A 247146-nucleotide genomic window follows, 5' to 3' on the forward strand; every position below is an offset into this window, starting at 1 on the left:
AGACCAGCCTGGTCTCAAAGCGAGTTGTAGGACAGCCAAGACTACACAAAGAAACCCTGTCTTGAACAACAAAAAAGAACTAATTCAGTTGTTTGTGGTTTGTGATGTGCCCAACTACAATTCAGGTACACTGGGGAGAAGGTGGTCAAATCTCTCTGATATTTTACAAGATCCTAGTCTGTACAGTGAGTTCTGGAACAGCCAGAGATTGATAATGAGGCTATTTGTTAGGATAACAAAAATAGAAAAGAAAAAAAGAAGAAATTATTAATAAAAGTCACAAACATTTTTTTTTTGGAGCTGATCTTATATCCTGCCACATACTAAAGATGTTTATCAGCTGTATGAGTTCTTTGGTAGAGTTTCTGGGGTTGCTTATGTACACTATCATATCATCGGCAAATAATGAAAGTTTAACTTCATCCTTTCCAATGCGAATCCCCTTAATCCCCTTATGTTGTCTTATTGCTATTGCTAGAACTTCAAGCACTATATTGAAGAGGTATGGAGAGAATGGACAGCCTTGTCTTGCTCCTGATTTTAGTGGGATGGCTTTGAGTTTCTCTCCATTTAATTTAATGTTAGCTGTCCGCTTGCTGTGTATTGCCTTTTTTTACATTTAGGAATGAACCTTGAATCCTTAATCTCTCCAAGAACTTTATGATAAAGGGGTGTTGAATTTTGTCAAATGCTTTTTCAGCATCTAATGAAATGATCATATGGTTTTTTTCTTTCAGTTTATTTATATGATGGATTACGTTGATAGATTTTCGAATGTTGAACCTGCCCTGACTCTCTGGGATGAAGCCTACTTGATCATAATGGATAATTTTTCTAATGTGTTCTTGGATTCGGTTTGCCAGTATTTTATTGAGACTTTTTGCGTCGATGTTCATGAGTGAGATTGTCCTGTAATTCTCTTTTTTGGTTGTGTCTTTGTGTGGTTTTGGTATCAGGGTAACTGTAGCTTCATAAAAAGAGTTTGGTCATGACTCTTCTGTTTCTATATTGTAAAATACATTAAGGAGTATGGGTATTGACTCTTCGTGGAAGTTCTGGTAGAATTCTGCATTGAAACCATCTGGTCCTGGGATTTTTTTTTTTTTTTGGAGGGAGGTTTTTGAGAACAGCTTCTGTTTCTTCATGACTAACAGGTCTATTTAGATTGTTCACCTGGTCTTGGTTCAACTTTAGTATATGGTACTTATCTAAAAACAAGTCTATTTCTTGTAAATTTTCCAATTTTGTGGCATACAGACTTTTGTAGTAAGATCTAATGATTCGCTGAATTTCCTCTGTGTCTGTGGTTATGTCGCCCTTTTCATATCTGATCTTATTAATTTGTGTGTTCTCTTTCTGCTGTTTGATTAGTTTGGCTAGGGGTTTGTCAATCTTGTTGATTTTCTCCAAGAACCAGCTTTTAGTTTCATTGATTCTTTGGATTGTTTTCTGTGTTTCTATTTTGTTGATTTCAGCCCTCAGTTTGATTATTTCCAGTCTTCTACTCCTCCTGGGTGAGTCTGCTTCTTTTTTTTCCAGAGCTTTCAGGTGTGCTGTTAAGTCTCCAATGTGTGCTTTCTCCATTTTCTTTAATTGGGCACTTAGTGCTATGAACTTTCCTCTTAGCACTGCTTTCATTGTGTCCCATAGGTTTGAGTATGTTGTGTCTTTATTTTCACTAAATTCAAGGAAGACTTTAATTTCTTCCTTTATTTCTTCCTTGACCCAGGAGTGATTCAGTAGTTGACTGTTCAGTTTCCATGAATTTGTAGGCTTTCTGGGGTTAGAATTGTTGTTGAATTCTAACTTTATTCCATGGTGATCCGGCAAGACACAGGTGGTTACTAATATTTGTTTGTATCTGTGGAAGTTTGCTTTGATACCAAGTATGTGGTCAATTTTCGAGAAGGTTCCATGAGCTTCAGAGAAGAAGGTATATTCTTTCCTATTTGGGTGGAATATTCTATAGATGTCTGTTAAGTTCATTTGATTAATTACCTCTACCAATTCTCTTATTTCTCTGTTAGGTTTCTGTCTGATTGACCTGTCCATTGGTGAGAGAGGTGTGTTGAAGTCTCCTACTATTAGTGTGTGTGGTCTGATGACTGCCTTGAGTTCTAGAAGTGTTTCTTTTACATAAGTGGGTGCCTTTATATTAGGGCATAGATATTCAGGATTGAGACTTCCTCCTGATGAATTGTTCCTGTTATGAGTAAAAAATGTCCATCTCCATCTCTTCTGATTGATATTAGTTTGAAGTCAATTTTGTTAGAAATTAGAATGGCCACACCTGCTTGTTTCTTAGGTCCGTTTGCTTGGAAAACTGGTGCGGGAGAATTATCTGTATTCTGTCAATCATATTTTAATAAAACACTGATTGGCCAGGCAGGCAGTATAGGCGGGAAAGCCAGACAGGAAGTAGGGGTGGAGCAAAGAGACTGGGAGTATTCAGGAAGCAGAAGCTCTCTCAGCAACTCCTACGCAGATCACTGAAGAGGCAGCATGTAACTGGCCCAGCTGAGAAAGGTACGGAGCCATGTGCTAAAGTAGATAAGGATAATGGGGTAACATAAGTTATAAGAGTTAACAAGAAGCCTGACCTAATGAGCCAATCAGTTTATAACCTTATGGAGTCTTGTGTGTGATTTTCTTTGTTGCTTGCTGGCTGTTGGGGTACTGGGAGGGACAGAAACCCCAACAAGCCAGCCCTCATACTACAGAAAACCTTTTCCCAACCCTTTACTCTGAGTAGATGTCTGTCTTTTTGGTTGAGGTATATTTCTTGTAAACAGCAGAATGTTGGATCCTGTTTTCGTATCCAATTTCTTAGTCTATTCCTTTTTATAGGTGAATTGAGTCCATTGATATTAAGTGATATTAATGATCAGTGCTTGTTGACTCTGGTTATTTTTAGGGGGGAGGGTAGTAGAATTTGTGTGTTTCCCTTCTTTGAGTTGTGCTTGTGAAGGGTTGCTAGAAGTCTGCATTAATGCAGGTAGTGTTGGCAATGTTAGATTCCTTGGGTTGTTATTTTCCTTCTATTACTTTCTGTAAGGCTGGATTTGTGGCTAAGTATTGTTTAAATTTGTTTTTGTCCTGGAATATTTTGTTTTCTCCATTGATACTGAATGATAGCTTGGCTAGGTATAATAGTCTGGGCTTGCATTCATGGTCTCTTAGTTTCTGCAGTACCTCTATCCAGGACCTTCTGACTTTCATGGTTTCCACAGAGAAGTTCGGTGTAAGTGTGATAGGTTTTCCTTTATAAGTTACTTGACCTTTTTCCTTTGCAGCTCTTAATATTCTTTCTTTAATCTGTATGCTTTGTGTTTTGATTATTATATGGTGAGGGGATTTTTTTTGATGCAGTCTATTCTGTGTTCTGTATGCTTGAACCTTCTTAGGAATATCGTTCTTAGGGTTGGGAAAGTTTTCTTCTATAATTTTGTTGAATATATTTTCTGGGCCTTTGATCCACAATTCTTCTCCTTCTTCTACTCCTATTATTCTTAAGTTTGGTCTTTTTATTGTGTCCCAGATTTCTTGAATGTTTTGTGATGAGAATTTGTTGGATTTGCTGTTTTCTTTGATCAGAGCATTTATTTTCTCAATGGTGTCTTCAGAATCTGCAATTCATTCTTCTATCTCTTGTATTCTATTGGTTATGCTTGTTTCTGTAGGCTCTGTTCATTTACCTAGATTTTCCATATCTAGCCAGCCCTCGGTTTGTGTTTTCTTCATTGCCTCCATTTCAGTTTTCAATTCTTGAACTGTTTCCATTACCTGTTTGATTGTTTTTTCTTGGTTTCCCAGGGTATCATTTACAGATTTACTCATTTCTTCAAACTTTTTGTTATACTTCTCATCCAATTCTTTGAGGGAGTTATTCATATCCTGTTTAAGGGACTCTATCACTTTCATAATGGCACTTTTTTCCACTTCTTCTAGATTAGGGTGTTCACGTCCTTCTGTTGTAGGGTCGCTGGGATCTGGTGTTTTCATGTTGTTTTTCAGATTGTTGGAGGAATTCTTGCCTTGGTGCCTGCCCATCTCTTCCTTCAAATGCTCTCTAATGGAACTTCTGGTACAGGGTCAGGTTCCCTTGTTGGCCAGGGACCTTGCTGACAAAAGGCCTACCTTGCTGCAGGCAGGCTACTGAAACACAGGAACTCCCTCCTGCCGGGTTGCACTTACCACCCTGTTCCAGTGCCCAAACAGGTTGAGCTGGGAGATTTTATGGCCCTGAGGAAGGGAGGAATAAGGGAAGGGGTTCCCGGGTTAAAGCTGGGATGGGATAAGAGGCGAGAGGGCATAGCAGGTTGGAACAACCCCTGCAGAATGACCAGGGAGTGAAGGGGGTCATGGAATATCTATGCTCCTCCGTTGATGGGCTTCTGCCGTGGGTCAGGAGCACACTCACCCCTCTGATGGATCTTCTGCTACAGGATCAGTGCCCCTTGCTGGCCAAGATTCTCACTCCAGGGTTCTGTTCTTATCTCTGCAGGAAAACACTCATCTTCAAAAAATTCAAGGGATCCTGGATGTTTGAATAATGACAGATAGAAACAATTTACAACTCTATAAGGACCAACAAGAAAATTAAATAGGTTCTGTAAGTGAAATCATGCTAAACATATTTGTAGATATCTGTGAATGTATTTATATTTATAAATATATAGAGCTGGTTTTGGAGTTGGACTCTGGCTCAGTTCCTCTCCAATTCCAAGCTTGTTGTTAAGAGAAAACCCAGTACTCGCGGTGCTTGCCGGACCCATTTGGACTTTGGACTTTCTACTCTGGTAGCGTGAGTTTCCCCATTTTTCAATTATTAAATTATATCTGTTGTTTTGAGCTGGTCTGGTTATTTAATGTACCAATCGAATATGCCAACACTTACACTTACCTACCTGAAATTACCTGGTGTGAGTGAGAAGGAGACACAGAATGCCAACAAAACCGCTTAGGAGTTTATTAGAGGGGAGTGTGCACAGGCCTGGAGATCGAGGTGCAGAGAGAGAGTGAAAGATGGCATGTCCAGCTTTTAAAAGCTGCCTTGCACATGCACACAGGGGGTTGACATGACTAAGTCACACTGATGACGCAAATGATGCGTGACTCACGCATGCGCACAGGGTTTAGCTGAGTCATACGTGGATGTAACCACACATGCACACACATGGGTCACGTGGGGTCCTTTGTGCCCGAGAGCCTGTCCTCATGTGTCTGCCTTTAGAATCCGGAGGTGCAGCCTTATCTATGGATGAATAATTACACTACCTACCTTTATTTATTTATTTATTTATTTATTTATTTATCTATCTATTATGACTGCCTACTGCAGGGAATCCAATGTCTCTGGCCTCCCTACACAATTAAAAGCAATATAATTAATTGTCCTGAAATTCCTTCTGTAGGCCAGTTAGACCTTGAACTCAAAGACCTGCCTGCCTCTGCCTCCTGAATCAAGACTCCAGTGCTAAGATTAAAGGCATATACCCCAATGCCTACCTTTCTTTTATTTCTTTAACTATGGGAATGCTATTAAAAACATTCAGGAGTCCTAGTTTCAGATAGCTGTGTGTTTTAGGCAAGACCATTGTTTACACAGCAATCTCAAAAAGCTTAAGTAAGTAAATGAATAAATAATAAACAAGTAAATGAATAATTAAAAAAACAGATGGAAGCTTGCTGTCCTGGTTCACTTTTGTAGTCTTAGCAGAGAACAGCATATTTCTGTGAACTGGAGAACAATCTGGCCTAGGTAGTGATTTCTAGTACTATATATAGAAAGAGAGATCCTGAATCAAATACATGAATAGATAAATAAATCATAAAAGTGAAATAAATAAATAAAGTCATGGATATAGGAGCTGGAGAGATGACTCAAGGGCTAAGAGCACTGGCTGAAAAGGGAACCTGGGCTTGGGATGGGATGAAGCTTCAGGTGTATTGGAGAGCTGAGCTTATTGTGATTTAGTAAAGATTGGCATGAGAGAGAAAGACACGATGAAACAGAGCTCATGCAGAGAGGTTTTTTTATTAGGTCAAAGGGGAAATGGGAGGGAGAGACTGACCTCTGGGTACAGGAGCAGCAGAAAGAGAAGAGAGAAAAGATGCAAGGAGAGAGAGAAAGATGAAAAGTGGGAGAGGCCATTTTAAAAGGGAACATAGTGAATGTGCATAGGAGGTGCTCTTAGTGGCTGCAGCTGAAGATGTATCCTGTCAGAACCCCAAGGGCAGGCCAGTACAGATCCCTGAATACTAACATTCCATTCCTCCTTTTAATTTATTGTAAAAAAAAAAAGGTGAGGAGTTAAAAAGGGGTACCAGGCAAGGCAGAAATGAGGACATCATGGTCTCAAGACTACTTCCTGCTGACCTGGTGGGCATCACTCATCTTTGGGGAACTTCGGAAAACTGGGTGCTGGGCATGTCCTGGAGTAGCTGACTGTTTCACATCACTGTCCAGGTTCTGTGGAACATCAGGTGCCACCTAGACCTGGCAAAATGTTGTTTGAGGTGGATCTAAGTCCATTCCCTAGGGATTAAAGCACCTGATCTTTCCCCATCAACACAGCATAACCCCAACATGTTTGACAGCCTTGTGCCTCCAGCTCTGTGAGCAACAGCTGGTAGTTCTGCAACAGTAGCTGATTAAGAATAGTCAGTGAATCTCCAAAAAGTATCCTAATGGGAGCAAGGAGGTAGAAACAATGACACAGTCCCCATGAGTGAGGCAGAGAAGACCCAAGGATCTACAATTCCTAGCATTTCAGAAATTCACAGAGGTTGATTTTGAGATGATATAGGCTGCTCAGTGATTCTTCAAACAGAGCAGGGGCCAAAGGCTCTGATCCCAAGAGAGGCACAGTCACCAGTATCAGGATTTCAAGAAAAGCCAGAAGCCAGGAGAGGACTGTGCTTGAGAAATAAGGCCTCACATCCAGGGAAATGGTCAGAGGCAGATAACCCTACCAGAGAACCAATAGACAACATTGAATGGAAGGCAAAGCCGCCAGTGAACAAGAAAGCAGTTCTATTCCAGGTGGAAGAGAACAGATCTGTTGAGGGCAGAGCAGGGGGGTAGGGTCCCAGCATGAAGTGATTACCTTTCAGTGGGCTCTGCCACTAAGCAATCATGCTGTATACAACAGAGTTCATGTAAGAAGTTTACTGGAGGAGGGGGAAAGAGGAAAGGTGAAAGGGTGATACCTCATTTCATCTATCAGAATCACTGGCCGAATGCTACAAATGTCTCATAAAATATCAAGATATAAAGTGTCAGGAAGCAGGATTTTGGTAGGCTTATTCTCTATGAGGGAGTTAGAATGAGATCCAATGGCTTTTATTAAGTGAGGATCAAGAAAGACAGGCACAGCTGCCAAATGATTTGTCAATCAAGGGGTAGAGTCAAAGGACCTGAGGGTCTTAGAAACCAGACAGGCACAGGCTGTCCAGTCATGCACAGGGTGGGGGCTAAGGACTCTGAACTCAAGAGAGTCTGTGGTTGCCTGGTACAACTTAATGAGTCAAACAGTGAGAAACCATTGCTTGAGAGACAAGTCCTCACCCATGGAAAATAGCCAGAGGTAGGGAAGGGAGAATGGCTCACCAATCATTCCGGTTTTGAATGGAGGGACAAGCAATCCAGAGAAGGTGGACTGTCCTATGTGGACTATGTTCCAGGATCCTGGTGTGCCTCAAACTGCCTGCAGACAAGAGGAAGCACCAGGAGAGCCTTTCTAGGACAGAGAACCAATGTTGTAATTTAAAAAGAAGTGTGAGAGAGAAAGGCATCATGCAACAGAGCTCATGTGAAGGGTTTTTTTTTTTAAATTAGGCAAAAAGAAATGGGAAAAGGGAAAGGGGAGGGGGAGACTGGCTTCTGGGAACAGGAGCATCAGAAGAGGAGAGGCAGGGGGAGGGGAGAGGGAAAGACAGAGACAGGTAGAGAAGCAGAAATGGAGAAAGGAACAGAGAAAGATGGGAGGTGAGAAGGGCCCCTTTAAAAGGAAAACAGCGAGTGTGCATAGAAGGTGTTCTTATTGGCTGCATCTGAGGACATAGTCTGTCAGAACCCCAAGGGCAGGCCAGTACAGATGCCTGAATACCAACAGAACTAGTCTAGGGTTCTGATCTCTGTAGTATGTGTGTACATTGGGATGCATACCTTTATTTCCACAGTACATAGAACAAAGCAAGTTCTGGTGGATGTTTGGACTTGGGGGAGTGTGAGAAGCCCAGAAACCCAGATGCAGATGCTGATTGCAAGGTGATTCTTTCTTCTATTTTCTTCCTTTTCCTTTTTAATAAATAAAAGGGACCTTAATGGCCCAGAGCTTCCACTGCCAGACCCACTAGCACACAGGATTTGTTTGCAACTTGTCCCCACCCCCGCCTCATACACAAATATACAGATGCCCACTCTCTCACCAATGCATACACCCTTGCAGGAAGAAATCGAGCTTGGAGAGAAGATTCAACCATTGAGAATACTGCCTGCTTTTTCCTCTGGACTTTCCAACAATCATGTAGTGGGATCTTTGCCTTCTTCTGGTGAAAAGAGCACTCATATACATAAAAAAATACATTCAGATAGAGCACCCATATACATAAAAATATATTTATAAATTAAGGAATCAAACAAATAAGAGTGCAGGGACCTGTTATTTGCATGTAAAGATGGGTGTTCTCTGCAATTCTCTGAGTTCTAAAAGAGTTCAGTGATCATGAAAGACAGATACAGGACCTTGAAGGCTCCTCATCTAAGAGCAGAGAATCACAATTTGCCAGGGTACGCTGCTAGAAAAGTCATTATTATGGAAGGTTGAATAAAGTAATCATTTCTGAAAGAAGAACAGATAGTCCTTTCTGTCTGTCTTTCTGTCTGTCCATCACCCCCACCCCCATGTGTGTGTGTGTGTGTGTTTGGGTATAAAACTATGAGTTTCTAAGTTGAGTTCAATGATCATGAATGACAAAGGCAGTACACTGAGCACACATGTAATGAGTAGAGAATCATATTTAATTACAGTTTGCACGAGCCTTTTATTAGCCCAAATGTTGCTGCAAAAATCAAGAAAAATTCCACTCCACAGGTGTGGGAGTGGGGCTGATTCTCTCCTAACAGCTTCTGAGTGCTAGGATTACAGGAATGGAGCAGCACACCGCAATTATGCAGCACTAAGAATGTAACCCAGGGCTTCCCCTTGAAAGACCTGGATAAATCCAGATCCCCCTAGCAGGAAAATAGAGCCAAAAATCTAGCAGGAAGAGAAGAATCAGAAATCGAGGATTAGCCAATTTCAGGGTTTCAGGAGCTAGCTGAAGATAAACGTAGATTGTAATCTTGAGAGTAATCTTGGGAAACAGGGAGATTCCCCCTTGTAATTATCACCCCCTAGTAATTATCATTGGTATTTTTAGAATAGGAACTAGCTGATTATGACCTTGAGAATGATCTTGAGAGGGAGGGAGTTGCCCCCTTGTAATCATCACTGGAATTTTCAGAATTTTCTGTGACACCCTCTCTGCCCCCCTTTCGGATTACTGGACTGCGTGGTTTCTTCCTATAAAAACTATTTCTCCCGGTCACTCAGGGTCGAACTCTTCCCCTGCATGGGTTATGAGTCTCGGCCCCAGTGCACTGGTTCATGTCTTGTTGTCTTGTCATTAAACCTCGTGTGATTTCAGCAAGGACGGTTTCTCGTGAGTGAGTTACTGGGGGGCTCGCGTCATCCCGAGGCTTGAGTGAGAGTCTTCCGATACCAGGGGTCTTTCACGCTCACCCTCATGAGTCAGATCTCCAGTACTGCTGTACCTTGCTTTTTTAAAATTTATTCCAAATTAATTATATATATATATATATATATATATGTTTAAATTCTGCTTCTCTTTCTTTCCCTTCCTTCTTTCTTTCCCTTCCTTCCTTCCTTCCTTCTTTCCTTCCTTCCTTCTTTCTTTCCCTTCCTTCCTTCCTTCCTTCCTTCTTTCCTTCCTTCCTTTCTTTCTTTCTTTCTCTTTTATGCCTGTCCACTCTAGAAAATCCAATGCCTCTGGCCTCTCTGGGCACCTGTACTTATGTGAGAGAAGCTACACACATACACACACAGAATTAAAAATAATAAATATTTAAACGATCAGTTAACGTGGCATTTAAAAAGTAAATAAAAGCAGAGGAAAACAGTACTGGGGGTGTTATGAGGTGTCCAGTGGTGTTGGGTCAGGGACTGAGTTTGTCTAGGGTGACCCAGGCACTGGTTTCTATCCTCAGCAGTGTATAAACTGTGGTGTTGCCACAGCAAACAGAAAAAAGACATTTCTGATGGTTGTTTGGGGTAGGGGTAGAATGAGAACAAGCCTAGGTGCTGAATGAAAATCTGCCTGTCTGTCTTTCTTCTTTTCTCAGGATTTCTCTATGTATCACTGGCTGTTCTAGAACTCACTCTGTAGCCTCAACCTCAGCCTCCAGAATGTGGAAAACACAGGTTTGAGTGATCACCAGTGGCTAAACTCGGGAATCAGTTGGTGTTCTGCCATAGGGTCTCCATGACCTCCTGTTTTTTTTGTTTTGTTTTGTTTTGCTTTGTTTTGTGTTCTGCTGGTTTTTTCCTGTCTGTAAATCCACATTTCTTGCCAGGTGGCAGTGGTGTGTGCCTTTAATCCCAGCACTTGGGACACAGAGGCAGGGGGATCTCTGTGAACTCCAGGCCAGTCTGGTGTAGAGTGAGTTCCAAAACAGCCAGGGTGACACAGAGAGATCCTGTCTTGAAAAACCAAAATACAAACAAAAACAAAACAATTAACTACATGTACAATAACGTAACAGAACAAGAAATTAAAAACAGAGTGGGAAATCTTCCTGGAGTTACAGAAATAAAAGGAAACCTGATGTGGTGGTACACACCTTGAATCCCATCAATCAGGAGTCAGAGGCAGGTGTCATCCCAGGTGTTGCCTCGGAAGTAGGCAGGGACACAGCAGTGGAAAATTAAAAAGCACGTGTGCGTTACCTTGTTCACCTGGCGGTGAAACCGGATGACAGCGCCATCTTGTAATGGAGAATGAGGTTGCGGTCCTCTACAGACCTCTGTGAATTGGAGGCTGGTCTGATCCAGCTAGTAATTTCCCAGGCCATGTAGATAGGTCCCGGTCCTAACAAATTCACTGAATAAAAAAAGAATCTATAAACATGGAATCAAACAAACAAAGGAAGGCAGTACTGGGGGCCTAGCTTATTGGGAAGGAGGGAGCCTTGGCCTAAGTGCCCAAAGTTCTTGGTTCTGTCATCTGCACTGCAAAAAACTTGGTGTACTGGCCAGTATCTGCAACCCCCAACACTCAGGCACTGGAAATGAGCAGATAGGGTGGGGAGAAGCTGCTTCCATGCTGCTTTCAAAAGTCAGTTCTTTTCAGCTTTCTGGGGGAACTCCATGCTCATGTGTCTTTTTAGCTTACTTGATTTTACTTCACTTTTTAATTAGATTTCATTTTATATAGTAGCCAGCAAGCCCTATGGATTGTTCTCCAGCTTCAGGGGACCTGACACCTTCACACAGACATACATGCAGTCAAAACAGCAATGCACATGAAAAGAAATAAATCTAAAAAAAAACATGAATTTAACTGACTTGGAATAAAAATAACAAATGAGAGACAGCAGTCCTATGAATCTGGCTTATAGCCAAGGCTGCCTGGAGCCCTGGATTCTATCTTCTCAGTACTGCAAAAACTGGATATGCTGGCCCATGCCTGTAATCCCAGCATTCAGGAGCTAGAAAATGGAGGACCAGCTCACCCACAGCCCTGTGAGTTGGAAGATGACCCCAACATTGAATATGTGCTCTACTGTACTGAGTTCAGTGTTTCTAATGCTCATTTCTCTGACACACCCCCCAAAAAAGGTTTATTCAGGTGTGGTATCCAAGAACCCACACAAGTCTAGGTACAAAAAATAAATAAGTAAATATCTCTCTGTAACACAAAAATAAGGTAGGCACCTTGAGAGAGGCCAACTTCAGAGTGGACAGGCATAGATAAATAAATAAAGATAAATAACACAGTTAAAATAAAATAGATAAGTACACACATGAATGTAATTAACTTGGAATCAAACAAACAAGAGACAGCAGTGCTGGGGAATCTCACTTATAAAGGGAGAGGATAAGCCCTGGTCTAGGGTACCCCTAAGCCCTGGGATCCAGGCAGCTTTATGCCATTCAAGTCTCTTTTTAATTTTATTTATTAAAAAAAGAGAAATACTCACTTTGCAATCAGCATCTAGGCTTCTTCTCGTGATGCCCCAAGTCCCAACAGCCTCCAGAACTTGCTTTGTTCTGTGTACTGGAAATAAAAGTGTGCACCCCAGTGTACGCACACTGCTGAGAACAGAAAACAGAAGTCTCTCTCAATCTCTCTCTCTCTCTCTCTCTCTCACTCTCTCTCTCTCTCTCTCTCTCTCTCTCTCTCTCTGTCTCTCTCTCTCTCCTATCATCTATCTATCCATCTATCATCTATCTATCTATTATATTTTAATGTTAGGTTATGTTTTTAATTGTGAAGGGAGGCCAGAGTTGGGAGGAAATAATACATGAATGACTAAATAAATAAGTAAAGATAGATAGATAAATATGATACAAGGATGGATAGATAGATAGACAGATAGATGATAAATAGATAGATGATAGATAAATAGACAGACAGACATGTGGATAGATAGATAGATAGATAGATAGATAGATAGATAGATAGATAGATACAGGCAGATAGATATAGAAAGACAGACAGACATACAAACAGATATATAAAATGATAGAGATAGGTGGATGGATAGATGGATGGAGGAATGGATAGATGGACAGACAGATGGACGCACATACAGACAGACAGACAGATAGATAGGAAAAGTAAATGTTGCTAGGTGATGGTGATATACACTTTTATTCCCAGAACATGGAAGGCAGAGGTGGGTGGATCTCTGTGTGTTAAAGGCCAACCTGGTCTACAGAGCAAGTTCCAAGACAACCAGGACTACATAGTGAAACCCTGTCACAAAAAAATAAAAATAAAATAGGAGAGGAAATGCCAAAGTAAAATTAAATAATTAGACATAAAAAATAATTAGACACACAAAAAAATGTCTTGGAATGAAACATATCCACTGCATTGCCAGCCTTGCTTTTTTTTCTTTAACCCCAGGAAGGTTTTGTGCGTATATGTATGTATGTATGTTAAATAACTTGTTCTGTTATTTATGTATGTTAAATAACTTGTTCTGTTACCTTTATTGTACATTGGCTTCACCAAGGTGGAAGGTGTCTTTTAAATGTAAATTGGTGATTCAACAGAGGTCATTGACATAATGACTGGGCCCCTGGACATTCACTGCTCTGGCCCTTTCTCCAAGGCTCTCCTCCTTCTTGTTTTCAGTTTTAGAAGACAGGTTTTCTCTTTGCAGCCCTGACTGTACTGGCACTCAATTTGAAGACCAGGCTGATCACCAACTCAGGATCTTCTTTTCTCCAGAGTACTGACATTAAAGGTGTGTGCCAAAACTCCCTGCTCCAAACTGTTCTAATGTTTACCCTTTATACAGTGATTCTGCTAGACTCCTACCACATTCCCTGCCCCATGGCTACCTCAATGTCCTCCAGTCTGCCTAGTGCCTCCCCCAGCTACTTCAGTTTGCCCCACCCCAGCTGTCTTGGTGCCCCCCAGCTCCCTCTTGTCTCTCCAGCTGCCTTAGCGTCCCTGAGACTACTTCAGTGCCTGCCATCTACCCTGGTATTCTCCCGGCTACCTCAGTGTCTCCCAGGTTGTCTTGGTGTTACACTCCACTACCTTGGTGTCTTCCCTAATTGCCATATTTTTCTCCAGGCAGCCTTAGTGTGCCCCAGTGACCCTCTTTAGCAGACCACAGACTACTTTGGCATTTCTCCCAAGTCCCCCAGTGTACTGCAGGATTCCTCAGTCCCTGATGCTGCTGCCTCAGTGCCTCCTGGGAACCTCCACGTCTCACCAGATGCCAGTGTTCCATACCAGATGCCTCAGTACCACCTACCCTACCCTTCAGTTGCCTTCATGTTTCCCCTTCTGTGATGGAGGAAGCCTTGTTAATCAATCATCTTTAAGAAGTGGAACCTAGTTAAGGCTACCTGGAGCCCAGGAAAAAAGCCTGGGACAGACCAGGTGCTCGCTCTCTCTGGGTGTTTCCTGTGGGACACAGTGGAACTTGGGCTTCCCATTCTTGTGGTGTGAGTTTCCCCTTATAATAAGCAAAAATATAATTGTTTATCTTTAAGCAGGCCTGGTTATTTCCAAAATTGAGTTAACTTCTACAGTTGGCGCCTGGTTTGTGGGGCCACTTGAGTCTCTGGTGGCTCTGGCCAGCCACAGGGCTGTGCTGATTTGGGCATAGAATTCCCGCACAGTGGCCCTGATTAGCCGCTACCGGTTGACTTAGGGGTCCAGTTTTTTTTTTCTGTGCTAGCAGGAGCTCAGGCAGTGCCGGCAGAGAGATGCGAGTGGCCAGGACAGAAAAAGCTGAGGAGCTCACACCCAGCCCATCTCTGCCAGTGCTTTGGACAATGTACCCTCTGTCCTGAGCAGGAGCACTGCCTCCCTCCGCCAACTGTCTCGTGGGGCTGTTGAACAGTCAAGGACCTTCACAGAGCACACACCTCGATGTCTCCCCGGAATTCCCCAGTGTCACCCCATGGTACTTCGGTGTACACTCACGCAGCTTTGGTGTCACCCCCCAGCTGCCTCGATATTGTACCCCCATCTTTCCCAGTGTGTTCCCACCCACAGCCATGCCCCCTGCAGGCTGTCTCAGCGTCACAAAGGCTGCCTCATTGCTCCCCCAACTGCTTCCTTCACAACTGCCTCAATGTTCCACTCATCTGACTAAGGTGTATCCCCAAGATGTCTCGGTGTCTTTTCTGACTGCCACAGTTTCTTGCAGGCTGCCTCAGTGTCCCCACCCCACCCTCACTTTGTGTCCCCCCAAATCAGTGGATCCAAGGCTGCCTTGCAGTTCCTCAGGCCTATCTCAGTGTCCCACCCCCAACGCCTTGCTGTCTCCCATGACAGCTGCCTTGGTGTTCACCAGTTGCTGAACTTTGATTTTACTCACGACTGTCCTTATTCCAGATGGGTGAGTCTCTGCTCACTTCCCCAGATGCCTACCAGATATTTTGCTGTGGTACCTCATGAACACCTATAAGGAGGCCTACATAGGAGCACTTAGGGTACCTAATGTTGACACTGCAGTCCTAAATTAAAGGTTGAAAACAATGTCTCCAAGTCCTGACATACTTTCCTGACTGGCCACAGCCTACAGGTTAACCTCTTGCTTATACTGGAATGTGTCTGAGTAATAGCCCCTAAAGTATACTGGGAGAAACACTCTACAGTTTGTGACATTGACCCCTTTATTATTTACCTAAGTTGGAAAAGCTTAGTATTAATTAAAATAAAACAAAACAGAGGAGAAAGTATATAGTACCTGAGCAACAACCAACTAGATGTAGGTTGTTTGGGGCATTATTTGTGAGTACTGCTTCTTCAGTGTAAACTTCAAAGTTACAAAATTAATAACTTGGTATAGAAATTTATCTACCATTTGAAAGGAATGCTCCCCTTCCTTTTTATTTTAATCTCTTTATATAATTTGGACTTTAAGATCCATTTATGATTTAGGGAAACTACCATAAAACAGAAACCGTGAATAAACTAAGGCTGTAGGTTCATAAATAAAATACCTATCATCACTATTCTTTTCTGACCCTGCTCTGCTTCTTTCTTTACATGGACTCTGTCATCATTTCTGTTTCTCTATGCCAATCCATTCACCTCTTCCATTATCTCTTTTTTCTTGTTATTGTGTTTCACACTGAATTGGGGAGCAAATGGAAAGTTAAGTGAACTTCAGTACCAACTTTAGCACCGTAGTTCTCAAAATATAATGGTGAATGAATTCTGTCATTTTCATTACTAAGAGTCTGAGAAAGTAAATTTGCTAAAGAACACTCTTGTTTACATATCACAAAAGTGAACAATGAGTATTGTATCACAATATCTTTTTTATTTTTTAAATTTTAAAATTTTTTAAATAATACTAATCAAATTTTTCACTTCTTCCCCTCCTCCCACTTCTCTCCCCCTCCCCCTCCCCCCAGTCCTAAGAGAGGGCAAGGTACCTGTCTTGTGGGAAGTCCAAGGCCCTCCCCCTTACATCCAGGCTTAGGAAGGTTCTAAAGAGACTAGGATCCCAAAAAACCAGTACATGCAGTAGAGACAAATCCCAGTGCCATTATCATTGGTCCCTCATTCTGCCCCAATTGTCAGCCACATTCAGAGGGTCCGGTTTGATCCCATGCTTGTTTAGTCCCAGTCCAGCTGGATTTGGTGAGCTCCCATTAGCTCAGGCACACTGTCTCAGTGGGTGAACCAACCCCTCGCGGTTCTGACTTCCTTGTTCATATTCTCCTTCCCTCTGCCCTTCAACTGGACCTTGGGAGCTCAGTTCAGTGCTCCAATGTGGGTCTCTGTCTCTATCTCCATCCGGTGCCAGATGAAGGTTCTATGGTGATATTCAAGATAGTCATCAGTCTGACTACAGGACAAGGCCAGTTCAGGCACCTCTCCCCTTCTCCCCCTCTCTCCCCCTCTCCCCTTCCCCCCCACCCCCACCCCCATGCTTCCAACTTTTGTCTGGCAATCTTGTCTACTTTCAATTTCCAGGAGAATCTATATATGTTTTTCTTTGGGTTCACCTTATTACTTAGCTTCTCTAGGATCACGAACTATAGGCTCAATGTCCTTTGTTTATGGCTAGAATCCACTAATGAGTGAGTTCTAATTTGTCTTAATAATAAAAACCCAAAGTCAGATATTAGGGGGTGAAAGCTGAAAGATCAGAGAAGCAGAGCAGCCAATCACTAGCATTCTTACCTCTACTAAATTGCCAGATTGAAAGGAGGCTGAGTCTGTTTCCTTCCATTCATCTCTCTGCCCAGCATACCACTTCTTGTCTGTACAAACCTCCAGAACTCTATGGTTAGCTAGTGGCTAGCTCTGCCCTCTGATTTTCAGGCAGGCTTTATTTGTTAGAGTACAAACAAAATATCACCACAGGGCATTGATCCATGCCTTGAGCCTCAAAGGAAGTTTATTAAAACAAAGTCATGCTTATTTGTTTACTTTTGCCCATGGTTGCCCTATATTAGTAATTTTGGATAGTTGTGACAGAACACATACCTCACAAATTATCTTTCCTCACATGACAAAACACTTGCTGACTCCTGAACCCTATGGAGGATAAGTATTTTTCTATTTAAATAGATGAATCTTTCAAGTTGAAAAATAATCTCAATATATCTTTAAGATATCAGGTGACACATCAAATACTGGTTATTTTTCTCTCTCACAAGGTCTTCAAAGATAACATCTATCTCTTGCTATTTATAGGCACTGATAACAGGCTGATTACATGTAAACTATAAACAAATGTACTCATAGAAGAAAATGGCAAAAGTAGAGAGTTTTGGTATGATGATTATGAGCAAGATTTTGTTAGATGAGGAGGGTCTTTGTACCCGAGAAAGGGTGAGTCAAAGTCCTCAGCATCTGAGGGGAGCTTATTTGGTATTATTTCATGAGTTCTTCATGCAGATCCATATCTAAATATACAGACTGACTTCTTGCTAATCTTAGTAAAATTACAACATCTCAACATTAAACAATGCAGTTCTTTTAAAGGAGATATGAGATAGTCTATTATGGGGTCAAATATGAGTGAGCATGACAAGGGAAAATGAATTGAGATTATCTGATGACTAAGCATTCAAATATGTAAGCCTATGGGGGCCATTCTCATTCAGACCATCACGCTGATCAATACTGAACAAGTGTTCAGTTTCCCTGAATCCCATTAATTTTTGCTGGTTGTTTTATTAATATTTGTCATTCTGTCTATGGTAAAATACAATCTGAAAGTTGTTCTGATTTTCATTTTCCTAAATCCTAAAGATAATAAATATTTTGTGAGGTATTGCTTAGCCATTATTTTTATTTTCTTTTGAGAGTTCTCTGTTTAGGTGCAAGGCCCATTAGAAAAGTAATGAATTATTTGTTCTTTTGCTTTTTTATATTTATTTATTATGGATATAGTACTCTGCCTGCATGTATACCTGCAGGCCAGAAGAGGGCAACAGATCCCACAATAGATGGTTGTGAGCCACCATGTGGTTGTTGGCGAAGTGAACTCAGGACGTCTGGAAGAGCAGCAGTGCCCTTAACCTCTAAGACATCTCTCCAGCCCTTTCTCTTTCTACTGCTTTTTTAAAGTTCTTTATATATTCTGGATATACATCCTGTGTCAGATATCTGGCTAGCAAAGATGGTTTCCAATTTTTTTGATTGATTCTTTTGCTGTGCAGAATGCTTTTTGTTTCACTAAGATCCACTTGTCAATTCTTGGCCTTAATTCTTGGCAAATGATGGTCTGTCCAGGATTCTCTTACATTTATATCATGTGGGGTACTGCCTATGCTTTCTTCTAGCAGCTTGAATGATTTGGGTTTCATGTGTAGTTCTTTGATTTATTGAACATCAGTTTTTGTGCAAGGTGAAAGATAAAGATCTAGTTTTACTTTTTTGCATGAGACTGTCCAGTTTTCTGAGCAACTTTTGTTTTAGACTGCTGTGGGTGCTCTTTCCGCTCTTTCAACCAATAGCCTTTAAGATACCAGCCCACTGGGGTGTGGTCTCTTATACTTTAAAAAGCAGTGGGAACCAGGCACGCTCTCTCTTGCTTCCAGCTCCCGTTCTGGTTGCTAGACTCTCTGTTTCCTGTCTGTGACAAGAGGATTGTTGTTTGGGATGGCGATCTGTAAGTTTTTCCCCTCAAATAAATATCTATAATTCTTAACAGGTGTGGGATTGTTTTGTGTCTTCAGTAAATATTTTCTTTTACCAGCTTATATTTTTTTGGCATTATCAAATAGTAAGTGTCTGACATTCCCTTTACCTAAGATTAGGTCATACATTTGTTCAATTGGACTACATGTATTTTTTTTTACCAGTACTGCATTGTTTTTATTACTATGGTTTTTCACATATTTAAAATCTGGAATTGAAGTTCCTCAGCATTATTCTGTTTGTTCAGTATTATTTTGGTTATCTAGGGTCTTTTTTGGTTTCATGTGAATTTTAGGACACTTTTTTATATATATTTAAAGAATGAGAAGAGGCACTTCATTGGGATTTCATGAAATCTGTACATAGCTTTTGACAAATGGTCATTTCCACAATATTAATTCTACCAATTCATAAGTCTAGAATGTCTTACTTTTATCTAATGTCTTTCTTTCTTCAGAAATGTAGAGTTTTCATCATCTAAGTATTTTATTCCCATAGTATGTTTATCCCTAATTATCTTATTTTCTCTGAGGTTATTGTGAATGGTTTTGTGCACATGATCTTCTGTGTATGTTTGTTGTCAGTGTATGGAAAGGCTACTGATTTTTGAAAGTTTATTCTGTATCCTGCTACATACTGTTTTTATCTCAAGGGTTTTCTGTAAGAATTTTGGGAACATCTAATGTATACTATCCATCTTGTCTGCAAGTAGGAATTGTTTGACTGCTTATTTCATTATTTGTATACCTTTAATTTCCTTCTCTTCTCTTATCTTTTGAGAAAATTATTGAAAACAGTGGAGATAGTTGATATTCCTGTCTCAGTCCTTACTTCAGTAATGTTGTTTTTAGCTTTTATCCATTTAGGGCGATGTTTACTGTGGGTTCTCACATGAGCTTTCATTATGTTGAGGAATGTCCCCTCTATCTTTACATTCTATAAGACATTCATCATGAAGAAATGTTGGTTGCTTTTTTAAATCAGTCTTTTTATTTATATATTGAAATGTTCATGTGCTTTTCAGTCTTCAAACACATTTATGTGATTCTTTATATTTATTAACTTGTGTATGTTGAACATTCATGCATTTCAAAGATAAAGCCAACTTTGTCATGGTGTATAGTCTTTTTGATGATTTTTTATTATTTGCAACTGTTTTATTGGGTATGTTTTAGTCTCTGTTCACCAGCAATATTGGTCCATAGAGTGAGTATGTGTGTATGTATGTGTTGTGTATTAGGTATTGGAGTAATATTAGCTTGAGTTCTTCTGTTTCTAATTTTTGAAAGTTTAAGACATTTTGCTACAGAACTTCTTTGAAAGTCACCTGTCCCTGTATTTATTTGAGCTGCAAAATTTCTTATGATATTTCAATATCTTCCTTTGTTCTAGGTCTGTTAGAAATGTTTATTTCTTCTTGGTTTGATTTTAGTGCTCTGGCTAAATCTATAAATTCATTTCTTTTAGGTTTCCTGCTTAACGGAGTATAAGATTTCTACTTAGTGTACTAATTCCTTTGGTATCTATTGGATATCCTGTTAATTTCTGATTCTGTTAATTTGGGTCCTCTATTTCTTTTGGTAGTTGGGTCAAGGGTCTGTCAATCTTGTCTATATTGTTAAAAAAAAAACAAAACCAGCCCACAACAAGCTTTAAAAATCATTGATTTTTCCTTATTGTTTGTTTTTGTTTCTGTTTCATTCATTAATGTTCTAGTTTTTATTATTTTTTGCTGTTGACTGAGTATGTATTTTGTTTGTGTTTGTTTTTCCAACTTTATAAATTCCATAATAAAGCCATTTATGTGGACTCTTTCTGACTTTTTAAACTTTATTGGGTTTTTTTTGAATATCACATCATACATTCAAATCCCACTTATCTCCTTGAATCTACCCTCTGTCCTTGCAACCTCCCCCTAAATCAAAACCAAATTTAAAAGAAAACCTCCAAACCAAAGAAAATTGAAAAAGAGAAGAAGAAGAAAAAGGAGGACAAGGGGGAGGAGGAGAAGGAGGAGGAGCAGGAGCAGGAGCAGGAGCAGGAGGAGGAGGAGGAGGAGAAGGAGAAGAAGAAGAAGAAGAAGAAGAAGAAGAAGAAGAAGAAGAGAAGAAGAAGGAGGAGGAGGAGGAGGAGGAGGAGGAGGAGGAGGAGGAGGAGGAGGAGGGGGAGGAGGAGGAGGAGGAAGAAGAAGAAGAAGAAGAAGAAGAAGAAGAAGAAGAAGAAGAAGAAGAAGAAGAAGAAGAAGAAGAAGAAGAAGAAGAAGAAGAAGAAGAAGAAGAAGAATCTTGTTGTAGAAGCTATAGTGTGTCCCATTGAGATACAGAGTTTAGCATACAGGTAAACCCATTCATCTTTACTTGCAACCCTCTTGGATATCCTATTGTCCTGTGTCATGGAGATCTTGCACTTTTGGATCTGTAGGTTCATCCCCTTCACATGCTCCAGTAGTTCATAGATATGGTGGATGTTAGAATGGGCCAACTCATAGTCCTGGTTCTGAACCTGGCTGATAGCTTGATTGGCCAGCTTGCTAGCTTTTCCTGATCATCACTACCTGCATGAGCTCTCCAGTCCTGCTTCAACTAGATCAGCCAATGCAGCCTACAGCAAGAAGCGGGCGCAGTTCTGCTCTTGGACCATTCAGATCTGGATTTCCCTGACTCATATCACTAGGGCCAGCCCTACTGTTTTGCCCAGGAAAGGTACAGGACCCTGTCTCCTGATTGCTGTAGGGGGCAGAAGAGGTGGGTTAGCTTCCTGCTATCATGCCCTCAGGGCTGTCTCAACTGTGACCCACACAACAGGGTCAGCTCTAGTGTGCTTCCTAGGTGAAGTGCACATCTATTGTGAGGGGTGGGTCATCTTTCCTGAGTGTGAGTGCAAGAATGAGTTCTCTCCCGAGGGGTAGGGCCAGCTAGTCTGCTGCAATAGCCATCAACGGAGGGACCAGTTATCGCAGGGCCAGTGAAGGGCAGGGCACAACATGATTCCAATGATCCCCATGATAACATGGGGCAAGGACATCGCCACAGACTCCAGCTGCAGTAGGATCATGGACCTAGACATGGCCCTTGACAGCAGTTCAGGGCCAGATACTACCACAGCCTGGTGACATCACAGGTCACTCACAGCACTGGTGGCAGCATGGCCTCTGTGCACCAACATAGTTCCAGGTTGCTCGCCAGACTCCGGGCATCTGTAGAACCCTTGATGGCCCCTGGAGCCAAAGACACCACACAAGACTCTGGCCTCTACAGGGCCAAAGTCCCGGTCATGGCTCTAGGCAGCAGCCTGTGTTTGTATCTGAATATCTCCATGGCACCAAAAGGCGGCACAGGCCACACAGATTAGCACAGTCTCAGGTGACCAACCAGACCCTGATCATCCACATGACTTTTGGTGAGAACAGACATCAAGTCAAATCCTGGTGGCTCTAGGGCCACGAACCCAGACATAGCCCTCTGTAGCAGCCCTGTCCTGGAAGACACCGTGGCCAGGAACTCACAGTCCCACCTGGGCCTGAATTGGTGGTGGACAGAGATAGAGTCCCACTCCCAGACTTTTGGGTCTTTCTGACTTTTTAATGAAGGCATTAGAAGCTGCAAATCTCCTTCGTAGTACTGCTTTCAATGTATCCCAGAGGTTTTGTTGTGTTTCCATTTTAATCTATTTTCAGGAATTTTTTACATTTCTTACTTGATTTCTGCTTTGGCCCATTCATTGATTAGTAATGAGTTGTTTAATCTCCATGAGTTTTTGTATTTAGACATTTGATTGCTGTAAGTTTTATTGCGTTGTGTTTAGATAGGTTACAAAAAGGGATTTCAATCTTATTTCAAATCTGTAAAAACTTGGTTTGTATCCCAGAATGTGGTCTATTTAAGAATAACTTTCATGTCCTTCTGAGTAGGATGTGTTCTTTACTGTTGGGATAGAATATTCTGTCAATATCTACTGTATCAGTTTGATGTATGATATCAATTAATTGTGATTCTCTATTTTTTGTTCAGGTAATCTGTCTATTGTAGAAAGTAGTATATCAAAATTACCTACTATTAATGGATTCATGTTAATCTGTCTTTAAATCCAGTGATAGATTTTTTTTTTTTTACTAAATTGGCACCTCAGTGTTGGATGCATATGTGTTAGAATAGTAATGTCCTCTTGGTTAGCTGTTCACTCAATTGGAATGAAGTGTCTCTCTTATCTTTTCTGATGGGTTTGATGTCTACATTGTCAGCTATTAGTACAATGACTCCTGTTCCCTTCATAGCTCATTTGAATACTTTAGTCCATCCTTTTATTTTAAGTCAGAGCCTATACTTAAAACTAAAATGTGTGTGTTGTATTTTTTTAGAAAATTGATCTGTATCTTAATCCATTCAGTCAACCTGTGTCATTTAATTTAAGAATTGAGGTAGCAGATACTCAAATTTATTATGAAAATGTATGTATTAGCTCTGCTTATCATGTTGTTGATTTTTGATGCTGATGTTTGTGTTCTCAGTGGTATTTTGTGTTTTAATAATTGTGGCTTCTCATTTCTTTCCACAGGCTCTCTGTTAAAACCATTTCCCCTTAAACCTGAAATAATGTTTCCTGTATTCTCTTTAGGTTTGGCTTGTTTGAGATATCTATCCATCCATCCACCCATCTACCCATCCATCCATCCACTTGTTCATCAATCCATCCATCTGTCTATCTATCTACCTATAGTTATTCTTTCTGATTGAATCATGGCAGATAGTTCTGTTGAATTTATTAGTCTAAGTTGGTCTTATGTTTTTGGTGTTCTGTGTGCTTCTCCTATTTGTATGAGTATGTCGTTCCATAGTTTGGGGGAAGTTGTCTCCTATGATCTTACTGAAGAACTTGTATACACCAAGAAAATCTGAATACTTCATATCTTCCAGGAAACTTTATACATTATTTCCATGTTGAATAACAAGCTAAGCATTCTCTAAGATTTGTGATATACTTACAGTGACTTTTCCTATGGGGTTGTGAATAAATGTCTGTAGTGATATTTCATTTATATTTTAATAAATAAAGCTTGCCTGAAGATCAGAGAGTAAAACAGCCCCACTGGTCAGCCTTATAGACCAGGCAGTGGTGACACACACCTTTAATTCTAGTAGCCACACTAGATAGAAACCAGGCAGTAGTGGTGCACGCCTTTAATCCCAGCCTTAGAGATGAATATAACATGGAAAGAGACAGCTCTCAGATAATGTCATTCTGAGGAATCCTGGAGGTAGAATTACTATTTTGGACTGAGGTAGTGGTAAGAGCCAGTGCCTGGCTGTTTTGTTTTTCTGACCTTCGGGTTGAACTCCAAAATCTGTCTCTGGGCCTTTATTCATTTACATCTTTTTAAAATTTCCCCCTTTTTGGCCATACATTAGATCACAGCACACTCAGTGTAAATGTTTTTTTTCCTTCTCTTTGAGACTTTGAAGTATATATTCATCAATCTTCAGTTAATAGTTTAAGTCAAATTTCCTATGATACTAATAAATACTAATAACCAGCAAAAATGAAAAGGCTATATACAAAAATAGCAGCAGTTATTAAAATGTGTACTGCCTCTGAAGATTTCTATTATCCTTCAGAGCTTTCTATAATTTCAACATACTATGGTACATGTATCAGAATTTATAAATTTCTGAGTTGAAATGTTACAGTTGTATGGGAAATGAAGCATTAGAACAAGGTATCTTAAACTTTTTTTTTGCCATAAGTAGGCTGGGGCTCAGGGATTTTACCTGAGACCTGGTGCTTGATGCGCTTCCATTACATTTTCTCTAGAATATTTTATTCAACCACAGAAATTGAAAATCACTGTTGCATTTCCAAATCACTATTTTAGCATGCTATGGACACTGCCACACAACATCCTGAATTCGTTAGGACTTCGTGCTAGCTCTAATGACCTGCTGTCACTGCCCTGAAACCTTGTTTTTTTCTTTTTCTTTTCCCCTGAAACTCTTAATATACCCCCCTCTTTTTGGTTTTTCAAGACAGGGTTTCTCTGTGTAGCTTTGGAGCCTGTCCTGGAACTCACTCAGTAGACCAGGCTGGCCTTGAACTCAAGAAATACTCCTGCCTCTGCCTCCCCAGTGCTGGGATTAAAGGCATGTAGCACCCACTGCCCAGAACTCTTAATCTTTGAACAAGAAATTCTACATTTTCCTTTCATACTTGCTTTCCCATGTTATATTGGCAGTACTGTTGTGGGATGTGAAACAGACTTCTGTCTTATAAGTCACTCCCAACTGACTTTTATACTAACAGAAGTGAGGTTATAAAAGTGTCCTTCTTGTATGCCCTACAAACGTGGCTACTTAAGAGAATTGAGTATTTTTGTTGCTACTTTTATTACAACACACTGTTATCATGGTTGATTTATTTTATTTTTATATTGTCTTCTACAATTCAGTTATATTACATATCATATTTACTTTTGATACTTAAACTTCTGCCAGAGAGATTTATCTTCTTCAACAGTTATATTGTGAATAAAATATTTGAGGTTCTGTTAGCCATTCAAGTATGACTGAATTAAGAAGAAATTCTATCAGAGGAATTCATGCACACAAGAAGGCAAATTATAATATGTTAGAGATCATAATATGTTAGAGATCTAGTATTTTGACTCACCAGGAAGGTATGATAAGAATAACTACTTGTTAACTTAAATTCTAGTGTCTGGTGATTATAAATATGGGACACGAGCGTCTATTAGTCCTGTAAGAAACGCTGGAGAGCACAGAGACAAAGGACCCATTTCTCAGATGATAATCACTGTAATGATAATCACTGTACATGTGTAGCACCAAATATTAAGAAAAGTGTATCCAAGTTCCAATTCATTCTGGACTTTCCTAAGCATTTTGGGATTCCAGGGATACTCCATCTTACAAGTTGTCTGAAAATGCAGAGGTTAAAAAAAAAAGACTTGTTTTTCTTGAGACATGGTCTTCCTGGCATTAAACTCACGAGCTGAGGTGATCTGCTCCTCCTGCCTCCACCTCTCCAATAACTGTGACAGGAATGTGTCAGTCTACCTAGACTAAAAGAGACTTTATTGTAGTTTACGGATGGTGGTCCAATTATTTACGTTTTAAGAATGTAACAAACTATTGTTGTTACTACATAAGAAAAGGCCAAGTATCAAATATACTTGTATGTTCAGCCTACGAAAACAAAAGCAAAAACAGTAGTTTTTAGAAGAGGAAGAGGTTTTTTAAAGACATTTTATTTTTATGTTTTCTTTTCAAAAAGTGAAGAGGAAACCTTACCTGGGTCCATAAATTTGATCAATTATATGAAGGATTTCATTTTTTTATCCATTAGCACCCTCACATAAACCCATGCTTGACTGTTTTTCCCCTGCACCACTGTAAACTGAAACAGAATCAAAACAGATGATTCCCAGAGCAGCTGGTTCACTATCATTTATATCATACCAAATAAAAGTGAACTCCCTCGAGTTTGATGACTGAACTCTTTCCTATGTAAAAGAAAAAAGGGTCACCTCCAAATAAAAAGCTTCATTCTCCTTTCATTAAAACAGTATTTCCTGAATCAAAACATTTCTATTGAATTCAGAAATGTGCATCTTTCTGCCAAAATACACCTTAAAAAAATATTATGAGTAGGAAAAGGGAAAAATAAAGTTGATGATACACATCATTTAACAGGAGTATGCAGAAATGTTAAGGCAAACCATTCCATTTTTAGCTTAAATAAGGTCTTATTGCAGATAAAAATATATATCATATAGAGGTTCCTATACTTTTTATTTATTGTAAACATAAGTAAAAATGGTATACAGAAAAATTCTAAACTAATAAAAATTCAGCAATGATGAAATGAACAAAAGATCATCAGTTTATTTACTGGAAAAAGTTTTGCATTACAATATGGTCAGTTGGTAAGATAAACCAAGATGATAATTTTAGTATCCTGTTATTTCTTAAGCAATGGAGTGCCTATCACAACTACCGAGTGCATGATCAGATCGTAGAAACAAGGATATGCCATACATATTCTCCCTTGTGAAATTCACTTGGGATTATCTACAATAAAAACGTAAAAAGCTCATCAAACAATAATTTCATAAGAACTTTCTAAACTTAAAAAAATGCATGTGTCTTTGATAATGTCTCTGATGTTTGGATTTTTAAATAATTAGCAAGAAAGGCATTTCTTAAATTAGTGTTTTTGTCATGTTTTCACAATGTATTATTATTACTAGATAGAAACACTTCACATCATTTATGCCCCCAAAGCATAATAATAAAGGTAGGAATAACTGAATCATTACAAAAATAATCATACAGTGTAGAAATTAGGTTTGACCACACACAGCACAAATTTAAAATGGCAAAGAAACACAGCATCAGAATCATGTCTTCGTATATGTATAGCCATGCAAATAAAAACATGGGTTATATTACAAAAATGTCATAAAATATTTTTTAAAAATTGTTTGATCGACTCTAACAGTCAAACCATTGAGCTTAAAAGTTCTGTGGCAATAACATTAAAAAGTATTTCCTCCAATTTACCACACCCAGTGATTCCTTCTGTAGACCAGGCTGGCCCCGAACTCAGAGATCTGTCTGCCTCTGCTTCCCAAGTGCTGGGATTAAAGATGTGTGCCACCAGTGCCCCAACAATTCCTTCTGTTTCTCCATTACAAGAAAAAGATTTATCAACACAGCGGTGTCATTTCCCTTAACTTAATAGCTTTCTGATATTTAAATGAAAAGCATATATTCACACTAAGAAGTATCAAATTTACTTCTCGGTGCTCTCAGAGTTATGAGCAGAGACTGATTATAAAATAAAGCTAAAATAAAATTAAATTCCCAGCAAATGTTGTAGAGCAACTAAATTCCAGTCTCAGAAATTATCTGGTTTAGTGGGTCATTTAAGCTTCAGTTCAGATGTGGCAGGTTCTTAAAACAACTCCAGCTGAGAGGTATAAAAATATACTTGAGGAATAAAGCCATGCATTTCAGTACGGAAAAGAGACCCAGTACATGTAACAGACTCCTTACATTCCTAATGAAGAGATCACAAGACAAGTAAGGTTTCTACGTAGGATACATGTTATGAATATGGGAAAGTTTACATGATGTGAAATATTTCATGCAAACATCTTACACTTTTGTCTTACAATAGCAGAGGTTAATTGCTTCTGCCTCCTATAAATAGTCATTTCTGAAAAAAATCCTAAATCAAGGAGCATATTTTAATACAAATTATCTCATTAATTTATACCTTGAGTAACAAGATGAAAGAGGTGTCTCAGTTGAAGTCTTTCAGGTGTTTAAATAAAAGAACCATGCTACAATGTATCAGGGACTGTGGTAGCTAAATTGCATTTACATAAAGATGAATTGAATTTCAGACAACTCATTTTGGGTTATTATTACAGAAAACAGAAATGGTCAATCAGGAGCTAGACACTGATTTTGAAGTACATACTTATTTCTCAGCACTTGCACTGGCCATACTGACTAGCAAGACTTCAGTTCAGCAGCTTTCTGCTTTATTTGAAAACATTATTTATGCAGCCTTTGTGCAAAGATTATTTTAAATCAATCTGATTTAATTTAAATCAACAAAACTTTTAAACACTGTGAACTTTACAAATTTAGTTATATGTACAGTATCAATTCGTTTGTGACATTCTTAAATTGAATGAACAGGATTCTATGTGGGGAAATATTTTGTAGTGCAGTGGATGTAACCCAGGGTCTCACACAGGTCCAGCAAACACCCCATTGCTGAGCCACACTCTATTCCTGTTCACTGATTTCTTCATAAGAAAGGTTAAATCTTTTGATTGACTAATATAATAAAACTTGACATTTATCATAGTAGAAAATATATTTTATTCATACCATGATTTGTAATCTGTGCTTGGTTATTGAGGACGATTTTATCAATATACTGTATAAGGAAATACCCATATCTTAGCTAGTTTAATAACCAATTGTTCATGCTTATTTAATAGAGAAGGAGTTATGTGTACAAGAACATGTTCTACAGCATAGACAAAGCAAACGTTAAAGACTGAAAGTCTTTTTAAGTAAATAAAATTTGAAAAGTATTTGTCTCCTCTAACTGATTGCATACCTTCTACTTAAGAAATTTTCTTGAGGATACTTGATTTTTAAGACTCTGACACTGAAGTTCTTTAAACTGAAGTTGTTATAGTCCACGCAATTTTGAAGAACTCCTTTAAAAAAGAAAAACCTTAAAAAATTAAGATTTCTATCCTAGTCCAAAAGTAAAAATATTTCATCACCAATCAATAAAAATTAAATATATTTTAGATTTTAAAACAAAAAATCATAGAATTGTGGGTTCCTATAATAGTATGTTATTGTAAATCATCTACGTTCAATACTACCAGTAACATCCCATTTTTAAAAACAAATCCTTATAATTCAATTATTAATTTTCTACTATTAAAAATCTTTTTCCTACCCTTCACATTTAGTCTTATGAGATCTTAGCTGCTCTCTGACACTTGCTAAGTTCTTTTTGTTGGACCTCATTATTATACCTCCTCTTCTTTAGGTATATATAAAGTATAACTTCCAAATAAATCTTTTTTCATTCCTTACTAAATTGATATTTTCTAGAAGTTTTCAAAATTCCCCTTTTCTCCTCCTCTCTCTTTTAAATCCAGAATTAGATATTTAAAAGATTTACGCATCTAAAGATTTTTATGCTCCTAAGCACTTAGGCCAAACACAATTTATTGCTTCTTTATTTTTTACTCTTATGTGTTAATGAAAAATCCTCAGTGGGAAACCATTTCTGCACTAATTCTTCTATTCAGTTTTGTAATTGTGCTTTCATGTAAAAAAAATGTGGAGACCAGTAAGATGGCTCAGCAGATAAAGATGCTTTCCACTAGGCCTGATAATCTGAGTTCAATCCTTGGGATCCACATAGGTGGGAGAGAAGCAACTTCTGCAGGTTTTCCTCTAACTTTCTCACCCATGCTGTGTACATGCATGTGTGTACATGCATGCTTGTGCAAACACACACACACACACGCAGAGTAAAAGGTAATGAAAATTTTTACAATAGTTGGCTACTTTGCTAACTAACCTTGATCTTGTTTGACATGTTTACAACAATTAGCATTTGTAGTGTTTCTAAAGTTTTTATTTTAATATCAAGTGCACCTTCAGTTCTTACTGAGACTCATGGTTTTTTTCTCACTCTCTTTTGATATCCTAATATCTTTACAGGTATTTGTTTTTATCAGTACTATGCATTTATTCATTGAAAAGGTCCGTAAATAAATAAATAAATATAAATATGGCTCAGTTTAAACTATAGTAAATGATGTTGTAAAACATAAATAAACGTTAGTCTCTTACTGCTTAGAGATTACCACCTACTTTTGTGCTGAAAATAATAAATTCCTTTCAAAGTTTCTATATCTTCTTGGCAAAGTTCTGCTAAAATTAATATTTTATAGAATTAATATTTCAAAACAAACATTTCCTACTTTATTAAAATAAACAACTAAAATAAACTAGTTCATAAAAGACTTATTGATAAATTTCATATTGGAAGAAATCAACTTTGTACACAAATACAGGGCAGCTAGATCAACAGTGGTTACACAGAGAAGAGATCCATTGTCGGGTTTCCAATTCAAAGACAGAACTTATTCTGGGGTATTTATTTAAAAGGTATGTTATCCCTCAGGTCAAACGTCACTTAGCAACTATGACACATCTTGGATTACAACTCATACTTAGGGAAAGGTAACAAGAAAAAGAAAAAAAAACAGAGGAAGTTGTCTTTAACTGAACTCTAATGAAAATCCATACTGTCTCACTAATATTGGCACCAGGCAGATTTAACACCAGTAAATGAGGAGACTGTGCTGGAACAACAAAGAAACATAGGCAGGAGCTACTATGTGGGGATTCTGACTGAGTAGGACTTCCATCAAAATCTTTTTTGTGTGTTGCTGTACTTTAACTTGCATCGTTATTTTTGCAACTTTTTCAACTATTACTCCAAGTTGCATAAGAAATGACATGAAAACATCATTTAGATAAGAAATATAAAATTGTTGGGTTACTTTGGTAACTATGACTGCTACTCAACAGGAATATAAGAAACACACTTTGTGGCTGACTGCTGAGCTCTGGAGCCCTTCCCAAATGTGCCACCCCTTCAGCTCCACAAGCTGGGCAGCTCCGGACCCTGCTGTCATCCAACAGTGCAAGTCATCATGTTGCTAACCGTGAGGACCGGTTGTGTTTTGAAGAGAAGTCAAAGATATTGTTACATGAAAAAGTAAAACCTTTATGGTTTTGTGTAAGTTAAGGCTCCCTGACAGGACAAGGAGTCAGGGTTAGGCGCAATTATGTGGGCAGCACTTGAAAACTGAGGAATCCAAGTTAGACCTTACCGATCAATTAGCTGTTGTCCTTGTTTTCTCAATAATGAAAAATTAAATTTTTCTATGAAATTCTATTGCATTAAATAAAGTCATAAAAGTTACTTAGCAGAATTTGTAAATTAAATAGGAACATGTCTTATCTCAATATAATATGACTGTAGGCACCTGAGTGTTTGTCAAAAGTAGACAATAAGCTAAGGTTCATTATCCTTTTTTTGGCAAGAAAAGATTCATTGTGAAAGAAACAAACAACAAAAACATACACTTTCTGCATAAATTAACAAGCAAAGGCTGCCTTACAGCTTTTTATGTATATATTTTTTCATTTATTGTGATCCCTGTTAGTGGGAAACCCATAGTAAGACCCTAAATTTGGAAAACGTTTAAAAATTTTGTGATTATTAAATAAACACACCATTTCCATCCTCCAAGTATTTTGCCCTTCCTTAACACGACCACACACACACACACACACACACACACACACACAGGAGCAGCACCAATATATCTAATCAACTGCAATTTTAAAATTAAAGATACCAACAAAACTTGATTAAGTCAATGAATCATATCTTTGCCTCTTCCTTAGATTTTGTTAATAAATGTCCAGTGAAGAACTCTAGTTTTAAAAAAGCCATTAATGGAGTATAAATTAGAAAATAACTACATGTTATTTTCTAATATTCATGTAGCAGCAAAACAGTTATTGTCAACATTCTAATGCACCTCATTTGTAATTCTCTGCAAGAAGGATCGTAATCTTGCCAGTTCCAGATTTTAAACTAAATTAAACCAAGCAAACTATGATTATTTAAAAACAAATGAATTCTGCTTATAAAAATTATCTTTATAAACAAAAACCATATAGCAAATAAAATATAAATTATCAATGAAAAATATTAAAATCAACTTCTATGGCTGACTCTGAAAGATAGGGAAAGATGATTTTTACAATATATTTATTTTACACTGTCTTGGATCTCTTTTATGCTATGGAGGTGAAGCCAGCTGTCTGAGATACATGTTTCTTACAAATTTCAAGAGAACGGTTGCCATTTGATTGCAGGTCTTCTATGACTCAGAGAAGTCACAAATTGTTTAATCACATGAGGTTCAATGCATCATTTTATTCTTCTGAACTCTCTCCTCTTCAAAAATGATGGATCGTAATACATATGTACATCTAATCTCCAAGAAGACACCTGCTAGATTGCGGGCAGTGTCCTCAGTGTGGCTATAAAACCTTCAGCCCAGATATCATCCGTGAGAGATGAAGACTAGGGATGAGGAGGCTTGGTGAGACAATGGAGAGGAGCACACTGTGAACTGGAATGTGGCTGCTCCTCAGGGAGGGCAATGTCCAGACTGAAAATGAGAAAGAAGGAAGTTAGCAAAAACATACTGGTAAACAACCACATATACTATGATGGTCAGACAAATTATTGCACTATATATTTAAACACATGAACAAAAATTTTGTAAAGCAAATTGTTTAAATTCAAAGCATGCCAAGAAAAATTTAGGTTTTAAAGCAAAGCATGAAACGAAAAAGAAAAGAGAGAAAAGTAAAAATGTAAAGAGAAACTTTAAGAACTGATACATGAACTTGTCCCCCAAAAGTCAAGCATTCAGTTTTTGCACAGTCTCCAACTACAAGATCTCTAGGTGGCAGTAAAGTGCCATTAGATCAGTCCCTTTCTAACTTTATTATAGGTACAAGTCACCCAAAGATCTTGGTAAAGTAGACACTGAGTTAGTAGGGCCAGGGCCAGTAACGGACTCTGGAGTCTGCATTTGCAATATGCTTTCTGTGGTTCAGATGGTGTTAGCCAATGGACAAAGATACTAATATTTATAAGTATCTAGAGTTAACTATAGAGACTCCAAAAGATAATCAATTTGATTGTGAAGTTCAAGTTGTTCTTAGGGTTCTTCAAATTCGGTTTGGTAGTCTGAAAAAAAAAATAACAAAAACAAACAAACAAACAAAAAACCTGAAGACTTTCATGACATTTTACATTTGTTAAGTGAATGATTTGGTCTTCTAACCAACAGGCCATCTCTGAGAGCCTCCAGCTGTAATGAACCTGATCTCAGACTCCTTAATGTTTTGTTGAATAATCTTGAAGAATAAAGTAGTAAAACCATTAGGTTTCCAAGGGTAAAACTACAAAATAAATTTGGGTTGATATTTTTTAAAATGTAACTATCAAAAGAGAAAGCGCACCATGGGGATTTTTTAAAATTGGAAAACAAGTTCTACTTCCCCATATATTATGAATTTTAGTATTATAACTCATTTCTATTGGGAGTGTTGGTCATAACTATTCAAAGTTTATTATTTATTTGATTAAATAATTTTAAAAACAATATTATTGATGGATTAACTAAAAATTGTACTAAACAAATATTTTGAAGCTTTGATATTGAAATTGTCAATCAGATGTATCTGTTGAACATTCATATAAAATCATAATTAGGAAATATTTAGTGAGAAGTTACTTCCTTCCTGAACTCTTTGAACCAATGTAAATTTAGTTTAAAAGGAAACTGATGTCCTATACTGATTATGATGACCAATGGTACGAATTAGTTTTTGTAGCACAAATAATAAAAATCCAGAGACTGAAATTGGGGCTCAACCCGAAAAACAGAAAAACAAAGCAGCCAACCACCAGAGTAATCATACCTCTACCAAGGCTGGGTGACCACAGATGAAAGAGACAAAGCCCCCCCCCCCGCTCTCTTCCTCTCATTTTATGTTCCTTTTAGCGCTGGGATTAAGGGTGTATGACTCCCTAATACTGGGATTAAAGGTGTAGGCCACCACCACCTGGATTTGTTTCTGTAGTGATCTTGTGTAGCACAGGGTGACCTTGAACTCACAGAGATCAATCTGACTGTCTCCCAAATCCTGGGATTAAAGGTGCATGTCACCATTGCCTGACCTCTAGTGGCTTTAGCTTTGCCTCTAGTCTTCAGGCAAGATTTATTTATCAAAAATACAAATAATATATCACTGCAATTTTTCCTATTTTTTTTCTTTTTGATGATGCTTGGAAAGGAACACAAAGACTTCATACAGTTTAGGAAAGCAGTCTGATTAAGCCACAGCTCTAGCCCATGTGTATCAAATGCAGCAAATACAAAATGGTGGAACAAGATCCAAGAAGGTAGTGTATGGTTTAATCAGTTAATGATATAAGGAAAAAAGTCAATGCTGGGTAAGGCTATCCTTAACCTTCCCAGTAGTCAATGGTTAAGGAAATAATGGATTAAAAATAAATCAGAGAGACTTTCCTCAGACCTTGTGGTCTTTTGTAAGTTAGAAATAATTTCTTTCTATCGAATTAAACTTGAAGTACAGCATAAGTTATAGCAAGTACTATTATGGTAATCATGTTATGTAGGAAGACCTTGTATGATACAGTACTCTTCTCCCTAGAATGTTTTTTACACGACTACCTAAGGATAACAAAGCCCAAGCATGGGTTATAGTTCCATTAGCCCAACATCTTGATGTGTCATTCATGGTGACTTTATTCATATTTCAAATTTGTTATAAAGTGAAAGCTAGTACCAGTATTTTAAGCTTGCATAAAATGTAGTAACACCATGTGTTACTAACATATATATGTGTATATATATATATACACACACACTAACCTATAGAAAACATTATTAACTGAAAAGATAATAAATTATTTTAACATAAACATTTGACATATTATTACTTAGGGAATAACATGAATTCAGTTTCCATTTTGATTGCTAAATATCTTTAGAAGACCACTTGTTATTCCACTTTTACTATAAATAACTTTTCACTGGAAGAACATGGTAACAGAAAGCTTAACAACCCATTACTAAGATTTTTAAGGTATTAAATTGGACATATCTTCAGGAAGTTTGGCATATCTTCAAAAAAGTTATTATTTTTCTTTGTCTTTTTTCCAGGTAAACACAACTTAGTAGATGTGAAGACATGATAAATATTGCACATTTTTATATATTTAAATATTATATCCAAGGCTATGACATCATTTCCCTTTACATCATTACACATAGCATTTTTAATAACTTAGAATAGTATCAGCCTACAAATAGTTCAAAAATTAAATTATATTTATTGAAATATGACATACTGTGTTCTTACCTTATATTTAAATATTATTTTTGAGGTGTTTTCCATTTTCATGATTTATATAGATTGTGGATGAGACTCCAAATAAAAACTTTAATTAATACCAAAAAACAAAGTATATAGATGTTGGGCATGGTGGTAATTAAAGATTTTTGGGAAGCTGGGACAAGAGGAACACTTGGAACCCAGGAGTTCATGGAATTCATGATAAATCTAGACAACATAGCAAGACTATTTCTCAAAACAAAACAAAGGAACTATATATGGAAAAGTTCGACATTTTCAGTGTATGAACACTTTATTAAGAAATCATAAAATGAAATCATATACCTTAAAAGTCATGTGAGTAGAACATGTGCCCAGCCCTGAATTTGACTCCCAGAACTTAAAAAAAGGTTACAGTTACATGAGTATATACAAATAAACTGGAGAGAAGTAAAAAATAAAATTTTGTTTTTCAAATTGAGAAACAAAGAGAATACCTGATTAGAAATCACTCAATATTCCTTAGAAATTTTTCCCATGTTTCACTGAATATCCACTTTTCAGTTCAAAGAAACTGAGCCAGCAAAGGTGACTTAAACAAGCTTTCTTTGTTCTGTCAACTATAGGAAATGTGACTGATTCCTTATCTGAGGTGCAGCTATGCTCCGTGGTGGACAGGGATGGATGTTAAATCACTTGGCTGTCTTTCTGCCTAGCCCTGATTTCCCCATTTAGAAGAGTATACTAACTGCTTAGCCTGTAGGGAATCAAATTAACTAACAAACATGAAGAACCCAGGACGAGTTCTTGTTGGTTGTGTGTCGCCTTTTCTGCCCAGAAGGAGTAAGATGGCAGTGCGGGACTGACTCATGTCCTCCTGTAGCAGAAGCCGCTCTGAAGGGGGGTTGGGTCCTTCCAATCTCTATATAGTAATCATTTCTCTGTGTGTACTATAGTGAGGAAGAGAAGTCTGTTCTAGACATGCTACATCTATTTGAATAGAAACTAGGAACATCTGCAATTCCCTACATTGTTTTTTTTTTCAGTAAATCACCTCCACAGACAAGAAGCACCAACATTCAGTAACCAGAAGAAAAGGAATACATTTGCATTCCTGTCTCATGGAAATTCTTAAAGCGGTAGTATTCCAACTCTTCTTAAGCTAACTGAATTGGGCACAAAACAAATAAGATTTTGGTCAGGGATGGTGGTGTACAGAAGTGTGAATTCTAACAGCAGACTGGACAGACATGCCAGGCCCTTTATCACTGAATTTTCCCAATGTCTGTTTTCATCCTTACCTCATAAGTAAAGAAAATATATAACAGCAGAAACAGCTTTTCAAAATTATACATGCAAGCGTGTAAGAGATAGGATTACAAGTCAAAAGTTTGACTCCAAAGCTCATCCACTCACTCATGTAGTCAACATTTATGGAGCATCTATACTGTGTTGACACTACCCTGGAGCCCCAAATAAAGGAGGTTGCTTTGAAGAGTGTACACGATAATAGGTTCAGACGCCATGTTCCCAATCACTATACTATAGAATCCCTCTCAGATCAACTTGAACATTTATACTAATATTTATACTAATATTCAGTTACTTACATAATTGAAATTATCCACAATTGGCTATTGTTATAAATGCCATCAATACATTAGTAAACTGTTGTTTATTATGAAGAGCTGCAGAGATGGTTCAATAATTAAGAGCATGTAATTCTTGCAGAGGACCTGGGCTCAATACCCAGCACCCACATAGTGATTCACAACAATCTGTAACTCTACTTCCAGGAGACCCAATGCCATCTTCTAAGCTCTCCAAACACCAAACGTGTATGTGGTGCACATACATACATGCAAGGAAAACATTCACACATAAAATAAACTAAATAAATCTAAAAAAATACAGAACATTTCTGAGATAAATGCATGATCAGTCTTCTCTAAGATCAATCAGAAGAAACTGTCTAGTTATTACTTAACAATGTACTTTGGGGGCTGGCAATGCAGCTCAGTAGTAGAGCCCTTAGCATAGCACATGTGAGGCCCTAGGTTCAATGCACAATACTGTTGGCAATGTTACACTTACCTAGGCAATAAACCATATCACTAGCTTTGGATGTACGGATTCTGTATTGGTCATTACCCAATTGCCCTAAGGTATGATCATGCATGTCTGCTACTGACAGCTACTTATGTCAGACACACACATGGACCTATGTTTGGGCTTGTCCTTGCTTGATACAAGCCTTCTTCTTGTAGGAGAACAAGAGATACATTATGTAAATTAAGAAGCAGGTTCTAAAATAAATAAATAGACTTCAGATTCAAAAGTTTAGTCCAACAGAAGTGAGGATGAAGGACACTATGGAGATGAGGTTCTGAGGAGATGCTGCTAGGCTGTGGGGAGTCTCTCAGGATGGAGGTAACTAGAAACTGAATTGAAGTACTTTAAACTGGAATATAAATTGTCAGTGAACTCTCCAGTTCAGTGTCTAAGGAGTCTACAAACATGACTTTAAAACACTTCATTTCAGATAAAGGAAAAATAATCACCGCATTTTTTTAGAATTCAGATTTGAATTTTTCTCTCCCCTTTGCCCTCCTTTTTTCCCTTCCTTTCTTTTACAGATTTTGGAGACAGTGTTATTCTGTATCACAAGCTGGCACTGAATTCAATATATAACTTATGCTGATCTCAAACTCAGCCTTTTAATACAGCCTACAAAGTCTTTGGGTTACAGATATGTACTATCACAAATAGCATTCTTTATCTTTTCAGTTCAGTTTTAACAATGGGACTAAGTACACAGAAAATGGAAATCCTTTTATAGTGCCCTAGAATGGACATTAGATATTTTTCATATATAATTGCATACATTTTCACTGTTTGTCTGAGATGTATATTTGAAGGACCAAAAGATAAAAGCTTAACAATTACAGGTTTGAGATTGGAGGCAATGAAGTACTGGAACAATCCACTTATTTGCTCACTAGGAGGAAATGAAGCCATAGCACTAAGTCCTGTGCATGCTCATAGGTAATATGGACTTCAAGTAACAAGGGTATCATCATGTAGCCAATTCATGAAAAAACATGCAATAACATATAAAGATGCATAGGTAGTTATGCCCATGGGAAGGGGAGCTGACATGCAGCTGGTGGGAAAAGGAAGGACCTGAGAATTTACCTGACAGTTGGGTAGTCTTGCCTCCCAGCTAGTTGTGAGCACTGTGGCGGTACGGAGGCAGCAGGCTGCTGACAATCTACAAGAAACTAATAAATTAGACATGTATACAAAGAGATGACATACAGGTGTTAGCAACAGTAACTAAAATAGCTGCCTGAGATTTAGTGAGGAATGTGCACTTAGAAACATCTAGATTAAGTATGTTTACTTTGGGTGTGGGTTTTCCTTGACTAATGTCAATAGAAAAGACAGATTTTTCTTAATTAAATAAAATATTAGAAAAGAACTAATGACATAAAATTAGTAGTAAGATTTTAAAAGTACTATGCCCTGTGTTCACTCATACTTGATGATTTGAGGCCTCTAAAGTCAAAGAGTCGAACAATATAAAAAAATCTTCAGCTTGTGAACTTGAACATGATGCTGATTACTTGATCAGCACATAGATCTGCTGTTCTAATATGGAATATATTCAGGTAACAGATTTTACTGTCAGGACATATAGAAATATTGTTAAACACACAGATATTTTGAGAAAGTCAAGCAATACTTTATTAACAGGATATTGAACAAAAAATTATCTTTACGGTTTTCTGAAACGATTGCATTGAAAATAATTGTTAGCAGAAATCTTAGGTGGTTCACTATATAAGAAAATTTTAGTAACATGGACTGATAAAGGAAAACAACCTTATTAATGGTACTCACTTTCTTTTGGTTTTGTTACTTTAATTCTATACTATAATACTATAATTTGTGCTAGATTAACTACATGTTATAAGTTGTTAATGTATTAATCATAACCCCACACCATCAGTCTGCTTTCTGGCACAGGGTTCACAATATTAGAAATAATGCAAAAGGCTAGTTGAAAATGTATGCATAATATTTTTGCAAAAAAAACTGGAGAAAAGGAAAAATGAGAGTTGGACTTCACAATAATTCTTGAAGCATTTTCTTTGGTGAACAGTTTAGACATGTAGAAAATATTAAAGCCAAGTCATCTCAAATTTTGGATTTACAGGGATTAGTTGAAACTCTACTGAGATTTATGTTTAAAAGCTCATATCTAAGTAGGGTGTGGTGGTGCATGCTTTTAATCCCAGCACTAAAGAGGCAGAGACAGCTGGATCTTTGTGAGTTTGAGGCCAGCCTGATATACAAGAACTAGTTCAAGGACAGCCAGAACTGTTACACAGAGAAATCCTGTCTGGAAAAAAAAGAAGCTCATATCTAAGTTACTGCTATTCTAAAACTACTATATTCTATGTTATAACAAGACATATCAGAATTTGGTAATTTAGAATATCAAAATTCATAAAAATGTTCTTATGTAAGACATTAGAAACACACAAATTTTCTAATGCAGTGTAGAAAGCAACACAAAGTAAGCTTGATTTGAGTTCTCTATAGCATCATTATTGAAGGGTTTCTTTTACACAATGATCTTTGTTACAGGTTAACTATTTATTATTAATAGGAATGAGGAAATCTGAATCTGTATTAACTGATATTTAGACTATCATACTTGGACTTTTCCCCATTCTCTCAGAACCAGAAGGGTCCTCTTTTTGTTGTTTTAGCCCTTTTCAGTTTGACCAGTTGCAATGGTTCTCTTTTATAAAAACTCAAGTCTTTAGAAATTAATTCCTTTTATATTGAAAATCTGTCTGCCTCTTTTTTATCTTCCAAAACTTTTTATTTGTATTATAATGTGGAAAAATTTAGATAACTAATTGAATTTTAATTGAGCCATCAGATATTCAATTTTTAAGTTAACTGGGTGTATGTTGCCCTCTGTTAAGTAAGTATGATGAATGGGAAAATGACCTGGACATATATTCTGTAATCTTTACACTTTATTTGTCAGCAAGGGATAAATAAAACACTTCTAAAACAGAGCCTTAGCCTTTGTTGAATGACAATCCTTAGAATGAACTAAAGTATGAAAATTCTTACTTTTTCAAATCTTCTGTATACCAGAAATATTTTTTTGCAATGCAGTTATGACTTCGCATGCATTGAAAATACCCTTTCTGGTAATATTTAGCAATCGAGGATCAAGACAACAGTGTACTCCCCTACTAAGCTGCCTGATTTGGTAACTCTTTACATTTATAATGAACACCATGTTCTCTTTCCTTTTAAAAGATTTTTTATTTTTATTTTATGTGAATGAGTGTTTGCCTACACGTGTGTATATGTATCATATTAGTGCTGGTAGCAACAGAAGGTCAGAAGAGGGTGCCAGATACCCTGGAACTGTAGTTACAGGTAATTACACCATGTGGTACAACTGAATTTAGGTCCTCTCCAAGAGCAGCAGATTAAGAAACAACTGAGCCATCTCTCCAGTCCTATAGTCTCTTTTAAAAATAAATCACTTTGCTGGGCATGGTGGTATATGTCTTTAATCCTAGCACTTGGGAGGTAGGGGAAAGCAGATCTCAGTGTTCAAGTTCAGCCTGTTCTACACAGTGAGTTCCAGGCCAGCCAATGTTATATAATGAAATTCTGTCTAAAACATAATAGTAAGTAAATAAAAATAAGTATAGACATCACCTCTGGTTATTGTTAATATTCCATGTTTTAAGAGCAAAAACAACAAATTCCAAATGTACAAACATAATGTAATGATGTGAATAAAACTTTAAAAGCTACATTTCTCTGACTCAACTGTCTCTAAAATCTCCCCTGTGAGTCCCCTGGGTCCACACCCCTCTAATTATGACAACTTCAAGTCAAACTGAACCACAGTATTTTAGCATACACTCTGCAAAGCAAAGCATGTATGCTGGGAGATAGAAAAAAAATCCTTCTCAGGCTCCAGTTCCTGATCTCCCAGCTCTGACTATGATCTAGCGCAGACAGACTCTTGAGGGAAGTATAGCTGAGTTTCATTATTTTGAAAGCATGAAAGATGACAATTATGTGGCTTGCAGAGCACCCACAGCTGATGTTGTCATTTATTGATCAAGATAGTCTCAATTATTCAATAATCAAATTACTAACTTTCTGATGGAGACTGTTGGACAATGGGGACAGAAACACAAAGAAGATAAAATCTCTGCTTGATTGAGAAAAATACATTCAGTGAGCACTTACAATAATGTGGTATGGAGATGGTGAGGAGGAGGAAGATGCTAGCTACAGCATCTGGAAATCACTCATTGCTTACAATGTGTCAGGCACTGTGTTCTTGACTACTCTTAAATTTCTATCAGCTACCTCAAGAAAGTATTAGCATTATATAGTGAAAGAATACCATCATACAGTTGAGATACTGATTTGAAGAGAATCAAATACATTGAAAACACAAAGGAAGATGAAGCATCCAAAAACAGGGATAATATTTTGTGTTCTTATTTTTTGTTAGATTTGGTTTGTTTGTTTGTTTTTGTTTTCATGGCTAAAAACTGATTTCTCTGGTAGAGAGGAAGAAGTTTTGCTTTACATCTTTCTCTCAAGGTTCTACTAGTTTTAACATTTTAAAATGCAATTTAGAAAATTCATCAATATACTAAAAAAAAAAAAAAAACAAAACAGTGCCTTAAGGAGTCCCAAAATCCAATGATGGCTGCATGGAATAGGTGAGGGTGCCCTGAGTGGAACAACTTGGGACACTAGGCTTTGACTCATCCCTTCGCCCACATGACAGCAGTAGATGTGATATGAGATTATAGAAGTAAAATCTGAGCTGTGAGTACACTGTCTGCCAGAATGAGGCTCTAGGAGAAGTTTCCTTGGTTACCACATACTCTGTGAAAAGTATAGAGCAGTTCTCAATGACACACAGTCTTCTATAGCATGTCTTGTTTTCAGCATAGAAGATCTAATGAATTCTTGGCTTCCAGTGAAAATATATCTTCAATATATCTCTTGCACCATGAAACAAACCCAGTGACACTCAAGTTTCTGTGAAAACTATCTATGTTCTCAATACCAAATATTTCAAGCTCTTCCTATGAGACATGGTGCCAACTTCTCTCACTCTCCTCTCATGTTAACTCCCTCACTCTCCTCTAGAGGACATGGTCTAGTATGGAAACATCTTTCTAACCCTGAGGTGTAAAAAATTAAATCATATATAGTCAAGTATGGCAAGAGAAAAATAGCACAGCATACCTGTCTCATCTTAATTATCAAAATTCTATGAAAATAACAAAATCTGTATGACATTTAGAGCAACCATAGCCACTGCTATTTCTTGTCAATCTTTCTTTTTTTACAGATGGTGCTAACAAGTCAGGACTATGAATATATGTTTAGAATGCCAATGAACATGGATGTATACATATTATTAATAAAATTAAGGATACATATGTTCATAATTCCAGTGAAATAGTTTATATAATTTATCTGTCGTTTGGGACTTGAACCCAGGGCCTTGTGCATGCTAGGCATGCATTCTACCACTGAGCTACAATTCCAACTCCTACTTTTTAATGTTTTACGTTTATCCCTAATGCATTTCACCTTTTCTTACTAAAAGCATCTTTTTGTGTTCTACTCTGTCACTTAATATACTAATCCCTCTCCTATTTTTATGTATCAAGTAAAAAATGTGATAATCTGACTTTGATATCTTTATTTCACATTGGCAGCAATAGAGCTAGGTAGAGACAGATTTCATAAATTTTGATGGGTGATTTTGATTCTTTTCAACCAATTATGAATACAAAAGATTGTATGGTTAATTCTCTATCTGCCTTAATTTTTTAAACAGCTGGTTGTTTGTCAAGATTCAGATATACCACTTACCCTAGTTTTATGCATGAGAATGAAGTTTAGTCAAGCAGAAGCCATTCTGAATGAACTAGCCTTTAGCAGTCACCATTGTATACTAAGCAGATGAACCCGTTCATTTCCTGAAATTTGCAAAGATCAGGCTCAAGCTTGTGGACTGAAATTAGAAGAGCTTCTTTCTTCTGTATAAAATCTGTATTTCCACAATCTCTCTGGCACATTTAAGTGTTTATCTTAATTATTTCGCATTCTCTTTTTCTTTGGGCACTTATTTATTTATGTTGTATATGCACATGACATTTAGTGTCTTTCCTTCAGCAATAAAATTTAAGCTGCACAAAGATAGGTACTCTTCTTTTCACTACTCTTCTCATTCCTTTCAAGACAGTAACTTATTCTGTGACCCAATAGGCCTCAACTCATGATCCATCTGTCTCAGTCTCCTAAATGCTGGGATTATAGATATTGCCTCTATCTCTGGCTTCTCTTTTCATGTTTTAAAAATAGCAATTCAAATTATCAAAAATAGGCATGATAGAAAAATAGGCAAGAGAAACCGGAGTTCATGGTTCAAAGAGCACGCATGCTTGTTGGTAAGACATTTGGCTATTGCCTTTCTTAAACTGGTATAATATTTTTAAGACCATTATAATAATAACTTAAATAAATACATCTGAACAATTTCTATCATAGAATGACACTGTTGCAATTTTCAAATAGATATCACTCTACTGAAATAATATGAATATTTCAGCAGATAGTCAATATTAAGTAACAGAGGATTAAATAGTAGTATAAAACAAGAATATATATAAGATATAGATATATGAGAGCTACTTGATAAAAGTTGATAGAGTTATTGATTATTTTTATACTCCAAGTCAATGATCAAAGCATAGAGACAACCTCTTTTTGTTTTCTTTTTTCTGCAAACCTGAACCTGATTTGTTGACAGAAAAGAAACAAACACACAAAATGAAAGTAAAAAAAACAAGCAATATGAGACATAATAGTGACTTGAAATGTTTAGAACGTGCTCTATATACATAAACATGAACTAAATATTTTGTACACAAAGATCTCTGATCCTTATAAAAAAAAGTCAAATAGATTTTAACTTTTGAAACAGGGTCCCATGATGGTCTTAAGCTGGCATTTTCCTGTCTCAGTCTCCCAAGTAATATGAATACATCCAGATAGATTTAATTTTACTTAGAATGAGGAAATAAGCGTGGAAAGGTAGAGACCTTATGCCTGGTCACTTTCTGTGTGACTTTTATAAAAAAACAAAAGGTTTTTGTTTGTTTGTTTGTTTTGGCTTAGGAGACTGAGTATGAAAAAGACAAGTGGTTTTCTTAGGTCCTGTCTCAATTAGTATTTTTATTGCTGTAATAAAAGACCATGACCAAATGAAAACTTGGGGAGGAAAGGGTTTATTTCATCTTACAGCATGTAATCCATCTTCCAAGGCAGTCGGGCCAGGAACCTGGACACAGGAGCCAATGCAGAAGTCATGAAATAGTGACTAACTGGCTTGCCCTGCATAACTTTCTTATTAACTCTACTTTTTAATACATCCCTGCGCCACCTTCCCAGGAGTGGGATAACACAGCATGGGATGAGCCTTCCCATCACTAATTAAGACAATGTCACCAAGGCTTGCCAATCTATCAGGAGCATTTTCTCAATGAAGTTTCCATCTTCTCAAATAACTGTAGCCTGTGTCAAGTTGACATAAAACTAGTCAGCACAGGGCCCAAGAAAATGGTAGAGTGAGAACTTAAGCCCAAAATTCTGAATGTCTAAACTTGTTCTTTCAGTGTAATGCCCCACAGAGTCTGCTATGGAATGAATTGTGTCTTTTCAAAGTTAAAGACTTAACCCAGCACCTCCAAATAAGGTTGCATTTGGAGATGACACCTTCAGAGGGATCATTCAGCCAAAATCATTGAGGTTTACTCTACTCCTATCTGATGCATATCCTTTTGCTGGGAAGATATCAGAAAAACACGAGACTATATATAACTCAGAGGAATGACCAAATGAAGATGTAGTAGATGCCTGTAGGGAGCTTGACCTTGAATTTGAGGGGTTTTGTGTCAAAAATTAAATAAATACAATTTGTTGTTTAAGTTAGTTGCTTGGCCTGTGGTATATTTGCAACCACAGTCCCCAAAAACGAAAACAGAGAATTTATTATATGTTCTAAAGCAGATGCTTTCTGCAAAGAGTACTTCTTCAGTTCAATAAAACCCCAAACAGACATACATATGTATATGTGTATGTATATGTGCATGATTAAACAACATGACATATATATGAAGCAAAATCTATTATTGGGAACAACTAAACTGATGACAAGATGTGAAGTATTTGTAAAAATATTACTAACTATAAATCTGGGTAATAATTACATTACACTGTGCATGGAGATAAGAACAGTGAATCATAGCTACTGCTTACAAACACAGGAGTTTGCTGTTTGTGGATAATAGCACAGAGGCACTCTCCGTGTAATCAGTACACACACTGTTCTGGACACACTCAGGTCCTTAGGGATGGTCATGCAGACCTACCATGACAGATGACCATTCCACAAGGCATGTTGGCCTCTGCCACCATTTCCTGGCAGTCTCTTTCTATTGCCTTCTCTCTCTTATGCTGTTTAAACCTCCTTTTCAGCCTGCTATTCAGGTCTATTAGAAAGAAGTAAACATTGTTGGGGTTTGGATGACAGCATATTCCATATGCTTATATATTTAAACCCTTGGTTCGACATTTGTGGTGTTCTTGGGGAATTATGAGAGGTTTTGGAAGCACATTGCTGTGGGCAGGCTTTGAAACTTTATAATTTAACTCTACTTCCTGTTGGTTCTCTCTGCTTCCTGGATTCTATTGAAAAATAATCAGCAGACTTCTTGATCCACATACCTCCTGCCATGCCTTCCTTGTTATTATGGATTCTCCCTAGAAATTGTAAACCAAAATAAACTCTTCTGTATGTCATTTATGGTCATGGAACTGTATCACAGCAACATAAAAGTAACTAATATAGTATACATTTATCTCTGGTGGGTCAAAGGTTATGCCTAGTTCTCAAACATGTTAAGCCTGGACTCCACCACAGAGCCACACACTTAAAGGAACATTGTGTTTGGCTTCATGCCCTGTGGGTCAGTAGTTAAGAAGCAAAAGAAGTAATTTGACTATCTGAGCATCAAATTTTAAGCCTTATTTACTCGCTAAGTGGAGACATTAAACAAAAGTCTTGCAGGATTCCTATGAAAATCAAGCAAAAAAATGTTTGTGAAAACATGCAACCCTGAACCCATTGATTAGACAACATGACAAAGGAAAGAAAGGTCTGGCCATGACTGAGGTTTTCCACTTCAAGAAATAAGTAAAGGAACTAACTATGGCGAAACAAGAAAGATACAAAAATAAATAATATAAAGAAGCTATTTTCAAAAGCCTTTGTTCCTATATATGTTCACCTGAAATGTTTCTTCTTTCTCAGACTGTTCAGAGCCATCCAGCTTGGGACAGCATTCTCAGCATCCTAGAAGGAAATACCTGACTTCTTTAAGCTCCATCAATGTTCACCCCAATCAGCCTTTGTTGGGAACTTTCCTTGCAGAAAGTCTAAACCCCTTCTAGTCAAAAGACACTGCCTTTAGTTACTTATTTTTCCACAACAGTTTACAGGGGGAATTTTCAATATGATGTAAAAGATTTACTAATGTACTGACTTCATTTCCCTTAAAGGATCTGTGAAAATTTTCCTTGTGTGTACTTTGTAAATATTTGACAGATTCATTTGAGAGTTTATGAATCACGCATTCCTGCCATCAAAATATGTTTCTAACAAAAGGAATAAGAAAGAGGGAATACTAGCTAATAAAGATCTTAAAGTAATGTAATATTAATTTTTCTTTCGTTAATTACCAAAGATATTTTAAATCAGGACAATAATTTTTAAATTATAATTTAAGATTTATCAATAACAGCAATTCTAAATTATTCCTCACTAAATCTACAAAGTCATTAATAGTATATTTGTGCACTAACAGAAAGAAACATCAAGTACACTACTTAAGTAGTCTTAAGGACTCCCAAGTACATCAACTGAAATAATAGGCAAACATGAAAACACTTGAGATAGAAATATTACAAAAGGAAAAATAATAGGACTTGATAGAAACACATAAACACTAATTGTAGTCAGTAAAATATTTTCATAAGTACAGTAGTGAGTTAATGTTACATCAATACTAATGAAAAGAGGTTAACTGTGACCCACATTTGATGTTACAAAAAATCAAACACATAGAGCTCGCTATCTCACTCCCTTTTGCCAATTATATCACATGTCCTAGAGACACTCTAGTTCCCCTGAAAGTAGTCACTGATAAAATGATAGTATAATTTCCAAGTTCTCTGGGGTATAATATGCTAATTTATACCACCAGACATTCAGTGTTCAACAGAGTAAACTCCATTATATCTCAATATCCTTGATAGTCTAAAAGTTATTAAGCATTAAAACTCTTCAAAGGACAAAACTATGCAACTGTTAAAATATTCAAAAATTCTGATAAATTTCAGGCAAAAATAACAAACTTTTAAAAAGCATCTGGTTTTGCCTTCCCAATGGCAATGGCATACAAGCTTATCACAGTCTGATAAGTATTAAAACTGTTTGCTAAGTATAGAAGAATTGTTTTTTGTTTATAGATTAGAAAAAACTTTCATGAGACTTGTCACATATGGTGTCATATGGTTAGTCAATAAAACAAAACAATGTTTATTTAAAAAATTAATTTTATACAAATCTTACAAAAGAGATACAAATTGTCTGAACCTTTTTGCTCCTGAACAACTTAGGAATAAATCATGAGAATGACAGAGATGGATGATAAAGGGAGAGAGAGGAATTATTTACAGTGGCACCAAGAGGTAAAAGTACACTGTATTGCCAGATTCTCATACCAATTAAGCACATCATCCTTTGTTTAGAAATAACTTTCTCAAAAGCAAGGCAAGTTAGCAGAGTTAATTCAAGATAATAAGGCAGTTAATCATTAGTAAAGCAAAGTTAATTAACATGTATCAAATCTAGATGATCATTTTATGTCCTAATTCATCATTAATGATAAAGAGAGAAAAAAGTTACACAAATTACACCCAGAATTTCACTAGAAAGTTCAGTTATAAAAATAGATCTCAGATGAGAAAAATTCATGAGATAACACTCAATGAAATGTGTTTGATTTTCTTATTTAATAATTTTCTACACTTTTTAACTATTACAGAAAAATAACACTGGAGAACATTCTGAGAAGTTTGGACATCCTCTTCTGCAATTCAATGTATCTCAAAAATTAAAGACTTTCCCAATATCAGCTGTTTCTTGGTTTGGTTAGTTGTGGGGTTTTTTAGTTCTGGTTTTTCCTTATATTAAGAAAGGAGTTCTTATAATGTGTAATACACATTATCAAGTAAACAAGAATCCAAACTAGATGAAGTGTTTCCAAATGTCCTAAGATTCAAACTAAATCAAAATTTAAGCAATATGCTTAAATAGTATATTTAAAAATCCAATTTAAAGGAATGTACTTAAATATTTTTAAAAAGGATTTACAATGATAAGCTTCTTGATGTGAAAGCATTGCTTTGTGGAAATTTAAGACAGGCAAGGATAGTCAGGAATAAATCTATTAAGGTTATGGTTAGCCTACATGTTTATAACCAACTTACCTCTTTTTGCTTTTGATGTCAAGTAGTGCATTAAAAGAGAAAAAATTATGTTTAACTTATTCTAATATCATTGTGCATGGCTTAGTCTATAAATAACTACCCAGAGTAAAGGACTATACTGTTTTTCAAAGTATCCTATGAATAGAGATAAAGAACAGGCTGCTCAAACAGTCAAAAACAAGTGTATAAGATGAACTAAACAGTGTACTCACTGTTTATACCAAGGACCTGGGTAACACAGGACCAGAAGGAAATGGTACCTGTTTCTATCCTTTATATGTAATTTCAATTATTATGACCAAACTGGTCAGAGACTGAGTGTATTAATTAAGTAAGGTATAATCTTAAATGAGATTAAAAACTGGGGTCAGTTTGGAATTTAAAAATTGGAAAACCGTGAGCAACAGAGCAGCAAACAAGTCTTTAGAGCGAGAAAAGCCCCTTTCAACTAAAAAAACAAACAAAACCCCTTTAATTTTTACATTCTCTAAAAATGAATTCAGTTAAAATGGCAGTCCTTTTCTAAGTCACTATCCAACAAAACATATTTTGTACATATTTTACATAAGTATTTAGATGAAAATTTTTTATTACTGTTTAAGAGAAACAGAGAATCTACACCACTTTTAAAGATTTGCTAAATGATGTGATCATATGAGAACAACTCTAGAGGCAGCCATGTATAAATAATCTAAATTCAAAAATGAATAAGAAAATTTTTGGACTCCAGTAATGAATAAATCCAAGAAAAACTTGACTTATATGGGTACTTTTCACAAAATCATTACATTAAAAATCTGTGTATCGTTGACATTTTTTAGCTAAAAGGTTATATTACTAAGAGGCAATGATTTGACTATATCCTATCTTTATGAGTTTGTGGTTTTATGGGGTGGAGGGGTTAGGTAGTTTTTCTCACAGAATCTGCAGCTTATGGATTTGGCTAGGCTGGTTGATCAATTAGTGCCAGCGACCAATCTACCTGTCTCTACCCCCTCTCATTCTGAAGGTAATATTAAAGGCACACATGAGCATGACTTGTTCCAGGGACCAAAATTCAGATTCTCATGTTTGCATGACAGATTCTTTATCAACTGAGCCATTTCCAAAGCCCTACTTTAAACCTTTTAAAGTCAGCAAAGAAAAGAATAAAATCAATCATTTGAGATGGACTTTTTGTTTTCATCTTATACCTTTTAGACAATAACACATTAAACCAAAAAAATCTAAACAAGATCAATAAATGATTAAAGAGATAGTTTGTGAAAGAGGAACATACAGCTATACTAGAGGAATATCGCAGGTTTGTGGAGGTGCTAAAGAGCCCTTTAATGACTATTAACTATAGTATACTATGAATCTTTTCTAGTTGACTAGTTATACAAGTTGAAATCCTAGATCACCTTAAGTAGTCTAGCTAAAAATGCTATGTGGCCATAATTTCATTATATCATTGAAAACTAAAGAATAGAAAGTGGCCAGAATAGGCCTTCCATGGGCATCACAACTATACATAATTTGGACCATGCTCACATAAGAGCTCAGACTGTTCTTGTAGCCTCTACCAAACTCATTCTGAACTCAGAAAGGACCATAAATCCAGAATTAGTATGTAGAAAGGTTCATTATTCACTATAATGGTTCAGAAGACTTTAGGTGCCTGCTGTGTTGATAAACGCTAAAAAGCATTAATGAATTAGATTGTCAGCTTTTGCATACTACTTAAAATGTAGTTACATTTTTAAATAATAAATGTTTTGAGTAAAATAAAAAATCTAACACACTATAAGAATAATGAATCCAGGAACACTGCTTTGCTTGTTTGTTTGTTTTGCCTATGTATCCAGTTATAATAAATTAGTTTATTGAAACAAAGATTTGTTATAACTTAGGCTTCATTTTAACTCACTATGTCGTCCATGTTGGCCTTGAACTTGAATTCTTTCCTTTTTCCCAAGTACTGAAATTACAGACATACATCACCATACCTGGCATATATTTTAAATTTTCAAAAAAGGAATTTGTTTTATATACTAGGAAATTGATGTATTTCTTTTTATATTAAAATAATACCTTTTCTTGGAAATTATGTTATAAAGTACTGAAATACTGAAATATTTTATATATATTTTTAGAAACATGATGAAGCTTAATTGGTAGAAAGCTTGTCTACTATGCACAAGTCTTTGGTTTGATCTCCCGCACAGCAGAAACGAGGCACGACGGCATACACCTGTAATTCCATAACTAAGGAGGTGGAGGCAGGAGGATCAGAAGTCAAGGTCATCCTTCTTGGATTTTTGGTAATTTTGAGGCCAGCCTCGACTATATAGGACCCTAAAAAATAGAGGGGATGGGAGAGAAACTAAGAAAAAAAAGTACATTTTTTATAATGATCCCAGGTCCAATAATGGCAAAAATAAAATAATTTTTCATAATGATAGCCTCAACACTAGTAGAGGATCTCTTTTAAGTATATGGGCCTAGATATACGGGGGAACAACTGGTTATACTAGAGACTGGCTTCCTTTGGTATCAGCTATGGCTTTCTCTTGATATGTTTTCTCAGATAGAAAAGGACTTCTTTGCAAGGTCCATGTTGTATATAAAATCTCAGGTAAAGCCGTATAGCCTAAGGGTTTGTTTCAATAAATAGTGTTACAACATGACATAAGAACAAATAGTGATGTGGGATTCTTCTCTGAATACTATGAATGTGTTTTATTACCATTGATTATTAAAGAAGCTGTTTCAGCCAATGGCTTACTAGAGTAAAGCCAGGCAAAAGATCCAAACAGAGATTAAGTAGGCAGAGCCAGAGAGACGCCATGTAGCTGCTGAAGGAGAAAGACTCCAGATGCCAGCCAGAACCTTACCAGTAGGCCAAATTCACAGATTAATAGAAATGGATTAGTTTAAGATGTAAGAGTTAACTAAATATATGCATAGGTTATTGGTCAAACAGTGTTATAATTAATATAGTTGCTGTGTTATTATTTGGGTCTGAGTGATCGAGAAACAAAGGAGCAGTCTCCACTACAAAATGGCATCCAATGTGGGGAACATATCCAATACCCAGAGATTCAGAGTCTCATGCTCTACTGACTGAGCCCACCACTCTGCAGAGCAACTTGCAGCACACTGCCCACAAATCCCATTCAAGTGCACAGCCTCCTGACAGAGCTGGAGCCATTTGTGCAACTAACACAAATTAGGAAACCTTCTTAGAGGAGTCACACAGTTTTTGCTACTATGGCTGAGTCAGGAAACCTTCTCTTAAAGGAATCGTGTCTCTGTTTGCTTTTAGCAAACAGAGCAAATCTGGAAAAAAAATACAGCTACCAAGAAGTTGTGCTTAAAACTGTTTTTGTTTGTTTGTGTGTATGTGTGGGTGTGGGTGTGTCTAGAATTACTTTCTAAGCTCTCTCAGGTTTTATATGGATGCAGTTGGCCCACATTGGCATGCCATTTGGTAGGCAGAGACTACTCCTTTTTTTCCTGGCTGCCCAAACCAAAATAATAACACAGAAAGTATATTAATTACAACACTGTTTGGCAATAACTTATGCATTATTTCCAGTTAACTCTAACATCTTAAATTAACCCATTTCTATTAATCTGTGAATCACCACAAGGCTGTGACCTACTGGTAAGTTCTGGCTGGTGGCTGGACACTTTCCCCTTTGGCAGTTACATAGCATCTCACTAACTCTGCTTACTTCATCTCTGTTTGGATTTCCTGCCTGGTTTTACTGTACTAAGTCATTGCCTAAACAGCTTCTTTAATAACCAATGGTAATAAAACATATTCATTGCATACAGAGCGGAATCCCACATCAAAATGGCAGACTACAAGTAACAAGTACCATCAGATTAAATTGAATAGTATAATAATAATATAATACATGGAAGATACTAATGGTCATTTCCCAATGAAATATAGTAGGGAATGGTATAGCTGGCCACCAGAATTTTTCTTTGCATGCAGGCCTTTGGAATGAAAGCAATGCCAAGGGCAAGCCATTGTAGTTTCAACCCCTCTACCCAACACAAAAGATACTAGAAATCTAAAGGTCAGGAGCTATAGGTAAGCAATTAACCGCCATTTCGAATAAAGACCTGAAAGTGGTGAATACAAACAGAAAAAAAAAAGTAGTATAAAATATTTAATAGTTTCAAACTTTATTTGGACTAGTTTATTATTACTAGATAGGTCACTTCAGTAAATTTAAAACAGAATCTGTGAACTGAAACAAACTCTAAAAGTGTCTATTTGGGGCTTTGTGTCTCCTGGTTGATAGGTTTTTGTTTTGTCTTATTTTGTTTTTGTTTTGTTTTGTTTTGTATTAGTAAACAAGAGAATGGAGATAACAGGAGTTACTGCCTGAGATTTCCTGAATTTTATATATGTCACAGGACATCTATTCTTTCAGATATTGTCCCCTGTAGACACAATCTCATTCTAGGGACCTTGATTTTCAGGTCCACCTGGGTAGACTTTGGTGACTATAAGTACATCATAATCACTCATTTGCTCCCTAAACATGAAGCAATTAAGAATATTAAAAATCTGTTTTCTTTCATGTTTAGTGGACAAATTTCACTTTTTTCTTCAAAGATTTAAATAAGAAAACTTCAATTTTCATGAGTTTAACAAAATTTTAACACCATTTTAAATTTTAAACTTTAAGTTCTAAATTGTATGGTAATACTAAATAGTATAGGCTCCTGATATAGAGTTAATTAACATATTGGTCTCTCCAGTAATTAAGGAATTATATCCTTCTATCATAGTTAATTTCATGTTCTGAATATAGAATATTTAAGGAAATGCGAACTCTGGACAGGGATATCTGACAGAAGTAGTAGTAAATAAAAACAAATTAAAATATGAAGAATGATAGAACCACGGTCATCAGATGTTCCATCATTGCATTATTTGTTAACTGGATTGGTTTTATAGTAAGAAATGGTTTACTCAGTATTATCCTTATCTTTTCTTTAATTCTGGGGAAAAAGGAACACACTAAGAACTCACCTTAAAAGAGCTTGGTATACTTTCAGTCTATATATAGTGTCATTTAAAAATGACAAGATGTACTTTAAACATTTTCAAGTTGCTCCCTGCCTAAAATAATAAATACAGCCTTTCTAGAATTTGATGATTATACCAATTTTAAAGCAATTTTAATATTCTAAAAATCATTAAATAATACATCTTTTTAGCATTTATGCAATCATCAGGAATAAATTCCTAAAATGCACATGAGATTTAGTAACAAAAAGCTAGAAAAGGATATGTAAATATTTAATACATATAGAAGAGCAACACTTAAACCAGAGAAAAACAATGAAGAATCAATATGCAGCAGCAAATAACTGATCCAATAGTTCAATTTTAAAGGAGGATTATATACCATCTTAATTCTTATTTTAAAAATTAAATATTAAGCCAGGCAATGGTGATGCATCCCCATAAGCAGAGGCAGGTAGATCTCTTTGAGTTTGAGGCTAGCCTGGTCTACAAAGTGAGTTCCAGGGCAGTTAGAGCTGTTACACAGAGAAACCACATCTTGAAAAACCACACACACACAAGATAGATATTTGCTATCAAATGTTACAATTAATTTCATCAAAATATTATTTTTGACTAACAGATAAAATTAATATTCAAAACTAACACTCTTTTCTTATAATAACTCAAACCTACAATTTTAAGACACGCTTAGCAGCATTATGTCATGGTGATTATAAGTAGATAATGAATCAGAAATGTCCTGGAATCAAGTAGAGCCCTTTAATGAATCAGAAATGTCCTGGAATCAAGTATAGCCCTTTAATGAATCAGAAATGTCCTGGAATCAAGTATAGCCCACCTAAGGGGTGTCTGGAATAATTCCCAGCTACATATAAACAGACACATTACATTCTCAAATTAGTGCTATCGGTCATTCCAGACTCCAACCTTCTACAGAAGAGATAGCCAATTACTTCATTAACTCAGTCAAAGATTTTATTAATAGCAATTTATTATGCAACCTTTTTATTAACTTGGTGATTATAGGAGCATTAATCATTTTGCTTTTATTCTTTATTCCAGACATCGTCAAAAAATTAGGGTCAGCTATATGTGTTACTCAGAGAGAAATTTACACACTTCATTTATTAAATGAAAAAATAGGAATTGTTACAAGCTGCAACATTATATAGTAATTGCTCGGTCATCTTTTCACAAGTGACTTATCAGAGCCAAGGGCTTTACTGAAGGTTAAACTAAAAGGCAGGGGTTTTTTTGGCATTATTGCTTTGTGAATAAAGTGGCTGTATTTTTGCTGTACGTTTTCGCTATAGCTGATTCCTCTTCTGTTACATATTTGGGAATTAATTTGCACAATTCAGAACTATTTCTTATGCTTTGGGGGTTTACTGATCACATTCCCCTAGCTATGTGTGACAACAGTTTCCCACTGCCAGGCCTTCACTCCTCTCTCCAAGGTAAATACAGAGATCTGCCTTCCTGCAATAATATCAGCAGGCATTTGGTCAGTGCTTATGGTACAGGCAAAAGCATCCTATTTAAAATACTCACAGATATCTAAGAACACAGAATTACTACTTTCTCAAAGCTGTTTACTCATAGCTGCTCAGATAGAAAGAAGAATAAGCATGCCCTGGTTTTACCTCACTTATAGATAAGTAATACAATGACCCAAAACTAACCCTCGTTAAAAGATCCCAGACTCCTTACACTCACCTCAGTTTACTGATGATTTACCGCTTGCATTTTACTCTCAAGGACAGCACAAAAGATAATGAACTGCAACCCAGAGAAAGGCTTCCTTCCTGCTGGTGCCACAGACGCACAATGCCCACTCTAAGAATGGCTAATAAGAGCATACCCTGGAAATGTCCAGTTAGAGGCCTCAGTGTCCTTTGTTTCTACCACTTAGAGTAATAATTGTAAACTCCAGAGCTAAACCCAAAGAAATTGCAGCATCTGGTGAACGTACTAATCAGATCAGAAAACATTAGCTTCTGCCTGTTTATGTAGGTTGCCTGGTTACCTGATATCCTCTATGCATGCTGGGAGAAAAAAAAAGTGGTGTGCTGATTTAAAAAACAATTCATGCCCTATTCACAATTTTACTGAAAATAAACCTTTTAGTTCTTTATCTAATGACCTAAAAAATATAGCATGGTGCACTAGTTTTCCCTCTAGAATTTCCTGATGACTTCCTTCCTTTCTTAACTAACGTTCTCTATTAAAGAGTTTACGGGACATGCACTTAGCCACTCCTACTCTCCTACCTTTAAGCTGACAGCCATGGATCTCTCTCTCTCTCTCTCTCTCTCTCTCTCTCTCTCTCTCTCTGTGTGTGTGTGTGTGTGTGTGTGTGTGTGTGCGTGCGTGCGTGCGTGCGTGCGAAAACTCTTATATGATTATTATGGAGAAAAAGAATTCTAGTCCTGAAACTTGCTAGGGCTTGGGAATTGCTTGTTATAAGGGTATATATTACTGGGAACGGCAGTAACAGGAGGAATAAGGAAATAAGAAAGAAGAAGAAGAAAGAAACATGGATAGAAAAAAAAGTGCTGTGAGTAGATTTCTTAACCCTCAGATTTTAAATCCTTTTATGTATTGTGGTGTCTTTAATCGAACCCTGAGAAAGATTCTCAAGAGCTAGACTCTTAAAGAACCCATTACAGCTTGGTGTTTCCAGCCCTCCAGAGGCAAAGGCACGCCTGTCAGAATGACTAAGATTAAAAGCACAAGTGACAGTTCATGCTGGCGAGGATGTGGAATAAGAGGAACACTCTTCCATTGCTGGTGGGAATGAAAATTTGTACAGCCACTTTGGAAATCTATATGACAGTTTCTCAGAATATTGGGAATCAACCTATCTCAAAACTCAGCTATATCACTCCTGGGCATATACCCAAAGGACACTCTTCCATACCACCAGGTTCAATCATGTTAATAGTATCTTTATTCATAGTAACCAGAAACTGGAAAAAAACCTAGATGTCCATCAACTGAAGGATGGATAAAGAACATGTGGTAGGTACATTTGCACAATAGAGTATTACTTAGCTGTTATAAAAAAATGACATCATGAAATTTGCTGGGAAATGGATGGGACTAGAAAAGATCATCCTGAGTGAGGTAACCCAGACTCAGAAAGACACGCATGGCATGTACTCATTTATAGGGGAATATCAGCTGTATAGTAAAGGATAACCATGCCACAATCCAAAGACCCAAAGAAGCTAAGCAACAGGGAAAGTTTAAGGGAGACACACATGAATCCTACTGTGAAGAGGAAATAGAATAGACATAACAGTTCAATAGGGTGTTGTTGGATGTGGAGATGGACATAGGAAAAGGAGGGATCTGTTGGGAGGAAGAGGGAGGGAGGGAGTACTGGGAAAGACAACTATAATCAGGGGAAGCTTTGGGATGAGCTAGAAACCTATGACAATGGAAATTCCCAGGGTGCCCTAGATAAGACTTCTAGCAATGAGGGATATAGAACCTAAACTGGCCATCTCCTGTAACCAGGCAAAACTTCTAGTGGACAGACTGGGACCCCAACCCAGTCATATAACCTTTGACATACAATTTGCCCTGTCTATAAGATATGCTATGGTAAAGGTGGCACAGAAATTTAGATCGTGGCCAACCAATGACTGATCCAGCTTTAGCCCACCCCTGACACTGCCAAGAGGGCCAGGACCCAGAGACTGGACAGTCCAGAGACCTGGGATAGAACCAAACATGACTGGAAAAAAAAATCAATGAAATGATTTCTAGTGATATTCTCTTATACTCATAGGTTGTTGCCACCCTAACTGTCACCAGAGAGGCTTCACTCAGCAACTGATGGAAATAAAGAAATTCACAGCCAAACATTAGGCAGACCTCAGGGAATCCTGTGGAAGAACTGAGGGTGTCAGTGGGGCCAAGGACACCACAAGAAAATCCACAGAATCAACTAACTTGGGCTCATAGGAGCTCACAGAGACTGAACTGCCTACCAGGGAGCTTACATAGGACTGACCTAGGCCCTCTGCACATATGTTAAAGTTGTATAGCTTGGTCTTCTTGTGGGAATCCTAACAGTGGGAACAGGGGCTGTCTCTGACTCTGTTACCTGCTTTTGGGATTCTTTCCCCTAGTGAATTGCCTTATCCAGCCTAAACAGAAGAGGAGATGCCTAGTGTTACCGCAAGGTGCCACGTCTTACTTGATATGCCATGGCTGGCTAAAATACATGGGAGGTCTCCCTTTTCTGAAGAGAAAGGAAGAGGAGTGAATTGGGGGTGGAGGAAGAGGGGAGGTTGGGGAGTGACTTGGAGAAGAGGAGAAAGGGAGGGAAAACTGTGATGAGGCTGGAAAAAATTAACAAAAAGGTAGGATTGTATGCTGACAATCTCATAAAAATGAACCAAATTAAGTATGCTTTTATATATTTATGATAGAAGACAAAAACATCTCATGTTCTCTATCTTAAATTTTTAAGTGAGATCTATATCTCAATTCCTCAACCTAAGGATAAAAAAGATTAATTTCACTTTTATTGATATAATTGCATCAAAAATCCTCAATAGAAAAATAATGTTTTTATCTGTTTACTACAATAAAAGGTTATATGTATATTTTATAAAATGATTATCAAAAATTCTAAAATAAGGGACTTTCCTTTTAAAAATAATTAATATATATTGTTATCTGTCAGAAATTTTTAGAGTATTCAATAATTTATAATAAAACTATGAATAAAACCTTAAAAAGTATATAAAACAATATTTCATGTTAATAAAATTAATATATACTGACAATAACGTAGATATTTCTAGAAACTATTGTTGGTGTGTATGATTAATTTTTAGAATAATTCCACTACTAGAATCTTTTTAAAAATATTTATGATAAGAATTTATTAAGGCTTAAACTAGTTAATTTTGGGGACGGGTAGACGGCTGATTTACCATAGGTCAGGTTTTGATACCCTGCATCCACATGTCAGCTTACAGTCACCTGTAACTCTGGTAACAGGGAATCTGATCCCCTCCTCTAGTTTCAAGCCCTATATTAGGTATGCATATAGAACATAACATATATGCAGGTGAAACACTCAACACATAAATAAGAAATTATTAGTAAATAAACAAATAAGGTGGTTGGTTTAATAGTATGTAATAAAAATTATTCCTTGGGCTATAACACTTACTTTTTTTCCTCTATCATTATTTTAACTATAAACAAATGACTAGAAATACAGAGTTGATTAACAAGCTGTTTTTGTGAGAGGAACTTTTAGATCTATTGATGATTCTGAATTTCATAGATTTATAGTTTTGATTTTGTGTATAGTACTCATATCTAATAATTTTTTACTAGTTTCTCAAGACTAAAGAATTTAAGACAATTTAATGGTACTTTCATTCCAGTATGTTAGGGATTTTAAAGCTGAAGATATTATAGAGTATGTAAAGAATTAGAAATATTTAGAATGTGAGAAAAGTTTCATATGGCAAATTGTATAGTAATACAACTTTTCCAAAGCAACACTAAAATGGAGCAAAAACCATAAAGATATTTAACTTTTAACCCATCATTTTATGAACCCAAGACCAAAAAGATGAGAAGTTGAAAGCATGAAACTATGTCAAGCAGCATCCAACATATACACAAAACAATGGATGAGCATGGAAAGAAAGATAGATGTAAAAATAATATATGAAATAAAAATAAAATTAAAAGGAAAGACGAGATGGCTCAGCAGTTAAGAGTTCATACTGCTCTTTTAGAGTACCTAAGTTCTGTTCCAAGCAATCTTGTTGGAAGGTTCACAACCATCGGAAGTTCCAGCTCCAGGGGATCCAATGCCCTCTTTTGACTTCCAAGGGCATCTACACCCATGTGTACACATGCATATATACATAATTTTAGTAAAATAATATTTTATTTACTAATAAAAATAAGTATATTTGTTTAATAAAATAAATGTTTAAAGATACAATAATTAATCTTAAAAGTAAAACTAAGTAGCAACATGAAAATGTTTATATTAATAGCTTTTATAATGTAATGATAATGTTGTAAATACATATTAATGGACATAAGGACCAAACAGCCATACAATGATGAAAACAGTTACTACTACTATTCATTAACTTTTAATGTTACTAATATGTTTCCTTATATTTAAATACAAAAGAGTTACTTATTAATTATATCAGTTATTTTCTAAGGAGGCAGCACTACTAAATCCATCTGAAACCTAGAAAGATTTAAATGACTTTTACCTACATCAGTTACCCCGATAAGTCATCACCACTTTGGTGGATCACAGAATACTTCAGGAGCTTCTTTTCTTCCTTTGGGTACTTTCTTAAAGGGTATAAACAATAGGAAGTGGGTTATGAAATAAAAAATACCCAGGATATTAATTACTTATATGTGTATAGATACATGTGAATATGCGCATGTTTGTGCATAGGTATGTATATGTATATGTGTGTGTACATGGATGTGTATATGTGCACAGATGTGTACATGTGTGTACATGTTTATGTATGAGTGCATGAATTCTAGCTATTATGCCATTTTAAATCATTACTATACTGATTTCCTCAAAAATTCTTAGAATAGTAAACATCTGCTGTACAATCTAAGATCACATTTTTAAAAATTGGGTGTTCAGCTTATTCATTTTATTTTATATATGATTTGCCTGCATATATGTATGTGAACCATGTGCATGCTTGGTGTCCACGAAGGTCAGAAGAGGGTGTCTGATCCCCTGGATCTGGAGTTACAGATGATTATAAGTCACCAACTCTGTGGGTGCTAGGAAACAAACTCAGGTACTCTACAAGACGAACAAGTGCTCTTAACCACTGAACCATCTCTGCAACCTCCTAGACCACATAGTCTAATCCCAATCAGTGTGCTGATAGCATGAAACAGATAAGAAAATAGAAATCCAAAGGCTGGGGTTCCCAAAAAGGAATTTCAAAAAAAATTGAAGTTTAAAATTTTTAAAAATAAAATTTGGCAAAGGTAGCACTTTAGTTGCTAGGTGGAGGGAAGAAGATACAGGAACAAGTACAAAAAGCTGGGTACAATCAGTAGAAAGTGGTAGGGATTGTGGCAAAGAGTAGGACCTACCCATCTAACAGCACAGCTGACTGCCATGAATACAGACTCAGTCTACAGCTGCCACATACCCAAAAATCTTTCAAAAGGCCAAAAATAAAGATGCTCACATGAAATTCCTGGTCCTGTAACTGCTAACAAATATTTTAGGTTATTTTAATTTTATATTCCCTGTAACAGACAGGTAATGGCTGTCCTTGTGTTTATTTTGTTTCATGGACTTGTTTTCTACCTTTGAACTATACAGGGACTTCACAAGAGATTGTATTTACTGGCTAAGGCATAAACCACATTTTTATTTAGATCTTTTCGTACGGGGGTGAAAACAAGATAAGGTACAAAACAATGAAGCTAAAGTAAACTGTGGAACACTGGTAGGCATCAATCACCTGTCACTATGGGAACATGATAGGAAAACCTGAATGATCCTAGGTAGTAAAACTGTCAAGGATTTGGACATTCTGAGTCACTACAAAAAGAATTTATCCTTAAAAGCTTGTTATAAATATGGCTCCCTTTGCTGAAATTACATTGACAATGTTAAGAGAAAACAAATACTAACCAAGGTGGGACAACCATGAGCTATAGAACTGTAGACAGGATGCACACATGTCCTGTGTTTTATCTACTGCTCACTTCTCTTTGCCTATCCCGTTCTTCCAACCTTCCTTCTCTTCCTTAGGCTAATGGTAAAAAATTCTTGGCGAATCCTAAGACATGCCTGGCATCTGGCTGTGGAAACAGAAAGCTAGCTGTAAATAAGCTTTCACTTCTGCAACAGAAGTTCCCTGTTGTCACAGTTCAACTTGAAAGGTGGGCTAAGTAAGAGGAGAGCTGTCTACTTAACTGTCATTTGCATCACATGCACCCAAGGAAAAAGTGTTTACCTGGTGGAGCCACGGTTAACCTTTTTTCCTTGCTGAGCCGATGCCCTTGGATGAGTTCACTCATGGAAGGGGAACCTTTCAGAAGAAATGATTCTGTGGAGGTGGGATCAGGGGGAACTCTTAATAAATTCTGTAGGTAGGAAGCCCCTGAAGTCCTGGGACGGCTCTGATCACAAAGGGAAGGTGAAAATTGTCTTGCAGGAGATCCAAGAAAAATACATATAGGAAACAAAAAAGTTTTACTTTAATTACCTTTCAACACCTCACCAGTGACAACATTATTCATATTGGCATTTAATTATCTTTTAAAAATGAAAGTCAAGATTTTTTGTAATTCGTTAGTTTCTATATCAGGATACAACCTTTTTTGAAAACTACTCTGAATATTGGAATAAAAATTTATTATAGTTAGACATTTTGAACTACAAATAGAAAATATATGTATTGTTTTTGATACTTAAACAAAAGATTCTCAAACAAAAAAAATATATTAACTGAAAACAGGGCAAGTAACTCAGCAACCAGAATTTGGTAAAAGGTTACAAAATCAAGATACCAAAATCCTTAAAGGTAGATTCTCAGCAATATTAACATGACTAATAAAAAAAGTTACAAAAACTTGCTTTTAAGAAAAGGATTATATATATATATTCTATTCCATTTTATCAACTATAACAACAACTTTTCATCAGTTATAGTCTTATGGACGTGTGTTTCTCCTAGAGAACTAACTCATATCTTTGCCCCATGACAGAAAAAATAACAAACAGCATCATTTCCAGAGACATGGCAATCAAAATTATAGCCCATGTTCACAGAGCTTCATTTTTAATATCCACCTTTATCTACCCATTTTTAAGTTGGAGGCTAGGGAGAGACATATTTATGTACATAAACAGCAGCAAAACCATTAACAGACACTTCAAAATCACATTATGGTTAATCAGTATGTATGAATGGGTGGCAGAAAGACCAACATTAGCAATGCTCATTAGTAGCTTTCACTTTTTCTTTTTCTTTCCTTTCTCTATCCTACATAACAAAAGTACAGAAATTTTTGCAGTCAACTAAAATCTGTCCACTGTACCACACTATGACAATAGCTGCATGCATACCTTTTCCTCTGAGTGCCACTGCTGACCCGAATGGTGGGTGTCTGTGGACCCTGACTATGCAGGAGGTAAGTGTCTATGGTAGGCACAGTGGCTGGCGTCTCCCCACTTACTTTAGGGCTGCCGATCTTGCTCTTTCCAAGTTTGCCTTTGCTGCGTCTGGACTGCTCATGGTCAAACTCTAAGTCCTCCAGCCGCTGTGTCAGGGCGAGCTTTTGCTGGATAGCCATTCTCAATAAAGTATTTAGAGTCTTCTTCTCATCTTCTGCAGCTGCTAACTGTCTCTGCATCTCATCCAACTGTGTGACATATTCATCACATCTGGAACCCAAGCAAAGAGGGGTGAGGAAGCAATCCTGGTGAAGCTAAACTGGAACTTGATTTAAAAAGTACTTCTCTCTTACTCTCAGCCCAGATATTGATGTCCACTGTAGTATCAAAACTTTTATCACGCAATACTGTTAGAATATATACCAATGTTATATTATTATATTTAATAATATAATCTAAGCTTTATTAGAGGCATCTACATGTAAGGGAAACAATAATCTATAGGGCTTGGTACTAGTGGTTTCAGGCATCCCCTGGAAGTCTTGAGCCATAATCCCACATAGATAAAGGGAACTAGCATAATAATTTGACTGGAATTTAGAACCCTGATCTTACTAGCAATAAAATGGAGATATTCTATAATAAAATGTTGCAGAATATTTGTTTACACTGTGTGAAGATGTGTCTATGTTTTGCCTCACCTGCCTAAGGCACCTGATTGGTTTAATAAAGAACTGAATGGCCAATAACTAGGCAGGACAGAATAGGCGGGACTTCCAAGCACAGAGAGGAACTCAGGGTTAGAATCTGGTGCAACAGCAGACTCCAGAAAGACATGAAGGGAGTTGGACATACAGAATAAAGAAGAGGTAAAAAGTCATGTAGCAGAATAAGATTAATAGAAGCAGGTTAATTTAAGCTATAAGAGCTACTTGGAAACAAACCTAAGCTAAAGGCTAAGATTTTATAATTAATAAATCTCCATGTCATTTTGGGGGGGGTTAATGGTCCAAAGAAAGTCCATCAAGAAAGACTAGCTACAATAATAGACAATTGGAAACAGCAGACCATGTTCAGTAATTGGTGGTTCAGCCTCACAATGGAATCCATAAGGGAACATTCTAATTAAGCAGGATAAACCTCAAGGATAGTTATTATGGAAGCTGCTTTGTAGTGATAATATAATTTCACATATTATCCACACTACTTTAGGTATATTACAATTGTTGTCTGTATTGTATAACACTGTATCTATTGCAAAAAGTTTGTTGTATGCTATACCTACAGTAATCAAAAGAATGACAATGTTAATAAAAATAACAGTTCTTCCTTTAGCTGTATTTACAGGCTTCATTTTAGAATAGAGCAGACACTGTTTACAATATGGCAGATTTTCCCAAATTAAAAAATTAAAGTTTCAATGAGTTTTCAGCCAAATAATAAAGCCATGAGTTGTCAAAAGAGATTTTTAAAAGTTTGATTCAGGCCATTGTGAACATCTTCCTCCCACTTCATATTTATTCTGAAGCACAAAGACAAGCTCTGTGTTATTTCCCCCACTAAACCACATATATTTGGAAAAGGTAGAGTGAGAAGAAAACTCACAATGGAGTTTTGCTTAGTTTAAGTATTAGTAACAGTTATTCTGTACTAGCAGATAGTTAATGAGCTCATGAAATTATCCAAAATATATTGTACAAACTGAAATTAGCAGTTTGAGGTATTGCACAGAAAAAATAAACCAGGAACTATGTTTAAAATGTATTAGGTCCAAGGGGTAACCTTTAATATCAAGACTATGGGTCTATGTAGATCATGAGAAAAATCAGAACTTACTGGAAAAAATTAATTCTAGGACCTTGGATTAATTCTTTTTTATAACTTGAAAGTATTTTTTTAAATGTAAAATAAGGTAATTACTATACCTGAAAGAAACAAATGTCTGTGAAAATTGACAGAAATGGGGCAATAACTAAAATATTAGCCAAATTGAGCATTTAAATATCCCTTTAAATTTTTAAAATTTCTTTCTCAAAGAGGAAATATGTCTTCTCTTAATCCTGAATGTTATGCTGAATTTTTCATCAAAAAGGCGACCTTGTCTCCTTTTTCATTCTTTCTTTGTCCTGCCACTGTAGTTACCATAAATACACATATTCTAAATACAACTGAATTTTGTGAGAAACCCAGAAGCCAATTCCTGCAAGAGCCTCTGTTGTCCTGTGGTCTAAGGTTTCTCTTTGCTATATCCATGACATTCAGTCACATGTCCAAACTTAGATTTGTCCGTGTGGGTATCTCATCATTTTCTTCATGAAAACTAAATACATTTATTCATGAATATTGTCAGTGTTTTTCCATCTGAAATACTCAATTTTGGGGAGAAAAAAGTACCTTGTTGCAAACATTGCTCTTAGGGATGAGAAGGTTGCAGCATCTTCTTTCAAAGCCTTCAGTTCATTCCTCAGTTTTGTCATTGTTTCAGTCACCATTGCCTTTTCATTTTCATATTTGTTCTTCAGATTAGCTAGAGCCACTTCAGCTGTCTGAAGCACAAAATCACAGCGCTTACTAACTCACACCAGAAAAACTTGTCCCACACATTTCTTTATGCCAAATCTATTCTTTGCTCTTATAAATGGAAACAGAAATTGTTTAGGCTGGATTTTTGCAAAAGCATCTATATATATTGAATACAGAGATGTTTCTCTTTAATGTCAAATCATGTCATAATTCAATAATGTTAAATTGTCCTTAAAGCCTGCTATGAGTGACTTAGTATCAGAAGCCACGGTGGTGAGAGTAGCTCAGTAAATACTTCATGCTGGTTGTTGGTGTATGATTTTCAGAGATTTGGAGAGACACAACAAAATTTTAAGCATTAATGATGTTTATCAAGAAATTATTAAGGAACCACTAATTTCAAATGAAATGTGAGAAATCAAATACTTTTTGTCACTGTTCCTATGGGTCTAAAACATAGAATAAAAAACGTAAGCTACTGTAACTTACAACATGAACTACATGTTTAAGTCATAGAAGTGACAAGAAATCAAGCATTTCCTAAATTTTTAAATAAAAAACTTGCTCAAAAGAATGAATTAGCATCAAATTATTTTTTTGTATATCTCCGTATGTGAGAGAGAGAGAAAAAAAAAAGAGAGAGTGTGTACAAAATGTTGAATGAGTTTTCCGAATTTGTGATTGGGGCATTTCAGAAGCTCCTTGAATGAACAATGTTTTAAAACAAGAGCTAGCCTAGCACAGTAGGAGATAAAAACCACATCTGCTGAATCAGTTGGTGCCACTGGCAAATGTTTAAAAACTTCCTGTTTGATGCACAGCACAAGAGAGGCACACTGAAGTCAAACAGGACGCACTCTAGCTCTGGAAACCTTACACTGTAGCCTTGCAATGCAAAAAATATCTAATACTAATTTAAAAATTACTATTGGTATTTCCAGAAGACTATAATGGTTTTTAACATGTTCTTTTGTGCTTGAAATAAATATCAATCAACTTTCTTATGCAAAGTATTCAATTAATATTTTATGTATATGAATGTTTTGCCATGTATATCAATGTACCATGTACATAGAGCTCCAATAGACAGCAGGTGAATGTATCAGATTCCCTGGAACTGGATTTATAGACTGTTGTGAACCTCTTATGTAGGTACTATGAATCAAACCGAGGTCCTCTGGAAAAGTAGTCAGTGCTCTTAACCATGGAACCATCTCTCCAGCTCCATTTGTTAATGTTTAGGCTATAAATTAATTTTCATTAGTTTTGACTTAATTTAAATTCTTATTAAATTAAAAAATTATTCATAAGATATTTTTATTCTATGCAGCATTAATTCTCAGTAGAATACTCAGGAATATTATAAATTCATAAAATAGTCAATAATGCATAAATTGCAATTATTTGATTTTTTAAAGTTTAGGCAAATGTTCATTTAGAACAGAAAATAAGTTTAAATTGTAGAAATTTAGATAAAACAAATTTGTAAGCATGAGGTCATTATGTAAGAGGAGGATTGAGAGGGACTGACAAGCACAACTAACCTCAAAGAGAAGTATAAACTCATTTATCATTTATGACAAATTCCCAGAACAACTCTACATTGCTTATATTTTTTATCTATAGACTGAAAAAATCTTTTAAAAATATTAAATACCTAAAACCCATTAGGTTTATTGACATCTTTATTCACCACATTCTGGTGTGGGAGATCCTTCTATCTATCTGTTGCTTTTATTGGATGATGAATAAAGAAACTGCCTTGGCCTGTTGATAGGGCAGAACCTAGGAAGGCGGGGAAAACACAACTGAATACTGGGAGAAGACAGGTGTTGTTGGAGATGCCATGGAGCCACTGGAGATAGACGTGTTGAAACTTTGCTGGTAGGTTATGACCTTGTGGTGATGCATAGATTACTAAAAATGGGTTAAATTAAGATGTAAGTGTTAGCCAATAAGAAGTCAGAACTAATGGTTAAAGCAGTGCTTTAATTAATATAGTTTCTGTGTGATTATTTCTGGTCTAAGCCCGCCAGGCAACTGGTAACCAACAAGCAGCTTGCTCCTTGCAACAACATTCTCCAAACACTCTAGGATTTACTTTTTTAAAAAGAGAGAGAGAGAGAGAGAGAGAGAGAGAGAGAGAGAGAGAGAGACAAAAAAAACCCTACTAACCCTTATTTCCAACTATAGAGACCTTTGTAAGCACTTCCTAAACATAACATCCTGTTTCTATACTTTTGTCCCTCTCTATATCACATTCTTTTGTCTGAAATTATTTCTTCTTCCCATGGGATAACCTCTTATCCCTCTAAGAACAATTCCAATTATATTTGCTCTGGAAAGTTTTTATTAATTCCCATAGATGTTAGTTGTTCTGCTGCAATATTCCCATAATTTGAATATAAAATATGTAACATTGCACTAATTTATCTGTGGGTTTCAAGGGCTATGAATTCCCTTCTGAAAAGTAGAGACCATGTATTTGTTGTTGAGTCTTCACATCTGTCACAAGTAAATACATAGCCGGTACTTTATAGCAACTATCTTATTCTTGCAAAAGACATCACGCTTCTGGGGAAAAATATCAAAGTATAACATAAAATTCATAGAGAATACATCATATTTGTTTTAAAACAAGATGGTTCCCTTTCCTCCTAAAACACAGAATTTTCACATCAACTTTAATAATTAACTTTCACAATGTCTATCTATGTCTAACTGATGTTACCTATTGATACTTGAAACAATTAATGGCACATAAGTATTACAATAATCTACAGCAACTGTCCAACATTATTTAAATGAGTACCAAACACATATCAAGAAATGTTTTCACATAATTTACTAAGCCATTAATGTTATGGCTCTAATGTAGCTCATTGTGAAAATATAAACTCAGCTAGGAATGTTCTGTTCGCTTTTGAATTCTTATGGCACTCAAAAGACTTTATATATTCTGTCTTGTAAGTACTTAAAGGAATGTACTGAATTTACAATGGATTACTAGTAACTTATTTTTATGTTCTATTTTGTACCCCCACATGAATGCTTATTCACAAGTTAGGCCTTATCATTTCAATTAAGCATCTTCACTTTAAAAAGTGACTGAGAAGCCATTGACAATGGCACTGGGTCTTGTTTCGTCTGCATGGACTGGCTTTTTGGGATCCTGGCCTGTTTGGATGCTCACCTTCCTGGACCTGGAGGGAGGGGGAAGGAACTTAGATTTCCCACAGGGCAGGAAACCCTGACTGCTCTTGGGAATGGTGAGGGAGGAGGAGAGGGAGTAGGGGGAGCGGGAGGGTATTGGGAGGAGGGGAGGAAGTGGAAATTCTTTAAATAAATAAATAAGGGAAAAAAAGCTTACAATGAAAAAAAAATCTGTATTTCAATGTTGCTGATATTTAACCTTCAGAAAGAGATCAAGAAAGGTATCTGAGTGCCCGGTTGAGAACACTCAAAAAATTATGTCCTTGAAAAAAGTTATATGAGTAAGGCCTAACATATAAGTTACTCCTGACTACTCGATATTGTAGGGTTTTGAAATTCAGCAGTTACATCAATAATCTTCTTTTTACTGATTTCAAAGTGAAGTCAGATTTCTTTTAATTTTTTCATGCACCTTAACATTTCCTAATTCTGTAAGTGATGATGTAAAAGAAAGTTCTATTTTTCCCTTTAAGTTTAAATAAAGCATGTTTATATTGTGAACAATATTCCTGCCTGTGGTACAGATATCCAATTTGTACCAGAGAATTCATGGAAACAGAGGAAGAATAGAAAGCATAACACACTGGTGTGACTTCAGTAAGATATAAGTAAAAGAAGACATTCTGAAAGGAAAGGAATCTTCATTCTCTAAAGAGCATGCACTCCCATACTCCACTATTCACCAGCATTGCCTGTGTTTGCAAGGAAGGATTTCATGTGTTGCTGATGCTTTTCATCAACACCAATATTTGTTTAGTATTCCTCTCAAATATGTATCTTTTTGAGGCTATCTTTAGGTAAAACTCAATAATGGAAAACAAATCAGTCAATAAAGAATTGTCAGGTAGGTTCATATTGAACTTATTCCAGAAGGATATAACCTATATTTAAGAAAAATTCTCTCTCTCTCTCTCTCTCTCTCTCTCTCTCTCTCTCTCTCTCTCTCTCTCTCTCTTTCTCTCTCTCTCTCTGCTTCTCATTACTCATATCCCCACAGCTGTATTGTCATTCATCCTGGATGCTATTGCTTGATCATTTGGTTACTAAGTCTTATTTGTTTAAGTCTGAAATGAAAGGCAAGATATTAAGTTTCTACCTTGTGATAGCCGTAAAAATTGAGTCTTAGATCCCCATCTCTAAAGTTGAGTCTAGCTATTGCCTATCAGACCTTTTTCATCATGTCTGTGCAAAACTCCCATTTGCAGTCTCCGTATCTCCCTGGTTCGCATAAGGTGTTAGGCAAGCCTCCCCCATGACCCTCCATGGGCTGCTTTTATACTTACTGACCACCAGGTTTCTGCTTATCACTGCTTGGGTCTTTGGACTTTATCTGCAGCTGGGTCTCTGTTACTACTTTACCTTCCTCACTGCTTGCATTGCCTACCTATCCACAGCCTCTCTTCTATCCTATCCACTTCAAACTCTTGTTTTATTTTATTTTTATTTATCTACCTATTTATTTATTTTCTTAGAAAAAGACAGAGAGAGACTATTAGTGTCATGGTCCACATGTTACAGAAAGAGGATAATTTGCGCGATTTGATTATTTTCTTCCACTATATGTGTTCTGAGGATTAAACTTGGGTTATTAGGCTTGGCAGCAAGCATGCTTATCACTAAGTCATCTCCTTGATTCATTAAACACTTTAGAACTAAGACTACCTTCTGATTTGGCGCTGGGATGTACTTTGCTTTATTCTTTTGTTGGCCAGGAATTTGAACGCTTATCTTGGCACTACAAATTCAATAAAAATTAAGGGAATAAATAAGAAAGCTTTTATTAGTCTGTTTTCATCATCAAAATTGTATTACCTGCTTATTGGCTTTCAACACTGCCCTCAGTGTGGCAATCTGCTCCCGCTTGGTGCTCAGCAAGGACTTCAGCTTGAGAATCTCTTCCATTAAGGCTTCTTTGTCCTTATCAATCATGGGAGCCAACTCTCGCGCTGCTGCCCTTTGACGAGACAGCTGTAAGGATCTGTCCACTGCTTTCTGCAGATGCTTGATTTGGTCCCGGATTATGGCATTGAGGTTGTAGATATTCATTGGCTCTTTGCGGATATCACTTGTATCCAAAACTGGAGATGATGGTGGGGCAGTAATAACAGGAGAGATTGTAGGAGTCTTGGTTGGACTTGGCTCTTTAATAGTCTCTGCATTTTCTTTTGAAACTGGTTCAGGTGATGTCCTTGATTCTCCTGGGGATGAAATACCCCTCCTGGATAATCTTGGAGACAAAAGCCCCCTAGGATCATCAGGCCCCTTGAGACTGCCACTTCGGGTAACTCTACTTTGCCTATAGTAGTCCAACATGACCCTGTTGGGAGTTTCATTATTGCATAAACACACATGGTGATAAAGCTGTGCTAGCTCCTCACTAAACGTCACCAACTCATCCTGGGCTGAATTGAGAGTGTTGTGATTTTCATTGGCTATACCAGTCATCTTTTGCAACTCTTTCTCCATGTGGGCCATCTTCTCGCCACTCTCCTTAGATGTCTTCTCAAGGTTTGTCACTTGCTCATCATACATTTGGATCTTACTCTCATATTTCGTCTTTTCTTCTGTATAACTTTCTACAGATTTATTATATTTCTCCTTTAAGGCCTTAATTTCTGCTTTCAAATCAATGACCTCAGTGACAGCCACTCTATATTTACACTCAAGGATCTCTAAGCCATTGATGTCCACCTCATAGTCATGGGCCTCCTCGGCTGAGTTGCGGCTCTTCTCAGAATCGAGCTCAGCCTTGAGCTCCTTGCTGTTCTGCAGGCCCCTCATGGCATTGACATGCTCTGTGAGCCGATGCACTCGCTCATGCTGCTCTGTCAGTGCCCCCTTGGTGTGTTCTAGCTGAGTTTGTGACTCCTGGAGGTTGGCCAGAAGAATGGCTTTTTCTCTTTCTACCTGCAATGACACAAGACAATGTCTGAATAACTTCAGTGCAAAGCCAATAATGAGCTCAATGCAGTTAGACACACATGCATATATTTAAAATGCCCACAGTAGAGCCAATGCTCCCATTATTTCAAATTAAATTCAAATGGTTCTTTATTTCCGATTCTGGTAAGTCAATCTAAAAATATCTAATTCATAATATGGGAGTTAATGTAAACCATGCCATTTGAATTTTTAATAAAGGAAATAGAAAAATCTTCTAAATATTCTATTGTTGGCATTATGATCTTGGTAAAAAAAAATGGACTTGGGATTCTGTGTTCTTTTTTTCTTTGAAAACTAAGTGAATTCCCTCTAAAACTTAAGCAGTTGCTTCTGCTAGCACAATGGATACCCTTTCAGGGTGAGTTGCAAATGCCTTAACCATTCAAATTGAGCCAAATTTACAAATGAATATTGCAGTTAATTTTTCATTTGGTTAAAGACCATTGCTAGGTTATATAGTAAAAGGCTTATTGCTGTTATTCACAGACCCTGGAGTGCATCATCTTCATGGTTTCATGGTGCCAGGGCTAAAGACAAGCTCAGGTCAATGTCACCACATGGCAAGTCCTCTTAGCTATTGCCCCAGAGGATCTTTCAGCACAAATCTGGCTGAACTTGGTGATGGGTGACTAGTGAGCCAACGACAGGAAAGATTCTGGGGGAGCTGCCCCAACCTAAGACAGGAAATGTGTTTTGACCTGGATGCTTTCCCATGACAGGTAAGGGGTATTGCCTGATGTCCAATGCCACCTAAAATAGGCCTAGTCATATAATTTATGTAAAAGGGGGACCTGTAGTACCCAGGTCTACCCTGCTCCTGGGGTTCATCTTGAGGACAGTTTCTGGTCAGCCAGCTAAAACATTCTGTTTGTTCCTGTGCTCCTTCTGCCCTGCCTGGTGATTAGCAGTAGGGTATTGTTTACTCCATCTTAGGTATGGCAATTTCCCACCTGCCTGGGGGGAATTCCTTGTACAGCAGCTAGGTATATAAGGATTTCTCCAAGGTTGAATAAATGACTTTCGGCTGATCTCCTTTCATTGACTCAGGTCTCTTGTGTGTGTTCTTTCAATCTCCAGGCTTTTGTCCAGCTCACTTACGGTACAGTGGTGCGCAAACTGTACCGAGAGGGTAATGCAGAATCAGGTGTTACAATAGTAAAACAGAAACTGAAGTTAATTTGGATAAAGAAAAAAATACACAAGAATAAGAAACAAAACAAACAAAAACAAAGAAATAGAAGAACCACTGAAGGTAAGGGATTATGCATTTCACAGAAGTAGCCAGATACTGATAAAAGAGAGAGAGAGAGAGAGAGAGAGAGAGAGAGAGAGAGAAATACAAGCATGGTTTTCATAATTTTATGAAATTATGAAACATAAATTTCATATTTCATATTTAATAAAACAATAATTTTAGGGAGAGTTAGAGATAATATGGAGAAGGATGAGCAAAATATCATATATGTTCAACAAGTGAATGAGTTGATACTAATAGTTGCTAATAGACAGATGGAGAACTATAAAGAAACTAAAACTGACTTACTCAGAACCTACAGACTAAATTTGCAAGAGATTGATAAAAATAAAAGGAGAGTTAAATCTGTTGATCACTAAATGTTGTTTAATCTGGTTATTGATATATCTTAAAGTTGTGTTTAAAGTATTATTAGAACTGGAGAGATAGTTCAAGTGGTGTGGGATATCCTTCTGTATGTGTGTTGCTTTCATTGGTTGATGAATAAAGCTATTTGACCAATGGTTTAACAGAGTAAACTCAGGTGGAAATCTGAACAGAGATAGAGAGAGTAGGCAGAATCAAGAATATGCCACATCATCACCAAAGGAAACAGAGGTCCAACCAGGCAGATCACGAGACTCATGATAAAATATAAACTATTAGAAATGATTTAATTTATAGTTAGAGCTATCCAGTAAGAGGCCTAAAACATTGGCCAAATAATAATAACTGACAAAAAGCCTCAGAGTGATTATTTCATGAGCAGCTGCAGGAACTAGCAAGTAGAACATGGTGGATGGAGAGAAACCATCCAGAAGTACCAAAGGGACATCTACATTTAGAGGTTAAGAACACTTGCTTCTCTATCAGAAGATAAAGGTTAGTTTTCCATTACCTACATGATGGTTTACAACTGCGTATAACTTTAGTTGCAGGAAATCCTCTTCTGTTATCACAGGTATGGCATGCAAGTGATGCAAACATACATGCATGCATACATATAGCATAAATAAATAAATCTTTAAACCAATAAAGTGCTATTTTCCTCTGACACTCTAATTACTAAGGGGTTATGTTGTTAAAATAAAATTGTAGATCATAAATGTATTCTGCAAGAGACTTTATTTTGAGCTTTAAAAAACTTTAACAAAGATAGAGTAGATTAAGCTTCTTTAAAACTGAATGACAAAAATAATTCACATTAGGATTTTTTGAGATAAGAGCTTGTTACTATGTAACTCAGGTTGGTCTCAAATTAGTGATCCTCCTGCCTCAGCCTCATGAGTGCTGGAATTAAAGGCATGTCTCACCATATTTTGTTTCATATTAGGACTTTGAACACAAAGAGTCAAAGTTATTTTATTATTCATTGATATCTATGTTCATTTTATAAATAAAGTGCTGAAAAGATTAATTTTATATGTAAATTATATACCAATATATATTTCAATTAATCAAGTAAGTAATTTGCAACATGAAGTTTCACTATATTGCCAAGACTGGCCCCAAATTCATGAGTTCAAATGATCTTCCAGCATCAGACTTCTGTGTTCCATTAAGTCCAAATAAATCTTGTTATTTTTTTAAAAAAATGTTAAATCATACTTACATTTTTTGAGGGCTACGATATGATGTTATGGTACATGTACACTTTAGTCCTTTATAGGACTAAAGCAAACATATCTACTATCTTATACAGTTATCCTGTCTTATTTGTCTCCCAAAACCCATGTGTTAAAAGTTTGGTCTTCAGCCTATATCAATACTGAGAGAGTACAGAATCTTCAAAAAGTAGGGCCTAGTAGGAGGAAGTTAGATCATTGCAGACAGTCCCTTAAAGAGGTACTGGAACTCTGGCTCCCATTTTCTTTCCTTTACTTCCTGGATTTCATGGAGTAAGTAGCGCTATTCCCCAGTGTATCTCACCATATTTTGTTTATGGTGACTTTTAGAACAAAGAATCAAAGCTATTTTATTAGTTGTCCATTTTTATGTTTTGTTTTTTAACAAATTGTTTTTAAAAAAACATGATCTCTGCCCCAATACAAACCCAAAAGTGGTGGAGTCAAGCAATTGTGAACAATTGTGACTCTTAAAACAAAACCCCAAAATATCTCTCTATCATATAAGTTAATTGATCCTAAATATTTGTCACTGCAATTTAAAAATTTAAAACACATTGCTATTAATATAATCACCACATTGCTCAAGGTTTCCATATAATTTATTTCTATGGTATAGCTGAAATTTTGGCTGTCCTTAATTTCCCCCATCAACCATCTCTGGTAACTCAGACTCTGTCAACCACCATCTTTTAATATTTTATATATAAATGAGATGACACAGTAGTTATTTTACTGTGCCTGATTTATTTCACTTGGCATGATAGTCTTTACATTGACCAGTACTGTTCTAAATGATACAATTTCATTATGTTTTAAGACTAAATCTTATTTCCTCATATAGATACCATACTTTTTCTCTGTGTGTGGCTGTATGTTTATCTTTCTGTTTGCTTGTTTGTTTGTTTTGAGACATGTAACATGATGGGGGCTGGCTTGTTGGGGTTTTTTGTCTCGCCCGGCCCCCCAGCTGTTTAGTCTCAGAGGAAATCACACATAGATCTCTATAAGTTATAAAGCTGACTGGCCCATTAGGTCAGGCTTCTTATTGGCTAACTCTTACATATTGATTCAACCCATTTCTAATTAATGAGTGTTGCCACTTGACTGTGGCTCACTGGGACGAGTCTAACCGGGGTCCATCTCGGAGAGGAAAGCTATGGCGTCTGCCTCACTGTCTTCTTCCTCCCAGCATTCTGTTCTGTTTACCCCGCCTATCTAGTTTTCTGTCCTATCAAAGGGCCAAGACAGTTTCTTTATTAACCAATAAAAGTAACACATAGACAGGTGACCCTCCTCTGTCAGAGACAGGGTCACTTTGTAGCCCAAGCTAGATTTGATCTCCCTACACAGATGAGTTTACCCTTGACCTTGTGATCCCTCTGCCTCAGCCTCCAGGGTGCTAGGGTTACAAGAGTTTACCACCACATGTGTCCCATACATCAACACTGTATACCAGGATTGGAGCTATGGCTAAGTGTTGTGGGATATTTGTATACTGGGTGAAGATGTATTTGTTATGATTGGTGTAATAAAAAGCTGAAAAGACAATAGCTAGGCAGGAGGGATAAGTGGGATTTCTGGGGAAAGGAAAAGGAGGAAGAATTTAGGTATGTGAAAAATGCCAGGAGTCACAAAGAAGAAACAAGAGGTGCAAGATGAAAGCAAGATAATGCCAATTGATAGAATGTCAATTAATATAAATGGTTTAATTTAATTTATAAGAGTTAGTTAGGAACAACTAAGATATAGGCTGAGCTTTAATAATTAATACAAAGTCTCCATGTCATTGTTTGGGAACTGGTAGCTGAAAAAAAAGTTCAATTACATATGGCAGCCGACATGGGGCTCAAACATCCACATAGAGCCTAAGAAAGCAGTCTTTGGGTGGGTTCAGCATATAGATGCATGGCCCTTTTAAAAGGTCCTGCTGTACAGCTAAGCACTTGAGCAGCCAACACCGGGTACCAACTCCTGCTTCAGGTAGACACAATAAATTTCCAGAGATTGAGCAAGTAAATTTAGTCCCAAGGCTGATACCTGCCAACATGAGACTAGGCTCTCACAGAACCAAAGGGGGCAGAACTAGCTGCCAGTGAGTCTTATGCTAAGCAGAGCCATGTGACTATAACTTAGTACTTTTGAGATTTGGCTCATGCAATCAGTGGAGGCTGTAGATGGTGGCATGGGGGGGGTTAATTCCGTGGTTAACAAAACTTCTGAACAGGTTACAGTGTGTTTAAAGATATACTTAGATGCTAAATAAAGAAAAAGAAAAAGACAGTCATTAAAAAATTAAATAGTTTAAAAACAATAGTAAAGTCTTTAAAGAAAGAGAAAAGTAATATAAAAATAAGTCATGTAAGGGTGGGAAATTGGTGCAGGAGAATTATCTGCATTCTGTCAGTCATGTATTTTAATAAAACACTGATTGGCCCAGCAGGAAGTATAGGCAGGTCAACCAGACAGGAAGTAGAGGCAAGGCGATGAGAACAGGAAAAGTCTAGGAAGAAAGAAGCCCATTCCTTCATTCCTGCCCAGACCACAAAGAAGCGAGATGTAACCTGCCCTGCTGGAAAAGGTACTGAGCCACGTGGCTAACATAGATGAGAATAATGGGTTAATATAAGCTATAAGAGTTACCAAGAAGCCTGAGCTAATGGATCAATTAGTTTTATAATCTTATGGAGATCTCTGTGTGATCTTCTTTGGAGCTTGCCAGCTGTGGGGTACTGGGCAGGATAGATACCCAAACAAGCATGTCCCTTCATGTTACAGAAAATACACAAGACATGTGGAATCTGTAAGGTGCCTTGTTGACTTTGAATGTTTTATATGTTAATGTACAAAAATTAGATGCGAGAGACATGGACTATGGAAACTGCTAAATTAAACATATATGTGTATATATATATATATATATATATATATATATATATATTAAAGGTGTTTTAACTTCAGAATGAAAGTCAGAAAATATGTTGTATTGTGGGAGAGGTTATGCCTTTGTTTCCACAGGAAACAAAAAGTTATGGTTTTCTTCAAAATTAATGAAGATCAGATCTGCTTGGGTGAGACCTCTTGAAAATGTTGGCTACAGATATAAAAAAGAGACCAAGAAAGACTACAAGACAGTTGATGTATTCTGATTCCTCTACATGGGAACAGTTCTGATACTGGATGAAACACAATAAATTTTGTTGGCTACAAAGTTCTCATGACTTATACCTACATGCCATCCTTTCATACAGCATGGATAGAGTCCAAACAGACTTATATCATTGACCTATGCCTTTTACCTGGTCAAACATAGAATACGAAATCATCTTTAGGCAACTGCAGAGAGCAGACCAACAGGTGAGTGAGTGATCAGCTCCCAAGCTAGACACCCCAGTCTCTAGACCCTAGGCCCCGGGGCAAAATCCCAGTCCCCCCACCGCATCAGCTGCACTAGCCATCTAGCATGCAAGCCTCCTGCAGGTAGACTGCTCCAACACCCCTCACACAGATCAGAACTTGTAAGTTACAAGTCCCACTCTGCCCCCAAATCCACCCATTTCCTATAACCCTAAAGGATCTCTGACACAGACTGTGACTGCACAGAGCAAACCAAGAGGTGAATGATCAGCCCCCAGAAGGGAAAGTCCAGTTTTTAGGTCCTAGGTCCCAGTGAAAAAACTCAGACCCTTCCCCCTACTGTCTCAGCTTCACTAGTTGGCCAACAGGCAAGTTACCTGCACGCAGGCTGCTCCAACACTCTCCCATTGATCAGACCCTGTAACCTACAAGTTCCACTCTATCCCCACCACCAACCCCAGCCATCCCTGGAGACCTCAGCAGCTCCCTGAGACACAGACAGTGACTGGACAGAGAAAACCAAGAGTGGTTCCCTAAGACACAGACAGCAATTTCAACAATTGGTCCAAGAGAGGATCCTTGGTACAGAGACACCAAGTGAAAGGATTGGAAAAAAAGGCAAAGACACTGCCTGCACCAATAGGAGGAAGAGATGGGTAGGTGCCAATGCAAGAATTCATTCAACAACCTAAAAAGAAACATCGTAACACCAGAACTCAATGGTCATACAACAGGAAGACCTGATCATCCTAAGAGGAAACAGAAGAAAATGACCTTAAATATGATTTTATGAAGATGATAGCGACCCATAAAGAAATGGAGAAAAAGGCAAACAAATACATTGGAAGAAATCAATAAATCTCTTAAAGAAACCCAAGAAAAAAAGAACCAAATAGGTGAGGCAAATGGTTCAAACAGTTGAAGACTTGAAAACTTAAACAGGGGCAATAAAGAAAACACAAACCAAAGAAGTTCTGGAAATGGAAAAAAATCTGAGTAAACAAACAGGAACTACAGATGCAAATATAACCAACAGAATACAAGAGATGGAAGAGAGAATCTCAGGCATTGAAGATACGATAGACAAAATAGATTTATTGGTCAAAGAAAATGTTAAATCCAACAAATTCTTAACACAAAACATCCAGAAACTCTGAGACACCCTGAAAAGACCAAACATAAGAATTTTTTGATAGACTTGCCATGAAAACTTCCAGACCTAGTGAATCTTGTTTAATTGAGAGCCAGACCAGAAATGCAGAGTGAACATTTGACTGTTTTATGCTTTGGGACACAGGACTCAGACTGCCAGTGAGGTAGTCAGTCTTCTGTTGAAATACAGGACCTAAGAACTGAGACCTCAATTTTCCCATCAGGGGAAAAAGATTCATTACAAGGAGTGACTGGAGGCCCTCTTTAGATACGAGGAGGATAGCCTAAAGGATTTTGCTGCTGCTCAGATACTGGGACAATTCCTTAAAAGCAGCATTGCATTTGGACTCTCACCCGTTACAAAAACCTTCTCCTGTATTTTGGTTAGGATGGATTTAAGAGAATTGTATTTTGACACATTGTGCTATAGTATTGACCAGTTAAATTGTATTATGGTATTGACCTGTTAATGCTTTAGTTCACTATAAGATGTTAATGATTAAAAAATGATTAGAACTTATCTAAGTAAAGTTTGACATTAGCAATGAATTCTTGAATTTTACATGTTTGATTAGACACATTTAGATTTTGATACTGTTGAATACTCTAGACCAATTCAAAAGTGGGCATTCCCAGCCCTGGTGATCCTATACTCCTTTAATTAGGAGATATTATAGCCATAGAAGTAAGCATAGCACAAAGTATTATCTGCTTGCTTACATTAGCTAAATGCAGATGAACTCTCTTGTTAGAAACGGCTCAGAGACACAGAGTCCAGTACTTTCTCCTTTAACCCTTTATTTACAGAGGCTGACAGTCAGTGACAGGTTTGATCCTTTTTTCCCCAGGTGCCTAAGACATGGACTTGCAAATTTGGAAGGCATGTTCAGAAGACGAGTAGGTCTATGAAATGGAAAAGTGTTCACCTAAGGCAGAAGCAACCATCTGCCTGATGCAGAAGCAGAGGCATTATTAAAATTAATAAAAAAGGGAGGAAGCCAAAAAAATATGAACCTATTTCCATGTAGACCAAAGGTCAAAGAGTTGAAACTTACCTCTAGTTCTTTAAGGTTATTGTGCCTCTACCTCAAACAAAGGTCCCACATAGATGTAGATCAGAGAGTTCTGCTCTCTCAAGGTTATTGCCAACAGGTATAGCTAATAGCCAGAGTTTGTACTCCAAGAATAGAAAAGTAGGTATGTTCCTACCTCAAACAAAAGTCTAAGGATCCAACTAAATTCCAATTCCCTTAAGAAGATAACTTTGGATTCTACCCAGGGAGGGGTTTGCCTACAGAATGCTTTGGTCTAGGGTATAAATGTGACTTGTTTTGTTCTAGCAACAGAATGTTTCACTATGAATGTAGCCTGTGACTTTCAATTGGTATGTTCATTTCCTTGTATCTATTAATGTAGTTTTTTTTGTCTTATTCCTACCTTTTGGAGTCAGGGGTATTTAAACCAATTGAAAATTAAATGTGGATGAATTTTTAGTACTCACTGGAATTCTCTCCCAATACTATTCTATATGTTTCTCCATTTTATTATTTTCGTTTGCATCTTCATATTCCTTACTATATTTCTAATCGAGGGTGGTCCCCAAGAAGAGAGGAACTCTGAAGCACAGGTTGTGACTGCAAAGAGTAGATCAAGAGAACACACCAAGAGAGATCCCAGTGGCTCCCTCAGACACAAAGAGTGACAGTACAGAATAGATCAAGTACAGTAACCAAAGATACAGACAGCCACTGCAAGGATTGGACTGAGGCAAAGACACTGGAGGAAGAGATGAATAGGTGCCAATGCAAGAATTAGGTTGTTGTTCACTCAACAACCTAAAAAGCAGAAAAGCAACACAAGAACCCACTTGTGTTGTATGACACGGGTCATACAACAGGAAGACTTTATCATCCTAACCATAAAGAAGCAGAAGAAAATGATTTGAATTGTAACTTTATGAGGATGATGGAGACCTTTAAAGAGGAAATGAAAATTTCCATGAAAAACTGGAGGAAAAGACAAACAAAAAAATTGGAAATCAATAAATTCCTCAAAGAAAACCAAGAAAAAAACAATCAAACAGGTAAAGCAAGCAGTTCAAGACTTGAAGACTTAAATAGAGGCAATAAAGAAAATACAAACTGAAAGAATTCTGGATATGGAAACTCTGAGTAAACAAATGGGAACTAGAGAGGCAAGCATAAACAAGAGAATACAAGCGATGGAAGAGAGAATCTCAGACATTGAAGATACAGTAGAGGAAATAGATCCATTGGTCAAAGAAAATGTGAAATCCAACAAATTCTTAACATATAACAGGAAATCTGGGACACCATGAAAATACCAAACCTAAGAATAATAGTAATAGGAAGAGAACTCCAGTTCAAAGGCACAGAAAATATATTCAACAAAATCATAGAAGAAAACTTTCCCAATCTTAAGAAGGATATCCCTATGAAAAATCTCATAGAACACCAAATAGACTGGACAAAAAAAAAGTGCCTCACCATATAATAATCAAAACACAAAACATACAGAATAAAGAAACAATATTAAGAGCTGCAAAGGCAAAAGGCCAATTAACATATAAAGGCAGACCTATAAAAATTACACTCAACTTCTCAATGAAAATCATGAAAGCTAGAAGGTCCTGGAGAGATGTGCTACAGACACTCAGAGATCACAGATCTTTCCATCACCATAGATGGAGAAAACAAGATATCTGATAATAAAACAATATTTCAACAATACCTATCCACAAATCCAGTCCTAATAAAAGTACTAGAAGAAAAACTCCAACCCAAGGAAGCTAAACTGCACCCACAAATACACAGGCAACAGAAAAACAAATCAGCAAAACCTAAAGGGAAACACACAAACACTACCACTGAACAATAAGAGGATTTAACATTCACTGGTCATTAATATCTCTGAATGTCAAAGGACTCAATTCATCTATAAAAAAAACACAAAAACAAGATTCAGCCTTCGAATGTATACAAGAAACACACCTCAATCTCAAAGACAGATATTACTTCAGAGTAAAAAGTTGGGAAAAGATTTTCCAATCAAATGGACCTAAGCAATAAACAGGTGTAACTATCCAAACATCTAACAAAACAGGCTTCAAACTAAAATCAATCAGAAGAGATGGAGGATACTTTATACTCATAAGAGGAAAATCCATCAAGATGAAGTCTCAGTCCTGAACATCTATGCCCCAAATACAAGAGAACCCACATATGTAAAAGAAACATTACTAAGCTTAAATGGCACCTCAAACCCCGCACACTGATAGAAGGAAACTTCAACACCCCAATATCCACAATGGACAGGTCAACCAGACAGAAACTTAACAGAGAAATAAGAGAACTAACAGATATGATGAAACAAATGGAGTTAACAGACATCTACAGAACATTTCAACCAAACACAAAAGAATATATCTTCTCCTCAGCACCTCATGGAAGCTTCTCTAAAATTGACCACATACTCAGTAACAAAGCAGACCTCAACCAACACAAAAGAAAATGGAAGAAAAAAAACCCCTGTATCTTAATGGATCATCATGGTTAAAAGTTAGAAATTAACAACACTAATTGATAAAGTCTACAAACTCATGGAAATTGAGCAGTGCCCAATTGAACTACCCTTTGGTCAAAGGAGAAATAAAGAAAGAAATTAAAGATTTTCTAGAATTCAATAAAAGTGAAGGCACAACATACTTAAACCTGTGGGACACTATGAAAGCGGTGCTAAGAGGAAAGTTCATTGCACTAAGTGCCTACATAAAGAAAGAGGGAAAAAAAATCTCACACTAGTGACTGAACAGCACACCTGAAAGCTTAGAACAAAAGGAAGCAAACTTACCCAGGAGGAGTAAAAGACAGGAAATAATCAATTGAGGGCTGAAATCAATAAAATAAAAACAATAAAAAAAATGAGACAAAGAGGTGGTTCTTTAAGAAAATCAACAAGATAGATAAACCCTTATCCAAACTAATCAAAAGGCAGAAATAGAACATCAAAATTAACAAAATCAGAAATGAAAACGGAGACATAACAACAGACACTGAAGAAATCCAGAGAATCATTGGGTCATACTTCAAAAACCTGTCCTCCACGAAATTGGAAAATATAAAAGAAATGGACCATTTTCTGTATAGGTACCACATACCAAAATTAAACCAAGACCAAGTAAACAAATTAAATAGACTTACAACCTGCAAGGAAATAGAAGCAGTCATCAAAATCCTCCCAACTAAAAGAAGCCCAGGACTAGATGGTTTCAGTACAGAATTCTACCAGAACTTCCAAGAACTGGTAATACCTGTACTCTTCAAAGAGTTCCACATAATAAAAACAGAAAGAACATTGCCAAACTCTTTTTATGAGGCTACAGTTACTCTGATACTGAAACCAAACAAAGACTCAACCAAGAAAGAGAATTACACTTTGTTTTCTTACTTACACTTGTTTTGTGTTTTTAACCATATGGAATCTTGACTGCTTTTTATTTAGGAAGTCCTTTGTGTCTTTAAAGTTAAAAATGTTTCTGAGGAATGTAACCATTATCCTAAAAGCAATATTTTCTGTCATTTTACTTGTATGTAATATTTCTTAATTCTCTTATCATTCGTATATTTATCATTCATAAATATACGAATGATTTATCTTTTCATAGACCACACTGTACTCCGAATCATAAATTAAAGAAGCTCTTTTATTATGGCACTGCAGATTGAATCCAGGACCCAGCAACTGCTAGGCAAGCTCTCTACTACTGAGCAATGCCCAACTCAATTCTCAAGTGCTTCAAAAACAAAACTTATTTTCAACAATCTTTCGTCATGTCTTTCTAAAGTATCCTATTTCTAAATCTTCTAGTTGAAGAATCAATATGTGAAAAAAAAATAATCAGGAAGAAAAATCTGAGAATCAGAAATCCCATAGCATACCACATGTAATCAACATGAAATTCATTATTGTAGATATAAGTGAAGTTCTTACCTGCATGAGCTGCTGCTTCAATTTCTGAATTTCTGAAATGTTCAGCTCACTGAATAAGTCAGACACGGGGTGTAGGGATTCTCCTTTCCGTGATGTGGGAGTACGATAGTCTCCGTTAAGTTTCCCAAGAGGCCCATGGATATGCCCATTCATCTTGTCGTCATTGTTTGGCTCACTCCCATCCTCAGAAAACTTGAGCCCATCTACCGAGATGCTGATGTGGTTATCACTGAGGGTGATGTATTGGGACAGCTCCTTCCTCAGGTTGTTTTTTTGCTCTCTTTCATTTTTCAATGTCTCAAGGGCTTCTTCCAACTGATGCTCTGCAATCTCTTTCAGTCGGATGGCATCTTCCAGTTGGCTGTTCAGTAACACTGTTTCTTCTTCAAATCGCTTAATTTCATGTTTTAAGCCTTCGTATTCAACCTAAATTAGATAGGTTAAAGAAGATTCATAAAGATAAAATTTTGACCTTAATAAAAATTTCCATTAAACACTCTAATGTATTTAATCATTTAAGTAAAATATAAACAGTCTACAAAATAAAAAATAAAAACTGCATACTACATTCTTAGGATAACACACAATAGTTACATAGATACAAACAGGTGTGTTTGTATCTATGATACAAACAGATACAAACTGTGTGTGTGTATATACACACCTAGCTATATTTTAAAGAATAAAAATACATAATTTAACACCCAGAAGAAATGAAAAGGTATCTATTTTACTAGGATATATTTTAGGACATAGTGGACAAATTATCCATTATTTATTAGAATCCATTGTTTTCCTAATAAACAACAATAAAATATTTTGATATTTTTTCAAATTTTTAATATGTAGCACCCAAGGAAAAAGTCTTTATCACCACTGTTTTATTTCATTAATTAAAAATATAGTTTTAGTATTCAGACAAACATTTGTTTAAAAGATCACAAGAAGACCAAAATTTCAATAAAACATTTTTGAGAATAAGATTTAAAAAAGCCAAAAATTTAACTCCAAATAATGAATATCTATACTGTTAGTAATGTAATATCTTCTTTAATTATAATAAAGAACCTGCTCAAATAACCTTTGGCCAGAGGCACCATAGATGACAGTGTATCTGAGCTTGTATGTGTTCCTGGAGACTCTTCCACGATACTGTGCCACCTTTTAAAAACATGTTTTCTGGGGCACACATGGTGCTACATTTCTTTAATCCAGAACTCTGGAGGTAAAGGCAAGTAAATCTGTGAGTTTGAGGCCAACATGGACTGCACAGTGAGTTTCCAGGCTAGTCCAGGTTACATATTGATAGCCTTTCTCAATAAAAAAAATTAAGTACCTTTTGATTCTCCTAGGTATCCCTTAGTATGTCAATGCTCCTCCACAATGTTTAAAACCAAATTCTGCTCTTCAATAAGCATTTGCTTAGTAAATAACTATTCTGAAAAAAACTAGAACAAGTAATAAACATTATACTACTAGATACTAATATAAACTGTACATTTAGTTTTTTATCTGTTTGTATTTTTATTGTTTAAATTGAAACAGGAATCATATACCACTATTGCTTTCATATATATTTTTAACTCTTCCTCCTCCTTCCTTTTATAATATTAATGGAATTATTTATTTTGAAAATGTTGAGATACCTGTTTAGTTGGGATATAGATTTGACTGAAATAAATAAGACCTAATTGAAAATGCCTTAGTTAAGATACAAGGACTTTTTCCTGTGTAACAGAATGGGAATAGATAGCCATGGCAAGCTTGGCATCTCAGCTCCATAAGATCCTCTGTGAACCAGACTTCTCTCTTGCTACGTAACTTCCTACTACAGTCCACACAAAGAATCTATGCCAGAGGCAATCATGTGACACTCTAGCAAAACATCTAGCAACATTCTGCCCATGTAGATCTGCAGTGATAAAGAGTAATAATTGGAGTAGAAGGGTGATGTGTGATTCCCCTCTGTACGCTGTGAATACCATAGGTGAACAAAGAAACTGCCTTGGCCTGTTGATAAGGCAGAACTTAGGTAGGTGGGGAAAGCTAAACTGAATGCTGGGAGAAAGGAGGCAGAGTAAAGGAGAAGCCATGGAGCTGCCACTGGAGACAAACACGCTGAAACTTTGTTGGTAGGCCACGGCCTTGTGTGATGCACAGATTAATGGAGATGGGTTAAATTAAGATGTAAGAGTTAGCCAATAAGAAGTTAGAGCTAATGGGCCAAGCAGTGATTTAATTAATACAAATTCTGTGTGATTATTTTAGGTCTGAGCTGCCAGGCAACCAGGAAACACACTATCAGCCACCCTATAACAGAAGGGTAGTAAAAATCTATCTCTTTAAAAGCAGAGAACCGAAGCTCCAATGTCCATGTGATATCCAGCTCCTGGAAATGAATCAGCTAGTGTGATAAGATGGAACTATGTTCCAATACAAGGTGTCAGCAGAACTTCCTAGTGTCTGCTAGTACCATGTGGTACTGGTTTTGCAGGCATGAGAGATGTAATATTGAAAGGATCATGAAGTCTTCTTCCATAGTTTCAAAGACTTTGGGGACCAACCAGCATGTGGCATGGATAAAGTTCCTGAAAGAAGGTCCTGAGAAACCATTGAGTGAAGCTGTGAGGGTGAACCAAACGTTGTAGTGGAGGTTTAAAATATTGGAGATACCAGAATCATGAGCCATCTGCCAAGGAAAGCTGTAGGTATGCTATGAAGCCTACCTAAGACAGAGGCTATATATACTGCAGAAGACAGGGCTAGAGGAATGGGGTACAGTCACTTTCATCACAAGCCCCAGATGGCAGACATGAAGCTGTAGGATTCAGTTAGACTAAATACATTTTGCACCAAGTAATGTCCATGGGATGAGTGGGGTAGCCAGAAGCAGAATGTTGTGGTTTGAATGTGAAATGTCCCCTATAGGCTCACATGTCTGAATACAGGACTCAAGAAGATACAGGCAGAGAGACAAAGGGGAAGTGGAGATATGAAAGAAAGGGGGAAGAAAATAAGAAAGGAAGGAAAGAGAAGAAAGGAGAGATGAAAACTGATGGGAGAAATGGGGGAGGGACAGAAAAGGGCAGTTAGAAAAGAAGGGAAGATAGAAAGAAAGGAAAGGGAAAAAGAAGAAATTGGGTAAAGGAAGGGACATTGGGGAAGGGAAGGGAAGGGAAGGGAAGGGAGGGGAGGGGAGGGGAGGGGAGGGGAGGGGAGGGGAGGGGAGGGGAGGGGAGGGGAGGGGAGGGGAGGGGAGGGGAGGGGAGGGAAGGGAAGGGAAGGGAAGGGAAGGGAAGGGAAGGGAAGGGAAGGGAAGGGGGACAGAGAAAGGGGAGAAAGACAGACAAGTTTTATAGAAAGATCTTAAGGGTGTTATCTGTATAAAACAAGTTAGTATACCCAGGAGCAATAGGAAGTTGCTAAGTTAAATTTATTATAATTTATTATATTTGACTTACTACTAAGACAAATGATCACTAAGTTAAAACAAATTAAAATTTTGCTTAATAAAACTGCATTGTAAACTATACTACTTACATTTTTCTTATACATTTTAGCTGATATAATAAGATAGAGAAATTCCAGCATACAAATTAAAGGAGTATAAAAAACATGACAAGTTCTTTCTTAAGAAACAAAGTATAGGATTAAAAGGATGGCTTAGCAGTTAGAGAGTATGCACTGCTCTTCCAGAGGACCTGACTTCAACTGTCTTCAGCACCTGATTCCAGCACCCACATCAAGTGTCTCACAAGTACCTCTAACTCAGGTTCCAGGGAGATTCAGAGTCTGTGGCTCCTGCAAGCACCTGCACTCCTGTATGTGCTCATACACACACACACACAAATAAACATTTTGAAAGAAGGGGAAGAATGAACTTCATTTATTAGAAAATGTAGATCTATCTATGGTATAACTCTTGAAGAAAATCTTCTTAATCCTCACCTGGTTCTGTTTTAACGTGGACACTAGCTTTTGCAATGTAATATTTTCTTCTTCCAGTTCTGTATAGTCCTGAAGGAGTCTGGTCTCCCGGAATTTATATTCTCGGATTTCATCTTTCATTCGTATTCTCTGTAGCTCCACCATCTCATTGTTCTGAAACAACAACATAAGCAATCAGTATAAAACTTACTTACTCTAGATTTCAGAAAATGTAGAAAAGAAACCCTGGTTGTTAGATAACAGAAAAGATTTCCTGTATTTAAATTGGCACTGCCTTTTTAGATGACAATTTAATAATATCTATCAAAATTTCTAAAGAAATCTGACATTTAGCTGGGTGGTGGCGGCGCATGCCTTTAATTCCAGCACTCGGGAGGCAGAGGCAGGTGGATCTTCGTGAGTTCGAGGCCAGCCTGGTCTACAAGAGCTAGTTCCAGGACAGGCACCAAAAACTACAGAGAAACCCTGTCTCGAAAAACAAGAAAAAAAAAAAGAAAGAAAGAAAGAGAAAAATAAAAGAAATCTGACATTTAAAAATTATTCTTTTCTGTTTTTATTGAGCTATACATTTTCCCACCCCCCCTCCATTCCTCCCCTCCCTCTTCCTACCCTCTCCCATGACCCCCACACTCCCAATTTACTCAGGAGACAATGTCGTTTTTTTTTTCCCTCTTATGTAAATCCATGTATGTCTCTCTTAAGGTCCTCTTTGCTTCCTAGATTCTCTGGTGTTGTGGACTGAAAATTATTCTTAAAAACATTTTCAAAGAAATAAATAAAAATCTAAATAAATTCCTATTTATTCACACAAAGAATGGAAAATAGACTAAATTTTTGCTATTTGGAGTCACAGTGAAATAAATTACTTTACTCTGAATTACAAAATCATTTGAAATGATGATAAATACAATCAGAGGGAACTTTGAAGTCTTAAAGTGGAAATCTAGCTACAATGTTTTATTAAATGTAAAAATAAGCAGTGGACTAGTATGCACAGTAGAATCTCATTATGTGTCAAAATTAAGAGAGTGGACTGAAGAAATGGCTCAGTGGTTAAGAGCACTTGCTGTTCTTGTGAGGATCTGAGTGGATTCCCTGGGTCCACATGGCAGCTTACAAAGCATCTGTACCTCCAGTGCAGCGCATCCCTTCCCTTCTTCCATCTATCTACACAGGCACCAGCCATGCACTCAGTGCACTTTCATACACGCTGAGAAAACACTCAAACACATAAAATAAAAACAAATATTTTTAAAGTAAAGATGTAGTGGCATTTCAACTGTATTTTAATAAATAAAGACCGCTTGAAGATCTGAGAGTAAAACAATTCCACTGGTCAATGTCACAGACCAGGTTTTGGTAACACACACCTTTAATCCCAGTACCCACAACATTGCACCTTTAATCACAATGACATGCACCTTTAATTCCAAGAGCCACACTAGTTGCCAAAGAAATTGTGTGGTGCATGCCTTTAATCCCAGCCCTAGAGAGGAATATAAAATGGGGGGAGAGGGATGACAGACAGCTTTTCTGAGATTCCTGAAGGCTGGATTGCCATTTTTGGACTGAAGTCGAGGTAGGAGCCAGTGGCTGACTGTTTTGCTTTTTGGATCTTTAGGTTGAACCCCAATTTCTCTCTATGAGAATTTTTATTCATTATTATAAATTTTTATAATTTTTATTAATTATTATAAATTTTATTAATTATGCTTCATAAAGACTTCTATTTAAATAAATAAATAAATAAATAAATAAATAAAGGGGACTTGGTATTGTGGTGCACATCTGGATTTCCAGAAACTGGAGTGTAGAGCAAAAAAGATGTGGGGCTCATGGACAGACTGGTTATACTCAAAAACCTCTCTCAAAAACCAAAACAACAAAAAGGAATAAAATTAAAAAAAGAATACATGTGTACATGCACACACAAACAAACTTCACTTTCATGATATAAATATATCTGTGAAAATTTTCGCCAAACTGTCAAAAGTGATTATTTAGCAGGGTTAAGGTTAGGCAGATCATCTCAATAAGCAAAGAGTCTATTACTTTAATTTTATAACTTAGAACAAAACAAATATTCTCTACAAAATTCTCCATTGTTTAAAAACCCTTTTGGTGACTTCCACTCCACGTATATTTATACTTTATTCCCTTTCCATCTCTGTAGAAAATAATGCATTAAATATTTAACCATGCTAATTTATGACTGATAAGACATATCGCTTAATTATGATATAGATAATGAGTGAGGGAGAAACACATCTTTGTGTTCATAGCTTGAGAGATAAACAGGAATCCTGAAATAAAAGGAGGTTTAGGAAATCGCGTTAAAACTACACTTTTTTTTTCTCCTAGGCCCCTCAGAACCTTTAAAATATCAATGTTCATTGAGCTTGTGTATATTGACACTCTGTTAGAGCAAAATGCAATATGTACCACTTCCTAAATGCATTTGACCATAAGATCTTTACCTTTTTCAAGGAATATTTTAAACAATTTACAGACCAAATCATTGGAAACGAGAGCACCACATAAGCAGAGAAGCGTGACTTCCAGCTAGTGAGGCCCTACACAGAGGGGCTGACAAGAGCAAACCCTGCCCTCCTACAGCCTGGGGATCAGAGGCAGCCAGATCATTACCACATCCCACAAGTCCTACAAATGACATATGTCACAATTCACAGATCACATATTAACTAGGCCCACCCACTCTTTTATGAAATTCTCCATCTGAACATTTCTCTAAAAGCATACACTGGACTTTTCCAAGCACCTTTCGCCCAGCCCAAACCACAGAGCAAATAGTCTTTCAAGCAAACTTCATAATACAAAGGTAACTTTACTTACTCCTTCCTCCCTATCCACCTAAGGAGCCCTAAAAACAAAACAACTAAACAAAATAAAAAACCTTGCCTTCTGGGGAGTTGGGGTAGTGTTGGTGAGGCACTGAGGCTTAACTTCGGACTTCTACCATGAAGTTAGGGTCGTGAAGGAGAATTTCTGGAAAGAAGCTGTGTCTGCAAAGACTGGCTGCTTGAAACTGCACTGATGTTGAGAGTTCGGAATACTGCAAGTGCAGAGGCTAACTACCCACCTTATCTTGGGCTACCTTCAAGACCATCAGCAGCTATTCCTTGCCCACATGTAGAGTGGAAGAACTAACACCTGTGGCTAATAGATTAAAAAGATAGAAAGAAAACCTTTGAAATCTGGTGTAGGAGGGTCTTCTGTCTATGTGTTACTTTCATTGGTCAAATAAAGAAACTGCCTTAGCCTTTTGACAGGACAGCAGCTTAAATAGGTAGAGTAGACTGAACAGAATGCTGGGAGAAAGAAAGCAAAGTCAGGCAGACCCCATACCTTTGAACTAGCAGACCACTAGCATCCACAAACCCAAAAGCTAAGAATGTCATCAGACATCATTTGAGGCCTAAAAAAGATTCCTCCACCTTGCTGCAACCACCTTTCTGATGTCCCCACCAATGTAATTTAAACGTGTCTTGATTGATGACTTTCTTTGGTCTGCAAAACTATAAAAACTTCATAAAACCACTTCCACATTGAAACATGGAATTTGGAATAACCTAAGTCTAGTTCCTAGGGCATGATTATTCACAATGGCTCCAGAATAAACTATCTCTTATTACCTTTAAGATGAAAACTGTGTTTAGTATTTCAAAAGTCTCTGATGACACAACGTGGGACTCTGAAAATGATCCATTTTTCATCAAAGGAATGACCTGAATGAGAGTCAATAATCTGCCAGAAACTATTGAGTCCAAGCTTCTTGGTGTTATTTGCTCAGATGGGTTGTTAGCTCTTTCTGTGGCTCTTGGACCACTCTTGCTTTAGTTAACAATCTACTTATTTATTCTGAGCTAATAAATTAAGGATCCTAATAGGACATATGCTTTTTTAGTCTACTTTCAAAACTCTTGGTTTAAGGTATTTAGTTCATTTGTTTGCTTTGAAATCACTTTAGTCTAGAAACTAAGTTAGGTTTGGTTTGTTACATTGAGATCTTGAAAGGCATTTTGAATTTTGTTCAAGATTGGAACTTCAAAGGCTATTTGTTTTCTGTTTTGTCTTGGTTGTCTTTGTCTTCAAAATATTTTGATTTATTATCTTTTGAGATTTGTCTCTTGACACATAAAATTTGGGGTAACCTTTATCTGTGTTAACAGACCATGATCACTCAAAATGGCTCCAGAATAGATTATCTTTTATTCTCGTTAAGATGAGAGCTGTGTTTCTTTGTGTGCATGTCATTGAGGCTAATAAACCTCTTTCCCAAAGTGACTTAGCCTCTCTCTCTCTCTCTCTCTCTCTCTCTCTCTCTCTCTCTCTCTCTCTCTCTCTCCCTCCCTCCCTCTTCCTCTCCTTCCCTCTTCTTGACCTACTTAAAAACAGGGTGGATGAGGTAAACCACAAAGCTAGCCAACCATGATTTAAATAATGACATAAAATTAAAATGTAAAAAGTTTAGACAAGATAATCAGGTCCTGTGAAGGAGTTCAGGACATGCCATATTTACATCTTGAATCCCATCATGGGGGAGGTGGAAACAGGAACAAAATGGCTGGATAGAAAGAGGAATATAAAGGGGAAGAGACAGGAACTCAATGGAGTGTGCAGTGTGAGGTTTGGTGGAAATATAGTGCAATCTAGGCAGTCTGAAGATCATTCCTTCAGTCTGAGCATTAGCAGAGTTAAAAGGTCTCTTCAGTGGCTTACTGCACTGTTTCTCTGGTCTTCACCTTTAACCCCTATCTCTGGGTTTTTATTATTTGTGCTACACCTATCTCTCAGTGACAATGTAGATTAGTGTTAGAATAATTTCCTAGCATTTTCAGGGTCTTAGGTTCAATCCCAGTAACACACACGTGCATGCACACGCACGTGCACACACACACTCACACACACACAAAGGTAGATGGAAAGAGGAAGAAAAGGAGGAAAGGAATGAAGGAGGGAGGAAGGAAGAAAGGAATACATGGTAGCTCCAACTTCAATATGTATTGAAAATATAGCCACTTTCACTACCTTCACTTGTCATCCTGGTTTTAACCACAATCTTCTCACATCTGGATAAGCTATTTATCACTTTAAACTTGAGAATTCACTCCAACAAATTTATGTCACTCTTGCTCAGTGCCTTCCAGTGACTCTCCAGCTAATGCAAACACCTATGAATCCAGCTCCATAGCATCCAACACTGTCTTCTAGACTTCACAGGTACTTGCACACACATGGTACACATAATTCATGTAGGCAAACACACACACATAATTTAATAAAATAAACCTTTTTAAATGTTCTTAAACCAGACATCAAAAGCATTCTTTTTTTGTCTCTCTTTCTCTATCTCTTTCTCTGTCTGTCTTTATCTCTCCTTTGTCTCTCTCTTTCCCTCTCTCTCTCTCTCCCTTTCCTCATCTCCTTCTGAATTGGATCTAAGGCACTGCACATGCTAAGCAAGTGTTGTACCACTGAGCTGTATGGTACCCATACCACATAATAAATTGGGGTTTTTTTATACATTAGACTTCATCACAATGAAAATTATTTTACTCTGTATGATAGTTTGGATGTGGTTTGTTTCTCAAGGACATGTGTTGGGAAATTGGTCTTCCATGTGACAGTTTTAGGAAGGGGGAGACACTTAAGTGATGGACATAAAAGGTGATTCTTAGGTTAATTGGAGGTGTGCCCTCAGAACGGATTGTGGGACCAAAATACCTCTGGCTTCCTGTTTGATGATGTAAACTCTCTCTCTTATAGAAATTCCTATCACCTCTGCAAGATCTTTACCAGAGCTGAGCTGACATGCCCTTGAATCTCCAGAACTATAACCTATTTTTCTTTTCTTTACAAAATAACCTATCTAGAGTACTTCATTATAGTATCAAAACACAGTATTTCATGCTGGCAAATGATTGTTTTATTTAACTTTTTATGTTCACGAATGTTTTGCCTGCATGTATGTATGCATACCACGAATATGCCTGGTGCCACAGAGGCCAGAAGAGGGTACTGGAACTGAAGTTAGAGATGATTGCTAGTCATCATGTGGGTTCTGGGAATCAAAACCATGTCCTCTAGGAGAGTAGCCAAGCTATCAAACTCTGAGCCATATGCCCAACCCCCAAAGAGATGTTTTTAAGTAAATGAAAAGACAAGTTGCACAGTGGGTGAAAATGTTTGCAAATCATATATCTGATAAAGAACTTATACCCAAAATACATACAGAATTTTCAACTTTAACTTAAAGAAAAAAATCAAATAAAGTAGGTAAGAGTCTTGAACAGACACTAAATAGTATACATGATGGGCAAATAAGCAAAAGAAAAATATCCAATGTTATCATCCATCGAGAAAGTTAAAATCACAAAAACTATTATATCACTACCTATTAGAATATATATAATGAAAAAATACTGACAATATTGAATACTGGAAAGGATACAGGGAAACAGATTCTCTTATATAAAACTTTAATAGTAATATAAAATGTAGTCATTGTTATTCAGATGAGCTCTCACTCTTCTGAGAGAAATAAAATCATGTGCTGACTTATTTTCTTTCCTACGGCTGTGACAAAATATCCTTACAAGCGGAACATATGGGAAGAAAAGTTTGTTTTTATTTATTGTTCAAAGGTACAGTCCATCAATGTGACAAGAGCTTGGAGCAGCTCACATCACATACACAATCAGGAAGCAGGGAATGATGAACCTTGTGTTCAGCTCATTTTGTCCTATTTATACAGCAGACTTCCAGTCTAAAGCAAGGTGCTACCCTTATGGATGAGTCTTCTCATCTCAATTAACTCAGTCAAGATAGTCTACAATATGCCCATCACCCAATCTATTCTAGAGGTCAAATTGACAATTATAATTAAATATCATTTATGATCATGAAAAATATAAATATACATGAATATGTACAGTAGCTTTATTCATAGCCACCAAAACCTGGAGAAACAAAAAGCTCACAAACAGGGCAAGTAATTAAGCAAATTGTAATATGTCAATACAGTAGAATAATACCAGTTATAAAAAGGAACAAACTTGCTGTTGATATATACAATTTAGATGAATCTCAAAGGCATTATGAAAAATTATACAAAAAAGGATTCAATCTCAAAAAGTGCAAACTAAATGATCTTCTTGAAAAGGAAAAAAACTATAGTCAAAGAGGACAGATCATTTGTTTTTAAAGGCATCTGCCTAGCTTACTACAGACATTACAGATATTGAATGGATAAACAAATGAAAAATTGAAACCAAAGGATTAAAACTGAATTGAATGTACAAGGAGAATACATAGGTCCAATGGTTTGTATCTTAAAGGATCGTCAACAAAGGTAAATATAATCAGTGGAAACTTCTTTTTTTAACACATTGTAAACAGATGTCACAAATCAATGCTAAAAAGAATGGCCAGGGTGCTGACCCAAGACCACATCATGTGAGAGACTGCCAATGGCTTTAGATATGCACATTCTGAGGAAATTTTAAGACAGTTTTGCCAAAATAGTTCTTGGGAATAGGCTAACTCTGTCCAGACAAATATAAAACTAAGAAACTAGATTCAGAAACTAGGAATACAGCTGGTGAAACGCAAAGAACCTTCTTCATTTAACCACAGAGTAACAATTAGAGTGGCCAGACACTAGCAAGAGTCTTGGGAGGGAGGCAAGAGATACAAAATGAGAACTATTTTCAAACCTTTATTTCACCAGGCATTTAAAAAGGGGTTGTTTGTTAGTATTATCATCTCCTTGCTGAAAAGAAAGACCTTACCCTATACGATGAGCCATGTGTTAAAGAGTTGGTCTCTAGCCTGGCACTATTGGGAGGTAGCAGAAACTTTAAGAAGTAGGATATTGTGGGATACTTCCAGTCTGAGAAGCCTGTCCTTAAATGGAACAGTGGAGCCCCAGCCTTTCTCCTTTGTTCTCTTTTGTTTAAGGATTGTAGTGAGTTCTAGTTTGTTCTGCCATACGTTCTCTACCATGATGTACTGTCTCACGCAAAAACAACAGGACCTTTTGATCATGAACTAAAATCCCCAAAATTCAAGTCAAAATAAACCCTTTATCTTTGTAAGATGACTCTCTCAAGTATTTATTACAGCAACTAGAAAGCTGACTGACAAAGGAAACGAACACAACTTGCCCAGACTACGTTGTTGGTAGGTGGTACAGCAGATATTTGAGTCCAGGGATGGACAATTCCTAAAACATGTTCTTTTAGTTCAACTTAATTTTTTTTTGTTTTTGGTTTTTCGAGACAGGGTTTCTCTGTAGCTTTGGAGCCTGTCCTGGAACTAGCTCTTGTAGACCAGGCTGGCCTCGAACTCATAGAGATCCACTTGCCTCTGCCTCCCGAGCGCTGGGATTAAAGGCGTGTACCACCATTGCCCAGCTTAGTTTAACTTAATTTTTTAAGACTCAATAAAAATTATTTCTAAAATAATCTGTTTATGTCAAGCACTGTCCTGAAGCTGTAAATACCAGAATTAGTAACAAATAAAACATACTCTTTTACTTGAAAAAAACTTGTTAATTTATTACATATTCTGTAGAATGCCATAAGTATCTAATAAAGATACATCCTTTAGTGAGGTCAAAGAATTATTGTCCTGGGAAGAGTCATTACCAAATTACTACTAAGGTGCCTTCTCGATCTATGGCTCTATGGGTATGGACTCCTTGCACTGGAACAGATGTAGATATGATAGATTACTGGAAGATGAGGCACTGATATATTATAAAATTTAATTATATATTCTAGAGAAGGGAAAATGAAATTCTAATGTGGCTTTAAAAACATAGGGATAAGGCAGCATTTGAAAAACAACTGTCATATCCTATTAGAACCATAATAAAGTCCCAACAAACTAGAAATCCTAGCCCTGCTGTTACTTCAGAAAACCATAGATTTGAAAGGTTGTAAAGAAAAAAAGTCTCATAGTTCTGGAGGAAGTCTAAATAAAATTAAGGCACCACCATGGATGATATCTAGTAAGAACTACTTTCTGTTTCCAAGGTGGAGCCCTTTTCTAAGTAGATTTACTTTATTTTTAGGTATATTTATGCATGTTGGTCTGTATATGGATATGCGTATGTGAGAGTAGGTGCCCTCAGAGAGAGTTGGATCTGGAGTGCCAGCTGGTTATAAGCCACCTGAAGTGGGTTCTGGGAATCAAATGTGAGTCCTCTCCAAGACTGATGTGTGTCCTTGACCATTAAGCTATTTCTCCAGCTCAAGATGCAACCTTCTTGCTGTGTTTTCTAGAGGGAAGGGCTGCTGCTTTAATATAGCTAAGGAGATTAAAATATCTTATCAAGGTCCTTTTATCCCATTCTTGAGCTCTTTTTTACTCAAGACTTCATCATCTCTTCAAGGACCTTCCTCTTAATACAATGATATTAATGATTAAGTTTTAATATATGAATTTGAGGGAGACTTATTCAGACATTAACAGCTATGGTACTGTAATGGTTTCTCTTGAATCTCAACTTATCAGAATGCTGAATATCTTAGGAGAAAAAAGTCATGATGTTACAGTAAAGGCATTTCCAGAGAATTTAAAACAAAGTAGGAAGATCCACCATGAATGTGAGTAACAACATCCACAAATGAATAAAGCCAGCCCCACCCTCTTCCTTATGTAGATACAATGTGGCCAGGCACCTTCCCATGATAGACTGAACCTTCAAGCTCTTAGCCAAATCCTCTCTTCTTAAATTGATTTTTACAGGTATTTTGTTACAGAAGCAATAAAAGTAACTAATACATAAAATTAGTGAAAAGTACTGGGGCTCTTGCTAAATCTGACCATGTGGTTCTTAGGCTTCTGGAAATGGTTTGGGAAAGAACTGTGCAAGAGTTTAAAGAGGCAACCTAGAGAAGCTGTGACTTGCATGTAGAGGTCAAAGGACAATTTTTCAGTCAGTTCTCTACTTAAACCTTTACATGGTTCCAGAAATTGAACTCAGATTGTAAGGTTTGTGTAGTAAACCCTTTTACACACTGAGACATCTTACTAGCCCAAAAGTTTAATTATCTAATTTTATAGTTTAAGCAATGTAGATGTGGGGTTAATTTAGTACAAAACAGGTGTTCTATAATAATCTTTAAATGAATCTATTTAGGTTATACTCAATATGTTAGACCTAAAAGAGGAGATAGAAACATGAAATTCAAACTTATTTACCAATGCTCTACTTAGATACTACATAAATTCACCCACCTCTGTGTTTTTATCAAAGTGATGCTGGTCAAAATAAAATGGGAATTTGACTTACAGCACTCATTATGTAGCATTACCTCCAATTTGATTAAAATTATCTACTATCAAGCCAGGTGGTGGTAGCACATGCCTTTAATCCCAGCACTTGGAATACAGAGGCAGGTGGATCTCTCTGAGTTCAAAGCCAGCCTGGTCTACACAGAGGGTTCCAGGAGAACCAGGGCTGTTACACAAAGAAACCCTGTCTCGAAAAAACAAAAAACAAAACAAAACAAAGCAAAACATAAAAAAAAAACACATACACAGGATTATCTGTTATCTCCTAATTGGTTTCTGGATTTAAGCAATAATTTTTTCTTTATATTCTCTCTACTTTCAAAAATATTTTAAATAGTTTAACATTAAAGATGCATATACATTAAGGTTAATAAAAAATTTTAAGGGGTCAGTGGGATGGCAGGTATACTTGACACCAAGCCTGAAAATCAGAGTTGATACCTAGGTCACTCTTGAGGTAGAAAGAGAACCTATTCCTGAAAGTTTTCTCTGACCTCCAGTGTAGAACAAGTGTATGTGCACAAACACACACACACACATGGCATAAATAAATGCTAAAAGTTAATAAAAATAAAAACTTGTTTAAAGTGTAAAGGGAATTATATGAAAATCTAGACATTTTTACAGTTAAGCATAAGACAGAAGATTTTTAATAACCAAAACAGAAATAGAAATATACAGTGATTCCTTCTGTTTACCTTAAATCACAACTAAAAGGCTTTCAAAATGATAAACTGAAGATATATGTCTAATATTTTTTCTTCTTTTCTTGTTTTTTTTATTTATTTGTGCTGTTTTATTTGGGGTTTGTTTCTTTCTTTTGATTTGTCTTTGAGGCAAAGTCTTACAACATAGCCCAGGCTGGTCTGGGAAGCTCCCCAGATGCAGTTATCACAGGTGCGCACCATCACACTTGGCTAGCTAATGATTTTTTTAATGTACGAATTCAGACCTATATAATGAGTATTAACTTCAACAATGATTTATGAAGGAAGCACAAAGTTACTAATGATAACAGCACTTGTTTATTATGGGCCAGGAATATAGCAATATAACATTTTTTTAAAAAAACCTTACACATAAATGAACATAATACTAAAACTGGTAGCAGAGTTGAGACCAGAATACTATTTTCCTAAAACTTAATTCAACAATTTTCCCATTGTGGTGCCCTACAATTATATTTAGATGAGGTTTGTAACACACATGCATGTATACATAAAGTCACAGTTCACATGCAACACCTAAGTGTATATACTTTTATCGGTATCAGTAATACTATGGAAACAAGATTAATCCTTTTATTAAATAAATACAATAATGTTAATTCAATTGTTACATTCACACGGCATCTATCAAACTAAGGACTTGCCAAACTTTGTTTATCCTTATCTGTGATGGTTGATTTTGATTGTTAACTTAATTGTAGTAAAAACACATAGGGAAGTGTCCCTGTGGGGGAATTTCTAAAGAGAAAGAGATCCTGAAAGACAACTCTAAAGGGAATTGGCCTGTTTACCTCCTTCAGTTCCTGCACAACAGCTGTGAGCCTCTCATTTTCTGCCTGGACATTTGTGACCACAGCCCGGCTCTGCTTCAGTTCATTCTGCATCTCCAAGATCTTGTTTAGATAATAAGCTTCCTTGGATGCAGACTCCTGTAGAAGTGTTTCCTCCCGAGTCTCTCCATCCTCAGCCACTTTACGATGGATAGAGAAGGATTGCCCAAATGCCTGCAGAGAATTTGGAAAAAGAAAGAGTGAAAAATGAAAAACAACTCATGATTTTTGAACAGCATTAGGCAGATGCTTTATACTGCTTTGTGTATAAGAAAAGCTATTCTGATGATAAAAGGGCTGAGAAAGAAATCAGAGAAACATCACCCTTCACAATAGCCACAAATATAAAATATCTCAGAGTAACTCTAAACAAATAATTGGAAGACCTGTATGACAAGAACTTTAAATCTTTGAAGAAAGAAATTGAAGAAAACACCAGAAAGTGGAAAGATCTCCCATGCTCTTGGGTAGGTAGAATTAACACAGTAAAAATTAACATAGTAAAAATAAAAGCAATCTACAGATTCAATGCAATGCCCAGCAAAATTTTTCACAGACCTCGAAAGAACGGTACTCAACTTCATATAGAAGAGAAAAAAAAATCCTGTACAATAAAAGAACTTCTGGAGGCATCACAATTTCTGTAGTCTACTACAGAGCTACAGTACTGAAAACAGCCTAGTATTGGAATAAGAAGAGACAGGAGGACCAATGGAACCAAATCAAAGACCCAGATACTAATCCATACACCTTCGAACACCTGATTTTTGACAAAGAAGCAAAAAATATCAAATAAAAAAAGAGAAAGCATATATAACAAATGGTGTTGGCATAACTGGATATCAACATGTAGAAGAATAAAAATAGAGCCATATCTATCACCATGCACAAAACTCAAGTCCAAATGGATCAAAGACCTCAACATAAAGCCAGCCACACTGAACCTTAAAGAAGAGAAAGTAGAAAGTACACTTGAATGCATTGGCACAGGAGACCACTTCCTAAATATAACACAGCAGCACAGACACTGAGAGAAACAATTAATAAATGGGATCTCCTGAAACTGAAAAGCTTCTGTAAGGCAAAGGGCACAGTCAACAAGACAAAATGACAGACTACAGAATGGGAAAAGATCTTCATTAACTGCACATCAGACAGAGGTCTGATCTCCAAAACATACAAACAACTCAAGAAATTGATCATCAAAAGAACAAATAATCCAATAAAAAAAATTCAGTGCAGACCTAAACAGAGAACTCTCAACAGAGGAATCTAAAATGTCTGAAAGACACTTAAGGAAAAGTTCAACATCCTTTGTCATCAGAGAAATGTAAATCAAAACAACTCTGAGATTCCATTTTACACCTGTAAGAATGGCCAAGGTCAAAAACACTGACGACAACTTATGCTGGAGAGGTTGTGGGGTAAAGGGAACACTTCTGCAGTGCTGGTGGGAATGCAAGCTGGTACAGCCCCTTTGGATGTCAGTGTTGTGATTTCTTCAAAAATTAGGAAACAACCTTCCTCAAGACCCAGTAATACCACTTTTGGGTATATATCCAAAGGATGCTCAATTGTGTCACAAGGATATGTGCTCAACTTTATCCATAGCAGCTTTGTTTGTCATAGCCAGAACATGGAAACAACCTAAATGCTCCTTGAAGAAAGAATGGATAAGGAAAATGTGGTACATTTATACAATGGAGTACTACACAGCAGAAAAAAATAGCAACATCTTAGATTTTGCAGGCAAATGGATGGAACTAGACAACATCATTTTGAGTGAGGTAACCCAGATCCAGAAAGACAATTATCATATGTACTTACTCATAAGTGGTTTTTAAAGATAAAGCAAAGAAAGCCAGCCTACAAATCACAATCCCAGAGAATTTAGACAATGAGGACACTAAGAGAGACATACATAGATCTAATCTTCATGGGAAGTAGAAAAAGAGTAAATTGGGAGCATGGGGACCTTAAGAGAGGGTTGAAGGGGAGGGAAGAGGCAGGGAGGGGAACAGAGAAAAATGTAAAGCTCAACAAAAATCAATTAAAAAGACATTTAAAGAAGAAACGCTACTCTGAAATACTTCTAGGTACAAAAAATAAAATAATAAAGTCCATTTACTGACAAGAAATAATGTCACTACTGCATCCCTAGGATTACCAGGCCATGGTGACTGGTATCATTCATGAGCATCATAGCTGGGTAGCACTGTTAGTTGCTTCCTGTCTTTGGAAGATTGCATGGTATTTTCTGATACCATGAAATCTAGTCCTCAGGGAGGAGGATTTCAAATAAGATCCAAATCAGAGGTCTCTGAGATCTGTGCCTGAAGTGCCTTGTTTCCTGGAGAAAGTATTGTCAGCCCAGACGGGAAATTTTCACTTAAACTATATATGTATATTTATACAAAGACTTAGGTATATTACAGGAACTTTTAGTTAACTAGTTAATAGTATGAGTCCTTATGACTTTTTCAGACAGTCTTACTGTTATTTTACCTTTCTTTTGTTATTGTTCTTCCCACTGCCTATTTAGAGCCTCCCACGTTTTCCATTTCCTCTGTCTGGCCCCTTGTCCTCTTTCTACTGTTACCCCACTCTGCACCTTGGCAATGGTGTCTTTTTACTTTCTTGATTTCTGCAGTTACTCCAAGATATGTGTGTAACATGAGTGGGCCTGCTAGTTTGTGATTTCTGTTCTCCCACCTGGTACCCCACAACCATTTAGCCCCAAAGAAAAATCACACTAAGGTCTCTATAAGTTATAAAGCTGATTGGCCCATTAGGTCAGGCTACTTATTAGCTCTTATAACTTATGTTATCCCATTATCCTTATCTATGTTAGCCACACGACTCAGTACCTTTCTTAGCTGGGCAGGTTACATCCTGTCTCCTCGGTGGTCTGCGCAGGAGTGGCAGAGGGAGCTTCCTGTTTCCCAGAATTCTCCTGTTCTCATTGCATCACTTCTACTTCCTGTCTGGTTTTCCTACCTATACTTCCTGCCTGGCCAATCTGCATTTATTTAAAACATGATTGACAGATTACAGACAATTCTCCCGCACCATATGTACTTATATCTGAAGATTTGGAGCTAGAGAACATGTGACATTTGTCTTTCTGAGTATGGGTTACCTCTTACAGTATGGTCTTTCCTAGTTCCATCCATTTACCTGAAAAGTTCACATTTTCATTTTTCTTTACAGCTGAATAGTATCCCATAGTGTATATGTAACATATTTTCATTGCCCATTCTTCAGTTGAAGGACATTTAAGTTGTCTCCATTTCCTAGTTATTGTCAATAGAACAATGGTTGAGCAAGTATCTGTGAAGTAGAATATCAAGTACTTTGGGCATAAACCAGGGAAAGGTATAGGTGAGTCAAATGTTAAGTTTATTTTTAGCTTTTTGATAATGCTCCAGAGTGGCTGGGCCACTTTGTAGTTCCAGCTACAAGGAATAAGGGTTCTCTTTTCTATACATCCTCTGCAGCATCGTTGTCCATTCTTTTGTTGATATTTGTTATTCTGACAGGGATAAGATGAAATCTTAGGGTTGTTTTGATTTGTATTTCACTAATTGTTAGAGATGAACAATTTCCAAGGCATTTCTTAGCCTTTAATTTTTCTGTATCTTTTTTGAACCATCTATTCTGGTCTCAGGCTCATTTTTTTTTTAAATGGGTCATTTGTTTTCTTTATTTAAAGGTGGTTTTTGTTTGTTTGCTTGCTTGCTTGCTTTTGTTATTGTAATTTAGCCCTTTGGGGTTTTTTTAGTTCTTTACACATTCTGTATGTTCTCAGACATATAGCTGACAAAGATCCTTTCCCATTCTTGGGCTTCCTCTTCACTTCATCGACTGTTTCTTTAACTGTGCAGAAGCTTTTTAGTTTTAGGAAGTAGAGCTTTATCAACTGTTGATCGTAATTCTTGGGAAAATGGACTCCAATTTAGAAAGTTTTTCCTATACCTATATCATGTAGGGTATTGCCTATATTTTATTATAGCTGTTTCAGTGTTTAGGGTTTCTCAATTAGGTCTTTGATGTGTTTGCTTTAATCTCCCATCAATCCCAGTTGGGTTTCCAGGACATAGACACATAGGCCACAGACATGCAGCTAACAAAAATTTATCTAATCTATGCTTAAAGCTTTATATTAAAACCACTTTCTGGTTTTAATGCAGAACGTTCCCAATTGGCTCATGTGTTTGAAAACTTGGTCCCTAGTGAGTGGCATTGTTTGGAAAAGTTATGGAATTTTTTTGTTAAGTAGGATCTCATTAGTGCAAATGTCATCTCTGAAGCATGAAATTTTCTATGTTCTTGCCTGAGTCTTCTCTGCTTCCTGATTCTGCAGAGATATAACAAGCAGTGGCCTCAAGTTCTGGTCAATACCAAAAGGCACCACCATGCCTTCTTTCACTTAAAGAACATCTCCTCAAACAGAAAAGCTAGAATAAACCCTTCCTTCCTGAAGTTGTTTCCATTGGGTATTATTCACATCTACGAAGAAAGTAACTATTACAAACACTAAACACATTTAATGAGTTGAAGATTGTATCCTAAACTTTATATATAACAATGAAAATAAAATTTGAAAGAGAACTTTTCCCACAATTCACTTATTTGTAAAATTTCACACACACACACACAAAGTCCAAGCTTCTTCACCTTGCTCCTCTAGAAGGTCTAAGTTCCTTTGCTATTTTGAAACAAATTGTCACTTGGTATTTAGAAAGGATGGAAGGCGATTACCTTCCATATGACATCTTATTTATCATCAGTATTCAAAGTCATAGAGTAGCAAGAAAACAGTGTACCATGAACTAAAACTAATACATATTTTCTCCTTGCAAAGTACTGTATTAAAGTTCATCAAAGACACACATTTCACAGCATACTAAAATGTCAGTTTTCTTCAGCAGTCCTACAGCAGCATCAATACTATGATTTTTAAACTACTATCAAAAAGTTAAAGGACATATAAAACAGAAAAATAAAATTAGCCATCCTGCAGCACAATGTTAACAATGTATAAGCATTGTTAACAAGTTTGGGCCCAGCCTGGGCCACAGAGCAAAACCTTGTGCCATTAGTTACTTAATTTCCAATATTGGTGCTTTTGATCTTAATCATTCTGACTGGTGTAAGATGGTATCTCCGTCATTTTGATTTGTATTTCCCTGATGGCTAAGGATGTTGAACATTTCCTTAAGTGTCTTTCAGCCATTTGAGATTCTTCTGTTGAGAATTCTCTGTTTAGACCTGTACCCCATTTTTAATTGGATCATTTGTAATTTTGATGGCCTTGCCCTGTAGTCTTAAACGTCACCATAGAACTTTCATCCAGCAACTGATGGAGGCAGGGACAGAGACCCATAGTGGAGCACTGGGCTGAGCTCCCAAAGTCCAGATGAAGAGTGGGAGGAGTGAGACTATGAGCAAAGAGGTCAAAACCATGATGGGAACACCCACTGAAACAGCTTACCTGAGCTAATGGGAGCTCACCAACTCTAACAGGACAGAGCAGGAACAGCACAGGACCAAGCTAGACCCTCTAAATGTGGTTGACAGTTGTACAGCTGGGGCAGACTGCGCGGCCACTGGTAGTGGCACCAGGAATTTCTCCCTGCTGCTGGCTGGTACTGGCATTTTGGAACCTATTCTCTCTGGATGGACACCTTGCTCAGCCTGGATATAGTGGGGAGGACCTTGGTCCTTCCTCAGAGCAATGTGCCTTGCCCTCTCTGGGGAGTGGATAGGGAGTGGAATGGGGGAAAGGTGGAGGGAACGGGACGAGGGGAGGGAGGGGGAACTGTGATATGTTAAGTGTAAAAAGGTAGTTTGTTTTCTTTTTAAAAATAAATAAAAATGTAAGGAAAAAAGAAAAAACACTGACCAAAAGCTATGATTAATTATAAATTGTCTTTAATTCTGTAGTTTCAACTTTTTTATTTCCTCAAATCAATTTCTAAAACTTTTATGAGTCTGTATACTACAAGTCTCCTATGTCAATAAAATTTTTTAAACATAGTTCCAGACAGTGGAGACTTCTTGCAAGGAGCCTCATCCTTACAAGAGAATTATCTCCTCAGAACATAAATTTATATATAAGAAAAATAAATAAAACTACCACACAACTTACACACAGTAACACAGACCCAAAGTTCCACCTACTCAAAAATTGAGGGAGGAAAATCCCTTGAGTCAAAGAATGTAACCTAGAATGAGCATCATAGCGAGATCTATAAAATTTTAACCTTACAAAAGGAACCATATCAAGTGTGCCACACACAAAAAAAAAATCAAAAGGGCACAATCAGCATTTACCACTGCTTTCCTTTCTGATACTTTGGCATTAATTCAGTTTCACATTGGTAAATAATTAAAAGCAACTGCATTGAGAGACTTGGTAAATAGACTGCATATTAGAGCAATCACATTGCACATTAAAGATATATATACAGGTCAGCAGATTACTTCTCAATAATCAGATGTACAGACACTGCTCAATCATGTTTTGTTACTGAATTTATGAGTTGTATATAAATATGGAGAAATTTTAATTGCACTAAAATCACATAAATCAGTGTTTTCCTGTTAGAACAAGTAAATTCTACTTTAAAACAACAGTTGCTTAAAAAAATCTAATTATATTTTAAAACCTAGTTATGAAAAATTACATTTTGACAGAATCTATAACTTAGCTAAATTTTAAAATGTACTGAAAATGCAATCTTTCATATATACTGTTATGATAATCACCTGCCTTGTTGCATTAATATACATAAAAATAAATGTCTTTTGATAATTTCCAATGGTTATATATGTTAATAAGACAAAAATCAATATCAAGATTAAGCTATTAATATTTTGTCAGAATTAGTATACACCATGACATTAAACACAACAAATTAGTACAAAGTAACAATTTATTTGAAGTATATTGCTTTCTGTAATCAAAATCATATACATCAAATCATATATATTTAATAGAACATGTTACCCTACACAAATGGAAAATTTTAGTTTAATATTTCTATACAAATAAGGCTGCTAATTTTTGTATTAAAAAAATAGGAGAGGGTCTGGAGACTTGATGGCTCAGCAGTTAAGGACATTTGTTCTTATGGAGGACCCAGGTTCGATTCCTGCTGGTAGTCATGACAGAGAAGTAGCAATCAGCAATAGAATTTATGGAGTCCAATCCACCAAATAGCAAAGCTGCAAAGACTAAACAAAGCTCCAGCAGGATTGTCTCTGAAATGCCCCCTTGCTTTTGCTGTGCCTCTTCCTGCTTGCTGCTGCCATGTTCCTGCTGTATTTGGCATGGTATGATTACTATGTGAAAGGATCCCATTTTATCTAATATAATGTGATTGTTTTATGGGAAAATCCCAGTGTTCACTGGGTGATTTACTTACAGATCATACTGAAAATGATTCTTATAAAAGCAATTGGTGTGGGAGAACTGTCTGTATTCTGTCAATATTTTAATAAAACGCTGATTGGCCAGGCAGGCAGTATAGGTGGGAAAGCCAGACAGGAAGTAGGGGTGGAGCAAAGAGACTGGGAGTATTCTGGGAAGCAGGAAGCTTCCAGTTCTGCCCAGACCACCGGAGAGGAAAGATGTAACTTGCCCAGCTGAGAAAGGTACGGAGCCATGTGGCTAATGTAGATAAGGATAATGGGGTAACATTAGTTATAAGAGTTAACAAGAAGCCTGACCTAATGGGCCAATCAGCTTCATAACTTATAGAGATCTCTGTGTGGTTGATTTTCTTTGGGATATGCCGGCTGTGGGGTACTGGGCGGGACAGATACCCCAACAAGCCGGCCCCCATGCTACAAGCAATGGTGATTAGTTAGATCTGTGATTTAATACAACTTTGTGAATTGGCCTAACAGATACAGATGGTTAGGACAGTTAGTAAAGACTAGGAAAATGGTTTAGGTTATTCTGCCAATTGCTCCAAAAAGAAATATAAAAAGGGCAAAAATAAACTAGAAGTCACCTTCCCCTTTGTTAGATGTGAGATTTGCCGAGGATGGAAAATAAGAAGAAGGAAGTTTCATGCATTATAGACCCATGAGGTCTGCCTGTGGAAAAAACAGGCAGATGATTAAAGAAAGCAATTATGTCCTACACCTAAGGTTAGGTCTGAGTTCCTTTGTCATGTAGCTTACAAAATTTATCACAGGCCTCAGTATGCACCTTGAAAAAACAAAGTTGTGAAAGAAAATCAAATGACCCTATTATGTGTAAAGAAAAACTGGCTGTTAACTAGACCACTTGAGTAAAGTTTTATAGGAATCTACTTCACTGAAATTCCAAACAGTTGCCTGCCAGTACAAAAATAACTGGCTAAAATATACTTAGATTGCTTAAAACCTTGTTGATCAATTATAAAAGAGTCATTGTTTTGGGGGTGAAGATGTTATGGTGGGAAAATTAATACAAAGGAAAATATTTAACTCTTTGTGGGCTTCTAAGAGAAGCATGTAACTTTTGATCACAATGTAATTTCTCCTGTGTAAAGATTTTAATTTGTTTTTGCAAAATATGTAACTTGTGGTTGTGAGGTAATCTTTTCTTACAAAGAAATTTTTGTCTTAGGAGGTATAAAAGGGATAAGAGAAAAATAAGAGAAGAAGAAAGAGAACAACAGGGTAGAAGAACAGAACATAGTAGAACAAGCAGCAGAAAGAGAATAATAAAATGAAGAATTAAGCTTTGCCCCTCAGGTAAAGTCCCCATGTGTGTCTTTCTGTCTAGTAGGTCAGCAACTCCATGCTTCCTCTCCAGTTTCTCTGACCTGAGAATAGTTGGTTCTCTTGGTGGGTTGGTGGCTCACAACCATTGATAACTCCAACTCCAGGGGATACAATACCCTCTTCTGACATGGGCATCAATTTAGCATATGGTGCACAGAAAGAAAAGCAAGCAAAACATCATACACATGAAACAAAAGAAATAAATCTAAAAAAAATAAGTAGAATATTTTATAAATACTTCTTTAGTAACTTTGTACATTTCTTAAAATGATAAAAGTATTCCTAAAGTCCATTTTTGTTCCACTGTAAAAAATAGAAATCTAATTTAAGGGTAAAATGGGCTGAAATATCTTTACTTTTACTCACTCTTCTAGAGTTACAGCAAAATTGAGAAATAAAACTTTAATGCCAACAAGGAAAGTTTAGAGACCAATTGCAACAAACTGTTAAAAGTCAGGACAGAAAGTAAGCTGAGGAAGTGAAGTTCCTCATTGAATTATACTACTGTAAGAGTGAATGAGATAATACAATTTCGTTATCGATTAACACTTGTTTTGTTATTGATATAATATTTACAATTGTGTAATCTTTGAATGATGGACAACTACCTAAAGGAAAAAGAGCAGGCTCCATTTCAGACTCTTCTAGGGAACCGTGTACTTTCAGAACTAGAATAACTTGCCTAGAAAATCCTCTGCAGAAGACATGAAGACACCCAAGGAAGAACATTTTTAGAAATCTAACAAAGTAAAAACATGAAGCAAAAAGTCAAAATACATAATTGTAAGTATGCTATATACCTAGTACCTACTGGAGGCATTTGCTACCCTTTAGATATAAGGTTGCATGCAGTTAAGATTCCTCAGAGGCCTAAGAGAGAAAGACATCCATCATGAGCATGACAGAAAAGCAGAAACAGAAAAAAACACCTTATGTATGTAATTTTCAAAGTCCAGGCAGGATATCCACTCAGTTCCTGGAGGGGACAATAAAGATTCAGACACAGAAGTCTGTATCTATACTTAACAGAATTTGCCACCTCATAAAAGGCATGAATGAGTAAATGAGACTCAGGTCTGAGAGTGAGCTGTAATTAAGGAAAGCTGTGCTTCTTTATCTAGTGTAAAAAGAAGTTCTCCACTTTAAAGGTTTCTCAGAACTAGGTGTGGAGGCACATACCTGTTATCTCAGCACTTGGAAAACTTAGTTAAGAGCACAGTGAGACTATCTCAAAAACAAAAGTAAAATAAACACTCTCTACTGTATTCCAGAGATATTAATTACCTCATCCAATAGTATTATCATTCTGAAAAGTATTTTGCTTATCATCCCAATTTTAATAAAATTAACACACTGGAAAACAAGAAAGCAAAAGTTTAAATTCTTCAAGTATTCAACCTAATCATATCATCAGATTTTAAGCACTGGATAGAAAGAAAAACTATTTACCTCGAGTGTACACTGTCTATTTTAAGAGGGAATCACTATATTTTTGTCAGTTTCAACTTTAGTTAATACTGAATTATAAATATATCATAATATAAAATTTCTATTTGTAATGTGAAATTCATCTAGAAATTGATTTTGCAATTTATTTAAAATATGAGTATGATCTTGGAATTTTTTCTGGTGGAACTGGCATCCAGGCTTGATGTAAGGGGGTTTCTCCACAGAAATGCTTTCTTATTTGATATGTATGTAGTCTCGTTTCTATAGAGAAGCAGGCAGATGGCTGTCGTGGTTCCCTGCAGGCTTTACAGAAGGCAAGGAAAAACATCCACAGAGAGACAAGAATGATTTTATTAGAACCGGCTCTGAAACAGAACTTCTAGAGTCTGGTCCAGATCATTTTATTTTAGGAATGTTTCAGCACAGCACAATTTTTTTTGGGGGGGGGACATTTCTGATAACAATTAATTCTGTCCCAAGTACACAACAATTTAAAAATGTTTACATTGAGATTCACTACAAAGTACATCTGGCTTCTTTCACAAAGATGAGTACTGTTGATTCAGAGATAGTGCCCAAGATTTAGGATCTAGGGAGACTGAGTGAGGCAATCCACAAAGCCTGTGGATTGGGCTGACCCTAAGATAACACAGAAGTCACTTAGGCTATTGTAAAGTACAAGTGATATAACTCAAAAGGATGAGTTTTATGGCCTCGAAGTAATGCTCAAGATTTAGGTGGAAAGGGTCTGAAATAAGTAAAAACAAATTCTGAGAGATATGGGCAGTCTATCTCATCAGACAGCAGAGGATTACTAGGTTGTAAAACTATATCATGCTCGGCATTCCAGGAAGAACGAGACCAGCTACACATCTCATTTCATTAAAGAAATAAGCTGTATGTTTAACTTTCCTGGCTTCTGGAGTGTTTATTTATGTGCACAAGACCTTTTCGCTCTCTACAGATGGATTTACACAGAAAACGGCTAAGTGAAATCTCTTCGTTGCAGGGAACAAGCCCTCTATGAAAAAGTATATCCCTACAGATTTATTTATGTTTCAAGGACCTTTACAAAATTATGAAAAACATTGTGTCCTTTTGTTAATATTTTACATCTCCCACATATGACCCACATTATATAGAAAAAAAAGCCAGGTGTGTTGGCTTTTTAATCCTAGCACTCAGGAGGAAGAAACAGGTAGATCTTTGTGATTTCAGTGTCAGCCTGGTCTACATATCAGGTCCCAGGCCAATCAGGACTACACAGTGAGACTCTGTCGAAGAGAGAGGTGGGGGATGAAGAAAAAGCAAAGAAAAGAAGCGTACACACAAACACACACCCTAAGACCTAGGGACCATCAGAGAAGAGGGAACAGTGAGATGTTAAGGACTGGAGTTAAACACTATCTTCTAGACATGACAGAGCTGCTACACTCCTGAGCAAGCAGCAGCTGGGTTTGTTGTAACAGGTACAAGATAAACGATGGAGGGGGCATGCTCACAAGTCCCAATCCCCAGCTAAGGAATTATTTATTAATAGTTGGTAGTTTCTAGGGGAGCGAGAGTCAGTTTTCTTGAAGGGTGTGGCCATGCTCCAGTAGATGGCGCTGCAGTCATGAATACATGGACAACACAAATCAAAATTGGTGAATATTTTTTTAAAAGGACACAAAGATGAGGGAGAAGACAGGAGGTAGATCTAGAAGAAATTAGGGTGAGGAGTGCTGGGGAAATATGAACAATATACATTGCATATGAAATTTTCAAAAAATAAAAACATTATTTAAAACTTGTCAATCTTGGAAGGAGGATAAGTAACAACAAATAAAATATGACATATGAAAATGTAAAGAAAGGGGGTGAGTATAACAGGTCCTCAGATCTTAGTGGGTCCCAGACCTTAGCACAGTTGACCCCATGAGGAAAGTGTCTTAGGCCATAAAACACAGCAAAATAGTAACACCTGCCAGTGATGTGGGAGGTCCTTCTGGCTATGTGTTGCTCTTATTGGTTAATGAATAAAGAAACTGCCTTGGCTTGTTAGTAGGGCAGAAAGTAGGTAGTTGGAGAAAACTAAATGGCATGCTGGGAGAAAGGAGGCAGAGTCAGAGAGACACCATGAAGCCACCATCGCTGGAGACAGATGTGCAGAAACTTTGCTGGTAGGCCACGACCTCGTGGTGATATACAGATTACTAGAAATGGGTTAAACTAAAATGTAAGAGTTAGCCAATAAGAAGGAAGGCGACAGACAAGGGGATAACGGTCTCTTGATGTGAGAAAATTTGTAAAATAAATCATTTCTGAAGAATTTATTTATTCAATCAATATTTATTGCAGGTAAATGCAAAACCCTGCAAGTTCTCAGGAAATTTTAGGTAAATACATCTCATAACTATACACATTTAAATAACTTTTCTGAGAGGAAAACTACAGCAAAGCCTATAACAAAGAACTTCTATGACAGCATATAGGAAACAATGAACAATCCAAAGAAAAAATGTGATGATGCTTTTATTTATACCATAAACAAGATTAAAATATGTTCAGAATGTGAAGGACAAGTAGACTGGACTTTTGTTTTCCATTTTCATATGAAAATAGTCTCTGAGATTGTTGGTTAAGAGACCATTTGTTTGAAAAATAATTCCAGAAGAATTATTTACTCAATCAATATTTATTCAATCAATATTTATTGCAAATCAATATGTAAAACTATTCATGTTCTTAGGAAAATTTATATAAATACATCTGATAAATGTGTATATATTATATATATATATATATATATGCATGTGTGTGTACACTCCGGATGAGTGTGAACAAGGAGCTCCTGATGGAAGCACCATAAAAGAAGAGAGTACTGGTCTGTGTATGTAAACCTGAAGTGACAAAGAAAAGCATCAAAATCTTGCTCTGCATGGAAATAATGTATGAGTCACTGCTTAAGATCCTACTTTATAATATGACTACAGTTTCAAAGCTACAGCAATGGCATACTTCCAGTTCCCACCACATGCTCACTATAGTACAGCTCTGTCTCTGAGACCCAACTTGACAAGGCTGCTTCTCCCTAAAACACTGCCGACCATACTCACAAAAGACAACAACAAGCTACTAAAGCTTCTACCTAAGAGACATATGTTGATTTTGCTCACATTTCAGAGGTCCAAACAAGTAGCCATACCTAACATCAACAGAACTGCAATATACTGAAGTTCCCAGGAACAACACTAAATTTTGGGCATCAGTAAAGAGACATATTTATCTTGATTTTTTACATTAAAGGAAAATTTCTCAGCATTTAACTATTTTAGGAATAAATGTTGACACTTATATATAAAGAGAGATGAGAGTTCTTTTCTATTATGGCATCTTATGTTTGAAGATGGCCTGAATTATTTCAACCTCCCAAAGTCTAGGATTATAGGCATGTACCACCATGCCCAACTAGGTAACAATATTTTAAAACTTAAGTCTCTAGACTCCAGTTTGTCTGAAAAACCATTGAATTTTCTAGATCAGAACATCTTGATATTGTTGATGTGGGGACTACTTGATGTATTGTAGGTATAACACCATACCTGGACTCCACTCCTAAAGACCAGTTATGACAAACAAAAGTGTCTCCAGATATTAACAAATATTTTTCTGGTTATTAATCACTGAACTAGCTCTGGAAAACCACAAGCCACTCTGGTCAGGGAGGCAAGTAGGTTAATTTTAGATCTTTACCTCTCCCTCCATCTTATAAATCCAATTCCCCAGTCTTACCCTCAGTTCTGTAGCCTGGTGGAAGGAACACTCTGCTTTCCTTCCTCCCACGGATCCCTGAAGTCCCTACTCCCAGCCAGTCTCCATTATTAAATTTCAACTCTCATTACCCAGAAGCACATTTTACCTGGAGCTCCCAGTGGCTAAACCCATCAGGATCCCGGAAGAATGTCCTATCAAACAATACACAGCAACCACACTCCCCCAAGAACTAGAGAAGAAACAGAAACCAAGGAATAAAATACTCACCTAACAAAGACAAGACCCAACATACAGCTCTAGAATTACAATTTGCCCAATCCAAGATGCCTAAAGCCAATTTAAAAGTACAATCACTAATAACCAGGACAATATCTCTACAAAAAGTCCAACAACCCTAAATCATCAAGCCCTGAGCATTCAAACATAGAAAAAGAGCTTAAAAGAGCCTTTATGGATATGATAGAGATCCTTAAAAAGAAATTTAATAAATAACCTTTTAAAAACTCTATGAAAAAACAATCAGTGGAAGGAAATGAATAAAACCATTCAAGATGTGAAACTGGAAATAGAATCAATAAAGAAAACTCAAACTGAGGAAATTCTGGAAACAAAAAATTCAGGAACTGGAACAGAAACCAGAAACCACCGAGGCAAGGTTTGCCAACAGAATACAAGAGATGGAAGAGTGAATTTCAGGCACTGAAGACATGATAGAGGAAATGAATACATTGGCCAAAGAAAATGTTAAACATAAAAAACTCCAGATACAAAACATCCAGGAAATCTTGGACACTGTGTAAAGATCAAATCTAAGAATAATAGGAATACAGGAAGGAGAAGAAACCCGGGTCAAAGGACCAGGAAATATTTTCAACAAAACCATAGATGAAAATTCCCATAACCTAAAGAAGAATCTGCCTATCAAAGTATAAGAAGAAAACAGAATGCCAAACAGACTTAACCAGAAAAATGTCCTCTCAGATTATAATAACGAAAACACTAAAGTACAGAACAAAGAAAGAATATTAAAAGCTGCATGGAAAAGGAATCAAATTACATATAAAGGCAAATCAATTAGAATTACATCTGACTTCTCAATTGAGACTCTAAAAACACTAACGGCCTAGACAGATGTGCTGTAGACTCTATACCAGACCACTATACCCAGCAAAACTTTCAATTATCATAGATGAAAAAATAAGACATCTCATTATAAAACCAAATGTAAACAATATCTACCTACAAATCCAACCCAACAGAAGGTACTAGAAGGAAAACTCCAATCTAAAGAAGTTAACTATTCTGACAGGTGTAAGATGGTATCTCAAAGTTGTTTTGATTTGCATTTCCCTGATGGCTAAGGGGGTTGAGCATGACCTTAAGTGTCTTTTGGCCATTCGAAGTTCATCTGTTGTGAATTCTCTGTTCAGTTCAGTACCCCATTTTTTAATTGGGTTAATTAGAGTTTTAGTGTCTAGTTTCTTGAGTTCTTTGTATATTTTGGAGATGAGACCTTTGTCTGATGAGGGGTTGGTGAAGATCTTCTCCCAGTCAGGAGGTAGCCTTTTTATCTTACTGACAGTATCCTTTGCAACTTTGAGATACCATCTTACACATGTCAGAATAGCTAAACTCAAAAACACCAATGATAGCCTATGCTGGAGAGGATGTGGAGGGAGGGGAACACTCATCCATTGTTGGTGGGAATGCAAACTTGTGCAGCCACTGTAGAAATCAGTGTGGCGGTTTCTCAGGAAACTGGGAGTCAACCTCCCTCAAGACCCAGCAATTCCACTCTTGGGAATATACCCAAGAGATGCCCTATCATACTACAAAAGCATTTGTTCAATTATGTTCATAGCTGCACTATTTGTAATAGCCAGAACCTGGAAACAACCTAGGTGCACCTCAATAGAAGAATGGTTAAAGAAGGTGTGGAACATATACACATTAGAGTTTTACTGAGCAGTAAAAAACAATGACATCTTGAATTTTGCATGCAAATGGATGGAAATAGAAAACGCTTTACTGAGTAAGGTAACCCAGACCCAAAAAGAGGAATATGAACCTTCATCTGGCGATGGATGGAGATAGAGACAGAGACACACATTGGAACACTGGACTTAACTCCCTAGGTCCAAATGAGAAGCAGAAGGAGGGAGAACGTGAGCAAGGAAGACAGGATCAGAGGGAACCTTCATCCGACGATGGATGGAGATAGAGATGGAGACCCACACTGGAGCACTGGACTGAGCCCCCAAGGTCCAAATGAGGAGCAGAAGGAGGGAGAACATGAAAAAGGAAGTCAGGACCGCGAGGGGTGCGTTCACCCACTGATACAGGGGACTGATCTAATGAGAGCTCACCAAGGCCAGCTTGACTGGGACTGAACGAGCATGTAATCAAACCGGATTCTCTGAATGTGGCTGACATGGGGGCTGACTGAGAAGCCATTGACAATGGCACTGGGTCTTGTTTCGTCTGCATGCACTGGCTTTTTGGGATCCTAGTCTGTTTGGATGCTCACCTTCCTAGATCTGGAGGGAGGGGGGGAGGAACTTGAACTTCCCACAGGGTAGGAAACCCTGACTGCTCTTAGGACTGGAGAGGGAGGAGGAGAGGGAGTGGGGGGAATGGCAGGGTATTGGGAGGAGGGGAGGAAGTGGAAATTTTTATAAATAAATAAATAAGTAAATTTAAAAAAAAAAAAAAAAGAACAGGGAGGACATGACCTGTGTAGCAGACTGTGACTGCCTTTAAACTGAAAGGTGTAATGGAAGAATAAAACTATATACATTTTATGTAAAAAAAAAAAAAGAAGAAGAAGAAGAAGAAGAAGAAGAAGAAGAAGAAGAAGAAGAAGTAGTTAACTAAACCAAAGGAAGCAAAGGAAATAATTAATCTCAGAAGCAAAGACAAAACAAAGGAACCACACAAATGTGCACATGCACACACTCCTCACAACAATAAAAACAACAAGAATCAACAATCATTTGTCATTGATATCTCTCAACATCAAAGATATCAATTCCACAATAAAAGGGCACAGACTAACAGAATGAATGCAACAATAAGATCCATTCTTCTGTTGCATTTAAGAAACACACCTTAACATCAAGAATGGCTATCTCCTCAAGATAAAATAATAAAAAAAGATATTCCAAGCAAATGAACCTATAAAGCAAGCTGATGTAACCATTTTAAAAACTGAAAAAAAATAGTCTTCAAAAAAAAAACTTATCAGACCCTTCATACTCAAAGGGAAAGTCCACTAAGAGGACATTGAAATTCATAACATCTATTCATCACACACAAAGGCACCCAAGTTTTTAAAAGAAACACTACTACAGCTTAAATGACATATTGACTATCAAATAATAATAGGAGGAGGAAGACTTCATTCTCCACTCTCAACAATAGACAGGTCATCCAGGCAAAAACTAAACAGAGAAATGCTGGAGCTAGCTGAACCTTATAAATCAAATGAACCTAACATACATTTACAGAACATTTCACTCAAACACAAAAGAATATATACTTTCTTTCTAGCATCTCTTGAAACTTTCTTCAAAATTGACTACAAAGTCATACACAAAGTAAGTCTCAACAAGTACAAGAAAATTGAAATAACTCCTTATAAGACCACCATGCCTTAAAGCTGGGTGTCAACAATAAGAGAAACAAAGAAAAGCTCTCAAACTCATGGAAGCCAAACAACTCTCTAAAGATGAAAAGAAGATCAAGACAGAAATTAAAGACTTTCTAGAATTGAATGAAAAGGAATACACAACATACCCAAATTTATAGGACATGATGAAAGCATTTCTAAATGGCAAGTACATATCACTAAATGTCTACATAAGAAAGAAAGAAAGAAAGAAAGAAAGAAAGAAAGAAAGAAAGAAAGGGAAGGAAGGAAGGAAGGAAGGAAGAAAGAAAGAAAGAAAGAAAGAAAGAGAGAGAGATACCATACTATTAGCTTAACAAAACACCTGAAAGCTCTAGAACAAAAAGAAGAAATCACACCTAAAAGGAATAGATGGCAAAAATTACCAAACTCCGAACTGAAATCTGTAAAACAGAAACAAAAAAAAGTCAAAGAATCAATGAAATGAAGAGTTGGTTCTTTGGAAACATAAACCCTTATCCAAAAATAAAAGACAAAGAGAGAAGATCTAAATTAGCAAAATTGGAAACAAAAAGGGGACATAACAGGCATTGAGTAAATTTTAAAAACCTGTGCTCCACCAAATTAAAAAAAAATCTAAAAGAAATGAATAATTTTCTTAATGCATACCACTTACCAAAGTTAAATAAAGATAAGATAAGCAATTTAAACAGACCTTTAACCCCCAGTAAAATAAACACAGTCATTAAAGTCTCCCAATCAAAAAAAAAAGTCTAGGGACAGGTGGTTTTAGCAAAAAATTCAACCAGACTTTCAAAGAAGAGTTAATGCCAATCCTCAAATTATTCCACAAAATTGAAACAGAAAGAGCATTGCCCAACTCATTTAATGAGGTTATAGAGCTTCCATCCAGAGGGCCTTCGGAGTGATCCTTCGTCTGGCGAAGGACGGCTATGCAGTCGGAGGCCCACATTGGAGCAACGGATTGAGCCCCCCGAGGTCCGGAGGGGGAGCGGAAGGAGGAGGAACATGAAAGACGAAATCAGTACTGCGAGGGATGCTATCACTCACTGATACAAGGGAACGGATCTGATGAGAATTTACCAGGGCCAGTCGGACTGGGACTGAACGAGGACGTGATCTAGCCAGATTCTCGGAATTTGGCCGGATTCTCTGACTGTGGCTGGCCCGGGGTCTTTCTGAAAAGCCATTGACTATGACACTGGGACCTGTTTCCTCTGCATATGCTGGATTTTGGGGATCCAGTCTGTTTGGACGCTCGCCTTCCTGGACCTGGAGGGAGGGGGAGGGAGCTGGAGCTTCCCACAGGGCAGGAAACCCTGACTGCCCTGGGGGACGGAGGGGAAGGAGGGGGGGAGTGGGGGGAGTGGGAGGGTGTTGGGAGGGGGGGCGGAAATGGAAACTTTTATAATTTAATAAAATTTACTAAAAAAAAAAAAAAAAAAAAAAAGAGGTTATAGTTACCCTGATAGCCAAACCACACAGAAACTTAACAAATAAAGAGAATTATAGACCAATTTCCCTTACAAACACAGATGCAAAAATACTCAATAAAATACTTGCAAACTGAATGCAAGAACATGCCAAAAAGACCATCTATCATGATCAAGAAGGTTTCATCCCAGAAGCAGAGATGATCCAACATACATAAATCAATAAGCATAATCCACCATATAAACAAGCTAAAAGACAAAAGTCACATGATCATCTTATTAGATGCATAAAAGACCATTGACAAAATCTAGCACTCCTTCATGACAAAAGTCCTAGAGAGATTAGGGATTTGCGGGATATGGAGAAGTTGAGCTGGTGCCTACATAGAGCCTTCATCCCTACATTCTAGCACCTTTAGTGCAGGAAGGTACTCAACACACTACCAAAAAACACATAAACAAAACCCTTTTATCCACAATGTTTTCCTCCCTCCAAAATATACTAGTGCAATGGTGGCACAAAGCTTGTGGAAGTAACCAATATCTGATTTGACTTAAGGCCCGCTCCACAAGATGGAACCCATATCCAACACTACTCGGATGACAAAGAACCAGAGACAGGATAAAACCAAATGCTACTGATCTTACTACAACAACAGCAAAAGTAGTGATAAAATGACTCCTAAGGATATTCTGCTACATTCATAGAGCAGTGCCCCATTCGGTCACCATCAGAGAAGCTTCCTCCTGTAGCAAATGGGAACAAAAACAAAGACCATCAGCCTGACATTTTGCAGAGACAGAGACACAGAGAGAGAGTGACAGAGACAGTGGGAGACAGAGAGAGACAGAGAGAGACCTTGGACCATTCAGTCCTAAATGAGATGTCTCCATCAAATTCCTTCCTTCAGGGCTCTGAGAAGCCTGCCAAAGAGGAAACAGAAAGAGTTTAAGATGGTGGACACCAGGAGAACAAGTCCCTCTAAGTCAGTGTGAGCAAAGCTCATATGAACTCAACAGAGACTGAGGCAGAATGCATGGGACCTGCATGAGTCCGTACCAAGTCCTTTATGAATATATTATGACTTCCAGATTAGTGTCTTTATGGGATTCTTGTGTGAACAAGTGGGTCTCTGATTCTTGCACCTTCTCTTGGCCTCTTTTTCTTTTGTCTTGTGACTCAGATGTGATAGCTTTTGTTCTATCTTATTATATTTTATTCTGTTATATACTAAAAATAAGTAAAAAGTTAAAAAAGAAGAGAGAAATACTGGATTGGATGATCTCTAATATCATATCAAATTCTAAATTCCAGGGATCTCACTCAAATTGATAAGACTGCAGAAATTTACTCACACATTATTAAGACAGCCCAAGTAAGTAATAGCACTATAATTCGCAAAGTGGTCCTCTGTAAATAAGACTTCATCTCCTATACATATAAATACATGCATTGCATAAAAATCCTGTAACCGCTAAAGAACATGAAAGTGATACTACAGAAATCATACTATAGAAAGTAAAGAACCAAATTTCTTTCTCTAAGTAATATTTAGGCTCTGTCCCAAGAAGATCTTATTTATAAATAAGTGGTTTAGACATTTTTATTTATTAAATTTATATCCTGCACTATTCCAGAAAGCATTTGAGACAGTTTACAAAAAGGCATCTACAAACAATGAAATGGAAAAGGAATAGCAGAAAAATTAAAGATCCCAATCTTGAAAATTAGAATTTTTTTGTGATGAACATACTGACAATTGACAGACCTAAAACTGACTTTGCTTCTTTGATTTTCCTCCTGTAGTCAGATTGTTTCCTAGAGTGTTAATCAATTCATTTTTTTTGTCTTGGGGGGTCCTTAAAGAACCATCTGTCTTTCTCTTTCATTATTGAGAATGTTGGTAAAAGAATTTTCTGAATTCAGACTGCAAAGTTCCCTTCTAATCCTCATCAGGAAGAAAAGGACAGAGGCACAGGTTCTATTTGATTTTTTTTCTGATCATCCCAATTTTGTCTTTTTAACATACATACCATATTTTATTTAATAGCAGTGAGTTCTTCCACTCCATTTACTTTTCTCCCTGCACAGAAAATTTTGCAGTCTAAAATACTGATGAGTTGGATGTCAATAAAAAGACAAAAGAAACAAAGATAAATCTGCAAACTTTGGTGATGCTTTCTGTCACTCCGATATAATTGAAAGCAGCCTGACATACTTCCTTCACCTTCCAATCATGTCATCTGGAATATTCAACCTCCATGTTCTTTTTAATCAAGGGTCCCTTACCTGGAAGGGGATCTAGTGAGTTATGTTTCTGGACTACCACCTGACACTGGAATGCTCATTCTACTTCAACAGAAAGTAAAATCAAAAGAAACATGAAGTATTTCAAGAGCACTAAAATCCACGTTCATAAGACATTACCAGTAAAATTTTAAAACTTGAAAAACTAATTTTTACTACATTTATTTTTGTGTATGTGTGTATGCAAATATGCATGCACATGCATGTGTGCCTGAGCACCATGGCCTAAACACAAAGAGCAGAGGATAACCAGCAAGCCTGCTTTCCACTGTGTAGGTCTCAGGGATCAAACTCAGGTTGTCAGGCTTGGTAGCAGGTGATTTTACGGAGAGAATTATCTCACTGACACCCATTCCAATTTCTTTAAAATGGTTCTTCTTTCCAGCAGAGTAGAGTATTTTAAAAATTGCATAATCCTTTACTTAATAACTAATACCCAGTTATAAATGAATACATATTAATTATTTTTGTCTTTCAGGGTTTGGGTTACTTCACTCAGGATGAATTTTTTCTAGTTCCATCCATTTGCCTGCAAATTTCGTGATGTTATTTTTCTAACAACTGAGTAATACTCCATTGTGGAAATGTACATTTTCTTTATCCAAACTCTGGTTGAGGGATACTGGTTATTTTCACTTTCTGGCTATTGTGAATACAACTGCCACAAACACAATTGAACAAGTATCCTTGTGGTAGAAAGGAGCATCTTATGAAGAATATGTGAATAATATAGCTGGGTCTTGAAGTAGATCAATTCCCAATTTTCTGAGGAACCACCATGCTGATTCCCCTTATTCCACATTCTTTCCAGCATGAGCTGCCACTTTGTTTTATTGGTTTTAGCCATTCTGACAGGTGTTAAGATGGAATCTCAATGTCATTTTGATTTGTGTTTCACTGATAGCTGAAAATGTTAAACTTTCCTTTAAGTGTTTCTCGGCCATTTGAGATTCCTCTAATGAGAATTCTCTGTTTAGATCTGTAGCCCAGTTTGTAATCAGATTATTTGGGTTTTTTTGATATCTAGTTTCTTGAGTTCTTTATATGTTTTGGATATTAGCCCTCTATTGGGTATGGAGTTGGTGAAAATCTCTTCCCATTTTGTAGGCTGCCAAAGGGTAAGCACACTACAATCCACAGACCCAGAGAAGTTAAGTAACAAGGAAGGCTCTGGGGGGAAACACATGAATCCCCCTAGAAAGAGGAAATTAAATAGATTTTGGGGGTGGGCTGGGAACTGGTGTGGATGTGAACAGAAGATATCAGCTGGGGGAGAGAGTATGGGAGACAACTGGAATAGGCGTGCATTTAGGGGGCAATGTGGAAACCTAGAACAGTGGAAATTTCCTAGAAATTGTGAGGGGGACCCTAGAGAGTACTTCTAGTAAAGGAGGATATGGAACCTGAATCAGTCATCTTCTGTAACCTGGCAAGGCTCCCAGTGGTGGAACTGGGACACTAGCCCAGCCAAAACAACCTTCTACCCACAACCTGTCTTGCTTGCAAGATATGCTGAGGCAATGGTGGCTCAGAGCTTATGGGAGTGGCCAACCAATGACTGATCTAACTTGAGACCCAAGTCACAAGAGGGAGCCCAAGCCAGACACTGCTTAGATGGCTCAGAGACCTAAGGTAGAACCAAGCATTGCTGATAGATAGATAGATAGATAGATAGATAGATAGATAGATAGATAGATAGATAGATAGATGATTGATAGATAGATAGATAGATTAAATTATTCCTAATGATACTCTGTTATACTCATAGAGTATTCATAGATTGGTGCCTAGCATAATCATCATCAGAGAGGCTTCACCCAGCTGCTTATGGGAACAAATGCAGAGACCCACAGCCAAACATTAGATTGACCTAGGGGAATTACGGCACTGTCAGACTGCCCTGCCCAGTCAAACATGGCTAAACTGTTTGCTGCCTCTCAGAGTCATGATCACAGTCCCATTTTTAGGTACATAATCAGTCTATGTTGCCATTAAGCACTCTGTTCACAAACCCCACTTAAATGTTCAGTCTCCTGAAAGAGCCAGAGATTGTGCTGGCAGCACAGCCCCAGGAAGCTGGCCATTCAAAATGACACAGCTTTTTTTCTGCTGTCACTGAGTCAGGAAAACCTCTCTTAAAGAAGCTGTGGCATGCTGTCAGCAAACAGTAAAAAGCTGTGTTAACTCTGTATTTTTGTGTCTAGAATTCCTTTTCAAGCCCTCTCAGGTTTTAAGTGGATTTAAGTCAACCATGTTGGCACCAATATGTTGGAGAAAGCCACTTGTTTGTTCCAGTTGCTCAGCCCTGAAATAATCACACAGAAACCATATGATTTAAATCACTGCTTGGCCCATCAGCTCTAGCTTCTTATTTGTCCAAGGGAGTCTCACTAGAGAAGATACTCTTGAGGATAGACTACATGCCCATCAGTAGATAACAAACAGAAAATGAACTCAGTGGCATCTTTGGAGGTTCCTTATCTCATAAGGATATATCAGAGGTTTTTTCTTTTTTTAAACTTACTTTTTAATTTAATTTTATTTTATTACTTACATGTATTTTCCTCTCTTTTACTGTACCAGTCCTTTGCATATATATATATATATATGTATGTATATATATATATGTATGTATATATATATATATAGGCTTCCAGTTTAGTGTTTTTATGGGATACCTGACTGAGTGTGCAAATGAGTGTTTCTCTGCATCTATATCTGTTTCTTGTGCCTTAGGCTCTTTTCTGTCTGTTTGTTTATTTTGTCCTAATCCAATGTGTTAGTTTTTGTTCTATTCTATTTTATATTTTATTTTATCATTATCCCTTAGAAGCCTATTTGTTTTCTAATGAGAAATAGAATGGGGGTATATCTGATGGGAGGTGAAGTAGGAAGGAACTGGAAGAAGAGTGAGGGAGACTGTAATCAGGATATGTTACATAAAATCTATTTTCAATAAAAGGGAAATTAGGCAAAATCTACCAATCAAACATACTCCTGGGGTATTAAAAGAAGAATTGTGACAGAAGTATTAGAGTTTCTGCTGTAAAGCATGTTCATAGAGACACTTGCCTCATGTAAGGCAATGTTATCAGAAGCTGTGACATCCATCCCCTAATTTCAGTGATATTGAAGACAATTATGAAAAAGAACCAAACCCTAAAACATATTTCAGCAGCCCTGAGGTAGCTCTGGAACCAGAAATAGTATAACATATCGCAGCAGACCTGAGGTGATTCTGGAACCAGAAACAGTATATGTGATGTCTTGATCATGGCAACTTAGTCATCATGACTAATAGAACTCAATGTGAAGGAAGTGAATAAAATTTCATTAAAAGGTATAAGTTCATTTTTAATTTTTTTATCCAGTACCTTCTATTTACTAGATATGATCCTATCTATTCTAGGTGATGGAAATATAATAACAATACACACACACACACACACACACACACACACACACACACACACACACATATATATATATATATATATATATATATATATATATATATATCTCCTCTCATGACAGGAACCTACAGTCTAATTGGACAAACAAGAATTAACAATTATAAATATTCAGTTTACATCTCTTATTATCTCTGGTTAACCCATTTCCATTATTTTATATTTTACCTCAAGTGTCGTGGCCTACTGGCAAGATTCTGGTTGGTGGCTTGCATCTTTCTCCTCTGGGAGCTCCATAGTGTCTCCTCGGCATCTCCTCAACTCTGCCTTCTTTCTCCCAGCATTCAGTTTAGTTTTTTCCACCTAGCTCTATTCTACCCTAAAGCAGGCCAAGGCAGATTCTTTATCCATTAACCAATAAAAACAACATACATAAAGAAGGACTTTCTATATCAATTTAGAATTTCTTTAATCCATTCCTTACTGAATTCATAGTACAATATATTGACTTGCTTTCTCAAACTAAAGTAACTTAGTATCAAAAGTTTAAAAAAATCAAATAAAGGTACATTTAGATCAGTAATGATGACAATGCAAAATATCAAGAAGACCTCTGGCCAATTACCAGCCAACAATTACGGTAAGAACAACTGTAAAGGAAAAAAAATACAATCATGATGTCAGTGTTGAAGATAATGTCTCTGGTTGAAACATATTGATTTCACTAATGGTCCTTCTATTGTCAACTCTCTTTTATTTGTTATTATATTATGTCAAATTCTGGCTAGGTGGGATTACTGATCAGCATTATGATATGTAAGGACTTGGAAAGGGGTTTTCAGGCTTAAATCTTTCACATAGGGTAAAAGATCCATTAAAGATTGCAATTAGGTGATTCTGGCGGCATAAACGACTTTTAAATTGCATTTTCTAGATATTAAAAGGTAATTGTATTAGACATTTTTCTGACATTACAGCTGCCAGATGTAATCCATAACATTAACCTACCCCATTAAAAAATACATTCTAAAACTGATGTTAGAGGGAGATAGTTCATTGGGTAAGAATGCTTGATGAGCAAACAACAGGACCTTAGGTCCAATCCCCAGCACCCACATAATAGCAAAGCAGGGCCACACATATTTATAATCCAACATTGGGCAGAAGATGGGGGAATTACAGACAGGAAGGTCCCAAGAGCTCTTTGGTCAGGCAATCGGCCTAACCAAATCGGTGAGCTTCAAGGTCAGTAGGAGATCCTATCTCAAAAAAAAAAAAAATACTTGCATTCTAAACCATTTATATTACATATTTATTTGTTCTTACTAGATAGACTAGAAAAATGGAAAATAGGATGCTCAAAAAATGTTTGAAGTTATCTTTAAAAAATACAAAAAGGGGTTTCCACTATGTAGCTTTGACTGGCCTTGAACATGCTACAAAGACCAGGCTGGTCTTGAATTCATAGAGACCCACTGGTTCTATCTCCAAAATTCTGGGTTTAAAGATATGTACCACTATTATCAGTGCTAAAGATACCTTTTTGAAATGTTAATTTATCCCTTCCTTAATTCTTAATTTCATCTACCTGAACAATAACTACAAGTAAGGATGTATTCTTCCATGTCCTATATATATGCAACCATTTAATATGTTGTTATGGCAATTACTTTAAGTTAATTTATTTTATACACAACAATTTTCTTTCTATATATACAGGTCTTGAAAACATTTCATTTTATGGATGTACTATATGTGACATATTTACACATTCTCCTATTGACATTCAGACTACATTTTCTCTTTGTCTCTATAGATAATGTTGTTTATATATCATCTCATAATGTGCTTGGATTACATATAACTTTCCCAGAGTACATATATTCTAAGTTTTAACAGAGTCAGATGGCTTTCAGTGTGGTCAACAATACACCAAAGTGTCACTTTCTTCTGCATCTTTGTTAGAACTGAAGATAACTGATCTTCTCACATTATGAATCCAATTGGCAAAAAAAAAATACTGTCTCATTTGGTATTTTAGTTTATGCTTCTAATGTAAAACTGAATAAATATGAAAGCTTTAAAAATTAGCTGGAGAATAATGAAAGGAGACACCAGATATCATCCTTTGGCCTCCATATATACATGCATAGGTACACACATATACACATACATGTGCATACACCATGTCCCCACACACACACACACATGCACAGGCACATGGGGCCAAATATGTATAAGAGTATGTCATAGGTTTGCTTCAAACAAAACAAATTTAGGGCCTAAATACAATTGTAATCTCATCTAATTTCCTTTTCTCTATTTTCTAATTTTAAGGAAGAAAAGGAAAACACATAGATGAATATCATACATATTTAATACTTGAAATTTAATAATACAAAAATACATCTCAAAATTAATCATTAATAGTCTCTACCTACTTTTGTACTTATATGTAATAAACCCTAAATTGTATAAATGAATAAGTCCTAACTACAAAAGCATTTTCCAAAATGATTCAGATTTTTGTTTTGTTTTTTGTTTTTTGAAAAAGGGTTTCTCTGTGTAACAGATCTAACTGTCCTGGAACTAGCTCTTGTAGTCCAGGCTGGCCTTGAGCTCACAGAGATCAGCCTACCTCTGCCTCCTGAGTGCTGGGATTAAATGCATGCACCACCACTGCCTGACATGATTCAGATTTTTATATCTGATTACAAGAATTAAAAATAAACCGAATCAGGTAGTTCTTACTATGTAAACTTGATTCTGAAAAACACACATTTTCGACCTGATTTCTTGGATTATATTCAAATACTCAATGTTTAAAGAGATATATGCATATATTTTCAAGATAAAAGAGGTGCACACCTATAATCTTAGCCCTGAGGAGACTGGGGTAAGAGTATTGCAAGTGTGAGGCCAGCCTGAGACACACAGGAAGACTCTGTCTCAAAAAACTAAATAAATAAATGAACAAACACTGAGCCTTCCAGGGTACTTACTTTAATTTTAGCCAAATTTGTGAAACTATTTATAAAACTATAAATTTCCAAAGCTAGCTTAGCTTACCATTACTTAGCTTGTTAAAGCTAACATCTTAGCAACCCAGAGAATCACAAGAACCTTGCTAAAAGGAATAGTGTAAAGTGTGCTAGGAGAGCAGGTTCTTGCTGTGGTTCCTCTCTGAGGAATCAGCCAAAGCTGCCTAGAAAAGGTAAGCTCACCTCCAGAAAAGGAAAATCCCAGAGTGAGCTAATCTATCAGTTGGGACTGGCCATGAGAAAGCTGTTAGCTATCATTAGTCAAACACTGAGTATGCTGCAGACTAATATGTGTGCCAAGTACACTGCAGACTCAATGAATGTTATCTGGAACTTGTAACAGCTGAGCATCATCATCACCATTTTAAGGGTGAAAATATGAGGTTCAAAAAATTAAGGACTAGGGAGCCTGAACTCAAACTTCAGAGTACCAGGTATAAGCTATCCAACGGAAGAATTGTAAGCAAAGTAAACAGTTGTGCATCCTCCTTAAAAGGGGCATTCTTTCTTTCCTCTCTAGGAAGGGAGAGAACGAAAATAAGCCAGGTAGATGGTCAAGGTATAGGCACAGCTGAGAAACAAGCCAGAGCCCCAGACGTGGAGAGAATGAGCAAGAAAACTTTCGCATGGAGACATAGATGCCAATCAATAATTGATGCACCCGCAATACTTGGTCTTTGCTGAAAGACTATTTCAGATATCAAAGTTAGTAAACTGTTTCCCCCCAATACTCCTTGCTGGCTTTTGGAATTCACATGGTTTGTACAGTACTGACAGATAAAGCTAATCAGTACTGGGAGAACACAGTTATTGCACTATAATGTACAAAGATGGCTGAAAGGGCTATTGAGGAATAAGCATAATTGTACTTATGTCAAATGACTTTATTTATGCTTTTTACAATTTTTCTTTCTTTCCTCCCTAGCAGCCTACTAGGTTTTTGTTTTGTTTTGTTTTGTTTTGTTTTTGCTGTCAGTGTGATTCATAGAAAATTCTGCCTCCTTACTTTCCCTAAAAGGCTTCTCAGAAAACACATACTAAGGTCTATGCATCTTGGCAGATACCCAAAATATTAGCAGCTGGTAAGTAAAATTTGTATGAAAGTGTATGAATAACCTACAAACTACTGATCCAATTCTTTCATTCAGTTACTTGATATACATTTTTTAAGCATTTTTAATCACTAGTGCAAGGCCACAGGAAATCAAAACACTGCTGCACCTGTGGTATAGGAGGTCCTTCTGTATTTGTGTTGCTTTCATTGGTTATTAAAGAAACTAAGCCTTGGCCTAGTTGATAGGGCGGAACTCAGGTAGGCGGGGAAGACAGAACAGAATTCTGGGAGGAAGAAAGCAGAGACAGGGAGACGCCATGAAGCTCTGGCCCAAGACGAAAGTGGGTTAGAATCTTTCCCAGTAAGCCACGACCTCGTGGTGTAACACAGGTTAATACAAATGGGTTAGATCAAGATGTAAGAATTGGCCAATAAGAAATTAGAGCTAATGGCCAGGCAGTAATTTAAGTAATACAGTTTTATGTGTGGTTATTTATGGTATAAGCTAGCCAGGTGGCTGGGAAGACAAGCAGCCCGCCGGCCAGGGTGTAAGCCAGTCTGGGACAGGATGCAGCCCGCTCCTCATACAACACACCTGCTTTTGATGCCAGTTTGAGTGCAAAGCCTAGGGGGAAAGGGCGACCACAGGATGTAGCAGAGGCTCTAACAGCATCATCAGCATTGCATACCACTGGAAAGGTAAACAGAGATAAAAGCATCATCCATAAGAATAGCAGAGTGGTACTTCCCCATTATAAAAAGTGCAATACATTCCCTATATAAAGGGAGAGGAATCAAGCTGGCCACCTTTTGAGGTCAGAGAACAAACTAATATTGTTGAGTGCTTACTATATACCAGAAGTGTTCCTCTGCTCCTAGTTGAGTTCTTGCCCTGACTTCCCTCATTGATGGACTATGATTTGGATGTGTAAGCCAAATAAACCCTTTCCTCTTCAAGATGGTTTTAGTCAGTGATTATCACAACAGAAACCAAACTAACACACACACACACACACACACTAAAATAACAACAATCTGCCTTCACTTGCTCCAATCACAGTTTCATCCCTTAAAAAAAAAAGGTAAATTCCTCAGCATCCACATAAAGACTGGTTCTCCTTTCACACTTCATCTATATATAAATGGTACTACAAAAAGACACACAGGGTTGGGCTGTAAGCTTAATGATAGAGCATATTTCTCAAATGTATAATGATCTATATTTAATTCCCTATAATATCCCCTAAAACACATTAAGTATTAAAAATAAAATGCAAATTTATATACAAAAGCTGGGATTAAGTACCTGTTTCTGGAAGTAAAGCCCTCTACTCAGAATAGTTATAATAGATGGTATCCTATGTCTTTAATCCCAGCACATGAGAGGCAGAAGCAGGTAGATGTCTGAGTTGAAGGCCAGCCTGGTCTACTAAGTAAGTTTCAGGACAGTCAAAACTACACAGAGAAACCCTGTCTTGAAAAAAAAAAATAGTTATAATACATAAAAGCAGTTTCTAAATTAATTTCATGCACTAAGTCAATTTCTAGTATATTCAAAATGAATGGCAAAAACAACCACTTGATTTAATCTAAAGCATTGGTTCTCAACCTTCCTAATGCTGCAACATTGTGATATAGATCCTTATATTATGGTGACCCCTAAACATAAAATTATTTAATTTCTACTTCATAAGTATAACTTTGATACTGCCATGAATTGTGATGTAAGTACCTGGCATTCAGGATATCTGAAATGCGATCCCTCAAAGCAATAGTGACCCACAGGTTGAAAACCACTGGTCTAATGCCTACGACAACCAAATCCTTGGTTTAAAAAGATAATTACAGTCAACAAAGATGTCAGTAATTACATTCCAAGAAACATTCAAGTTATCTTAAATTCACTAAATTAGCATATCTGTGTCTCACTCTGTATGTAGATATGTATATATGCAAACATATAAATGTAGAAATACATAGTCACATGTATAAAATTTGATTTATACTAATCCAGGGATAATAAATCTCAACACTGTTTATATTTTACATTTTGCCCTGTGTGTTAAGGAATGACATGAATGTGTCATTCATGGCCTCTACACATTATATGTTAATAGTCCCCCAGCTGTGACCAAACTTACCTCTAGACATTGCCAACTATTGTCTCCAGGAATAAGGTGGTAAAGGCAAATAACTCCTAGTTAAAATAAAAAAAAACTGACAAATTTCAACTCTCAGTGATACACTTCCTCCAACAATACCACATCTACTCTAACAAGGGCACACTTTCCACTATTCGCAGTCCCTATGAGTCTATGGGGCCATTTTCATTCACACCACCACTCCCTGGTCCCCTTAGAGTTATATATGATTGCTACATCATAATGCAAAATGTATTTGGTCCAACTTCAAAAGTCTCATAGTCTCTAACACTCTCAAAGTTATTTAAAAGCCCAAAGTTCAAAGTCTCTTCCGAGACTCACGGCAATCTCTTAACTGTAATTCCCTATAAAAGCAAAAGCAAATCACATACTTCCAACATACAATGGCACATGATATACATTACTATTCCAAAAGTGAGGGAAGGGAGCACAGAAATAAAATACTGGACCAAAGCAAAACCTAAAACCAGCTGGGCAAACTCTAAACTCTGAATCTCCATGACTGATGTTAACAGTCTCTTCAGATCTTCAACTCCTTTCAGCTTTGTTGACTGCAACACACTCTTTTCTCTTAAACTGTCCCTACTCCCTATTATTAGCTTTCCTCAGCAGATATCCCTCAATTTTGGCGTCTCCAATATCTTTGGGTCTCCAACACAATCCAGGCTTCACTGTCACAGCTTCATTCAGTGGTCTCCATTCAGGGACACCACTGACACGCGCCTGGCCTCAGCAACTTTCCTTAGTTACAGAGGAAGATTCCATAACCCCTTTCTTCTATTCTTGACTCTAAAGTTAGAACCATGTGGACAAAGCTGTCAAGTTCTGCTGCTTGCTGGATCTGAACATGGCCCTCTTGTTCAATTACATCTTCACCACATTTCTGTTTTTGATGGTTTCTTTCACTTCCTAAACTGGCTGACCTGAAACTTGCTCTGTAGACCAAGCGGGCCTTGTACTTTAGAGATCCATCTGTCTCTGCCTACTGAGTGCTGTGATTAAAGGTGTGCAGGAGTGCACCACCATGCCTGGCCCTAAGCTTTTCTTTAATTCCTTTTCACAAGTTGGAAGCTTAGCTAGATGGGGTCTTCCTCTAAGGCCACCACATCCTTTATTCCACTTAGCATCAGGCTTTTCTTTAATTTATTTATACTTGTGGTGCCCCTTTTCTCCTCAAATTATACATTTTTTATTTTTCCTTCCTCAGCTTCCTCCTTTTCATTACAAATCTGCATAAGAATAAATACTAACAACCACAAGGCAGAGTCAATACTAGGCTGTTTTGAGATTTGCTTTGCTAACACAATTAATCCAAAAGTCTTTGCTAACACAATTAATCCAAAAGCCTCAGGCAGAATTTTTGGACAAGAGCAAAACACAGCCACATTCTTTACCTAAATATCATAAGAAAGATCTCTGAGCCACATATTAATATGCTTCTCCTCTGAAACCTCTAGCATCAGGCCTCCACAGTTCAAACCACCCACAGCACCACTGTCTTCCATGCTCCTACTAGTACGGCCCATTAAGGCTCATGTAAAGCATTCGGCTACTTTTCTAATCCAAAACTGGTGTTCTAGCAACAAAAAACATGGTCAGGCCTATCACAGCAAAACCCAACTCCTGGTACTAACTTCTATCCTAGTTAGGGTTTCTATTGTTATGAAGAGACACCATGACCATGGCAACTCTTATAAAAAAAAACCGCTTAATTGGAGTTGGCTTACAGTTCAGAGGTTTTGTCCATTTTTTTAACAGTGGGAAGCATGACTACATGTAGGGAGACATGGTGCTAAAAAGAAGCTGAGAATTCTACCTCTGGATCCACAGGCAGTAGAAAGACTGAGGCATTAGACAGACGTGAGCATCTGAGACCTCAAAACCCATCCCCCAGTGACACACTTCCTCCAACAATGAAAGTCACACTACAAGGCCACATCTCCAAATAGTGCCAGGCACTATGAGCCTATGGGACCATTTTCATTCAAACTATTACAAGACCTAAGTTCAATCTCTGAGATACACATTGTGGAAGAAGGGAATCAATTTCTATAAGTTGTCCTCTGACCTCCAAAAGTGCACTGTCATACAACATGTGTGAGCACAAACACTCAACCATACCCCCTCAGTGCCACAATATGCACATATGCACGTGCACACTTGATTTTAAACAGAAGGCAAAAGTATTTGGTGGCTGAGATTATGGCTCCTGCTTCCACCCCAATGTTGGCTTGTGGTCCCGATACAAATATTGTTTACTTACAATTTTATTAACGCAGGGATGACAGTTATACCACAAGATAACGATAAAGAGTAAATGACTCATATAATAGTGAAAAGTTATCTGGGAATCAGAGAATTAGCTCACCTACAGAAATATTTCTTGGTCTGTAGATAAAGGTCAGTAGTAGAGTGTGTATCTAGAACACATGGGGCCCTGGGTTTGATCATTAGAACTGGAACAAAACACGGATTGGGGAGATGAATCACTGGGTAAAAGTACTTTCTACACAAATAGGAGAACTTGAATTTAAACATCCATAATTCATATAGAAGCCAGAAGCATAGCACAATCATCTGAAATTCCAGTGTTCCTACCAGGAGATAAAATACAGACAAGAGAATTTCCAGAAGTTCTTGGGCCAGATAATATTGCACACATAGTGGAAAAACAATAAAGAAAAATGACCTCAAACAAGCTCAAAGTCAAGCCCCCAAGGTTGTCCTCTGACTTCTACACTTACACTGTAACACACACATATTAATGTGCACACATATGCACAAAAAAGTTTCTCAGAGGGTAAGTGTTAAAACTGTTTCTAGAGTAAGTAATAGCATTATTCAATATAAAAATACTATATTTTTTCAATATCATCTTTTTTGAGCAGTTGTTTAAGAGTTAAAATTTAAGGATTTTCTGAACTTTGCTAAAATTTTTTTAAAGATTTATTTATTTATTATGTATACAGTATTCTCAGTCCTCTGCCTGCAGGCCAGAAGAGGGCACTAGATCTCATTACAGATGGTTGTGAGCCATCATGTGGTTGCTGGGAATTGAACTCAGGACCTTTGGAAGAACAGGCGGTACTCTTAAATGCTGAGCCATCTCTCCAGCCTTTTTGCTAATATTTTAATGCTGTTTGAAGGGCATAATCTTAAGATAAATATAAGTATGTAAATATAATTATGCATATCTTAGTAAACAGTACCTTACATCAAAAAACATAATATCGGGGCTGGCTAGATGGCTCAGTGGTTAGGAGCACTGACTGCTCTTCCAGAGGACCCGAGTTCAATTCCCAGCACCCACATGGCAGCTCACAGCTGTCTGTAACTCCAGTTCCAGAGAATCTGACATCATTATACCAATGTACATGAAATAAGGTTAAATAAAGTTGTTGCTAAAAAAAAAAAAATCACACACTACATAGCAATAAGCAAAATGTCTCTTCATATACATTTATATATGTGCATGTCCTTAAAAATGATATAAAATTTGAATTACATTTATTTACATGTCTATATGCAGAGGTATATGCATGCCACAGCATTACATGTGAAGGCAAGAGGACAGCTTGGAGAAATTGGCTCTCTCATTCTACCATGGAGATCCTGAGAAATAAAATTAGGTTACCAGGCTTGGAGGCAAGGAGCTCTTACTTCCTGAGACATCTCATAATCTCTATGCATATGATGCATATAAACAATTTTACAGAACTTTTCCTGACCAGAATTCTTTTTTTAACCACAAGTAATTTTCAAATAATCTATGAAGAATACAGAAAGCTGCCTTGACTATCCGAGGACTATACCACAAGCAGCTCCCTTGGTTGATCTAACATGAGTGTTCTGCAGCATAGAGATGTGCTTATGGTAGACAGTACTTAAAAGCACTCAGAGACATGTCATCATGACATTTCAAAATGTAAAACTGACAGGTCGTTAATGGCTTTTTAGAAAATATAAATAAGAACACAAAGCCCAGAAGACAAGCACCAACAAGAAACTGAAATGATCTTGGTTTCCAGTCTAAATTTCACCAAAAGGCTGCACAATATCCCCCAGAATGCCTCATCTTAAACCATTATAAACTGATTCTGCTTTCCTTCCACTTGAATTAGCACATCCTTGGATCTGAACAATGTGATAGCTAGGAACTTGAACCCCAGGTATGACTACCTTGGTTGTGTCTTCTTATTAATTTATCCAAGAGGCAGAATTGAGCCACACTGCAAAGCATGGAATATGGCATTATATTCTCCCCTGCATTCAAAAACAGCTGCTTGGCTATTGCTTTAATACTACATACAAACCTACTGAAGAGGCAATATTTTTTAAGCACAATTGTATTGGAAAAGGTCCAAGTCTACCATTGTCTTTTTAAAAGTGTCTGATAATCTGCTTCTGTCACAGAAGGAAAGGAGCTACTATTTTATTTTCAGTCATTTGACAGACCTCAAGAAAACAGTTCTCTCTCAAAGAGCAACAGTATAACTATTTCAAGACCTCACTACACTTTATTTGTCCACTTGGACCTATAAATCACTATACTTCATCCGTTCTGAAGCCTATGTTTGCCTATAGAACTACTAGATGTTTCTAGATGGGCTAGGATCACTAAGGAGTCACAGATCTTGCTAGGCAGTGCATATAAATGGTGGTTTCGAGGTTGGATATCATAATAAAAGTGGAGACTTTGTTTTTATTTTTATGTCACTGTTATAAATATACTTCACATATTAAATAAATCTTAACATATTAATAAACGTTGTTCCCAATACTATTCATTTTATTCTGATGTAGCTGAGATGTTAAAATAAGACATTACTAAAATTGGGAATGTAGTTCAGTTGCATAGTACTTACTTAGCATGCTCAAGATCCTAGATTTGGCCCCAGGCTCTAGAAGAAGAAATGTTAAAACAAGATATTCCCTTTTATCTCAGGGAATTTGAGAAGCATGTAAATGTACACACAAACAAAACATACTACTGATTCATGGTGCTATAGCAAAAACTATAAGTTCCTTGTATTTTATAAGAACTCGCCTTTCCCTACAGTACATTTTAACATAAACATTTTATATATATATACACACACACACACACATATATATATATATATAATCCTTTAATTTTGAGATGTTCGTATATCAGTGGAGAAGAGGACTATGTTTCTGTCTTCAAAATCCCAAAGCAATGAGTTCTCAAGCTATATATCATGATTTTTTAAATTATCTAAAGCCTTAAACCAGTGAGGTTTAATTTTAATCTCCATTGCTGGACAGCTGATATTCTCCTTTTTGCATATCAATTAGATCCATTCTCTCTACCTTATGGTGTGACTGTTGCCAGATGGTTACTCCAGGGATGGACGCCTCTCAGTAACAGTTTGCAATGCCCCTGGGTAATGAAGAGCGTAAATGATGGCTGTGCCTTTCAAACAGTGTAGGGAAGCTGTCCTTGGCTGGTGGAGCTCAGCTGGGAATAAAGCGAGCATTTGTTTTTAGGGCCTTATTTGTACTGTGGATTAATGAAAGTTTAAAGGATGCTGATTAACTTAAAATGTGTCATTGAAGTTAGTGATTTTTCTTTTTTCCTTATTTCTTAACAAACTATACCTTTAAGAATGTAGCAGAATTTCAGAGAAAGAAAAACAAAAACACTGACTTCACAAATGCTCATTTTTCTGCCTCAGTACAGAAATAATGTAGGGTAGAATATGTGACTAGGAAGAAAACTCAAAGCTGGCCAAAACATTATGGCTAAGTTTATTTGAAATATCAGACTACACCATACATATGTAAGACACCCAAGTCTTTCCAACAGTTTCATATCGTTTTGTTTGCTTTTTGAGACAATATCTCACATTGATTAGACTGGTCTCAAATTCCCTATCCTAATCCTTGTTCCCCATCTCTCAATTGCTAAAATTACAGGCATATGTTACCATATTCAGTTTTTCTTACTCTCAATATACTGAAAATCTACTCATGAAAAATATTTAATTCTTATAAGATAGTACATAATCAATACCCTATATACATCTATAAAATGGCATAATAAAACCCACCATTATGTATAATTAATAGATGCTAATCAAAGCATTTTCAATAGTGCATAATCAAACATTAGAATATAACTCAAGCAATAGTAATGATAAGAGTAAAGAAATTTGCAGCAGAAAGAACATATGCCACATATGTTGAGAATGCTTGAAAAAGTGGTTTTGGGGGAGTGTTAAATAAGACCTATTTTAAAGAAACCGGCAAAATCACAAAAGTGAGCATGCATGGCTGGGTATGTTTTGAGAGTATAGCAGGAAGGTCCTTGAGACCACAGATCTCCAGAGAAATAAGGAATGCTAAGCATACAGTATTGTCTTTCCAATTGGAAAGATGAAAAACCTGCTCTTCCATCCAGAAAGCTGAAAATTGGAAGTGATTAGCCTGGTGATCTGTTGGGCCAGGCCATATTGCTATGGAATATTATTTTAAGGTGTGTTACATTTGTTTATGCTGGGGAACCTTTGTTTTAATAATATAAATATGTGTTGCTTTTGTTTATGTTGCACTTGTTTAACTCTGTGAAGCTGTGATTCGTTGCCTGTCTAAAACACCTGATAGTCTAATAAAGAACAAGGCAGGAGAAAGGATAGGCAGGGCTGGCAGACAGACAGAATAAACAGGAAGAGAAATCTGGGGAGAGAGAGGAAGGAGGACGTCAGGGGTCATCCACGCAACCACGCAGTGAAAGTAAGACACACAGAAGTAAGAGAAAAGAAAAAGCCCAGCGGCAAAAGGTAGACGGTATAACTTAAGAAAAGCTGGCAAGAAATAAGCCAAGCTAAGGCTGGGCATAAATAAGTAAGACTAAGCCTCTGTTTGTGATTTATTTGGGTGCTGGGTGGCAGGCCCCGCAAAGAGCAAAAAGGAAAAAAAAGGAAGAGTTAAAAACAAACACCACCACATCAAGCTCTTAAAAATAAGACCAGAGGTGGCTAACCCTACAGTACAGATAGAATATCTCTAGAATTCATCTTCTTGGAAAAAATGACATGTACCCTAAGTTGAGTTTCGGTGTAACTACGATTCCTTGTGCAATGGGGATTTTATTACACCGGGAAACTTTTCTCCAAATTATACTGGGTTTAAATATATTGGGAATAAACCACCTGGCATTAGACTCCCTGAAGTCTGATTAGGTTGATGAAGTCAGTCTGCACAGTGTTTGCGATCTTATCTCTTCATGTGGTTAGTGTCCCTGTCTGACACCTGCAGGGAGCCCCTCAGGTATGGTGGCACACACCTTTAATCCTGGCCCTTGAGAGGCAGGTTAATCTATGTGAGTTTAAGGTAAACCTGGTCTACATAGTGCATTATAAGCCAACCAGGGTCACACAGGGAGACTCTGACTTTAAAAAGTGTGTGGCGAGAGGAGGGGAGGGTAGAGTGAGATGTTACACATCATGAATGTGGCACATAAAGGGAACACTGGTGTTAGGTTCCAAAGAGACTCAGAACAAATGACTGTGGTGCACATTAGCTTAGCATAACAAAGTACACGCAGGCCTTTAGCTCACTCAGTACCTGTGGCTCCACTCAGCTCCACCCCAACCCTAAACCTCTCCAGTCCAGGGGTTTCCATTCCCTTCCCCCAGCTTCTCTCTCCTGTATAGCCCTTGTGGTCCCTTGGTCCTCTTCTCTTGACCTCACTCTCACTGCTCTCTAGCTCTCTCGCTTTTCCCCCGGCCCCCCTCCACCTTAACCTCCACCCCCAAATAGCACCCCCACCTGCCACCCTGTCCCAACATCCGGTTCAAGTTTGCTGGCCCTGTTCAGTCTCCCACTTTTTCTCCCTGCTCTGGATTCTTCCAGATGCCTCTGGATATACTTTTCCTCATATCTACAGTAAAAACCTTCTCTTCAACCATACCTAGGAGCAAGTCACTACCTGTCTAGAGTTAAGGGCTCACATAAAGGAATGGCCAGTGGGAACAGAGCAGGGTCTGCCATGCAGGACAAGGTTTCTGGAAAACCAATGATTAAGTACTATTTAAACGTCCCCCATAGGCTCCGATGGTCCCCCATTGGTGGAGCTGTTTGAAAAGATTTAGGTGTGGCCTTGTGAAGAAAGGAGGCCACTGGAGGTGGGTTTGAAGGTTTCAAAATCATGAGTCTTTCCAAGTTCTCTCTCTGTTTTGTGCTTATGGTTCAAGATGGGAGCTTCCTGCTCCTGTCACCAGATCTTCACTCTATCATTATGAATTCTAACCTTCTGGAACTGCAAGCCCAAATAAACTCTTCCTTCTATAAGTTGTCCTTTGGCCATGGTGTTTTCTTCACAGAAACAGGAAAGTAAACAATAAACAGATTTAGTGGTGATAAAGTATACTAGGAATAACACCAGGGCAGTAGTCCCTAACTGAAAGCACACCTCCTAATTACTAAGAGCTGTTCTACAACAGACCTTGCTTTTATTCTTCAAGGTTTCACACAACTGCTGAGATTCCAATTTTAATGGGACCTACAGCAATTACACTTCTGGTGTGAATCCTGGCTGTAAAGCACTGGTTCAAAGGCTTAAAAAGTTTCAATAAAAGTGAGCAGAAAAAAAATATAAAGCTCAATAAAAACAATTTTAAAAAACTACACTAAAATTCTCTAAATAGATTGCTGAAGAAGCTATTCCAGTGAGGGCCTGGTACATAGTCATGATAATGAGAAGTGAAAAAAATAAATATTTCTAGAATCTCCACAAGGAAAAACTCTCCATTTGGTCAGGGACTCAGTGAAGGAAGTGTCAAAAAGTTCATTGTATCAAGCCCAGGTAAACAAAGAATGCTGCTGACACTGGCAATTTCCTATAATTTACTCATTATAGAATGTTAAATTACTCAGTTGGTGACTCTGGAAAAACTTTGAAATTGAGTAAAAACAGAGGGCAAGAGTGGATCCTCAACCCCACTGCACAGCAGGGGCAATAAAGAACAGCCAAGAAACAGGAGGAATAACAATCAGAAGAATAAAGAAAACAAAGTATTAGTGATCCCAGAAAAAAAAAAATGAGTAATAGTAATAATTTTTGAAAGCATTTCCTAGGCCACTAGGTGGCTCAGAAGACAAAGGCATGTGCGGTCAAGCCTGGCAAATTGAGTTCAATTCCTGCAACCCCTGTGTCGGAAAGAGAGAACAAACTCCTGAAATTTTTCCTCTAACCTTCACACTCACCCTATGATATGCACACATGTGCACAAGCACACACACAAAAAAATTGCTCTGTGAATTAGGGTGCCCTCAGTAACTCTTATATCTGATACTTTTCTTTCTGCTGTTTTTGCAACCAACCCTTCTATGATCCACTCTCTGGGTGTCTCACAAACTCCCAGAGAGAGATTCAAAGTTTGTTGAGTCATCACCGAATAAAATCACCACATGCCCAATAGAAAGCCTAGGGGTATCTGGGAGCCTGATCTTTAATTTGTCTAGTCTTGCAATAAATGCTGTGTGATTTATTATGCTTGGGGTATCATGAAAATATCTCCAAATTAATAAGAATGGAAAATTAAGGACCTTGGACAAAGCTGTGCCAAAATTCAATAGACTTAGTCTAGAAATATTGAATAAGATGCATCTTGTGAGCAGGAGGGTACTCAGCCAGAGGCTCTGATTAGCCACAAGGGTTTTCAGGACGTAGATGGTCCAAGTGCCTATCTACTTACTGATGGCATCTGCAAGGGCTCTGATCAGCATGCACTTCTGCAGAAGGGGACTGGGAACCTGCACTTAAGTCTGGGAACATGAATAATCTTCTGCTTTATACTGAAATTTTGGTCATATAAATTTCAACACTCTTTGATATCAATGAAGTCCTATATTGAAGAAAAGGTGTACCATCACCTTTCCCAGATTTCCTGGGAAATTTTCTGATGTTTTCAGAGAAGTCAAAGCAGTAGATTCTATATATTTTTTCCTTCTTTTCTTTTCTTAATTTTGTTTTGCTTTGTTTGTGTAGCCTTGGCTGTCCTGAAACTATCTCTGTAAGCCAGGCTGGCCTCGAACTCACAGAGATCCACCTGCCTCTGCCTCCTGAGTGCTGGGATAAAAGGCGTGTGCCACCACTACCCAGCAGATCCTATATTTTTTCAATAGTTGACTAAAATACAAAAATTTGCCAGAATTTCCTAGAAGTGTTGTAAGTTTCTATTATTGTTACAAGGAATAACTATAAAGGAAATGACAAGAAAATGCTCAAAAGTATGGATAGATTTGCCCTATCTTGTAAGCCCTGTGGTACTGGAGAGAAGATCTGCTCTTCCAGAGAACCTGAGTTCCAGCACCCACACAGTAACTCCACAACAATCTGTAACTCCAGTTACAAGAAATTCCATGCCCTCTTCTAGCTTTAGTGTGGACTATGCACACAAGTGGGGTATAGACATACATGCAGGCAAAACACCCATAACACCTAAAATAATAAAAATAAAAAAATTGCTAATTTGCTATCCAATACCAAATGGACGGCCCTAAAAACAAATAAATAGAAGTTAACACTAAACTGACTCAGCAGGTTATATTTATATATTTATTCACACAAATATATATATATATATATATATATATATATATATATATATATATATATTGAGGGAATAAGAAGCCATCCATTTGAAAGAGAGTAGGGGAGGGAGAAGCATGAAAGTGGTCGGAGGGAAGCGGGAAGGGAAGTAATGTAACTAGATTTTAACTTGAAGATAGTACATAAATAAGTAAATAAATAAATAAATAGATAACCCTGAGATCTCTCACTGAAGCCAATTTCTCAGTTTAGCCTGCTCCTGTATCTTTACATTGTACTTTTGTTTTCCCTCACTGCAATAAATGTAACTTTTTGTAGCTTCTGTGTCTGTAGCCTCTACCCTCATGAGTGAGACTAGTACCCTTGCTAGAGGAAAGTTGTCTACCCACTTCTACCATGTGGACACATCAAAAGAAAGCAGCAGCATCGCATTTGAAAACGGGAACTCATCAAACACTGAATCTGGTCATGCCTTGATCTTTGATAAAACAAACAAACTTAGCACCATGACACAATACAAAAAAACATCTGTTTTACCTTAGAAAAGAATAGTTTTTCCTGCAATACATATAGAAACAGAAAATGGTAGGTCGGATGTAGGGCCCACAGATCTACCCCTCCTCCCAGGGTTCATCCTGAGGATACCTTGTAGTTTCTGGCCAAACATCCTGTTTTAGTTTCGGGCTAAACATCCTGTTTGTTCCTGTGCTCCCTCTGCCCCCACTGGTGGTTAGCTTAGGGGTTTGTTTACCCTTAAGCCTGGTAATTTCCTACCTGCCTAGGGGGATTTCATTGTGCAGTAGTTAGGTTAGTAAGGTTTTTCTAAGCTTGAATAAATGGCATTTGGCATTCTCTCTTCACAGATGACCCACGTTGCTTGTGTGTTCCTTTAATCTCCAGTCCCTTGCCCAGCTCACGAACAGTACAGTAGTGTAAGCTGTACCATAGAGAGTAACGCAGGCATTATAGTTGGAATACTAAGTTGTCTAGCTTAAGTAAATTATTACAGAATAATTACATTGTACATAACATTCAAGAACATACAGTTATCTAGATATGGTGGCACATGCTTATAATTCCAGCACTCGGGAGGCCTAAACACTAGGATAGCCTCAGGTCTACAAGAAAAAAAAAAAAGACCAAAAATCAGTTCTATTAATATTATCATTCATAGTTTAGTCCATCATCACAGAAAAATACTTTTATTGATAGCTAACACTGGCTCCATATTACCCAAGACATATATTTAACATATATTTAGGAATATATGGATCTTTATTTGTAGGATTAAGCTATATAGAAATGGCCTGTTCCTTAAACTTTACATCAAAGAGATCTAATAAAGTGCAGGAATGATGAATAATACTTAGAAACGACAAGTTTTCATTAAATGGCGCCTGTGTCACCTTTTTTAGCATTACAGATTTCTTACCACATTAAATTTTATTGTTTTTTTTTAAGAAAATAACAGTAACCTGTAAAAGTTTCCAAAGGACTGCCTAGTCCCATAAGGTTGTTTCACCAAGACAGCTCTTATCACTCTGTCCACCCTAAGGACTCCAACAGGAAGCATAACATTTGGTAGTATTTGTGGTATTCAAGCCATGATCCAGGGACTGGTGCATAAAATCAGAATGCACATTTTTTTTTAATTTTTTTATTGATTTTTATTGAGCTCTACATTTTTCTCTGCTCCCCTTCCTGCCTCTCCCCTCCCCCCTTCAACCCTCCCCAAGATCCCCATGCTCCCAATTTACTCAGGAGTTCTTGTCTTTTTCTACTTCCCATGTAGGTTAGATCTATGCAAGTCTCTCTTAGTGTCCTCATTGTTGTCTAGGTTCCCTGATATTATGGTTTGTAGGCTGTTAAGAAACAACCTTCCTCAAGATCCAGTAATATCACTTTTGGGTATATATCCAAAGAATGCTCAATTGTACCACAAGGACATGTACTCAACTGGTGTGGGAGAATTGTCTGTATTCTTTCAATCATGTTTTAAATGCTGGTTGGCCGGGCAGGAAGTATAGGTGGGTCAACCAGACAGGAAGTAGAGGCAGGGCGATGAGAACAGGAGTATTCTGGGAACCAGGAAGCTCCCTCTGCAGTTCTGCCCAGATCACCGAAGAAGCAAGATGTGAGCTGCCCCGCTGAGAAAGGTACTGAGCCATGTGGCTAACATATACAAGAATAATGGGTTCATATAAGTTACAAAAACTAATAAGTAGCCTGAGCTAATGGGCCAATCAGTTTTATAACTTATGAAGATCTCTGTGTGATTTTCTTTGGGGCTTGTCAGCTGTGGGGTACCAGATGGGACAGAAACCCCAACAAGCAGGCCCCTTCATGTTACACTCAACTATGTTCGTAGCAGCATTGCTTGTCATACACAGAACCTGGAAACAACCTAAATGCCCCTTGACCGAAGAATGGACAAGGAAAATGTGGTACATTTACACAATGGAGTACTACACAGCAGAAAAAAATAACGACAGCTTGAATTTTTTTTTTTTTGTTTTTCGAGATAAGGTTTCTCTGTGGCTTTGAAGCCTGTCCTGGAACTAGCTCTTGCAGACCAGAGCTGGCCTCGAACTCAGAGATACACCTGCCTCTGCCTCCCAAGTGCTGGAATTAAAGGCATGCGCCAGCACCACCCAGCTACATCTTGAATTTTGCAGGCAAATGGATGGAGCTAGAAAACATTATTTTGAGGGAGGTAACCCAGACAAAAAAAGACAATTATCACATGGACTCACTCATAGGTGGTTTTTAAACAAAATGCACATTTTGTTTAATATTAAGAATTGCAGCCAGGCGGTGGTGGCACATGCCTTTAATCCCAGCACTCAGGAGGCAGAGGCAGGTGGATCTCTGAGTGCCAACAGAGAAAAGAAGGACATCAATGGGGAAAATCACATTCTATTCTCACACAAGCAGGCTTTTCAGCATGCTAATTGCCAGCTGGAGAGAAACACAGAATTAGAGTCAACATGAGATTTGTCTGATTGGAATGTAACTGTAAGCTGTGGGTGTACACTCTTCCTCCTTGGAGAAGTAGCCACCACAGGTGCCACGCAGGGTGTCTATTCTTGCTCAGTGCATGGATGAGCATAGCCACTTCTGTTCCTCAAATTCTTTATTCTTGTGACTCCTACCATCTTGGCATAGATACTAACAGTTTTCTTAAGATTACCAAAGCTAGTTAATCTGCACTCTGTCTCCCTAACAGTTTCCTTCATTAATTTAATTAATTGTGGCCCTTCGTAATTTTATTCTAACCCTAATCCTAAATCCATCAGAAATATTTCATTGTCACAACTGCATTTACTAAGTTATAGAAGAGTTATCCATGCTTCCCGAAAACATAAAAAAAAACTTTTATATTATCAAGATAGGCTGAAGGGATGGCTTGGTGGTGAAGAGTGCTTGTCACTCCCGCAGAGAACCCAGTTTTGATCCCCAGAACCCACATAATGACTCACAACTGTCTATAACTCCAGTTTCAGAGGGACTAATGCTTTCCTATGTCCTCCACAGGCACCAGGAATGCATGTTGTGCACATATACATGCAGGCAAAGCACTCATAGGCATAAAATAAAACTTTAAAACCAGCCAGGTATGGTGGCATTCTCCTTTAATCTCAGCACTTAGGAAGCATAAACAGAAGAATCTCTGGGAATTTTAGGTCAGCTTGGTGTACACAGCACACTCCAGGATAGCTAGGATTAGAGAAACCCTGTCTCAAAAGTCTCAGACAACAACAATAGATTTAAATATCAAGAACCTGATAGTCTTAAGATATTAAGAGAGTAATAGCGCACATATACATGCAAAAATAAACACACATGCAAACACACAAATAAGCACACATGCAAACACACAAAAGAATCGAGTGAACAGTAAGGTGAATACCAAAATAAGGACCATGAAACAAATGTTTTTCATCTTTATTCCTTGTCTTCAAGCATTTCCAAATGCATACTAAAAGCAGCAATACAATTATCTAACATTTGACAAGAAAGGGGGACGGAGGGAGCAAGGGAGGGAAGGAGGGAGGGAAATCCTCTGGCCTCAGATTCCCACTGTAAGCTACCAGTGGGAAAAAGTTTCTACAGTAGTAAGGTGATAAAATGGGAGGCGAGTTCCAAAGGTTGAGAAAAGTCACAGAAGCAGGCTTCCCTAGTGGGAAGGCAGTCAGAGTGAACACCAAAGAGTAGGAACAACTCCTCTAGAGGAGGAACAGTCTTCTACAGTATCATGTGAAATTGACCAGAAACTCCTTGATGTCAAATTTTATCAGGACACAGCTTTTATAAATAAGCATGCTCTTGGTCAAAGATCTTCTCATCAATATGTGGAACATTAAAGGAAACTAAAAGTTTTCTTCCTTTGCTTTTATGAAGGTAGCTGTTCATCACAACAAAATAGAGTCAGATCATCAAAAATCACTGTTGAGAGTTCCCTTAATTCTTTCCTGCTGCCCCTTTCAGCCTTTCCATCTAACCCATCTCCTTCCTGTTCTTTATTCCACTGTCCAGACTTACTATTTAGTCCCGCTGCAGAAGACCCACAAGAGTTCCTCCTCCCATCCTACCTCCAAACCATGGGGACTCTTGATGTAGGCCTCCAGGGTCCCCCCGTAGGCCTCCAGGGTCCCCCCACCCACCCAGTTCTTTCTCACTGTCCCTTTCAGCCTTTCCTTCTAGCCCTTCTCCATCTCTTTGTGACACCCACTGACCCACAGAAACACTCTTTACCAGGGACCCCACAACCACCACATTAGGTTAGGACCCAGAGTAACCAACACCAACCAAAGAACAGAACACACACCCAACAAAAAATGAGACCAGATATCTATGCCAAGAAATACTTCAACTGTCATAACTCCAAATGCCAAGGTCCCAGCACAAAACCACAAACTTTAACAACTAAGACAATATGTCTCCTCCAGAAGCCAGCAACCCTATTTGCAATAGACTTGGAGAAAAGTAATTTAGCTTAAGTACAAGACAAGGACTTCAAAATAACAATTATGAATATGTTCGAGAACATTAAAGAGGGTATGAATAAATGTCTTAACAAAGACCATGAAAACATAAACAGTAGAATAAAATAATAAAAACAATTCAAGACACAGACACGGAATTTAACAAAGAAAAGGAATCAAAAAAGAAAACCCAGACTGAAATAAAACTAGAAAGGAAAAACTCAAAATAAAAATAAAAGTCACTGTTCATCTCAGCAATCATAACAATTCCCCTTATGAGCCTCTATCACATGTACATCAACAGAAGCACCAAGCATGATCACAGTAGCATCTCCATGAAGAATATAAACCATATTCTCAGTCTCCTTACAGAACATCTACCAGTCAAAGTCCTGACCATGCTCAGAGCTTCTAGGGAAGAGCTTTCCCTGTAAAGTTTGTTATTCTCTCACAAACTTTGGGTCAAAAAAGACTTCAGAAGATTTGAATCCTTTGTGTAGAATTACATTTATATGAAGGTATATTTCAGAATCATTTTTCATATTTCTTCATTAACTGGTCAAACAAAGACTTCTTTTTGTCCACCTCTTTTTTTTTTAAAGTTTATTAAATTATGAAAGTTTTCATTTCCACCCCTCCTCCCAACACCCTCCCACTCCTCCCTCCCCCTCCTCCTCCGTCTTCATCCCTAAGAGCAGTAAGGGCTTCCAGCCCTGTGGGAAGTTCAAGTTCCTCCCCACTCCTTCCAGGTCCCTGAAGGTGAGTATCCGAACAGACTGGATCCCAAAAATCCAGCATATGCAGAGGAAACAAGTCCCAGTGTCATTGTTAGTGGCTTTTTCTTCCACCTCTTGTTCTCTTTTGTTTTGTTCTGAGACAGGGTCTCAATACGTAGCTCAGACTAGCTACAATCTCAACATTCTCTTTCTCCCACCTCAGTGTATTATGCCTTTACTCCAGATAAAGCTGAAGAGGAAGTGATATTTATGAATGACTTTCTCAGAAGAAAATGACCTTCAGGGAAATAACCTACCTCCCAGTTGGCCCAATTTAAATGATTTTATAATCACATATCATTTGTCCTTAAATAGCATAGAATTTTTTTTTGCTAAATCTTAACTACCAAGAAGGAAATGTTAACTATCTGGCAGCTAAGAGAAAGGTAAGACCCAAATGACCTACTAGTGAAATAAGAGTTACAGATGTCAAGATCCAGAGTTTTCTACTGTGATGCTAGCCGATCTCTCAATACAGATATTTTCTAAGCCTCACCTTACTCTGAACGGTTCCGGCACTGATTTCTATACATGATTATCTCTTATCCTTTAGAAGATCTTTAACTGCACGTCTCAGCTGTCACCAGATCTTCTTCCTCCGCCTGCACTGAAGGACTGGTGAAGAAGTGTTCTTACACACCTCTTATTCACATACAAGTATTTGAACCAGATCGAGTGTATAACTAAAGCAAGTCGGGTATCAATGGTTCCAAATAAATTTTCCTGCTTTTTCTCTATCAGTCCTGAGATTGAGAAGTATGCCTGAAATTACCTACTCAGTATCTTCACTTTGAGGTTAATTCATTTTCATCAACTCCACATGGCTAAAGTATTTCTTAAAAGCAATCTCAAATCAACACTAAGAGTGTAAATTACTGAGACTGTGTTTGTTTGTTTTTGTTTTGTTTTTGTATCAATGCACACTTGTTTATTATAGTAAAATCAGGCACTGACCGACAGCACACTGCTTATGGAACACTGTTAAACTTGACTTACCGGATGCCTAGCCCGGCTAGCTACAGTTTGCCCAGAAAGATCAATGGCCACATGAACCACACTTCAGACCTGATAGTTGCTGCTTCAACAGGTGAGTTCACATATATGCTCACCCAACACATTAAAAAAAAAAAAAAAAACCCAAACCCAAAAAAAAAAACCCTTGCAACACAACAAACTGCCTTTATTTAGGTATGCATCCATATTTCAACATTTAGTGGTCTTGAACAGAGTGGGGAACATGGCAACGAGCCAGGAGGCCAGGCCCACAGAAAACTCGTGACACAGAGCTCCTCCAGGTCCCTGCCGAGGGTCTAAGGAGCAGCAACACTAAAACCTGAGTCCACAGGGTCAGGGCCTCTGTTCCAGCTGTCAGGCTCCACATCAGACCTGATGGGTGGCCAGGGAGCCCTGTCCAAACCTCTTCAGTTTGTAAAAGCAAAGCGATTACGAGAAAAGGAACCGACACAGAACCCTGTGCACTTAGGACTCTCCACATGGCCTTTCTCTAGGCGGAATCCCCAAGGACCCTGAGCGCTGGCAGGTTTTGTCGCCTCATGACTGCTCTGTTCACCTCGAGACCTGAGCTCAAAGTGCACCGGCTGATGGTGGCAGCAGGGCTGGGGACCCAGCACCCCCTTCCCAGGCTGATGGCAAGTGAATGTGTGGTCCAGAGCTAAGTGAGGGAGGCCAGGCTCTTCCAACCTCATCTGATGGCTTCTGGCCACAGCAAGTGTTGGGTGGTGATGGCAACAAGGGAGTTGAGGAGGGGGAAAGCAGCACCCCTTGATAAAGCTGGGGAGACGGGAAGCCCTGAGTTCCTCACCCACGGCCAATTTCAGAGGGAGGGGAGAGTTACAATCTAAGCTTTGGCCAAGGGCGGGAGTGGAGGAATGGGGGAGACGATGGCTTGGACGGGGCATCACTTAAGACTTAAGGAAGCAGGAGTACAGCCAAAGCACCCCAAGCCCAGCAGTAGTCCCACGGCTGCTACCTGAAGCCTTCCCATCTAGTCTAAGGGCCACCACACAGCTGTGGCAGGAGGGCGGGGTGGGCAAAGGTAAACCCAGGCCATGTGTCAGCAGCAGGTGATTGTGTGACGTGTCTGTTCACAGTTGCGTTAGCTGTGCCCACCGCTCCCAAAGGAAACTGATTTCAACACATCTTCTTGATCCCAGAAGTTCAACTAGGCAGCCAGCGGTTACACTCGACAGAAGATGTTACACAGCACAACTCAGGTATTTTGGATGGACAGAAATTAGTATCAGAACAGCGTCTCAGGATGAAGTCTCAGTGGAGCTTCCTCTCCAGGACTTTGAGGTCTACAAGATGAATCTAGAAAATCCACTACTGTGGAAAATGAAGACTTAGGTTGCATTGGGGAGGGGAGGCCTGGGCCTTGGTGACTAATTGCTGTAACACTGCCCTTCTGGCGGCTGTGGCAGCTTCATGTTCTCTTTTGACATCATCAAGCGTCGAAGCTCCTGCAGGATGACTTTGATGCTGTGGGGATTCTGCCACTTTGCCAGCACTGCTGTGGCCTTGGGTCCACCACGCCATTTGAACTGCTCACATCGCTCGTATTGACTTTTGTTACAAATCTTACAGATGGAGGTGCTTCTGGGTATTTAGGCCCACATTCTATTTTAAGGCTGTATATTTGGTTTTCATAAATTGTTCTTGGGCATAAGTGCCATGTCTTCGTCGTCTAGACCCCAGCTAACTGTGCCGTTGCCTACTCCTTTCTGGCCATCTTCCAGCTCTTCCAATAGTTGGAAATTTCGAGGGACTTTTACTCCCGAGCCTGTGGTGGCTGCCATCTTGTGTCGCTGTCGCTCGAAGGCCGGCCCCTCTGAGACTGTGTTTGTATAGCATGAATGAAGACTCTAATTTGATACACACACACACACACACACACACACACACACATATTTCTCTCAAATATTTTTTTCTGTGATCTGTATTTGAGTTCATGGTAACACCTTCCACTTTGCGTTCCCACATTGAGAATTTGGAAACCATTATGAATATGAGGTATTGTTGGTCAGTTTATAAGATTCATTATGTAACAGTTGATGTGGAAGGTGATGTAGTTGTGAATATGTTTTATTACCATTGGTTAATAAAGAAGCTGCTTTCAGCCAATGGCTAAACAGAATATAGCCAGGCTGGAAGAAATATATATAGAGAGAGAGAGTAGGCAGCCACGACCTCATGGTGATGAACAGATTAATGGAGATGGGTTAGTTTAGGATATAAGACCTAGCTAGAAATACACTTAAGCTATTGGCCAAACAGTATTGCAATTAATATAGATTTCTATATAATTATTTTGGGTAAGGGTGGTGGGAAATGAACAAACAGCCTCCCCTAACAAACAGTTATTATTAGTAATGTACAAGAAAAATGTAAAGCTCATTATTAAGCCTGACAAGTAATTGTTAACTTGTTGGTATAATTAAGAAATAAAAGAACAAGAGAAAAATGAATATATAAACTGATGTTCTGATGCAGGGATGAGAAGAAAAGTTCAAGGGGAGGGAACAGGAAGGTATTATATTTGATCAAAAACACATATAAATGAATGTACTCATTAAATATTTTAAAGGATTGTGTCAACACTAAAAAAAAAGGTAAACTGGAGTTCTCTTTTTTAAATAGCCACACCTGTGCTGAATTTTAGAGACTGACTAAATGGTTAGAAAGTCATAATTTTGGTCAGTGGAAATATTAAAGATATACAGCAAAAATTATTTTAGGATATCTTTAGTCCCCTTGATAGCCATTTATTACCAATCTCTGTAACTAACTGAGCTGGCTAGGTTTTTGCTATTGCTATTATTGTTTTCTGTCAACTTAACACAAGTTATCAGGAAGTGCGGCCTAGTGAAGAGACTTCAGGCCACTGGGGTCACACCATCATTGGGACAGTGAGACTGGAGTCTTTCTGCTTCCCTCTCTTTTGCTTCCTGTCTGTACATTGAGCAGTTCTGCTCTGCTATATACTCCATCCATGAAGTGTCCTTATAGACACAAAGCAATGAAGATAATGGTCTTAGATAGAAACCTTTAAAGTCACAAGCCAAATTAAACCTTTTCTCCTCTTAAAGTTGATTACCTCAAATATTTGTTAGAGTAATGGAAAGCAGACAAATACAATCACTTTGGAATCTAGAAAAAGGTTGAGAGCTGTTGTATAAGGCTGTTCGTTCCTTGCTGGTCACCCAGACTCCCAAAATAATCACACAGAAACTGTATTAATCAAAACATTGCTTGTCCTATTAGCTCTAGCTTCTTATTGGCTAGCTCTTACTTCTTAATTTAACCCATTTCTATTAATCTGTGTTTTGCCACATGGCTATGGTTTACTGGCAAGGATCCGGTTTGCCTGTTCCCGATGGTGGCTAGATGGCATCTCTCTGACTCTGCCTTCTTTCTCCCAGCATTCAGATTAGTTTTCCCCGCCTACCTCTATTCTGCCTTGCCAGACCCAAGACAGATTCTTTATTAATCAATAGTATTCACAGCATACAGAGGGGAATCCTACATCACTTTCCCTTTTCTGTCTAAATAAAAAGGAAGGTTTTAACTTTAACATAGTAAAATTACATATAACAAAACAGATATCAAGCAAGAATTTTTTAGAGCAAGCATATTTTATACATAGTGATTGTATTCACAGAAACTCATGAACACGTATGCCAACCAGATCACATATACAAAATGTCCATAGCACCACTATTCACAACTCTATAATGGAAACAATAGAAATCTCCATCAACCAAATAAAGGATTAATTGTGGTATGATAGAACAATATATTATGTAATAACAAAATGAAGTTACTATTACTATATGTGACAACCAGGAATATCTCACCAAAAAACAAAAAACAAAAAAAAACAAGTTAGTCATGAAAAAAATATAGAATATTAGTTTACTATTTAAAACTTAAAAATAAATATTAAAAATTAAGCTATGGATAAAAAGACTATTAAGAAAAATTATTATGATAAAAGTATGTATAGTAACTGCCAAGGAGCTAAAATGGATAAAGCACAAAGCATGATTCTGAGATACCCATTACTTTTCTTTCCTCTCATAGATGGTAGTTTCATATAATTTGAGGAATTGTGAATTCATTTTTTTGTACTTTTTTCTGTATGGATGGTATATCAGATGTTTGTTAGAAACATTACACAGACATATAAGTCTAGATATTCTGGAAAAAGGATTAAAAAAAGGCAGAAAATGGAAAAAATAAAACTTTAATTTGGAAGTAGTTAGTGCTGTGAAAAATAAAACAGGACAAAGGAAAATGGTTTAAGAGAGAAAGCTATTTGAAGCCTGTACAATCATATCTCCATAGATTCATGGAGTATTAGATGCACACAGCAAGGCCAATGAAAATGGAATGTGCACTGGCTGCTGTCCTACGAGCATGATTTTATAAAGACTTCAAAATAACTCCAGTAACATTCAAAGTCCCTAAAATATATGCTAGCAGTTGAAAAAGTTAACAGTGGAAGAAAAAAGAAAGAAAGATTGTCTATAGTACAATTCCTTCAAGTTCAGTAACAAAGTACCTTTCTAAAAAACTGAAAAAAAATTATCTAATATGGTTAGAAATCAGACATAAAATGAAGGCTATTATTATAATGAGTCCTTTCAAACAAAAAAAGAAAACCATGACACAAACAACAATAAAACATTTTAATGTGAACATTAGTTACCTGTTGTTTTTACCAATAATATTTTATGTGTATATATTTTAATAAATTGTCCTTGTCAGCGCTTTTTTTCCTACTTATTAGTCAATGTTAATCCTCATTTTAAGTTAATTCATTTTGATTTGACTTTTTCTATATTGTCATTGTTGTTCTCACATAATAAAAAATTAGGCTTTATGCCCTCACATTACACTAGCTACTTAATATCTTAGGATAAACTTTGTGGAATTTCCATTCTTTCTGAACTACAAACCGTAAAACACTGATGAAGTGTATAGATGTACCAAATTATACTTAGTTCATAAAGTCAATAGGCATGTGTTGATACTTACGTTGCTAGGCTCTAGGAAAAAAAATCAAGACAAAAATCCTGGCATTTGAAATTTACAAGGGTGAATAAAAGAGGGAAGAAAACTAATCTATGCAGGTTACAGAGGAAAGTACAATTCAGAAAGCACAATCAGGGCAGCTGCCTTTCAGTCGAACTTTTCACAGGCATTCAAATTACAAGATTTCATTTTTGCCACATTTTCATACTTTAATTTAATAATAAAACCCAGTATTATTCAAGATCAGACATTAAAGTAAAAATAAATTGTGAATAAGCTAAATAATAAAGTCTTAAATAATTTTATTTTCTTCATTTTAAGCTGGTATTTTATTAAGTGGGCATACAGCAGTAGTTAAACTAGTCTGGTTTCCATTTTAAACCTCCGTGATAACTGGCAGATGGAGCACCTTATGTTAACAGGAAGGAAGCCAAAAGTAACTACTCAGCCACAGTAAAGAGGGAAAGGCAAAAGAAAGGGTTCTGAACTGAAAGGTTAGCAGATAACTGAGTTTGAAAGGCGTCTAGAAATTTTTAAGATATTCAGTGTAACATTCTCCAGGATGTTTTCCTCTCTGTTAAGGAAATATGCATGTTCTGAGGATGATTTCAATTATGTGGAAAGACTGTTTGTAATCACAAACTTAAAAGCATTTTATTTCCTCTGGCATACATCAAGTGACTGGTGCAGTTACTAATGTCTTAACTTCTGCTTCTCTAAATCCCCAAACTGCACACACTTAACTAACACGCACACTAGGAGAATGAGAAAATATGCCTAACATCTTATTCACTCTCACCCTAACCCTGAAAGTAATACTCAACATTTTGTTTTTTGTTTGCAGATATACTCATTATTGTAAACATTACTCAATAGTTTACTTAGGGAAAAAAAAACTTCTCATACTACAACACGTTTTCCAGTACTGGGAATGAACATAGGACCTTTCACTTACTAGGCATATTTAAAAGTTATGATATACTATGTTTTATCTTCTGAATCAAAAAGACATTTTGAATTAAAAGATAATAGATTTCTATATTCTGTATACAGATCAACAATATTGAATACTACAACTAAATTCAAGCATTTTTCTTAGTTTATCTTTCTTTTTATCTTATGTGTATGAATGTTTTGCCGGCAGGTTTGTCTGTGCATCATATGCATGCCTAGTGACCACAGAGGCCAAAAGATATGGAAACCCTGAGACAGAATTATAGGCAGTTGTGAGCTGCTTGTAGATGCTAGGAATTAAACCTGGGTGCCCTGGAAGTGCACCCAGTGCTCTTAACCACTGAGTCATCTCCCCAGTCCCTTAATTTACATTTCTAATCCCATGCTGCTTCTTATACATTCTAGAAGTAATAACAGACTTCTATAGGAAGAAAGACTCATTCTGACGTTAGCACAAGTGCCACCTAAACAAGCACAAGATGTATTCTGAAACACATCTTTCACTTATAGTTTCTCTGCTATGGAAACAAAATCCATCTTTGTCAGAGCAAAGGAAGTTGGGAAAACAAGCCACTCATTTGAAGTGTACTTGTAAGTGTTAGCATTGTTTTGAACATGAGAAAAGGAAAACCTTTTGTCTGAGATATTTTCACAATCTCAAGAAAGAATTCCTCCTCTACTTATTTTCAAGGAAACACGATACTTCCTGGAAGCCCAGAGGATCAGTCTGTTAAATCCAGACCCATGCAAGAAAATAATGACCCAGGCCACAATAACATGACCTATAATACAAAGACAGCAACACTATCCTGCAGGAAGAGGCCGCCTTCAATACAGGGACTTCTGTGGCTGACTTAATTACAGCACAGCAAGGGAATCTCCATGGCGGTACTCAGGGCCGCAGACTAGATACAGGCACAGATGGCTCCGCAGTTTCTCCTGCAGTATGACACCTTCCAGCGAAGTCTGAAAATAGACACATCCCAAGAAGTGTTTTGGTACCAGTATTTTTATAAGCTCCATGGCATCACATGCTACTGTGAAAGTTATCCTTAAGGGGAGAGCCAATCACCAAGTATTTACTGAGCCTTGACTGAACAAGGGACAAGAGAAAGGTTTAAGCTAGCTTGTCATCTAGGCTGGAAGCAGGAACTAAGATGATTGAAGAACTGTTGTAGTATTTTTCAACGTGTTATGGTGTTTTGAAATAAACAAAACCACTGCCTTGAAAATACTCAGAGACAGTAACAAATAAACAAAAAAGCAAACTCACATTAGACACAGGAATAATACATAGAAATCTGATGTGGAGGGCCGCAACCACATTCTCCATTGCTTCAAGGGACAAAGGTAGAGATTGACCTCTGTGACTTCAAAGTGTGGTGGTACACGCCTTTAGTCCCGCTGCCTGGGAGGCAGAGGCAGATTGACCTCTGTGACCTCAAGGTGTGGTAGTACACGCCTTTGGTCCCAATGCCTGGGAGGCAGAGACAGGCAGATCTCTGTGAGTTCAAGGTGTTGTAGCACACGCCTTTAATCCCAGCGCATGTGCTTGGTAACTTTCTACTGTTGCGTCCCTGCCTACTTCCGAGGTATCATCTGGGTTGATGGGCAGTGGACCAATCCAAGAGTGACACGTCCGAAGCGAGGACTCTTTCCTTTATAAGGGACGGGTTCCCTCATTCTGGGTCTCCGCCATGTAAGCTTATGCTCTCCCTCTCAAGACGCATTAAAGCTTTGCTGCAAAAGGATCCTAAGTGCCCCGCGTCGTTCTTGCTGGCAAGACGGTAGTGCGGGACAATCTGATACACCAACAAAGTATCTTTTTAAAGCAGTTACTGTAGCAACCACATGGACCACAGCACAAATGGACAATTAGGATCCCAAATTACAAGTGATGATATAGTTATTAAGTAATATTGGAAATTCCATCTTGCAAAACAATTTAAAGAAAATGAAGGCTGGACGTAGGCTCAGAAGTTAAAACTACTTAGAGTGCTCTCCTACGACTGGAACCAACATGGAATCAAATCCACGCAACTTGTTCACAACCCCTTGTAATTCTAGTTCTAGAAGCTCTAATACTTCTGACTTCCATGTTCACCCTTACACATGTACACAGGAAACACACACGTACACATAATTTTGTTCGTTCCCAACCCACCCACTCACCCCTCCCAAAAAAGGACAGTGCCATTCACTGACTATGGCCCAAAATGACAGTCTGGAGTCAACTCAGGATGAATTGACAGGTTAAACAAATGTATTGCTAGCTGAGAGATAAAAACCTTCATGAAACACTCCTCAGAAACCCAGGTAAAGCCATCCCTTTTATCTCTCCCTACAGCCAGCTACTCAAATGAGGAATATGGTTCTCTATTAGAATATACCTATAATACAAAGCAAAGGTCCATTTGGTCCCCACTAACATATACCTGTAATGCATATCAAATCACCAACAAATCTCCTCCCTTCTGTCCTAAACTTTCAGACAGTTCTAGATCCCACTCCCTCCTTTCCACAGCTATACAATTCTCTCTTTAAAAACCAGCAAGTCACCCCACCCCACTTCTCTCTGATTCCCTGGCTCGCCCTCATCCCACCCTACCCCTGAATGAATTATTGTTGTTAATGATGTTTTTATTTTCCTCATGAAAAGAAACTGACAGATCTCTCTGACTTGATCTACATAACAAGTTCCAGGACAAGCCAGGGAAGGCTACACAGTGAAAGTTTGTCTCAAGAAAAAATAAAAACACCAAGTTTTGAACTTACATTGCTTGACTCAAATTTGGGGTTTCTCCTTAACTAGTCAAATTACATGATCTATCTGTGCTTTAGTTTTTTCCATCCACATAATGTAAATAATAAAATACCTACTTTCAAACTGTAGTGGTGTATTCCCTTAATTCCAATGGTGTGGGACAAATGTCTATATTCTGTCTGTTGATTATATTTTAAATAAACACTGATTGGTCAGTATCCAGGCAGGAAATATAGGCGTGACAACCAGACAGGAAGGAGTAGTGGGTCAATGAGAACAATAGTATTCTGGGAAGAAGGAAGCTTTTTCTGCAGTCCTGACCTGACCACAGATGAAGCAAGATGTGACTTCTCTGTTGAATAAGGTATTGAGTCATGTGGCTAACACAGATAAGAATAATGGGCTAATAACGGGCTATATAAGTTATAAGACTTAAGAAGAAGCCTGAGCCAATGGGCCAATCAGTTTAGAACCTCTGTGTGATTTCTTTGGGACTTAACGACTGTGGGAATGGGGCAGAACAGAAAACTCACTCAACAAATCCCAACACTTGGGGGACAGAAGCAAACAGACCTCTGTGAGTCCAAGACCAGCCAGTCCTACATAGTGAGTTCCAGGACAGCCAGAGCTACATAGTGAGTCCTTATTTCTTAAAAAATGATCAGGCCTAGCCCAAAGTGGTATAGACAGATGTCCTTCTAGAAAGGTCATATAAGGAGACGGAGGACCTGTGAAAAGAGAAGACAAGAAATGCCTAAACATCTCCCTTTTCTCTCTTCATTTAGCAATTTATTATTAATCAGGATGTTATGCTCATACTTAATAATTCAAAGTTGAATAGGATACGAAAACACATAAAACTGAGTAATCACAGAATAGTGGAACATTACAATTGCTTTGGGCTCCAAGGAGACCACAGAGGGTCACCTCCTATAATGTTTAATATTCATGTCAACTTGACTGGATTTGTAGTACCCTAGGAGACACATCTCTGGGCATGTCTGTGAAGTTTCCAAAGAGGTTTAACTAACTGAAGAGGGTATGTCCACCCTGAATACGTGGGCAACACCATGCCATGGGCTGGGGAATCTGACTGTAATAAAAAGAAGAAAAAAGAGAAAGTGAGCTGAGCACCAGCACATCTTTCTCTGCTTCCTGACTGCAGATGCAATGTGACCAACATCCTCACACTCCCACCTCTGAAAGAGAACACACCAGATGGGGGAACACGAATAAAATAATCCCACACTAGTTCCAAATAGGGTATAATAAGGGGTTCTTTATTTAAAGGGGAGCTCACAGATCACAACAGAGAACAGGAATGGAATCCAGCATCCAGGTGGCGGAGGCGGGGGGTGTGTGGGCAAGCCCACATGTTTTTGGTACCCAAGGTCACACCCAACGTGGTCCAGCTTCTCAAAAGCCATTGGCTGAAGGAGGTTCCCCATCACCTCTCGCTTTTGTCTAAATAAGAGAGTTCCAAACCCAATACAAAACTATATGCAATAAGAACAGATATCAAGTATAAAAATTAGAATTACAACCAACATAAACAATATCAAGCAAGAAACATACGCTAAATGTTTCAATAATTATTCTATCCTAAGGATCCTAAGTCTTGTATTAGAACTGTCTTGGCTAAGTCATAAGAGGAAAGTAACTACAACTATCTAGTCTTCAACCCCATCGAAGGCCTGAGAAGGCAGATAATATTATTTGAGTAGGCAGGAAGTACAATCAAGCAGCTTCCAAAATATGCAGTAAGTGACAGAGACAACTGGTTACTTGGACAATCACCCAGAGTCTCATTTGCGACGTTGGAGTGACCAACTTTGGCTAAGGCCTTACCTCTTTACTTTTCCTATCACCAAGGACTGTGTTCCCTCAAACTATGAGCCTAAAAACAAAACACATACTTCTTCAAGTTACTTTTGTTGCAGCAACTAGAATGGTAACAATATACTTCCTACGCAGCACTGAATGTGAACTTCCTAATTCAAATCATGTGTTTCTCAATCACTATTCTGGCCCTGTGACATCAATCTGCAGTCTGTGATTTGAAGCTTGCTGGAGCGGCCATTTATTACTGTGATACTTCACTTGTGAAGTTTACCAGCAAACTATAAAATTGATGCACATGTTGTTATCAAAAATTTATTCTAAGTTATAAAGGAAATAAACGCACTTAATGACAGTCATAGTGCTGAAAGTAATTTACACATCATCTTTCCCAAAATCTATCAAGTTTCTGACTCACTTCCTTCACTCTCTAACAGGTAGCATTTGGCTTCTATCTCAATGTTACAATGAGTCAACATGGAAGGCTCTGATCATGTAGCTTCTAACTCACTCTTGCTTTTAAGTCTCTATGGATGGCTCTTCTTCATATTCAGTCCCCTATCCTTAAATCCACAACCCTTTGGTCCCAGGATGAGGACACCAGAACATAATATTCCAGAAGCAATAAGCCAACATTTATAAGACATTAATAGTCAATGTTTCTGCTAATAAAAACCAGTATCACATCAAGTTCTTACCCAGACTTTCCTTAACCTCCAAAGATTACCACAGGATCTAGCAATGCAAGCAAGTCATTAAAATCTTTCCACAGGAAAGAAAGAGTAAAGTATTCTTTAATTCTTGTTGCTGTTTTGTCTTATTATTTTGTCTGTTTGTTTCTGAGACAAGGTCTCTCTACCTAGCCCTTGCTGTCCTGGAACTCGGTAGGTAAGCCAGGTTGTCTTTGAACTCACTGAGCTCCACCTACCTCTGCTGGAATTAAAGGCACATACCTCCACACCCAACTTTAATGTGTTGTTTCTATTAGTCTCATATTTTACTTTAACTCTAGCTTCGGGATATATTTATGTTCTAGTCTGCATATTCCTAATCTAGAGTGTACCCATTACATTCTATAAATAATAACCTTTTGTCTTAAAAAAATTTTGACATCTACTTTAGTATCAGGATGGGACTATTTTCAGAGAATGTTAAATGAATATGCCTGGTTAGTTTGTTTGACTTTATAGAAAGAAAAACAACAACATTTGGGCTTTGTAATAGGAACAAAACTATTGTTTCACACTCAAAGTATTTCATGAAAGGTAGTCAATAAATTTCATGAGAGAATACTACAACTATATAATGATGCTCTTTTAAACTCATTCTTTCACAAGATAGATAGGTAGGTAGGTAGGTAGGTAGGTAGGTAGATAGATAGATAGATAGATAGATAGATATAGATAGATAGATGGATGGATGATAGTATGGATCATAGTCTCCTCCCATTATCCTCTTTTATTTCCCCTCCCATCAAAAGCCTTCTTCCCAGCAAGTCTCCTTACTTTCCTACTTTCATGTGGTATATGTGTATGTGTTTGAATGCACTGCCTACATGCACATAGGTAGGAAACTATCTACTTAAACAAGGGCAATTTATCAGTGACTACACCACTGAGGAATATGACTTCCCCTGCCTCAGTACCCATTAACTGCCTATAACTCCTGAGACATGGATGGGGGCTTGCTTATGAACTTTTCTATTCATGATGAAATGTTGATAGGTACAGTCTTGTTCGGTGGACGCTTATTTTTCTATCATATTGAGGAACCCTTTCTAGTTATGTGTTTTGGAAGACTCATTTTTAAATTCCTTTTAAAAACAAAGTATCAAAATTGGGATACATAACCATCCCACAGAGAATCAAAATACACAGTTCAATTCTATACTATACAGAATCATTGCATTTTAGTGATATTTTGTTTATGACCTAACAAATAAAGATCAGGATCAGAGTGCAGAGCTAAGTCACTAGTAAGCCATAGAGGCCAGAGAGTGGTGGCTCACACCTTTAATCCCAGCACTCAGGAGACAGAGACAGATGGATCTCTGAGTTCTAGGACCCTCTGGACTACACAAAATTGAATCTGTCTAAAAGAGAAACAGAGCTCACACAAAGGTGATCCCAGCACTACGGAGTTGGAGACAGGAGTGATATGACTGGATGGAGAGAGAAATATAAGGCAGGAAGAGACAGGAGCTCAGATGCAGTCTGGGCATTCAATCTGAGCATTCAGTCTAAGGATTCGTAGAAACAGGATCTTGCCTATTCAGTCTGAGCATCCGTAGAGGTAAGAACTCTCTAATTGTTGGCTGCTCTGCTTCTTTGACCTTCAGGCAAGCTTTATTTGTTAGATAACAAACAAAATATTGCTACATTGCATCTCAAATGCTAATAAAGCTGTGTTATGTTCACAAATACAAAGTTTGTTCCCACCTAATGATTTCTACATTTGCTGGTACTTTCAGTCCAGGACAATTTCTTTCTGGCTTATTAATTCTCATCACCTCGGACTCATCTTAAATGTCATTCCTCAAGAAAGTTTTGACTGGCTCTCATTTCTAGTTTTACCTCCTCTACTAGCTTCTACTAGATTTATTGTTCTATAATCCTGCTTTCCTTTGTTTTTATCACAAATCCCTGTACAAAATTATTTATTGCCTACTCTTTTGTTACTTTGGTTCCTCTGTCAAAAATCAGCTCTCCAGGGAGGCTGAAGCAGTTCAGGGTATAGACTGCTCTTTCACAGGATCAAGTAATTTTTTAACTCAACTTTCCAAAGACAAGAAATAATGTTTCCACAGTACCTAACAGTATCTAGGATATAATGGTTAGTCACCAAGTGTGGAATGAACAAATATCTAGAATAATTTTCTTATTTAAGATTAAGAAGATTTCTTTAATCTTCAAGTAACCATTATCTCTGGTTGCTTTATCCTATATCAAGTTGCCATTTTTGTAATGGTATTGCTTTAATTTCTTTGTTTTGGTTTGGTTTGCTTCTTGCTATACTGAGAATAGAACCCAGAGTCTCACATATGCTAGGCAAGCACTGCTACTGAGCTGTATATCCACAGACACAGAAGTTCGTTTTAAATTATAAAATGTTCACATTTACTTAGCACAAAGAAGTAATGAAAAGTTCAAAATGCCCTAATACACCATCACAAGGGTAGGGCACTAGCTGCCACTTTCTAATTTACAGGAGCTCCTGATTAAAAAAGAAAAAAAACTTACATACATCAGAAGAATTAGTGTAGCAGCTATGTCCAGACTCCTCCTTAGGGGGATGTCTTAATTGGGGTTTCTATTGCTGTGAAGAGACACCATGATCACAGCAACTCTCATAATGGAAAACATTTAATTGGAATGGCTCACTCACAGTTCAGAGGTTCAGTCCATTATCATCATGGTATGACACGATGGCATTCCGCAGGACACGGTGCTGAAGAAGCAGCTGAAAGTCCTACCTCTTACAGGCAACAGGAAGTGGACTGGGATGACGGGCAGTACCAAGCATATATGAGACCCCAAAGCCTGTCTCCACAGAGACACTTCCTCCAACAATACTATAGCTACTCCAACAAGCAAGGCCACACCTCCTATTAGTGCCACTCCTTATGAGATTATGGTAGCCAGTTACTATTCAAACTACCACAGGGGAGATCCTTCTGCTGTTGTACCACTAAGGGAGCCTTCCTGTGGCCAATTTCCTTATAAATCAGCTATGATGAGGCATTATCTAGCAAGGACTGACTGAAGGGGCCTTTACCGCTGACTCTAAACATCTCTCCTGTACCATGTCTCACCTCTCATTCCATTTTTTTAATCCACTGTTCCCTGCAACAGCACAGATGGTGACAAGCTCCTTTATCTTTGAAGGCTATTTCCTATTACTGGAAGAGAGCTCTCTTCTCTCAGAAAAATCCCTACTCACTCTTCAAAGCTACCTTAAAACAGTTCCTCTGATTCCTCTAGGTTGACCTTTATCCTTTCCAGTCTAGTTATTCTATTATCTTACCATGAATTATTATATCCATCATATTCATCATTTATCGAGTGCTTCACATGAATTTTTCTCTACCACCCAGTCACTATCTTCCTTACATTTGAGGATGGGATAGGTCACAGAGTGGAATCACAGATCTACTAAAGGAATTCAAATACAGTTTGCTGAGATAAAAAAAGTTCCATGATCTTTCCTGTGAATGTTATTATCAGGGTTTTTTTTCTCTCTGTAGCTATCAGCAATAAATAACTTAAAAATAAATAATTTGTTTTCTCTTTGAAAAGAATATTTTGTGTGTGTGTGTGTGTGTGTGTGCGCGCGCGCGCACGCACACGCGCACACCATGTGCATGCAGGAGCCTGCAGATGTCAGGCGGTATCAGATTCCTATGAACTAGAGTTACAGGCAATTGTGAGTTGCCATGTGGGTGTGGGAAAACAAACCCAGGGTCTCCACAAGAGCAGCAAGTACTTTTAACTGATGAGCGATCTCTCTAACTCTAAGACTTTATTTTCTTATACATAGAAAAATGCTTAACATAGAGCTGATGCTCTCAAAATACTTTACAGGCAAATGAAAGAGTGAAAGAATGAATGGCCAGCATTCTAGAACACCAGTTATATCAATCACAGAACCAGTGATACATGCTGAGGCTGTCTGTGGACCCTTCACTAGAGTTTCCTGGATAACCCTAGGGTTTTATTATTCAGAATAAAAGGGCAGAGACTGGGTGCAAATTTAGGTACAAGGAACCAGATAAGTCAGCACAATGGCTTTCTAGTCAGTTGGTTTAACCTAGTAAAGTGAGTATTTTAAAAACAAACTCTTGCTATTTTAAAAACTTTATCCAGTTTTCCAAGTCTAATTCAATGCAATATCATAAATACTTAACAAACAGTTGCATTGTTGATGAAGAGAAAGAATACTTCATGGACTACTGGCTTTATTAAAACTCATTTTTAAGCCAAGCGTGATAGCCTGCACTTGGGAATGACTATAACCCAGCTACTTGGGAAGCTGAGGCAAGAGGATTACTTAAGCTTAGTGGTTCAAGACTAACATAAGCAACACAGTGAGACTTCTGTTTAAAAAAAAAAGATAAGAAAGAAAGAGAGAAAGAAGAAGGAAGAAAAAAGAAAGGGAGGGAGAGAGGGAGGGAAGGAGGAAGGGAGGGAAAGAAAAAAAAGAAAAGGAGAGGGGGAGAAAAACCAAAAAAGTCCAAATCCTTCTTTTCTCAGATGAGTTTATAATCTTTCTTAAATATATATATCAAGGTTGTCCCACTGGGGCAAATAAGAATGTGTAGAACAATGAAACTCTGGCCAAATCCTCTAAAAGTTCTCTGTCTCACTCAGAACAATAGTCAAAATCACTGTATATAAAACACTGCTACATAATCTGACCCCGATTCCCTTTCTGGCCTCATCTACTTTTTACCCCTAGCTCCATCATGTACCCCTTGCCATTTTTTTCCAATGAAGCTTTCTCTGGCATAATAACCTTGCCCACTATACATGCCATCTTCTTGTTTTGTTATTTCTCTACAACATTAAGGACCATTTAACATATTATCTATTTTTCTTGCTCATTTTTATTACTGTCTTTTGTGGTAGTCTGAAAGAAAATGGCCCCCAAAAGGAGTAGCACTATTAGGTGCTGTGGGATAATGCTCTTGTACACTGTAAAGATTTGTCCCTCATATTATTTTAATAAAATTCTGATTGGACAGTAACTGGGCAGGAAGTATAAGCATGGTGACCAGATTTAGGGAATTCTGGAAAGAGGGAAGGCAGAGAGGCAGTCACCAACAAGAAGAGGAAGCAAGATAAGAATGCCTTACTGAGAAAAGGTACCAAGTCACGTGGTTAAACATAAACAAGATTCACGGGTTAATTTAAGTTGTAAGAGGTAGTAACTAATAAGCCGGAACAATAGGCCAAACAATTTATAATTAATATAAGACTCTGTGTGTTTCTTTGGGAATGAACAGCTGTGGGACTGGGTGGGAAAGAAAATTTCATTTACAATTAGGAGGTGTGGGCTTATTGAATTGTGTCACTGTGGGGGAGGGCTTTGAGGTCTCTTGCTCAAGTGTACTTCAGCATGATTTTCAGTTGGCTTCCTGTTGCCTGTAAGATGTAGGGCTCTCAACTACTTCTCCAGCACCACATCTGCCTGCATGCCACAATGCTCCCTACCATGATAATGGACTGATGATGTGAAACTATAAGCAAGTCACTCCAATTAAATGTTTCATTTATAAGCATTTCCATGGTCATGGTGTCTCTTTACAGCAATAAAAACTCTACCTGAAACATCTTGCTTCACACAGAAAGTACAAGCTCCCTGAACATGGAGCTTTCTCACTGTTCTATACTGTATTTTCAACACCCAGACTATAACTCCCACACAACAGAGACACTAAATTTATTAATGTTATTGCAGGAATGAATGAACAAACTATCATTTATTTTTATGTAATAGTCTATCTAATCAGAGCACTTCTTTTATACCCATTTTTCAAATTTCTGAGTCACATTAGCATTACATTTTTTTTAAAATTGGAATTGGTAGTAGTAACTAAAACATTATCTGTCTAAATTTGTTTTCGCTTTCATTGTGTTTTTCTGAAATAACTTACCATGACTAATCTAATGATGGTTTTGAGGTCTGTGGTGGTTTGAATGAAAATGCCCCCCTCCCCTCATAGGCTCAGGTGTTTGAATGCATTTTTCACCAGTTAGTAGAACTGTTTGGGAAGGATTAGAAAATGTGACCTTACTGGAGGAGCTGTGTCATTGGTGGGGAAGAAGTTTTGAGGTTTCAAAAGCCCAGGCTAGCTCCAGTGTTCTCTCTCTCTCTCTCTCTCTCTCTCTCTCTCTCTCTCTCTCTCCCTACTGCCCATGGATCAGCATGCAAACCCCTAATTACTGTGCTAGTGCTATGCCTCCCTGCCAACCAACATGCTCCCCAACATGATGATCATGGACCAACATTATGAACAAGTCACCAACTAAATGCTTCCTTTTATATGTTGCCTTGGTCATAGTGTTTAAGCACAGCAATAAAACGGTAATTAAGAGTTAGGAAATAATGACATATTAAAGTAAATTTCAAAGATAAATTATTTTCTTTTGCTACAATAAAAAAAAAAAATCACTGTGAGTTTGAGCCCAGTCTGGGCTACAGAGCAAGTTTCAGGTTAGCCAAGAACAGCTAAGGCTACACAGAGAAACCCTATCTCAAAAAAAAAGAAAAGAGAAAAAAACTATTTTGATTATAAAACTAGATCAGAAACAACCACAGTGATTAAGGTAGAATACCTGAGGATTCACTTAAGTGTTTTAGTTTTAAATTATTTTAAAATATTAACAAAAATTACCTTCTTATAGTTCTGATCGCTAGATCACTGAACCAATTAATTTCTAATATCCCTCCAACATTAAGAATCTATGTCCACCTTAAAAAATTAATATTAACAGCCAGTAAGTCTAAAGTTTAAAATTGGTTCTGGAGTATAATCTTACTCATATTCATATCCTTCATTCTTTTTCTCCCTCCGCCCTTCTATGAAGACAGGTGCAGGTATTTCAATGACAATTCCATGAATCAGTTCTAAAATAAAATAGGGACGATTAGAAAAGTAAATTGAGTTGAGAGGGCAATGTGATGGACCAGGTGTTGATATAAAAGATATTTCTTACTTTAGGAAAAAAAATGGTGAGAGAAAGAGTACAAATGATGAAGCAGTGCAATATCACGGCTAGAACTGAATGCACAACACTGCAATGGACAGGAGGAGAATTAGAAAACAGCTGAGAACAAATCCAGGAAGTCTGGGTGAAGTAAATGCAAATAAGTGAGATTTTTTCATAGTTTGGAAAAATTGGAATGAATAAGAAAGTTTAGGCAGACAAATAAGCAAACTGGATAGTTCTAAAAACAGCAGGTCAGAAGTTTAATGCCGGTAAATATTTTGAAATTTTTCAATCACCCTGGATTTTATAAAGTAATTAGATCCCAGGAGGAAAAAAATACCAATAGTCACTCTTTCATTAAGACACTTGCTAAAATGTTCACGTTTTCTACTCTCTTCTCCCTATCTCCTATGAGATGCTGTACAAGATCAGAGGTACTTGTTAAGATCCCAATTGTCTACCTCGAAACTAAACTGCCAGAGAACAAATAAGGGGTAATGTACTAATGTCCAACTGCCTGAATCATTCTGGCTTCACACCAAGATCCAGAGTGAGCAGGATGTGGTCACACTGCAGAACTGGCTTCTCTAGCTGTGGAAAAGAGCCAGACACTATGCTGATGCATATACTCCTATTACCGGCCAAAGAGATAAAGAAGCAAAGTCACCAATAATTCACCTACAAAACCATCCATCTAGACCCTTGATATCAACACACAGGGCTACTATGGGGTCATCAAACAAATCCCCCCAGTTTCTATACACAACTGCACTTCTTTCCTCTCTCACTACCATCCAAACAATCAGGACAGAATTTATGTCACCTTATCGGTCTTCCCTAATTAGTACTATATTCTTTACACTTGATTTCAGAAAAACAAAGAACAAAACAAAATCCTACAGATAGAATCATATATTCAAAGACATTTAAAATAAATACAAAAGAATATTTACCAAAGGAGCAAGATAATAAGAAGGGAGAACACATAAAAGAAAATGTACTACATTGTTAACCTAGTATACTTTCTATTGCTGTGATAAACACCATAACCAAAGCAATTTGGGGAAGAAATGGCTTATTTGGCTTACAGGTTACAGTTCATCATCCAAGGAAGCCAAGGAGAAAACTGGGAGACAGTAACTGAAGCAGAGACCATGGAGGAATGCTGCTTACTGGTTTGCTCAACCTCCTTTCCTATCCAGACCAGGGCCACCTATACAGGAGGGATAACCACCAGCAGTGAGCTGGGCCCTCCCACATCAATCATCAATCAAAAAGAAAACAAAAAAGTCCCACAAATATGCCCAGAGGGCAATCTGATGAGGCAATTCCTCAACTAAGGTTCCCACTTTGTAGGTGACCTCAGTCAAGTTGACAAAAAAGGAGCCAACAAAGTTGTGTTTGCTTTTATCTAAACCATTGTCATTGAAGCTCTTTAAAAAAAAAAATCAAACTCTTTTGATCAAAAAGGAAAAAGTACATTAACAGTACTAATGCACCTGGGGACAGGTTGTGTTCCCAGCATTTTGGAGGTAGAGAGAAGAGGATAAAATATACAGTTACATAGTCTACATAGTCAGTTACATAGGTCTAACCCACCTTAAGTTACATGAGACTTTGTATCAAAAACAACCCATTGATGAATTCCAAGAATCAGTCAGTGGTGATCAATCTTGTTGTTCCTACCCCTCAGAGCCCTCAGAAGGCGACGAGGAGTAGTTTTCAGTTAGGATGATGGTTTCACTAAGCCTGGTCAGATGTTTGCCTATATGTCTTATTTAAATTTCTTCTCATTCAAAATGCATATAACTAGTAAAACACTATTAAATTGTTCGTGTATTCCATATCCTAGATATTAGATTTAAATTAAATGACAATCAAATCCACAACTCATTCAGTTGAGTGTTGAATAACTAAATTTGTTACACAGCTAATACCCACTCAAAAAATAACACGAATTAATAAAACTCATAAAACGTGGGTTGAAACTCGACCCTCTAAAACTGCATTTCCCACATTACTTTTCTTTGTAAATAGAACCAACTTCCGTTCATCCTAAGAATATTCTCCTCTACTCTCTTGCTAAAGTCAACATTGTATTACTCCTACCTCCTAAGTAGCTCTTAGGTGTGTGTCAGGTCCAAAGGAAACGGCAATTACCCAAACTCCAAACAGCAGACCAAATAAATAGAAATGAGTTCAATCTGAATTATAGGATTTCTGGGTTAGATTAAAAACCAACATCCCTCAGTAAAACCTTCACAATACCACGGAGCAGTCATGTCAGTTTATAAAGTGAATCCCTCTACCACTGTCTGCCTCACTGTACTGTCTCAATATACCTTCTATAACTACTACAACAACCTTCTAAATTACATTTGTGGCTCTAGCCAATACATTTTACCTTCCAAGAAAGTAAGTTTCTTTCTAAACTAGTTTTGTAGACTTCTAAAGGCCCTTAATCTGTCTAAGATCCAATATGAGTAGTATCTGTCTTGTACACTTACAAGGATTGTTAAAGAATTAGAAACAAGATATGCAATGCATTTACCCTTAAATAGAGCTTTATATAGATCAATGCTTTTTTTCCTATTATTTTTTATTTGTAAAAATTAGCAAGAAGCTTCTAAATTACGGTGAAGATTAAATGAGATAAGATGTAAGAGAGCATACATACTTAAATACTATTTTGTTTACTTTTAATGGCTCCCCATCCTCATGACAAGATGTGGCTACTGACTTTTCCCTGTTGAATCTTCTGAACATGATTTCACATAGCTTCTCCTTTAACATAATCAACTGGTTTTGTTGTAGTACTGTTTTGTTTGGGGAATTGATTTGTTTTGTTATGTTTTTGAGTCAGGGTCTCTCTATGTAGCCCTGGCTGTTCTGGAACTTGCTATGTAGGCCAGACTGATCTCAAACTCACAGATATCTACCTGTCTCTGCCTCCAAAATGCTGACCAAATCATAAACTGCTCTAATAGTAAGGCTCTCTATCCTTTAACATTCCATCTCCTTCAAAATCACAACTTCATGTGCGAGAAAGACTTTTATCACATATTTCAACACTCAAGCAATTATTATATTCTCAAAATTGAAATACAGCATGTATTTAAGATATATTAGGGTAAAAAATATAATCAAGAAATTTGGAGGTGAAAGTTTTCAAAACTATGATTGTATACATGTTTATAAAACATGATAATAAAATATAAAATCTTGTTTAAATGAAATTTGAGAAATTAGATTTTCCAGAGATGAAATTTTGAGTTGAAATAAAAAAGTTCAAATAAACTGCATATTTGAACAACTGTGTCAAAATAGAAATGTAATTGAAAGTGATTGCTTTTTAGGCTACTTGTAAGTAATTTCGAATGCACATTTATATTAGTAGAGTTCTTTTCTTTTCTGTGTGTGCATGTGTGTGCTCCTTCCCTGCATTGTCGTCACACCAGGACCTAGCCCGGAAAGGAAGATAGTCTGCAAAAACTGAGCCCCTTTGCTCAACCAAAATTTACTACTGCCCCACTTGGACTTAATACTATACTTTTTCTGTTGACATTCCCACCCCAGGTACTTTTCAATGAACCATATTTGTTTAAAGATTCAGAAATAAGCCAAAAATGTTTTTAATGCTTGACTTTCCAAAGTCACAATGCATTAATATTACTTCATTTATTTATTTATTCATTATGTGTGTGTACATATGTACAACATGTGTGTACATTATGTGTATGTAGATCAGAGGACAACTTGCAGGAAATGATTGTCTGCTTCCACCACGTGGGTCCTCAGGGTTGGTGAACATACCTTTATCCACTAAGCCATTTTAGCAGTACAACAATATTGTTTGCTATATTTTACTGATAATGAACAAAAATTCCTTTTGAATAATCAGTGCACTCAAAAAAAATATTACATTGTGTGTGTGTGTGTGTGTGTGTGTGTGTGTGTGTGTGTTTAGCATTCATGTGGAGATAAGAAGACAGCTTGCAAAAGTGGGCTCTCTTCACCATGTAGGAGCAGAGTGAAGGGAGAGTAATCAAACTCATATTCAAACAAAAGCCCTTCCCTTCTGAGCCATCTTGCTCCTTCCCCAGAGAGAATGTTTTAAAACAATGGTTTCCAGAGTTGAGAAACAGCTTAGTTGGAAAAAACAAAAACAAAACAAAAAAACCCTAGCATGGGCCAGGCAGTGGTGGTGCCTTTAATCCGAGGCCAGCCTGGTCTACAAGAGCTAGTTCCAGGACTGACTCCAAGGCTACAGAGAAACCCTGTCAAAAAAAAAAAAAAAAAAAAAAAACCTAGCTTGGAAAGAATCAAGACCATGAGCTCACCTACTCTAGCCTAACAATGGGGGAAGGGGCAGGGGGAAGGGGAAGGGAAAAACCAGCATAGGACCAAACTAGACCCTCTGAATGTGGTGACTGTTGTATGACTGGGGCAGACTGTGGGGCCACTGGCAGAGACAGGATTTATCCCTACTGCTTGTACTTGCTTTTTGGAACCCATTCTCCTAGTTATAGGAGGGGAGAGCCTTGGTCCTGCCTCTGAGCAATGTGCTAGACTTTGTTGACTCGCCATGGGAATCCTTACCCTCTCTGAGGAGTGGATGGGGGAGGTGGAGTGGGAGGAATGGAGGGAGTGAAAACTGAGATTGGTAAGAAAAATAAGAAAAAATAATAATAATAATAATTGATTAATTAATTAAAAGCGGAAAGCCTAACACTTGTAACCTCAGGAGTGGGGAGGCAAACATAGGTGGTTCCTTAGGGTTCACTGATCAGCCAACCTAGCATACTTGGTGAGTTTCAGGCCAATGAGAGATACTGTCTCAAAAAACAAGTTGTCTAAGAAGTAACATTTGGATGTCCTCTGACCTACACACACACCCACTAAAAGGCTCCTATATGACGTAATATCTTGGCTTGCACAATTATTTTTGTTTGTTTTTGTATTTGTATTTAAGACTGACTCAGTTCATTTAAGTAATGCTCTCAACTAAAATAAAACATATTTAAAAGATAAAAACGAGTCTTATTAACAAATAATAACAATTATTTTACTATCTCAAATATAGTTTTTTGTATAGCTACAATCCTCCTTACTAAGAATCTTCATTGTTTTCTTTATAACAAATGTTAATCAAAATACAATGAAAATGAGTGTCATTTGATAAATTTATAATTTATTCCTTAAAATTTTATTTTAATACATACAGTTGGTGTTTGTATTATTGTATGTTAAGAAACTTCTTTATTCTTATAAAACATTTTCCCTTTTTTCTCTTTACTGTCAATGAAACTAATATGGGTAGTCAGTTCTTACACTCTTCAATTTTCTCAGTCTTTATCTGACACTAAGCAATACTGACTTCCAAACACTTGGTAAAAGTGTGACTTCTAATACAAATTGATTTTTATAAAATATTTATTCTTATACCTATGTGCTAAGTTCTATTTTAAAGACTTAAATTAAATTAAATAAGCAAGGCACAGAAGAACAAATATTTCATTATCTCACTCATATAAGAAATCAGAGAAGTAAATGGTAGTTATCAGAGGTGTTGATTGCTTAAAAGAAGAGCTGTTGATGAAAAGATGCATTTTTACAGTTAGACAGGAGGAGTAAGTTTAAGGAACTCACTGTGCAGCATGATGGCTATAAAGCCAATACATTCACTCTTTAAAAATATAGAATGGGTGTTGGGTTATCACAAAAAACAATAATTATATGAAGTAATATATTAGCTCGATTAAGTCATAGCATGTATACTGCAAAACACAATATTATATGTGATAAATACATATAATTTTATCTGTTGTCTTCAAATGAATAAATAAACAAATCTATTCCCTTAAGAATTCTTTGTCTACTATAGACAAAAGACAACCATATTAAGGTATACTATGTTGAGTACATATAACACAGAAATAGCCTTAAAAGTGTTTTTAACTAAAGAAAGGCCTATTAACAACCATATTTTAAATCATCACATAAGCCCACCTCTTCTACCAAGAAAGTGATGACTTAACACTTGTTTACATTTCTCCACCTTGGCAAAGTGCAGTTGATAAATAAGACATTATGGAAACATCTCTGAGAATTACAATAATCATCTGTTTCCTGACTTCCCAAGGTTTAGGACCACTACATTTAATCATGTAAGTCTAAGACATAATTTAATTTAGAAAATATAAGTAAATAAAGATATCATTTAAACCAAATATAAATATGGAAAGAAAAGCATGAACTAGAATTTATAGCCTGATATACAAAAATTATATTTTCATCTATGATTTTTCAACCATATCTATTTACATCTTTTTTGGTATCTAAGCAGCTGAATAAAATAGCATAATTGAAGGTATAAATCTGTATTATTTATGAATTAGAAGACAAATTGATTAGAATGTCAACTCATGTATTTTAATTGTAACACCACAAAATAGGACCTTCTCTTTCCCTAAAATAAACAAATTATATGAAAAGTATTTCTGCGTCTATATTGCGATATACCTAACATTAAAAATGTTAGTATGCACCTAAAAATAAAGACTTGTCACACAGGTAAACAATGTATAGGTGCATTAACATTTACATTTGATTACTTGCTACTTCCAGTGCCTTAAATAATACGGATAATCCTTATGAGTGCTTGGTTGGACATAAATACATATTCACTATTTTCTTTCAGTACATTAGTATTTAAAAGAAGAAAAACATAAAAGTAGAAAAATGTTATTCACAAAACATTGGTGATATTATGGCTTTATAAATTCAGTCATTTCAACTTGAAGGGCCATATTTGACAGGCAAGGCACGGATATTTATATATTTTACATATACCCTTCTTTCACACCATTTGGAGGTGAGTTTAATTTTTCTGTCTCGGTATACCTTCCATAAAACGTAAGCATAGCTCAGTCTGGCTCAGAGGTGAAATTAAGGGCAGCAAAGCCACCTAGCAAAGTTGTTTTGCTCCTGCAGGCCCATGATAAATAAGAACTAAAGCCAGTATCATATTGGGGTGGTGAGTCCTAATAACTAGTCCTTATTTCACCAAGAAGCAGTTACTCAGCAGACAGCTGAGGTACCAAATTCTACCGTCCTGAAATTGTGGGGATTCTCAGACACAAAACTCCTCGCCAGTTGGATGGATTATGCAACGGTCATTTGATAACTGGGTTTGAAATAACAGCAGTTTTAGAAGTTTGATTTACACATTTCAACCCAGTTCAGTGTTAACTGCCAGCCCTGATACTTGAAGACTCTTGTGACTCTCCCTACCCCCAGCCCCCACAAGCTAAAGATTTTCCCATTCCAGCTTATGCATTCATTTCTTGGGCAATTTTTCTATTGATGAAAACAATGAACTCTTTCAATATTCTTTTATCAACAAAGGGCTCTAAGATGAAGTCCTTCTGGCCATATCCCTTCTGACTCCTCTACAATAATGCTTGGCGCTGAGCAATGTCAGACCGGGAGAGGGGACTAGGGGACAGGCAGCTCACCTCTTTGAGCTGCTCCAGCTCTTGTTTGAGGCCGTCATACTCGGCCTCCAGCTCGTCATACTGTTGCTTGAGAGTCAGTTTCTCCTCCAGCACCACCAGTCCATACTCAGCAGCCTGGATCTTCTCGTGGGTGGTTTCTGTGAGCTCCTTGGTCAGCCTCTCTATTTCAGTCTTATAGTGGTCTACGGTTTGCAGCACCTCTTCGGCGGCCATAGCGGGGTGGCGGAGAGAGATGGGAAGCAGCCGGGGGAAGGAAAAGCAAATGGGAATGGAGGTGAAGATGCAAAGTGCCTGATGAATAGGCAGAGTGCCCTGAGGCCCGGCCGGCAGCGGCGGCTACACGGCCGGAAGCACTGAGGAGGAATACACCATGAAGACTGCAGAGTGATGACCGCAGCGAGGATCCTCGGGGCCACGCGCCCGGGCAGTCAGCAGCCAAGCTGCATCGTCAGGCTCTGGCTCTGCGGGCTCAGAGGCGCGTGGCCGCCATGTCTCGGCCTCGTCACTGCGGTCCACCGCCCAAGGCTCCGCGGGAGGCTGAGCTCCACCTGCTCGCCGGGCCCTGCCGCAACCAGTGCACACGGATGCGGACTCTAGCGCCGGCTCCCTCCCCGGCCACGCAGGAGGCGGGGAGGTAGGGAAGGGGAGGAGCAAATCCAGAGCCCCTGTGCGTCTCGCACAGAGGACCGCTGAGATGTGAGGGAAGAGGAACCCAGAACTAGCCGAGGAAGGATGGGAGACTAAGGACGGGTGAGGGCAGAGGAGAGGGAAACCGGCTGGGGAGAAAGGGGTGGCTTGAGGAGAAGTAGGGGCTGAGGAGGTGAAGGAGGTGCGCATAGGGAGTGGGGGCCCAGCTGAGGAAAGGTGCTAGGCTGAGGAAGGCAGGGCAGCTGAAGAGGGACCAGACAGTTGGGAAGGGTGGAGCCTGAGCGAGCAGAGCACTGAGAAAGCCTGCATCAGACTGACTTTGCTGGGGTAGGAATTCGGAGTTCCCCGGAGTGCAGTGGGCCCAAAGAAACAAATAGAGCTTGTGCCCTGGGCTCTCAGCTCTCGATACCTAAAGGGACGTGCTTAGGAGCCCTTCCTCTTTTGTCTCTTTCTAATTTGATCTAATCAACCTAACACCCTACCAAAGAACTTTACTGTCCTCTCACCTCAGTACAAACATCACTAAGGACTGCTTAACCCAGCCCAAGCTTCTGTGCACTTAGTTCATCCCAGAAGATTTGTCTACCACTGTAGCCTGCTGTGACGTAACACTATTGGGGGGGGGGTGTAAACAAATATCTACTCACCCCCAGAGGCCAAAGTAAGGCTACCCCCAAAATCCAACTTGGTGAACCAATGGATTTTATTGGAATTATATTTACAGAAATTTGGGTGAGGGTTATTTACAGGAGCAGAAATGACTGAAAAATAGCTACATCGCGAAAAGCCCACCCCAGTGGTGTTGACAGCTCGTAGAAGAAAACCTGGACAACACTGCACAACATGCAGAAAGCTCAACAGGTTGAACATTGTCTCTTTCAGATAACTCAGGTGATCTGTATCTCTTCTAGACAACTAAGTCTGTCTGAATCATCTCTCAGCCAGCTTTACTGATTATATATGCATGGGGAGGGAGTGAATCTGGTCAGTTTCAGGAATTTCCCAAAGCCTTTGAGTTGTTTACTTCCTGAGTTTAAGAGCTTCCAAGGATGCAATGTTTTACTTCTCTTTTCCTGTGTCTTGAACTTCTGTTAAGATGAACTATTTTATCTGGGAGGGAATCGCTACACAACACCTACATGAGTTCAGCAAGCCTATAGGCTAGCGGTTCTCAACCTGTGAGTCGCCGACCATTTCACAGGGGTCGCTTATCAGATATCCTGCATATCAAATATTTAAATTACGATTCATAACAGTAGAAAAATTACAGTTATGAAGTAGCAGCGAAAATAATTTTATGACTTGGGGTCACCACAACATGAGGAACTGAATTAAAGGATCGCGACATTAAGAAAGTTGAGAACCAATTTTCTGGGTACTGTATTTCTTCCAGATAATTCTAGAAAGGCTTCACTATGTGGATTCTTCAGTAAAGGGAACAAATCTTTAATTTCTTTTAGTAGGTATTTAGGATATTCTACTAAGCAAAAATACACCATGTGAATAAGAAAAAAGTTCTTGAAGTTGTGAGTCATGCACGCTTCAAAGTGTTTTACATACATCCTAATAACTCTGATGCAGAAAACACTATCTCCAGCTTATTGGTGCTGAAAGATGGTTGTGTCTCCAAAATCAGTGGCCCACACATTCTGTATGATTGCTGGGCTATTTCTTAGCCATAGACACATCCTTACCACCCCCCTACAAGGAAGGTACTATATTATCCAAGGACTCAGTTTAAGTTAGGATTGACTTTTTTTTCTTTGTTTTTTCTTTTTATTTCTTCTTTTTTGAAATACTTATATGTATTTATGGAGTACAGTGTGATAAATTTATACATGCAAAATTGCATTTCTTCATATTGTTTATTTTGTCTTCTACATATCATCAAAAATCCTCTCCTTATTTTTCCTCTTGCTGTACTGAGACACCCTACAAACAAAATTTTATTCTTTACAGAAGCACAGTCATTTCCCATCACCCTCTCTTCTCTTCATGTGCAGCGAAGTAAATAACTGCTCCCTACATAGGGGTGGCAGCAGCCCTGAATGGTCCGGTGGAAACAAAGAATAAATGGGAAGACTTCCGTCCTGAGTCCCCGAGTCAACTATCATCATCCTCTTGGGGATCTTCTTTAGACTCAGGTGAACTCCGTGGCAGGTAATGGTTTATCCGCTGGAACCTTTCTGACTGTGCATCCTATATGTATTTGATGGCCACTTTGTTTTTTTTTTGTTTGTTTTTTTTTTTTTTTTTACAACACAACATAGCTTCTTTATGGGCAGCAGGGGCCACGGGACTGAGCCAGGTGGCCAGGTCACCGGTACAGGTAGTCAGCCTGGATGTTGGCGGAGATCTCAGCCTCCCACTTGTCCCCATTGTTGAGCAGTTTCTCCTTGTTGTACAGCAGCTCCTCATGTGTCTCAGTGGAGAACTCAAAGTTGGGGCCCTCCACAATGGCGTCAACAGGGCAAGCTTCCTGGCAGAAGCCACAGTAGATACACTTGGTCATGTCGATGTCGTAGCGTGTAGTCCGGCGGCTGCCATCGGCTCTTGGCTCAGCCTCAATGGTGATGGCCTGCGCAGGACAGACGGCCTCACAGAGCTTGCAGGCGATGCAGCGTTCCTCCCCAGATGGGTAGCGGCGCAGTGCGTGTTCTCCCCGGAAGCGTGGACTCAGTGGGCCCTTCTCAAATGGGTAGTTGATGGTGGCGGGCTCCCGAAACAGGTAGCTCAGGGTCATTCCCAGTCCTCGGATGAGCTCTGTCCACATCAGCGTCCGAGCTGCACGGTCAGTCACAGACTTCATGTCCATGTCCAGCTCCTGTACATTCACATACTTGTATGTTGCTGCCACTGCACTGCTATGGAGGCTTCGGCCACTGTGATGTCCTGTTCGCACGGCCTGGGCCAGGGCCCGTGGCAGCATGGGTGAGGTCAGATGGTACATCTTGAGGCGCGCCGGCTCCTTCACTGGCCCAGGTTTGATGGCCACTTTGAATTAAGACATCTCATACCCAATAGACATTAGGACAGGGGACTGTCCTGGGGTCTGCATCACCCTACTTGCATAACTTTTAGTTCGATGCAGGGTTGACACATCCCTCTTAAGGGCAATGGATGGGCCCAGCTGCCTCAGCTATGACTTTATGGAGGGGGAATGCTGCTCTAGCCACACTGGATCCAGGCCCACAGTAAAAATTACTTTGTTCCCATCTCAGGCAAACTCTACTTCCATATACTTTTTGAACCACTCATTCATCTCCTCAACTTCTTGCTGACTTGGTAGCACTTAATTCAACATAAACCCATAATCATCGCTATGATTTTGCCAAAAATAATCTGGCTGTGATTCTAAGCATTTCAGGTGTCCTTCAGTTTGCTGTTCCTCATGTTGGCCACAGAGAAGATGAAGAGGGTCTTGTATGTCTCTACACGTACAAAATTCTTCTATCAGGTTCAGTTTCAGTGGCAAGCCTTTCTCAGCAGTTTTCAGTGAAGAAACGTTTGTCAGAATTGGATTCCTATGCCATGCTGAAGCCATGTGTTACACTGATTTATATTTAAAGATTTTTATGTATCTGGGTTTTCTGACTGCATGTATGTATGTGCACTGCATGTGTGCCAAGTGCCAGCAGAAGTCATAAGAAGGTGCTGAATACCCTGAAACTAGAGTTCAGGATGATGGTAAGCCAGCATGTGGGTACTAGGAACCAAACCCAGATCCTCTGCAAAAACATAAAATACTCTTAACTGCTGAATCATCTCTCTAGCCCCCACCTTTTTTTTGTTTTTTGAAGCAGAATTTTGTCCAGGTTGGCCTTGAAAAGACTGTGTAGCCCAAGCTGAGGCAGTGATTACAGGCATGTACTACCACTATTGACAATTTAAAATTCTCATGATCATTTATTTTCTCAGAAGACAATCTTCTGTCTCATTGATTTTTCTTCTATAGTAAACCTATGGCTTTGTTGGAGTGGGTGTGGTCTTGTTGGAGGAAGTGTGTCTCTATAGAGGTAGGCTTTGAGGTCTCATATATGTTCATGCCACATCCAGTGAGACCACTTCCTGTTGCCTGCATAAGATATAGAACTCTCAGCTACCTCTCTAGCACCATGTCTGGCTACACCCTGCCATGTCCCACCATGATGATAATGGCCTGAAACTCTGAACTGTAAGCCACCCAATTAAATGTTGTCCTTTGGAAGAGTTGCCATAGTCATGGTGTTTCTTCACAAATAATAGAAACTCTAACTAAGACGGAAGTTGGCACCAGGAGTGGGGTATTGTGATAGGCCTGATCATGCTTTTGTTTGAAGGGATATAGGATATAGGATTATGTGTTAGAAAAGTAGTTGAATGCTTTAAGTGCTGCTTAATGGGCCATACTGGTAAGAGCATAGAAGACAGTGGAGCTGAGTGTGATCTGATGAACTTGGGGACCTTGCTCAAAAAGTTACAGAAGTGAAGAATATTAATATGTAGCATAGAGATCATTCTTGTGGTATTTTGGTGATGAATGTGACTGCTTTTTTACCTTGTCCAAAAGTCTGCCTGAGTCTAAAGTGAAAAGTTTTGGATTAATTTCCTTGGCTGAGGACATCTTAAAACTGAAATTGGTACCAGAAACTGGGATATTGGTGTATTAGGCCTGACGACGCTTTTGATTGAAAGAATATGGCCCTTGGGAGTGTAGATTAGAAAAGCAATGGAATGGCTTAAGTGCTGCTAAATGGGCCATACTATAGGAACATGGAAGACAGTGGTACTGAGTGTGATTTGATGAACTTAGGGTGCCACCACAGAGGCTTCAGAGGAGAAGTATTTTTTTATGTTGCCTAGAGCTCATTCTTATGATATTTTGCTGAAGGAAGTGGCTACTCCCCCCCTCCCCCGCCCAGTCCAAAAAGTTTGTCTGTAGCTGAAATGAAGAATTTTGGAGGGCTGGAGAGGTGGCTCAGAAGTTAAGAGCACTGGCTGCTCTTCCAGAGATCCTGAGTTCAATTCCCAGCAACCACATGGTGGCTCACAACCATCTGTAATGAGACCTGGTGTTCTCTTCTGGCCTGAAGGCAGAAAGAACACTGCATACATAATAAATAATCTTTAAAAAAAAAAGAATTTTGGATTAATTCCATTGGCCATGTTCCAACTCCAACAAGCAACAAAACTTGACATCTTTGGCCATGTGATTCGGGCTTTAGAGTTAAGGAGAGAAGAAACGAGTTATGGAAATTACCTCCACGTGTAAGGAAAGCCACTGGGACTAGGCATATGTCAGGGATGTCCTTGAATTAAGGCCTAGTAAAGAGGTCATTGCATGAAACTGTGAAGGTAGATGACCTGTGAAGCCTGGATTGCCTTGGAGAATCCAAGATGTTAGAGATACCAGAATTGTAGAAAAACTACCAAGGAAAGTTGCTAACTGGGAGTGGAACCAGCCCAAGAGAAAGAAGTATACTGCAGTCAACAAAGCTGAACAGAGTTTAGAGTTTGCCCAGCTGGTTTTTAAGTCTTGCTTTGGTCCAGTATTTCTTTTTTAAGTTCCCTTCCCTCACCTTTGGAATGTTAATGTATACCCTGTGCCTTTGTATGTTGGAAGTTTGTGGTTTGCTTTTGCTTTTGCTTTTGCTTTTTTGGGCACAGTTAAGAGATTGCCATGAGTCTCAGAAGAGACTTTGAACTTCAGGTTTTAAACAACTTTGAGACTGTGAGAGACTATGAGACTTTTGAAGTTGGACTAAATACATTTTTCACTATGACATAGCTATGAGCTTATGAGGATCAGGGAGTGGAGTGTGGTGGTTTGAATGAAAATGGCCCCATAGGGACTACCAACATTGGGAGGTGTGGCCTTGTTAGAGTAGACGTGGTGTTGTTGAAGGAAGTGTGTCACCAAAAATTAGCGCTTGTCAGTTTTACTTTTATTTTTGTTTTTTTAACAGGGGTAATTTACCCTTACCTCCCTATTCCTGAAGGCAGTACTTGACAATTTCTAAAGGTAAGTTTGATTGCCACAGCTGGGAGACTGTTAGCATCCAGTGTGGAGAGGCCATGGACGACATAAACTGTCCCGAAATACACATATGTATTTGTCTCAAAATGTTGACAGAGGTTTCTGTCCCACCTGGTCCTGCAGCCATTCAGTCCCAAAGAAACACACAGAGGTCTACATTAATTATAAACTGGTTGGGCTAGTAGCTCAGGCTTCTTATCAATTAATTCTTACATCTTAAATTAGCCCATTACTCTTGTCTATGTTAGCCGTGTGGCTTGGTACCTTCATCAGTGAGGCATTCTCATCTTGCTTCCTAGTGACAACTGCAGACTGCATCTTTCCTCTTCCCAGAATTCTCCTGTTCTCGTGGCCCCACCTCTACTTCCTGCTTGGTCACGCCACCTATACTTCCTGCCTGCCTCCTGGACAATCAGCGTTTTTATTAAAAATAATACAAGTGACAGGATAAAAGACCATTGTCCCACAGCACCAAAATACACGAATGTAAAATGTAAACAGTGCTGATATTTATTGTCCCTGGATTAATATAAGTCAAATCTTATCCATGTGAATATGTGCCAATGTGTATATACATAAATACACACACAAATATATATAAATATATATACACACACAAAGAGACAGATATGCTGTTAGTGAAAATAAAATAACTTGACTGTTTCTTGAAATATAATTACTGACATCTTTGTTAATTACAATTATTATCTTTTTAAACCAAAGATCTGGTTCATATAGGCATTGCACCAGTGGTTCTGGACCTGTGGACCACTACTGCTTTGGGGGTCACATTTCAGCTAACCTGCATGCCAGATATTTACATCATAATTCATGGCAATATCAAAATTATACTTATGAAGTAGCAATGAAATAATTTTATGTTTAGGGGTCACTACAACATGAGGAACTATATTTAAAGTGTTGTAGCACTGGGAAGGTTGAGAACCACTGCCTTAGACTAAATCGAGTGGTTGTTATTGGCACACATTTTGAATACACTAGAAATTGATTTAGTACATAAATTAATTAGAAACTGCTTTTATATTTTTTAACTATTTTTATGTGTTTTGTGTCACCAGAAAAAGTCTGTCATACAACAGCAACTTAGCAAAATCTTGTGTCAAATTAAACTTTTTAAAGGGCTGAGGAGGTAGCTCCGTGGTAAAGTGCGGTGCGCTTCCTGACCAGCAGGAATGAACGGCCACGAAAACGAGATTCCTTCCCTATCACGTCTTTATTCGGAGTCACTCGATTGAGGAAAATTGGGGAGAAAAGACTCAGAGAGAGAGCAAGCTGAGAGCACAGGGACAAGAGAGATTAGAGAGAGCAGGAGAGAGAGCAGGAAGCCAGAGAGAACCTAGAGAACCTAGAGAGAGGAAGCCAGAGAGAACCTAGAGAACCTAGAGAGAGGAAGCCAGAGAGAACCTAGAGAGAGGAAGCCAGAGAGGAAGCAGAGCCCAGAGGCAGCTGCTTTTAAACGGTGGAGAGGCTTGAATGCTGTCCTGATTGGTTAATACCATTTGCTGGTCTGCGCATGTGCAGGCAAGGGTTCTCAGCCCCACGTGGCTAAGCCAGGTATGGACTTGTATACCTCCAAACTGCAGGACCACCTGTGCCTCCAGGTGGCTCCCTACAGTAAAGTACTTACCTAACATGCTGATGGCTTAAGTTCATTCCCCAAGGTTAGATAACCATAAACATGAATTTATCTGCTGAATCTGTTTAACTGATAGGTGTGTATGTGTGTGTGTGTGTGTGTGTGTGTGTGTTTTAGTTTGGACTGTTATGTCAAAATGCCTGCTCAAGGTAATAGGAAGTTTCAGATAAGAACTGCCCTCTACTTCCCAGGTGGCACTTTCTTATTATATCCTCATATGGTGAAAAGGATGAAGAACTAGCTAGTTCTCTCCAACTATTTGATAAGCTGTCCACAAAGTCAGAATCCTCGTGCCCTAATCACTTCCCCAAGGATTCACCTCCTAATACTATTGCATTGAAGGTTAAGGTCCAAATGAATTTTGAAGGTAGATACAAATCGTCAAACCATAACACAATCTTCATGCTTGTTCCAAAGTATTTTAATTTTGGTTGTTCTTCAGTAATTTTGTGGTGTAGGTGATGCTTCTGTCTTTGTGTTGCTTTAATTAGTTAATAAAGAAACTGCCTTGGCCTAGTTGATAGGGCAGAACTTGGGTAGGTAGGGAAGACAGAACTGAATTCTGGGAAGAAGAAAGGCGGAGGAAGAAAGAGACACCATGGATCCGCCAGAGACTGATGCTGGGAATTTTACCCAGTAAGCCACTGCCATGTGGCAATACACAAATTAATAGAAATGGGTTAAACTGAGATGTAAGAGTTAGCCAATAAGAAGTTAGACCTAATGGGCCAAGCAGTGTTTTAACTAATACAGTTTCTGTGTGGTTATTTCAGGTGTAAGCTAGCCGGGTGGCCAGAACTAACAAGCAGCTCCTTCCCTTACAACAATTTTGAAGTTGGGAAATGTGATCTAGTATAGTCTTACAGTTGAAAACAAGTAGCACTTTATCCCATGTGTAGGGAAAAAGTAAAACCATTTTTTTCTATACCTCTGTGGGGAGAAGATCTGGTGCTGACCTGAAATACTGGGTCTATCTGATGGGAAATGAAACTCTTTGTCCTGGGCCCTCTTTCTTCACAGATAACATCAGGGATCATCTTTTAAACTTCTGAAGTCCTCTCATCAAATTCTACAGACTGTTTTCTTCCCAATCCATTTCTCCCACAAAGGAGGTCTCTGTGATTCCATACAGTCTTGCCCTACAAGCAAATCAAATAAAAACAAAACTTTTTTTTCTTCTTTGCTCTTGAAAACCAATCATACATGCCTAGAACCCAAGTAATTAGCAACTGAACATTGATACATCTTTTTAAAATATTCCAATCCATTCAGAACACACCCCTTTAATCCCAGTGTGCTGGAGGTAGAGTCAATTGGATCTCTGTGAGTTTGAGGTCATCCTGGTCTACATAAAGAGTTCCAGACTAGATAGGGTTATATAGTGAGACCTTGTCTCAGAAAGAAAAGAAAGAAAGGAAGGGGGAAGGAAGAAAGGAACAAATAAAAAAATTTAAGATAACGTTTTATATCATCAACATCAAGTACTTCTTAAGTATTACATGTAACAGTTGAATAACTGACCATTTCAAAGTTAAGCATAGTGATATGCACCTGTAATCTCAGCACTCAAGATCACAAGTTTTGAAGGCTAGGCTAGGCTAAGCTACATAACTAGACTACAAAATGAGACCTTGTCTCAAAAAACAACAGCAGCAGTAACACCCAAAGAAAAGAAATAGCAATATCTGTCTTGTGGAGTTAATAAGGATTAAAAGGCAAAATACATGTACGACCTCAGATCTGTCCCTTACTTGCCACTATATACTTAAAATGAACAAGTCGTTGCAAGCACCCCCCTCTTGCTGCAGTCTGCCCTTGTATAACGCTAACTCCAAGTAGAATTACAAGGTCAAAGAGCATGAATGTGTTGAAAGCTGCGCACTCATTTCCATATCATTTGAGTGGAAATGAGCTCGGGTTTAACCAGACCTTTTATCAGGGTCAGCAGCTCTTACTTTTAAAACTCCTTGCTAATCTGAAATGTAAGGAAATGTTGCCCCATTGTCATTTTATGTACACTCTGTAACAACTCAGGAGACTGAGCCTCTTAACCAAAACCATTAACATGTACTTATTATTACTATCTCCATATATAAATTTGTCATGGAGGTCTTTGTGTCTTTCTTGAGCGTATTTAAGTAAGATGATGTGCCCTTATTGTTCTTGTCACCAATCATCTGCTGAGAGGAGAGAAGGTACAGGAGTGTGACAGGAGTGAATGTCATAGGGAGCAGGGCAGAAAGGGCATCAGTAACACAGAAACAGATGGCCATGTCAGTGTGTGGGTCCTGCAAAGTGAGTAACCACCTAATTATGTGGGAATGGATGTATTTTCTAAATGTAAAATGCACTGAATATAGAACATCTCCTTAATCTCATTCTCTCCTTTTCTCCTTCTAAGACATATCAGTTCTAAAAAACATTAATCCTTGATTAAACAAAATTCCTTATATTACAAAGTACTTTTAAAAGTATAAACACGTTTTCTGTTTTAAAACCTTTCAAAAAAAAGGTAATTATGTTTTTAACCATGAAAACCAAATAGATGTGAATGACTGTATAGCCAGTTTACATTGATTATTTATAGTAAGCCAAATCAAAATAGTTTATCTTAAGGTTGCTTTTTAAATGCTTTCTTTAACTACTGATGGTGGGACAGTCAAAGGCTTTGGCACTTATATGGCTAGCTCAATTATTAGCTTTTGTTTTTTTATTTTTTAGCTTCTTTTGTTCTATTTTAAAATATTAGCAATTATAAAGCACATGCCAGAAAACTATTTTAAATTTTCCTTCTAATTTCTTCTCATAATACCTTGGGTACAGAAACTTATTTTGCTGTAGGAAATCCTTCAGCCAGTAACCTGTAAGTTACCTGCCCTCTTGGGTTGCCTCTTATACTACAAATGCTGATGTAAGACGTGTGCCTGTGCTCTCTTCTGACTGCGGGATTCATTTGCTGTTTTCCTATTCAGGCAGAGGACTGTGATCTGTGAGTCTACCCCTAAATAAATAACCCTTTATTGTACTCAATTCTGAGCTAGTGTAGAATTATTTTTTTTAGTGTCCATCTTCATCTGGTGCCCCACATGGATCCCAACTCCACACCTACCGGGTGAACCGGTCCAAAAGGCCCAAAGGTCAACAGCCAAGAAGGTCTCCGCCCCCTACCCGCCTGGCTTGATTTCACCTACTAAGTGGTTTTTTTTGTAAAACCCCCACCACAGTGAAGCTAAGTGCGTGGCAACTTGGAAATTTCCCAAGCTCGTGCACATTTCCCCCTACCACTGCAGCATGGTGACTTGTGCAGCTTCTGGTTTGTGCTCCCTGCTCACGAGTTCTGGGCTCCTTGCTCCGTGTATGGAGTTGATTTGATTGCTTTTGGTTTGTCAAGCAAAGCATTTTTGTCAGTATCTGACCAGCACCAAGGCAGAAGGCTGAAGCTGTGCAGGACTATTCCTGCTGCTACCAGTTGCACCCCCAGTGGTGACTCTGCAACTGTGACACCTGCTGGTTGATATATTTTATTACACCTCAAACAATTTGCTGGATCTCATAACACAGGTAACTAATTGATTAACTAATAAATCAATAAACTTGAAAGTTATATAATTACAGAAAACATTAACATGCAAAATTTTAATAACCATTTTGCTAAAACTATGGACTCTATTCTGCAAGACTTATATGGTTATTGTGATACATCCATTTATTGGATATTGGGATTCAGTTTTTTGCATACTATATCCTTAAGAAAATGGTTTGATAACAGAGCCAAGAATGAGGTATTTTTAGAAATAATACAGTCTTTATAGACTAATAATGAACAGCTAGCAGACAGGATTAATACCATCGAAAAATCAAAAATTACCTGAAAAAAATTAATACTATTGAAAAGGATAACATTAATTTGACAGACAAAATTCAGTCCATGTCAAAAGGTACTGAGAAATTATCTGAAATAGTTCATACTGTTGAATTTTACAATCAAAATCTGTTAAAAAGTTATGATAGGTTAGCAGACAGAGTATCTCTCCAGGAAGGCAATCTGTATACTATCCAAATAATGTCCAAGGATGAGTGCTGTGGGACAATGGTCTTTTATCCTGTCACTTGTATTATTTTTAATAAAATGCTGATTGGCCAATAGCCAGGCAGGAAGTATAGGTGTGACAATAAGGATGATAGAAAGAGGAAAGTTTTAATTTGCAGTCATGACCCAGCCACAGAGGAAGCAAAATAACAAGATGTGACTGCCTTGCCGAAAAAGGTACCAAGCCACATGGCTAACACAGACAAGAATTATGGGCTAATATAAGTTACAAGAGTTAATAAAAAGCCTGAGCTAATAGTCCAATCATGTTATAATTAATGTAGACCTCTGTGTGATTCTTTGGGATTGAACAGCTGCAAGACCAGGTGAGACAGAAAACTCAGTCAACATATGAGATCTTATCTTTAAAGAAAAAACCTCAGACCTTAGAATCACATGTGCAGAATGAGGACCAGAGGTTAGATGCCTCAATGAAATCACTAGAAATATTACAGGCCAGGAGATTCAGGCTTTACAAAAGACAGTAAGAAAAATATTTGAAATGATTGAGGAAATTATTGGAGCTGATGAACAGGGAAAGAAGGTACAAGGACAGGATTCAATTGCCAGTACCTGTCAGAGATGACTTACCCAGGGTTTTAGCTTCCTACACTGTAATCTACTCTGACAAAGCATCAAGTTCTAAATGCCCAAAAGGATCCAAAGAAGGTAAATGGATACCTACAGGAATGAATGATCTAAAAGAAATTAAGCAAGCAGTAGTATCTTATGTTTTACATTCAGCATTTGTCAGGGAGATGGTAAAGACACGGGCTTCTAGCATTAAAGTGATGCCATATTAAAAAGAAAAAGAAGGAAGGAGAACATGAGCAAGGAAGTCAGGACCGCAAGGGGTGCGTACACCCACTGAGATGGTAGGACTGATCTAATGGGAGCTTACCAAAGCCAGCTGGACTGGGACTGATGGAGCATGTGATCAAGCCGGACTCTCTGAATGGGGCTGTCAACGAGGGCTGACTGAGAAGCCAAGGACAATGGCACTGGGTTTTGATTGTACTGCATGGACTGGCTTTGTGGGAGCCTAGTCTGTTTGGATGCTCACCTTCCTAGACCTGGATGAAAGGGGTAGGACCTTGGACTTCCCACAGGGCAGGGAACCCTGACTGTTCTTAGGACTGGAGAGGGAGGGGGAGGGGAGGGAGAAGGGAAATGTGGGGAGGGGAGGAAGTGAAAATTTTTAATAAATAAATAAATAAACCAACTATACTAAAAAGTCATAGAAAAAAAATAAAGTGATGCCATATGACTGGCTTCAGTTAGTTTCAGCAGTCCTGGATGACGGGCCCCAACTGCTGTGGAAATGTTATTTGAGAGAAGAGGCAAAATTTTTAGAACAACCGGGAAAAGCAAAAGAACTTGAAACTTCCCAAGATCAAATTCTTGGTGAGGGCACTTGTGCTGACCCACAGGCTCAAGCTCTTTACAATAAACAAATCTTGTTCCTGTGCCACAAAGCAGCCTTAAATGCTTGGGACAGGATTTAAGAATCAGGAAATCTAATTGAATCATATACCAGAGTTAAACAGGGCCAGAGAGAACCCTTTACTGACTTTTTACAAAGATTAAATAAGGGTGTACAAATAGGAGTAACAGACCCAGATGCTAGATGAGTACTTACTGAATCTCTGGCTTTTGAAAATGCCTGATACTTTTGAAAATGCAAACAGATACTTGGGCCTTTAAAGGTTAGGTCAGCACCAGTGGATGAATGGATCCTTCATACAATGAGCATTGAGACATTTGACTATAATACTGAATCTTGGATAGGAGAAGCAATTTACAAAGGTGTGAGGAGACATCAAAATGCCAAATGTTTTCATTGTGGTAGGATAGGACATCTGAGAAAGGATTGTGGACAAAAAATTTCTAGAAATAATGTTTAAGTTTTCCACAATGAATAATGAATTTTCCTACAATAATTTTTGAAGTTTCCAGGAAGAAGATGGAGCCCCACAACAACAACTCCACCTGGTTGATATGGCATGGTTATGATGCTGATTGCACTACTATACGACCTGTTTTGGGTACCAGATGTTCAAGATGGTTCCAACTTGGTTAGCTGAAATGGTGCACCTTTTTACAGCGTTCTGGCCAGAACTCCAAATAGGAACCTCAGAAAAACCCTACTGAATACTCAGAGACTATTTGCAATTATACCAGAGAGTAATCTTTAAACTTAACCATCATTTTACTTTCACAGGATCCCATAGAAAGAACATTGCCCCATGACATCTGGAAGTAATTCTAGAAGATGATGTCCCCTCTCCCAACAAAGTTTGTCCTCAGGGCATCAATTAGGGATTGATTATAACTGGTATAGGGTTGGGGGTTTGGGGAGAAATTATGAAGGCTCAGGGATTTCTTTGGGAAAAAAAAGAAAATTGGATGGAATAATAGATTAGTGCGAGTTTACACTAATAATAATAGTGAGGAATAGAGTGGATACTTGTGAGCTATTATTTATAGGCAATTTACATTGGTATAGATTCTTGTATATTGATACAAATTTAAATTATATTGAATATGTTCCTATATTTGTCTACAATATTTGGACACCTAGGCAAAGTTATTGTGTCATATTGTATGCATGCATGCTTCTACCTCTGCTTAAAACATTTTGTATATTGATACAATTTTAGGATATATTTATTGTATTGCAATATACATTTCTACCTCTGATCAAGATACTTATACATTGTTTGCATTTTGAGGTCATTGTCCTCATTTGTTGCACAGTTGTTTAAAGATTGTTTAATATTCTAATATTAAATCTTAGTCTTTAAGTTATATAGGTATTAAGAGTTATAGGTCAATAGTCATCCCTGTTTGTCATATTTATAGTTCGACTATAAGACTTAGACTCCTTAGGATAGGAAAATTATTGAAACATTTATCATGTATCTTGCTTTATATTGTTTATACTGGTTGTAATTCTAATTTTTACACTTGGTATTTGTTCTTATTGTATATATATATACTTTATTAGATTTAGAACTCTCTTATTTAAACAAAAGAGGAAGGTGCTGTAGAAAATTCTTCAGCCAGTAGCGTTTAAGTTACCCACCCACTTAGCCGTGGCCTCTTATACTATAAATGCCGAGGTAAAGCATGAACTCGTACTCTCTTCCGGCTGCTGGATTTATTTGTTGTTTTCCTGTTCCAGCAGAGGACTGTAATCTGTAAGTCTACCCCTAAATAAATAACCCTTTATTGTACTCAGCTCTGCACTAGTGTGGGATTTCTTTATAGCGTCTCTCTTCAGGAGACAGTCCTCAAAGGTGCTCTTGCCAGCCCATACTCACATGCTACACACAGAATTACACAAACTTTATATCAGCTTATTTAGTGTGCAGCTAGAGTCTTTGGATAGCTGAAGAGAACCTTGCTACAAACTCCTGTTATTTCATTTAATGAGCAGATTTAAAAGTTTGGCTCACTATACTTGTCTTCAATTTTTTTTCTTTCTTTCATTCTTTCTTTCTTTCTTTTGTTTTTAAATATTTTTTATACAGAATCTTGTTGTATAGCCTATGATGCTCTTGAACTTGAAATCCTCTACCCAGACATGGCCCAACTATTTTTGTTGTTGCTTTAGATAGCATAAGATTTGAATAAAACTCTGTTTTAGACCCTTCCTTAAACTTTTTAAAAATGCTAATTAATTAACCCTTACAGCATCCCCAGAAGATCAAGAATGATGATGATGATAATAATGTTTCATTCTACAGATAAGAAAATGAAAGCAAAAAGAGTTTATATACTTGCCCAATGTTTTACAACTGAGCAGCTGAAATAATGTTTATGCTTGTTAATCTAATCTTTCCTATATCAAATATTCCTCTATTACCTCAGTTTCTTCTACTTTCTCTTCTATTCCCAAAGATTATCTACAAATTACAAGTCACATTCTCTTCTCAAATGTTGCTGTGGACAAAACAGTACCTCATGTTGCTTTGGTAAAAAATCACTTAACTGATTTGTAGTTTTACCTTATGTCTGATAAGAATAATGGTAATAACCTATATAAACATACAAGCCAGTCATAAAAATCAAAAGAGAAAGTGGAGATGCAAAGTCTTTCAAGGGAAAGCTTTTTTACTAGCATCTCCTCAAAACTTTTCCCAAAAGAAGACAGGTTAAACCAAGCATGAAGGAGGGATGTGTTCTGACATAATCACAGATTACATTTAGTAACAACTTAGTGAAAAATGTTCCAGACTCTGTGCTAAGAGTGGCCTATTCATTATCTCATTTAACGTTAATAATAAACATGGATTCCTCATGCAATGGGCATTAGAATGAGTCAAGAATAGGTTAGGTGTGCTGTAATGGGCACAGAAGCTACTTTAGCTGAAAAGCGCTGACTGCTCACTATGGTCCTAATATTACTAGTAGCAAGATGAGAGGTTGTGGGGAAGTGGGAGGAGTGGAGGAAGTGGAAATTTTGAGTGGTAGTATTTATAAAGCAATAAAAGAAAAGTCTTGCTCTAAATACCCAAAAGTACCTAAAGTTCTTCAATCACCTTGAGTTCAAAGAATGGCAGAGCCTTGTAAGAGCCTTGTAAAACAGGCCGCCCCCCCCCCCCATAATAGGCACTAATCCACCACAGCAGGGGCTGTACTCTGGAGCAGAAGTAGTCATCTCAGAACCACCTTGACCTCTCAAACAATAGCTTCCTTGGACCATCTTGAAGAACCAGAATTTAGAAAATGACTAACCAAATCCGAGACTGCATAGTTATGCATACCTCTTACTCCTTACCCCAATTATTCTTTCCTTTATAAACTTAAGCTAATGTCAGCACCCTGACGATGAACTTTGAGTAATTAGATCCGTTTTGATATCCCTCTTTCCAATGAGTATATGTATTAAATTACCTCTCTCCCCTCATCATCTCTCTTTAATTGGTAAATTGGATGCCTGACCAGGAGTAACCTGCTGGGACTGCCAGAGCCTGGGCTTTTGCCCTGAGATGCTAGTCACAATGCAGCTGTCCACCAATCACAGCCCAAAGGAGGAACTGTAAGTGGATAGAACCTGCTCACAACCCACGTCCCTGACGTGGCCTACAGGAGCCCAAGTCATGCCCAGAGAAGGTCAATAAAGACAGAGTGGGAACAATTTCCTTAGCTCAGAAGCCATACTTTGAGAAGGTATAACCTGGGACATAAACACCATGTAAATTAAGTTGAACTTTTCTCATTGCATTGGGAGACTTAGGAAGCTTTTCTAAAATTATTTTTAAAAATCATTCTGATTTGTTCAGGCTGCAGAACAACAACAAAAGAAAAAAACAGACCTCAATAAAGAGGCTAGAAACAATTACTGCCTCCCAAAAAGGGCCCCTAACTTACATAACAACAAACTAAGTGAAAGGTTTCAGACTGGATTCAAGGGGGACATTGATGAGGACTGTCTTTTGGGGCAAGAGATTTATTAGAGAAATTAATAACACCATAAGCATATAGATAGACCACAGCATGGCAGGGGCCCTGAGGAGAGCTCAAAACAATCCACAAGGCAGAGTGAAGATCCTTGACTTGATCTTGGAGGGAGGGGGAAGTTTTAGGCCATATAGTTGGTGTGTAGTGAACAGTATAGGCTCACAACCAGGCTATCTTTGGTGGTAAGAGAAGGTAGTCCCATTGGCAAAGGGATATACAACTCCAAGGTTAAGGAATGAATAAATTTTTAGGCATACGCAATGAAAATGAACCAAGTTAGAGAAACATCATTGCTGATGATTTTGGGAGAGGGGTTGTTAAGATTTATTTTTGTTTTGTTTTGAGTGTACGTTTGTGCCTATGTGTACCATGTATAAACCTGGTGCCAAGAGAGGCCATAATAGAGAACTGGATCCCTTAGAACTGGAGTGTGATTCATTAAATGTTGATGCTTGGAGCTGAATCCCAGTCCTATGTAAGAGTAGCAAGTACTGTTACACTGAACCATCTCCCCAGGTCCACATATATATATATTGCTTCCAAATAGTACTCTTGAAACAAATACTTCTACTGAAAACTGGAATGGAAGTGAAGCAATTGCTACAGAAAACAAGAGCTAGTGAGGGCATGAGGGGTGGGCTCAGCAACCCTGAAAGGATAAAATGAGGCTGAGCATTCAGGACTCTGAAGACAATAATTGCTAAGGTGAGGATATGGTACAAATAAAGATATAAATCATATCACAATGTTTGTGAATAATGGGAGGGAGGGGTTAATTGGTTGGTTGGATTGGGGTGTATGTGTGTGTGTGTGTGTGTGTGTGTGTGTGTGTTAGCATAGATTAGTGTGGATGTGGAGACACAAGTCTGACATCAAGAGTCTTTTCTAAATAGCTTTCCACCTTTATTTTTCATCTCACTGAATGTCTCTAATTCATCTAAACTGGCTGGCCAGTGAGCTTCAGGGTTCTGCCTTACCCCAGTCCAACAGTTACAGAAACGCACTGCCGCCTCTAGCTTTTTACATGGGTTCTAGAAATCCAAATTCATAGATGCCCTTGTGTTTTCACTACAGGCAATTTACTGACTGAGCCATCTCCCCAGCCCCAGCTAATTTTTAAAACCACTTTTCCATTTCAGGACTAGAAATTCTTTTACTCATTACTAAGTAAAACAATAAAGGAATCCCAGCCTCCTTTGATTCTTTGCAGGAATGTGACAGATAGTATTCTGAGGGAATATGTTAGTCAGACTGGCTCTAAATGTGGCTGAGGTAATGCTGGTTTCTGCATTTGACTTCATAAAAAGCACTCTCTTTAGCAGGAACTACTTGTTACACACTTCAAGTATGGCTATGGCTGGGGACAGGGATAATAGAAAACTCAGAGCCCCTTCCTTCTGCAAGGCCAAAGGTATGTACTAAGAATTCCTAATGGAACAAAGGAAGTGGGTGGAAGAAATTTTAGTTCAAAGGAGGTCATTGTTAATCCTGAGATTCACCAGAGAAAAACCAGTTCTACAATTTTGAGCCAAATTCGAAGCAAGTTTTAATTAAATACTAACCAGGATGGACTTAGATTAGGATGACTTCCTGGAATTCTCAGCTGAGTAGCTCCAAGACAGGTGTTGCAAAGGCCTTTAAGGACAAACCCATACAGTCATCGGAAGTTACCAGTGGACAGGTGGGGCTTACAGGTTAACTTTTGGGTCTTATATCGTTCTATCAAGCTGTACTTACTTTGGACTTTTCCCTAGAAAAGGGAAAGAAAATGGTTTATTAGCAACCTTTTCATATATAAACATGACAAAGGATATTGAGTAAGAACTGTTATTATTAATCTACCGAACAATATCCATAGCTGTTACTTTATAAAATTGAGTTCATACTATCCTTTGTGGCATCATATCATGGTAGCAGTATATGGTGGAGCTGAAGCACCAACCTCATGACCAACAAACAGAGGAAAGAAAAAGAAAGGACAAGAACCCCACTGTCTCCTTCATAGACATACCACCAAAGAGCCAATACTTTCCTTTAAACCACACTTCTTAAGGTTTCTAGCTCCACATACACACTAAGTTCCTACTTCAGGGGCTGGAGAGGTGGTTCAGCAGTCAAGAACGCACGCTGTTATTGCAAAAGACCTGGGTTCCATTTCCAGCACCCACATAGCAACTCATGACCATTTATAACTCCAGTTCTAGGAGATGACCTCTTTCAGGAGATGACTTCTGACCTCAGGGGGTAATGCATGTACACGGAGCACACACGTGTGCAGGCAAAACACCCATACACACAAAAATAAGTAAATTTAAAATTACACAGTTGGTATGGGAAAGAAGAAAGGAAGAGAAATATATCAAAATTTAAACTCAGAGCTTCTTACTGTAAAATGATCAGCTAATAAAGATTTTGAAAATCACATTATTTCACAAATATTTGATTCAGTGATTGCAGTCTGGACACTCCTGAAACAAATGGAGCAGATTGTTCCCATAAAACTTTATGGACACTGAAATTTGAATCTTACAGTTTCACTTGATATAAAATATTTGTTTTGTTTTTAAAGTTTTTCCAAAACAGGGCTTTTCTGTGTATTCCCAGCTGTCCTGGAACTCATTCCGTAGACTAGGGTGGCCTTGAACTAAGTTATGTGCCACCATGCCAGGAAAATATGACTCTTCTGGTCCTTACTTCAAACATTTAAAAATGTAAAAACTTTAAAAGTTTAAAGACTTAGGCCGGACTGCGGTGGTCTCTGCCTTCAATCCCAACTCTTGCGAGGCAGAGGCAGGTAAACCTCTGTGTGTTCAAGGCCATCCTGAGCTACTCTACAAAGTGAGTTCCAGAACGGCCAGGCCTGTTTCACAGATAAACCTTGTCTTGGAAAAAAAAAAGTTTAAAGACTTTTGATTCGTTTCCTATATTGAAACAGGCATAAGACCAGATTTGGTCAATTCATTGGCCCTTGTACTAAATTAACTCTGACTATAGTTATCATTTGAGAAAGCATTCCTTTTGGTTTTGGTTTTGGTTTGGTTTTGGTTTTGGTTTTTGAGACAGGGTTTCTCTGTAGCTTTGGAGCCTGTCCTGGAACTCACTCTGCAGACCTGGCAGACCTAAAACTCACAGAGATCCACCTGCCTGTGCTCCTGAGTGCTGGGATTAAAAGTGTGTGCAACCACCACCCGGTGAGGAGAAAACATTCATATTATTCAGTCTTCCATGATTTTATTTTTTCTCAGTGACCTGCCATCTTCTTTTACCTCATTGCTTTTCCATCTTTGGTTTGTTTTTGTGTTTTGCTTTGTTTTTTAAGATAGGCTCTTACTCTGTAAGTGTAAGTGAACTTGTAAGTGTCCTTCCCCTCCCTCCAGAGGGTTGGGATTATATAGTTGTACACTACCACACTCCACCTTGTTATGTCATTTTTAATGTTAATTACTACATATTAGCCACAATTAAATATGACCTCCTGTGGCTGGGAATCTGGTTTAGTGGTGCAGCAGTTGCCTGGCATTCCCCGGTACCACTCAAGAATAATAAATATAACATGTGCTGCCAGGCAAGCTTACATGAGTAGAAAAAAAGATAGGTTGATGACTATTTCACAGCACATGGGGATTAGAGGTTAATTCATTTATTCTGGCAACAGGAGGTTGAAGCATTCAAATCACAAGTTCCGTGTAAGCCTGATCCAGACAGCAAGACCATGTCTTAATGAAACAAATAAGATGCTAGTAATGTTGCTAAGTGGTAGAGTACTTGCCTAGCGTTCTCAAAAGCCCTGGTTTTGATCTCTGACAATGCAAAATCAACAAGACAGATCCTGTCTTAATAATGGCATAAAGTCCTTATGAAACATTTACCTATCATATTCTGAAAGTAGTGAGGTCTGCAATATAAACAAAAATCTATTTTAAAAAATGAACTGAATTGGTCAAAGTAACAAAAACTTAAAAGTAATAGCCTTATAATTTTATTTTTATATATTATTATTATTTTAACTATATGTGTTTTAAATTATTAGGTGTGTGAAAGTGCAGTACCCACAGACTCCAGAAGAGGGCACTGGCTTCCTTTGGCACTGAAGTTACACAAGGCTGTAAGCTACCAGACTAGAGTCCTGGAAGCTCAACTCCTCCCTTCTCTGCAAGAACAGCAAATGCTCTTAAAGGCTGAGCCATTCCTACAGTTCCTAACATGTAATTTTTAAAGAATTATCTAGTGACTAACCTTATATTCTTTAGATAGTATGACTTTTTTGTTGTTGTTGAAAGCAGACTTTAAGACTAATAATATCTATGTTGAAATGTGCTAAAATTATTTCTGATATTCCTTCTTTCTTTAAATGTTTTTTCCTTAATTTGTCACATTCTGGTGAATGTTAGGTTGCATATTAATTTGAAAGGATAAAATGCTTGTTTATAAGAGTATATTGATAAGAAAATCATGGGGGAGAGCTGGAGAAATGGCTCATCAATTTAAAGCACTGACTTCTCTACCAGAGGACCTGGGTTGTTTCCAGAGCACCATGGGAGCTCACAAGTATCTGTAACTCCAGCCCTAGGGGATCCAACACTTCCTTCTGGCCACCATAGTCACACACAAGTCATGCACACTATACATCCAAGAAAAATGTCCGTACACATAAAATAAAACAAAATTTTTGAAAAAGAAAGAAAAGCATGGGACTGGAAAGATCGTTCCGTGAGCAAGATCTCTTACTGTGTAAGCAGAAGAACCAGTGTTAAAAATCCTTAGCATCCTCTTAAGACACTGGTTATCACAGTGTGCCATTGTAACCTCAACTCTGTGACAGGTAGAGACAGGAGATTGCAGAGGCTCCCTGACTGTCAGCCTAGTTCCAGATTCAGTGAGAGACCATGTATCAAAAGAGCAAGATGGCCAGTGATGGCGCAGGACACCTGAGCAAGACACCCAGCATTCTCCTCTGGCCTCTGTGTAAACACTTGAATACACTTGAGAAAATACCACGAACATATACATCTTCCTCTCCTCCCTGTCCTCCAATAAAAATTATGTTTCAGTATTCTGTAGAGTCCAGATTATGAAATGATCTGTAATAGTTATGCTTTCCATTTCAAATAAATGGGTACATAATAAGCACATAGCAATCAAAATAAAAGAACAAATAACAATATAAATACATAGAATAGATAGAGTCAACAATGGGTAACAATTAAGTCAATGGTGTAGGAGGTCCTTCTGTTTATATATTACTTTTATTGGTTAATCAATAAAAAAACTGCTTGGCCTGATAGGACAGGACTTAGGTAGGCAGAGAAGACAGAACTGAATGCTGAGAAGAAGGGCAGAGTGGCAGACACCATGGAGTTCCTGCCTGAGATGGACGCTGGTTAGAATCTTGCTGGTAAACCATAGTCATGTTGCGATATACAGACTAATAAAAATGGGTTAAATTAATATGTAAGAGTTAGCCAATGAGAAGTTAGAGCTAATGACCAAGCAGTGTTTTAATGAACACAGTTTCTGTGTGGTTATTTCAGGTGTAAGCTAGCCAGGCGACAGGGACAAAGAAAGGCCCCCTCTCTCCATGTAACAAGCCAAGAGTATGTAACATCCATCAAAGTCATCTGCCATAGCTTGATGGAGAAAGCAAAAAAAAAAAGATAATATAATAAAATTTTGAAATTACAAACACCTAGTAGATATGAACTAGGGAAATTGAGGCAGTCAACTGAAATTTTCAGTTGCGTTCCCACCCACCCTCCCTCCATCCCCCCATGTCTGAACTTCCAGCGTCTTGTTCCTACTGTCAGCATTCAACATTTTATATTTGGAATAAGATAAAGTACACTCAGTTGGAAATAGTTTCTCTTCTAGTTATTCTCAAGAATACTATGAGTTTTGTTTTTTGTTTGCTTGAGAATTTTATGTAACATACTTTTCACTTATTTTTGCATATAGGTGTTCTTCCTACGTGTCTGTTTAACACATGCATCCCTGGTATTCATGGAGATTAACTAAGGGAATCCTCTGAGAATAGAGTTACAGGTGGCTGTGAATCGCCATGTGGGTGGTAAGAACCAAAGCATACTTCCCTGAAAGAGCAGCCAAATTCTTAACTGCTAAGCCAAGTCTTCAACACCAATGAATAATTTATTTTAATCATATTCACTACCGACTTTCTTTTAACTCCAGTCCCCTCTCCCTACCAATCCAACTTTGTGTCATCTTCTCCCATCTCTACCCCTACCCACATCCCATCAAGTCTGGGCTTAAAAATGACTCCAGAGATGTAGAGATGGTTCAACATAGGTAAATTCATAAGCATAATAAATCATATAAACAGACTGAAAGATTAAAAAAAATCACATGGTCATATCAATTAGATGCAGAAAATGTCTTTGACAAAACTCAATGGTAAAAGTCCCAGAGAGATTAGGAATACAAGAGACGTACTTCAACTTAATAAAGGCAATATACCCCAAGCCCACAATCAACATCAACCTAAACGGAGTAAAACTCAAAACATTTCCAGTAAAATTGGAAACAAAACAAAGACATCCACTTTCTTTATACCTACTCAATACAGTAATTGAAGTCTTACCTACAACAATAACACGACTGAAGGGGATCAAAGGACTACAGTTAGGAACATCAAAGTATTTTTATTTTAAGATGGTATAATTTTATAGCTAAATGACCCTAAAAACTCCACCAGGAAACTTTAACATCTAAGATACTTGTTCAGTAAAGTAGTAGTGTTAGAAATTTTTCCTAACATGAGCTCTCTGCCAATGCAAAAATCCCAATCAAGCCAAATCACAAGTCAAATTAAAAAATTCCCAGGGTGGACCTGAGGGGTAATTGGGAAGCTGTGAACATGACCACGGGTGATGGGGGGAAGAGACCATGAGGGGACCTTCTGGGGAATCAGTTTAAGTAGACTGAGGGAGTGGTCAAGATTTTGGCGGGCTATTCTTGACACTCCTCTGAGGAGGGGTCAAGGCTTGATGGGCACAGGGATGGAGCCTCCATAGATGGAGACCAGAGACTGGAACTTGGGACTTACAAGTAGGATAGAAAATTAACAAATAAGAATCAGTAGCCTTCATATATATAAATGACAAACAAGTAATCAGAAAACAATACCTTTCACAATAGCCAAAAAGAAAAAAGAGGGAAAGAAAGAAAGAACAGAAAGAAAGAACAGAAAAGAAAAGAAATCTTGATATAATTCAACATGTAAGTGAAAGACTTTTATAATATAATCTTTATAACATTTGCTGTGGGTTATTTGATCACACTGTGAACCCTCAAAATTCATTAAATAAAATCAGCCATAGGTTGAGAGGTGGGGAAAGCAACCAGTAACTGGAAGTGACCACAGAGTGTGAGGGGGCAGTTAGGAGGTTGGAGAAAGCAGGGCACAGGAAGTGAAAGGATCATCTGACTGGAGGAGTTTTGATTTCACAGTAGGAGAGAGGTGAGACAACAGCAGATGAGAAAGGTTACCTGACTGCTTACTCTGCCTCCCTGTCTAGCAGGTTTTTACCCAAACATCTGGCTCCCAAGTCCTTATTCATAAAATAAAAGGATAGAGACTTTAATTAAAACATTTGTCTCTCTATAGGAAGGTGACTGAAGTGGGCGGTAGGATGCAAAGCTCCCTAGTCCTGTGGCCTACGCAGTAAAGCTACAACTGTGGAGACAGGTGGAGGCCCAAAAAGACAAAGGTCAGAGAGTTGTTTCTAGTTCCTTCAAGGTCACTGTGCTTCTCCCCCTCCACTTCAGACTAAGGTCCCACCTAGTTGTAAATCAGAGAGTTCTGCTCTGTTATGAGCTGGGAGACTTCAGCTCCAGGTTCTTTTTGAGTAATATCTATGAGGACTCTGTGCCCTTCTCCCCTGAGAGCGATGAGTAATCAGACAAAGCAAGAGAATTATTTTTATAATGATTCTTTACTAGCAACTTCAATATCCAGTTGTAGGGCCCCGGTCTACCCTTGCTCCTGGGGTGCATCTTGAGGACAGTTTCTTGTCAGCCAGCTAAAACATCCTGTTTGTTCCTGTGCTCCCTCTGCCTCACCTAGTGATTAGCGGTAAGGCATTGTTTCATCTTTGGTATGGTAATTTCCCACTTGCCTGGGCAGAAATCCTTGTGCAGCAGCTAGGTATAATAGAATTTCCCCAAAGTTGAATAAAGGCATTCAGCTGATCCCCCTTCAAATGACCCAGGTCTCTTGTGTGTTCTTTCAATCTCCAGGCTCTTGCCCGACTCGCGACTTGCGAACGGTACAGTGAGGCATGAACTGTACCGAGGGGGTAACACAGAATCGGGTTTTACATCTAATATGTCAATGGGGTTTACAATCTTAATAGACATGAGGGATTGATAATGGGCAATACACAGGCAATTCAATATCACAGTTATTTATTAATCCTACTAAACCTAATACATAAAACCAATTCATAACCTTAATCTAATTTATCACTTATCCATAAAACACTTCTTAACCTTAATACAACTTATCTATTACTTATCTATAAAACACTTCTTAACCTTAATACAACTTATCTATTACTTATCTATAAAACACTTCTTAACTTTAATACAACTTATCCATTTCCTATCTATAAAACAGTTCTTAACCTTAACTTATCCATTAACATTTCCTAATCATATCAATTATCAATATCTCTTAACATTTCATACACTAAACATATGTACTAACATATCTATGCTCTTCTCTTTAACATCTCATACATGCAACAAATAGCATCATACAACCTGGTATTCTTCAGTTTAAAAAGGGCTTTTTGAATTTCTTCAGGCTGGATGCCTGACCACACTGGGGGCTGGCTAGTGAGGCTCTACTCTTGATCCCATAGTCTGCTCTCAGGAGATAAGGTTGTGATGTCCTGTTCTAGGCTGGAATCGGGTGCTGGATCAATCCTTGACCATGTAGTCTATGGCCTAGTGCTAGTCTGTCTCAGAATGTAGGCATTTGGACTCATCTTTTTGGGTGACCGAGTCTCGGAAGACAAGGCTTTTAGTTCTCTACTCTCAAAGATGAACCTTTGCTCTCGGGATGGCATCGCGTTCTGAAAGGCAGAAAATCTTGTCTGTTCTCGGGAGACAGACCTTCAATGTCCACTCTCAGGGAATGAGGCTTTGCATTTGGGATGCAAGGCGTTAAATGTCTGTTTTCGGGATATGAAGCTCTGTACTCGGGAGACAGAGCATTAAATATTTAGGCAAGGTGTTTAATATTTCTGCTTTTCGGGAGGCAGGCTTGGAGGATCTCTCTTTCCAAGAGGCCAGATACCTGAGCCTTTGTGAGAAGTGAGATAGCCATCCTGCTTCAGCCCTCTCTTTTAAGTCAGTTTGAAACTGCCCCCTCCTTTGATCCTTCTGATAACCAGGTGTCCTAGGTTTTCAGTATCGACTGGCCACAAAAGGGTGGGGGTCCCTCTTGTGTGGCAAGATTATTTCATTACCACAGTTGCTGGGTGCAGCCCCCCGCCCCAATCTGGCAGGGCCAGATGGGTGTGGCAGCCTTCAAGTGGGCAAATGTTCTCTTAACATTTCACCTTAGTAATTTTCCATACCACACACAAGAAGAAATGCTTTTACATTACACCAGGTTGCATTAACTCTTATTCTATAAATTTCCTGCTCTATCTACACTACAGATTCCTCTTTACTTATTCATTCAGAGGAATCTGTTTCCACGCTCTACATGTGCTCTCAAGGTTGTTGTCAACAGGTGTGGCTAATTATCAGATCTTGTGCTCCTGGAATAGGAAAGTAGTTTGTTCCTATCTCAAAAAAAGTCTAAGGATCCAACTAAGTTCCATTTCCCTTTATGGAAATAACTTGGGATTCCACCCAGGGAGTGGTTTGTCTACAGAGTGTTTGGTCTAGGGTGTGAGCATGACTTGGTGACTGCTTTGTTCTAGCAACAGAGTGTTTAACTATGAATGTAACCTGTGACTTTCAATTGGTATGTTCATTTCCTTGTATCATGTTAATACAGTCTTTTGTCTTACTCTTACCTTTTGGGGTCAGGGGTATTTGAAGCAAATGAAAATTAAATGTGGGCAAATTTTCAGTACTCAAAGAAATTCCCTCCTGATACTATCCTATATGTTTCTCCATTTTATTATTTTCATTTGTGTCTTCACATTTTTTACTTTATTTCTAAATCCTCTTGCCCTTACTCTGGCAAGAGGTATTTTTGTCAAGGCTGGTCCCCTACAACACAATCAGTAGCTGAGGCAGTGATAGAATTAGGTGTACCCACAGTTCAGCAGATATAAAAAACAACAGATATTGAAGAAAGAAATTGAAAAAGATATCAGAATATAGAAAGATCTCATATACCCATACTCAGTAGTATTAATATAGTGTAAATGACCATCCTAGCAAAAGTAATCTAGATTCAATGCAATGCCCATCAAAATTCCATCACAATTATTTATAGAAATTTAAAGGATAATTTCAAGCTTCATATGGAAACATAAAAATTCAGGATAGCTAAAGTAGTCCTGAACTGAAAAAAATTCCTGGAGGTACCACCACCCCCAAGCTCAAATTGCATTATAGAGCTATAGTAATACAAATATTATGCTAATGACAAAAAACAACCAAAAACCATATATATTGATCAATGGCAAAAGACTGAAGATCCAGATATAAGTTGACACCCTAGAGACATCTGATATTTGACAAAGAAGCCAGAAATACACACTAGAAAAAAAGACAGCATCTTCAGCAAATGGTGTTGGTTAAAATAGATGGCTGCCTGTTGAAGGATGCAAATAGCTCCATATTTATCACTCTGCATTATAGCACAAATTCTAGTTAGTCTTACTAATAAAAACCCAGAGTCAGATATAGGGGCTAATACTGAGCGTCCACCATTAGAGAGTTCTTTTACCTCTACCAATGCTCAGACCAAAGTGGGGGATTTTGTCCTCAGACTGTATCTCCAGACTCCATCTTCACCAAACTTCAGACTGCAATGAGTTTCTGTCTCCTGCCTTATATTTCCCTCTCTGCCCAGCCATATCACTCCTGTCTCCACCTCCCTAGTGCTGAGATTAAAGGCATATGCCACCATTTTCTGGCCTCTAGTGGTTTAGCTCTGAGTTCTGATCTTTAGTCTAGCTTTATTTGTTAAAATGCAAATAAAATATCACTACATTACACAAAACTCAATTCCTATGGAATAAAGGACCACATCATAAAGTCAGATACCCTAAATCTAATAGAAGAGTAAGGAATTCAAGGAATAAACTTGAATTCATTGGCACAGGTGGAAACTATCTGAACTGGACATCAATAGCACAGTCCATATGAACAATAATTAATAAACAGGACTTGAAGAAACTGAAAAGCTTCTGTACAGCAAAGTACATTATCATTTAGACAAAGACACAGGCTATATAATGGGAAAAGACCTTTACCAATTGCACATCTGATAGATGATTAATATCTAAAATATACAAAGAACTAAAACAAAACCCAAGCCGGGTGGTGTTGGCGCACGTCTTTATTCCCAGCACTTGGGAGGCAAAAGCAGGTGGATCTTTGTGAGTTCAAGACCAGCCTGGTCTACAAGAGCTAGTTCCAGGACAGGCTCCAAAGCTACAGAGAAACCCTGTCTTGAAAAACCAAAAAAAAAACCAAAAAAACCCAAAAAACCCAAACCCCTGGAAATCAAGAAAACCAATAATTCAATTAAAAAAGTGAAGTACGGAACTAAACAGAGTTCCCAAAGGATGAAATACAAATGACTGAGACACACTTAAATAAGACTTCAATTTCTTTATTTATGAGGGAAAGACAAATCAAAACTACTTTGAGATTTTATTTACACCAGTCAAAAGATCAATACTACACTAGATCAATAAAACAAATGACAATTCATGCTGTTGAGGATGAGGGTTAGGAGGAACACAATTCTTTGTTGGTGGGAGTGAAAACTTGTACAGTTATGATGGAAATCAGTGTGGATATTCCTCAGGAAGCTGGGAATAGATCTACCTTAAGATCAAGCTTCACCACTGTAATGCCTGTGTTACTCTCTATGGTACAGTTTGTGAGCCAGGCAAGGGTCTTGAGATTAAAAGAACACAAAAGCCATATTTCCTGGCAGGAATCTAAGAAAGCTAAGAAATGGGCTGAATCCAGCCACCAAAGCCATGGCTTTAACGTTAGCCATATCATTTAGCAAATTAAAGACTCACATGGTCAGAAAAAGAGAGATATACAGTAAAGTGAGAGTCAAGATGAAGAAAACCTCTAAATGGTTTACAGTATGTTAAAAATATATGCCCGTTAAAGGTTAAAGTCCTTTAAAATAAAAAAGAAAGAGAGTATTTGGGTGTGGTGGCACACACCTTTAATCCCAACACATGGGAGACAGAGGTGGACAGACCTCTGTGAGTTGAAGGTGTCATGGCACACACTTTCAAACCCAACATCTGGAAGGCAGAGGCAGACAGATCTCTGTGGTTTCAAGGACAGCCTGGTCTACAGAGTGAATTCCCAGGACATCCAAACATACACAGAGAAACCCAGTCTCAAAAAGCCAAAATTTAAAAATAAAAGAAATAGAGGTTAAAATAAAGCCACATAAAGATGAAAAATACACAGAGAGTCTGGATACTGTATGTTATTATACTCTCTTTGAATTGTTTGAATCAAGAGCTGCTAAAAGATATTTGCTTATAAATGTTGCTGAATTAATCCAAGATAGGTATTTTGAAAATACTTTGACTTCAAAATTGAAGTCAAAAGATATGTTATTTTGGAGAAGAGGTATTGCTTTTGTTTTCACAGAAAATGATAGGCGATGTATTTATTCTGAGTTAAGAAAAATCAGGTTTGATCAAGGAAGTGCACCTGAGAAATTTCAGGTAGGAACAGATGGCCCAGATGTCTGAGTTCTACATCCAGAACAGATTCAAAATGCTGCCTAAGATAATCAAGCCTCACAGTATACTTCAGTCAGGACTTGATCATAATTCTAAATTTTTTTAGGTCTCCATATGATTACAGCATCCCCAACCAGCAGGAAAACTATGCCCACATTCCCCAAAAATGAACTATGTATATTTTTCTTTGTTTAGAATGTTGGTTACAAGTTGTTATGACTAATGGTCAGGATAAAAGCTAAACAAAGGATATTAGATTCAGAGTTCTTGTTTTTTGTTTTTTTAAAAAAAAAGAGGGTGAGTTACTGTGGGACAATGGTCTGTATCCTGTCAATTATATTTTAAATAAACGCTGATTGGTCAGTAGTCAGGCAAGAAGTATAGGTGGGACAAACAGACAGGAAGTAGAGGTGGGTTAATGAGAACAGGAGAATTCTGGGAAGAAGGAAGTCCTAGTCTGCAGTTGTGACCCAGTCACAGAGTAAGCAAGATGTGACTGCCTTGCCGAAAAAGGTACTGAGCCATGTGGCTAACATAGACAAGAATAATGGACTAATATAAGTTATAAGAATTAATAAGAAGCCTGAGTTAATGGACCAATCAGTTTATAGCTAATGTAGAATTCTGCGTGATTTCTTTGGGACTTAATGATTGCAGGAACCAGGCAGGAAAGAAACCTCAGAACACATCTTGAGGACAGTTTCTGGCCAGACATCTTGTTGCATTTTCCTGCTAAACATCCACTTGTTCCTGTGGTTTCTCTGTCCCCCTGGTGTTTAGCTATAGGGTCATTGCTTACTCCATCTTGGACTTGGTAATTTCCCACCTGCCTGGGAGTAAATTCCATTGTGCAGCAGCTAGGTATATAAGGGATTTCCTAAGCTTGAATAAACGGCATTTGGCATTATCTTCTCACAAATGACCCATGTCTCTTGTGTGTTCTTTTAATCTCCAGGCCCTTGCCCAGCTTGTGAATGGTATAGTGGTACATGAACTGAACCATAGAGAGTAATGCAGGTGTTACAGAACACAGCAACAAATGTCTCCTAATGACAATCTCGCTGTCTAGATCAGTTACCATCAGAAAAGCTTCCTTTCCACAGTGAACAGGAACTAATACAGAGACTCACAATGGGACAATGTGCAGAGAGTGAGAAACTTTTGAATATTTATTCCTAAATATGATGTCTTCTTCAAACCCTTCCCCTCAAGGATCAGGGAGTTATGTGGAAGAAGAAACTAAGTGCTTTACTTGCTGAGACATCTCAGTAGCCCAATTTTTATTTTGGGGGTACATGGTTTTGATACAGGATTATTGAGGTATCTTTGAGCTCAATGAAACCTTTATCAGCTTTTTAGTTTATGGGACCCTACCTTCTCAATAATAAGACAAAATGGATTACATCTAATGATAAAAGAAGGAGGTAGGGTACCATAAACTAAAAAACTACCAAAACCAACTCAGGCCAGATGTTTTCATCTTGCAAATATGAATAATGAAATTCATGGACCACAGAAGGTAAATTTTAGAAAAAGAGGTTTTATTACAGGAAGTCTAGGGGAGAGAAAGAAGGAAGAACTCCTGTATAATAGGAGGGATCCCCGGAAGTGGGACAGTGTTGAGTCTCACTGCCTCAGAGTTAATAAAGCTTTAGTGAGTAGAGGAAGAGGAAAGATGATGAGTAGCTCAGTCCAATTTTTATTACAGGTATTTAGATCCTGGCAATTGTGGTCACAACCTCAGTATGGATATTCCTTTAGGGAAAAGATACAAGAGAAAAACCAGACTCCCTTTTTGGCATCTCCAGCTTCTGGCCATGCAAAATCAAAGACACTTTTGGCATAAGTGTTTCTGACTTCTCTAGCCTCTGACAAGTGCAAGGCTGTGGACGTTTCCAACTTTTAACCGAGAAAGAAACTGGTCACTTTTCTTTAGGGTCTGTTGACCCTAAACAACACAGCAAATATTTACCTCCTTTTCTCATAGCCAGGCTATGTAGTTAAAGATTACCCTGAGCACCTGCTCTTCTCAAGTCCAAATGGATCAAAGACTTAAATGTAGAACCAACCACAATGCACCTCATAGAAGAGAAAGTGAGAAATAGCATTGAATACAGTGGCATAGGAGACCACTTCCTTACTATGACTCCAGTAGCACAGACACTGAGAGAAACAATTAATAAATGGGACTTCCTCAATCTGAGAAGCTTCTGTAAAGCAAAGAATATGGTCAACAAGATAAAATGACAGCCTACATAATTGGAAAATATCTTCACCAACCCCACATCTGGCAGAGGTCTGATCTCCAAAATATACAAAGAACTCAAGAAACTAGACATCAAAAGAACAAATAATCCAATAAAAAGATGGAGTACCGACCTAAACAGAGAACTCTCAACAGAGAGATTTCAAATGTCCAAAAGATTCTTAAGGAACTACTCAACATTTTTAGTCATCAGAGAAATGAAAATCAAAATAACTCTGAGATACCATCTTATACTTGCTGGAATGGCCAAGATCAAAAATATTAATGACAGCTTATGCTGGAGAGGATGTGGAGTAAGGGGAATACTCCTCCATGACTAATGGGAGTGCAAACTTGTACAGCCACTTTGGAAATCAGTATGGTAGTTTCTCAGAAAGTTAAAGATCAATCTACCTCAAAACCCAGCAAAACCACTTTGGCGCATGTACCCGAAGGATGCCAAATCATACCACAAAGACATTTTTTTAACTATGTTCATAGCAGCATTACTTGTAATAGCCATAACCTGGAAATAACCTAGATGCTCCTCAATCAAAGAATGAATGAGGAAAATGTGGTTCATTTATACAATGGAGTACTATTGTGTGGTTAAAAAAAAATGACAACTTGAAATTTGCAGGCAAATGGATGGAACCAGAAAAAAACAACTTATTTTTATTTTATTTAATTACTATCAGTTTAAAAGTATGGTTAAAATACATTCTCTTCTTTAAATGATTGATATGTATGGAATCCTCATATGGTTTTGTAAGATTTTATAGTTTAGAACTTACATGTCTCCCAAAGGTCCACAAGGTGACATCTTTGTCCTCAGCATAGTGTTATTTAGAGGCAATAAAAACTTTGTGTACATTTACGTGAATGTATGCCATGTATATGCTGTGGCCTCAGGATCCAGATCTCTGTACCTGAAGCTACAGGCAATTGTGAGCTGTCTCACATGGTTCTGGGAATCAACTCTGCTCTAAAATAGCAAGAAGCAGTAGTCTATGAGAGGGAGCTATTAGCAAAAAAAAAGTCCACAGAATACTGTAGCCACTGCTGCCATCTTTTGACTAAACAGTAGAAAATCTTAAGAAGGGAATAAATAACACACATGTAGGCATAGGTTTAAGAGATTTCACATATAATCAGTTTATACTCAAGCAACTTTTAATAGTGGACCACCCTCCATTTGAAAAAGTGGAAAAGTGAACATTGTACACTTTATTAAAACAAATTTTATTCACCAAGTAAGCAGACACTTGGAGAATTACAGACTAGGAGATGATTCTTAACTAGTCTGAGCAGTCATGAATATATCACTTAGATCAATACTTGGTATGGTGGTGTATATTTTTGACCCCAGAACTCAGGAAGTAGAATCAAGATATTTAGTTCAAGTACTATCAAGACCCTGCCTTGCTGGGAATAAGCAAAAGGAACTTGTCCTATGTATTGCCATCTTGTTTTCAGACTCCATTTTAAATTTGAGATGATGTGGGATTGCCCTCTGTATGCTGTGAATACAATTGGTGATAAAGAAACTACCTTGGCCTATTGATAGGGCAGAGTAGAGCTAGGCAGGGAAAACTAAGCTGAATGCTGGGAGAAAGGAGGCTGAGTCAGAGAGAAGCCATGTAGCCCCACCTGAAACAGATGCCAGAACTTTACTCAGTGAGCCACAGCCTCATGACAAAACACAGATTAATAGAAATGGGTTGTATTAACATGTAAGAGATAGCCAATAAGAAGCTAGAGCTAATGGACCAAGCAGTGATTTAATTAATACAGTTTCTGTGTAGTTATTTTGGGGCTGAGCAGCCAGGAACAAACAAGTGGCCTCTTACAAACAAATTGGTGCCCAATGTTTGAAAGAAGCTATGCCCAAATTCCCTAAATGATTATTTATAAATGTTTGTTTACATTTAAAGGGGAATATGCTATATATATTTGCATTTGTATGGATCTTGGTTTATTGATACAAATTTAAGGCCAATTTTGTTATATGTATATTTCTGCTCTTGATTAAGGTATTGTGTTTGTGTAGCTCATTTAAAATGTAATGTATAATTGAGAAATATAGGTTAATAGATAATCATCCATAATAGTCAAGCTTGTACTCATTTTAGTTAGGTTTTTCTAGATATATAGAGATATATTTCAGTTAGGTAGGTATTCTCCAATTCTTTCAGAGACCTTCAGGATATGACATTTAAAATATTTTAAGAAGTTAGGACTTTTCATGACAATGAGACACATCTGCTCCTGGTAACACCAATCTACTTCAAGAGGATAATGGGCACCAAAAAGGCTCCTTATAGCATTAATTAGCCATTTGGGCGAGAAACTGCTCTTGCCTGAACTGCTTAATGTTATGCTGTATGAACTGGACATGCAGGATCCACAGAGAAATGACTGCTAAACTTGGCTAAAGGTAAGATGATCCTTCAGGATTCCTGCTTTGTGAAAGAGACTGCCATACATTCTACCAACACACAGAAGAAAGTGACTGACAAACTGCCAATCTAGGTGGAACTGTCTTTGAAATTTCCTGCTTCATAGAAAAGTCTGCTGGATACTATGGGCCAGTAGGCTGAAGATGGATGCCCCAATGGTACAGAAGAACTTTGGGTGACTGTCCAGGCAGTGAGATGTCTCTGTCAATTCTAGAGTTCTAAAAGTAGCTTATAATTCACTTCCTGTTTACTTAGGTAATATATCCTTCTGAAGTCTTTAATGGAGTTTAAAAAATTTATAGTTATGGTTTTCCTTAGTTATTATTAAAAAAATAAAGTAGATATAAATATTATAACTGTAATTCTTGCTTGATACCAGTTTAAATATGTAATTTTACTATGTTAAAATTAAAATCTACCTTTTTATTTAAACAGAAAAGGGGAGGTGATGTAGAATTTCCCTCTATATGCTGTGAAGACTATTGGTAAATAAAGAAACTGCTTTAGCCTATTGATAGAGAAGAGTAAAGTTAGGCAGGAAAAACTAAACTGAATGCTGGGAGAAAGAAGACAGAGTCAGAGAGAAGCCATGTAGCCTTAATGGAGACAGATGCCAGAACTTTACCTGGTAATCCACAGTCTTGTGGCAATACACAGACTAATAGAAATGGGTTAAGTTAATACGTAAGAGTTAGCCAATAAGAAGATAGAGCTAGTGTGGCCAAACAGTGATTTAATTAATACAGTTTCTTTGTAGTTATTTCAGAGCTGAGCAGCCGGGAACAAACATGCAGCCTCTTATACATTGAGGTAAAGCAACCTTCAAGTTCCCAGATCCTGGAAGAACTGGGACTTTCCACTAGGGTGGACAAATTTCCTTCTTGGCACGAAAAGTAGTCTATTATTCATATTTAGTTCCCCAAGACATACTTACTGTTCCTAACCACAAAGAACAAATGTATTTGATTGGTTGAATTGTAGAACTTGTATCATCTATCAGTCAGCACAGATGTTTGTGGTTTTCTCACTTAAATGCCCTCAGAATAAGTGTTTGGGGATACAGTAAGCTCCCAAGTCTATACTGTGATCCCTCACCTGTCAGTCTTGCTCATGTGCCTGAATTTTTTCCAATCTACTCGAACCCAACAACAGTCTCAAAAATAATTAATACATTCATTGAGAATTATGTGTGCATGTTCCTATATAGGGGCACATGTATGTACAAGTATATGTGTGCATGTGTATACACATTTGTGGAGAGCAAAAGACAATCTCAGATACCATTCTTCAAGTGCCCTGCACCCTATTTTCTTTTTTGAAGCAGGATCCCTTATTGACCTGGAACTCACCAAGTGTAGTAGGCTGTTTCCTTCAAAGAAACAACTGACTTTCAAGATAGCTCTGGCAGGGCATGTGCCAGCATGGGTAACCAGTACACCATGGGCACATCTTCCCATGTTGGCAAGCATGTTCTGACCAAGCTTAAGAAGCTTTAATGTGCATTGACCTGGTGCCATATGTGTGCAGAAGAGGACATCAGACCCCCTAGAGCTGGAGTTACTAACTGCCCAATATGGTGCTGGGAACTAAACATGGTTTCTCTGTATGATGGTTATTGTTGAATATCAACTTGACTATATCTGGAATGATTGGGATCTTAAGGCAGGAAGACAATATGTCTTTAATCCACCATATCTTGGGTAGGAAAATATACCTTTAATCTGGGCCACACCTTAGAAGGAGGTATTTGTTCTTCTTGGCCTTCCTGCCCTCACATTGCTAGAATATCCACTAGAATCTACTTCTTCAGGATTGTAGCATATACAGAAGACCAGCTGAGAAACCCAGCCTTGGGGGACTGAGCAACTATTGGATTCTTGGACTTTTCATTTATAACTAGTAATTGTTGGATTAGTTGGACTGCAACCTGTAAGTCATTTCAATAAATTCCCTTTATACACACACACAGACACACACTTATATCTATATATATATAGACATATATAGATGATAGATAGATAGATAGATAGATAGATGATAGATAGAAGATAGATAAATATTCATATATACAGTGCAACATATATACATATACATATATATATTACATAAGTTCTGTTACTCAAGAGAACCCTGACTAATACAGATTTTGTTACCAGAGTGGTTCTACAGAAACAGAAGTATATGGATAAATATTTTAGTATGAAATAGGCTTTTCAATTTACCACCACCTTCAAATTTACCAGCACCTTCAACTACTGAAGTTTCTCCAGTCACTCCCCCTCTTGGGAGTTCAAAGAGTACTGAAAGCCTATGAAGTTAAATATATTTACAAACTTAAAGAGACAAAAGTCTTTGATTATTTTGATTTATCAATTGTGAATGGCAAGGGATTTGGTGACCCTGTATATGAAACTTTTGACAGTTTGAGGGAAAAATGATACTGCTAGTTGGTTTCTCTTAGCAACCTGCTTTATATCTTTATCTCTCAATAGTTTGATAAAGGATAGTACGGTAATTTGAATATAAATTTACCTCTATAATCTCATAGGAAGTGGCACTTTTAGGAGGTGTGGCTTTGTTGGAGTGGGTATGGCCTTGGAGGAAGCATGTCACTGTGGGGTGGCCTTTGAGTTTTCCTATGCCCAGTATCTCAGTCAACTTTCCTGCAAGATGTAGAACTCTCGGTTTTTTCACCAGTACCATCTCTGCCTGCATGTGCCATGCTCTCCACCATGATAAATGGACTGAATCTCTGAAACTGTTATCAAACCACCCCAATAAACTGTTTTACGTTATGGGTTGCTATGGTCTGATATTTCTTCAAGCAATAAAAAACCTAACTAAGACACATAGGAATAAACTTCAAGGTAAAATTAACCAAGTTCAAAATATGGTGGAAAACAATGAACTTAGTGATAAAATTGACCAGTTTAAACAGTCTAAAGGTTTCCTAGTATGTCCTAGAAGAAAAACTCTCCAGCAGCCATAGAGCTCCAGTTTTAGAAAATCAAAACTTAGTCCTCATTATAAGCCTTGCTGGATAACAGCAGAAATTCAATTCTTATCCTCAGAGGGTATCAGTGGTTAAAGTAAGGGCATTCATTGGTAAAGAATGGAATTCTATAACTTGGGATGGAAATATGTGGGAGGACTCTATTGAAGCTGAGAACTTTGAACCCTCTAATTCTCAGAAGTTTACCTCACCTGAGGAAGTACTACCCTCAGTCCCACCCCTTGGAACATTGCCCTTTTCACCTTTCATTGAGGAAATTAATCCTCCAGTGCCTGCTAAATCAGGAGTAACTTTCTCTGAAGGAAATGCCAGTCAAGACAATGTCCCTCAAGACCCACCAATAGTTGCCTCTAGACCTAACCAGACTCAAGGCAAAGCAGACTCCTAGAGGGGAGGTAGAAAGTGTAGACATGAGGAGGATGCCACACTTCTAAAGAATTTAATGATTTTGCTAATTCATTCAAGCAGAAATCTAGGGAATGTGGGACTGGATTTTAAGAGTGCAGGATAATAGTGGAAAGAACATAAAACTAGATCAGGCTGAGTTTGTTTATATGGGCCCTCTGAGTAGAGATTCTAGGTTTAATATGGAACTTTATACAGTTTTAAAAGGTTTGAAAAGTTTGAATCATTGGCTGAAATGCTTATCAAAAGACAGCCTACTGAAAAGGAGATGGAGATACCTGTTATCCCTTGACTTAGTTTTGATGAAGGGTTTTTAAGGCTCAGAAAAGTTGCAATGCTAGAGCGGGTGTGCTGTATAAAACCTAACCCTCCACAATGGGAAGGCCCAGAAAGCACACCCTTCATGAGTCCTATAAGACGCAAAATGGTAAGAGGGGCTTCAGCACATTTGAAGAATTTTGTTGTAGCCTGTTTCCTTGTACCAGGCATTAGGGTTGGAGATAAAGTTGTTCAACAGGAAAAATTAAATGCAATGAGTATAATTGGGCCCCAAGGTAGCAGGGGCCAGGTGGCAGCATTGAATTGTCAGAGGCAAAGTAATCATAGTTATCATAATGGGCAGCATAGAAAAATCAATGTTCATAGTGACCTGACCATAATGATGAGTATATGCAAGGTCAATTTTAAAGTGGTACAACTCATATGGACCTTTGGTACTGACTAATTAATCATTATATTTTTGTTTGACCTATATAAATGTAAAAATTCTCAAACAAATTTAAAAAAAAAAGGCTACATTGGATCATGGCAAAAGGCAATCTTGGCCAGTAAATCAATTCCCAAACTTGAGCCAGTTTGCAGACACAGAACCCCTTGAATGAAGGGGTGGCCAGGTTCTCCTGAGGAAGGACCTTGATAAGACACCTAAAAATTTAACTATTGATCTTTCTCCAGTTATTCCCCCAGAGGGACCTTTTGCCTTTTAAAAGGGTAACTGAAACTTGAAGAAAAAGAAACAATAAGACTTTTTGGGGTCTGTTGGATACTGATTCTGAATTGATGCTGATTCCAGGAGATTGCAAGAAATATTGTGGCCCTTGGAAGAATTTCACTTTGAACTCATTGGTAACACATATGCATATCAGAGGATGGGGAAAAAACCCAACCACAGTTCAAGGACTTTCCACCTCTATGAAATTCTTAGGAGTTTAGTGGTGTGGGTCATGAAGAGATATTTCTTCTAAGAGGAATGCATAAGTTATGGTCCCTTCTACCACTAAGAAAGAAGCATAATGTTTAGTGCTATTATTTGTGTTTTAGAGACAGCACATTCCCCACTTGGATGTGTTACTGTGGCCCATTTACCAAGTGACTCAAAAAGCTACTAGCTTTGTGATTGGCCTGGAATAGGAGAAGGCTCTTCAACAGGTCCCAGGTGTTGTCCAGGGTGCTCTACTTTAGACCATTTGATCCAGCAGACCTAATGGTACTTGAGAAGTCAGTGACAGATAGGAATGATGTTTGGAGTCTTTGGCAGACCCCAATAGGTGAACCACAGAAAAGACCTTTGGGAATTTGGAGCAAGGCTCTACCGTCTTCTTCAGACAACTATTCTCCCTTTGAAAGAACTTTCTCCTTTTGAAAGACAGTTCTTGACATGCTATTGGGCCTTAGTGGAAACTGGATGTTTAACAATGGGCCACCAAGTTACAACATGACCTGGGCTGCTCATAATGAGTTGGGTGTTATTGGATCCAACAGGTCAAAGAGTAGGACTGCACAGCAGTGCTCTATTATCAAATGGAAGTGGTATACATGTGATTGGATCTATCAACAAATGAAAATGATATGTGTGTGTGTGTGTGTGTGTGTGTGAGAGAGAGAGAGAGAGAGAGAGAGAGAGAGAGAGAGAGAGAGAGAGAGAGAGAGATTGGGCCCAAGCAGGTCCAGAAGTCACAAGAGAGTTACATGAAGAAACTGCTCGAATGTCTGTTGTTTCTACTCCTGATACAATGCTATCTGTTGTCAAGTGTTCACATATAGCTTCATGGATGTTCCCTATGATCAGTTGACAGAGGAAGGGAAACTAGCTAGGGCCTGGTTTATTTGTGGTTCTGCACATTATGCAGGCACCACCCAGAAGTGGACAGCTGCAACATTACAACCTCTTTCCGGGACAAACCTGTAAGATACTAAATATGCCTTTCTTTCACACGCATGCGCTGGGATTCTTTTAAAATCTGAGTGTGCCATTCCCGGGCCCCTTCTTTCCTGTTTTCCCCTCACTGTCTGTCACATCCCCCCCCCTTAATAAACTCATCCATGTGGGAAAAAAAAGATACTAACAAAGGGAAATCTTTACAATGGGCAGAACTTTTGGTGGTACACATGGTATTACAGTTTGTTTGAAACAAGAAATGGCCAAATGTGTGATTGTTCACTGATTCATGAGTTGTAGCCAGAGGATTGGCTAGATGATCAGGAACTTGGAAAGAGAATGATTGAAAAATTAGTGAGAAATATATCTGTGAAAGAAGTATGTGGATAGATCTCTCCAAATGGACAAAGGATGTGAAAATACTTGTGTCCCATTTAAATGCTCATCAAAAGGTAACTTCAGCTGAAGAGGAGTTCAATAATCAAGGAGATGGAATGAGCTGTTCTGTGGACAGTAAGTCTGTTTCCCCAGTCATTCTTGTCATTGCCCAATGGACTCATGAACAAAATGGCCAGGATAGCAGAGATGGTGGTTATGGATGGGCTCAACAACATGAAATTCTATTCACCAAGGCTGACCTGGCTTATGGGAGCCCACATATGACTCAATTTCCATCTGGAGTTAATTTTGACTTATAAGTCATTTGAGTTTAAGCTTGCTTGCTCTGCTTTTTCCAGTAACCTTGAGGGCTGTGAGAAATGTCTGAGTAAACCCATGGGAAAGAGCACATTATCTGTTAAGATTTTGGCTGGTGGATCCTTGTGAGAGGCACATCCAGTTTGAGATAAACACTGCTTGCTGCTAGCTGAATTCTTGTGAGAGATAACGCACCTGCTTACACTTCCTCACAAGCACTGTGCAGCTCTTTGTTTTGCCTTCTGCCTTTAATCTGTATAAAAGCAAGTTCTAAAATAAACTCAGGGATGATTGATATTCACCTTCAGTCCTCCCAGATCTATCCTGTGTTTCTGTCTGTTTCTCTCAAGCTGTCATTTCTTCAACCTCCCACCTCCTCCCAGGTACCCCCCCCCCCGCTGATTTCTGTCAGAGCAGGTTCCAACACTGGCTACAGCTGTTGCTGAATGGCAGATCTGACAACAGCAGAGACTAACACTGAATCCCAGGTACGGCACCATTTCCTGGGGTGACCAGTCACAACCTGGTGGCAGGTTGACTACATTGGACTACTTCCTCCGACAAAAGGACACTTTGTCCTAACTAGAGTAGGTACTTACTTTGGCTATAGATTTGCCTTTCCTGCATGTAATGCTTCTACCAAAACCACCATCTGTGGACTTACAGAATGCCTTATGCACAGTCATGTCATTCCATACAATACTGCTTCTTGGTAACAGCAAGAGTCATAAAACCAGCACAGTTGCTGGACAAAGAGTCAGCAAAGTTGAATCATATAATGGCCACCATGCCACCTTTGGTTGTATACTTAGGGAACTTTTAATATTTGCACAATTTGGGGATATTGGATTGATGAAATTTTTCTTTTTTCGTAAAGAATTTTTTATTTTATGTGAATACCCACATACATTAAGTATATCAAACACGTGCCTGATGCTCACAGAATGTAGAAGAGGGAATTAAATCCCCTGGACTTGGAGTTTCAGGAAGTTATATGTGGGTGCTAAGAACTGAACCCACATCCTCTGTGATGTAGAAAGTCCTTCTGTCTATGTGTTGCTTTCATTGGTTAATGAATAAAGAAACTGCCTTGGCCTGTTTATAGGGCAGAACTTAGGTATGGTGTGGGAGAATTGTCTGTATTCTGTGAATCATATTTTAATAAAACGCTGATTGGCCAGGCAGGCAGTATAGGCAGGAAAGCCAGACAGGAAGTAGAGGTGGAGCAAAAAGACTGGGAGTATTCTGGAAAGCAGGAAGCTCCCTCAGCAGTTCTGCCCAGATCACCGGAGAGGAAAGAGGTAAGCTGCCCCACTGGAAAAGGTACTGAGCCATGTGCTAACGTAGATAAGGATAATGGGGTAACATAAGTTATAAGAGCTAATAAGTAGCCTGACCTAATGGGCCAATCAGTTTATAACCAAATGTAGACTCTGTTATTTCTCTGGGACTTGCCGGTTGTGGGGTACCGGGTAGGACAGATACCCCAACAAGCCGGCCCTCATGTTACAAAGGTAGGCAGGGAAAACTAAATGGCATGCTGGGAGAAAGGACACAGAGTTAGAGAGACAGATGCTGGGAATTTTACCCAGTAAGACACTGCCACATGCTGATACACAGATAAATAGAAATGGGTTAAATTAATATTAGAGTTAGCCAATAAGAAGCTAGAGCTAATGGGCCAAGCAGTGATTTAATTAGTATAGTTTCTGTGTGGTTATTTTGGGTCCGGGCAGCTGGGATTGACCAAGTGGCCCCCATGTAATACCTCTGTAAGAGTATTAAGTGCTTTTACCCATTGGGCCAACTCTGTAACTCAGGAAAATTTCTTATGAATAATTTATGCCTTTTCCCAGGAACATTTCTTCTAAGCTTCCCCAGGAAAATCCTAAACATGTTACCTCTCCTTCTTTTAGATAAATATTCGTATCTACTTCAAGATCTTCCTTATGCCTTAGAGGTTGTGACATATAAGAAGCCAGGTATCTCTTTATGCAGCTATGAGATATTCTTGAAACATCTGTCCCTGTACTGGCGCAGAAACAAGATAATTGGAAAAGAAAGTAAACTTAAAAATATCAACAAGATTCATTAGGTGAGAGGAGTTAGCCATAGGTCAAACCACAAGCCGTTTCCCACTATACACTCAGGTGATTATGTGACATATACATCAACAAAGTTAGATTAGCTGAAGATACCTCTGCCCTAAACAGAGATTCATATTATTGGCAAAGAATGATATAAAAAGATGAAAAAAATGAGATGTCAGGGCCTCCTTTTGTTAGAAAAGTGAACACATGCAGAGCTATTATGGTATCATTTGACCAAGGACCACAAGAATGCCAGGATTAGACAAACTAACAAATTTTATAAATATATAAAATGTGAACATTGTATTATACCATAATTTGAATAATAACTGTAGTAGCTTTGACCTGAGGATTCCTCTTGGGCAAGCTCACCATTAAGAGTTAATAATACACTGCTTGTGACACAGCAATCTGCCTGGGCTGGCTTGGAGATTTTGTTTTTGTCTAGTGTCCTTGTAACTACAAAAGTTACCAGCCTACTACAGGCTATCATGTGACGGTAGATTCTTAAAAATTGGGTTATGGCATTAATAAGTAAAATTGGTTATAAAAGATAACTGTTTATCAATGATGACTAAGCTTGAGGGAAAATGATTGTCTGTTCTGTCATGATTTATCAATGCTGACTAAGCTTGTGACCCCAGATGTGTAAGAGAAAATGATAAACACATGCCCAAAAACAAAAATTTTATGATCTATGTTTTTGAAACAACATGAATCTACCTCTGCTTACTGAATTCTGTATTAATAAAGAAACACTCTGACTACTAGTCAGTCAGGCTGCAAGTTTCTCCTGACCATCATACCTGGCTCACTCCATTCCTTGCCTACTCCTTACATCCTCTGGGGACCTGTCCATTGCCAGGGATGGCTCCCAGCAGCTTCTGACCAAGAAACTCTTTTCACAGTGAAAAAAAATGTGACAGTGATCCCATTGTCAAGGAGTTCACTGGTCTTACAATATTTCCCACTATCCTAAAGCAGCTGGCCTGAAAGAAAAATGGAATGGCCTTTTGAAGACACTATTATAGTACCAATTAGGTGGCAACAGCCTGGAGGACTAGGGCAGGGGTTCTCCAGAAAGCTTTGAATCAGCATCCAATACATGGTACAGTTTTTTCCTATAGCCAGGATCCAGGGTCCAGGAATCAAGGGGTGGATGATGGTTGAGAGATCCGAGGCTTAAAAAGGAATCCCACACTAGCTCAGAACTAAGAAATAGACAGGCATTTATTAAGGGGTAAACTTACAAATCAGGATTCTCTACTTGAACGATGAATGAGGATGAGATCCAACACAGACCGAACAAGCAAAACTGGGTCCAGGGGGAGGAGAGAAGGATCAGACACGTTTCTGCATCTGGGTAATAATAGTAATATGAGGCCTCGCCCCAATAGGTGGGTAGTTACTAGCTGTAAACCTTCCCACAGCAGGTGTAAAAGAGAATAGTTGCAATTACTACATCACCTTTAGCAATCCAGTAGGGAAATTTTTGCTTCCTGTTCCTGTAACCCTAAATTCTGCTAGCCTAGAAGTTTTGGTCCCAAAATGGGGAGTCTTCCTTGCAGGAGACACAACAAACATTTCATTGAACTGGAAGCTCAGACATTCCCCTGGTCACTTTGGACTTCTAATGTCAATAAACCAGCAGGTTAAGAATAACAATATTAGGAGGGGTAGTTGTTCCAGATTACCATGGGGAAATAGGATTTCTTCTCTGTAGGTAGAAACTACTCATTCATTTCCCAGCCGCCCAGACATGAATAATCACAAGAAACTATATTAATTACAACACTGTTCGGTCAATGGGTTATGCTTCTTATTAATTAACTCTTACATCTTAAATTAACACATTTCTATTAATCTGTGAGTCACCACGAGGTTGTGGCCTACTGTTAAGTTTCTGGCTGGTGGCTCATGTCTTTCTCCTTTGGCAGCTACATGGTGCCTCCTTGACTCCACCTACTTTCTCTCTATATCTCTGTTCAGATTTTCTTCTTGGCTTTACTCTACTAAACCATAGGCCTAAACAGCTTCTTTAATAACCAATGATAATAAAACATATTCATAGCATACAGAGGGGAATCCTACATTACTTCTCCACAATGAAGGTAAGAGTATGTCTAGAGTGCAGGAGATCCTTTTGACCATCTCTTGGTGCTACCATGTTCTGTTATTAAAGTCAATAGGAAACTAAAACAATCTAAACCAGGCAGGATGACAAAAGGCAAAAACCCATCAGGAATGAAGACATGGGTCATTCCTCCAGGAAAATGGGCAAGACTTGCTAAGGTGCTTACATATGATGGGGGAAATACAGAATGGGTAGTAGAGGAAGATAGTTAGAGACTACTAATAGGATGCCCCCCAATGGACATTGCCACCTATTCTAAATTTATAATGTGTTTGTGATTGTGCTAGGGATAGTTACATCATCTTCAGCATAACTATGTCTTCCTTAACTATGCAATATATTTGCTATTGTAGGTGGGATAGTTATATTGTTTAGGCATTATTATGACCTTGATATTGTTTCCATTTGGAAATTAATCATGACATAAGGAGATACTATTATGCATCAAGCTGGCAAGGGATGGACTTCTGACAGTTATTATTGGTTGTCAGCTTGACTATATCTGGAATAAACTACAGTCCAAAAGTGTAAGGCATACCTGTGATCTAGATCTTGAGGCTAGAAGATCTTTCGATCAGAATCTTGAGGCCAGAAGATTTTCCTCTAATCTGGGCTACAACTTCTGCCGGAAGCCTATATAAGGACAATTGAAGAAGAAAGGGTTTGTTCTTTTTTGCTTGCTTGCCCTCACCTTGCTAGAACATCTATGAGAGAATTTTTCTTGAGGGCTGTAGCATACACAGACAGTCATCTGAGAAACACAGCCTTGTGGGTTTGAGCAACTACTAGATTCTTGGACTTTCCATTCACAGCTAGTAATGGTTGAATTAGTTTGACTGCAGCCTGTTAAGTCATTTTAATAAATTTTCTCTCTCTCTCTCTCTCTCTCTCTCTCTCTCTCTCTCTCTCTCTCTGTGTGTGTGTGTGTGTGTGTGTGTGTGTGTGTGTGTGAGAGAGAGAGAGAGAGAGAGAGAGAGAGAGAGAGAGAGAAATGGTCTTTCTTTAGACCACCAACTCCCAAATGATGACACAGAAACTTCTTATTAAATATGAAAGCTTGAACTTAGCTAAAGCTTGTTCCCAACTAGCTCTTAAAACTTAAATCAACCCATTTATATTAATCTATATTCTGTCACGTGTCTCATTACCTAGCTCAGTGCCTTGTGTCCCACTTCCTCCATGTCTGACTGGTGAATCTCTGCCTCTCTGATTCTTTTCCCAGTTTCTCTCTACACAGAAGTTCTGCCTATCCTTTCCTGCCTAGCTATTGCTCATTAAGCTCTTTATTAAACTAAACAGAAGGTGCCTTGGCAGAAACATGTCTTCACAGTGTACAAAAAGATTATCCAATAACATTTTCTCCTTTTTATCTAAATAAAAAGAAAAGGTTGTATATGGAGGCTGTTAGTTTGTTCCCAGCTGCCCATACCAGAAATAATTACACAGAAAGTGTATTAATTAAATCACTGCTTGGTCAATAGTGTAAGCATATTTCTAGCTAGTACTTATATCTGAAATTAACCCAATTCTGTTAATCTGTGCATCATCACGAGACTTGTGGTTTACTGGTAAAGTTGCTGGGCATCTGTCTCCTTTGGCTGCAGCTACAAGGCATCTCTCTGACTCCACCTTCTTTTCTCCTCTATCTGCTTGGAATCACTGCCTTGTTCTATTCTGCTAAGACACTGGCCAAAACATCTTTATTCATTAACCAATACATTCAGAATGAAAAACTCTGAATACAACTGATAAATTCAGCGCAGTTTAATATCAACACAGTTTAAATTCTTGATTTTTTTACAAAAATGAAAGAAAGTATGAACTCTGGTGTTTTCTTCTGCATCTCCATGTTTTATGTTGGTTGGTTGGTTGGTTGGTTGGTTGGTTGGTTGGTTAATTGGTTGGTTGGTTGGGTTTTGTTTTGTTTATTTGTGACAGAGTCTCACTATGTAGCTGTGACTGTTCTGGAACTCACTATGTAGACAAGGCTGGCCTCAGAAATCCAGCTGTGTCCATCTCCCAGGTGCTGGAATTAAAGGCATTAGACACTACACGTGACCTCCGTGGCTTTTTGTGCACACCTCTCAATGGCACTTAGTCTCTAGGATCTGACAAAGGGTTTGTTTTTGTGGATCAAAAGTCATTGAGTACCACCTGATGGCAGTAGTGTCCCACAACTGAGGCACTCTCTTGGAAAAAGAATTCCTTTAACCATTACAGTATGCACAAAATGACATGCAGATCCTAACACTTCCTGACCACTGAGTCATGTTGACCTTTATTGAGCCCTGTCTTCATGGAAAACAACAGCAAAAAAAAAGATCTCTGTCAGCACCAATCTTTGTAGTCTTAAATCCTCTATTTTTAATAATTATACATACTTACAAAGTACATCATGGTATCTCTTTAGGCTCACATTCTGTACAGATCCATCAAAGTAATTAATATTTTTACTTGATTATTGCCAGGTTCCCTGACAGAAAGGATGGGGGCAGAGCCAGACCTCCTAGACTTTCCCTGGGGCTGAGCAGGATGGTGCATGTTGATGACTCAGAACTCTCCGCTGGCCACCGGGGAGAAGCACACACAATGAGTCAGGAGTCTGTCTAAGCAGGATCTCTTTAATTGTATTAGGCAGGAACTTATATAGGCTGAGATAGGGGTGAGAAACCTGGGATGGGCCAAGGCAGAGCAAGGAACAAGGGCCAATAATACTCTGCCACGTTAGTGGTGGCTGGGCAGAAGCAGGCCCAGGTCAGATTGTGCTGAGTCACTTCCTGTGTAGAAGTTATAGCCAGAGACAGGCCTCCAAACTTGAGCTAGGTTCAGGAAGTTACACTAGGCCTCACACAAACTCAAGTGAAGCTCAGGAAATCACACTGGGCCTCATGCCCAGCCAGGCCTCATGAGACCCAACAGCTTATCACTTCTTTATTTGTAAACCCTTCTGTTATGAAATAATCTTTGTGTACACTATGAAGAAGTATCACTCAGATTGGTTTAATAAAAAGCTAAATGGAAACTGGAGAGATGGCTCAGCAATTGAGAGCACTGCCTGCTCTTCCAAAGGTCCTGAGTTCAATTCCCAACAACCACATGGTGACTCACAACCAACTGTAATGAGAGCTGGCACCCTCTTCTGGCCTTCAGGCATACATGCAGACAGAACACTGTATATATAATGTTAATAAAATCTTTTTTAAAAAGCTAAAGAGTCAATAGCTAGGCAGGCTTTTTTGGAGCAGAGAGAATGTAGAGTCGCCAGCAGACATCAAAGAACAGATGTGCAAGAAAAAAAGTAAAAGCCATGAGTCATGTGGCAACATGCAGATAAGAGAAATGTGTTAATTTAAGTTATAAGAGTTAGTTAGAAACAAGCCTCAGTTATTGGTTGAGCTTTTATAATTAATAAAAAGTCTCTGTGGTTATTTGGAAGTTGTCTAGCAGAACAGAAAAAAATCTGCCTACAGTCTTCAAGATTTTCTCTTCTAGTTTATCCTAAAACATATAATAAGTTATTGAGAAATATTGAAACCAAACCTTGTGAAAGTTCTTGTAAGGAATTTGTGTTTAATTTGTTCTGGGAGTCTGAAACTCAGCAGAGTCTCATGCAACTTAAGTCTACTGTAACATGTAACTAATCATAAGAATAGCCCCCAAAAATTACATTTCTTGAGATATACATAACTGCAATGTTTTGAGACTAGGTAATAAGGATCCATTGTGGATCATTTGTATGATCTGATAACCCTCATTTGAAAGAAGCCTATACCAGTCTGGAAACATTCATAAACTATCTGTATAAACCACCCTCAAATCAGACTTCCTGCAAGATAGGCTTTGTAAGAAGGTCATGGTGGCACATGCCCACTTGAAGGCTTGCAGGTGGGCAATAGTGTGGATGTCAGGGACTAAAGGGATAGTGGTGGGGAACACTGACTACCCTTCCAGAGGACTCAGGTTTGATTCACAGCACCATATTGTATCTCACAGCTATCTGTAACTTGACTTACAGGGGCTCTGATGTCCTTTTCTGGCCTCTGTGGGCACCAGACTCAAACATGGTATACAGACATGCATACAAGTAAATACCCATACACATAAAACAATAAAATATTAAAAGAAAAAAATTAGTTTGAATGCTAGAGGACAACTTGCAGGAGTTGGTCTGTTAATCCTGAAAATCGAGAAAGACCAAATCCACAATTTTGAGGACAATTTGAAGCAAGTTTTAATTAAATACTGACCAGGATGATGGACTCTGGCCAGATTCACACCTGGATTCCCAGGAAATGGCCACTAGTCATGTTTTGCAGAGGCTTAAAAAGGCAAAACCACAAGATCACTGCATTTCCCATCAGGTTAAATCAGGGACAAACATACATCCTGAACAATTTCCTGCCTAAGTAACTCCTGCCTACATCCAATAAGAACTTCCAGTGCAAACTTGTTCAGGGAAGCAGAAACACATGGCTTGTTAATTACTGAGAACCACAGCCCCCAGCATTCCAGGAAGTTATCTGTCATTAGGCAGATGGAGCTCAGAGGTTGACTTTGGCTCTTACAGGTTCTCTCCTTCTACTATATTGGTTTATGGGATTATACTTAGGTCATGGGGCTTGTTTTGGCAGCAACCACATTTATGCACTGGACCATCTCACTGACCCAGTTTTTTCTGAATAAAATCACTTTCCTTGCCTCAACATTCTGTCTTTTGACATAGTTGGCCTCCTATGGGAGTAAGAAGCCAAATATTAGTCTGGTAACAGAAATCACAACACTCACTGTGCTACGGAATATTAGAACTTCTAACTTCCATCTCTGTTGAGTAGACAATAGTCAGCCCCTTCCTCTAATCCCCTTTTCAATTTTCCCACCTTAAGAAATCACTATTTCACATCCAAATTCACTTTTGAAAAGCTTATATACATAAAACAAATAAACACAAAACATTTTTCTTTGGGGGTCTGACTTCTTTCACTGTTATGAGATATACCCAAAGAGAAACCACCTGAGAGAAACCTTTGTTCTCCACTAGCAGGGCTACCCCATACAGAGTAGTGGGGAGCAGCACAACCTCCAAGTTGTTCAAGCTTTTAAAGTCAAAAACTGCAACTATGTGATATACAATGCTGCAGTACAGAAGAGCTTCACACTAGCATGGAATGGAGTATTAAAAGATTTATATGTTAGGGAGTAAATTCACAGAAAGATTAATGATTCACAGTCCTCTGCATGCTCAGAGGAACTGGAATCAAATCCAGCAGTCAAGGGGCCCACACGTGCTCCTATGTTTGTATTTATCATGTCCAAAGTGGGACAGAATCTTAAAGGCTATTATTGACTGAAGGAGTTTCCACAGCACCTCCCTCTTTTTTCTAAATAAGAAAGTTTTAAGTATAATACTAAGAAAGCTATATACAGGCAGGCAGTGGTGGTGCACGACTTTAATCCCAGCACTCGGGAGGCAGAGGCAGGTGGATCTCTGTGAGTTTGAGGCCAGTCTACAGAGTGAGTTCCAGGACAGGCTCCAAAGCTACAGAGAAACCCTGTCTCAAAAAACCAAATATACATATATACATACATATATATATAATGTTATAATATAAATAAAATAATATAATATTTAATATTATATTGTTATATAATATTATATATTGTATTATTATATAATATTATAATAATGTTATAATATAAATAAAAATAAAATAATATAATAAAAAATATAATATATATACAATGAGAACAAATTAGAATTGCAACCAGCATGAATAACATTAAACAAGAAACATGTGATAAATGTTTTAGTAGTTATTTTATTCTAGGGAGTCTAAGTCTTATATTAGAAATGGCTTGGCTAAGTCATGAGAGGAAAGTAACTATGACTATCTAGTCTTTAACCCCAGAAAGACCTAAGAAGGGAAATAATATTACTTGAATAATTAGGAAGTTTAATCAAGCAACTTCCAAAAGATGCAAAAAAATGATAGAGACAACCTGAAACTTGGGCAATCACCCGAAGTCTCATTTGCAATGTTGGGGCAACCAACTTTGGCTAAGGCCTAGAGTAACTGACAGATTATTTTTTAAGAGGCAGGGAATTTTTTAAAATGATCTTACCCTGTCTTGTCAAGGTTTGGCAGGTTTTTTGTTTTGTTTTGTTCTGTTTTTTGTAGTCTGCTTGTCCATTCTGGATATCATGCATTTTGTCAGTGGTTGAGGCAGGGGCAGTTCTTTGCCCAAAGGCCAGTTTTGCCAAAAAGAAAACAAGCTCCAAGTGAAGTGTCTTTGGTGTCCAACATTTTCTTGGGAACAGATTAGTGTTGTCAGAAGCAATTGTGTCTCATGTCAACAGAATCCTAAGTTATTTAAATGATATATTCTATAGTTCTTTGAAGTGGTTGAAGATTACCTATCTGTGTGGAATACAATCTCTATTCATCTAAAGAACATGATTAGTCTAATTATAATTATGACAAACATGGATGACTATTGACCTACACAGCTTAAAGACTAAGGTTTCATATTAGAATATTAAATAATCTTCAAACAAATGTGCAGTAAATGATGACAATGACCTCAAAATATAAACAATATATAAGTATCTTGATCAGAGGTAGAAATGCATAGAGCAAAATTGCATCAATATATAAAATATCTAAAGCAGAGGTAGAAACATGCATGCATATAATATGTCAAAATAACTTTGCATAGGTACATTAAAAATTGTAAACAGAAATAAAAACACATTTAACATAACAAATAGGATTTGAATTTGTACAAATAAAAGAATATATGCCAATATAAATTGTCTATAAATAATAGCTCTCAAGTATTTTCACTCTTACTCACTATTATTATTAGTGTGAGTAAGCACACACTAATTACCTATAATTCCATCCAATCCCCCTTTTTTTAAAAGAGATCCTTGAACCTACTTAATTTTTACTCTCTATCCTACACCACTTATAACTAACCCCTAATAGATGGCTCTAACCCTAAGAACAAACTTTGTTGGGAGAGGGAATGTCATCTTTTAGAATCACTTCCAGTTGTTATGGGGGAGATATTATTTCCATGGGATCCTGTAAAAACTAGAATTGTGGTTAAATGATGTGGGAATCCCCTCTGTATGTTGCTTTTCTTGGTTATTGACTAAAGAAACTGCCTTGGCCTGTTGATAGGGCAGAACTTAGGTAGGCGGGGAAAGCTAGGCTGAATGCTGGGAGAAAGAAGGCAGAGGGAGGAACACCATAAAGTCACCAGAGACAGACACTGGAAATTATATGTGATAAGCCACTGCCACATGGCAATACACAGATCAATAGAAATGGGTTAAATTAATGTAAGAGTTAGCCAATAATAAGCTAGAGGTAGTGGGTCAAGCAGTAATTTAATTAATACAGTTTCTGTGTGGTTATTTTGAGTCTAGCTAGCCAGGACCAAACAAGCAACTCCCTGCAACATTTAAATTTCAAGATTATTGTCTGTTACAATTGCAGATAGTCTCTGACTAGTCAGCTGGGTTTTTCTGAAGTTCTTATTAAAGTTCTGGCCAGAACATTGTCAGAAGGTCCACCATCTCAGTTAGCCAAGTTGGAATCATATTGAACAGCTTGTAATCCAAAATCAATCTTAAAGTGGTGTTTTCAGTATAATTCAACCAGGTGGAATCATTGTTGTGAGGTCACATCTTCTTCTTGGAAAATTCAAAGATTACTGTAGGAAAATGTATTGCTTATTGTGGAAAGCTTAAACATTATTGATATAGAAATATATTTAACAAAAGGTATCATAGAGACAAGAGTAGGTATGGGGAGAAGTAAAGTAAAAGTAAAGGTATGGAGAGGTGAGACAATTGAGTCACACCACTTACTTTTAGTTTGAGTAATCTCCATACTGTTCTCTGCAGTGGCTATGATAATTTCTATTTACATCAACAAGGTATGAGAATTTCATTTTATCAACATCATCACCAACAAGTTTTTGGTTTTGTTCTAGTAACAGCCATTATACTGGGTGAGATGGCATCTCTCTGTGGTTTTGTTTAGTGTTAGGAACTAGCCTAGATCCCTACACTGGCTAAGCATGTGTGCTGCAGGAGCTACTTCTGCTACTTCAACCAATAGCCTTTGAGGTACCAGCCCACTGGGGTGTGGTGTCTTTCACTTTAAAAATAAGCGGTGGCAGCCCTCTCGCTCTCTTGCTTACTTCATGGGATTGTTTTGCTTACTTCGTGGGATTGTTTTGTTTTGTGACTTACTCCATCAGTTTGGCGCCACGTGGGGCAAACCCCACCTGGCTATAAGCCGCTTGGGTGGCTTGGCTCAAACTCCCACCCCACCCCTCCACCTCACCAGCCGCGGCCTCTGCGTGGAACCAGTAGTAACCTCCATGCCTCCCCTCTCCCAATAGAATTTGCCCTCAGGTTTAGGGACATCATTTTAGGGGTTGGCTATAATTGATATAGGGATGAGGGAATGGGGGAGGTATTTTATAAGCTCAGGGGTGTTTATCATAACAGCAACAAAAAAGGGGGGGATTGATTGGGACATCATTTTAGGGGTTGGCTATAATTGATATAGGGATGAGGGAATGGGGGAGGTATTTTATAAGCTCAGGGGTGTTTATCATAACAGCAACAAAAAAGGGGGGGATTGATTGGTGATGGGATAATAATATATTGGTATTTGTGAGTTATTGTTTTTAGAAAATTGTATTGGTGTTGATTTTTGAACATTGATATATTGAATATTGTATGTGAGTATGCTTCTACCTCTATTTGTATTGATATTCCTACCTCTGATTAAGATATTTATGTAATGATATACATTGTTTACATTTGGAGGTCATTGTTCTCACTCATTGCACAGTTGTTCATTCTCTTAGTCTTCAAGTTAGATAGATAGAAATCAATAGTCATATATGTTTGTTATATTTATATTTAGGCTAATCAGGTTATTTAGGTGCATAGAGATTATACTTAGTATAGATAGTATCATCTTCAACCTCTTCGAAGAGCTGTGGAAAATGGCCTTTAATCTAACTCATAGTTCTATAGTAGTGAGACACAATCGCTCCTGGCATCACCGCTCTACTCCCAAGAGAACGTTGAGCACCAAAGGCACTCCACTTGGAGCTTGTCTTCTTCCTGGCAGAACTGGCCTTTGGGCAAAGAAAAGGCCCATACCTCTAACACTGACAGAATTACAGAATATCCGTAAATGGATAACAGCAGGATTGTCTTATCTTGCCAAGACAGGGTAAGAGAGTCCTAAAAGGTTTCTTGCCTTTGAAAAATGGCATGTCAGTTACATCAGGCCTTAGCCAAAGTTGGTTGACTCAACATTGCAAACGAGACTTTGGGTGATTGCCCAGGTATTCAGCTGTTTCTTCCATTTGTGGCATATTTTGGAAGTTGTTTTATTGCACTTCCTAATGACTAAGGTAACATTATTTCCCTTCTCAGATCTTCGATGGGGTTGAAGACTAGATAAATGTAGTTACTTTCCTCTCATCTCTTGGCCAAGTTATTCATTATACAAGACTTAGGATAGTTAGAATAGGCTATTTGTTCTTATTGTACATAATTTTGTAGTAGGTTTAGAACTCTCTTACTTAAACAAAAGGGGGAGGTGCTGCAGGAGCTACTTCTGCTACTTCAACCAATAGCCTTTGAGGTACCAGCCCACTGGGGTGTGGTGTGTTTCACTTTAAAAATAAGCGGTGGCAGCCCTCTCGCTCTCTTGCTTACTTCAGATTCCGCTTCTGACTATCAGATGCTTTTCCTGTTCCTGCAGGAGGCTGTTGTCTAGGACGGTGATCTGTAAGTTTTTCCTTTTAAGTAAATAACCCTTTTATTAATCTTAATTCTGAGTTTGCGTGGGATTGTTTTGTTTTGTGACTTACTCCATCACATGTGTTCTGTTACTGTACCCACTGTGGTTTCATTTTTATTTCTTTGATGTCTAATGGTGTTGAATACTTTCTCATATCTGTATTTCTGTTTTTAAGAGGTATCTATCTTGATCATTTATCCATTTTAAATCGGATTATTTATCTTGTTGCTGTTGTTTTTTGAGTTTCTGACATATTCTAAATATTATCCTCTCTTAGATTAATAGTTTGTAAACATTTTCTCTCATTCTGCATGCTATCCTTGCTTTTTGACTTCTGTAGTTCTACTTCTGGCTAACTGTTTTTGTTAATTCAAGCATGGCATCCTGAGAAAGACTCAGTGCTACACTTGGATCTGAACACCCAGTGTAGTCACCAGCTGGATAATAAAGACTTTCTATGGGCTTAAACCCATATCCAAGTAGCCTTCTCTGGTAGGTCCCCTACAACAAATACTATTTTGTTTACTATGGCTCTCAAAATCAAGTATTATGAAAATTCCAACTTTGTTGTTTTTGTTTTGTTTTTTACATTTGTGTGTGTGTGTGTGTGTGTGTGTGTGTGTGTGTGTGTGTGTGTGTGTGTATACATGTATATGACTGTGGACTCATGCACATGTGTATGTTCATTAAATCCAGAAGAGGACATTAGATACTTAAGCGGAAATTGTAGGCAGTTGTAAGTCATATGATTTGGAAACTGGGATCTGAACTATCCTCTGGAAGAACAGTATGTGTAGGGGCTAGAGAGATGGCTCAGAGGTTAAGAGCACTGACTGTTCTTCCAGAGGTTCTGGAGTTCAACTCCCAGCAACCACATGGTGGCTCACAACCATCTATGAGACCTGGTGCCCTCCTCTGGCAGGCAGGCACACATGCAGACAGAACTCTGTAAACAAAATAAATAAATAAATCTTTTTTTAAAAAATAGTATGTGTAGTAGGGAGGCTGCTTGTTTCATTTCCAGCTGCCCAGACTCCCAAAATAAGCACACAGAAACTGTATTAATTAAATCACTGCTTGGCCAATTACTTAAGCGTATTGCTAGCTAGCTATTACATCAAGAATTAAACTGTCTCCATTATTTTATGTTTTATTATGAGGCTTGTGGCCTACTGGCAAGGTTTCCATGTATCTATCTCTGGCAGCAACTCCATGTATTCTCTCTGACTCCACCTCCTTCTCCCAGAATTCAGTTTAGTTTTCCACACCTAGCTCTGTTCTACCATATTAGGCCAAGCCAGTTTTCTTTATTCATTAATGATAATCACAGTATACAGAGGGGAATCCCATATCACCTCCCCTTTTCTGTTTAAATAAAAAGGAAGGTTTTAACTTTACCATAGTAAAATTACATATAACAAAACAGGTACTAAGCTAGAATTATATTTAGAATAGTTATATCTACTTTATCTTTTATCATAACTAAGGAAAACTATAACTATCAATTCTTCAACTCCATCAAAGATTCCAGAAGGATGTAATATTACCTAAGTAAATAGGAAGTGCATTGTAAGCAACTCCCAAAACTCTAGAATTGACAGAGTGCCTGAACTCAAAATTCTGTACTGTTGAGGCATCCATCTTAAGTCTATAGGCCCATAGTATCTGGCATACTTTTCCATAAAGCAGGACATTTGAAGATCTGTTCTGCCTTGTAATGGCAAAGTCCATCAGCTGCTTTCTTCTGTGTTCTGCAGAATATGCTCTAACAAATCATCAGACACAGGTACAGATCTCCCTTCCTTCTACTTTCTATACCTCTCTCTCCAATCTCCTGACATCCACTCTTTATGGTTGCTTCCAGTCAACGGGTTGCTTGTTCCACCTCTTGACCTATAGTTAATTTTATTTAAATAAAATAATCTCAGGGTTCATAGTGAGATCAAATATCACACAACAGTATAATATCATGCTTAAATATTGGGGTGGTTTGAAAGAAAATGGACAACACGAAGTTGACTGAGAAATTCGGCAGTGTCCTGAGAATAGGAAACCTCAAAGTCTGCCCTTACAATGACACACTTCCTCCAACACGGCCATACCCACTCCAACAAACTACACCTCCTAAAAGTGCCACTTCCTATGAGATTACAGGGTCAAACTATCACATTTAACTCTCTGGCCCCCATAAACTTGTCACAACATCATAAAGCAATGCATTTAGTCTAACCTCAAAAGTCCCCATAGTCTATCACAGTCTCAAAAATATTTTAAAGTTCAAAGTTGAAAGTCTCTTCTGAGACTCATGCAATCTCTTAACTGTAGTTACCTGTAAAAATAAAAATAAAAAATTAGATCACATACTTCCAACATATGACGGCACAGGATATACATTACTATTCCAAAATGCAGGGAAGAGAACATAGGGAAGAAATGTTGGACCAAATCAAGACTGAAAACCAGCTGGAGAAACTCCAAACTCTGAATCTCAGTGTCTGGTGTCAAAACACTCCAGATCTCCAACTCCTTTCAGCTTTACTGACTCAAATACATTTCTTTCTTGTGGGCTTGCTCTACTCCCTGTTAGCAGCTTTCCTCATCAGGTATCCCATGACTCTGGCATCTATAACATCTTGGGTTCTCCAAGACAATTCATGATTCAACTTCACAACTTGATTCAGTGGCTCTCTGCTAGGCCTTCATTCAGGACTGCCTAGACTTAGTAGCTTTACTTTGTAACTCCTTTCATCTATCCTTAACTCAAAATCCAGAACCACGTGGCCAAAAGTGCCAAATTCTTATGCTTGCTTGGGCTGGAACACTGTTCAATTACATCTTCACCAGTGTTCCGCCCTTTACTACCTAAGCTTGGCTGTCCTGAAACTGGATCTCTAGACCAGGCTGGCCTCAAATTCAGAGACCTCCCAGTCTCTGCCTTCCCTGGCATTACAAAAAACTCTTAGCACCACTGTCTTCTATGTTCCTACTAGTATGTATAGCTCATTAAGCAGTGCTTAAAGCATTCCACCGCTTTCCTAACACAAACTCCCAAAGTCCATATTCCTTTGAACAAAAGCATGACCATGCCTATCACAGCAATACCCTAGTTCCAGGAACCAACTTCTGTCTTAGGGCTTTTATTGTTGTGAAGAGACACAATGACCATGCAACATTTATAAAGGAAAACATTTAATTGTAGTTGCTTGCTTATTGTTTCAGATATTCAGTTTATTATCATGATGGGAAGTATGATGACATACAGGCAGATGTGTGCTAGAGTAGTAGTTGAGATAAAACTTTTGCCTTAATAGGGGATTGTAAAGCCTGTCACAGTGAAGTTGTAACCTTAGAACTGGTAAATAATGAGGTTGAAAACCTATCACAATGATGATTAACAAAGGACACCAAATGTGTCCTAATCTTAAGATTGTAAATGAAAGTTGCCTGTTCCAGTTAGCTGACCCTTGGTTAAATTCTTTTGTAAACATGCAGTCCTGCTTTTGTGATTTTCGTGGACATTTTGTCTATTTTGATTGGCTGACCTACGGTTGAATCCAACATCTCCACATCCCTATACATTGTCTGTGTATCCAATATCACGACTGTTCTCCTATTTCAGTATGGAGTGAATAGGCTCAGCACCATGATAAAGATTTTAATTTGCAACACTACTGCCTCTAATAGTTCTTTGATATAAACATGGGGATACAGAAGCACCACCATATCCTGTAAAATAAATAAAACTATAAAGAGAATTTTAAAAGAAAAAGTTAAGAGTGAACTGGAAATGCAACTCGATAGCAGAACAGCACGTGCCTGTCATGAACAAGGCCCTGAATTTAGTCTATCCATCCTTGCCCACTGTGGTAGTTTAAATGTAATTGGTCAAAATAATCTCATAGGGAGTGGCACTATTAGGAGGTGTAGCTTTGTTGAAGTAGGTGTGGCACTGTTAGAAGAAGTTCATCACAGTGGGGGCGGCCTTTAAAGTCTCCTATGTTCAAGCTACCACCTAGAGTCACAGACCACATCCTGTTGGCCTCAAAGCCTATTCCCACAGTGACACACTTCTTCCAACCCTCCCGCATGGTCCCTGTGCTCCCGATTTACTCAGGAGATCTTGTCTTTTCAACTTCCCATGTAGATTAGATCTATATAAGTCTCTCTTAGTGTCCTCATTGTTATCTAAGTTCTCTGGGATTGTGGTTTATAGGCTGGTCTTTCTTTGCTTTATGTTTGAAAAACACCTATGAGTGAGTACATGTGATAATTGTCTTTCTGTGTCTGGGTTACCTCACTCAAAATAATGTTTTCTAGCTCCATTCATTTTCCTGCAAATTTCAAATTGTCATTATTTTTTTCTGCTGTGTAGTACTCCGTTGTGTAAATGTACCACATTACCTTTATTCATTCTTCGGTCTAGGGTAATTTAGGTTGTTTCCAGGTTCTGGCTATGACAAACAAAGCTGCTATGAACAGAGTTGAGCACATGTCCTTGTGGCATGATTGAGCATCCTTTGGATATAGACCCAAAAGTGGTATTATTGGATCTTGAGGAAGGTTGTTTCCTAATTTCCTGAGAAACCACCACACTGACATCCAAAGGAGCTATACCAACTTGCATTCCCACCAGCAATGGAGAAGTGTTCCCTTTTCCCCACAACCTCTTCAGCATGAGTTGTCATCAGTGTTTTGGATCTTGGCCATTCTTACAGGTATAAGATGGAATATCAGAGTTGTTTTGATTTGCATTTCTCTGATGACTAAGGATGTTGAACATTTACTTAAGTGTCTTTCAGCCATTTTAGACTCCTCTGTTGAGAGTTCCCTGTTTAGGTTTGCATTCCATTTTTTTTATTAGATTATATGTTCTTTTGGTGTCCAATTTCTTGAGTTCTTTGTATATTTTGGAGATCAGACTGTTGTCTGATGTGGGGTTAGTGAAGATCTTTTCCCATTCTGGAGGCTGTCGTTTTGTCTAGTTGACCATGTCCTTTGCTTTACAGAAGCTTTTCAGCTTCAGGAGGTCCAATTTATTAATTGTTTCTCTGAGTGTCTGTGCTGCTGAGGTTATATTTAGGAAATGGTTCCCTGTGCCAATGTGTTCAACAGTAATTCCCACTTTCTCTTCTATAAGGTTCAGTGTGGCTGGTTTATGTGAGGTCCATTTGGACTTGAGTTTTGTGCATGGTGATAGATATGGATGTATTTTCATTCATCTACATGTTGATATTCAGTCATGCAAGCACCATTTGTTAAATATGCTTTCTTTTTTCCATTTGATATTTTTTGCTTCTTTATCAAATATCAGGTGTTCGAAGATCTGTGGATTGATATCCAGGTCTTTGATACAGTTCCATTTGGTTCTCCTGTCTGTTCTTATGCCAATACCAGGCTGTTTTCAGTACTGTAGCTCTGTAGAAGAGTTTGAAGTCAGGGATTGTGATGCCTCCAGAAGTTTTTATTGCCCAGGATTGTTTTGGCTATCTGGGTTTTTTGCTTTTCCATATGAAGTTGAATACCATTCTCTCGAGGTCTCTGACAAATTTTGTTGGGATTTGATGGGCATTGCATTGAATCTGTAGATTGCTTTTGGTAAGATTGTCATTTTAACTATGTTAATTCTGCCTACCCAAGAGTATGGGAGGTCTTTTCACTTTCTGGTGTGTTCTTCAATTTCTTTCTTCAAAGATTTAAAGTTCTTGTCATACAAGTCTTCCATTTGTTTGGTTAGAGTTACTCCTAGATATTTTATGATATTTGTGGCTATTGTAAAGTGTGTTGCTTCTCTGATTTCTTTCCCAACCCTTTTATCATATGTGTACAAAAGGGCTACTGATTTTTTTAGTTAATCTTGTATCCTGCTACATTACTGAAAGTATTTATGAGTCATAGAAGTTCCTTGGTAGAATTTTTGGGATTGCTTATGCAAACTAGCTTATCATCAGCAAACAATGAGAATCTGACTCCTTCTTTTCCAATTTGTATATTGCCTTTATTATGTTTAGGTATGTTCCTTGTATCCCTGTTTTCTCCAAGACCCTTATCATGAAGAAATATGGTATTTTCTCAAAAGCTTTTTTGCCATCCAATGAGATGATCATGTGGCTTTTATTTTAGAGTTTGTTTGTGTGGTGGATTAAATTGACAGAGATTTTCATATGTTGAACCATCCTTGCATCTCTGGGATGCAGCTGACTTGATCATGGTGAATGATGGTTCTGATGTGTTCTTGGGTTCGATTTGCCAGTATTTTATTTAGTATTTTTGCATCAATGTTCATGAGTGAGATTGGTCTGTAGTTCTCTTTCTTAATAATGTCTTTCTGTGGTTTAGCTATCAGGGTAATTGTAGCCTCATAAAAAGAGTTTGGTAATGTTCCTTCTGTTTCTATAGTGTGGAACAATTTGAGGAGTATTGGTATTAGTTCTTCTTTGAAAATCTTGTAGAATTCTGAGCTAAAACCATCTGGTCCTGGGTTTTTGTTTGTTTCTTTGTTTGTTTTTTGATTGGGAGACTTATGATGACTGTTTCTATTCCTTCAGCAGTTATAGGTCTGTTTAATTTGTCTATCTGGTCTTGATTTAATTTTGGTATGTGATATTTATTCAGAAAGTTATCCATTTCTTTTAAGTTTTCCAATTTTGTGGAGTACAGGTTTTTGAAATATGACCTGATGATTCTCTGTATTTCCTATGTGTCTGTTGTTATGTTCCCCTTTTCATTTCTGATTTTGTTAATTTGGATATTCTCTCTCTACCTTTTGGTTAGTTTGGATAAAGGTTTTTCTATTTTGTTGATTTTCTCGAATAACAAACTCTTTGTCTCATTGATTCTTTGTATTGTTTTCTTTGTTTCTATTTTGTTGATTTCAACTCTCAATTTATTTCCTGCCATCTCTGTAGTGATGGAGCTGTGGGCAGGCCTGCTTTTCATCCTGCCTGGCTCCCGCATGGCTAGCTTAGCCCCGGAAATAATAGCACACAAATTGTATTCATTTAAATACTGTCTGGCCCATTATCTCTAGAAAGTTAGTTACTGGCTAACTCTCACATCTTGATTAACCCATTTCTAAAAATCTGTGTAGCACCACGAGGTGGTGGCTTACCGGAAAAGATTCAGCATGTCTGACTTGGTGGCTGACTCCAAGGCGTCTGCCTCATAGCCCTCTTCCCAGCATTCTGTTCTGTTTACTCCGCCTACCTAATTTTCTGTCCTTTCAAGGAGCCAAAGCAGTCTCTTTATTGACCAATGAAAATAACACAATAGACAGATAACCCTCCTCCATCACATCTCTTAGATGAGTTTACTACTTTTTGTTCTAAAGTTTTCAAATGTTCTGTTAATTCACTAGTGTGAGATTTTTTCAGCTTCTTTATGTAGACATTTAGTGCTGTAAACTTTCCTCTTAATACTGCTTTTATTGTGTCCCATAAATTTGGGTATGTTGTGTGGTCATTTACATTGAATTTTAGGAAGTCTTTAATTTCTTCCTTGACCCCTTGATGATCCAGGTGAGCATTATTCCATTTTCATGTGTTTGTGAGTTTTCTGGAATTAGTATTGCTGTTGATTTCTAGTTTTAAACCATGGTGATCTGAGAAGGTACATTGTGTTATTCTAAGTTTTTTTGATTTGTTGAGGCTTATTTTGTTACTGAGTATGTGATCAATTTTTGAGAAGATTCCATGAGGTGCTGAGAAGAAGGTATATTCTTTTCTGTTTGGATGGAATATGCTATAGATGTCTATCAAGTCCATTTGAATTATACCATCTGTTAGTTCTCTTATTTCTCTGTTAATTTTTTTTGTCTGACTGATATGTCCAGTGGTGAGAAGGGAGTGTGTGTGAGATATGATTTAAGTTTTAGAAGTATTTCTTTTACATATGAGGGTACCTTCTATTTGGGGCATAGATTTTCAGTATTGAGATTTTCTCTTGATGGATTTTTCCTGTGACTAATATGAAATGACCTTCTTTGTTTCTTTTGACTGATTTTAGCTTGAAGTCTATTTTGTTAGTTATTAGGATAGCTATACCCACTTATTTCTTAGGTCCATTTGGTTGGTACATTTTTTCCCAACCCTTTACTCTAAGATGATGTCTTTCTTTGAGGTTGAGATGTGTTTCTTGTATGCAGAAGGATGGATTCTGTTTTCATATCCAATCTGTTAGCCTGTGCCTTTTTATAGGTGAATTGAGTCCATTTACATTAAGGGATATTAATGACCAATGATTGCTATCTCCTGTTAATTTAGTTTTCATTGTTGGTGATATTAACTTGTGCATTTTTCCTTTCTTTGGGATTTGCTGCTATGAGATGATCAATTGTCTGTGTTTTTGTTGGTGTAGTCAACTTCCTTGGGTTGGAGTTTTCCTTCTAGTATTTTGTGTAGGGCTGGGTTTGTGGCTACGTTCTGAGCTTTGGATTCACTGGCACCTAGAAGATTAATCAACAAAATCTCAGACAGCTTCAACCACACTACTAGAGGAAAAGATGAGTAGGAAAGGTAAGAACACACGCAATACCACAAAGAGCAACACAACACTAGTAAAACCTAAATACCCTACAACAAATATAGATAATGAAGCAGAAGAAAATGACCTAAAAAATAACTTCAAGAGAATGTTTGAAACTCCTAAAGAGGAAATGAGAAATTCCCTTAAAGAAATGGAAGAAAAGACAAACAAAAAAACTGGAAAACATCAGCAAATTCCTTAAATAAAACCAAGAAAAAGAAATCAAACAGATACAAGAAGCTTACAGAACACCAAATAGACTGGATCCAAAAAAAAGTCCTCTTTCTACATAATAATCAAAACACTAAACATACAGAATAAAGAAAGGATATTAAGAGCTGCAAAGGAAAAAGGCCAAGTAACATATAAAGGTAGACCTATCAGAATTACACCTGATTTCTCATTGGAAACACTGAAAGCCAGAAGGTTGTGGTCAAGCATTATGCAAACATTAAGAGACCATGGATGCCAGTCCAGACTACTATACCCAGTAAAACTTTCAATCATGATGGAAGGACAAAACAAATATTCCATCACTATTTAACTTCTTAATCTCATCAAATGAGCCCAAATCAGTACCACAATTTTGGACCAAATTGAGCAAGATTTATTTGAGTACTCAGAGCTGGCTAGTGACCACTTTGCCCAAAATGGTACTAGAAAGAGCAGTCCTGAGTCCACTCTTCAGGGCTCTTTTAAGGAGGAATAAAACCACAAAAAGGTTTAGGAATGTTTACAGAAGTGAAACAATGGATAACCATTGAAAGTACTGAAAATTTTGAAAAACAGTCATTGTTTGACTTGTGGTTACTGGTAAGAACAGGTCGTCAGGTTCCAGGAAACAGATACAACAAAAGCAGAAGCTCAGCTCTTACACCAAATGGAAACTTATTTTTAACAAAACAGTAAAATGGCTTCTGGTCTCAAAATGGAGGTCAGGCAGGTTCCTGATCCACAGTCATCTCAGAGACAGAGTGTCTTCAACTAAATTCAACTTTGAATAACTTTAATATTTTCTAAACTGTGGTTTGCTCCTCTATTCTTCCTTGGGTGATGTAGGCTTCCCCTCTGTATGCTATAAATACCATTGGTTCATAAAGGAACTGCTTTGGACCTATAGCAGCGCTATAAGGGAACAAAGCTAGGTGGGGAAAACTAAACTGAATGCTAGGAAAAAGAACAGAGTCAGAGAGAAGCCATATAGCCCTGCCAGAGCCAGACAGAATTTTACCTGGTAAACCACTGCCACATGGTTATACACAGATTAATAGAAATGGGTTAAATTAATATAAGAGTTAGCCAATAAGAAGCTAGAGCTAATGGGCCAAGTAGTGGTTTAATTAATACAGTATCTGTGTGGCTATTTCAAGTCTGAGCTTCTGGGTGGTAGAAAAATGAACTAGCAGCCCATCCTCCCAACACTTGGGATCCTGGGCCACCATCTGAGAAGGGGAGGGAACCAAAATGAGTGAGCAAGGTCCCATGGCTTGTGAGTCCCAGAGACAGCTCTCCAGGGAGACAATTACACGTCACAACTCCACTTTATTCCAGGAAGAAAGTGGAATTAAAAGGCTGGGGACAGTGGCGGGGTACCACCTAATTTGCATTAAGAGACATGCTCCTATCATAGGGTTCCTAGAATGTGCAGCAAGGGAGCCTTCTAACAGGGATCTATGTCATGGTTCATGATAAAGATAAGTCAGGCATCTGGTTTGAAGAAACAGGCATTTGGTTTAGAGATAGCCTTCAGATAAGGTCAGTCCTCCAGGCCCAGGGACATCCTCCAGACAAGATTAGGTAGAGAACTGGAAGTTTTGCTGGGGAGAGAGTGAGTTTCCATATTGTTGAATTTAGGGAAAGCTGCCAGGCTATGGCAGATTGCAACCTCAACTAGGCAGCAATGTCTCCCAACACTAAATAAATTTTTTAGTGAGTCCTTTATAATAATCAATTTTACCACTTCCAGTTTCTTCTGTATCAATACAATGCAGATTTCATTCTTTTAACCAAAGATAATGCAACAGAGTAGAAAAAAACAAAGGAAAATATTTTTTTTCCTAGTTTTTAGGACAGGGTTTCTCTATGTAGCTTTGAGCATGTTTTGGAACTCGCTTTATAGATCAGGGTGGACTGAAACTCATAGCGATCTGTCTGACTCTGCCTCCTGAGTGCTGGGATTAAAGGATTGTGCCACTACTGCCCAGCAAGGAAAAATAATTTTTAAAATCTTCAAAAATAGCTAGAAATAGAAGGAGCATACAAAATGGACAGAGAGATACATGAAAAATAGTAGAGAGGGATTTCGAGTGTGGTGGTTCTCTTTGGTTTGGAGTAGCAGAAGAGACATTCTCTTTTTGAGATGCCCATGAAGAGGGAAGGTCAGCGAGTTGCTCTTCAACCTCTCCAAGCTAGCAGGTTTTCACATCGGCCTGACTCCCAAATTTTTATTGGTAAAAAGAATGAGAGATTTATTTAAAAACTACATTTGGTGGCAGCAGCAGGAGGCAAATCAGGTAGGACATAGAAGTCCCACCAGGCCACTTCCTGAGAAGTGGGCCAGTAACTGTGGAGCTGTAGTAGTTACTGACTAGAAAAGCAATAGACTCGGGTGCCTCTGCGGTGCTTGCAAAAAAAAAAAAAAAAAGACCAATGTTCATTACCAAAGACATACATGATGTGCAACATGAGGGCTGGCATGTTGAGGTTTCTGTCCCACTCTGGTACCCCACAGCTGGCAAGTCCCAAAGAAAATCACACAGAGTCTACATTAGGTTATAAACTGATTGACCCATTAGTCCAGTCTTCTTATTAACTAATTCTTACATCTTATGGTAACCCATAATTCTTGTCTGTGTTAGCCATGTGGCTCAGTACCTTTTCCAGCGGGGCAGGTTACATATTGCTTTTCTGTGGTCTGGGCAAGAATGGAGGAGGGAGCTTCCTGCTTCCCAGAATTCTCCTGTTCTCATTGCATCATCTCTACTTCCTGTCTGGCTTTCGCGCCTATACTTCCTGCCTGGTCAATCAGCATTTATTTAAAATATAATTGACAGATTACAGACAATTTTCCCACATCAATGATGTAAAGAGAGAACCAATTCCCATAAGTTGTCCAAAGACCTCTATATGCATGTTTGTGGTTTTTGTGTGTGTGAGCACACACACACACACACACACACACACACACACACACACACACTGAATGTAACAAAACATTATTTTTTAAGTAAAATGAGAGAAAGGCCCAAGCGACTTCCAGGAGTGCCAAGCGACCTCTAGGAGCAAACAAGGCATGAATGAACTCCAGGAGCAGGTAGAAAGGTATAAGCTACCTACTGGAACACTGAGTGACCTGAACCATGGCCCCAACTCCACTTTGAGGGACAACCATCTGAGCCTTGGACCCGCTAGCATTGGGGAGTGATCACAGAAGAAACAACCTCAACTACACCAATTGGAGGAAAAGATGGGTGGGCAACAAGGTAAGAACACACTCAACAACACAAAGATCAACACAGCATCACCAAAAAAAATAGTGATTCTACAACAGCAAAACCTGAACACCGCAACAGAGGTGAAGCAGAATAAACAACTTTAAAAATAACTTTAGGAAAATGTTTGAGGCCCTTAAAGAGGAAATGAAAAATTCCCTCAAAGTAGAGGAAAAGACAAAAAAAAAATTAGAAGAAATCAATAAATCCCTTAAAGAAAAGCAAGAAAAAGCAATCAAACGGGTGAAAGAAACAATTCAAGACTTGAAACCGAAATAGAGACAATAAAGAAAACACAAACCTGAACCTCATAAAGCTGTAGACAGCCAGCACTGTGTTAAAACATGGGCCTGCCCTTAAAGCACAATAGTCACTTTTAAGGTGCCAGATCCCACAGCCTGAAGAAGACACGTGCCCTGTATTTCTGACACAGAACATCAAGAAGTTGTCTGTGCTTTGGCTTAACAGCAGTCCTGATTTATACTCTTAAATAATGTCTAGTTACCCTATGCTCTTTGTCAAGTATGCTATGTTGAACTAAATCACATGATTTGGAACATTTAATCAGTCATCTCCCAGCCCCAAGTTTCCCAGGATATTGATATTTCCTTTGCTTTTAGGATTCACTCTGTAATTCTTCCTCTGGCGTATCCCCACTATTCTGCACATGACAGTTATCTCTCTCCCCCCTCCCTCTCTCTTATTCTCACCCTTTACTTATTTTAACTTTGTGTGTGTGTGTGTGTGTGTGTATGCGCGCGCACACACACACACACATGCACAATGCTGGAAATCAGATGTCTCTACAGAGCTGGTTTTCTCCTTCAACCTTTACACGGTATGGTGGTGTGAAAGAAAATTGTCCCCATAGACTCATAGGGAGTGCACTATTAGGTGTGGCCTTGTTGGAGTAGGAAGTACATCACTAGGAGTTAGGTTTTGAGATCTCAGAAGCTCAAGCCAGGCCTAGTGGCTCATAGTCTCTTCCTACTGCCTTTCTATTCATATGTAGAACTCTCAGCTATGTCTCTAGTACTGTCTGAATGCTTGGTGTCATACTTTCAACCATGATGACAATTGACTGAGTCTCTGAACTATAAACCACAATTAAAGGGTTTCCTTTATAAAAGTTGTTATGACTATGGTATTTCTTCATAGCAACAGAAACTCTAAGACAGAAGTTGGTACGAGGGAGTGGGGTATTGCTGTGATATGCCTGACCATGCTTTTGTTCAGAGAAATGTGGAATTTGGTACTTTGGATTAGAAAAGCAGATCAACATTTTAAATAGGGCTTAATGAGCCATTCTGGTAGGAATATGGAAGACAGTGGTGCTGAGCATGATTTACACATTGGGGGCGGAGTGAAGAGAGTATCTGTATGTAGCCTAGAGACTGTTCTTGTGATATTTTGGTAAAGAATGAGGCTGTTTTCTGCCCTTGTTCAGAGAATTTGCCTGAGATTAAATTGGAGAGTTTGGATTGTGTTAGCAGACGAAATAACACAACAGCCTAGTATGAACTCTATGGTTATTGATGTTTATTTTTATGTAGATTGATAACGAAAGGAGCAAGTTAGGCAAGGAAAAATAGAAAATATATAATTTGAAAAAAAGGGGGGCACCAGGAAGTAGAATAAAGTTCTATGTTCAAGGAGATTAACAGATTTTTTTTTAAAAAAAAAAAAAGACTGGTTTTAAATAGAATAATGGGAGTGGTGAACTCAGGGCAAGGTCTTATCCAGCTAAACTTGCAATTATGAAAAGGAATTAAAGTTTAGAGCTTTTAATCCCAGCACTCCAAAGCAAAGGCAGCATGTCAGATCATACATGATGCTAGAAAGATAACTGAGCGTTGTATAGAGAGAGCCAACAGGCCGAGTTTGAGCTTCTGAGAGTTCAAAGATCAACCACTAATGATGCACTTCCCCAATGAACTCACACCTACTCCAACAAAGCCACACCATGTAATAACACTGCTTGCTCCCTGAGTCTCTGGGAGCCATTTTCTTTCAAACCATATTTCACTCCCTGGCCTCCATAAGCTTGTAACAAAACCATAATTCAGAAATGTCCAACTTTAAAAGTTCCAATACACTGTAACAGTCTCAACCCTGTAAAACTTCAAAATCTCTTGTCTTCATGACAATCTCTCAATTATAACCCCCTATAAAAATCAAAAGCAGATCACATACTTCCAACACATAATGGCACAAGATATACATTATTGTTCTGGAAGGAAGGATAGTAAAGAACACTGGACCAAAGCAAGACCAAAATCCAGCTGGCCACACTCCAAATGCTGCATCCCCATGTCAGGTGTCAAAATGCTGCTCAAATCTCCAACTCCTTTAAGCTGTGCTGACTACAACACATTTCTTTTGGGTTGATTCCACTCCTCAGCAGCTCTCCTCGGCAGGTAGCTCACGATCCTGGCATCACTAACATCTTGGGTTCTCCAAGGCATCCAAGCTTCACCTTCATAGCTTCATGTCCCTTAATGGAAAACAGGGTCACCCGACACATAACCAGATTTTAACAGCTTTCTTTAGTTAAGAAAGGGAGATTCCATAACCCCTTTCTTCTATCCTTGACTCTAAAGCCAGAACCACGCATCCAAAAGTGCCAAGTTGCTACTTGCTGGGGCTAGAACAGGCCTCCTCGTTCAATTAAATATTCACCAGCTTTTTGTTTCTGATGGTTTCCTTCCTTCACTGTCTAAGCTTGGGAGTCCCTTTATTCTACTTAACATTAGGCTTTATCCCATTTAACATCACAGCATAAATCCTGCTTAAGATACACAGATTAAGAAATAAGATGGGGATAGAACACACCTTTAATCCCAGCATTCAGGAAGACAGAGGCAGCTGGATCTCTGTGTGTTCAAGACCAACCTGTCTACAGAGTGAGTTTCAGAATATCCAGAGCTGTTACCAAAGAAACCATGTCTCAAAAACAATAAAAATAAATAAAAACAAAGGGAGGAAGGAAGGGAGGGAGGGAGGGAGGGAGGAGAAAAGGAAGGAGGGAGGAAGGGAAATGAATTAAAAGGAGTGATTACCTCAGGGAAAGATCCCACCCCCAACTAATCTTCCAACTTGTGAAAAGGAAATAAAGAAGAGCTCAGGGTGGGGTCTCTGAGTTCAAGACCAGCTTGGTCAATAGATTTCAAGACAGCCAAGTTTCAAGACGGTTTCAGGACAATCAAGCTTAGACAGTGAAGGAAACCAACAATGACAAAAAGCTGGTGAAGATCTAATTGAACAAGAAAACATGTTCCAGTGCCAGCAATAGCAAAACTTGGAAGTTTTGGCTACGTGGTTCTGGCTTTAGAGTCAAAGATAGAAGAAAGGGGTTATGAAATCTCCCATCAACAACTAAGGAAAGCTGTTAGGTCTAGTCATGTGTCAGAGGTGTCCCTGAATGGAGGCCTAGAGAGGTCATTGTGTGAAGCTATGAAGGTGAAGCCTTGGAGAAACCAAGATATTGGAGATGCCAGAGTCATGCGACACCTGCTAATGAGCTAACAAGCAGAGGACCCAGCCCAAGAGGAAGAAGTATGTTGCAGTCAGCAAAGCTTAAATGACTTGGAGATCTGAGGGGCATTTTGACGTCAGACATGGAGATGCAGAGCTTGGAATTTGACCAGCAGTTTTTTTGGTCTTACTTTAGTCCAGTATTTCCTCACTCTGTTCACTTTCTTCTATTTTGGAATGGTACTGTATATCTTGTATCAGGATACGTGGAAGTATGTGATAGGGGATTACTGTTGTAGGCCACTTATTTGTTCTCAGCTGCTCAGCCCCAAAATAACCACACAGTAACTATATTAAATCATTCTTAGCCCATTTAGCTCTACCTTATTATTGGCTAACTCTTACATCTTAATTTAACCCATTTCTTTTAGTCTGTGTAGCGCCACATGGCTGTGGCTTACCAGCAAGGTTCCAGCATATTAGTTCCTGGTGGGTGATGTGTGATACCCCTCTGTATGCTGTGAATACCATTGGTTAGTAAAGAAACTGTCTTAAGCCTGGTCAGTGAAAAATAGAGGTAGGCAGGGAAAACTAAACTAAATTCTGGAAGAAGGTGGAGGTAGGGGAACCCACATGCAGAATTTTGCCAGTAAGCCACAGTCACATGGCGATACAGACTAATAGAAATGTGTTAAATTAAGATGAGTCAGCCAGAAATGCACTTAAATTATTGGCCAAACAATATTGCAAATAATATGGTTTCTGTGTGATTATTTCAGAGCTGAGCAGCTGGCCTCGTACTACAGACTATAGTTAAGAGACTGCATGAATCTCAAAAGAAACACTAAGCTTTAGACTTTTAAACGGTGTTGAGATGGTGATGGACTATGGGGCCTTTTGGAGTTGGAATAAATGCATTATGTTATAACTACAAGCTTAAAGGGACCGGGGAATGGAATGTGTTGGCTTGAATAGATATGGCTCCCATAAACTTTGAATGCTTAGCCCATAAGGAGTGGCACTATTAGGAGGTGTGGCCCCTGTTGGGTGTCACTTTGTTAGAGGAAGTTAGTGACTGTGGAGGCAGACTTTAAGGTCTCATGTATGATAAAGCCATGCTCAGTATGACATGCTGCCTGTGGATCAAGATGTAGAACTCTCAGCTCCTCCAACACCATGTCTGCTTACATACTGCCATGACAACTGACTGAACCTCTGAACTGTACACCCCCCACCTTAAATGTTTTCCTTATTAAGAGTTGCTATGGTCATGGTGTCTCTTCACAGAAATAGAT

At 37.9% G+C, this 247146-nt stretch overlaps 1 protein-coding gene and 2 pseudogenes across 6 annotated transcripts; all 3 read right to left on the reverse strand.

Moving 5' to 3' along the window:
• Positions 1-26161: 26161 nt before the first annotated feature.
• Bicd1 (BICD cargo adaptor 1) lies at positions 26162-174955 on the reverse strand. 6 transcript variants are annotated; one of them, XM_085687420.2, is made up of 10 exons: positions 174519-174955; positions 100263-100475; positions 88421-88573; positions 84473-84898; positions 70964-72058; positions 65810-65961; positions 63368-63685; positions 62253-62446; positions 38700-38775; positions 26162-32740 (listed from the first exon to the last, which is right to left on the reverse strand). In XM_085687420.2, exons 1-10 carry the CDS (start codon positions 174729-174731, stop codon positions 32653-32655), a joined length of 2928 nt encoding a protein of 975 aa, XP_085543546.2. In that variant the 5' UTR covers positions 174732-174955; the 3' UTR covers positions 26162-32652. The 6 variants fall into 6 exon arrangements, with proteins under 6 accessions (XP_085543546.2, XP_085543547.2, XP_085543549.2 ...); XM_085687421.2 differs by lacking the exon at positions 38700-38775; XM_085687423.2 differs by lacking the exon at positions 62253-62446 and having other exon boundaries at positions 38700-38785; positions 63478-63685; positions 174519-174943.
• LOC125399270 (ubiquitin-conjugating enzyme E2 variant 1 pseudogene) lies at positions 149217-150522 on the reverse strand (annotated as a pseudogene).
• A 2440-nt stretch (positions 174956-177395) lies between the features above and the next one.
• On the reverse strand, positions 177396-178149 carry LOC125399269 (NADH dehydrogenase [ubiquinone] iron-sulfur protein 8, mitochondrial pseudogene; annotated as a pseudogene).
• Positions 178150-247146: the final 68997 nt, after the last annotated feature.

Source organism: Myodes glareolus, chromosome 3, assembly GCF_982192425.1.
Source record: "Myodes glareolus chromosome 3, mMyoGla1.1, whole genome shotgun sequence".
In the NCBI taxonomy this organism is placed as follows: domain Eukaryota; kingdom Metazoa; phylum Chordata; class Mammalia; order Rodentia; family Cricetidae; genus Myodes; species Myodes glareolus.

What these genes read in the sequence shown, in the direction of transcription:
- Bicd1 (XM_085687420.2), bottom strand. Translation starts at nt 174,731, where the DNA reads ATGGCCGCCGAAGAGGTGCTGCAAACCGTAGACCACTATAAGACTGAA. An exon ending in TGTTGAAAGCCAATAAGCAG is followed by an intron (nt 65,962 to 70,963) that starts GTAATACAATTT and finishes TTTGTGCTTCAG; the next exon opens with ACAGCTGAAGTGGCTCTAGC. An exon ending in GTTAACCGTGGCTCCACCAG is followed by an intron (nt 38,776 to 62,252) that starts GTAAACACTTTT and finishes AGTTTCTTGTAG; the next exon opens with ATTGTCAGCAGCCTGCTGCC.